The sequence below is a fragment of the Pongo pygmaeus genome, chromosome 16 (genome assembly GCF_028885625.2).
Source record: "Pongo pygmaeus isolate AG05252 chromosome 16, NHGRI_mPonPyg2-v2.0_pri, whole genome shotgun sequence".
Classification (NCBI taxonomy): domain Eukaryota; kingdom Metazoa; phylum Chordata; class Mammalia; order Primates; family Hominidae; genus Pongo; species Pongo pygmaeus.
The window spans coordinates 99,572,340-99,816,132 of NC_072389.2; the positions used below are offsets into that span (position 1 = coordinate 99,572,340).

A 243,793-nucleotide genomic window follows, 5' to 3' on the forward strand; every position below is an offset into this window, starting at 1 on the left:
CTTGGTAAGGCCATTAAAACCTTCATTTACATGATCTCTGTCTGATTGATAGTTTTTATTCCTAACTTGAATAAACTCACTAGAATTTGACATCCCTGATCACTTTCTCTCTTTGGCTTCTGGTTTCCATGACTTAACACTCCTGGTTTTCCTCCTAAATTAGTAATTGCTCCTCCTCAATGTCATTTGAAAATGTGCCATCTTCTGCACAGCCACCAAATGCTGCTCAAAACAGGCCTGTGCCCTCTTCTCTCTGCTCTCTCACCTCTCAGTTAGCCAACCTGGAGCACAGAAACCTAACACCCAGATGATTCTTCGGTTCTCTCTTTTTCAACTGTGTCGCTACTGATGTTGTGGGATGGACAATTTCTTGTTATGAAGTGGGGTTCATGATGGTAGCTGTCCTGTGTATTGCAGGTTGCTTAGCAGAATCCCTGACCTCTATCTGGTAGAGGCACTCCCCTCTCATCCCTCCAAGTTGTGACAACAAAAAAAGTCTACACACATTGTCAAATGTTCCGCGGGACATTTGAATCCCCCTTAGTTAAGAACCACTGCTCTGCTCATTTTAGGTGAGCTCATTTACACTCATGGCTTTATTTTTCCCCTGTCATACAAATAATTAATAAATAACATCTCCATCTCTGAAACCTCCTAGAGGCACCAGATCCATGTAATCATTTTCCCTCTTGATATATTAATCATAGAAGACTCAAAGGTATTTCAAACTGAATGTGGCCAAGAATAAATTTGTAATCTTCCTCCCCTTCCCTAAAACCTATTACTGTTGTAGTGTCCTTTTTCTCAGTGGGTAGATTTACGATCCATCCACTTATACAAGCTGTCAACTGAGAGTCCATCTCCAACCCCTCTTTTCTAATGTTGCAAATCAAACCATCATTGAGTTTTACTTTTCAGTCTTGAGATATAAAAGTTTCCTTAAACATTAAAGTAAAAGTTATATCTCTAAAGGGAAACTGATACATTTAACTTCATAAAAAATAAAAACTTTTAAGATAAAAACACAGCAAAAATAATTAAAAATGATATAATTTATATGAAATAAATAACTAACAAATAAATCACAAAAAGACAAATGACCAAATCGAAAAGAAGGCTAAGGTCAGGAGTAGGCATTTCTTCAAGGAGCGTCAGGAATGGTGATGAACACAGGAAAAAAAATGTTCATTCTTATTAGTAATCAGAGAAATAGAAAAGAAAATCATATATAACTAAAACATTATTGTTTGATTTGCATTTGGAATTACTCCCATCCCAATTTATCTTCCTTTGCTCTTTATCTCTTCCATCAACCCATGTCTTTTAACAGGATTACTTTTTTTAATGTCAAAGGCTCCTGTCTTAATTGTCTAGTACAGTCTGCTGCAGTCTTGTATTATTGTTTGTCTGAAAATGTCTTTATTTCAACTTCATTTTTAAGCCGCATTTTCCTAGATCTAGTAATTTAGCAATTATTTTCTTTTGTTTCCTTGAAAATGTCATTCCATTGTTTTCCAGCTATTGTTGCTTTTGAGATAGCAGTTGTAATTCTATGGTTTCAATAAAAGTAATGTCTTTTTAAAAAAAATTTCTGCTGCTTTTAAGATTTTCTCTTTGACTTGATATTCAGCAGTTTCACTGTGATGTATTTAGCTGAATATCTATTTTTATTTATCCTGTTGGTTACCACTGAGTTTCTTGAATCTGTGGGTTGAAGCTTTTGCTTTGTTAAGGAAAACTCTGAGCTGTTATCTCTTCAAATATTGCCTCATTTTTAACTTTCTGTTCTTCTGGGACCACAATTTTTCAAGTAAAGGCTAGATCTCATGGAATCTACTCTATCTTTTCATACTATTCTAATTTTTCCACCTTTGTGTCCTTTTTATGCTATATTCTAGATGATTTCTTCTGAGTTATCTTCTAGTTTAAAATTTTCCTTATGGCTATTTGTAATCTAATTTCCTTATGGCTATTTGTATGAGTAATTGATTTTGATTATTGTACCTTAGGCTTAGAAGTTTAGTTTCATTCTTTAGTTTATGATGTGCTATATTATATTTTATCATTTTTTGTTTGCTGTTACATTTTCAAGCTTATCTTTGTTTCTCTGCACATAGTACGGTCACTTACTTTAAAGACTGATCACACAAAATCTAAATATTTTGTGGGTCAGCTTCTCTTTTTTGTTGGTTCTTGCTCATGATGTCTTTGGTTTCTCTGTTACCTGGAAATCTTTAACTCTGTATAGTTATTTGTAGAAATAATTTGAATATCTTTAAGTAAATACCTTACTTAAGGGAAGATTTGGATTTGCTTCTGAGAAACTCTTAGGGAAGTAGTAACTCAGATAGATCTTAAAACAAATTCAAGGCTGGAGGATCACTAGGAGATCTACAGATGAAACTTGGTTACAATTCCTCCTAAGGACTGGGCCTCTTCTCATTCATTCTTATCCTGACTACATTGCGTTGAATCTTCCTATTGTTCAATTTCTGCATCTGTGAAATAGGCAAAATAATACCTAGCTTGCTGATTTGTTGTAAACATTAGAGGTAGCAAGCATTGATACAGGAAAGTGATTTTTTAAGACTATTGTGGATAAATATCAACAGATGTTATGAACTAATTGGCTTGAATGTGTTTGATAATATAGGATGCTGTATCTATTCTAATTTTGTATTTCATTGCTGCTTTAAATTTACTGAGAAACTACTCTTTTCATAGCTTTGACCCTTTTATACACATATTTGTAATCTTAAGCAACCAATATTGGTTGATCTCTGCTATGAGAGAGATGGTCCTTTAAGGAAACGTCATAAATACTTGATTTTGATTTTTCTATTTTTAAAATTTTGCAGTATTCATGGTAACTAGCCAATTTTAAGATATGAATACTACATCAAGTATTTACTTTTTCTAACATTTAGTACTTGGAGTGGACAGAATCTATTTTAAGAAAAGATTTCTCCCTGTCTTAGTTGTTCCCCTTTGGCCTGTGGAGGGTGGAACAGGAGTTACACAAATAGAGATGATTGCCTCTCTACCCTGACAAAGTGTGGTGAAGGCCACCGAAGTGTTGTATGCAAGAAATCACAGGATGGCTGGGATGAGTGAACTATGTATTCCAGGTTTTACTTAGGCCTCAGCATCCAGTGGTAACCCTGTCAATTCTTTGCTCTCTCTGATCATTTGCAAGTATTGGGATGAAGACACTATTTCGGGGTTAATTAGAATCATACAGTATTTATCTTTTGTGACTGGTTTATTTCATTGGTTTAATATCCTCAAGCTTCATCCACATAGTAGTATATGCCAAAATTTCCTTCCTTTTTAGAGCAGAATATTTCATTGAATGCATATGTCATATTTGGCTTATCTATTCATCTGTTGATGGACACTTGGGTTGCTTTCATGTTTTAGGTTTTGTGAATAATGCAGTTACTAACGTTGGTGTACAAATACGTTGCTGAGACCCTACTTTCAATTCTTTTGGTTATATACTTAGAACTGGAATTGCTGAATCATATGGTAATTCTATTTTTTAATTTTTTGAAGAACTTCCACACTGTTGCTCTAACTTCTATTATTTATTTGCTTCTGCTAGCTTCAGGTTTAGTTTATTCTTTTTATGGTATCCTAAAGTATGAAGCTAAGTTACTAACTTGGAATCATCCTTTTTTAAATTGATACATAATATTTTACATGTTTATGGGGTATATGTGGGTACATTTCTTACACGCATAGAATGTGTAATGATCAAGTCAGGGTATTGGGAGTGTCCATTGCCTTGAGTATTTATCACTTTTGTGTGTTGGGAACATTTCGAGCCCTCTCTTCTAGCTACTTTAAAATATACAATGCACTGTTGCTAACTATAGTCACCCTGCTCTGCTATCAAACATTAGAGTTTATTTATTTTAACTGTATGTTTATGCTCATTAAATAATTTCTTTTCATCCTGCCTCCCACCCACACCCTTCCCATGCTCTGGTATCTGGCATTTTATTAATCACTTTCATGAAAATTTTTTTTTTTTTTTTTGAGATGGAGTCTCTCTCTGTCGCCCAGGCTGAAGTGCAATGGCAAGATCTCGGCTCACTGCAAACTCTGCCTCCTGGGTTCAAGTGATTCTCCTGCCTCAGCCTCCCAAGTAGCGAGGGTTACAGGCATGCGCCAGCAGGCCTGGGTAATTTTGTATTTTTAGTGGAGATGGAGTTTCACCATGTTAGTCAGGCTGGTCTCAAACTCCTGACCTCAAGTGATCCACCCACCTCTGCCTCCCAAAGTGCTGGGATTACAGGCGTGAGCCACTGCACCTGGTCAAGTTCTACTTTCTTACCTCCCACATATGAGAACATGTGGTATTTGTCTTTCCTGTCCCTGGATTGTTTCATTTAACATAATGACCTCAAGTTTCATCTATATTGCTGAAAATAACATAATTGCATTCTTTTTTGTGGCTAAATAGTATTCCATTGCATGTGTGTATATATATATAAAAATATGTGTATATATTTATATATACATATATAACAACATTTATGTTGTTCCTCTACATGGGTCATATTTCCCGATTTCATTTTATGCCTTATTTTTTTGTTGTTGTTGTTAAAAATTGGGCATTTGGAAAAGTACACACCTCTCCCCATCTTTGCAAACTGATGTGGAAGACTGTTACTACTTAGTGGGCCCACCTATCCTTGACATTAGCCTGGGTTGAAGTCTTAATGTCTTTGCAGATCTTTTCTGGGTATGCATTCTGTCTGGGCCTCTGTGTGTGTGTCTGTCTCTGTGTGTTTCCAGGCTTCTTTTAAGTGTCTTAATTTCCCAAAATATCTCACTCTAGCTTTTTCTAGGGGGTTCTAAATGTTCTATTGCATTCCTTGGTCTGTAATCTCTTGACTCTAGATGTTCAATGGTCCAAAGTGCCTCTGTGGTTTTCATATACTCCAGTGAGTACCACTGCCTTCTATGAACTGGAGCTTCCTAATCTACCCTCTTGCTGACATCACACTAAATATTCACTTTTGTATCTAATTTTATATTTCAAAATTTGCATCCCTTTTCAAAAAATGGGTTCTACACCAAAGTGTGTGAGCATTAGGCCCCTGAATCGGAATCTACTTCTGGAACTGAGAAGAAAGAAGTTTTAACTGTGGAACAAGTTTGAATTTTTGTTATTTAAGTAGATATATTAATTACAAAAACAAGTCATTTATATCTAAAGGTGATAAAAGATTTTATTTCTATTTTTTGTTTTATGAAATCAACCCACCTATCCAAAGTAACAGAAATAATCTATTCAGAGTCATGGAAAAAACAGAGTGGGCTGTTGGAATTGGAAAGAAACAAGTATGTGTGTGATCTATGTATCTCTATGTATCTATCTATCATCTATCTATCTATCTATCTATCTGTCTATCTGTCAATCATCTATCTGTCTATTATCTATAATTTACTTCATAGCTTAGTGTATGCCCATCTATGTCTTTTAAAGGGGAAAATAATAATATTTAATCTGAGAGCCTATTTATAATTTTGACAAATGTTTGTGGACGCTGGTTTTATAGTTAGGTAGACTTGAAGTTATCCTAGGTCTGTTTTTGTTCACTCGGGAAAGTTGCTTATCCTCTAAATAACCTTGGTTTTCACTATCTGTAAAATGACATCATAGAACATGTTTTAGGTTTGTGATAAGAACAAAATGAGATAATTCAAGTAAAGGTTTTAGCATAATGCCTGACATGTAGAAAACACCAGCATTCAAAAAGGAGTAATTATTATCATTTTTACTATTACTTATTAATACATATTTGGAGAAGTAGGTAGTTTGGTATGCTTACATTATCACTGAATAAGTTGAGGCCAAGAGTTTAAATATTTTGTTCATAATTACTCAGGAATTTATGAGTATACCTTTAGCTTGTAAACTGTAGAAATTATTAACATCTTTGCCTTTCCATCAGTTTATTAAGAACTGCAAATTATAAATGTTTCTGGACTCTGAGCTGAGTATGCACTATCTTTTGAAAACATCAGGCAGGTGGGGTTGGATTTGGTATTTTTTCTAAGAATTTAGTCCCTTTATTGCTCAAATTACTGGAAAATCAATGACTTGTGCCAAACAAATTGTTTTCTTTCTCTAGACAAAAAAGCAGATCAGCAAGTTTTCATATTGCACTATTTTCAATGGCTGGAGCATAAACATTTTACAACAAGAAAAAAATTAAAATTCTTCAACATTTGGAAAAGAAGTGCTTGTAAAACTTTTCACATCCATTCACCATCTGGAAAAGCAAGGTTTTACAGTGAGGTCTGATGATGTCTAGAGTCACCATGCATCTTGGAAAAATGACCTCCTATTTAAGTTATTTCCTCTACAGGACACCATGGTGTTCACCTTTCTACAACTTTACACTTGCTGAGGACATATTGTGGAAAATTAAGAGAAATATATATGGATGGCCAAGGCTGTATATGGATGGCCAAGCCTTTTTACTGGGGAATGTTTTCAGAACAAAATGAGTTACAGGTTCAAGAGTAAAACCCAACAAATCTTGGCTCTTTTTTTCTCTACTAAATTCCAAATCAAAAGTATTTATGGAGTGCTTTTAATGTGCCAGGCGCTGGGCTAGAGATGCGTAATTTTGATAGCAATCTGTGTATTCGCACTCTTTTAACGTGGAAACCTTGCTTGTGCAAGGTCCTCCCAGATCTTATCCTACTTTATCAAAGCTTGGCTAAATGCAACATGTCTTCTCCCCAGTGCCCTGGGTCTCTGTACACGCAGCAAAGTGGTCCTTAGACATATGCTGAAATAGTGCTTAATTTTCCCCATATACGAATGAGATAAATTCTACTACATGTAGCCAGACTTCAATAGGGAGAACACCCAAAATCACTTAAAATAAAACTACATTTTCATTTTTGCAAGCCAAATAATCCTGGAGGAAATTGTGCTAATTATTATTTTTTTTATTTTCAGTTTACACATTGGAGTTTTGACTTCAATATGTAAAAAGTGCATGAAAACGAATGTAGTGCATCTTTCCTCATATGCTCTGCAGTGATGGTAATTGACTGCGTGGCTAGCTGGTCACCTGATAAAGGGCACACAGAGATTCTTGTAGTTCATTAGGGATTACTCTGAGGTTGAATACAGGTTTTTCTTTTTCTCAGATATATAGGTAAGACTTGAACTTCAATTTCCTGCATAGTGAATATGATTTCTCTTGTCATGATTGAGCTTTTTTCATTTTAAACACTGAGAGCTTCTTTTGAGTTTGTGGGACACACGCTTTTGGGTAAAGACTGCTTTCTCAAGGCACATATGTTCAGATGTTCAGGTCGTGATGCAGAGGTATGTATCATCTGGGAGGTGCTCCATGTAAGTTTGCTACTAAACTTCACCCACCCTCACGTGAGAGGCCACGTCTCTTCCCCTGAGTCTGGGGATCATGACACTTTCTATGTCAGCTACTATTTTCTTTTTTCATTTTATTTTATTTTATTTTTGAGATGGAGTCTCACTCTGTCTCTCAGGCTGGAGTGCAGCGGCACGATTTTGGCTCACTGCAACCTCTGCCTCCCAGGTTCAAGCGATTCTTCTAACTCAGCCTCCCAAGTAGCTGGGATTATATGTGCACGCCACCACACCCAGCGAATTTTTGTATTTTTTTTTTTAGTAGAGACAAGGTTCTGCCATGTTGGCCAGGCTGGTCTCGAACTCCTGCCTTCAGGTGATCCACTCGCCTCGGCCTCCCAAAATGCTGGGATTACAGGCGTGAGCCACTGCGCCTGGCCACATCAGCTACTATTTAATGAACGTCTTTCCCTGGACAAGAACAAAACTCAAAGAAATCCAACGGATTATAACTTAGTCCTGGGGAGAGAAAATTCCACATGTTAAGCAGAAAGCTGAACCACATAGAATTCAACCTTTGGTGCTGCTAGTGTTGACAAGGAAGGATAGAGTCTCTGAGCTAGAGTAATAAAGAAAGAGGAATGAGAAACTAGTATATCTCCAAAGGTTCTCAAAGTATTATTCCTGGACCAGTAGCACCAACATTCCCTGAAGATATGTTGGAATTAAAGATCTCAGGCTCCACCCAGACTTACTGAATCAGAAATTCTGGGGCAGGGTCCACTAATCCTTGTTTTAGTCTTCTGGGTGATTCTGATACACACTCAAGTTTGAGACCCTCTGTCTAGCTAGACCATGCTCTTTTTACTTCAACTCATTATTCCCACAACATGATGCCATAATATAAGAGATTACATAGTGTCAGGCTTTGCTTAACTTAGGCTAAGTCTTTAGATAGATACAAAGAGGTCATTCAATTAGTGGTACCTATTGGATAGGGCTCTTATGCCATCCATTTTGTTCCAGCAGTTCTTAGCTCAGTTCCTGGGACACAATAAATGATTAATAAATAGATAACTAGTTATTGAATGAGTGTGGATTGATGAAGTTTGAGTATATACACACACAGCACACACACACACACACACACACACACACAAACACAATGTGAGCCATACAAGAGAATGAACGGGAAAGCAAATTTCTTCTTGAATACTCATAAAATCAGCTTCTAATACCAAATATTATTTCTTTAGGCCATATCCCACTGGAGCCTGAATTGCTACAGTAGCATTCTGGAGATTTTCCTCCTTTCTAGTATTGGCCTGTCCTAATGTATTACATAACTAGCATTCTGGAAAATATTCCTCAAGGATCACTTGCTTGCATAACTTACTTTAGAAATTCTTCAGTGTTTGAGTGTGTAGTTCTTTCTGTGCTGTGTGCCCATTGTATCTTGTGAATTTCTGTCTACTAAGGTAAATATCTGTCCACATGTCTCATTCCTTCATTAAACTAAGAAATCACTGTAAAGAAAAATGTATTAGTGTGTTCTCACACTGGTGATACAGACATACCCATGACTGGGCAATTTACAAAAGAAAGAGGTTTATTGGACTTACAGTTCCACATGGCTGAAGAGGCCTCACAATCATGGCAGAAGGTGAAAGGCATGTCTCACATGGCAGCAGACAAGAGAAGAGAGCTTGTGCAGGGAAACTCCCCTTTTTAAAATGATCAGATCTCATGAGTCTTATTCACTATTGGGAGAACAGCATGGGAAAGACCTGTACCCATGATTCAATTACCTTTTACTGGGGCCCTCCCACAACAGGTGGGAATTTAAGATGAGATTTGAGTGGGGACACAGCCAAACCATATCAAAAAATAATTTATTAATTACCTTGTATGATTCTTTTTCCTATTCCTGGGATTTAGCACTGTTCCTAAAATGACTTATAAAAATATTTCATGTGTATTTATGTATAAGTACCACACACTAACAGATTGCCCCACTGGAGCACCCAATTTGTGTTTATTTAATCTGTGAAAACAATTAGTTCCTGGCCATGAAGTTTATGCTCCTCCCATAATTTTATGCCAGTTTTTCAGCCTTGTGAATTTCCTCTTTTACCCATCACCTCAATTATTTTTTTTACAGGTGGAGTCTCACTATGATGCCCAGGCTGTACTTGAACTTCTAGGCTCAAGTGATCTTCCCACTTGAGCCTCTGGTAGCTGAGACTACTGGGGTGTGCCACCGTGCCTGGCTTCTCCTCTCACCTTTAGCTCAACAAGTCCTCTTGGAGTCCTCCCCTTACTCAAGCAGCGCTCAAGCCACCACTGGGTCATACTTTATATACCTTAGGGTGACACTGTATTTGAGGGTTCACATTTAAATGTGCCAAATGAATGCAAAGCCTGGTTTACATTTAGGAGCTTTATATATTTTTTGGCTTAAGGTCTGGTCTATCTGGTCTATACGAAAAATAGACTTCTTGAGCAGCTCCACCCTTTCTCACTTACAAACTTGTTCATAATTGGGCTTTAAATAAATAAATAAATAAATAAATAAATAAATACTTATTTAATGAGGTTGACAGCTTGGTGAGATGTTTGACAATGATAATTTCAATAATTTCTGTCATTTTTAGTTCCAAGAGGAACCATCACCCAGTTGAAACTGTGAACCTCTCTCACAAAGTCTAAGTAGCCCTTGATTCAAGCTATGGGCACCAGTCTCCACATAATCTACTCAGAAGCACCGTAGTGTGGAAATTGGCAATGTCTGCCTTCTCCAAATCATTCAATAGAGTTTCAGCTTTTCTCAGGCATTCTGCACATTTATAAAAGTTAGCTCGATGCAGTATTCCAATAAGACCACCAATTATATGCCTTTCAAACGATATCATCTTCTGAAAGCGTTCCACATGGCTATAATCTTATTACCTCTGGTTGAAGTAGTCACAGACCAAACTAAATGGTGAGTAGAGATTGGTTATAGGGATTATTTTTTCCCATCAGAGTCAGAGTAAGTGACTGCCCTCTCCCTTGTGGTATGTTTCAGTCCTGACTTGACTAGTGAAGCCACTCCTACAGATTTCAAACTCTGTGCCGGGGTAGGAAAACACAGGTTGGCTTCACTTCATTCTCAGCCTCCTAACTTCCTTTTAACTAACCATGAGATATATTTAGGAACAGCTGGTTTCTGAGCTAATATCCATGAGGCACCAAGGCAAAAAAAAAAAAAAAAAAGGCAATTTAAACACACTAAAACTGCTGGCCATCTCCTAACCATTCATTGCACATGTAAATTTCACTTGCATTTTTTTTTTTTGCATTTGCTGGTACTATTTTCACTTTTATATCCTAAGTTCATGTGGTAAGAGTTCCTTTTAAAGCATAAGGCAAAGCAGCATAGGGTGGAAAGTTATGGATTTTAGAGAAAGGTAGACATGGCTTTGCAAACTAGCTCTATTATTTATTACATCAAGAATCCCAGAGAAGTTTCTTCTCTGATCTTCGTCAATGTTGTTATGTGTATATTAAGGGTAATGATTCCTATCTTACAGTATTAATGAGAATTCACTGAAGAGTCATTCATTCCTCAAATGTTTATGTGCCCTTACAGGAACTGGACCAAAGGAAGAGGACACAGAAGGTAAAAGGAAGCAAGATCAGCATGTTCTCCCACTCTAGCGCTCCTACCAAAAGGCTTTGATAAGCAATCACAATTGTCCCCAGTGACATGAAAGAAAAAGTGAAGCATCCTGTAGGGATGCATAACATGACATCTACATAGACTTGAGTTTCATGGAAGGAAACTGTCACCACATACAAGTTCAAGGGAAATGTTCAGCCTCCACGGTAGGCAATCCCTAATTTATAACTCTTTACCTGTTGCTAAACATTTTGACTGAGTGTGGAAGAATAAGGAGTAGATAGCTAGACAGAGAAGCTTTTGGGAGAGAGCAGGAAGGAAAAGAATACAGCATGAGAAAAGACCTGAAACACTCAAGAAAGCCCAGCAGGGCTGTATGGTAAACAGCAGGGGATAGACTTGACCTGAATGCCAGGGGTGTGATATGTTCTCAGTTAATGAAAACTATATTCATCATTCAAAAACTGTGCATTAACTGACTTCTAGAAAGTAGGCAGTGTTCTGGTTAGTAAGTGGTTTGGAACTGATTTTTTTAAAAACTTTTTTTTTCCTAGAAGATATCTAGCAGAGCCTTCCTGCTGAAGGTAAAACCTATTAAGTATAATCTATCTATCTATCTATCTATCTATCTATCTATCTATAGATATATATATATATAGAGAGAGCCTGAAATCAGATAGTCATATATATAGACAGATATATATATATATACATATATGTATATATGTCTGTGTATATATGTATGTGCATGTATATATATGTGTGTATGTGTGGGCATATATATATGTATATATGTATATATCCTGAAATCAGATTGTCCTCAAGCAAATGGTAGCTTTCTTTTTTTACATTTTACTTTTTAGTATTGGCCAACATCTCCACTCTCCCCATGGGACACTTGAGTCCAATCATTATTATAAGATGTTAGACCTACTCTCTCTCTGGGACAGGAAAATGCCAGTCACCATGGGCAAGAGCTTTTGGCAGCTTTGCAGCCTTTAAATGCCTCATTTTGAATAAGCAAGGCACTTTCTGGAAAGATTTAAAACCACGTTCTATAAGTTGCAATTAGTGGCTTCCCACAAATTGCATATCTCTCCAGCAGGTGAGGTCTCTCCAGAGTGCTTTGCTAACTGGCTTACAAGATTGTATGTTATTGTTCTTTAGGGGGAAAATATTTTCTCTTTTCCTTTTATACCCACTCACTTAGATACGTATCATCATAGGTATTTACTGCAGCGGACTCTAGCTGTGTGTTTACAAGGTCCCCAACTAGGGATTAACAAAAGTAACGTGGTGTGTCACCTTTCAAAGATATTTTATTTTCTTGGCGGGAATGTTTTTCCATTTCATTTTCAGTATGTAGGTGACTCCTAACCCACACTAGTTTATTGCCTTTCTTAGAGTAAATAAAGATGCCTGATAGTGAGGAAAACATATTTACAGCAGTTAAATATGACTTTGTTGCCAGTGCTGAGCCAAGCTGATTTGGGTTCAGACAATAAAAGCAAAGATAGCAAGGAAATATGAGAAGCTGATTGTTGTGGTAGCGAAAACTTTGAATTGCACTTATGTAGTGAATTCATACCTTTGAACTAGGAGAAATTTTGTCAGAGCCTTTTTGCCTTTGCTAAACAGGTTTTGGGAAGACTTTAAGAGAAAAAGTGTTTAGCAAAGGCAAAGCGTGGTTTGATCATTTTAGGAAGATAGCTAGTTGATGTGACATCAGCTTTCAGGTGGAAGCTGAGAGTATTTTGATAGGCAGCCTCCAAACAGAAGCTGCCCTACTGGTCACTGTTAACTAGGAATCAATTCAGACATAGTGCAAGGGTGTAGGAATAATGACATTTATTGTTTTTTAAAAAAACAGACATAATAGATTTAGAAGTCTTAGCCGCTCCCCAGCATTTGGATGTAGACAAATCACTGGAGTGCTTTAGGCTTCTATTTCCCTATATTTGAAATGAAGGAATTAGAGACTCTTTAGTATCTTTTCTAATCATAAGACTGCAAATTACACGAATTCAAATCCCAGGTTATTCTCTAATTCTGCCTTTGGAATACCATTCACCTTCTGGACCTCAGCATCCTATATCCCAGAATAACAACAATGTGTGTCTTATAACATTTTTAAATTAATTTAGATAATATATGTGAAAAGTTCTAGCAAAGGGCCAGACACATAGTAAATATCTCAATACCTTTCTAGGAGCCTTGTTGATGATGGCTTGATTGAAAAGAAAAAAAAAGTTAAGAGAATGATTAGGGGATTTTCCAGTCAAAGATTTCTGTACAGATGTGCCTTGACTTATGGTGGGTTTGTGTACCAATAAAGTTGAAAATATCTTAAGCCAAAAATGCATTTAATATACCTCACCTGCCACACATCATAGCTTAGCCTAGACTACCTCAAATGTGCTCAGAACATTTCCAATAGCCTACAGTTGAGCAGAATCACTTGGCAACACAGTACACTATAGAGTATTTGTTGTTTACCCCTGAGATGGCGGGGCTGACTGGAAGCTGTGCTCACCACCGCTGCCAGGCATTGAGAGAGAGTATGGTACTCATATCATTAGCCTGGAAAAGGATCAAAATTAAAAATTTGAAATGTGGTTTGTACTGAATGCCTATCACTTTTCAACCATTGTAAAGTCGAAAAATTGTACCATAGTATGCCAGGGACCATCTGTATTTTTAGTAATTTTGCTTGAAAACAGCTTCTGGGTACCAGGCAGACCCTTACCTAAGGAAATATTTTTTCATTACCAACATTTGAACAGGTTAGCAGAGGTGAGAGATCTGAATACAGAAGTGGAAGCAACATTAGAAACAGCCTTGGAGGACATCCAGCAGCCCATGCAAGTGGCAGAATGCTCACGGACAAGCTGAGTTTGTAGGGAAACTGCAATTGGATAGACAGGAATTGACGTCCAGATTTGAGATGTGTGGAATCTGTGGGCATGATGTCATTGGTTTGTAGGGTTTATGCTCCATTTATCCTTACAGAGGAACCCAGGAAAGAGCATAGTGTGAGGGGAAGGTCACGGGATTAAGGTGAGACATCGTGGCAGGGAACCATCTTTCCATCAAAAATGTGCACTCTTCCTTCCACAGTGTGGAGCGTGTACAGGAACGAGGCTGCTCACCCAGGACTTTTGCTTTTCACCTTTGTGCTCCTCACATACGGCCATGTGCCCAACCCCCACCTGCCTCCCGCACAACCCCACCAATGGCATGTGTGCAGAGTGATATGCGCCACTTCCGGGCTGGATATTTACACTGTGGTTACCTTCTGTCCCTTTTCTCTGCATCAGCCACTGAATGCAGCTCTGCCCAGGCCTTAGGAAAAGGTGAAACCCCAAGTGGCAGGGGACCAAGTTCACCATATCCAGGAAGCTGTCCTTGAACCAGAAATACCCATGTTGTTCTCCGACATGAACAAGAAATAGGTTTCTATTATATTAAGCAACAGAAATTTTCAGATATATTAGTTCTCCCAGCAGGAAGGATGCATTGATAATGGCAACATGAATGGAGCTCAAAACATCACATTTAATGAAAAAAGAGACTTACATAAAAAAAATTATAGACTACATTATTACATTCAAATGAAGTTCAAGAACAAGCAAAAGTTGTGGAAAAATATCGGAAAACTTGCTTCTGCTGGAGGGGTAGGACGGGATTTGACTGGCAAGAGGCCTAGGGGAACATGCTGGAATGATATTAATGTTCTATTTCTTGATGGAGGTTTGGGTTCCACAGGTGTATGTATTTGCAAAAGTTAGCAAATATAGAGTTAAGGTTTGTGTTCTTCCTTGTACAATACATTTTACACCAAAGGAAAGGCTGTAAACAAATATTGAACTGTAGTTAATATGTATGGAGAAAAACTTAAGGAAAAGACTTATTAATGCCTCAAGTTTATTTTAAAAAGCATTGAAAATAAGATTAAACATGTATTTATGGATAAACTACTGAAACTGAGAGACATTAATAGTAAATAATCAAAATTTTCACCATAAGAATGAAATTGAAAGGGATTTGAACCCAGGTCTGTTTCACTGTAAATCCTTGCTCCTGTGCTCTCTCATGTCTGTATTGGAATTCATGGGTAGAAAATTTAAATGATCTGAATCACTAGGAGAAGAAAGATTCAGGAAAAAGAAAACGAAAGGCTAGATTTCCAAAGATAAGCCAGGTAAATATCATGGAGAGTTGCAACAATGTACTGCTAATTAACTCTAATACTTAGAGCTAATGTCGAGTTTTCTGAGGGTTGTGACATTCATACATGACTAATTAACCTACACAGCAAATGCGTTTCACTAGCTGCCATGACACAGCCAATCAAGACTAGCTCACTGTTTGCTCATTTGGAAAATGATGAGGATTCCCATATAGACTTAATTACACTACAAAGATTGACAATTATCTTCTCTATAGAAGCATCAGATGCTTCAATATTATACTGAACATGTGCCTATAATTATGTCCATAATTTGTCTAGCAGAAAATGTAACCCAGTCATTACTGAGATCTTATGCCTGTAATTAGATATTGAAAAAAAAATACCAAATGGGAAATGTGGGTTGTTGGGATGTTAGGACCATTATAATGTGAGAATCTGTGTGAAGCTATTAGTGGGAACTCAGTAGCAACCAACATCTCTTGGATTGCTGCCCTCTATTAAAAATAATTAGGAAGTGTGAGAGAGAGAGGGGAAAATGATGGCAGAGTAAAACCATAGTACAATCGCTTTTCCAATACTTGACTGAAATCATTAAAAATCCCATAGGCACCTCAAATTCAACACATTTGAAACCGACTCATTAGCCACCTTTGCCCCACTATAGCTACTCCTTCTCCTGTGTTTGCTGTCTTAGACAATTGCAAAGCATTGTAGAGTCATCTGCAACAATTGTTCTCTCACTCCTTTCTCCTAATCAAACCTCCGTGATTCTGATTATGAATTATTTCCAAGTGTGTTGCTCCTCTCCATGCTGTGACTCTTCCATTGTCTGCCTTCATCATCCTTGTATGGTCAATTTCAAGAGCATGTGTAAGAACAGTGCTGCATCTGCATGTTCACTCATAAGTGGGAGTTGAACAATAAGAACACATGGACACAGGGAGGGGAACATCACACACTGGGGCCAAGGGGAGGGAGAGCATTAGGACAAATACATAATGCATGTGGGGCTTAAAACCTAGATGACGGGTTGATGGGTACAGCAAACCACTATGGCACATGTATACCTAACAAGCCTGCATGTTCTGCACGTGTATCCCAGAACTTAAAGTATAACAATAATAAAAGAAGAATGGGGCTGCTTTCCTCAAATGTCTCCACTGTGTCACTTATCTTCTGAATTTCTCCCAGTATGATCACCTCTAATCACAAATCTCATTATGCCACTCTGCCATTCAGAAGAGTTGAGCGTGTCCACCTCTTTCCTAACAGCATTTGGCAGAACACAGCAAGTATGTTTTGTTTTTCATTGAATTTTGTTCCAGCTTCACGCTGGCCTGCCCCCGTCTGTAATTTAGGCTAGCTCCATTATATGGTTTACTAATTATGTAACGTGACATGCTCATTATTTCAGTTATCTCTTGCAGGACAACTGGCTACACCAAAATTTAATAGCTAAAAGCAATCGTTTTTATTTTGTTAATGATTTTTTGGGGTAAGGAATGTAGAAATGGCTCCAAAGCGTGGTCGTTTCTGATCGATATTGCATCAGCTGGGGTGGAAGAATCTTCTTCAAAATAGCTTCTTTACTCACATCTGATGCCGTAGGGCTTCTTGACCTCTCTCTCTCTCCATGCGGCTTCTCATCCTCCAGGCTTTCTTCACTTGGCTTACCTTCTTGAAAGTAAGGATATCTAAAAGAAGTCTCACTTTTTACACGGAAGCTAGATTCCAAGAGGCAGGCAGTAGAAACTGCCCAGCTAGTTAAAGGCTATAACAGAAAAAGGCATGGCAACACTTCTACCATAGCCTATTAGTGAAGGCAGTTCCCGAGACCCTCAGATTTAAGAGCACAGAGAAACAGACCCCACTTCTAGATGGGAAAATGTCCAGGTCATTTTGAAGAAGAGCACATAGGGTAGGAGACACTGTTGCACCCGTATTTGCAAAAGTAAATCTATATGCATGCTATTTCATTCTTCCAAAATACTGAGTGGCTGTAGCTCTCAATGCTAATCGCTCTGTCTGTCCTACTCAAATGCACTTTGGAGCAATTGCTCAACTTTGCACATTCTCTATGCAACCTCTCTCCAAAATGCCCCTACAATATTTAGTGTAATCACTTTTATGTTAGAGTGGAACACCATTGTCTATTTACTGACATATTTATCTCTCCCGCCAGAATATAAGGAGAAGCTCATGTCTTATTTACTTTAGAATACCTTTTGTATAACACAGATGCTGGTATATAGTAGATATTAAGTACATGTTCTATTGACCACAAGACTAATAAAAGGAATAAATAAATTATCCTATTCATACATGTATTATCTATGCCTGGTGTACTTCCTGGAACAAGTTTAGTACCTGGTGATTATCAGCTTCCAAGATGGCCCCCAATAATCTCCACCTCCTGAATTCACACTCTTTGTAGTTCCTTCCTGCATTGTGCCAGAGTTGGTCAAGGTGACCAACAAGATATAGTAGAAGGGATGGTATTATGCTATCAAAGACATTCAATTTCTATCTCTTTCTCTCTCATAATTCACCCTGATAGAAACCAGCTGCCTTGTTGCAAGCAGTCCTACGGAGAGGCCCACATGGTGAGAAACTGAGGCCTCCTGCCAACAGCCAGATGAGGGAGCTTGCAACAAGATCCTCCAGCCCCAGCTAAGCCTTCAGGTGACTGTACCCCAGGCAACAGCTTGAGTAAAACCTCACAAGACGTCCAGAGCTAGAGCCACCCAACTAAGCTGCTCCCAGATTTCTGACTCTCAGAAACCATGTGAGATAATAAATGCTTGTTGTTTTAAGCTGCTAAATTTTGAAGTAGTTTTTTACACAGCAAGAGATAGTTATTTTATTTACTAATACATATTCGTGAATGCCATCCAGCATAGAAAGAATGAAGCAGTTCCATTCTTCTTGGATTTTTAGCTAAAGTATTTTGTTGTTACTAGGATAGACACCTGGGTGGTGGTTGCTATTTCAAGCTGGACACCTGGGCTTTTTCTCCACTACAAAGAACCTCTCAGTTACTACCAGAGAAAGTAATGATCTCACTTCTTGGAGTAAGTATTTGTGCTAATTAGCAGCATGACGAAATCTAGCATGTCAAGCAAAAAACTATTTGTACTTAATCTTCCAACACATTCTCTTATAGAGAGGATATGATGCCAGAGAAATAAACATTAAACTACTGTATACTATCAGACCTTGCAATGTAGCCTTAGTTCACTAGCTTTGTATTTCAATCCCTAATTACTAAACTGATAAGATTTCTGATTATTTTGGTTAAAAGAAAAAGCCCTCCTTTTGTCTCAACAAAATTAGAACATGAAAGAAAAAAATAAATATATGAAATTACCTAGAGAAGATATTATTTATATGTGCTTCTAAGAAATTCAGCAGGGGATTTTTAAAATGCTGGATTAGTAATTTTACCATCTTTTATATTCAAATATACTTCCATGAAATGTTAGCATTTAAAATAATAGGGAAAATTCTATAAATTATAGACATAACCAAACATCACATTCAGGACTTTAGTAATTCTTTAGTTTGCACTAATCTTTTCAGCCATTCAGCTACTCATCAAACATTTATAGAATGTCAGCTGATAACTGGTCAACAGTTAGAATCTTGGAGTGCAAGAAATTCAAAGTGTAGACTTCCAGCACGAATATGGCTGTTTAATCAGAACTTTTTATTTTCTTCCTAGAAGTCATCTAAAATATACCAAAAAAGAAAAAAAAAACAACTTAGTACATCGTGTTTAGTGAAACTAGGAGACCAATTTAGTTCTTAGACCTCAAATACATGCACTTGCCATGGAACAGATAAAAATTGTGACCAAGTATGTTTGACGAAAAGTTTAAAATCCCAAAGAATAATTAATTGCTTCTATGAGGAACTCCATGAATCCAAAATGCAAGAATTCAGAGAAGAGATAATAAATTTAGCAGAAGGATATGAAAGGTGAACTGGCAAATTTCAGGGGAAAAAATGGGAAAATAAAGCCGTTACAGAAATGAAGATATAGTTGAAAGGCACCAAGATAGGATAAACACAGAGAAAGTCACAGTAAAGCCACAGAAGACAGAAAGAAGAAATCGAATGTAAAAAGGGAAATAAACAGTCTAAAAGGTTTGGAAAGAAAAGAATAAACAATACAATATAGACAAAGAATATCTAACATGCATATCATTAAAGTCCTTGAAGAAGAAAGCCAAACTGAATAAGACTAGCTCTTAAATATATAATTCAAAAATACTTCCTGCCACATAAATACTATGAGCCTACTTATTGAAAAGGCACAAAATATACCACGGAGTAGTTAATAGTTAATGCTAGAATATATACTGTGATATACTGTGTTGACATTGGTGGTTTTTTACAATAAAAGGAAGAATTTCTCTGGCAAACAAGGAGAAAGGTCAAGTCATGTATAAGAGGAAACAAAAATCAAACTGAGTTCAGATTTATCCTAAGCAACATTCATTGACAGAAGGAAAGAAAGTGTTAGACAAAGATTTTATATCCAGCTAAGCTTTCTTAGCTGGCAATTTTGAACATGGAATGTCCAGCAAATATTTACCCATTACCCCTTCTTGAAGAAATTAATAGAAAACAAAACTTCAATGAACCAAGGAATGGCTGGGGAGATAAGACAAAAGAATTGGAGGTGGTGAATATATTCAATCCATTTTGATTGAGAAAGACTAAAAGAGAAGTGCATATGAGAATGAGAGAGCATAATGCACACTTCCAATGCCTTGACAATGTATAATAGAAATGATCCAACAACACAAATTGGGAAGAGAAGAAAGGTGAGAGGTAAAGTAAGTTCACTGATTGCTTCATTAATCATAGCTGGGCTAGAAGTCACTTATTTATTACATGCTGATAGAGCATGTAATAGAAAAGTAAGTATATTTAGGTGTACAAAGTAAACCCAAAGAAAGATAAAATTATGAACTAAAATCTGGTGATAATAAAGAGAAAATTTATTGTTGCTCACAGCAAGACTAATAGTTACTATCTAAAGAAACATGAATGTTAGCAAGATAATTGAATTCATCTGTATTTCATGATAAAGTGAACAAAAAATAAGCAAAGGTATAGAATATCTAAATACCCTAATTTAAAAAGTACACCTGATTGATATTAATCATACTTTGTATAATAAGAGAGAACATACCTTGCTGACAGAACACACTCAAAATCTGGTTGTGTATTAATTAAGTCACCAAGTAAACCACAATAAATTCTAAATAATAAATATGTAGACAGCATTATATTATTATAATTCAGTGACTATTAATTATAATAAAAAATACTCCACCATTGGAGATTGATGAATTATTTCTTAATGAATTCTTAGTACCAAGAAAATATATAGCGTATAACCTCAGCTTATCCAGACAATTATAAAAACCAAAACAGAACATGGGATACAACTAAAATCAAAAGAAAACTCAAAAGCTTTGCTATTCTTGTCTTTAAACACGAAGACTTAACATCGGATGCAAGAAGTTAGAAAAAGACAGCAAGATGAACATGAGGAAGACAGAAAGGACAAATAAACTAAGAAATTAAAAAGTTAAAAATCAGTCTTAAAAAGAAGTAAAGCTAGTCATCTGAAAGCTGATTTTTAATAGATTATCAACTAATCAAGACAAAAGAAAAGAAAATATAAGCACATAAAATAAAAAGTAACAACAGAAGCAAGAGAAATTTCAAAAGTCATAAGAATGATACTACTCAACTTTATGTAAATACATATGAAAATCTTGATGAAATGGAAAATTTTTAGTGAAATTACTAAAACTTAGTCCTGCGGGACTACAAAACATAAGTCCATTTTCTGTAGAAGGAACAAATAAAGGTTGTTAAAAAAAAACTACCCTGGGAAAAATATCACTAGGGGAATTATATCACCATTTAAAGAATAATTACAATGTTATTTATTCTATAGTGAAGATGAAGAGAAAAATTTTCCAGATATTTCATATAAAATAAGCATTTTAGTTTTACTAAAGCTTGATAAATATTACAAAGAAAACCACAGACTGATATGGTTAGGCTTTGTGTCTCCACCCAAATCTCATCTTGAATTGTACCCAATCTCAAGTATTATCTTTATAGCAGTGTGAGAACAGACTAATAAGCAGGCCCTATATTTTTAGGAATAATATAAGTATCATTTCACAGAATATCATAAAATATGTAATATTAACATATTTGATTATTAACATTAATATTAATAAACAGATTCGTGTAGAGCATTTAAAAATAATACTTGATGATCAAGTAGAGATTATTCCAGAAATGTAACGAGAGTATGATAGTAAAATCAAGAATCCCCACCTGGTCTATAGTTCTTTACTAAACTTGAACATGTGGTTGGTTATTGGCTAACCTCAATTCAATAATGACACTGTTCTTAGCATATCACATCTATTAATTCATTTTATTTTCAAAAACATTCATTTTCCCATTTTATTCATGTAGAATAGAAGGCACAAAGAGGTTAAATCACTTGCCTAAAGTCACCCAGCTAGTAATTGCTCGCGTTGCAATTTGATCCCAAGTCTTCTGGCTCTGGAGACCATAATCTTACGAATTTCTTCACTTCTCTGGGACAAATAAATTAAATATATTTTTTCCAACTTCCTAATGCTTATGTTACATACAGCACAATCAAACAGAAATGAGTTATCATGTCAGTGCCTAAGAGAGGCTGGTTATGTTTCTGAGGCACCTCAGAGACCATCTGTGGTCCCACTGGCGATGATTCGAGCAAATTCCTTAACACATGCATAACCACAGTAAGTCCTCTGTTAGTTTCGACTACATCACGATTGTCATGGAAAGATGGAGCAGGATGGTGTCTGCCTGCTGTGGATGTGTACACTTCTATGCATCATGCATGGTATCACAAGCTCATGAAAAGAAGCCTCAGAATCCCTGAGAAGTAGCCAAAGGTCTTTGAGCCAAAGATCTTTATTTCCCCATATTGAGTCTGATACTCTTTTTCATGCCTCAGAAGAATTCAGTCAGGGTGTTTAGAAAAATTAATTATTCTACTAAATAGATGACAACTCCCCAATAAATGTGTTTTATAAGTACAGATATGCATGCATTATTTTTTGCAAGATAAACATGTGCGATGTGAAAAAGTCAGAGCCTCAGAATTATTAAGGGGGAAAGCAAGCAACCAACCAACCAGGAGAGCAAGGTGATCAAGAGCAGAGATTGAGCTAGGAGTTTCCAGGACTTTCTCAAGGGAAGTCATTTTGTTCTCTACTGATCACCCTCCAGTGACTCCAAAAGCCTAATTCCAAATCTCATTTTTCTACAGGTGAACATTTGCACAGAGAGTGATGGAACAAGATTCCCAAAGGAGAAGTGGTTAATCCTTTGCTTTCAAGTGAGTGCTCAGGCTCTTGACATTAATACCAGGACGTGTAAACTACACCCTGTCATTTGTATTCATGTCAGCTTTATTATGTTATTCCGTGCTAATAGATTAGAATTCCAGAGCATTCCTCACTGGCAGTATTCCTGGGAAGTAGTAAAGACAGACAAGCATCTTCACATGCATAAAAAGAAGCTAATTCATATTTTTGCCTCCTGCTTCCTAGTGAAGAGTAAGCTCGGTCAAGTGTGTCTCTGATGTACACGGCAGGCACTGTGTGATTCCTTAGTAAACAGCAATTAGTGGTGATGATGGATGCTAATACCATATTAAAATAAACTTACAAGGACAGCCCAACATGGAAGAGCATGGGAACTCCCTCTTGGTATGAGACAGAATGATCTGTATCTTAAACAACTGCACAGGCCTCAAAATATTACTCATCCAGGAAAATAGAAGGCTGAGTACCAAATATCCATTCTAATATTCTAAATAGAGGTATCACTGGGGGAGGATATATATTTTCAAGTTTTGGTTAATAATAAAAGTTAAAAAACAAAGGGCATCCTTCAGTTTTTAACTATTAACTTTATTAACTGGAAAAACATTCTCCTTCTTCAAATAGTTGGAGCAGGTGGTGTGGGAGAGTGGCTAACAGTGTGGCATTGGGACGCAGACTGACATGGCTTTACCCCTGACAAGTGGTGAAACTTAGTTTGTTGATTCCAGATCTACAGCAAGGATCAAATGAGACAAAAAAGAGGCTCTGAACAATGCCTGGCAGATATCTAGTGCTCATTGTGTTTGTTTTTGTTAGCTCTATAGTCACAGTTTTCATCTAACCAAAAGGTTGCCAGACAATTCTCATCTTTATGGATAATTGGCAATCTATTTCTCCTTTAAATGTTTTCAGTGTCATGGCCAGGCATGGTGGCTCACGCCTGTAATCCCAGCACTTTGGGAGGCCGAGGCAGGCGGATCACCTGAGGTCGGGAGTTCGAGACCAGCCTGACCAACATGGAGAAACCCCATCTCTACTAAAAATACAAAATTAGTCAGGCATGGTGGTGCCTGCCTGTAATCCCAGCTACTTGGGGAGCTGAGGCAGGAGAATCGCTGGAACCCAGGAGGCGGAGGTTGCGGTGAGCCGAGATCGCGCCACTGTACTCCAGTCTGGGCAACAAGAGCAAAACTCCATCTCAACCACAACAACAACAAAAAATGTTTTCAGCATCAACTGTCAGAACCTGAGTAAGATCAGATTAAGAGAAGGAAGAGTGAGAATAGCATTCAATATCATGGTATGTTCACCATAGGTACTATGCTTAGAGTGGTTGTAGGGGCAGTGGTGATGGTGGTGGTGAGAGGAGTATGGAAGACATACAATTCGAGGTTGTTTTAGGCCGGGGACCAATTAAAATTTAAGATGCTGCTGGAAGTCAATTCAAACAGCAGATTGAATTATTTTCTTTCTGATCAGATAGTTTGGCGTCCTGTGTTAACAAGAAGGATGCTCCTCCCTTAGGAAGGAGAAAACAGACTAGAGTAAGAGCCAGTTCTACCACCTTTAAAGAAAGTACCGAATTCTTCTTTTTAAAAAGGCTCATTGATGAGATGAGGGAGCCCAAACCAAACAAAACATAACAGAACTGTTGTCTCTCTGTTTTGGGAGGAGTGCCACAGAAGGCTCAATACAATGGACTTTACTGCATCTAAGTTCCATGTCAGGGCTCAGATCATTTGTCCCAGAGCCACATAAGCAGGTGTAGCTGCTTTTTGCTGATGGCTTTTCAGAATGGTCCCTTGGTGGCATCATCCCACTGCCTCCTTTTGTCCTGAGACTTCATCACTCTCTCTTCACTGGGAGAAGAGATAATGTCTGTTTTCAGATCTATTCATGAAATACCAGACTTGGCAGAGCAGCCTCCCTGGAGAACCTGATAATTAAGACAGTTGCTTAATTAGAATGATGATGTGTGTGTCTGCATTGAATGCCAAGCACTATAATTACATTGTGAACCTGAAATGTGGGCCCCAGGCACTTTAGGTCAGCTTTCTAGGTATTTGCTTGCTTCATGGGGAAGCAAGGGCTGCTCAGTGTTCCTAACACATTTTAAACACCTTAGGCGAGTTGGAATGAAGGTGGGTTTTGGAATCAGATGACCTGTCTTTAACTCACAGATCTGCCACTCACCAATAGTGTGATTTGGGCCAAAATTTTAAAACTCCCTGAAGCTCAATTCTCTTTTCTGTTACGTAGAATTGATTATGTGTATATCATAGTATTGTTAGAAAGATTACATGAAATTATATTAACATAGTCCTCAAGAAATATTAGGCCACATTCATTATTTGGCGTTTTCACCAGTGTAGTTAATTATAAACACTTGGATAAGTTTGCAGAATTTAGCAAATAAAAAATTTAGATAAATAACAATTTTCTAGCACAAGTATATCCCAATTGACATGAGTCATACTTACATTAATACTAAAAATTATTTGTTGTTTATCTGTAATTCAAATTGTACTGGGCATTATGTATTTTATCTGGTGACTCGACATTTGAGGGATCTTGAAATCCTCTTTTCGAAATAACTGTTTATAGAATAACTGGGTGAACACTATCAAAGCTGTGTTAGATCTCTCAAGCCAAACTTTCAAGTTCTACTCAGAGTGCCCTGGCAGAATACAAACCTCAAACTTTCCAGCTTTGGGTATTCAAAATAGGAAAAAATATCCAATGCAAACAGAGCCCTAAAAAACAAGAACTGTGAGTATAATGTTGTATCATTAAAAAAAAAGATTTATATTAAAAAAATCATTTAGGAATTCCCCAAATCTGAGAAAAGCTCCTTTGGCCTGTTTAAACTTGTCAAGAACAATTTATAATTGCCCATGCTGAGCCTTGGGAAGAAATGACAGATTCTTCTTACCTTAGCCAAAGCCCTTAAAGCCCCAAAAGGCCAGAGCTGCACCAGAGATTGGGAAACTGCACAATGCCTGTGTGTGCCTGCAGGGGGGTTTCTCTTCTTAGCACATTCAGTGAAAGTCTTCAAAGGCAAACATTTTCCCGGCTTAGACTCAAACACATAGCCCCCTGCTTCTCTCTAAACCAGTATGCAAATTGGTATATCCTCTAAGGTTAGGGGTGAGAGGGAAAGGCAGGAGAGAATGTAAGCATAATAATTGTCTCTCAGAGCTGTGAGAATTAAAAAAAAAAAAAGATAATGTATCTTACAGAAAACCTTTAGCCCAGTTCCCAGCATATAAATATCACTACTAGAGAAGATCAGAGAAAGGCAGTTGGGAATAGGAAGGTCCTGGAGACGGGGTAAGGGGACATTGGAACATCCCCAGATACCTGTTAGGAAGCAAGTTCTGGGAATAAACACAAGGATGGGTTTTGCTTTGCCATACAAAGTTCTGAAAGCTAGTGGTGAGACACAGAAAAGCGTTATGTACTAATGCTTGTGTACAAACAGGATAATGAAGAACTAGGGAAGGCAGAGGGCTTTACTAACCCTAATCCTCACTCTGTCCTAAATAAGTATACACTCTACATATACTCTCAATGACCAAAAATGAGGGTAAATTATGATCTATGCATCCATTTAAAAGTACACTATTAGGCAGAAGGAATAAATTCTAGTGTTTGTCAGCACAGAAGTTTAACTGTAGTTAACAAAATGTTGTATATTTCAAAATAGCTAGAAGAAAAGATATGAAATGTTCTCAATACAATGAAATGATAAATGTTCCAGGTGATGGGTATCTTAAATACCCTGAGTTGGTCATTACACATTCTATGTGTGTACCAAAATTTCACATGTCCCCCACAAATATGTGCAAATATTATGTATCAATAAGTAATAAAAATTGTAAAAGGGGTTTTGCCTGAAAACAAGGAAATAATTACAGTATTCAGTATGAACTTTGTAAATATATATATAAGAGATTTCACTGGGCACTACTGGAAAAGGTACACTTTTGAAGAATGAGTATTTTTTGAGATGTTCACATTATTTTGCTAAATAAAAATAAACAATTGACAAAAATTTATGTGTATAAAACTAAAAGGATAGACACCAAAATGTATGTACCATGATGTCCTGGAGGTAGAAGGATTATGTGTGATTACATAAAGGATAATTTTTTATAACTTTGTGTATTACAGATTTCCTACTCTGAATATTATGCCTTAATTTTTAAATTAGAAAAGATGGCAAATATGAAAAATACCATTAAAATCCATAGATAATACCCCTCCTACATCCCCCCATAAAAATTTAAGATTTTGTTAGGGATTTGCTCATATGGAAAACGACAGACCAAAAAAGTAGGTTAGCTCAGGGCAGTCAGTGATGGAAAGTCAAACATGCCAAGTGGCCAGCATGGAGTAGAGTGTCAGGAAAGGTGGATGGAGGCAGAGTGTGGCCAGCATAGCCATCCCTACTCCTTTTTTTTTTTTGAGACGGAGTCTCGCTGTGTCACCCAGGCTGGAGTACAATGCCGCTATTTAAGCTCCCTGCAACCTCTCCCTCCCGGGTTCAAGCGATTCTCTTGCCTCAGCCTCCCAAGTAGCTGGGACCACGGGTGCACCACCACACCCAGCTGATATTTTTTTTTATTATTATTATTTTTTTAGTAGAGATGGGGTTTCACCGTGTTAGCCAGGATGGTCTCGGTCTCCTGACCTCATGATCCACCCGCCTCGCCCTCCCAAAAGTGCTGGGGTTACAGGCGTGAGCCACCGCGCCCGGCCGCCATCCCTACTCCTTACAGACAGTGTTAATCTCAGAGGTGGGTCCCTATGCAGTCCAACTTGCTCCATGTCTGAATGTCAGTCCTGGATACAAAGCACAGAAGTTTAAAGTAGGGAATGGCTTCTTTTTTCCTTTTACAAAACATAATGATGATAAGACAATACTGGAGTTGGGATGAAGGAGAGGTAGATATAAAGATATGGAGGGGCATCCCTTAAGGGATATAAATAGTTTCACAGATGAAATGCCTAAAGGAGAAAGAGGAGAGACAGATGAGGAGACAATTATCTCAAAGGAGGAAAATGGTAAAAAGGCAAAGAATAATGTGTGTGAACTATCTGGTGCATGGTAAGTACTATAAATATCTTAGTTGTAATAGTGTTAGTCAATCAAGGATTTGCAGTTATTGTTCCTACAAGGATTTTAACTGTAACTACTATCACTGCTATTAAGACAACTGTTATAACTATTGTTACAACTACTATGTCTGCTAGTACAATAACTACTATTATCACTGCTACTACAGCTACTATTACTGCTGTCATGGGATCCTTGAGGTGTCGTTTCATCAGCCAGAAACCTCTGTGGCTGGCGGCACCTTCTGCCCGAGTATTGCTCGTGCCCACTGGGCTTGTTCCGCCCACTTGGCCCGGTAGGCCGTAGTTGGCTCCCGCCACCAGCCCAGATCCCACACCTGCCCAGGGAGAGCTAGGCGCGGAGCCGCGAGGGGTGTGTGGGTGAGCGAGTGCAGGGTCCGGCAACAGCCAGACATACCGGCTGCTGCAGTGGGGCTGGCAGCTCCAGGCGCCAGCACAGTTGTGGCTCTGCCTGGGGCTGTAGCTGGACCAGATGTACTGCATGTGGATTCTGCTGTGGGCACCTGTTTGGATGAAGGGAACGTGGTGGCGCCTGGAAGCTTGGAGATGCCAGGAACCATAGAACCCCAAAGAGACTGTCACAGCCCTGGCTCAGGGAGACCCTAGGTCTGGGCTCCCCAAAGGAACACAGCTCTTCTCTCCTTCTCGTCACCCGCAATGTGGCAAGCAAGGGAGCGTGTTTCAGCCCTGTTTGTGTTAAAGCTCTTTTAGTCCCTCCAGGCGGGTCCTGAGTTCTTGTCCCGTGTCCAGAGAGATGAGGTATTGCGGACAACTGGAGGCTGAGCAAGGTGGAGAAGAGCTTTATTGAGTGGCAGAACAGCTCTCAGTAGACCTGAAGTAGGTAGCTCCTTTCTGCAGGCAGGTTGTCTCTCCTTTCCTCAGGAAGGTTGTCCCAACAAGTTGAGAAGACCCACAGTGGGCAGCTCCTTCCCGCAGCTGGTACTCCTGACTTTTACGTGAGTCTGGCTGGGTCCGGGGGCAGTTTATAGTTTCAGAAGGGAGGAAGTGCATGCTGATTGGTCCATGGGTGGCCATGGGCGGGCCTAGAAAAAGAACCATTAGCGCTCACTCCAGGCCGCAGACTCCGACCGGAACTGACAGCGCAGCCTCCGGGATTGAAACCATCCCTGGCTTGAAGGTGGGGCTTCACTGGGACCCGTCCCTTTTTGTCCAGTAGCCTGTATTCCTCTTGGCTGCCATCAACATGCCCTCCACAGCACCCAGGCTGTTCATTTTGAAGGGCGCCTCTAGGCCTGAGCCCAGCAGCCCGCAGCGCCTCCTCGCCTCTCTCCCCTGCTCATCGGTGCCCAAAGTCCAAAGGGGGCTGAGGAGGCAGGGGGCTGGTGTAACAGCGCCTTCCTGAGCATGCGCACACCTGGTCAGGTTGCAACAGCACCCAGGCTTGGCCGTAACTTTGCTCCAAAATTGAAGTGGGCACAGGGAGCAGGCAGAGGCCAGGAATGGGAGCAAGCAGGCCCTTCTGAACCTGTGGGATCAGGGGTTCCTGGCCCCCCGAAAGCACAGGGATGCCTGGGTCTGCGGCGGCAGCTCTGCAGCTGTGCCCCAAGCACGGGGCTCCCCACCCCTTAACTCGGTAGGGGGCGGGACCCCTGCCTGTTCCTAGCTCCCCCCGCCCCGCCCCGCCCCGCCCCCCACCCACTCTGGCTTTGCTGAGTGCGCAGCTCTGGCGGCACCTCCCCTGCTGCAGCCGGTGTCTTTGCAGCGGCCGCTCCAGACAGGTGGCCGGTGCCATCACTGCTGCTACTACAATTACTATTATGACTACTTCTCAAACTATGGTCAATCTATTTTATAGGGTTGTTATGGAAGTCTCTGTATGTAAAGCTCATACATATGTGCTTGGCATACTGTATGCCCTCAATAACTCTATAGCATGTCTATATGTCTATTTTTATTTATTTATTTTTCTTTTCTTTCTTCTTCTCTTTCTTCCTTTTTGTTTTTTGTTTTTGTTTGTTTGAGAGATACAGGGTCTCACTTTGTTTCTTTATTGCCCAGGCTGGAGTGCAGTGGTGTGATTATGGCTCACTTCAGCCTCAACCTCCTGGGCTCAAGCAGTCCTCCCACCTTAGCCTCCCAAGTAGCTGGGACTACAGGTGCGATACACCATGCCTGGCTAATTTTTAAAATTATTTATAGAGATGGGGTCTCACTATGTTGTCCAGGCTGGTCTTGACTCTTGGGCTGAAGCAATTATCCTGCCTCAGCCTCCCAAAGTGCTGGAATTACAGGTGTGAGACACCACACCTGGCCTGTATAGCGTGTTTAGAGGTGGATTGTTTGAACCTTATTTTTATGGTAGCGTTTACATACAAGGTTGTAGAGATATATTGGGAGAAAATTGTCTTATGGTCTTGAATGCCAGGGAGTTTGGATTTAAATTTTAAAGGAATCCATCAAATTTGTAACTAGGGAGTGAAAACTTACATACTGCTAGTTAAGGAAGACTAAATCTGACAGTAAAGTACAGCCTAAAAACAGGAAAAAAAAGTGAAATAGAAAATTTTATTACAATGCTATCGTACTAGTTCAGCCATGAGCTAATAAAAGCCTGAAATAAAACAGGGACCGTGGGAATCGAAGGGCTTGCATGAATATCAGCAGCATCAAGTGGAGAATCTTTCGTCAGAAAAGGAGAAAAATAAGGTAACTCCAAGACCTCAAATCTGAGTGCAATAGACAATGGATATTCCCCCAATATGAAAGTATTGGTTAGTAAGAAAACCCATGAATTTAGTATTAAATATGTTCCCCTTTCAAGAACAGTCAGACTCTTAGTAGAAATGAGCACTCTCCCACCTGCAGATTCGGATTTGGAGAGTTATCTTTAGAGAAGTGATGTTTGAAATTGTAACAGTGATAGGCATCGCTGAAGAAGAGGTTATTGAAAAAACTGCAGAAAAGACAATTTACTCAACTTCCATACTTACCTGTTAAATGGAATCAAAACATATCTTTCAGGTTTTCTTGTGATTATTGAACAAATGATGCCTGTAGATCTTCCATACCCTTCAATATACCACAAATATTATTGCCCTTTCCCACATTATAAAGCCAATTTCAGAGAAAAGTTCTATGAACATCTTCAATCGTTAAAATCTCCTTAAGATCTCAACAGTTTTCAAATAGAGGTCATCATCCTTCTTCAACCCCATCAATCTGAGTATATCTAGTCACTTGGAGGAAGAGGAACAGTTATTGAATGCATACAATGTGCCAAGAACTTATGTATGAGCTTTACCTACAGCCACTTTCATAACAACCCTATAAAATGGATTGGTCCATGTAGTATTAGTAGTCATAAGAGTAATTGTAGTGATAGCAGTGATAGTAGTTGTAGTAACAGTCACAATACTAGTTGTAGTAATAGTAACTACAAATCCTTGAGAGATTAATAATAATATTACAATTAAGATATCAATAGCATTTACTATGCATCAGATAGTTCATATACATTATCACAAATAATTATATAAAACTTTAAATGTGAGTATTATTATACCCATTTGTTAAATGAGGACATTCAGAATCAGAGAGATTAAATAGCTTTCTACCAGTTACAGAATAGAGAGCTCAGGCTGGGTGCGGTGGCTCATGCCTGTAATCCCAGTGCTTTGGGAGCCCGAGGGAGGCAGATCATGAGGTCAGGGGTTCCAGACCAGCCTAGCCAACATGGTGAAACCCTGTCTCTACTAAAAATACAAACAATTAGCTGGACGTGGTGGCAGGCACCTGTAATCCTAGCTACTCGGGAAGTTGAGGCAGGAGGATTGCTTGAACCTGGGAGGTGAAGGTTGCAGTGAGCCAAGACCACGCCACTGCACTCCAGCCTGGGCAACAGAGCGAGACTCCATCTCAAAAAAATAAAAAATAAAAAAATAGAGAGAGAGAGAATAGAGAGCTCAAACTATGACTGTCTGGGTCTGAAGTTCATTGTCTTTGCAGCAAGGGATTTGGATACTCCTAGATGAAAGCCCAAGGTTCAGTTTTTGTCTCACTGATTTGCAGTCCAAGGAACTCAATTTTACCAGTTTACCCTGTATCTATTAGGCTTTGAAGTTGTCAGTAGGAATCAAATGACAATAGTCTTGAATAAACTGGAAGAGTCTACATTAAGGTACTCTCAGGATGTATCTATTAAGACAACTGGCCTTTATCACTTACTTAAGGAAAACCTTCTGGAAAGTAGGTCAAACTAGAATATGAAATAACAAACCAGAGACCTGCTGGTTGCACCAATAACTAGATAATAGAAGAAATTGATGTTCTTAAGAAATATCTCCATTGCTAAGATTTCTTAATAAATATCTCATGATGTTTAGTTCTGTATAATTGAGAGTCATTCCCTAAATCTGAGTCCCTTTTCTCCAGCCAGGGCCACTGGAAATGCCTGAAATAAAGCGGTGGCCATGGGCAGAGAAGGGCTGCCATGAATAGTAACAGCTGCATCAAATGTAGAGATTTTCATTAGAAAGGGAAGAGACTGAGATAACTCCAAGTCCTAAAATCTGGGTGTAGTAGACAACGGATATTCCCCTAGATAGTCTGAAAGTGTTGGTTATTCTGTTCCAAGGAAATAGAATTTTATTCTGTCATTAACACCAGAACAGAACAGCGTTGATGACAGAATTCCATTTAAAAGGTTTTATTCCCTTGGCAGTAGTTTATTGTGAATTTGCCATTACTTTCATTTTTTCACTTGAGATTCCCTCTCTTGGGATTTCTGAAAGGCAATCCTATGCTCTATCCTGAAAACACAGTGACTTCAGAATGATAGTCGTTGTGATGAAAACATCAGTCCCTCTTATTCTCTAAAAAGTGCAATATCCATGTGGATCAGAAGAAAATATGCCCTGAAGTCCTAAGTAACCTAACCCCATAGAGATCCCTGGAAAGACTGATTGATTAGACTAAAAATGTATCGCTCCTCCCCTCTACCTAATCCCACATTTCTCAAGTAGATAGAGAGAAGCACACACATGCACAAGCAATGTGTGGGAATGAGTTTCTAGTTGATGGATGAAAAAAGAGGAGTTACTTGCATTAAGAATATTTGCCTTTTGGACATGTTAAAACATCCATTAATGCAACTTAGAGACTTAAAACCCCTCTAAAGAAGCTTTCTGATTTATGAAGGCAAAGGGACCTCAATTTGTTATGCAGTTTAAATTCCAAACAAAATTTCCATCAACAAGCTGAATATCTGAAAAGAACTTCAGGTTATGCATTTGGGGAACAGGATGATTAATACAAATCTTGCTGTTTTAGCACTGATGAGAGACAGATCCAGGACTCTGAAAATCTAGCAGGAAAGAGTCCATTCTGGGCCTTCTCTAGGGACAGACCCAGGACTCTGAAAATCTAGCAGGATAAGAGTCCATTCTGGGCCCTCTCTAGGGTGACTTTGAAAAGGAATACTGGTGCTGGCTTTGAGAAAGGCAGAAAGGACCATGGTTCTCTAATCTTCTTCCACTTATTTCAAATGGTTTCGATTTGCAGGGTTGCCTTCTGACTCTTGTTATTTTGCATTATAGTCCAAAGAGCAAATTTTCCCTCTTCTACCTCCGTTATCTTTTCTGAATTCTGCATTCCAAAAAAATAAATATAACCTTTATCTCAATAAATTATCATTTAATATTAAAAAAGAAAATTGGTTATAGTCCTGATTCTATCATTACAAATTGCACCCTTGATGCTTTGGACAAAAGTACCCTTCTTGGCCTCAATCATATCATGATTAAAAGAAGAAAATATTCTTCCATGTCTAATTTATTGTATTTATTGTAAAATTTAATGAATTATTGTAGGAAGCATTTAATATTACTTCTTTCCATAGCACATAGAATGAAACATTTAATATTACTTCATTTATAGCACATAGAATGATCTTACTGGTTTATACATTTATCTGTTCATCAGAAAGAGGTATCTCTATGTCTATTCATTCTTTCATTAGTTAATTATTTCATGCACTTATCAACTAACAACTATGTATCTGCCAGGCACTTTTATAGGCACTGGGGTCTTTTCTGGGCTCCTCTCACTATCAATATAAAAGCTCCCCTGGGGTGATCTGGTTACTTTTATTGCATGTTAATTGCTCACAAACTTGTATATCCAACAAAATTTCTCTTCTGTATTATAACCTAAGTGCTAACTAAGCATCTCCTATTGACTGTCCTTCAGGTAACTGAATCTTATGCCTAAAGATGCCTAAAGATGAACAAGGAGTCCCACAACTTTCTCCCCATTTGTAGACATTAGAAACAAACAAAATCCTGAGATTTATCGTTCACTTATTCCCATCTTTCACACAAACTCTCACAATAAGGTCAGTTAAACACCCAATGCTGTCAATCTGTTGCCTAAATATTTCTTGAATCTGTCCATTTTAATTAATTTTTACTGCTACTACAATGATGCAGGCTATCATAATTATACTGTAACAGGTTCCTAATTAATTCCCCCTGCTTCAGCCTTTTCCCCATTTTAATCCATCCTCCTCACAGTACCCTAAGGAGATTTGCTAGTTGGAGTCCTGGGAGATGAGATGGGGAAGATGGGCTCAAGCTGCAACATGAAGGTCCATGATGAGCAGCTGGCATCTCCTACAGTGCCTTCCACTTGGTAAGTTCTCAACGCTTATTTGTTGTTGTTTCTGAAATACAGGAAAGCATTTTGAAAATGACAAGATTCCACAAAATTAAGTTCCATATAACATATTTTAGCATAAAGGTAGTGACATTTATTCCAGTGAAGTATTTCCCCTTCCTTCCTCCCTGGATTAAGGATGTAAGCCATTGCCTTGTTTATGTATTCTTACCAAAGGAACTTCTAAATGTCAGAGGTAAGTGAAATCCCAAGATATGAATGGAAATGTCACCTTACAAATTCAGTGAAATTTTTATTCTAGTGGAAATTGGATAAATCTTATGAAATATAGAGAAGTGAGGAAGTGTTTGGAAAATGGCAATCTGACCAAGAGAAATCAAATTTAAAGTTCATCCTTGTAAGTTGCTATTGACGTGGAAAAATTTCAGCAAAATTGTGGCTGCGGCTGGAGTATTATGACTATAGATGGACATTGACTTTTTATTTAATTTTTTTTGTTTTTATGGATACATAGTAGGTGTATATATTTAAGGAGTTTATGAGATATTTTGATACAGGCATACAATGTGAATTAATCAAATCAGAGTAAATGAGGTATCCATCAATTCAAGCATTTGTTCTTGACTTTGATATTGAACCCTGCAAAGTTATGAGCACTAAAATATCTTGCATGGCCTTCCAGAGGTACTTTTCTCTATATTCTAAATTTATTCCCTACACTCAATAACTTATTTGCTTTATTTACTGCCAGTTTATGGAAAGTCTTGAGTTATCAGATGAGACAAATTTTTAAAAAGTGAATTGAATCAAAACCTCAGGTAGAATTTATAAAATCACAGCTATGGATTGACCTAGAGAGACAGCATTTATGTCTTCAACAGCACAAACCTTAGACATCTTGGCACAAAGTGAATGCTCACTAAATATTTGAAGCATAAATGTAAAAAATTCTTATTGCTCAGAACTCATTCCTGTATCTCTTAAAATCATTCCAAATGTGTTCATGAAGGTTCATGAACAAACAGTATGTATAAACATTTCCTAAACTTCCTCAACATTCCTAAAAAGCTGAAAGAAATGTACATTTGAATTTCATTTCATTTATTTGCTCAGGTGAGCTGCGTTAAGTAAGAACTTAACATCTCTGGACCTCAAGTATTTCATCTGTAAAATGGGAATAATTATAATACCTATATCATATGAAGTATTTAGCAAAACGCTGGGCAGTATGTCACTCCTGGCAAGTACTTATGTGTGCCTATGCTGGCAGAATGTCACTTCTTAGATTCTACAAAAAGAGTGTTTGGAACCTGTTTCATGAAAATGCAGGGTCAATTATGTGATATAAAATAGCACATCACAAAGCATTTTCACAGATAGCTTGTTTCTAGTTTTTAGGCCTGGATATTCATATTTCCTTATAAGTCCTCAATAAGTTCGGAAAAGTTGATGGTGCCAAGCTATCTGTGAAACAAGCTATCTGTGAAAATGCTTTGTGATGTGCTGTGTTATTTCACAGAATTGAACCTGTGTTTTGATGAAATAGTTCCAAACACTCTTTTTGTAGAATCTAAGAAGTGACATGGGGATGCATGAGTACTTGGTAAAATTAGCTAATATTTTTATTGTCAATTATTTTCCTTTCCCATGACATTTTCCCCATTTTGTACTAAAGCTCAGAAACAGAAATATTAGTGTTTAGAAAAAAGGAGAAGAGGGGAAGCAAATAGTCTGAAATATGCACAACTGATATATGATCAGCTCCTTAGTACTATAGTGCCACTTCCAAATAGCCCTTCGATTTCTTTTATTTTTACATTTACTGTGTTTTCCTATTTTTTAGCATATATAAACTTTTTAAATAGAAAATTTGTGAAATTCAAAAAGTACAAAGGAAAACTATAAAAGCACAGGTAATCCTACCACCTAGTGATAATAGTTAATATGATATATATTACTTACTATATGTAATATACATTATATATACTAAACACTATATCATGAAAATTATGACATTTTGTTATTTTATTTTATTTTATATTTTTAGCTTTCTAGCTTTCTTTCCTAAGAGCATCAATAATTCCTCCTGAGGAAGTACCTTTTTCTTTGGTATACAGTCTTGTTTGGTGAAATCGTCCTTCAATGAATGCCTTTGCCCTTTTCTTGTCAAGCCAATAATCCAAACTAGGCCACTGAATCCTTCTTCCATTGAATTTTAGCAGATTGGCAGTGACAAACAATTGAGTTTACCAGTGGCAATGCTCGGACTAGCGTGTTCCTATTACGATACCATTCCTGTAGGTCTGATGGCTGGCCCTCTATAGCTATCTTGGTTTTTCAACTTTCCCATTTAAAATACTAGTATCTTTCCAGTGAATTCTGTTTTTTTGTAAATTAGCCATGGTTTGTGTTACCACTATGATAGAACTCTACTGGTAGAGAAATTGGTGCCAGAAAATAGATTACTAGCAATAGATATGAAATGAAATTTCTCTTCCTATGCTAGAATGTATATTTAGCAGCTTGAGAAACTTTATGGCAAAATAGCAAATTAGGCTGTTCTTGTGGTCACTAGGAAGTTTGCTCACTTTGGCCAGCCAGAGAGAAACTGATTAACTGCTGTGCAGAAAGGAAACCTTTAGAAGAAATTCTAGGGCACCATAGTACAACGGCTGCTTCTAATAGCATAATGGCAACTGAAAGCCGGGAAGCTCACAACCTAAATTCTCATTGCAAAGTATAGACTGAATCTCATTAACTTTTGACACCATGCTGCATGATTCTTAGCTTATGTTGCCCCAGATTTAGGATCATCAGAAGGCATTCTGAGATTGATTTGTGGGTTGCTAAGTTGCAACATCAATTGAATTAAAAGCCTTGTCTAGTGTTTCATGTGAAAATTATGTTATTGGTTGAGAGTGCATAGAATGGGATCTCAATGATTAAATTAGGGAAATCTGAGAGTATTTAGAGTATTCATAGCATCTTAAATCTGTAAACCCCTCTGAAAGATCCCACACATAAACACCCTGGGTTTTCTTTAGTCAAGGAAGCAAGTCCTCTGATCTTGCTATAGAAATACTTCCTCTTGGCCGGGCACAGTGGCTCACGCCTGTAATCCCAGCACTCTGGGAGGCTGAGGCAGGCAGATCATGAGGTCAGATTGAGACCATCCTGGTTAACACGGTGAAACCCGATCTCTACTAAAAATACAAAAATTAGCTGGGCGTGGTGGCGGGCACCTGTAGTCTTAGCTACTCGGGAGGCTGCAGCAGAAGAATGGCGGGTGAACCCAGGAGACGGAGCTTGCAGTGCGCCAAGATTGCACCACTGCACTCCAGCCTGGGCAACAGAGCCAGACTCCGTCTCTAAAAAAAAAAAAAAGAAAGAAAGAAATACTTCCTCTCTCCTTTCTTCTCTCCCATATGTGTAGAACATACCCTTTCAGGGAACCCAGGCTCATGAAGCATCCTTACTCGTGCTTCCATAAGCAAGGCATTAGTGAAAAGGTAACTTGCTTAAACCCCATTCTGCTCAGAAGTAACAAACTTCACATCTCTTCAGACTTCATGTGGTCCAAGCAAGCACGTGGCTGTGCCTGAGTTCAACAGGGTATGAATAAAGAATAACCCCTCCACAAGGAGGCTTCAAACAACAAATATTTGTAAAACACTAATGATAACACGATCCACAAGGCCCTTGCACCTGGCATGCACTTTTCGATCTGGCAAATGCTTTTCCCCTATTCATTCTTATAGTCAGAAAACATCAGAAGTTTACTTTCATCTGAGAGGAACAGTGGTATTCCTTACTTTCTTGTTTCGTGGATAAATTGTCTCTAGAGATCTATGCCAAAATATACTCATTGTATCACACGACATCACATTTTTACATTAAATGGGCAAAATCATGCCGATAATTTGTAGGAAACTGGAAATAGCAGGAACATTAGGCACCCTGCTGAGACACATGTTTTCCATTGGAAGCAAGATAGAAAAAAAGTGAATACACTAACATCTACCACCTCTGTGAAATGTCTGAGAATCCCGAGAATTGCAGCATATTGGAATAAATTTCCCTTTTCAAGTGAAGAACCAGTAGGCTCACTTTGCATTCCCTACCTTAAGAAGACAGAAGACACATCTCTCAGTTGCTCTCTTTGGATTTTGTTGGCAGTATTGGAGAGTTTGATGTGCTGCTAAATTAATTTACCAAGTGGCTTGAAAACCTGCAAGTTTGAGATGGAACCTAAGACAGACATATCTCTCCACCTGTACAAATGATTACATAAATTGGCCCTTTGGGCTCAGTAAATACAATGATAACTAGAATTTCAGTGGTAGTTCAGAATGCTTTATGGAATCTATAGTAAGCTCTGTTAGATGAATCACAAAAGAAACATCTAGAATTTGGAAGCAAAGCCCTATCATCATTGGTTAAGTAACTATTCTGTGTGCAGTGCCTCTTGTTTTACTTCTGGGCTCTGCTAGATTCTAAATTCTTGAGCATAATCCAAACTGTTCCTGATGAATGTGACATTATCTGATCCAACCATTTGGAGAGTGTCCTTGAAACTACCGTGGACAGTGATAAAGTTATTGAAACCTCTATTCTATGTTGGGAGAATCACAAAGAACTAAGCTCAGTTATTAATAATTTGGTTTGTATTGGTCTACTTGACAAAGAACTCTGACCAATTGAGTGCTGGCTGAATATCAGGTGGACACAGGATGAGTAATAGGCAGGACCAATTGTAGAAATAAGGAATGTAGTCTACGCAAATTTTATTTTTTTATTTTCTTATATTGTGACAAATATTTTGTCTTCTCTTTCCATTATGTTTCTACTTATATTATATTGGTAGTATTTATGGTGGTTAAAGTTAACATTATTTCAAAGTTTCACAATATTTGAATGGAATATCAAGAGAGCAAAAGGAAGAGGGACTATTGATCTAGACAGTTCAGACTTTCTGCCAGTTTAAAAAATTTGAGATATTAGATTGTCTGTAGTTGTAAGTAGAATCTGTTTTCAAGTGTAATCTCTATAGTGAAAAAATGGAAAGGATGCATGAGTATACTCGATGAAGTTTTGTAAATTGAACAAAGTGTATAACCAGCGTCCAAATCAAGAAATACATTGTTGCTAGCAACAATGAAAGGAAGGAGGAGGAAAGGAATGAGTTAAGATGCTAATAATAAAGGAATGGTTAAAAAGCACACTGATACATTCTTGGGTGACAGAATACTATGCTAATCTTATTGTAGAAGCATAACTAATAATGTGTACCATTTAAAGTTTTTGCTGCAAGCAAGGGAAACCAATTCTGACTCTGATAATAAACAGAATGGAGTTGACTAGAAGGATATTGGCAACTCAAAAATTATGCAGAAACCAAGATGGAATGGTAAACTTTTTTTGTGTGTAGAAACTACAGAGGTGAGTGGGCACATAGCTGAAATAGTCTAGTTATGGTGCTGCTAGTGGAAATGATTGAACCACAACCATTTTCATTGTCATTCAGTTCCAGAAATATAACCAGCATAATTCAACTAATCTTTTATAACCATAAATAAACTTGACCCTTTTAGAAGTCAGTAGGGGCTGCTAGGTTGCTTCCTGTTTTCCTTCCTTCCTTCCTTCCTATGCAATCCTGTTGAGAATATTGTAACACACATATCATTTTGCATATTTGTAATAGTTTATTCAAGAGGATTTTTTAGAATCAGAAGTGCTGAGTAAATATGTGTATATATTTTTAAAGTTTTTAATGAATGTTCTCAGATTTTCTTTGAGGAAGAATTACCAATTTATGCTTCATCAACACTATGACTCTTCAGTTTTCTTCATTTTTGCCCAAACTAGTGGAAACATGTTAGCAATTTTTTTGTACATCATTATATCAACCTCTCTTTTTATTTGGGACAGGCTTTCCCAATAATAAAAATTTATAGTTTGATGAAGAGTAAGCACTGCTGTTAGATAAATCTATATTTTATACTATAAAGATAATATAATTGACATTTAGTAATAAGTTGTATGTCATCCATTCAAGATTACCTTTAATGAATTATCTCCTAAATTTGCATGCTAAGTCACTTCGTCCTATCTTCTTTCAATAATGTTTGATTTTTATCACTTAATATTATTAGCTGCTAATTAGTAAAAGATTATCCTGTTTTCAAGGCAATGATAAAGCTTTCAAAGAAAATAATTTTTCTTTTCTCAGGCGAGTGGTAATAAAATATTGTGTTTTACAAAGTTGGCCCCACTGACCACATTTTAAAATGTCTTGATCTTCAGATGTTATTTTAAACATGATAGAAAGAGTTCTTAAGTGACCTTCAATTTATCCAACCTCCAGAATGATACTCTGTTCCTTCACAGATGCCCATAGAACACTAAATGCTTAAGTTCTAATAGGCTACACACTTCTTTTCAAACCAAAAGATAGCTTTTGCTTTTTACTTCCAAGGTTGTTTGTGTCAGGTATATTTGTTATTTTAATTACATAATTTAAATAAGAATTATTCAAAGCAGTGGAATATGAGTGTGGAAAGAAGTTCATTTTCAAAAGACCAAGTTCAATGGCATTGAACAATGACTTAAATAACTTGATCAAGATAATTCATTTAAAAATGTTAGCAAATAAAAATGAAGAAAAAAATTACAAATCTAAAACAATTTTGCATTCTGATAGCTTTGCATCTGTCTTTAAATTCCAGACGTCCTTTAAAGAAACCAAAATTGGAGTTCTTATATAATGAAACATGGATATAACATATAAAACTGATGACACAGATGTTCACTTAGCAGGCTCCATCTATAGTAAACACACACATACACAAATCAGCTCTAGCCCTACATCAAATGGTTTCCAAATGAGTTTATATTAATAGATATTAACTTGCAATGTATTTCTCTGAGACATGCACAAACCATTTTTAATAATTTATTACTTTGATTCAACTTTAAAATTAACCAAACAAACTAGATGCTATATTTTGGATATAATTTGTTTGGCCACACCAGGTCTTATGTTGAAATTGATCCCCAGTGTTAGAGGTGAGGCCTAGTGGGAGTTGTTTGGGTCATGGGACAGATTCCTCATGGCTTGGTGCCATTCTCCTATTCTTGCAGGAGCGAGTGAGTTCTCAGTCTTAGTTCCTGTGAGAACTGCTTATTGAAAAGAGGTGGACACCTCCTTCTTTCTCACTTCCTTCTTCTCTTGCCACATGACACCTGCCCCCCTTTGCCTTCCACCGTGAGTGGAAGCTTCCAGAGCCCTCAACAAAAGCAGGTGCTGGTGCCATTCCTCTTGTGTAGCCTGCAGAGCCAGGAACCAAATAAACCTCTTTTCTTCATAAATTACCCAGCCTCAGGTGTTCCTTTATAGCAACACAAATGGACCAAGACACCAGATATTGTCCTATTTTGCTTGTATCTCAGGTTTTTCTACAGAATGGAAGATAGGAAGAATACTTCAGTAATAGCACATTACATCTCAGATGTGTGACAAATAATGTCACAAATAATGCCACAGAAAACTATATGCCAATTTTTAAATATCTTTTTCCTAACACAAGTACAAGATAACTCAAAATAACGTGGATTTTTTTTTCACTTTATAAAAATCCATATATTTCTTCCTTCTAAATATTTGCCACAGTCTTTGTCCTTCACTCTCCTTGTTCCTTTGTGTTGTTTTTTACACAGATGAAAAACACTCACTGAAGTCAAAGTACACTTGTGTCTGCATGATGTTTAACAACAGATGAGAACTGATGTGACTGAAGGGTGATAAAGTCCATTAAAAAATTAAACCATGAGAGACAAATATATAGGTATAGCAAAGGCCATCTGTCTGAGGTGGATATGCATTTCCACTAAGAATATCTGGTCCCTTAGAAGCTGTCTTCCTTTCGGCACACTCTCAAATGAGACTATCTCAACACTTTTTCAAGTGTTTGTGTAGATTTAAGGTGATGCTTAACATCTCTGCATTTCTCATCATGGCCCACCAGAAACATATGTGATAAAAATACATATTATATATGTTCTAAAGGAATGACCACGAATAAAATGATCAGGCATGTTTTGTAATTGTTTTATTGAAACATACTTTCTCAGAACTCCCTTGATTCTTCTTCACCTTATGTCAATATTACTTTCACTTTTTGATTGATAATATTCATTATTAAAAATTCAGCTTTTGACTCCTGAGTCCTAAACATAACTTCATTGATAACTTCAGTAGAATTTAATATATAGACTAAAAGGTTATTTGTTCCATGTGATGGTTCATATTTTTTACAGTTAATCTAAGAATTGTTGATTAATTTTAAATTTACTTTAAAATTTATAATAGATATTTAATGCCTTCATAATCTGAAGACTCTTTACTCAGTATTTTGGTAATATCTCTAGTCTGCTAAGGCCTTAGGTGCTCATGCTAGTATTTTACCAGCTCCCTCCTCCCCAGACCATGTGAGATTGGGATTGCTTTACTTTTATGAGTATGCTGGTGTGAGAGGTTATTAATAAAAGAAGTCTTCTTTTTAAACAAAGGAACACTGTATCTCTCAGTACAGATGGCTCCCAGATTGTCACAGCATCAGAGTGCTGCTTAAAGCGCATCTTTTCATGCCGTTTGCTATTTGTTCACTTCTAGGTTCCATATATAACCTGCAGAATGCACCCAAAAAGTGAGTTCAAGGGCCAATCTTTGATGGGCAGTTACATATAGATTTCTAATTGTTGATCCTAATGATCAGTGGTTTCTCCTTTGAGTCAGATATATTATTGCTGTAGAACTCGAATGCTGTCACTCAAAGTGATCCCTAGTCATTAACTCATTGGTCAGGCCAAGCGTATAATGACATTGCATTTTCAGAAGATAGAAATTAAGTGTGGACAAGCAAGGATGGTCAACTCACCTAAAACTATCTGGCAGCAGCAGCAGCACATGAAAGATAAGGTGTTCAGATCTCCACAGACTGGAGAGTATTTAGTGAAACAAAACACCTTTGATTTTTATATTTTGGCTGAGACATTTTCACAGTACTTTTTTGGGCTGAGAACAAATGGTATTTCCACAATGACAAAGGCATTGGAAACATCTAGAATAGAACATGCCAACCTCTTCTGTGTGAAAGCATGTACACTTAAAACATATGGTCTCTTACCAGTAATTGGCACATAGCAGGTGTTCAGAAACTTTTTGTGCATCAGATTAAATGAGAGAACTGGAGGCACAACAGGGTCAAGCATTTTCCAAAACACTTGAACGTTGGGAGGGTAGAATTCATGAAAACAAAACCGTTTTATAGTTTTGTTGAAAAGTTTCATCATATTTAGAAAGCAAATAAATATAAAAAGAAATCAAGTCTCCTTAAAATAAGAAAGACCTCGTCAAGTGGGTTATATATGGTTCTATGTATATAAACAAACACACAGTGGAATGTGAACTAGAAGAAGTGATGTTGGCAGCACACCAACAGTAGACATTCTTCTTCCTGCAAGGACAAGAAAAATAATTTGATATAATATCAGAAATGAAGCATTTTTACAGTCAACTATCAGCAAAGAGATAAAGACATTTTAAAGTCAGAAATAGCAAAGTTCATAATGAGCCAGTGAAAATGGGATTTTTATATTAAGTTTTCCTAAAGAACTGAAGTTCTAGAGTTCAAGACTTGTCTCTACGAAGAGAGATTTGAGACTACAAACCAATTGGTTAAAGTCATTCTGAAGCCAGAGACATGTTAACATTTAGGAATGAAATTTGGATTAAATTACACAGTGATTTTGAAGATATATAAGTGATGTTTTTCTGTTAAAATATCTATCTTTATGTTTTGATGTAAATATTTGGCTAAAATGATTACTAATAAAATTTATTACATGCTTATTTTACTTTATACCATGTCACATTTTTTAAGCAATATAAAATTGGTAGAAAAGCAGGTTGAAATTTTGGTACAATTAGGAACAATGGTCTTAATTCTCCTTTTCACTTTGATTAATGAGGAGGCAAAACTCTGATTTGACATTTAATAATGTTTAAATTCGTGTAAGGTTAAAAATGTTTACATGGATTTAGGGAGGGTTTTTGGGTTGTTTTTTATTGCATTTTATAATTACACAACTACAGTACAAAAACACCAAAAATTGTTCGTGGAATACAGCCACCCTAAATCCACAGAACATATTTAAATGACATATATAAATGTAGCCATCATACTATTCTAAAGTTTTTGTTTGTTTGTTTTTTGTTGTTGTTTTTTTTTTTTTTAGACAGGGTTTTGCTCTTGTTACCCAGGCTGGAGAGCAATGGCACAATCTTGACTCACTGCAACCTGACTCCTGGATTCAAGCAATTCTCCTGCCTCAGCCTCCCAAGTAGCTGGGATGTCAGGAATGCACCATCATGCCCAGCTAATTTTTTCTATTTAGTAGAGACAGGGTTTCACCATGTTGATCAGGCTGGTCTTGAACTCCTGACGTCAGGTGATCCACCCACTTCAGCCTCTCAAAGCGCTGGGATTACCGGCGTGAGCCACTGCACCTGGCCCAAAGTTTTTTTTAACTTAAGGAATTTTATTTTGGTAACTATTATATGTCTGGAACTATATTAGTTCTCGTTAGGTGATAATATGCATATGACAGTTCCTGTTCTTGCAGGACATTACACTTTATTTGACGTTAAAGAATACAAAATATTATATGATTTGTTCGCATTTCAAGGATTGATGTAGACTGAATGGTTTAGAGAAATCGTCATAGAACAAGGCTAATTGAATGTGGCCTTGTGGAATATGTAAGAGAATTAGGCGAGGTTGGGAGGCAGGTAGAGGAAGAAGAGAAAGGACACTGTTGAAGAGGATATAGCAGAATATTTGGAGATCAGTTTAAGTCTCTGCAATGCAGATGAGAAAGGCTTTTGAAAGATAGAAGTTAGTGTGACCTTGAGATCCCCAGGAAGGATTATGAAAGGTTTGCAAATGAGTTTGTTTTTTGAAGCAGCATCTTCTCTGATGGCTCCATAACAGCAGGGGCAGTGCTGGAAGTGGTGGAACTGGTAGCTGCCCTTCCCAGGGGTGAGTGCTTCCTTTCATGGTGATAGAACTTTCTTCTCTCTGGGCATAGTTCATTGTCAAATAGGGTCCTGAGACTTGTCTAAATACCACCTGCTACACAGAAGTCCTGTCATGACTACTGGGAACTAGTAAATTAACATTTGGCATTAGAAAAATGAGTAAGATGTATTTAGAAAATGAAAATAAACAATCAGAAGTATTTTTCTTTATATTTGAGGATTCTTTGGAGGTTGCAGTAGTTATGTTGTAAAGTGGGCCTCAATGACTTTTCAACATTTTATATTTGTTTATTTTTTTCCTTTTAAAGCAGTAAGACAAAGAAGGAAAATAATTGGGTTTGGAATAAAATTTACAAAAACTTGAATTCTGTCTCTGCTACTAACTAACCAAGTAGATCCGGTCAATCATGTCGCTTAACCTCTTTACAGGTGATGATAACAAATCCATAAGTAGCTCTTAATCATAAGTTATTCATATTCACAATAAAACTGGCTCACACTTATTGCATATTTCACATATACTAAATTCCAGTCCATACACTTCCCATGTCTTATCACTTTCTTTGAGAATTAAAAGAAATAATATTAATAAAATAATTAGCATGAGGTCATAGATAACATTTTTAACAAATTACTTTTCAGACCTTAAATAAACTGCCCAAGTTTGGATAGAAGATGTAGTTTATAATATCTTCTATGCACTTAATAAAAAGCTTTGGCATTCATTCTTTTGCAGAAAGCCACTAACTTCTTGGATTTGCAGTTCAATTCCAATTAGCATGATTTTATTTTATTTATTAATTTTTAATTTTAGAGACAGGGTATCACTTGGTCACACAGGCTGGAGTGATTGATACAATTGTAGCTCAGTGTAACCTCGAACTCCTGGGCTCAAGTGATCCTCCTGCCTCAGCCTCCCAAGTAGCTGGGACTACAGGCATGCACCACCACTCCTGGCTGATTTTTAAATATTTTTGTAGAGATAGGGTCTTGCTGTGTTGACCATGCTGGTCTTGAACTCCTGGCCTCAAGCAATCCTTCTGTCTCAGACTCCCAAAGTGCTGGGATTACATGCGTGAACCATCACACTCAGCTGGTTATTTTAAACTTAGCATTAGATTTTATTTTATTTAAAAATCTTGACATATCAAGTACAGAGATTTGTTATTCTTTGTTGCCTTATGAGGATAAAGAGAAAATAAACTAAATTTAAAAATCTACATTTTCATAGATTTCTTCCAAGGCCTGCCGCTAATCTAGAATAAGACTCATTTCTATACATAATATCTAAGGAAGAGCTAAATATTTGTTATTGTTGTTCCGTAACATATATCTCTCTGATGACATTATTGAAAACAAATGATATGAAAGAACTCTAAATTGTAAACCAAAAATAAAATTCTAAGGCCCCCCAACCATCTGAATGAACTTTCTCCTCAGCCAGGGCTCTTAAAATTTAACCTGAAAGACTGGTTCAGACCATGAAGGGAAGTGGAAGTGGAAACATGCCTCATTATACCTCTCAGGCACTAACATCAACGCAGACTTTTCAGTCTGAAGAGAAACATGTCTCTCTGCTCTCTCTGAAGCCTGCTAGCTAAAAGCTTCATCTGCATGATAAAACTTTGGTCTCCACAGCCTCTTATTTCAACCCAAACATTCCTTTCTATTGATCCCAGGTCTTTAGACAAACTCAACCAATCATCAACCAGAAAATGTTTAAATTTACCTATAGCCTGGAACCCCCACCTCCACTTTGAGTTGTCCCACCTTTCTGGACCAAACCAATGTATTTCTGAAATGTACTTAATTGATGTCTTATGTCTCCCTAAAATGCTGCACCCCAACTGCCTTGGGCACATGTCATCAGGACTTCCTGAGGCTTTGCCACAGGGCATCCTCAACCATGGTAAAATACACTTCCTAAATTACCTGAGACCTGTCTCAGATTTTGTGGGTTCATAAAATTTACCAGGAAAATAAGTTAAAGTTTTGAATTGGCCAGAGAAAATGATAAAATAAAAATTGAAAATATAGAGTTAGAAAAATATACACTAGACAAATACAAGTAAGGAAAGCAAGAATAATAATAGTAATATTAGAAGAACATTAGATGCAGAAGAATTACCAAGGGCCAAAACAGTAAATATGAAAATGGGAGATATTTTGTGAAAGAAAATGTCCCATGCAAATAAAACATTATGTTTATGTGCTAACCGTAAGGAAAAGTTCCTAAAAGGGTAAATATTTAAAATATGAATTAAATGGAAAGTTTACAGATTATGTAGGTCAGCAACATATAGTCTTTGACTAATATAACTTTGTACCCGTACACAAAAAATATATAATTTTATTTCCAGAAACATTTACAAAAATCATTCATGGAAGTATCCACAAAGAAAACTTTAATAAACATGCAAAAGTCAAGACTGACAAGGTCACACTTTTTCTTTAATACATTAAAACTAAAATAAACATAAAGAAACCAAAAGAGTATATACGTGGAAAATGTGAAACACTTTCTAAAATCAAGTTTTGGTTCAATAATGAATTTTTTAATTTAAATAATTAAAAATAACAAGTAGAAGAGCACTCTATGCTAGAATATTTGGAACACAGCTAAATTGTATTCAGAAACTATGTATAGTCTTAACAATTTTGTTAAAAAATGACTGAAGACTTCTGAAAAATCTTTAAAAAAACCCTTTTCTCTATAAAAGCAATAAGAATACTGTTTAAAATTGTCAAAATCAACTTTTTCAGAGCTCTAGAAGTTAATTAAAGGCTTGCAACAATCTGAAGAAATTTATTTAAGAGTAATGGCTAAATATTAGTAGGAACAATAAATTCTATGACATTACAATTTGACCTAATCTCATTTCTCCTCCCAAGATCCATGGTACATTTGAAAAAACAGTAACCTAGCAGCCGCTGGAAAGGGCTGAATGGACTTGGAGCTACCCAAATACACCATTCCGTTTACTGTCACTATTTGACCTGTCTGGCAGTATTTTGAAAAGCATCATTCTTGGGGCTTGTCTTTAACTGACCTGACTCAGCTACTCTGTGTGAATGGCCTTATTTGCAGTTCATTGGTTGAAAACAACCAGTGGCAATTGTTTACCTTTGCAGCTGCCTGAGGCAGAATTATAGCTGGAGCTAACAAAAGGCTAATCAAAAAATTAAAAGGAAATATGGGGGAATTTACGGGACTTTGAAAGCTTTGGCATACTCCTGGACATTTAGAAGGTTGCTATATTAGTCAGGGGTCTCTAGAGAAACAGGAGAGATGATTGATAGATGGATAAATAGATAGATTAGATAGATAGATAGATAGATAAATGATAGATAGACAGATTTATTATAAGGTATTGGCTCATGTGATAATGGAAGCTGAGAAGTCCCATGATCTGCCATATGTAAGCTGATGATCCAAGAAAGCTAGTGGTGTAGTTTGAAGGCATGAGAGTTGGAGAGCTAATAGTGTAGTTCCTAGCCCAGGTTTGAAGTCCTGAGAATCAGAAGTGCCAAGCGCAGGAGATGAGTCTCTCAACACAGGCAATCAGGTTGAATGAAAATTTAAACTTCTTCTGTCTTTTTGTTCTATTCAGCCTTTTGATGGATGAAATGATGGCCACTCATGTTGGGGAGGGCCAGCTGCTTTACTCAGCTCACAAATTCAAATGGTAATCTCTTCTGAAAACATGCTCACAGACATGCCCCGAAGTAATGTCTAACCAGCTATCTAGGTACACTGTGGCCCATTCAAGTTGAAACGTAGAATTAACCATTATACTCATGTGCTTGCACATGCCCAGGGCTGTATGCATACCCATAAAGACCTGAGAGCACCCTAATCCCTTATTTCTGTCTGCCTTTAAGACTCTGTTGTAGCAGGACCAGCCACAGACAAAACTCCTCAGATACCGAGTTAAAGAAGGAAGGGGTTTATTTGGCTGGGGGCATCGGCAAGACTCCTGTCTCAAGAGCCGAGCTCTCCGAGTGAGCAATTCCTGTCCCTTTTAAGGGCTCACAACCCTAAGGGGGTGCGCGTGAGAGGGTCATGATCGATTGAGCAAGCAGCAGGTACGTGACTAGGAGCTGCATGCACCGGTAATTAGATCGGAACAAAACAGGATAGGGATTTTTACAGTGCTTTTCTGTACAATGTCTGTAATCTATAGATAACATAACCAATAGGTCAGGGGTCGATCTTTAACTACCAGGCCCAGGGTGTGGCGCCAGGCTGTCTACTTTTTAGTTTTTACTTTTTCTTTCTTTGGGGGCAGAAATTGGGCATAAGACAATATGAGGGGTGGTCTCCTCCCTTACTGTGAAAGCCAAAAGTGACGGCTAGGGCAGAGTTGGAAACTGTCTGCTTGAGTGTTGTAGGCATTCCCTATATCTACACACAGAGCCACTTAGCAAAGATTTGGAGAATTATTGACACAAGTAATGTAAGGACATATTCATCAATCTGTTAGCTGATCACTAAGCTAACTAAGTAGATATTTCACAGGCTGCACAAGACCAAAACAATACAAATTTTACAAAATTAGTATGAGAAAGTCTCTAAACAATTCTAATAAACAGCAACAAGTAAAAAACACTGTAAAAGTAGGGGAGCGTAATCTGAATTCAAGAGTTGCCATATCATATTATTTCAAATGTTTAGTTTTCAACAACAACAAAGAATTAATGAGACTCACAAAGAAAAAAATATCTGACACACAAAGAGAAAAAAGTACTCAAGAGAAATAGTACTTCAAGAAGCACAGATGTTATACTGAATAAATAGTTTAAATTTTAAAAGTACAAGGAATTAAAGAAAAACATGTCTAAAAAATTGAAGTAAACTGTGAGCATGATGTCTTTCCAAAGAGAGATTATCAGTAGAGAAGGGACTCTAAAAAAGAGCCAAATAGAAACTCTTGAGTTGGAAAGTATAAGAACTAAAATGAAGAATTTACTAGAAGGAATCAACAACATATTGAGCTGGCAGAAGAAACTTGAACAAATGTCACTTGAGAGTATACATTCTGAGGAACAAAAAGGATAAAGAATAAAGAGAAATGAATAGAGACATTAGTACACTTTAAGCATACCAACATATCTATAATAGAATTTACAAAAGAAGGGGAAAAAAAGGGGAGAGAAGAATATTTGAAGAAATGATGGCCAAAAATTTACCAATCAATTCAAGTCTGATAAACTCGAAGAGATTTATTCTAAACATGCCAGTGTTAAACGGTCTTTTAACAAAGACAAAGAGAGAATCTTCAAAGCAATAAGAGAAAAGTGGCCTATCGTATACAAGGGATTCTCAGTAAGATTAATAACTGATTTACTGACAGAAATCATGGAGCAAAGAAGGCAGTGGCATGTCATAATTAAAGTGCTGAAAGGAAAAGACTTTCAACCAGGAATTTAATATCCAGCAAAACTGTTGTTCAAAAGCAAAGAAGAAATTAAGACATTTTCAGATAAACAAAATGAGTAAACTTGTTACTAGCAGACCTGCCAAAAAAAAAAAAAATGCTAAAATAAGTCTTACAAGATGAGTTGAAGAGGCAATAGAGTAATTTGAATTCATAAACAAATAAGGAAAACCAAGAAAGATAAATACATAGGTAAACTTTTAAAACAGTATAAATATATGTTTGTTTGAAACTTTTATTGTCTTATCTGACTTTAAGAAAACTACTTAAAGCAATAACTCTAAAGCTGAGTTGATGAGCTTATAATGAATCAAGATGTTATTTGTGTGATAATAATAATACAAATGGGAGGGGAAGTGAAGTTATACAGAAGCGAGTTTTACATGCTATTGAAATTAACTTGGTATTAATCTTACCTAGAATGTTTTAAGATGTTAATTGTAACTCCCAGAGCATCCACTAAGAGAATTACTAAAAATATATAGCTTAAAAGTAAGGAAATTAAAGTAGTATACTAGAATTATCTATACAGTATGAAGAAGACAGTATGGAGAATTAAAGGGGAAAGAACGTAAGATCTTCAGAAATCAAAGAGCAAAATGGAAGACATAAATATTACTTTATCAACAATATATATGTAATTATATGTAATATAAATTACACATATTCACATGTATGTGTATATATACATATGCACACATGTGTGTGTGTATGTAAGTATGTACTATGCCTAACAACAAAGTCGCAAAATACATGAAGCTAAAATTGATAGAACTGAAGAGAAAAATAGACAAGTCAAAAACAATTGGAGACTTCAGTATGGGTTTTCAATACTAGGAAAAACAATGAGACAGAATATCAACAAAGAAATAGAAGACTTAAATACGACTATAAAGTAATTAGACCTAACAGAATTTTAGAGAAGTCTTCGTCCAAAAATGGTAGAATAAACATTTTTTTTTTTTTTTTGAGATGGAGTCTTGCTCTGTTGCCCAGGCTGGAGTGCAGTGTTGCGATCTCGGCTCACCACAACCTCTGCCTCCTGGGTTCAAGTGATTCTCCTGCCTCAGCCTCCTGAGTAGCTGGGACTACAGGCGTGCACCACCATGCCCAGCTAATTTTTGTAGTTTTAGTAGAGACAGGGTTTCACTGTGTTGGCCAGGCTGGTCTCGAACTCCTGACCTCGGGATCCGCCTGCCTTAGCCTCCCAAAGTGCTGGGATTACTGGCATGAGCTACCGTGCCCAGCTTAGAATAAACATTCTTAAATGCACATGGAACATTCTCTAGAATGGACAATAGGCAATATTTTTTAAAGAACTTAATAAATTTTAAAGAATTGAAATAACTAAATGTATGTTCTCTGAGTCAAATAAAATAAAACTAGAAAGCAATAACAGAAGGAAATTTACAAATTTGTGATAATTTAAAAAACAATCATACTCTTAAATAATCAATGGGTCACAGAAAAAAAATCACATGTAAAATTAGAAAATACTTTGAAAATCAACATTTGAAGTGAACAAAATCCAAAAACAGCATACCACAACTCATTGGATACAGCTAAAGTAGTACTAAAGGGAAATTTATAACTATGAAGAACTATTTTTTAAGAAAAATCTCAAATTGATCACGTAATTTCCTACCCTAAGCAACTAGTTTAAAAAGATTAAAGTATACACAAAGCAAATAGAAGAAAGAAAATAATAGACTAGAATAAAAATTAATGAACTAATAAATAATGAAATAATGAAGCAACAGAGTAAATCAACAAAATCAAAAGTTGGTTATTTTAAGTATAAACATTAAAATATATATAGCAAAATCGGTAGAATATAGGTGAGCACGTCAAATTAATCGTTCTTCTTCTCTCAGGAAGGCTGTTGCTGGTGAAAAACAACACCCAAACATGTTATGCTTCTATTTTTTTATACTGTTTTTCAAAAATCTTACAAATTAACAATGTTTTGGTTGTTATGTGGAAACTAAACCCTTGGAGAGGGTTAGTTAGCTCAGGGGACAAAAAAACGAAAAGATCAAAGAAGATGATTAATTTTTTTATTCACATCTTTGAGTTGTCTCACTTATTATGATGAATATGTGTTACTTTTATAGTTTCAAATAAATTATAGCATAAAAAATTTAAAACGAAAATAAAGATAAATATGACATGACATATATTATAAACATGGAAAGTTTTTAAGGTTAAAAAAGCATATCTATATTTATAAACACACACATTACAATTGTCTTGAATGGAGTATAACAAAATGTTAATAATTGTCATCTCTCAGTGGTGCCATTATTTTTATTGCTTTTTAGAGTTTTATATAATTTGGACTTTTCATAATGAGTTTTTATTGTTTTACAATTATAAAAAAATCAGTGAAGTTATTTTAGGTTTGGATACAAAAATGTTTTATTGAGGAGAGAGAAGAATGAGGCAGAAGGTTCAGGAAGGGTGGTTGAGTGTCAAGGCAATTGAAGGGAGTTGGAATGAACCCCAGTCCTCAGACAACTCAGGGGAAGGTCGATTCAGGGCAGGAGAATGACCTTAGCAGTCCTTACCATTTATCTCCTACTCCTTTTGCTGTGTTTTGTCTTTGAAAATTTTCAGGTTAAACTGTCATTTTAACTTCTAATTCATTATATTTATTTGACATCTTTACAAATAACAGTGACTTGATACCAAAGTTACCAGGATTTATATTTTCATTATTGTTTTTTGAAATGTGAACACTAATGTTATGCCAGTTGTTATGTAGAAAACGTTTCTTCAATGGAATTCAACAGGATGCTATTCTTGCAAGACACCTTCAGTGTAGGTCACAGACTATACTCTGCAGTGAATTTTGAGCTTCAAGAAGGCTTGTTAAGGGCACAGGATTTTGGAAAGTGTAGACTCTATTCAAAGTTATGCTTAGTAGTCGGAAAAGAATGAGTGAGGTGGTAATGAATTGGAAAAGAAGGAGCTGTTGTATGTTGTCAGAGGGAGAGAGGTTTAACAAGAACTGTTGATGTGTGTTGTGGAATTGTGCATCTCTGCTTATTTACGAGACCTATATTGTAGTTTGAAAAAAAATTTTTAATTGATTTTATGTCTTTCAAATGCAGCAAAAGACATAAAATCCTGGCCATGCATTAAGGCAGAGCTAATGAGGTAATGTTTCAGAGCCTTCCATAAGGGATTGGAGACCTAACATACAGGCTCCAGCGTCCCTTCTAGAAGGAAACAGAGAGTGCACCTTCCCCATGACAGCCAGGCTGCTGGGAGCATCAGCCAATAAAAAAGGAGTCCTCTGGTCTTGATGGTTTCAACTCAAGGTGAGAGGGAAATGGTGCCAGCTACTGATAAATTAAATTTACAGTTTTAGGGACAAGGGATCTTAGGGGTTGGATATTTCCGTTGGAGCTATGAGCTAAAGGTTTTGTAAATGTGTATAATTTGCAAACAGAATCAATGATTTTGTTCTTCAAGGGAAGGAAGTTTTTGTTTTTTGACAAGTGTGTCTCTTCTTGAAAAAAAGAGTGATGGAGGATTTACATTCCAAGGTGAGACATGTTCCAAGTCAAGAGCACAGTCATTTAAAATGATATTGGACAAGAAAGGGATGCCAACAAGAGGCAGATGTGAATAAGACACCTGTGTGACCTTGGGGGTCCCATGCAACCAGAAGGGAAAAACGACCAAAGCCACTAATAGGTGGCATGAGGCTGTGGAAGGGATAGAATTATAAAGAAGGTGTTTAAGAAGTGTTGCTGGGCCTGGTGTGGTGGCTCACACCTGTAATTCCAGCACTTTGGGAGGCCGAGGCAGGTGGATCATTTGAGGTCAGGAGTTCAAGAAAAGCCTGGCCAACATGGTGAAACCCCATCTCTACTAAAAATAAAAAAATTAGCTGGGTGGTAGTGGTGTGCACCTGTAATCCCAGATACTTGTGAGGCTGAGGCAGGAGAATCGCTTGAACCTGGGAGGCAGAGGCTGCAGTGAGCTGAGATTGTGCCACTGCACTCCATCCTGGGTGACAGAGTGAGACCCTGTCTCAAAAAAAAAGAAGAAGTGTTGCTGCATCTTAGGCATGATAAAGTTTCTTTCATTGCTCCTTTAAGAGTCTAGGAGCAAAGACAATTGTTAGTGTTTTCTAAAGAATGTTGAACACCAAAACCTTTTTTAAAAATTGGGTTTCTGATGATTGAGACTTAAAATGTATGAAGTTTCTCATTGGGATTTATCAAAACAGGGAACAAGTTGATGACAGAATTCTAGAGATAGAAGACTGCAGACCAGCTTTTTATAAAAAGCAGCTTTATTAAGGTATAGTGAACAAAGAACTACACATATTTAATGTGTACAGTTTGATGAGTTTGGATTAAACTCCCATTGGATACTCTCACTACAGTTGGGGTAATGGGCACATCCAGCATCTCCCAAAGTTTTCTTATGTTGCTGTGTTTATTATGTTGTTTTGTTTTGTGTGTGTATGTGGTAAGATCTAGCTTCTTAACAAATGTTGAAGTGCACAATACCATATTGTCAACTATAGGCACTGTGTTGTACAGCATATCTCTAAAACTTACTCATCTGACATAATTGAGACCCTATACTCATTCAACAACAACTCCCCATTTCTTTCCTTCTTCTAGCCTGTGGCACTATTTTATTCTCTGCTTCTCTGAGTTTGACTTTTATCAATACCTCATATAAGTGGAATCATACAGTATTTGTCCTTCTGTTACTGGCTTATTTCACTTAGCACACAATAGCCTCAAGGTTCATCCCTGTCATCACAAATGGCAGGATTTTCTTCTTTTTATGGTTGAATAATATTTTATTATATATATTTACTGCATTTTCTCTATCCATTCATCTGTCAATGGGCATTTGGGTTGTTTCCATATCTTGGCTATTGTGAGTAATGCTGCAGTGAACATGGGAATGCAGATAACTCTTCCAGATCTTGATTTCTCTTCTTTTGGACATATACCCAGAACTTGGATTGCTAGATTCCATGGTAGCTCTATTTTCAACTTTCAGAATAACTTTCCTACTGTTTTCCATCATGACTGCACGATTTTACGTTCCCACCAACAGTTTACAAGGGTTCCAGTTTCTTCACATCTGACCTACTCACTTTATTTCTTGTTTTGTTTTGTTATAATGGCCATCCTAACAGGTGTGAGGTGATATTTCACTGTAGACCAGCTTCTTACTGCAGTAAGACAATCTGACATTCAAGTTCATTATAATGTGGTTACCACCTACTTTCTGGCCATTTATGCCTCACCACCCCTGCATGCACAGCCTTCCCTCCTGCCATGTTCGATGGCTTGCTCTTCCTGGTCTTTGCTTCCATGGATTGTATCTTGCTTTCCCTGCTATGAAACACTTATTTATATTTATGTTCACGCCCCTCTTCAGAACTGTGGCATGGTGCAGAATGGTTTTATGCAGACAGCCATGTGCTTCACTCCCTCACTTCTCCCATGTCTCTGTTTCAATGCCATTCACCTGTGAGGCCTTCCTTCCCCCAAGCACCCACGGAGAAGAGCACCAGAACCTCCCCACCTCCTGCCTTGCTGTTTCTCCACAACATTGGCATCACAAAATATTTTTGTTTGCTTAGTTTTTGTCTTCTCTCCACCCAATGAGAATATAAACTCCATGAAACAAGTTCTTCTACCATTTTCCTTTTATACCTCTAGCTTCTGGAACAATGGGCACATTTGGTGTTCAGCAAATTGTGCTTTAATAAATTAATGAGTGAATCAGAGTTGTGTCCCCTTTAACTTTGTATTTTCCCAATAACTAGCACAGTGTCTGGACTAGCGTATGATCCCAGTGATTATTTGTTAAACAAATGGCTCCCTGGAGTGAGAGTATTATGGTAGGAGAAAAGTTATTTGATGATAAAATGTACCTATTTTTTTAAGGAAGAATTGGTTATATAGAGACAAGAGGTATATACAGTGAGTGTGAATTCTTTATCTGATCAGTTGGAAAAGTTCTGGCTTCCCCTCTTTTCAGCTGTGTGACATTCAGCAAGTCAGTTCACCTCTCTGAGTCTCAGTTCCCTCAGATATAAATTAAGCTTTGTTGTGACTATTAAGTTAGCACATATATATATACAGCACTTAGAACACTGTGTGACAACACATTGTGAGCACTTAGTAAGTATGAGATGTTATTTTTATATGAGAAAACAATTTGAGAGAAAATGAAAGAAATCAGAATTGTAAAAAGTTTATAAAAACTTTAATAACCTCATATAAAGTGGAAAATTGGTACAAAAATATTATATGAGGTCACTAATATAATACATATACATATATACAGACTAGCAAACAAGAGTATAAATGTTCTGTTATGGATTCAAGTGCATAATTTTTTATAGTAGTTATCTTTGGGTGGTAAGACTTTGGGTGGCTTTTTCTATTAATGCTTTAGTGAATTGTCCACATTCTATTTTAATCAAGCAGTGCCTGTATAGTCAGCACAAATAATAACTACTGTAGAAATTGGCTCTTCACTACTTTAAAAAATACTAAAGAAAATGAGTTTTTTTTAGTATTTAAAAAATACTAAAGAAAATAAATACGGTAGAAATTAGCCCTTCACTACTTTAAAAAATACGAAAGAAAATGAGATGCATTTTAGATTTCACTCTCCCCCAACCTGGCTGCTCAGTTGTTGTCATCCAGGTGAACCCCTGGCAGAATCTGCGGAGTCCGGATGTGACTAACACCTAGTGCATTCCTCAGACCCACCCAGCCAGAACTGGTGGATTTAGCCACGAGGGACTTTGGCACCGAGCTCAGACTTTCTGGTGGCATTGGGCAGTCACAACCTGAATCTTTGTCCAAATTCAACTACTTGATTAACTTCCATTTAAATAGAAGCTTACTTTTGAAAAGTTAGGTTTTCTTCCATTTTTTTTCTCCCACAGCTGTCTTGGCAACATCTGATTCCAGCCAGGGCAGGAAGTATCTGAGTCAGAGATGGGGTGAAACAGTTTTTCTGGTGCTGTTCCCAGCCCTCTGACAAGGACCGTCTCTCTGGAGCTTTCTGTCTGCTTCTACAAATAGCTTGTAGAGAGCCAGAGGATGTGTGTAACGGGATTCAACCAAAGCAGTCCTCCGGCCCACCCTTGACTGTATTTGAAAGAATGTGAGTCATCAGCATGGGTCCTGTCCTCTTCAGCATCCTTGATGAATTAGCAATTCCCAGAAAGCTACCCCTGAGGGAATGGGAAGAAAAAGAGACCAGAGCAAGGAGACTGAATTTGCGCCTACACCAGATGATTTTATAAGATGTGTTTAGATAAATATGGCACATTTCCACCCACCCACCATTAAAAAAAAAAAGAAGCAAAACTTTAGTGCTAGATTCTGAAGGCACATTTTGCTTCATTAATCTAAATAAGTACCTTAAATGCGAATTGTTGTCTTTTCTTCTCATTCTTTTTTCTTTTCCCTTTGTTGGGGTGGTAGCAGTTGGAAGTGTTTGAAATGGTCACACAAATACTTAGCCTCTCTCTTCTGTATTAAAAACGTAGGCAATTCCCTGTTTCTAGATGAAGAGGAGCTAAATGTGTATGTGGCTTGAAGAGAACTCACCATAAGATGAACCTAATACTTTTACCCCTGGCTCTCTTTTTAAGGATTTAGACTTGAGTTATCTGTGAGAGGTCATGAAGCAACTCAACAGATTTGAAGACTGTGACTGGGAAAAATTGTGTCTTGGTGAAAACAATATTGGCTACTGAATTTGCTGAACCAGTATCTAAATCTTAACTTTGGCATTTATGAACTGTGTGATATGGAGATATTTCTTAACTTCTCTGAACCTCAATTTTCTACTTTATAGGAATCATTGTGGTGACACGACGGTTAGTTATAATGGGTTGAAGTGCCTTTCACGTGATAGATACTACACTATTTACCTCTATTGAACATACATAATCCTCTCGTATAGACATTAAAATTGCTGTAAATAAAAACAGTGAAAGTAAAATCTACAATGTGGTAGAGATAAGTTAATAATAGTCATAGTTAAATGTCTAGTGCTCAATTTTGTTTTTAGTAGAATGATATCAAGCATACATTTAAGTGACCATGTGCTTAATGGTTTTAAATGCTATATACCTAACAGCTAGATTCACATCTCTCAAAGTGTGGATTGAGACCCATCTCAATAAGGATCACTGAAGATTCTTTCTAAAAGGCAGATTTCTAGGCCTATCTAATTCCTTCTTGGGTGTGGGGCCCTAAAATTTGCATTTTCCTGTGATTTCTATATACATTATAGTTTAAAAACACAAATTTGATGACGAAGATTTTTTAAAAATATTTTAACACAATTATTTAGTACAGCATTATCTGAAAGATAATCTAGTTTTATCTGACAGAGTATCATAATGTACTCTACTGATATTAATACACATTATATCATTATAATTATAATTTATTTTTGATGAAACTCATTGGAAGTCATGGATCAGAGTAATTAAAACCCTAGTTTCTGGCTTGGTGCCAATGCCAGCTGAACTGCCTACCAGCTATGAGACTTTGAGAGAATTTTAACCTTTCATTAAGTTCCATTTTCTCATCTAGTCTCCATAATAGTTTCTACCCTATAGGATTATTGAAAGGATTGCGTGAGATAACACATCTATGAGTTTTAGACTGTAGACATTAGAGATTATTATCGAAAGACTTCATGATTATTATGTAGTTCAGAAAGACTCTGGTGGAGATTTGATGAGCATCTTTGAGAATTTTTTTGGCTTGAGGCAAAGAGAGGCAAATCTGGATGGTCTGGATTTTCTCCCCCTTTTAGTATTTTAGCAGAAGCTGGCTCAGCAGGTGCAAAATAGCTCAAAGAAAGAAAAAGCCGATTCTAGCTACTGGGCCTCACATAGTCCCTCCTTCTAGCAAGGTAATTTTTCCATAGTTATATAGTCACATAGATAGTCCCTGCACACACCCCCTGCAAATATATAGAAAACTTTAGTTGTGGGAGGGGGTATAAACATAACCATTCTACTGGATCATTTGCCATGATGGATCTATTTTAGCTTTGTGTAACCTAAGCATACCTTTCTATGGGATGGGAGAACTTGGATTATATGTGCTTTATTGTTGCTCTATCTTTACAGTTTTCCATATAAAACCCTGTTTTTGCAATATCTATACTAAGTAGCACTAGAAGTCTGTGCTCATGACCCCTTTTCAAGATAGCTTTTTTTTTTTTGATAAAGGGAATTTTGGAGATTAATAAATTAGCATGCAGGAGGTGCAATCGAGAGAGTCCCTGGAGGCAGCATCTGTAGTATGGACTGAAGCATAGCAGGATGGGAACAGGGAGATGTGGAGCTGTGTGCTGGTGTCAGAAGAGACCTCAAACCCCGTGGGAAGCTCTGAAGATGGGATTGCTCTTCCCCATCTTTGTAACCTTACCCGTACCAAGTCACTAAATAAGAGCCTTGCTAGGAAAAGGAATTAATCTTGAGCAAGGCACTCCCCATAGGGTTGACAGCTAACAATCTATTGCTGCTATCTGGCCCATCACTTGGTGAAATTAATAGGTCCTTCACTCCAAAAGGGAGACTTGGCTGGGGTATGACCAGATCCATCCTGCAGTCACATCTAGTCATGATATATTCTCTGAGATAGCTAGAGTGGATGTATTCATCCATTTTACTGATAAAGAGATTTAAAAAGTTCATTGACTTGCCTGAATGCTCACAGTTTATAAGTAGCAGAGCTGAAACTGAAACTTATCTCTTCTGATTTTCAGTTTCTATTTATACATTATCGTTTTAAAATTGCAAAGGTGGATGGAGATATAGTTATGACTATACATGTTTGTAAGTCTGAGTGTATTTTATGTCAATAAGTAAGATGCATTCATTTAACAAACATTTCCAAATTGCCTTCTATATACAAAGCACTAGAAGGAATGCTGGTAATATAGAGAAAGAAAGACACAGTTCCCGTTGTTTAAGAACTCCTGAATTAGTGAAAGAAAGAGATAAGTAAGCAACAATTATCACCTTACCAGGTAAGAGCTGTGATAGAGATAGATAGTGATAGAGTATGTAAAAAAGCACAAAATAGCCGCTGCCTTTCAGCCCAGGTTCTCCAGACACTGGTGATACTCAATCTGTGTTCGAAGAATTATAAGAGAAAGGCAGAAATAATCTGAGTAAAGTTTTGAATTTGCAAAACTACAAATAATCCAGTGTAACTACAGTATAGATGGTATTAAAGTGGTGAGAGATAAGGCTGAAGAACTGATCAGGTACTGGAGCTTGAAGGACAATGGGAGGTTTTCAATGCAGTTTGGAATTTCCTTTGAAGACATGAAGAGCCAACGAAGAAATGTTTGCTGTAGAGGGGCAAGATGATATCTGAGTTTTAGGAAGATCACCATGTGGAATGAACCAGAATGGGGGTGAGGCTGAAAGTCGATAAACCAAGTAAAAAAAAATGAAGCAATAATCGATATGAGACATAGCGGTGGCCTGAATTTCAGCCTGCTAACTCACATTCACATGGGTTCTCCTTTTTATTAGGATGCATTAATTAAATTCCCTAGCAAAAGGCAGAGAATCAAGAGCGTTTTGGAGGAAATAGAGGAGAATTCCTCTTGGAAAGAAGAAAGGATGGTCAAAGTGAAAGATGTTTAGTTTCAATAACCTTTAAAACTCATAGCCATGGAGGACTGTGTGGGTCCTCAGATCATTCAGAGGCCTTGGGTGGAGAAATGAGAATAAATGCACAGGATTACCTCTGAGTGATCACACATACACCCCATCAGTGCCATTTCCATGCTTCTGAGGTGTGGAATATGGAAAGCCATAGACATCTGCCCTCTCCCGTTTTATGTAGTTCTCCCAGGCAGGTGTATTCTGCTTGGGGTCCAGCTCACACGTAGGGAACTTTATTTGAATCTTCCTGGTGGAACATTCCTATGATGCAAATCCAAAATGTGCAAGGATGCAGTAGCATTTACTGAGTACCTCAGACATTCCAGTACGAGGCAATTTAATACATTTTGTCCCATTGAGCCCTTGCAAAAGTTCACCTATCATTATCATAAAGAAGCTGGCTCAGAGATGATGCCATGTGCTCAAAGAAATACAGCCAATCCGTGCCAAGGTGGGGTTCCTCTGTTAGTCCGCACTGACCCCAATGGGCAGGCTCTGCACCGATGTCCAGGGCTGGATTGTAAGCTTATGTTGCTCCCGGAGTTACCCAATTCAATGTCAAGAAAACATAGGCTTTTTGAGCAGAAGCAGCAGCTATAAAATGCCTCAAGATGAGTAGCAACAGGCAATCCACTTTATCTCTAGATTAGCATACGGGTTAAGAGTACAGGTTCTGGAGTTCGACAAACCTGGGTTCAAATAAAAGTTTCTGGACTTTTCACTTGAGAAAATGTATTTAACTCCAAGGCTCAGTTTTCTCACCTGTAGACTAGAATGACCACAGTGTTGCCTCACAGGATTATTTTGAGAAGTTAATGAGTAATTGACTTAAAACACTTGGTAAAATGTCTGGCACATGGTAACTGCTTATGGAGGTGAACTAATACTAATACATATTACCTTTTCAATTACTTTTCATTTTTCTTATTCTACAATGAAAGAATCAGCTCATCGATGCTGTGAATTTACATCAAGAACTGATATGATTTTTTGATTAGATGAAATCATTATTTCTTTGAGAAAAATCACTTGCAAAGAACTAACTTTTGTCTCCAATGCCTTTTCTCTCCTTTCCTTGCTCTTCTGTTTCTGTAATGAGGAACTGATGGGAGTTTTCCTGCTCAATTTATTTGGACTCTGTAATTCTCTTTATTGCCTTGCTTTGCCCAATAAACCTTATGAATTTTTTCTTTTTACATTTCCACTTCAGGGTGTTTGGTGCTGTGACGATGAAAAATAAAACCTGAGTTACAATATGATAGGGCAATAACCATAGAGAGTTGCTTTAATCTTCCTGAGCCTCAATTTCCTTTTAAGTTAAATGAGATCTATCCTACATATCTCACCACTGTAATGAGGGTCAAAAGATACAGTGGTGGTAAAATACATTATAAAGCTTAAAGTTCTGTAAAAAAATGTAAGATCTTTATTTTATTGCTGTTACACAGCAAGTAAAAACTTCAGATAAAAGTGGTCATGCGCCTATTCTAAGTGCTAGCTCCTACAATAGGGAACTACTGAAGAGCATGTTTTGTCTGAAAGTGACATTACTTTAAAAAGGGTGAGAGAACGATATCCTTAAAATTTGTGCCTATGTTTTACAGGAAAGGGAGGCAGAGGGCTGACAATGGTGAGGCTTGGAAACGTAATTGATGAAAGACCCGCATACAAGTGGTTTGGTTAGGCTTGTGTGTGTTTAATTATATACTCAAAAGAAGGGGGAGGCCAGGCGCGGTGGCTCATGCCTGTAATCCCACCACTTTGGGAGGCCGAGGCAGGCAGATCACCTGAGGTTGGGAGTGCGAGATCAGCCTGACCAACATGGAGAAACCCCGTCTCTATTAAAATACAAAATTAGCCAGGCGTGGTGGCACATGCCTGTAATCCCAGCTACTCCGGACGCTGAGACAGGGGAATCGCTTGAACTCGGGAGGCGGAGGTTGTGGTGAGCCGAGATTGTGCCATTGCACTCCAGCCTGGGCAACAAGAGTAAAAACTCCGTCTCAAAAAAAAAAAAAAAAAAAAAAAGAAGGAGGGACAGTATTGAGGTGGCCATGGGTTTTATCAGACCAACCCTTCCCAGCAACTGTCAGAAAAAAACAAACAGGAGATTGCATAGAAAGCCGTGGTGACTTCTGTAAAGAACGGGTTGCAGAAACTCCTGGAGCATCGACATTTTTCACCTCCTCTAGTAGATGCTACTCACTATCACCAGCCTCAGTTCCTTAATACTCACTCACTGTGTGACCTCGGGGAAGACAGTCTCTGAGCCTTACTCAGTTGTGTGCTGGTAACTGTTTTGAAAATATATGCACATATATACACATACGAGTTTATCATAGATTTTACTGATATAAAAGATGTGTAGCATACATTTTATAAATACAGTATACAATACTCTGTAGTATAAATTTCCTATAGCCGATAGTTAATCGCAGAATCGTTTCATTGATTTTTGCCTACTCTTACACCCACAGCTAAACTGTGGCTGGGATTGACTGAGTGATTGTAGTTCTCAAATGAATGTTTGTTGCTGTTTAATTTACATTTACAATAAGATAACAGTGAAACAACAAAGGCACATGTGAGAATTTCGCTTATTAGTGAAATAATATCACTAATCACTTAGAGACCTAAGTGATGTTGTTGCCAAATCAAATAATAATTTTTGAGTAATGAAAGAGTAGTTTCTGAAAGAATTTTTGTGCTATTCACAATCTAATAGCTGTGAACACGTTCCTTTTTTTTTTTTTTTTTTTTTTGAGGCAAGGATGGGTCTTACTCTGTCGTCCAAGCTGGAGTGTAGTGTTATGATCACAGTTCACTGCAGCCTCGAATTCCTGGGCTCAAGCCAGCTTCCCGCCTCAGTCTCCCAAGTAGTTGGGACTGTAGGTGTGTGCCATCATGCCAAGCTAGTTTAAATTTTTTTTTGGAGCGACAGAGTCTCTCTATGTTCTTCAGGCTGGTCTCGAACTCCTGATTGCTTCAAGCAATCCTCCCGCCTTGGCCTTCCAAAGTGCTGCGATTACAAGTATGAGACACTGCACCTGACCTCCTTCTCTTAAATTTATTCTGCCTCATAAACATTTTCTCCATAATTATCTTAGGTCTAGACAAACAACAAAATAATGAATTCAGCTGAGTTTACATCATTTGCTGATTTTGGAGGGGTAAAAATTCCCATTGTGGTCTATTTCAAGTGACAGTTTGTCCTACTGAATGTGAAGGTAGGGAGAGATGTACGGTATTACATCAATCTATAATCTTTGCACCATACAGTGATAATAACTATAAGTAAATAGGACAAAAATATTAGAAAAATGGAAATTGTTAAATTTTGAATATTGCCTTTGTTTTATTATAAAGTATTTAATAGTGAGTTTATATTCTGTGTTTTTAAAGTAATGGTTAAGTTCAGCAACCACTTCACAAGATTCCTAGAAATTAAAAATCAGTCATCATGATTTAGTGAAAGTTGACTTGATCTAGTGAAAGTTGACTCCAACACACTACTGGCCTTTAGTGTTCCTTATATTGTAAAGCGGATGACCAGATTTTGAAAATGTATGCAAAATGCTTGGTATACTCTCTCCAATTTTTAAATGGCATTTTTTCATTAATTCAGTGTACCTTTTTGTATCTTGATTTTTTAGCATTAACAAACCCCTTGTGAATTTCTCTGCCATGTAATACCTTGTTGGATTCGAAAGTGGCATACTGAAGTCTTTCCGAATATGAATGCTCAGACATCACATAAGAGATTTATGCTTACAGAAAATGTAGATTATTACACAATAAGTAAATCCACTTTTCTGGTCTCTGCAATACACATTTCTGCAGACATTAGAAGGCTCTGTCTTTAAAGAACAATCTCAAGAACATGCTTTTTATCCCCAGTTGCCTCATTTCATTTTTCCCATTAGCAGCAATTTAAAAATTCTTCCAGACTGCAGCTCTCATTGTACCTTTTTGCTTTACTGCAGAGTAGGTCTTTATTCTCTTTACTCTGAAGCTTTAATATTTGAAATTGGTCCCTAAATTAAAAAAGAACACTCATATGGATGATTATTTTAAAACTCAATCAAAAAGTTTTTTTTCTTATTCTTTTTTGAGGGCAGTAGAAGAGTAATGGATAAATGTATAATCAACTCACATAAAATTCGACAAGTGGATATTTTATGACATTGCCTTCTGGGAATCCAAATAGCACACACTTTTTATCATAACAATTCAGTCCAATTCCGTGACCAAGGGAGAAGAGCACAGCACATTTAAGAACCAGTTGTAGGGACCTGACAGCGTCTTGCTGCCAACAGCAAAGCTGAAATGCAGAATCCCAGCCTGAAACAGGGACATGGGGCTTTATGAGTTCATACACATGGGGATTTTAATGGGAGCAGCTATTTGGACATCTTCTTTTTCTCTCCCATATGCTCAGTTGAAGAGCTGGAGAATGAGGTCGTATAAATTTACAATGTACCAAGTAGCTAAAATCACTAAGTCACCTATACACTTTGGCCATCACTTGTCTAAGGTAGTTTCTGGCTAAAAAGCCCTTGGAACATCCACTTTGGAGATTTTCAGCAGTCAGAACTGTTTGCAGCTTGTCTGATGAAACATTTGCCAATACAGATCCAAAGGCTATATTGGCAGAAGTGTAGTTAAATTTAGTACATTTCTAAATTGGAACACAACAGGTTTATCACAGCTAAACCCAACCTCAGAAATGAGGAATGAATTTGCTCCTTTATTTACAGATTCTGTTCGATGTTGGCATTAAATAAGTAGAGGCAAGAACTAGCAGGCCTATGCAGCAAAAGACATGGATCGGAAAGCAACAAATTGAATTCAAGGGGCCCGTAAGAAAAATTGTGATAGGAATGCCAACTGTAACATGGGATGATGTTAAAAAGCAATGGAGGCCAGGCACGGTGGCTCATGCCTGTAATCCCAGCTTTGGGAGGCCAAGGTGGGCAGATCACCTGATGTAAGGAGTTCGAGACCAGCCTGGCCAATGTGGCGAAACCCCACCTCTACTAAAAAACAAAAATCAGCCAGGCTTGGTGGTGCCCGCCTGTAGTCCCAGCTACTTGGGAGGCTAAGGATGGAGAATCGCTTGAACCCGGGAGGTGGAGGCTTCAGTGAGCCAAGATCCCACCACTGCACTTCAGCTTGGGTGACAGAGCAAGACTCTGTCTCAACAAAAAAAGAAAAAAAGCAATGGAAGAAGCAGATAAGAATGCAGGCCTCTTGGTTCCAGTAGAAGTTATCCCACTTTAAAATGGCAGTCATTACTGAATTTGAAAATCGAACCTTAGAGCCACACCAAAGACAGGAATCAAAAATCAAGTTTTTTCTAGTCCTGTGAAAAATGACGTTGATACTTTAAGAGGAATCATGTTGAAACTGTAGATTGCTTTGGGCAGTATGGCCATTTTAATGTTATTGATTTTTCCAATCCGTGAGTGTGGAATGTTTTTCCATTTGTTTGTGTCATCTACTATATCTTTTAGCAGTGCTCTTCTTGTAGAGTTCTTTTACCTTGGTTAAATGCATTCCTAGGTATTTTATTCTGTTTGTGGCTATTTTAAATGGGATTGCATTTTCTTTTTGTTTGGCTCTCAGATTGAATATAATTGGTGTATAGACATGCTACTGATTTTTGTACATTGATTTTGTATCTTGAAATTTTACCAAAGTTGTTCAACAGTTTCTGGAGCCTGGAACTCATGGCTGATGGCTGATTGGTGAAGGCTTTAGGGTTTTCTAGGTATAGATTTATATCATCTGCAAATTAACCAAAATAGCATGGTAGTGGTATAAAAACAGACACACAGACCAATGAAGGAGAATAGAAAACCCAGAAATAAAGCCACATACCTACAGCCATCTGATCTTCAAAAAAGTCAACATGCTCTCTATTCAATTAATAGTGCCGGGATAGCTGGCCAGCCATATGCAGAAGAATAAAACTGGACCCCTACCTTTCAACATATGCAAAATTAACTCTAGATTAATTAAAAATTTAAACTACAAGAATCCTAGAAGAAAACCTAGGAAACACCATCCTGGACATCAGCCTTGGGAAATAATTTATGACTAAGTCCTCAAAAGCAATTACAACAAAAACAAAAATTGACAAGTGGGACTCAATTAAAGTAAATAGCTTTTGCACACAAAAGAAACTTTTAACAGAGGAAACAAAACCTACAGAAGAGGAGAAAATTTTTGCAAATGTTGCATCTGACAAAGATCTAATATCCAGACTCTATAAGGAACTTAAACAATGAACAAGCAAAAAATAAATAACTCCATCAAAAAATGGGCAAAAGACATGAATAGACACTTCTCAAAATAAGTCATGGCTGGGCGGAATGGCTCACTCCTGTAATCCCAGCACTTTGGGAGGCTGAGGCAGGCAGATTATGAGGTCAGGAGATCGAGACCATCCTGGCTAACACGGTGAAACCCTGTCTCTACTAAACATACAAAAAAAAAAAATAGCCAGGCATGGTGGCGGGTACCTGTAGTCCCAGCTATTTGGTAGGCTGAGAGAGAATGGCGTGAACCTGGGAGGTGGAGCTTGCAGTGAGCTGAGATCACGCCACTGCACTCCAGCCTGGGCAACAGAACGAGACTCCCTCTCAAAAAAAAAAAGTCATACAAGTGGCCAGAAAACATAAAAAAAAGTTTCACATCACTAATTATCAGAGAAACACAAATCATAACCACCATGAAGTATCATCTCACACCAGTCAGAATGGCTACTATTAAAAAGTCAACAAACAGCAGGCTTGTGAGGCTGCAGAGAAAAGTTAACACTTACACTGCTGGTGGAAATGTAAATTAATTCAGCCACTGTGGAAAGCAGTTTGGAGATTTCTCAAAGAACTTAAAACAGAACTACCATTGAACCCAGCAATCCTATTACTGGGTACATATTGAAAAGAAAACAAATTATTCTACCAAAAAGAAATATGCACTTGTATGTTCATTACAGCACTATTAACAATAGCGAAGTCATGAAGTCAACCTAGGTGACTGGATAAAGCACATGTAGCACATATACACCACGAAACACTACACAGCCATAAAAAAGAATAAAACCATGTCCCTTGCAGCAACGTGGATGCATCAGGAGGCCATTATCCTAAGAGAATTAGTGGAGAAAGAGAAAAGCAAGGCCCACATGTTCTCACTTGTAAGTGACAACTAAATATTGGGTACTAATGGACATAAAGATGGGAACAATAGAAACTGGGAACTACTGGAGGTGAGAGGGAGAGAAAGAAAAGGTTTTAAAACTATTAGGTACTCTGCTAAGTGACAGGAGCATTCAGACCCCAAACGTCAGCATCACACAATATATTCAGACAACAAACCTGCACATGTACCCCCATATCTAAAATAAAATTTGAAAGAAATAATTGAATTAGTCCTGAAATAAATAATTGAAAAGTCCTGAATTATAACAGGACATTTCAGTTTCCATGTCCCATTTACATTTTGCAGTTCAGTGTCTGCAGAGTTACTTTATTTACCCATCTGATGTCCTTGAATGGGACCACAGGCCTGTGCAGAAGAAAGGAGGGTGAACTGATATCTATTTCAGAGGACAGGCTCATGGTGCACAATGTATGGCCAGTCAGCAGAAGCCTCAGGTTTTCCCAAGAGGCACCACTGCAGCCAAAGGCCATCTGAGAAAATCTTCCAGGAGGAGCTTTTTCTCCTGGATGTCCAGAACCTTGCATAAGAAATCAGACAGGAGGTGTAGTTCAAGCTGAACGGCAGCAAGCACAATGGAAAGTGAGGGGAGCTGGTTTGTTTTCATGGGAAGTGTCTATAATGTAATAGAAATTGTCTATAGGGTAATAGATTTCAAACTTTTTTCTCCTGCCCTCTGCCACCTTTAAGAATGTGGAATCTTATTCAGGATTCAATTATCTTTTCATAGATCTTAATAGAGCAGAATGATTTGAAACCCTGGTTGCCCACTGTGTTCCTCACCTACCTGGGCTTTCCAGAGTATTTTTGCAGCAATCTGGGGATCCTGGAGATACAAGGTGAAAACTGCAGAGCTGGATGATCTCTAAATTTTGTTACATCATAAGTATTCATGATTTCATGAAGGTCACATGGGGAAGCCAAGACTCCAGTTGAGTCTTCCGATTGCCCTCAAACTGGCTCCTTCATTCCTCACTGCCTCCAGCCATGTGTCCACCCACAGCAGTAAAGTCAGTTAAGGCCAAGTTTCCACTCTAAGGAGACACATCACTGAACCTCACAGCCTTGCTTTGGTTTAGGGGAAATGACCTTAGCTTTGGGCTCCGGGTCCAGATTTATAAATGGAAGCTGAGAGTTGGCCCTTTGGGGAGACCTAACAAAACACTCTTCACTTTAGCATTGTTCAATATCTAGTCATCTGAAAAGCTCTGTCCACATCTCTATTTTTTATGGCACTCCCTCTTGTTTACTTTGTTTCAATCACTATGGTCTTCCTTCACTCCCTAAAACTAGAACACCTTTGCATCACAAGGCCTTTGCATATGTTGTTCCTGCTGCGTGCAACGCTCTTTCCTTCGCTCTTTACCAGGTTAACATCTACTTCTTGATTCAAACTTCAGCTCAATTGTTCCTCTCCCAGGAGATACTTCTCTGACCTTTTTGTCCACATGGAACCAGTCTATTGCTCATGCTTACAGTGAAAGGCAGCTCTCATTCACGGCCCTTAAGCCAATTGTGAATTACAACTAGCAAACTTACCATGGCAAATAATCTGTCTGATTATTTGATAAATATTTACTTTTCTTTCTAGACCAGGGATTGGAAAACTACAGCCTCGGGTCAAATCCAGCTCACCATCTGTTTTTGCAAAATTAAGTGTTACTGGAACATAGCCACGTTAACTCATTTGCATATTGTTCATAGCTGCTTTCAAACTGTAACAGCAGCGTTAAGTAGTTGCAACTACCCACAAAACTAAAATACCTGGCTCTTTAGAGAAAAGCTTTGCCAACACTTGCTCAAGACCATAAGCTTCTTAAAAACAGGAAATATGACCATATTGCTCATCATTTTGTCCCTCTGCAGCTAACCCAGTTCCTGACATATATTCCTGGCTCAATAAATATATTTTTAATGAATGAATCAATGAGTGATTCACAAACACATTAGTTATATATGTGGAATATAGTCAGAATTACACAGTAGAAAATTGCATCAACAATATAGGAAAGAAAGCCCTGTTTTTGAATGGCATTTTTATTTTTTAAATATTCATCATTATCAAAATAAAAAATGAGAAATAGAAAATGTATTGGTGAATGATTTAATATTCAATGATATTAGAGTTGGACAAATCAAAATAACAACTAATCTTGTGTAGAATTAAAACATAAAATCGTGATCAACCATCCAAAGCAAGTGTTTCCATGCAACTAATATCCTCAAATTGCCCGCCAACAATTCAGCCTTTTTAAATGAGGCATGTAACTAATAGATTCTATTTTTTAATACTATTACAAAATATGACTTGTTTCTGGTTGATTTAAAAATATTTTATTTGTTGCACAAATGGCCTAAAATATATATAAAACAATCATATTGCAAATTTTGCTGTTCTGTGAGAAGGCATGCATTTTTTTCTCTAGGGACAAAAAATACAGTATAAATTGCCTCCTTGGTAGATAATTTCTAGCTTTTGACTATAAATTGATACATTAAATACACACAGAGAGACATATATTTAGAGGGTATTATTTTGCTTCATTTTTGAACTTAGTTTAAACATTTATTTTTTGCTGATTTTGTAGAACAATAATCAATGCACAGATTGGGGGCCGGGATGGGGTGGGGAGGCTTTGATGGTATATTGACAGTTTCCTGCTTGGCGACATCCTCAGCCTTTCACAAGGCCACAAGTAATTTACGATGGCAGTAAAGACCTGAATATTTTTCTGTATTCAAGGTAGCTGCTTGCTTCCAGAAGAAACATAGCCCTGCTTTTGAATGTGATCCACGTAGTAGATGTGGAAGACAGCCCTTAGAAAGAGAGGCCATTAGATCAGGAAGCAGCTGTCTGGCAGTCCCTGTTCATATTCAGCAGCCATTCCTGAGACGTGACTGTCACTGCTAAGCAATATCCCAGGGCCTTGTTCATTTGGCACACTAGACAAAGCCAGTCTTGGCTCGGTATATCTCAAAAGTCATGTCTGTACCATAGCAGATTAGTGCACAGGCTTATCTCAATTCAAAAGCTGCTTCTGCCACTGAGTAACTGCTTGGGGCAAGTGCCTGGACCTGGCTGTGCCACAGTTTCTTCATCTGTGCAGGTAGAGGAAACAAAGCAACCTGTAAAGAAAATGGTTGGAACCATCTCAGGCGCACAGTAAGCACTCAATAAAGGAGCTATCATTATTAGCTTTTTTTAGATCAGACATACATTTTATTTATTTATTTATTTATTTTTGAGACAGAGTCTCACTCTGTTGCCAGGCTGGAGTGCAGTGGCATGATCTCAGCTCACTGCAACCTCTGCCTCCCAGGTTCAAGCAATTCTCCTGCCTCAGTCTCCTGAGTAGCTGGGATTACAGGTGCCCGCCACCACGCCCAGCTAATTTTTGTATTTTTGGTAGAAACGGGGTTTCACCATGTTGGTCAGGCTGGTTTCGAACCCCTGACCTCGTGATCCACTCACCTCGGCCTCCCAAAGTGCTGGGATTATAGGCGTGAGCCACTGCGCCCGGCAAATTTTATTTATTTTTTAAAAAATTTTTGGGGTACATAGTAGGTGTATATATTAATGGGGTACATGAGATGTTTTGATACAGGCATGCAATGTGAAATAAGCACATCATGGAGAATGGGGTATCCATCCCCTCAAGCATTTATCCTTTGTGTTACAAACAATCCTATTATGCCATTTGTTATTTTAAAATGTACAATGAAGTTATTATTGACTTTAGTCATCTTATTCTGCTATCAAATAGTGGGTCTTATTAATTATTTCTATTTTTTTTTTGTATCCATTAACCATCCCGACCTTCCCCCATCCCCCCACTATCCTTCTCAAGCTCTGCTAACCATCCTTCTACCTCTAGGTCCATGAGTTCAATTAATTTGATTTTTAGGTGCCTCAAATAAGTGAGAACATGTGATGTGTGTCTTTCCCTGCCTGGCTTATTTCTCTTAATATAATGACCTTCCAGTTCCACCATGTTGTTGCAAATCACTGAATCTTATTCTTTTTTATGGGTGAATAATACTCCATTGTGTATATGTACCGCATTTTCTTTATCCATTCTTCTGTTGATGGACACTTAGGTTGCTTCCAAATCTTAGCTATCGTAAACAGTGCTGCAACAAACATATGAGTGCAGATATCTCTTTGATACACTGATTTCCTTTCTTTGGGATATATACCCAGCAGTGGGATTGCTAGATTTCATGGTAGCTCAATTTTTAGTTTTTTGAGGAACCTCCAAACTCTTCTCCATAGTGGTTGTACTAATTTACATTCCTGTCAACAGTATATGAGGGTTCCCTTTTCTCCATACCCTTGCCAGCATTTGTTATTGTCAACCTTTTGTGTATAAACCATTTTAACAGGGTGAGATGATATCTCATTGTAGTTTTCATTTGCAATTCTCTGATGATCAATGATATTGAGCACATTTTCATATATCTGCCATTTGTATGTCTTCTTTTGAGAAACGTCTATTCAAATCTTTTGCCCATATTTTGATCAAATTATTAGATCTTTTTTCTGTAAAGTTGTTTGAGCTGTTTATATATTCCAGTTAGCTTTTAAAACAGAATTAAATAGGTTGGACGCAGTGGCTCACGCCTGTAATCCCAGTGGGAGGCCAAGGCAGGCGGATCATGAGGTCAGGTGATAGAGACCATCCCAGCTAACACGGTGAAACCCTGTCTCTACTAAAAATACAAAAATTTAGCCAGGCGTGGTGGCAGGTGCCTGTAGTCCCAGCTACTCGGTAGGCTGAGGCGGGAGAATGGCATGAACCCAGGAGGCGGAGCTTGCAGTGAGCAAACATGGTTTCTGTTCAGAAATTGGATTGCCAAAACTTGTTTTAATGTGAAATCCTTTCTCCTCCTACAGCTCCTTCTTTCTTCTACCATTTCTCTTTCTCCTTCGTTGCCTCCTCTGCTTACAGCCAGAATCCATATACTGTTCCAGGATGCACTCCAGCCTGGGCGACACAGTGAGACTCCGTCTCAAAAAACAACAACAACAACAACAACAAAACAGAATTAAATAGTTTGAGTTCCTTATATATTTATTGTTAGCTTTTAAATAGAATTTCTGAGACCACCTTCTTTCCTAACTGAGAAAGCTTATGAGGACAGATGTCTTTTCCCATGAGGTTGGGCTTTACATTCATATTTGTGCTTATTCATGTTCTAATTCATAAGTTTCATCTAATTACTCAGCATGATTAAATAATTGTTCAGCCTCAGGTTATTCTAAGAACTCAATGATGCTCAACTACTCTCCGGCAAGATCTTTGGTACAAAAACGTTTCCATGGTTCAGCTTTCGTGCTGAACCATAGATAGAATGTTCCTCTTCCCTTTACTATAAAAAGGGAAAGAGAAATAACATTTCTTGACCACCTAGCTATATGCCAGATGTTGGGTTAACTGATTGCACTTTGCTAATGTGATTCATGAAGTTCTCATGATAACCAAACAAAGCAAGGGTTGAAATCTCTCTTTGAAATATGAATGAACTGAGGTTTAGGAAGATAAGATATTTTTCTAAGTACTACAATGGGGCAGAATTCAAACCCTGGTCTATCCTCCCTCTGCTTGTTATTCATGTATATGAGAAGCTAATGATTTATCATGAATTTTCCCTGTTTCACAACATAAGGTTCTTGCAAGCAGGGGCAGGACATGTTTAGTTTGCCTAGAAACTTAACTTGATTGCTGTCTCCAGTTGCCTTATTGGGTATCCCAGAATATTCAATTCATTCTTAGGCCAGAGACAGACCTGCAGGTGACTTTAAATAGCAAACATGGTTTCTGTTCAGAAATTGGATTGCCAAAACTTGTTTTAATGTGAAATCCTTTCTCCTCCTACAGCTCCTTCTTTCTTCTACCATTTCTCTTTCTCCTTCATTGCCTCCTCTGCTTACAGCAGAATCCATATCATGTTCCAAGATGCCTGTTCCAAACTCCTGTCACTAAAAGTTTAGGTAAGAAGGCCATCCTCCTCAACCCATTGGCTCTGGGATGGGGTGCAGGGAGAGGCGCTGACAGATTCCACAGCCATCTCTAAAAATCCTCTTTCAAAATTGTCTCTCTTTAACTTCTTCAATGATTATATATCCTCAAACTGGACCAGGGGAGTCTGTTTGGGGAGTCCAAGAGTTGTGAAACTAGTTCTAGTTCATTTGTTTTGGAAATCTGCAACCTCCAGTGAGTGTGCAATGTCTACTGTACTTCGACACCCAGTGAAGAAATCAATTTTAACATCATGTCAACACGTGTAACCCACTTGCAGTTTTGTCATTTGCTTTGACCCTTGTATTTGGAGACCCAGAGTTTTCCCTAAGTCCTGTTCTCATTGGAACTTTCAGGTTTTCTTCATCATGGGTTGGGGAGCCACGGGGAAGTCTAGCAGGGGCCTCCATGCCTGAGTTCATGAATAGAGCTTGTTCCAAAGACCAAGTGTTTGCATGCAAGGATAAAGATACTTTAGACTTAAAGGAAAATGTGTGTCTTAGATTGATTTCCAGACTGGGCCCCCAAGTTTAAGTAGATGGCCAGATGGATAGGAAGGCTTCTAATAAAACAATATGACAACTGTACAAAAGAGGAATGGCATTACCCTGTGCATAAAGAACTAAGTATGCACACCCCTGTGTCTCTATGCATCTGTTTGTTGCACTACAACAAATAATCAGAAGACATTGGGGTGGAGAACCATGAAGGGTCAAAATTCCTCAAATACCTGAAGAGTGGAGCAGCAGCAGGAACCCCTTAATTCCTGAGCAGACAAGCTGGCATTTGAACTGTATCCTGGGGCCCCCCAAGAGGCTGTTGATAAAATCAGAAGAAGGGAAAATGATTACAAGAAAGGTTAGCATCCATAGAACTTGGGAGAGACCTATTGGAACTCCCTGAACAATCTGGGAGGAATCCAAGGGCATCCAGGGTTCCTTCTGTCCTACAAGTAGGGGCTGATCTAGGATAGTAATTGGGACACCACTATGCTATGTCTGGCAGGACCAGGACGCCTGGATAAATAAGAGGTAGACCCATATGCCATTCGCCACCTTCCTCTAAACCTTCTCAAGTCCAATTCACTCCTGCTTCCAGGACTCTCTTTGTGGCAGAGAGAACAGGGAACAACAGCCCACCAAGAAGGCCCAGAGCCCCCATTCTTTCAGCCTTTGCACCCCAAGGAACCTGGAGGACACACCCCTTCTACCATCCCTGGTTGCTTGCATAAGAGTCTGACCTCAGCTAATGATGGTTCTTCTAATCTATAAGGACCTGAGGGAGGACCTCCAGTGGACAAGGGCCACTCTTTGAGACAATGGTCAAAGGAAAAAGAATAAATAATTGCACTTTCTGAGGTGGGTTTGTCCTGGTGGGTTTAAGCCCACACGAACCTCCAAACTGAGACCGATTCACCTGGTTACAAAATCATGATAATTCCTACTTCAACATGGCCGTGAGCCACATTCCACTTTATTCTGCAGGTTTGGTGTGTTCCGATTTGGCCCAAACCTGCAGGTTAAGTGAATGTTGTTGTTAGGAGTTAAACAGAGTCAGAGATTGGAATCCCAAGGCTGATGGAGGCCGAAGCTACCATCAGTCCCTCCCAATTAAGGCCACCTTTTCTGATGGCTTAGAATTCAAATCATGGAGGCTTCTAACAAAAAGGATCTATTTTTTGTCCAAGGTTGCTTAGAGCTTTTCTTATTCACACCTTCATCTAACATATGAGGATACAATTTAGGGGGATAAATTGGTTCATCCACTCTAACAGAGAAGGTTAGGGACAGAGCCACAAGTCCAACACTCCTGGAAACACTGAGCCCACCTTACCACCCTCCAAGGAATAGTACCCGGTACAAAAAGCAAAGGCTTCAGCTACGGTTCCTAAACGGGACTCTGCAAGAACCACGGGTTTCCCAATGGAGTTTCCCACAGTTCATTTAAAGCCAGGAAGAAAAACTCAGCAGAAACAACTTAAAAACAAAGAATGCCCACTCCAAAGCCTCCGAGCCCCAATGCTGAGGCATGCTTACAGCTTTTAAGGCATCAAAGCAAAACAAAAACATTTCACAACCTCCGTGTTTGAGAGCTACTATTCAGCAAGTCCTGCTGCTTCTCATCTCCAATGTCTAAATCTGTGGGATTTGCACTGATTAAACGTGGGTGGCTCAGAGCATTCTTCTCCGTGGCAGGCTGTTGCACTTCGTGCAGCTCAGCTCAAAGAGACACTTCCACGTTTAGCTTACATTTTCCCTTCCCTAATTTGTTTTATTACTCCCAGACTCATTTCTTGATACCTGATACTCTGTCCACTTAAGTGTTTCCTGTCATTAGCCAGAGCCCCGGGAACTTTCATCACTTTCTCCAGAGCAACGGGGAGTTCGTGTCTCTCCTTCCAATTATTGCTGCGAGTTTGAGGATGTCATCTTTTGCCCTTTTCAGAAGCAGAACTTTCTGCAAAGGACAAGACATTTGTAACAGGATGTCTGGTGCAGAAAAAAAAAACTCATGGGGGATCAGAGTAAAGTGACTTGTGGATGGGGGTGAACATCACCAGGATGGCAGTGCTTTCCCTCTGTACCCCTTTCTGTGATTAATGGATATACTCTGTGGACCGATGAGGTGAATCCCAAAGGTCAGCCTAAAGTGACCTTTTTTTTGGTCATAGCTTAAAGCAAGTTTTATTTAACAAATAATATAAAAATATGCTTTAGTTAAAGCCCTTTCTTTTCTGCCTGATTAAGACAGAAAACATCACATTTCCGATCACCTTATTTTCTTAGGTACTTAAATTGTTTTCTTTTTTCTTCCTAACAATAGGCATGGCTCAGCCTGTTCCTGTCCCTGAGGGACTCTTAAAGCAACTAGAAAATTATAATTTAAGAATAATCTAATTCAAACTGTAGTCATTACACTCGGCTTAAATAAGGATCTTGCCATCATTACGTGTTATAATTATGTCACCACATGCTATATAATTCCAATTAGATGATGATTACATGCCATATATTAACATTAATTGTGTAACTAGACATAACCATATGTTTATACGTGGATTTAATTACCTTCTTTAAAAATCCTATTGAAGAAGATGTATGTGACACATTGTTAAAAGAGGAAAAGTAGCAAGGAAAAACTTGTTCAAGTAAATATATAAAATCAATCTTATGGAGGAAATGTAAATAATTGAAATAGGCTTTTGAATTAGCATTTGTGTGATTACCCTGGCTTCGTGCTTTTGTTTGTAAAAATCATATAATAATATTATGAAAGTTCAAAAGATTCAGGTAGATCGGCCGTAAGCTCATCGCCAGAACCCAATTCCTTTCCAGGTCCAGCTCATATCCATATACACATGTGAGTGCCTGCGGTTTTAACAACTCACAAAATGTTAATTCTGCATTTTCATACAACTTGTCATAAATGATTCTTTTATTATGTATTGCCTCATGTCCATCATGCACGCTATTAACAGCAGTATGGTGTATTGATTGAGAAAGCACTGATACCAAAATAAGACACCCTGGCCAGCTGGGCGCAGTGGCTCACACCTGTAATCTCAGCATGTTGGGAGGGCAAGGCGGGTAGATCACCTGAGGTCAGGAGTTCGAGACCAGCCTGGCTAACATGGCGAAACCCTGTCTCTACTAAAAATACAAAAATTAGCTGGGCATGTTGGTGGGCACCTGTAATCCCAGCTACTTGGGAGGCCGAGGCAGGAGAATTACTTGAACCTGGGAGGTGGAGGTTGCAATGAGCCGAGATCGTGCCATTGCACTCCAGCTTGGGCAACAAGAGCAAAACTCTGTCTCAAAGGGGAAAAAAAAGACTCCTTGGCTTGGTGGCCTTGATTAATGGACTTAACTTGTTTGTGCCTCAATAGTCCCATCTGTTAAATGGCAATACTGAGCACCTACCTCATAAGGTTACTGTGAAAATGAAAAATGTTATTACATGCAAAATGCTTAGAAAAATGATGCAAAGGAGAAGAAATTCAGTAAAGGTTAAGAAGGGTTGTGGTGGTGGATGTCTCTAGCCAGTTGAGAACCATCATTTACTTGATTCATTTCCTATTTGATGGCAACATTAATATCTCCAAATTCTGATATTGTCAGTAAGGCTTGGGTACATATTTTTGTGCACATAAATTTCTCTTTCTTTGAATTTCTCCCGGCAAATTATCTGTTGAACATCAGAATACATCCATGTAAATCTCTTTTAATGTCCCCTTCCCAGGACATTGCCCAGTTTTTAAAAATAATCAGCTCAGCATAGAAAAACAATGGAAAGAAATTTAAATGTTTACTGCTTTATTTTTAAAAATATTTCCGATAAGCAGCAAAAAACATAACATCTTCTTTGTGCAAACCTCTATTTCTCCCTCCTCATGCACACCCCCACCCCCACCGTAACCTCAAAGTCTCCTTCCCCGTTAAAGCCCTTCTTCTCATTGCCCATACAATTCAGTCCACTGAAGCTTGCATTATCACCTCCTGCCTTCTTACCAATAACTTTCTGATCTTTCTAAGTTTAGCAATTACCTTGTTTGCATCTAATATGAGCGCAGGAGATTATCTACCAAAGGCTCATGGGAGGGGGTCACAGGAGGGATGCGAGGAGGCTGAGAAGCAAAGGGGTATTCTTCTTAATGCAGGGTGAAAGAGAACAGGAGCGTTAATAAATCTGTCATGTATCTATCTATCTATCTATCTATCTATCTATCTATCTATCTATCTATCTATCCCTGCCTATATATCCATATATCTATACGTATACCTATATCTGTCTATCTTCTATCTATCCCTACCTATATATATCTATATCCATATATCTATACCTATACCTATAATATCTATCTATCTATCTATCTATCTATCTATCTATCTATCTATCTATCTATCCCTGCCTATATATATCCATATATCTATACATATACCTATATCTGTCTATCTTCTATCTATCTATCCCTACCTATATATATCTATATCCATATATCTATACCTATACCTATAATATCTATCTATCTATCTATCCATCTATCTATCTATCTATCTATCTATCTATCTATCTATCTATCTATCTATCCCTGCCTATATATATCCATATATCTATACATATACCTATATCTGTCTATCTTCTATCTATCTATCCCTACCTATATATATCTATATCCATATATCTATACCTATACCTATAATATCTATCTATCTATCTATCTATCTATCTATCTATCTATCTATCCCTGCCTATATATATCCATATATCTATACGTATACCTATATCTGTCTATCTTCTATCTATCTATCCCTACCTATATATATCTATATCCATATATCTATACCTATACCTATAATATCTATCTATCTATCTATCTATCTATCTATCTATCTATCCCTGCCTATATATCCATATATCTATACGTATACCTATATCTGTCTATCTTCTATCTATCTATCCCTACCTATATATATCTACATCCATATATCTATACCTATACCTATAACATCTATCTATCTATCTATCTATCTATCTATCTATCTATCTATCCCTGCCTATATATCCATATATCTATACGTATACCTATATCTGTCTATCTTCTATCTATCTATCCCTACCTATATATATCTATATCCATATATCTATACCTATACCTATAATATCTATCTATCTATCTATCTATCTGTCTGTCTTTCTATCATTATCTATTCATCCATCCCTACCTCATATATCTATATCCATTTATCTATACCTATACCTGTATCTATCTATCTTCTATCTATCCATCCCTACTTATATATATCTATATCCATATATCTATACCTATACCTATATCTGTCTATCTATATCTATCTATCTATCTACCCATCTATCCCTACCTACATGTATCTATATCCATATATCTATGCCTATACCTATATCTATCATCTATCTATCTATCTCTACCTATATATATCTATATCCATATATCTATACCTATACCTATATCCATCTATCTGTCTATCATCTATCTATCTATCATCTATCTGTTCATCCATCCCTACCTTCATATATCTATATTCATATATCTATACCTATACCTATATCTATCTTCTATCTATCTATCTATCCATCCCTACCTATATATATCTATATCCATATATCTATACCTATACCTATATCTATCTATCTATCTCTATCTATCTATCCATCCCTACCTACATATATCTATATCTGTATATCTATGCCTATACCTCTATCTATTATCTATCTATCCACCGCTAACTATATACATCTATATCCATATATCTATACCTATATCAATCAATCAATCTATCTATCTATTCATCCTGTTCATCCATCCCTATCTACATATATCTATATCCATATATCTATACCTACACCTTTATCTATCCATCTGTCATATCTATGTATTCATCCATCCCTATCTACATATATGTATACCTCTATCTATCTATCTGTCTATCTCTCTATCTAATCTATCTCTGTCAGATTGCTATGACAGCTTTATTGCTGTTTTTATGTATTCTAAATTGTTTTCCTAAAGTCTTATACCAAGTGTCCAAATTACTAAAAACACTGAGCAAGTCAGTACAGCACAATCCATGCTAGCTACAAAGGGCATTGTTTAGTGGTCATCAGGCATAGGGTGCAAGTTCTTAGAGAATCTTTCTAAGTATCATATTGATTTCTATTCTCTGCTCTCTTCTTTGGGCTTTTCAGAGCAGAATCATCTCACTTGTCCTTGAAGGGATGAAGAGAGTTTAAGATGGAAAGTTCAGCTCATGTGCTTTTATAGTAAGATGTATGCGAGGTTCACTCATGCAACCCACTGTGCCATTGGTAAGTGCAGGAATGGACATGCAGGACTTTCATAGCTCAGATATGCTCAGGAGCAAGTCATGAAGCACAATTGACTAGTAGGAAACAAAAGGGAAAGGGGATGGTATCAGTAGAATGAGAGACGGGGAAAATACCAACTCCAAGGGATGACTCTTCTAGGGAGCTAAGCTATTCAGTAGAGCATGCACTGAGCCCAGATACAGTTTGGGACACTGTTGGTGAAGACCTTGGCCAATGGGTAGCATTGCGCTGTCAAACCACATACAAGGCCTGTGGGTAAAGGGAGAATCTAGCAAGGGATAGATGGATGTCGAGCTCTAGACAAACCAGGCACAGTTTAGAGTAAACCTCTAGTAACAAGAAGGAATTAAAATTTCTGGCATGGAAAAGTTTACATTCTAGTGAAATAGATAGACATAAAGCAAACATAAATAAATATAAGTAAACTAAAGAGTAGTTCTAAATGTTATGAAGAAAAGACATAAGAGTAGTTCCGTAGAACTTTCTGCAATAACGGAAATGTTCTATATCTGTGCTTTCCAATCTGGTAGCTAATAGCTGCAAGAGGCTGTTGAGCACTTAAAATGTAGCTTAGTGTGACAGAATAATTTTTTATGTTATTTAATTTTAGTAAATTTAAATTCAATAGCCACAGTTGGCTAGTGGTTACTGTATTGAACAGTGTAGCTCTATAGCATCATAAATTTCTCTACTGCAGGATTTAATGCACATTTATAGTTCTGTATTTATCTCTGTAATTCTTTGTTTAAGGCAAGCATCATTTACATTTTGTCTGTTGTTGATTCTCTAATGCATAGCATAGCACCTTGCACATAATAGTTGTTCTATTGGCAGATCACCTGAGGTCAACATGGTGAAACCCCGTCTCTACTAAAAGACGGCCAACATGGTGAAACCCCGTCTCTACTAAAAATACAAAAATTAGCCAGGCGTGGTGGCAGGCGCCTGTAATCCCAGCTACTCAGGGGGTTGAGGCAGGAGAATCACTTAAACCCGGGAGGCGGAGGTTGCGGTGAGCCAAGACTGTGCCATCGGACTCCAGCCTGGGGGACAAGAGCAAGAGTTCATCTCAAAAAAAAAAAGTTAAGTGAATGATTAAAAGTGAAAAACTAGAAGACATAAGAAATATGCCAGTTCCTCAATATATAGAAACAAGAATAATTCTACATCTCTCAAGACAGTGGAATAAGTTTGTTACTGATTTTCCTACTCTTTTAAACAGTGGCTCAAAAACAAAACAGGGCTGGACGGTTTTGATGACTTGGAGGGGAGGCATGGAAAAAGGAGATCCTGGTAGTGATTGAGATATTTGGAGCTACACCTGGTGTGTTGGTTTGGAGTGGGGCCAAAGAGCCGGGTTTCCTACATGTATCCTAGGAAGGCAAGAGCTTTGGAGACAAAGTGGTACCTGGCTCTGAACGTCTAGAAATTCCTTATTCTCTGAGCCTTTTTTTTTTTTTCAAAAATGTAAAATATACCTACCTCATTAGGTTTTTCTGTGACCTGTAAGATATTCATATTGCTTACCATATATTAATAAGCACTGAATAGCTTTGCATGCTTACTAGCTCCTTGCTGCTATTACTTTTATTCACTTCTCACAGTGCTCACCTTGACATCCATATTTTCAAAAATTCTTATGGAATATGGGATTCTAAAGGAATATATGTCACTGACATGTAGAATCCTTGCTGAGCTAGATGTACCTCTTCGCACAGTCATATTCACATAGAGAATCAAGAAAGTTGCTTTGTTATTACTGAATGGAGTCACAACCTATGTAGCAGGCTGGAAATACCCTTGCTGATGCATCTATTTTTTTTCTCATATCTTTGATTTCTATCTGAGGAAGTGTTTTCAGTCTTTAATGTAATATCCTCAGTAGTAAGAGGTTTAAAAAACACAACCAGGGCAATTCCTTAAGAAGTTTAAATAGTCTTCAATGAATATTCCAATATTTTAAAATAAGATATATTGCAGAAGACACAAAAATACTCCATGGTAATTTTCTTCGATTAGCAAATAGTGGAACCTTATCCAAATAAGCCAGTCTTTAGCTATAGATTCTTCACATTTCCAGTCCGGATCAGTTCTGTAATTATATTTTTCACAGTATATAAGATGATGTTCATGGATATTTCAATGAAGAGTGAGATATTCCTCATTACAATTATTCCCATGCGATGTTTATTTCATTCTTCATCAGGAGCTGTTTTGTCATCACCTTAAGCAAGAAAGTCATTATTCACATTAGTGCCACGTTTTGACACATTAGTGCCACGTTTCTTTTAGCATTTCTCCTTCTTGAATACCTGGACCCGTTTCTGAAGGCAAAGGCGGATGAGTGTTTTTCTGCCTGTGTATAAAAGGCAATTGCTTTTGGCACTTCATTTGTACTATTGTCAGATAGGATCATGTTACAGCCTTGACTCCCTTGTTGGTCTGTATATTGATAAACTGTGTGGCTGTTCTCTGCCTAACCAGCTTGCTGCTTTAAGGTGACCTGTCCTGAAATCCCAGACAAACACATTTGGTGATACAAGTTCTGCCCTCATTTCTATCCCAGAGCTACATGTCTGGACCCTATGACTCTGCACCCTCTCATAGCTGAAGAGTGTTATCAAGAGTAAACACTCAGGATTGATAATGGTCTTTCAAAGGTCTAAAAACACGCCCACAGTCCAATGACCTATTGAAAGGAGGATGAGTGGTTTCTTTTGATATTGGGCTGCTGGACAGACTTTAGTGAGTGAAAGATTATGCTGCTTATTTAACTGGAAAAAATCGACGTCATAAGGATGCTCCCAGGCCACTGGGGAAATGCCCACTCTGTGTACATTGTATAGGGATTACGACACAGCCTCCAAAGTCAAAACTACTTGTGACTGAATCCTGGCTGCACCACTTAATGTATGTGAAAGCATTGGCCAGTTGGTTAATCCCTGCCTGACTCAGTTTCACCATCTGTTAAATTGAAGTAAAAATAGTACTTAACCCCTAGGCTTCTTAAAAGGATTCTATGAGTTATTACGTTGAAAGGGTTTGAATAAGTACTGACCCATAGTAAGTGTTCAATATATATTTCTGTTATTGGCTTAGCTTTCTATTTCCATCATTATGGTACTTAACAATGAATGATCACTTCTCATGCGTTTATGAGTTGGTCTGGTGGATTCTCCACTGGTCTTGTTAGAGCTCCCTCCTCCTATGGGGGGCTCAGCTCTGTAGGATGGCAGGACAGGCTGCCATGGCTGGGTCTGTCTCCCCACGTGCCTTTTTCTTCTGGATTTCTTTAGGGCATGCTGTCTCAGTGTCCAACAGGTTAGAACAGAAGCTGCATACCTCTTAAATTCAAGGTTTGGGATTCACACAACATTCATTAATTTTCATTTTCTGGATTAAAGTAAATCCCAAAGTCAGTTCAGATTCCTGCAAGGGGAAAACATTCCTTCCTATTTTTTTTATGGGAGAAGTGGTAAGATCACACTGCAAAAGAGGTGTGCGCACAGGGAAAGGTAGAATTATCACAACCACCTTTATAGACAAACTACTAAAACATCCGATAGCCCCAAGTCACAATTATCTTTCTATGCCCGTGACTATGTAGGCAGTGAACAACTAAAGACCAACCAATGGAGGCTGCAGTATCGCCCTGTATAGTTCACGCAGTCCAGCCTGCCTTTCTCTCATTTGTTCATTATATCCTGGCCCTTGCTGTGGGTCTCTGCAGTTCTTCATGCGAAGTCAATAGCCTCAACAGCCAGAATCACAGCATCATGGCTTCCAAATGTGGCCAATGACCAGGGTCACAGAGAAATGACTTGCCTCACCTAGTGTCAGATCTTCTTATTAGCAGAGGTTAAGACCAGGTCTCCTCATTGCTCATGACAGCTTCTCTTCAATGTAACATAGCTATCTGTTTTGCACACTTTTATCTGGCCTCTGCAGGAGATTTTTGCTAGTTCAGAAGTAATAAGTTCAGAAAGGAATGAAGATAAATAAAATTAGAAAGTGGGACTGTGCCCAATAGTTTACACTTAGTAGATGGGTATAGTGGAGCGTTAATGAGTATTGGTTCAACTAAATGCACACCTAGATATTGAGATTCAAGAACCACTCCTACTGTTCTGCAGTTTGCTTGTTGCTGCTGCAATGCCATCATTCAGATTTGCACTGCTTGGCCATTAAAGTGATAGGGAATTGTATGTGGTTTTACAATGACACTGTGATTTAGCCATCTCAGTTTCAGTCAGGAGCAAGAGAACCATTTAAGATAATAATATTAGCATATACATAGAACTTTTGATCTTCAGATCTCTTCAAAGGCATTAGCAAATTAATTTTCCCAGAACTCTTAAGAAGCAGGTAATTATTTTTACAGTTGGAGAGAATAAATCTGACTATGTATTGACCTGCAGAGGCTACCCGTTGAAGCAATGCCAGCTAGAGCTCAAGTCCACCCCCTTGTCTCCTCTTGCTCACCAACACATCCATCACAGGACTCTCAAGCGTTCCCAGATCATTATGATGAGATTAAATCTCACCAGCATTTATTGGAAATATTTATTATGGACTCAGCAACTCTTTAGAGTTCCAACTGGGTGGAGAGGAGGGAGGATAAAGAAGATATCATTTCTGATTTTAAACACCATTAACCACCAAAAGCTACCAGGAATACATGGAGAAATGGCTGGCTCAGGAAAAGGACAGAATGAATGTGTAACATCTTGCTGTGCTGGAAAGCAATGAAGTTCTCAGAGGCTGATGCAGACATGTCAAAAGGAGAATGAACTAACTTGAAGGGACTCCAGCTGGTCAACGTTAGGGCAATACATCTATAAAACAGAATAGAGACAGATTGATTATAACATATTGAATGAAAAAGAATAAAGGTGTCCATAGTGATATGCAAAGAAAACGGAGTAGAGAGTGAGCTCATTTTCATGAAGGATGATAGCTAATGAAGCTGAAGAAGAAATGATAAAATAAGATAGCAAGCATTTGTTAGAAATGGAGCATTCATATGGTATCAAAATATTGCCCCTTAGATTACTTATTAATTATCCATGGAAAAGATATTGTCTTAGTTTATTTGGCCTGCTATAACAAAATACTGTAGATTGCATAGCTGATAAATAATAGCCACTTATTTCTCACATTTCTAGAGGTGGGGAAAGTTCAAGATCAAGGCGCCAGCAGATTAAGTGTCTAGTAAGGGCTGCTTTCTGGTTTATGCACGTGTTCCCACTGTGTTTTCACATGGTGGAAGGTGCAAACAAGCTCCTTCTGTCTTCTTTTATAAGGGCACTCATTGCATTCATGAGGGCTCTGTCTTCATGATCTAATTACCCCTCAAGGTCCCACACTGGGGGTTAGAATTTCAACAGGTGAATTTGGGGGGAGTCAGAAACATTCAGACCATAGAAGGCGTGTTTACAATGGAGATATCTAGCAGACACCACCTGAACCAAGTGACCAACCAAAATAATGAAACAACCTGACATCATAAGCTCCTGACTAGTTGCAACGGGAAAGAATGCAACATCATCTATGTTGCTTATTTTTACTGCCTCATGAAAGTATAACTTATGTACCATAAAATCCCCTCAATTTAAGTGTATAATTCAATGAGTTTTAGTAAATTTATATGGAGTTAAACAATCATCATCACAATCCAGTTTTTTAGAACTTTCCTTTATCCCCCAAATATTCTCTACAGCCTGTTTATGGTCAATCCCTGCTCCTATAAGCAGCCACAGGCAACCACTAATATGCTTTGTATCTCCATAAATTTGCATTTACTGAATATTTCATACAAATAGAACATACAATATAGGTTTTTAAGCCTAAACTCCAATAGGCATAATAATTGAGGTTTGTACATATTGTAGTATGCATTAATATATTATTCTATTTTATTGAAGAATGGTATTCGTTGGATGTATACATCATATCTGTTTATCTATTCACCAGTTGATGGATATTTGGATTGTTTCTAGTCTTTGAATGTTGGAAATCATGTTGCTGTAAACATTTGTGTATAAGCTTTTGTATAAGCTATTCAAACTTTAAACATTTATTTTTGCATCAGTTTTGGGAATTTGTATCTTTGTAGGAACTTGTTTATTTCATCTGAGTTATCTAATTTGGTGTCATAAAGTTGTTCATAAAATTCTCTTATAAGAATTTTAATTACTGTAAAGTTGATAGTGATGTCTTCTTTTTCATTTCTGATTGTGGTTAATTTGCATCCTTTTTTTCTTTCTTAATTGGTCTAGCTAAAGTCTTGTGAATTTTGTTGATCTTTTCAAAGAACTTTTTATTTTGTTGATTTTCTCTATTATTTTTGTTTTCTATTTCATTGATTTCTAATATAATATTTATTAATTATTTTATTTGTTTTTAAGTTAGTTTACTGTTTTCTAGTTTCTTAAGGTGGAAGTTTAGTTTATTGATTTAAAACTTTCTTTTTTTTCAGATATAGGTGCTTAAAGGTAAACATTTCCCTTCAAGCACTGGTTACCTGAATTCCATAAATTTTAATATACTGGACTTTTACTTTGTGCCATTTCATATATCTTTAAATTTCTTTTGTGATTTCTCTTTTAACCTATGGATTATTTAGAAGTTTGCTTGCTTTCCAAGTATTTGGCATTTTCCTTTGTTGTTATTCTGGTTCTATAATGGATATTTAATTGTGATCAGATAAGACACTCTGTGTGATAACAGTCTTTTTAAATTTATTGAGATATATTCTGACCTTTTTTCCTATCCTGAGGAATATTTCATGTGCACTTCAATAAGTGTTCTACAGTCATTTGGTATAATATTTTGTATATGTTGGTTAGATAAAATTGATTGCTAGAATTGAGTTTTCTATACACTTGCTGATTTTCTATCTAGCTCTTCTACTAATCTCTGAGATTAGCTTATTTAAATATTCAACTGTTATTGCTAAATTGTCTAATTCTAATTCCTTTCTCAAGTCTGTAGTTTTTTTTTCTTCATGTATTTTGGAGCTCTGAGGTAGGTATGCATATATTTACAATTTTTAAATCATTTTAATATAATGAGCCTTTTATCATTATAAAGTAATCCTCTTTGCCTCTAGTAATATTTCCCATTGTTTTTTTTTAATTTGATAATAATGTAGCCACTCTAGCACTTCTATGGTTACTGTTTACATGATATATATTTTTAAATTATTTTCCTTCCAACCTATATTTTAAAATCAAGCATATTTCTTTTTTAGACAGTGCATTGATGAATTTTTAAAACTTCATTTTGACATTCTATGTTATTTAAGTGCAGAGTTTGGTACTTTCACATTTAATGTAATTATTGACATGGTTGGATTTATATCAGCTATTTTGCTACTTGTTTTCTATTTATCCCATGTCTTTCTTGTTCCTCTGTTTCTGATTTACTGCCAGCCTTTATGTTAAATGAATATTTTCAGTGTGCCATTTTCATACTTGTCTTGATTTTCTTAGTAGATACTATAAAGATTATAGTGTGCATCTGAACTTATCACAGTATCTTTCAAAATAATACCAACAAATTTCTGATCAACTATTAAAACTTTGCTCTACTATATCTACTTTTTCCTATACTTGCTCTTGTGTTATCATCACATGTATTATAGACAGACAGATAGATATAGATATATTACATATTTAACAATACAGTATTATAAACATACTTTATACAACCTTATGTATTTTAAAGAAGTTAAGAAGAAAGAGAAAATACATTACATTAAGTCTTATATATTTACCTACATATTTACAAAATTCCTTTAGTAATTTATAAGCAAATTTGATAAGGCAGGTGTCCAAATGATGAATTATCTTAGCTTTTGTCTGGAGAGGTTTGTATTTCACCTTCATTAAGAAAAAAAATAAAACAAAAAACTTTTTTTTTTTTGGTTTAGAATCCCTGATTGACAAAGTTAGCTATTATATCTATTCTTATTTCCCTGTGTTTTCTCTCACTGCTTTTGAGATTTTTCCCTGTCTTTGGCTTTTAAGAATTTAACTGTGTTGTATCTAGGTGTGAATCTTTTTGTGTTTTTTTTGGGAGGATTATCGGTGCTCCTTGCAGATTAATGATTTTCATCAAATTTGGACAGTTTTCAGCCATCACTTCTTGAAATACTTTTCTTCTCCTTTTTTTATCCTTTGCTGTTAGAAATAACATTACACCTAAATTTTTATGCTCAAAGCTGTTCCACAGGTATTTAGGACTCCCTTTATTTTTCTTCATTTTTTTTTTCTCTGTGTTCTTTAAACTTGGTATTTTCTATTGATCTTTTTTATAGTTTGGTGATTCTTCTGTCATATCAAATTTCTTATACAGCCTCTCTACTTAGTTATTTTTTTTATTATGGTTATAATTTTTATCTAAATTCTGGTAAAATATGGAAACTCGTATTCACTCCATCTTTTTCCTTCACTTTTATTTGTGCTATTGTTTTCACATGCAGTATTACATGTATATATTCATATTATAAACCCAGCAAGGCAGTACCATAATTATTGCTTTAGATAACCTTACATTGTATCCTTATGTTGCTATATACAACCTGTATTTCCACTTGGTTCGTTTTTATAACTTCTGTTTCTTTATTGAGACAGCGGAGCCATTAAATAATCATTAACATACTTTCCTTTAATTCTTTAAGTTTGGTTTCCTTTAATTCATGGAACATATTGAACCTGTCTGTTTTAAAGTCACTGTCTGACAAATCTAATACTGGTGACACTGAGAGACAACTTTTAGTGACAGGTTTTGTTCTTCTAAATATGATCACACTTTTTTTGTCTCTTTGCACACCTTATAATTTTTATTTGAAGTCGAGACATTCTAGATAATATGTTGTGTCAGTTCTGGATTCTGAGTCCTTTTCTCTCTGAGGGTTGTTGTTTTCTTTTGTAACATGTGTGAATTAAATCTGTGAATTCTGTCTCCCCTACCTGGTGTGGCCACAATTGTCCCTGCTCTGCTTATTTTTAGAAATTATTCACTTATTTGTCCCTTTATTTATTATTTTTCAGCCTGAATCTTAGTGCTCTGGTAGTGTTCTGTCAACAATTGTTCAGATATTATGCTCAAACACCTCCACCTAAGAAGGCTCACTCTCTGTTGATGATGTCTGTATGAAAGTGCAGAAATTCAGAGGAGGAGGAAATTATGGTTTATTCTAGTAGAGAGGAAAGATATTATGGAAGGAGGAGGGCTTGATATTTGTCTCAAATTATTATATAATTTATATATATATAGGCAGGGTACAGTGGCTTACGCCTGTAGTCCCAGTACTTTGGGAGGCCAAGACGGGTGGATCGCCTGAGGTCAGGTCAGGAGTTCGAGACCTGCCTGGCCAACATGGTGAAACCTCTCCTCTAGCAAAAAAAAAAAAAAAAAAAAAAAAAAAAATAGCTGGGCATGGTGGCAGGCGCCTGTAATCCCAGCTACTTGGGAGGCTGAGGCAGGAGAATCACTTGAACCTGGGAGGCAGGGGTTGCAGTGAGCTGAAATTGCACCCTTGCACTCCAGCCTGGGTAACAAGAGTGAAACTCTGTCTCAAAAAAAAAATTATATGTATAGGCGGAAAATAGAAGAGCAAAATGGAATAATGCTGAGAACATGTGTCAAATCAGAAGTAAGCTTGTATGTTTTCAGAGTGAAGAGGAGACTACATGTCCAGAGTATAAGGTAAATGTTGAAAATGTGGAAAACAAAATCTGTGGGGCAGAATAAAGAAAGAACTAAGTTAAAGAGTTTCAGATGTTTTCAAATGTGACTGTTGAAGCCAGAGCCTGGTGAGAGAATGGAGAGAAGCAGGAAAAGCACTAACTTTAACGTATTTGGTGGAAAGAGTTCTGGATCGAAAATGAGATCAGTAATCATTTAGAGATGGTGGCACTGATAAGATTTAGTACTGACAAGGGAAACGTTCATTAGTTCAAATGTTCATTAGCATAAAGTTTATTAGTCTGCAAATGGGACTGAAAAATGAGAAGAAGGTGTTCATATGGCTCCCTCTTTTCCTTTCCTGCATATTTTCAGAAGAGTAGTGATCTCATGAGCCTATGAAGAATCCAGTGTTCTATTCAGAAATGGAGAAAAAAATAGCTTTAAGATAAAAAGATATTTGTACATAACAAAGAGAAATTTTAAAACTCACAACAGAAAGTTAATACCTGAAAATTTAGTATCTTGACTATCATTAAAATTTGATTTTTTCAAAATAAATTTAGTTCTTACCGTGTTCTGTATGAATATAATCAATTAACTCAGCTTCCTGTGTGACTTGTTACTTCCTCATTATGTCTTGTTCTTATAGATGGGAATCTCACTCAGTCATGGACTCATATTTCTGTTGTCACGTTCATGAAAACTTTCCCATGTCAAGTTAGAAAACCTTTCTCCAGGCCAAGCCAACAAAGACCACAAAAATCTTTCTTCTGCCAGAAGTTACTCTCTCAGTCTCCCACACATAGGTTTACGGATTGACTATAACGGGAAGCAAAAATAGTCTTATATTAGGTAACCATAACAATATATCCAAGATAATTCTTAAAAGAATTTTACTTGTATATATTTTATATATATTAAATTTTGCATATGCTGTGTGTTTTATGCAAATATTCTAGTATATGCTTTCTACTCACCAAAGTAATTTACACAATAAAAATAATGGCTCATTCATTGACATTAATAACTCATACCTACCATATATAACTTTTCTTTATTTAATAAATACAATTCAGATACGGTTTAGGGCTGTGGCATCTACATAAGTGACTACTGTGAAAAGTGCGGTTTCTGAAGTAAAGATGGTAGGAGAGGTTATTAACAATAGGTATAATTTTATGTGTTTTTCTTTCCGTGTGTGTGTCTATGACCAATTCCTGATTTCTGCAGTAGAAATGAACAGAATTTAGAGATGGAATCATGACAGATCCTGGTTAGAACATGAATACACAATGTCTACCACTCAGAGGATTACATTTACAAGGTGGTCTCAGTTTCATTTTTGGTTCATTAGACATGTGAGCTTTACCTACAACACCAGGAGCCTCCACACGCAATTGCACATTTTACAATTTATCTAAGCCAGCCCTCCCTGCCTGAAAGGTTGCTCCCTGCTTCTTTAGCTCCCCAGATCTATGACCTCAGATCCGCATTTTAGGTTTAAATATTGATACTTTATCAGGCCTGTCTCTTTGATGGGGTGATCTGTTCAAATTTCCCTTCTGACTTGCTGACCTTTGTTTTCTACCTTCTGCTTTGTAAGGACCTTTGAAGAATTGACCACGGTTATAGGTAAGAGTTGGCCCCAGCCTTAACCCTATGGAACATCTGTCAGACTGGCCACCACTCTTCCCAATTCTTTCAATCAAGACAGGGACATTCATAAAACTATAGAGAATCAAGATGATTGAAATATAATAGTTGCTCTTTGGAGGATTTGTCTAGAATAGGTATTTTAATGCACAAATGCACCAGCCCATGGCTCTTGAGATGATGATCCTTTAAAATAATTTATATTCTAAATTCCTTTTCATCCATAGTTGATGAAAATAGCATTTATTATTCAAATTATTGAGATTTTCCATTGGAACTAGCCAGTTTCACTTAGACTTGTAAAATTAATAGAATTCATCTGTCACATCTAGTCAATCCTGCATATTTGCCTTCCAGTAGAAACAATAACCAATTTGGCTGCCTTAGCTTTGCAAATCTAAAACCAACTGTTCACAGAATTTAAGATTCAGTAAGGCAAACCCAGTTAAGTTGCAAAGATTTTTAAAAAGTCAATTGTAGTTCTTGAGGCACTACAAAACTCTTTTTATGTTCTTAATTTCTAAATTAATCTTTCTAATTATATTTGGGGAACTGTGTCTTTAAGCCAGTAAAAGTCACTTTAATTCTAGTATAACCTACTTTTCTGAAGTGAGCGGTGCCCCATGTAAGCATCTGAGGATAGAAGTGAGACCTAGGTGTGAGGAATGTTCTCTCAACTATGTCCAGAGCAAGAGCTGCTAATTCCTGTCATTAGCTGCTAGCTCTTAGGTTTGATATTCACTGCCTTGGAGAGATCTGGGAAAAGAAACCTGAGCAGCCCTTTCACTATGATAAGTATTTTCCTTTTTAAATTATTCGAGAGAAACAGGGTGTGTTAAAAACTAATAAATTGCCTGGCCAAGAACCAGGTGAAATGGGAGAAGAACAATAGTGAATTCTTATGGAATGTACTCCCTGAGTACTAAAAATGTTTTAGATACCTATGATACCTATACATGTATAGGTATCTAAAACATTTTTAGAGGACTCACGTAATCATACAGCACCCTGTGATATAAGTATGAATATTATCCCTGTTTTACAGCTTGGGAATGGATTCATGAGGAGGTAAAAATAATAACATTTATTGAGCATTTATGGCATAGCAGGTACCCTGATAATTACAGAATAGGGATTATTGGTAGGCCTCAGAGGAAACATAGTAGTATTACTTTAGTGTCTATTTTATAGACCAGAAAACCTAGATATAGTAAGGTTAACTGTCCAAAGATCAGCCAGCAGTAGAGGCTGAAGCGTCTTGTGAACTAGCAGGTCACAGGGCAGATGTCATGCACGTAAACATTATGCTGTACCCCATGGAAGACGGAGAATAGGATAGAATATTAATGAGAGTCTAAAGATAGGTCAAATTTAAAGTGAAAAAAATAAGCTGTATCTAGTGTATCATTTACGGGACACACAGAAAAGTAGTTTCTGGTTAAAAAATACATGTTCATATATATAATTATGTATGCACATATTTTTCCTTATCAGCCTATTATTAGAAGTTTATTTCAATGGTTCTTTCCTCTCTATTTATGGAGGCCACATTTGTATTAAATCTCAAGTAGTAAACACTTGGAATGTGATATTTGCCAACTGAGAATAAAGCTGGCAAAACCTGGGAAACGGAAGAATGGACATGTCTGGGTCTTCTGTATCCCCACCAAACATAAGCGTTTCTAGTCTGAAATACAAGCCTGCTATCCTATCTTTAGCCTGCTTGCTAGATGATCAAATCCCATCTAATTATTTAGCCTATCTTTTTCTCACCAAACCATGTGGATTCAATTTTTCTCATACAAGTTTTCCAAAAGCAAAAGCAAAAATCCCAAAGGACTCTTCCTGAGACAAAAGGAGATTTATTACTTTTCACTGAAAGGGGATTTGTTATAGTAGGAATTGTATGCGTGTCAGCTGAAAAGACCACAGTTCCCTCTGTGGCCTGAAGATTATGTGGCTTCTAGAAGCAACTCTCTTTCCTTTCATGGTTCTTCAGTTGTCATAGATCTGGCATCGGACCTCCAGGGTCCCTGCAGGAAAGGACACCCAGAGGCCAGAGCTCTGATGGTGAGATGACAGATACACCTATAGGCCCTGGCCCTGGCAACCCCAGCCAGTTCTTTCATAGTCCTACAGCTCTGCAACAGTCTTAACCTTGTTGCCATTGCTAAGTCCCAGGATGCGGCAGTCTGCTCCTAGTCCTGTCACAATCACCTTTTGAAATAACAGAAAGAAAATTCACACATTCCTCAAGTATGATAGTTCAAAAATCTATTTTTTATTATTGATAGTTTGGAAAAATCTTAGCTTTATGTTATTTTTTTTAAAATTTCACTTTTAAAAAGATGAGTTTTTTTTAGATCAGTTTTAAGGTCCCAGTAAAATTGAGAGGGAAGTACAGAGATATCCCATATAGTCCCTAACTCCACACATACAGAGCCTCCCCCATGATCAGCAGTCTCCACTAGAGTGGTAGATTTGTTATAACTGATGAACATACATCAATACATATTATCACCGAAAGTCTGTGGTTTGCATTAAGGTTCACTCTTGGTATTGTACATTCTATGGGTTTGGACAAATGTATAATAATATATATTAACCATTATAGTATCATACAGAATAATTTCACTGCCCTTAAAAATCCTTGGTGCCTCCCCATTCATCTCTAATTTCCCCCGACCTTTGGCAACCACTGATCTTTTTACAGTCTCCATAGCTTTTCCTTCATCAGAAGATCATGTAGCTGGAATCATACAGTATGTAGCCCTTTCAGATGGGCTTTTTAGTACTGAATAATATTTGTTTTTTAGTACTGAATAATATTCCACCGCCTGGGTGTATCATAGTTTATTTATCCATTCACCTATTGAAGAATATATTGGTTGCTTCCAAGTTATGGCGATTATGAGTCAAGCTACTATAAACATGCAGATTTTAGTAGGGACATAAGTTTTCCACTCCTTTGGGTAAAAACCAAAGCCCTATTATTGGATTTTCAAGTAAGTTTTTAGTAGTATTGTCAAATTTTAGAAAAGCTTTGCAGGACCTTTGCACATATACAGTTATTTCACTTAAAACAGTCAGTGCAGCTGCATGTGGAAAAAAGTGAGAATCCTTTCCATTGAAAATGTAACGTTGAACATTCTTATCCTGATGAAATCTAAAGCCCAGGCTTCAGAGGGTTCCTCATCCAAGATGTTGACCTTGTGTGTATTGTTTTAGATTTTTCCTACTTCAATTTTTATATCCTTGCAATGATCATAGCAATCCCCATCCTTTCTTTCAACCCAGGAATATTGTTGGAAAAACAAGTGAGACCATGTAGGTGTGCACATGCATGTCGTGTGTGTGTGTGTGTGTATGTGTGTATGTGTCCTTCTCATTCCACTTTTCCATTTCCTCCTTTTCCTCCTTCTCTTTCATCTCCTGTTAATTGTCACCTGGGGTCAGCTAGAATACCAAGAACATTGCACATTATGTGGCAGCTGCAAGAAAATGGCATGAGTGTATGAGTGTGTGTGTGTGTGTGTGACAGAGAGAGAGAAAGATACACACACACAAAGAGACAGAGATAGAGGCTGAAATATTCCTGTGTGTCACATATTTTTGTTGGTTTTTCGGTCTCGCTCTGTTGACTGGGCTGGAGTGTAGTGGCATGATCACAGCTGACTGTAGGCTTGACCTCACAGGCTCAAGTGACCCTCCCACCTCAGCCTCTGGAGTAGTGGGACTATAGGCACGTGCCACCATGCCTGGCTAATTTTTGTATTTTTTGTAGAGATCAGATTTTGCCATGATGCCCAGGCTGGTCTTGAACTCCCAGCCTCAAACCATCCACCCACCTCAACCTCCCAAAGTGCTGGGATTACAGGCATGAGCCATTGCACCTGGACTTTTTGTTGTTTTTTGAATACACTCTCATTTTGATGAGGTTCCTTCTGAGGTTTTTGAACTCCTCTGCCCCATCTCATTGAGGGATCCTACTTATCAGACACATTTTAAGCTTTTCCATGAGATAATGGCCATAACTTAATTCTATTGCTGGGTACTACTGGTCAGAGAGACACTTTTGTTCTCCATAGGATATTGTAAGCTAAACTCTACTACATTTTCATAAGCAATTTTATCTTGACATTTATATTTTGGCTTATCTCCTCTCCTCTCTCAGATGTGAAAGGTATTTTAATCACGAAACTGAAAACGTAGTCAAGAAAATGTTTTATTTTACACTGGGATTCTTTATTTTTAAGCACCATGTTCTGCTATGAATTCATTTTGACATCCATGCCAGGCACCTTGCAGATAGGGAAATGTTTTTTATTTACTTTAGCATTTGTTTTAGTATTTCTTTAGTATTTGTTTCAATTTTTAAAGAAATACTATGTTTTGCTGACCTGTTGCAAGGCAAAATTACCCACTGCAAGGCAGTTCTGGGTAATTGTCTTTTTTAAAAAATAAAAAGATGGAAAATAGTAAATAATTTATCAATTAATTTACTTATTGATTCAAAAAGGTTTCACTGGCCATCTGTTATGGGCAAATCACCATGACAGGCACCAGAGAGAAAGCACGAAGTAACACATGGGAATCCTTGCCTCCAAGACACATAGAGTGAAAAAATGCAAAAGAAAAATCACATGAAGAATGCAATTAAGAATTAAATGTAGGTTGCTCTTATAGGAAGAAAAACTAAATCAAATAGAGGCATCAGGGAAGACGTCTCAAAGGAGGTAGCAGTGAAACTAAGTTAGGAAGAATCTGTAGGACTTGTTTAGATAGGGTCATTCCTGGGGCTAAAAGCAATGACATCTTGGTGATGTAAAGTGGCTCATAGAAAAGTTCGTGGGTCAGCTCCAGGTACATAATAGGGACCTAATAAATGTTGGTTTCCTTTTTGCCTGTTAGTCATCCAAATAGGATCTTCGCTGAATTATTTGAATTTTCTAAACCATCTGGTGCTTTGTGGAAATAAATGTCCCAGCTAAATCCACTGGAACGGCTTTGATGGGCTTTTGGTTCATCTGCAGTAGCAATCTTCATCAGTGGAAATAGAAAAGTAATCTCAACTGACTGTTAACCGACAAAGGCCCTAATGATGTCTTTGCAGAAATAGTTTGTGATTTGGGTACTGAGATTGTGCAATCATAGTAGCAGAGAAAATACAACAAGGAGTGGCTAAAGGTTTCAGAGAAAATATGACGAAGGTGAAGTAGAAAACAATAAGCATTCGGGTAAAGAAATGTAAACATGTGAGGCACATATCCAGTCTAGCAAAGCTCTGGTGATCTTGCTGCATCAGGAGACTGACAAGTAGACCTCTTTTCTTACTTTGATAGCTTTTTAAATTTGGTAATATATTTACATGACTCAAGCATCAAACAGTAAAAAATATGCAATTAGTGGCACATGGTGGTGTGTGCCCATAGTCCCAGCTACCTGGGAGGCTGAGGCAGGAGAACTTCTTGATCCCAGGAGTTCCAGGTTTCACTGGGCTGTGATGTGGGCTGCACTGGCCACTGCACTCCAGCCTGGGTGACAAAGCAAGACCCTGTCTCTTAAAAAATATATATGCATATGTAGTAATAAATCTTGTTTATACACCTTTCACTCTAATCCTAGGGTCCTATTCTAATCTCTGCTATCTTTTAGAGTATCTTTGTACAATTTTAATCAATTGCATGTATAGATGCACATATTTTTATTTTCCGTGTACCTGTTTATTCATTTAACAAATATTTATTGAGTGTATACTTTGCCAGGTAATGTTCAATCCAGCCAAGGGAGCTAAGGTAATGAACAAAACAGAGAAGTTCCTACCCTCCCTGACATTCATTCTAGCAAATGGAGACAGATGATAAAAAGTAAGTAAACTATAGGGTGTTAGGTCGTACAACCACTAAAGAAAAAATGAAGCATAATAATGAGGAAAGAGCATGCTGGAATGGGAAAGTATTTCACTTTAAAATAAGGGAGTGGTACTTGAGCAAAGAGGGTGGTGGAGGGGAGGGAGCAAGCCCCATAGAATCTGGGAGGAGATATTCCAGAAATAGAGTATTCCTGATCCCAAAGGCAAGCCCGAGACCAGGGTAAGCCTGACACCTTCCAGGAAAGGAAGAAAGCCCGGGTGGCCAGGGTGGAGTGAGCTAGGGACAGAGATGAGATTAGGGAGGTAGGGAGAGGATAGCATTGGGAAATAATGGAAAGAATTTTGAGCAGAAGTATTTTATCAATTACTCTTGAATTTAAGATGAAGATGAACTGTAGAAAGGGCAGAATCCATATGACCTGCTACAGATTAGTGAAATGATTCCAGTTAAGTGATGCTGATGACCTGAATCAGGGTGGTTGCTATGGATGGGATGGGATGTGGCTGATTTGTGGAGAAATGTTTTGTAGGTTGAGCAAACAGTATTTGCATGAGAGAAGTGCAAGAAGGACGGGTGTCCCAGCTAGGAGACTGGAGATGGCATTCATGACCTAGGAAAGATTTCGGGAGGAGCAGGACAGGGGATTAAGTGATACAGTTCCATCCCTGGACATGTTAAACTTGGAGTGCCTGTTAGACAACTTAGTAAATATGTCCAGTAGAGAGTTCAAATTAGGGATAGGACCTCTTTAAGGATTATAAGCTTGGAGGTAATAAGAATATAGACAAAATTTGAAGCCGTGACATGGATGAGCTCACTCAGGGAATTACTGTAGATAGAAGAAAATGAGGCCAAAAATAGCATCTCAGGATATTCTACAGATCAAAGGTTAGCAAGACAAATAGAGAAAGAGAAGGTGATTGAGAGGAAGCCAGTGTGAGACAGAAGAAAATCCAGGAGAGAGTGGTGGGTGGAAGAAAGACCTTCAAGATACGGAGAATGATGGGCTCTATCAAAGGTGCCGATTGCTAGGTACGATGAGGACTAGGATTGAACCAACCCATATAGCTGTGACCTTGACAAGAGCATCTTCAGTAGAGTATTTAGGGAAAGTGCTGATTGGAATGAGTTCAAGAGAAAATGCGCTGAGGAAATTAGAAACAGCAAGTAGAGACAAATTTTTAAGTTCTGTTGTAGAGGGGGAGCAGAAGAATGGCACAGTTGTTGAAGGGAGAAGTGGGGCCAAGTGTTTTTTGTTCTGATTTTTTTTAAAGAGGAAATAAGGGTAAGTGTCTTAGCTAATAGTAGAGAGGAGAAATGTGAAAGAAGTATCCTTATTTCTGTGATAATTTGGCTTTAACTAGGAGCATCAAAATTTCCATCCACGGTAACAGGAAGAAAAGCTGAGTCAGGGCTGAGAGCACAAATGGGCAAGTGTGGTAGAGAGAGAAGTAGAGAAGTTTTCCCATGGTTTTCTCCACCCTCAGGGAAATAGGAGGCAGAGTCATTAGTTGAGAGTGAAAAGTAGGGAGAGGTGTTGGGGTTTGAGAAAAGGGAAGAAGGTCTGGTATATTTACGATAGAGTGGGAGAGAAATGGATAGGGGAATGAGTGAGCCCCAGGCATCACTACTGGTCTGCTCGAGGATGATAATCAAGGATTGGAAACGTCACCAGTAAAGCACTTTACATTTGTGTTTTCCTTTAGCCAGTGTCAACTGCAGAGTGCAGTAAGTATAATAGGGCCAATAGTTAAAGCAACTTTTACAAATGGTAGTACACTGCAGCCATGAATATAACGGCATTCCTGGTAAGAATGGTATAATGCAGTTGTCGTCACTTGGTGGGTATATATGCCAGGAGTGTACAGGGGTTTCATAAGGGTTCAGGGTGAGGTATTGAGTTTCTAAATATTTTCATTTTCCCTAATCCTTTAAACATGTCTATTAAGTATATTTTAATATCCATACCATACTTTAATCACACCTGTTAATAATTTTTTAATCAATATATTTACAGATTTGAGTTTGCTTACTGATAATTTCGCTGTTAGTTTGATTGATCCAAGACATTTAAAGGATTAAGGTTTAAATAGAAAGTAAAGGTTTTTGGAGACAGACCAGGGATCGAATGTCTGCTCTAACACTTACTTGTAGTATCCTTAAGCAAGCCATTGAGTGTCTCTTAGTCACCATTAGATCATATATTAAAATAAAATAAGAACACCTTATTTATATGCTTTGGATAAAGTTTAAATTCATTTATGAATATAAATACTAGGCACAGCTATAGGTATTTATAAAGATTCCTTCCAGTCCCTCTACCTTAAAAATAAATGACAATATGGAAATAAGCTATTTTTTATTGCTACAATTAATATTTATTTTACAAATTTTTCAAAATGAAATAATCAAAATAAAACAATTCAAAAAATCTGCATTTATGTCTCTCAGAATTCAATATAGTAAATATTTTGGTGGGTTTATCCACATACAAGTAAATATAAATAAATAAACATAAATGTGTGTGTGTCCACATGCATTGTGCACACATGCACACACTCGCACTACATCTGCTTTATTCCATTTAAAATACATCGTGAACCTGTGACTTTTTCTTTTGCTTTTCATATCATTAAAATTTTTCCACAACATTACTTCTGATGGATATTTCAAGATCATCAGACAGATGTGTGATAATGTGCACACTAATCCTGTAGGGCTGTTCTTCTTTGTTTCAATTTTAATCTAAACTGTGTTAAACAATCCCACTGCTAAATCCTTAAGTTCATGTATGCTTTTTTTCCCTAGGACAAATTTCACTAAGTGAAAATTGCCAAGGAAAAAACTATGTAAATCTTTAAGGGTTGTCGTAAGTATTGTTAAGTTGCCCTCCAGAAACGTATCTAGACTGTCAGGTCACTCTCTTACACTGGATAGCAATGTCATCCATAGCAACTGGGTACTCCTTTCAGTGCCCATGTGCCCTGCATATTTTAAGGCCTCAACAACAAATTAATCTTTACTATTGAATAAGTAGAAAATCTCATTATTTTTCTTCAAATATGGGAGTTTTATTTTAGTTTTGTATTTTTACCTTAACCAATGGTTGTGAAACATTCTTTCTATGTAAGGAATTTCAGCCTTCTGGAAAGAATGTCCCCAGGAATACTACATGTGTTTTCATAGGCCGTTAGTGACCTAATTGCTTTAGAGATAGTTTAAGATCCTAGACTTAACAGGAGAAACACAAAACTAAAAGAAATAATGATATAGAACTCCTATTACTAATACCACTACTTAGAATAAAACTGTCATGTCTCTGGTCTAACAGTGAAAAAAATTTTTAAGTAAAAAGTTTGGTTTTTTTTTTTTGCTTACAATTTACTTCTCTAAAAAATATTTTACCCCAGTTATTTGCTCTTTTTTCCATATGCATTTATCATTTTCCATTTATAGGTATGGGATGGTTTTTAAATTTCTTTCTCCTGTGAGACTTAAGAAACAAATTTAATTCTACAAAATTCTATTTTAATGTGTCAGTTACTATATTGGGGAATTATTAAATCTTCATCTATCAATCTTTTGGAAGAAAACTAGATTTCTGGGCGTATACTGGATTTTCCAGACGGATTTTTTGTGTTCTCATTGTAACCCTGTTTATTTTCCTCTGGTTGGAAAGGCCATGAGTGTCTCTTTTAATTTACAATGTTGAGTTTCCTTTGCTCTCCCCTGGGTCTCATTTCTCCCAAACAATTCCTTCAGCTGCACATCATTGAGCAAGAGGGACACCATGGATAATGGAAAGATCTACGGCAAGGCTGGCTATCTGCCCTGTCTAAGGAGGCCGTACTGGACCATCCTGCTCTGCACATCCAGATGTGTCCACGAATACATCCATAAAACGATGGCCTGTGGAATCCTATAGGAAAATGATCCAGAGCCTGGGAGGTCAGAAGGAACAAACACTTGATTTACAAAATAAATCTTCTATATTTATGTTTTAAAGACACACAGAGGAAAAACATTTTTAAATTCATGATTTTTCCCCCCAGATTTTAACTATTGTAATCTCTTTCTTTCCTGAGCCTTAGGCATCTTCATTATAAACCAAAAGATATAACTTGAGATTTTCCCAGAGTTTATATTCTCCTTAGAGTTGGAAACATGAAAATGGCAATTTGGGATGTCTCTTTGGAGTCAAAAACCTTATAAAAATATAACGTACTTTCTCTCTTCATTTCCTCGTTTTTCTGGTCAAAGCTAGAAGAGTAAGATGTCTTTGAAACTATTAAGATAATTTTTAAGACATCGTATAATTGTGAATTTTATATGGATATAAAATGAACAGGTGTCAAAGACTTTATTAGCTTATTAATTAATAGAGGAATGGGTAAATGTTATAATTGGTATAAAAAGCAGAGGCATATGTAGGAAATTAGGAATCTGAAATGAATTTACAAATTGATGGTCTATCCATGAGGCAATAATCGGTTGCATTCCACCAGTCACAATTGATTTGCATTTCTATGACCAAGAGACGGATGAGCTAGACAGGATAGTCACTCACTTTTTGTTCTGAGCCCATTTCAAAGTCTCAGTTGTTTTCCTTACTAAAACATCTATCTCTAATATCCCATTATATATATTAATATCCCATTATATATTATATTTTATAATATATAATATATCCCATTATAATATATATTTTTTATAATATACAATATCCCATTATCCCATATATATTCCCATATATTATATAACATAAAATATATCCTATTATATTATATATTATATATTTTATATACAAGTGATCTCCAAAGGAGTTCTATATATATTATAAATTAATATCCCATTATATATACATTTACATAAATATATGTAATGGGATATTAATTTTTAATATACATAGAACCCCTTTGGAAATCCCTTTCCACAATTGCAAGCAATAGATATTTTGGCAGAGTTTTAGTTATGGGGTGATTAGATTTTCTAGCATGTTGAGATTTAGTGGGTCTTAATTTACCCAAAGTCATTTAACCAAAGTAAAATTGAGATTCAAACTCAGATAGGTTCTGATTTTAAAAAGCCATGTTTCTGTCTCCTCCCAAAAAAAATTGGTGAAAAAATTGGGGCTCAGGGTCAGATACAAGCTTTTCACTTGTAAGGGTAAAATAATTAAGTCATAAACGATTAGAGCTAAATAAACCTCTCTTAACCAATATCTTCCTGAGAAGCACAATAGATGACAGTAAAGCCGAGAAGCACTGGGAAGCTGAGATGCAGACCTGCACTCTGTCTGTTCGGGCTTCCCCTTGCCTTCTCAGTTATTTCCTTGGCACCTCTAAGGATCCCCAGAAAACTGTTTCAAATCCCTGAGCTCATCCAGTCTTATCAAAGACTTATCTCTGCATTAGAACTGTTATTTTCTTATTCCAAACCTGGTGCTCATCTATGTTGTCTTTAGTGAAAATAAGGGTTAGTCTTGAACTAGTATTTAAATTTCAAGTCCAATGTCTGAACCAGGCAGCCATCAGATCTGATTTAGGGAACACCTGCCCTCTTGTGGTTCTCTGAGCTCATCTGTCTGGAGTTAAGGAAACCTTTTCCAGCTTTCGTTGTGGAGACTCTTCCTGGAGGAGACCATCTTGAAAGAGCTTTATGGAAGAAAGCCAGCCTAAAGTCCCAGTCCAATTTGCCTAGAGATGAAGGCAAGAGGTGGTAAATAGGGTGAGTAAGAGGGTCTTTAATCCAGGAATAAAGATGTAATTGTCAAGATAGAACATCTCTTTGCCTCCTTTATCAATCTGCTGCTGAGTCCTTGGAGTTTGCCACTAATCAGGTATTGCTTTGAAAATGTAAAAGAGTTTTTCGGGTACCCCCAAACACATTAGCAGTTGCAAGAGTATCAGTTGGAATGGACTAAGTTATGCTGAAAAATCATACCACCCCCAAATCTCAGTGAATTATACAACAAAATTTAATTCTATATTATTTAGGTATTTATTTTAGTCAGGGTTCTCCAGAGAAACAGAGAAAAATAGGATAGATAGGTGATAGATTAGATAAATATGTACATACATATATAGATACATAGATTCATAGATGCATACATACATAGATATAAGAGATTTATTATGAGAATAGGCTCACGTGGTTATGGAAGCTGAGAAGTCTTAAAATATGCCATCTGCAAGCTAGAGAGTCAGTGAAATAGTTTGGATACTTGTCCCACTCAAATCTCATGTTGACTCGTAATCCCCAGTGTTGGAGGTGGGGCTTGGTGGGAGGTGTTTAGGTCATGGGGGTAGATTTCTCATGAATGATTTAGCACCATCCTCTTGGTGCTGCCTTCACGATAGTGAGTGAGTTCTAATGAGATCTGGTTATTTAAGAGTATGTGGCACATTCCTCTCTCTCTCGCTTGCTCCTGCTTCACCTTGTGAAGTGCTTGTACTTCACTTGCTACCATGATTGTAAGCTTCCTGAGGCCTCCCCAGAAGCTGATGCCGAAGCTATGCTTCCTGTACAGCCTATAGAACCATAAGCCAATTAAACCTCTTTTCTTTATAAACTACTGAGCCTCAGGTATTTCTTTATAGCAATGCAAGGGTGGCCTAATACAGCGGAAAAGCTAGTAGTATAATTAAGTCCTATTCCAAGGGTCCAAGAACCAGGGAAATCAATGGTATAATTCTCATTCTGTGGCCAAAGGTCTGAGAACAGGGACAGTAGGGAGAATCGTTTGAGTCCTGATGTCCAAAGAAGCTCTGTTGTCCAAGTGCAGGAGAAGATAGAAGCCCCAAGGGGAGAGTGCAAATTCACCATTTCTTTATCTTTTTGTTCTATTCTGGCCATGAATGGATTGGATGGTGTTCACATTGGGGAAGGCAATCTTCTTTACTCATCCTATTGATTCAAATGCCAGTCTCACCTGGAAACACACTCACAGATACACCCAGTAATAATGTTTTACCAGCTATGTGGGCATCCCTTAGCCCAGTCAAGCTGACACGTAAAATTAACTATCATGACACCCGATGAAGATTGTCAGAGGAGCTTGGCTCACTCACCATGGTCCCTCCATCATGTGCACTTCATTACAACATGCGCTTCCACTATTTCCACAGCAGTAGGAAGAAAATGTGGGTCTTAAAAGTTTAGTTCATACGTGATGCACATCACTTTAGTCATTTTATTAGCCAAGTCAAATCACATGGCTGTACCTAGCTTCAAAGAAGCAAACAAGCTTTGTCCCACCGTGTTCCCAGGAGAACGAGAACATCTACCAACAGCATCAAGATCACCATACCAGGATAAGACTCAGTACAGTAGAACACTGAATTTTCAGGGTATAAAAGTATATACTTTTCTAAGTGTATTAAGCCTTGTGGCTCATCATTCTTCTTTATGCATACATTACTCTTTGTCCCTAATGTTCTTCCCTCTCTCAATATCTCTCATTGTTCTACAGACTCCCTCTCTTATGGCTCCAGTACCATCGAATCCCCTTAGTTAGTCCTGGCCACCTCTTATTGGAATTACTTTACAAGACAATTTACAGTGTCTTTATCTATTGGCACTGCCTGACTAGGAGATCATTGCCCAAGCTAGGGGCTGCCTGCTGCTCTCTCCCACCCACAAATGAGGACCTATTGGCACTAAATGCTTTGAGCCTGGCTTTGCACCGCCCTTGGAACATTCACATTTGAATTATTTTTTCAACCCAAGAGAGAAGGCACTCCAGACCCTCAAATGCCCCAACTTCTTTTGTTTTACCACTGTCTAGTGTTTAGAACTCTGAATGCCTTATAGCCACATATTTAGCTATGATACCATAGAGCTTTATCCTTCTAACTCCCAGGGCTGGTAAATTATATAGCCTTTTACATAAAAAGAAAATACAGTTTACTAACCTGTTGGATTGGTGATAAACTCTGGAGGGGTGAGGAGAAAAGAGTGTCTACTTGACTGATAACCTCAACACATTTTCCTGTTTTCCTTCAACCTACTGCTTCCTCCTGCCCTCCTTCACCGTATGTGGGTCACACACACAAAAAATTATTGAATGGATGGGAGAGTCATGGAGAGGAGACAGGTTGACTCCCCCACCAAAGGAATACTTCATTTGGATTGATTGTTTTCATTAAATTTTCAAAAATCCCTTGGAAGAATGTTTGAATATTTAAAAATCATCATTCCCTAATTTCCTTATGTTTGGTCAGTTCTATTGAGCCACTTCAGAAGACCTTTATTTGAAAAAGATGAAGCACAAAAATTGACTGGCTTGTATGTGGAAAACATACTCTTTCAGATTTGTCACATACAGCCTGTGGCCTAGGGCCTATAGTAACATCCAAAGTGGGAGGATGGCAGAAGAGGAGGCATGTAAAATTCTTCCCCTTGGGAAGAATCTTGGGATAGTCGGAGTCAGGGGCAGGAGTTCACTGGAGACCCATCCTACCCTACTCCCATCCCCACTCACTATTTGCCGTTGTCTCTATAGAGGCCATTTTTCTCAGCTGCAGTTTCTTGCATGAAAAGACATAGTACTTGGGAAGTCCTCTGGGATCTAATTGTAGTTCACTTACAAATTATGCAAAAAATAGGCAATCACTGAAACTCCCTGAACCTCAGTGTCTTTATCTATTAAAAAGAGATAACATCTCATGCCTCGTTGACCTTCACAGTAGTTTGCTCTGCTAACATTTAAGATAATAATTGCCAGCCCTTGGTGAACACTGTGTTAAGACTGAATTTTTCTTTTCTTTTTTTCTTTTCTCTTCCTTCCTTACCTTCCTTCCTTCCTTGTCTCCCTTCCTCCCTTCCTTCCTTCCTTCCTTCTTCATCTTCCTCCTTCCGTTCCTTCCTTCCCTCCCTCTCTTTCTTTCTTTTTTGTTTGTTTGTTTCTTTCTTTCTTTCTTTCTCTTTCTTTCTTTCTCTCTTTCTTCTTTCTTTCTTTCTTCTTTCTTTCTTTCCTTCTTTCTTTCTTTCTCTTTCTTTCTTTCTTCCTTCCTTCCTTCCTTCATTCCTTCATTCTTCCTTTCCTTTTCTTTTCTTATCTTTTCTTTTTTTTCTTTTCTTTCATCTTTCTTGAGATACAGTCTCCCTATGTTACCCTGATGCTGGCCTCAAGTGATCTTCCCTCCCTCAGCCACCCAAGGCGCTGGCATGACAGGCATGAGCCACCACACCTGAAAGGTTGGATTTCACTGAGCCTTCTCAACAATACTATAAGGTCATTATGATGATTGGCTCCCTTTTAGAGAAGCAAGCTGTGACTCAGTGTAGGTAAGTGATCCATACGGTTAGAGTTGGTAAATGGTCGAGCTGTTAAGAGCTGTAAATTATATTCAGTCTGCCTGTGAATCTAAACCCCTCAACCATTACGATTGTCAGCTCAAATAAGCCAATAGACTAGCTTGAAATCATAGGAAAGGCTCCACACAGGCAAACAATGGCTGCTGTCTAGTGCATTCCATCTCAGAAGGCAGGACCTTGGCCACCAGGTTGGTGAACGCAGGTGCCGGATGAAGCTGAGGAGGAGCAGCAGGATTTAATAGGCTTCTAACTCAAAGGGAGCCAATAAAAGTTCCTTCTGGAAGATTCTAATCGTGAAGCTGTCATTTTCATTAGTCTGGACTGGTCGTTTGAACTGAGAACTGGTGCACTGTGGAGAGGTTGGTCAGTCAGGAGGAAAAAGTGGTCTGGAAAGAGAGTAAAGATGGGGCAAGCATGGATGAAACCAGGTAAAAAGAGAAGGATGAAGAAAGCTGCTGCTGGCTTCTACATGTAAGTGCAGCCCCTTTTGAAAAACAGAGTTGCTTCCTGTCCTTCAGTACTATAAACTAGCACCAATTTCTCCCCGTTTTTTATGTAAGCTATTTTGAGTGTTTTTGTGTTACTTTATCACAAACTTAACAACCCCTTCTCAAAACCTCTCTCTCTTCATCCCAAAACTAATTTACTTAGCCTGTTCTCCTTAGGAAGTTACTGGTCATTTTGGTTAATTATAGAAAAACATAAAGGGTCTTAACTTTGTTTAAAGTGGTCAGCAGGCCAGATGTGGTGGCTTATGCCTGTAGTCCCAGCACTTTGGGAGGCTGAGGTGGGAGGATCGCTTGAGGTGGGAGGATCGCTTGAGCCCAGTAGTTCAAGATCAGCCTGGGCAACATGGGGCTGCCCATGGAGACTCTGTCTCCAAAAAAAAAAAATTATAAAATTAAAAATAAAAAAAGTGGTTGCTAGTACCAGCTTTCACTTCAGGGAGACTCACTGTGACTCCAACTCCATTTCTGGCCAGCTGTGTAATCTTGAACAAATTGTCTGTTCTGAGCCTCAGTTTCCTAACATGTTCAAAAGAAAACCAACAGTCACTACTTGGTAGGACTGTTAGAAAGAATGAAAGGGAAAACGCACAGCGTGGATGTCACAGCATTTTATACATTGAAGGTCTTCAATAGCTAGTAGCCATCAGTGTTGCAATTCATTCTTCCAATTCTAAATGCTCTCTCTGGATTTGGGTTCTACAAAAGTCACTCCCTGTGCCCATTTACCAGCCCTGGGTATGTGGAGACCAACGACATTTTATTTTTTGGCCCATTTCTTCTATTCAAACACTCTAATCAGAATTCAGTCATATTAGGGTTAAAGAAAAAAAAAACCTTGATTATCCTCTGTTCTTGAAAGCACTATCACCCTTGTTGGCTTAAGGCCAACCTGATTTCTATGCTGAAAGAGCTGCTTTTTGCTTGGAAAAGGCAATGGCTGCCAGCTGCTTCCTCAGATGTTGTCTTCACTGCAGATAGCAATAAACAGCTGCAAGGAATGTGTTAATTGGTCTTGATCAAGATGTCATCTCCTGCGTTATTATTGAGTCAATGCCAGGTAGACAATGCCAGCAAACAGACAACAGTGAAAGTTGTCCTGGTGCAGGAAAGTTGTACTGATTGTAGTGAAAGTTGTCCTGATGTAAGCCTTAGCTTACAGCATTCCCACTCAATCTCATTGACAGATTAAAGATCTCCACACGTTTCAACTGCTAGGTTAATACATGTATGGACATTACTTAACTGACTTTGTTTATCATCCATCTGCTTAAGAGATGGAAGATAATTTACTGCTTTGAAGAGGTTTATTTAAAAACCACTTCCCAGAGCTGGACAGAGCTGTTCTATGGTGCAACACCCTGGCCAGATCTCTAAACACTGGTCTGTATGGCCAGTCCTCCTAGTTCACACATCTCCCCCTTGCTAAGCCCAAATGCTACAAGTGTGGTCCAGGAATCGATGCATGAGCACATTATCAAGTACTGAGGACCAGGAACGTTGATGATGGTGCCATGGGCACCCTCTCTACCACTGATTGGCTATGTGACCTGGAACAATTTTGCTTAACCTTTCTGGGCTTCAATGTCTCATCCCTAAAATGTGGAGATGGACATTAGTATTTGCTTTGCAGATTTGTGAGGATAAGGGTTATTCATAGCTATTGATAATGACTAATGCGTAGTAAGTGCTGATAAGAACATATTTGTTGTGTTGCTGATGACACTGACGGTGACGCAGGTGATGTCAAGGAGCTTGGAGTCCTGTTATACGTGGGCTTGGTGAGACATTTAAAGAACATCTGGCCCTTTTAGCTCAAGGATAGAAGTGACTATCTTTTGACTTCTTCTGCCTTCTCACCCATGGCTGCACCAGTCTGTGCACCTGTATCTTTATTTACTGTCCTAATATGAGCCCTCCTGACTGAAGTTGCACTCATGACTTGAGTCCTATGCACAGATCTTGACACTTGAATCAGAGACTTCTTTTGTCCTGAATTTTCTTTTTCTTTTCTTTTCTTTTTTTTTTTGAGACAGAATTTTGCTCTTATTGCCCAGGCTGGAGTGCAATGGCATGATCTCGGCTCACTGCAACCTCCGCCTCCCACGTTCAAGTGATTCTCCTGCCTCAGCCTCCCGAGTAGCTGGGATTACAGGCATGCACCACCACGCCCGGCTAATTTTGCATTTTTAGTAGAGACGGGGTTTCTCCATGTTGGTCAGGCTGGTCTCGAACTCCCGACCTCAGGTGATCTGCCCACCTTGGCCTCCCAAAGTGCTGGGATTACAGGCGTGAGCCACCGTGCCTGGCCTCGTCCTGAATTTTCAAACATAGTTGGTTCTTAGATCCTGACCTAAAACACCCTGCGTGACACCATGATCTTCCAAAACCACTCATACAGGCCCCTGTCAGAGCTGCAGAGAAAGAAGCTGGCTGAAAAAAAGGCCATATGGAGATCCTGGTGGCTCCCCCAGGGAGCACTACAGCCCCTGCAGTCAGCACAGAGGGGGACCCTGATTAGGCTCTCCTATTAAAGCTGCCTCGGCACACTGGCTCACCTTGTGTGTTAGCTGGCGAAGAACTCAGGACCCTCAAAAGAATTCAAGCCAAAAGAGTGGTGTTGCCCCTTCTCTGGAAGCATTTGAATTACTACTACAAGGTAATAATCTTTGTGTTTCAGATTTTCAAATCTCAAACTATAAATATATTGCTTTTAATTATTTTTGGAATACAGCCAAAACAATATTTACCAAATCACTTTCAGAAGGCCAGTGAGGAAGCCCAAAACACAGCAGCTACACCCACTGATTTCTATTTTTCTAAGTTGAAAACTGATCCCTCTCAATTGCAGATGATTATGAATAGTTTTGTATGTCCAGCAACATATTGCTAACCTCAGCCTTTCTTTCTTAAGCTCATTATTCGCTAATGATTTTCTTGGCCACAAAGCTCATAAAATTCCCTTGAGTTGCTTAAAAAAAAAAAACCTTTAGGACATTTGTTCCATTTGTTTAGCATCTGCGCCGGACAACATCTGGAGCCTGAGGAAATTCCACCGCTCAGGGTATGACGCGTAAATGAAATTACTTTTTCATGCACTTCAGAAGAGATTCAAGAGCATCTTTCTGACCAAACAAGCCCTTTTGTTCTCCTCCAGCAAGTGTTTCTCATTAAAAATGTCATCTCCCTAATAAATTGCCTTATTGCCCCTGCAGCTGGGCCTATTGTTTTCATGGTTTTGTGCTCACTCTGATTCTCACAGGGAACAGAAAACCAGAGAAAAATGGGACTTTTCCCCCATTCTGTCTCCATGAAATGCCTTTATTTCACCCTTTGTGTTTGAGTGAGAACTTGTCTTTCATCAGAGCCCTCTATTCTCCCAATAATCACTGCTTTTGGCCCAATATTCACTGCTTTTGGCAAAATATCCTCAGACACATCCTGTCAGAAATACTTTTCCTACCTAGATACTGGATAGTGGCAGCTTGCATCCAGGGATCCCAGCTCAGGCCGAAAAGTGGCATTTTGGGGATTATGTCCTAGTGGTTTATTCTTTGTAAGAAAATATCCAATGTGACCACATCTTTAGTCTCTGCCATAAGAACATATACAACAATTTTAGGGATGGCAAGGATAAAGAGATTAACTTGGGACAAGAATGGGGGATAGGATGAGGTGTGTGTGTGTGTGTGTGTGTGTGTGTGTGTGTGTGTGAGAGAGAGAGAGAGAGAGAGAGAGACAGAGAGAAAGAGGGAGAGAGAGAGAGAGAGAGACCTGGGATTAGGGGTTCCTATAGAAGCCACAGAAAAGATTTAAAACAATCTTTGAAACATTTGATGCAAGCTATGTTCCTAGAGTTGAGGGGTGAAAATATATATATATATATATATTTTTTTGGTATCTCTGGCCAGAATTAACCTTGAATGTGAAAAGTTCATCTTCTATCAATTTCTTTCCCCCATATCCCTTCAGCCTCTCCTTTTCACTGGCCTCTATTGCTAACATTTATTCACTAGGTCAGCAGGAATTTGTACAACCAAACTCATCTTCCCCAGTTATTTAGTCCACTTTCTATCTATGCACAATGTAAAATAATAATAACAATAATAAGGAGAAGAAGGGCCTAACTGGAAGAGAGAAAAGGCATTTCTGGCATGCAAATTGCTTTGCACTGAAAATTCTTTTGGGCTTCCTTTGACTTTTTCAAAACCTTGAAAGGAAGGGTACAAGAGACTAGTAGACAGAATTGGCTGGCTGCCATGAGCTGGGTGCTTGGGCTAATTTTGCATACAAGTTCCCCGAATTTTCTTCACTAAATGCAAACATAGGCCACCATTAACATCTGCCCTCTGTGATTCTTTTGCAGCAAAGCTGCAGATCCCTAAGGCCAAGGCTGATGAAAGATGTGGGTAGCTGATTCTGTCCTGTGACCTGGAGGCTCTGAATTTGTGATTGAAGAGATCCTGCACAGTCCTCTCCCCCTGTCATATCAGGCATCTGCAAGGCATTCTAAGGACCTCTAGGAGCACACAGTTCAATCCAGCAACCTCTACTAAGGGTCACAAATGCCTACGTCCAAGTCTATGCTGGCCCCGTCAAAGTCCCGTCTCTGCTCTGCCCCCAGGGTCTTACGGGCTACATATGGGACAACTTTTTAAATACTCGCACATGTTGTGGTCATTGTAAGTCCAAGTCACAAAAACAGCAGAAGTAGAAAGTTTTACCTTAGAGTGAAAATCAAGGGTGGTGTTGCTACCAGATGGTGCCACTCAGTTGCAGGTTCTTGGTGTCCCGAACAAAGAATTGGACGAGACACATACATAGCAAAGCAAAGCAATGAAAGTGTATGAAGCGCAGTATTACACTCTCGGAGCAGGAGAGCGAACTGACCTCTGTGAGATGAGATCAGCATCCGTTTGGTGTAGTTTGGGTCTTTTTATGTGTTTTTTTCTTCTCTTCCCAAGGCTGCCTAATCTCTAGCCAGTGTCTGCCCTTTAGATTGATAGGTGTGTTGCTTAGTTACTTTGGCCCCTGTGCCCTTGTGCATCATCTCTATCCCAAAATTTTAAGTACGTGCATGGTATGCAGCCCGTAGGCATGAACCTTAAGTAGCTGATTATCATACAAGGTTATGTTAAGGATACTTTTTCTCTCTAATGCGCATGCCCATCTCTGAAGCGCTGCCTCTTACTGGTTTGGTCGCAGTCTTGCTGGCCTTGGGGTCCTTGCTCAACTTTTTATCTCACTTTTTTTTGGCTGCTGAACCTCTGCTTTTTATCTCGCTTCCTGTTCACCTGTCCCTTCACCTTACGTCTGTTCTCTGCTTTTACTTATTCTGTTCTTTATCCAACTTTTAATTCCCTTTGCTATTCTCCGGCCTCATTTTCTCTATTTTTCTCCTGCCTCAGTGTTACGGTGGAGTTGGTCATTGAGACAGATTTTGAGGCATGAATCAGAGTTCTCAGGGAAGACAGGGTGGGAAAGCCTTTTGTTTCAGAGAGACTAGGCTATAGAAAAGCACAAAGGCACGAGATATCCCTTTATTTATACCATCATTTGTCCTTTGTTCTTTTGTTCAACTTAGGACTTACTAGATTGGCTGGAGCTTGGTACACCCAAACTCAATTTTAGATGAATAGACACCCTTTTAGGGGCTAGTGATACAGGGATGAGTATGACAAGGAGTCTGCCAAGTATTTTTTTTCCAGTAGGGGCTACAGACCCGTAATAAATATAAAAGTAAATGTATAATATACAAGTGCTACAAAGAAAAATAGATCATAATAAGAGTGAGATTGAATATTAGGAAAAGAAGACCTGAATACAGTGATCTTTAATCTCTCTAAGGAAGAGACTCTTCTGAAGACGCATGAATTTGAGCGGACACAGTGGTGCGTGTTCCGGGGATCTTAAGTACTTGGTACTTATTGAAGCATAAAGTGGCAGGAAGAGAATAAAGCATGACGTCCCTGGGGATGTATAGAGCTGTATAATGACGAATATCTGAGGTTCATACTAAGCAACATTAATGTAAATAGTGTAGGCAAGATCGGCACAGACATTAAGAAATTGTAGTTTGGTAGCAGAGTGGGCTGGAGAGGTGGCAAGTGTTTTAGAAATATGACCCAGGTACTAATGTGGACACTGCTTTTGAGTGAGGAGACTCTGGATCCACAAATATTGGGTTACAAGACGTTGTCAACCTAGTTATAAGTATCCGCAGCAACAGCATTTATTGAGCTCCTCCTGTATACCAGGAACTGTTCTGAGCACATTAGTAGTATTAACTTTTTAAATTCCTCAATAGTATTTTGAGCCAGAAAGTTTAAGTAGCTTGCCCAAGGTGTTCTATCCACCTGGCAGAGCAGGAACACCACCCAAGCAGTCTGGTGAGGAAAGACACAGAGCCATAACCACTGTACCACACAGACTTCCAGCCATCATGAGAGACCATGGGTGCTGGACATGAGGGTAGTTTCCAGGGGGCCTGAAGGGAGGGAAAGCTTTAAGGTGTAGTAGTTGGCAAGACTTCCTTAATTAATTGGGATGTGATCATGAAAGACAGGAAAGAGTAGAAAATGCTCCGAGGGGATTGATCTTTCTTGGAAAGCAGTGTGTACTATGCTACCACCAACAGAGACGTGCACTGGTTAAGTGAGTTTCAGCCAGAGGACCCAGTGGGTTACGCAGGAAGCAGCTGGAACTTTCCCACAGATGGGTGATTTGATTAGTCACCCAACACAACCAACTGTTACTTGATTTGGGAGCAGATTTCTACATAATATGACAGAACAAACCATGTCTCTCTACTGCTGAGAAATTTTTGATAGCTCCTTAGCACATTCCAAATTTAGTACAAGTTCCTTTTTCTGGGATTACAGAAAAAAAAAAAAAAAACCTCTATGGTGTAGTTCCAATAACCCTCTTCATCCTAATCTCTCTTGTTTTCCTACTAAAAACCCAATCTCCAATTAACTGGGCTGAGCACAGGGCTGGGTCCCTGATGAGTGCTCTGTGATTTAGACCTTACATGGTCTATTGGAAATGGCATGGATTTAAATATCGGAAAGATTTGGGTTTGAATCTAGGCTGCTGTCCTTAGTGTACTGCGGTGAGTCATTTGATCTTGCCATTTCTTGGCTAGCCTGGGATGATCTCTGACCTACCATTTCCTGGAGAGGATCAAACTATAATGACCAACATTTATTGTCCTATTGCTAGTGCCTCAAATTTTTCTAAGGTCTCTGTAAGCAGTTTTTTGTTTGATTCCCCAGGAACCAAGACACAAGATACCATTGTACAGATGTAGAAAACTGAAGCACAGAGCAGTTAAACCACTTCCCCAAAGTCACACTTGCCAAGTTAGGACTGGGTGCGAATTAAATCCCAGGTGCTCTGACTCTATCCTATTAGTCAATATTGTGACTGATTAATGTTAGATTGATAAATTGACTGAGATTGCTTATCTAAAGCCCCTGGCACATGACAGCACCCCCCCCCCCGCCCCCCACCCCCTCCACAAATGGTCACGGCTGTCTTTCAATAAAACTTTATTTACAAAAAGAGGTGGTGGGCCAAGCATAACCGGGAGGCTGATTCTTGACTCTCTGCTGACTCTTGACATAAATTACAGTAAAATATAGAAAATAATTATGTAGTGATGGGTTTTCGTTGTTTTTTAATGTAATGTATTTAATTAAATTAATTGTAAGCCTGAATAATTTAATTTTAGAGAATGGCTCTGTTTAACAGTCGGCTCATGGAGTTTCTGAAAACTTAGTAGCCAGCTCTCACAGGCTCACTCAAACCCACTTCCTGGTTACAATTCCAGTCCCTGCCCAGCTGTGTGAACTGGGCAGATGATCTCAGTTTTTTCACCAGGGAACCAGAAGCAGTTCCTACAGAGCTGTGCTCTGAAATAATTGGAAATAATGTATACAAAGAGCCCAGCAGCTAGAATTCAGTAACTGGTGCCTACAGCAATGAAATAGGAGCTGCATTAATGATTCGTATTTCTCTTTGGTTATGGCCTTCAGGCCAGTTCATAAAAGATAGAAGCTGGAAAGAAGGGAGGTGAGATCCAAGGAGATACAACTCGCTTCTTTTAAGTGCCTCGCATGTACCAATCACTAGGAAGTGATTCCAATCCTTTATTCACTGAATCTTCATGGCAAACCTTTGAGTGTATTGTCCTCCCTATTTTACAGCTACGAACCACAAGATTCAAAGGGGTGGAAAGCACTGGGGGCACTCAGTTGTCAGGGAGCAAAGCAGAGTTCCATCAAGGTCTTCCTGATTTGAAAATGCCCTCCCTATCGTGTGAGTCAATCCTATTAAGGGAAGCCAGGGTTCTGAGATAAGTCAGTGGTATCAACCTGGTAGCAATCAATTTTATTCCAGTTAAACGCTTGGGTTCGAAATCAAATTCAGAGACCCATTTTATTGACTAGCTGGATCAGTTGGTGCTTTACACTGACAATAAACGCAGGCATGCAAAATCACTAGGCATATACTGAATACTGAGCTAGGAACTAGGGATGTTCAGATAAATGACATAGCCCCTCCTTGAAAGGGCTTATAACCCAGCCAGGGAGACAGACCGATATTGAGGATAGCGAAGGATTTGATAATGTAGCAGTGCTATGGGGGAGATCATACAAAATGCAATTAAAGAATAAAGGCTGTCAAGATGTGCTACTCAAAGGAGAAATTGCAATTGCCAGACAATTCTTGTTTCTTATCTCTCCCACTCTCCGGGCACCTGCGTGCATTGATAATGATCCTTCTTGCTCACTGGCACCTGCTTGCTTTGATAATGATCCCTTCTTGCTCACTCTCCTCCTCCCCCATCACGATTTTTCCTACTCCATCCTCTTCATTCCTTAGGACTGGCAGAACTTCTTGTGGAAGCCCTTTCTTGAGGTACACAGGGTGGGCTCGGCACCTTCTTGTATGCTTCTCTAGGTTCCTCGGCATGTGTGTCCTTATTGAAGGCTTATTGCACTATCCAGCAATGGTCTATGTAGGCATTAGTCTCTCCCATTAAATAAGGAGTTCCTTGAAGGCAGAAGCTATACTATTTGACTTTGTTAATGTAGCACCAAGCATGACATCTGGTCTAAACTTAGCTCAACAAATGCCAGGAGAATGAATAAATGAGCATAGCCCGAGCTGGATCCTCAGGAACATGAGGGACATGACACTGGAAAAAGGTAGGGAATGGGCAAGGAAGATATAGGGTAACAAATGTTCTGGAAAGATTTTATGGCCTGGCATGGTGGTGTCTCATGCCTGTAATTCCAGCACTTTGGGAGGCCGAGGAAGGCGGATCATTTGAGGTCAGGAGTTCAAGACTAGCCTGACAAACACGGTGGAACCCTGTCTCTACTAAAAATTAAAAAAAATTAGCCAGGCATGGTGGCATGCACCTGTAGTCCCAGCTACTTGGGAGGTTGAGACAGGACAATTGCTTGAACCCGGGAGGGGGAGGTTGCAGTGAGGTAAGATGGCGCCACTGCATGCCAACCTGGACGACAAAGTGAGATTCTGTCTCAAACAAACAAACAAACAAACAAAAACACCTTCCAAAAAAGTCTGAAGATACTATCATTAACAAATGTTTCTTTCTTTGTCTTTCCCTTACATCTCATAAAAAATAACACTGTCTTTCACTTACGGTATTTTTTCCCCCAGAATCTAATTTTTATACTTTTAGTCAGTTACAGATGCTTCCTAAATGTAAGTCTGAGACTCACCTAACTCTATTTGGGAAGAGACTAGCAACCACTGGGAGTGATTAAAACTTGGTTGTTCCTAGCTCCGTTCCCTTAGTTATTCCTTGCCCGCCAACTGACCATCCAAGGCAATCTGATGAATGGCTGTATTAAAAATATATGGCAATTCCATGCCAAACACTATTCATTTATCTTCCATCTGTTTAAAAATGTATTAATAGATACAATTTGCTCTCTGGGACCTTTGGCTCTTCCCCAGGTTCCTGATTATTTATTTATACTGACTGGCTGGGATTCTTTTAGGCAGGATGATTATAATAAGAACTATCTTTCCCTTTGCATGGTAGACGACTCATGATACTTTTCTCTTAGAATCCTCCAGGCAGCATTCTGTCAACTTCAAAATGAGTGTTTCCATGTCAATGTTCTTCCTTCTCACAGCAAAATAAATTCTGGAATCAGTGACTTCCTTCCAATTAAGGCCAATTCCCATTTGTTTTTGACTTTATGGCTGTGGCCTGTGGAGGACAGAAAGGATTAATAATAATTTACAAGTGAGGCAAGAATTTAAACCGAGCACATCAGAGGTGGTCTGATTCTGCTGCACAGCCTCTGAGGCCTCAGCTAGTAAGACTGGAGAACAGCTTGGGTGACAGGGACAGCTGGGAGCTGGAATCATCCAGAGGCTTCCTCACTTACAGGTTGGGAGCTTGGGCTGGGATGACTTGAAGGCTGGGCTCAGCTGGGATTTTCAAGTGGAATGCCTGCATATGGTCTCTCCACATGTCTCGGGCTTTTTAGAGCATGGTAGCAGGGTTCCAGGAGAGTCCAAGAGACCACAGCGGAAGCTGACCTAGCCTTGGAACCCATACTGCCACCTTCTTTTCTTACAAACAAGTCAGCCGAGGGTCAAGATGAAGGGCAGTAGATGCCGTCTCTGGATATCAGGGATAATACCTGGCAGAGAGCAAATGCTTGATAAATTGCAGCTTTTATATTATCCATACCACTGTACAGGGCCTCCCAGAAAACTAGAGTTCGTTTATTTTCCCAGATTCTTTCCTGTGAGTCAGTAATAGAAGCACTGTAAGGTAACTGTCTTTTGTTTAAAGAACACTGGATGAGGGAATAGAATGAGGTTGCAATTTGGTTGTTTTGGTTAAAGAAGGAATTGAGATCGTAACATTATGATGGAATTTGATTTTCATTCTCACTGTGTACTAGGCACAAAATCATAGAAAATGGTTTCATTTTATGCTTTTATTTCCACTTGAAACATGGGAGTCATACACAGAAACGGCTTGCTTTCAATTACATGGCTAGTAGTAGGTGAAGTGGGACATGGCATTTTGAATCACAAGAATTGGTATGGGCAATATCAAATACATGGGGAAGTTTGAACTTCCTGCAGACAAATGCCTATAATATACACACTCATATGGTGACTATCCATTCACTTGCTAACTTCATTAGCAAGTCTAAGGTTGGTGCAAAAGTAATCGTGGATTTTGCCATTACTTTCAATGGTAAAACCACAATTACATTTGCACTAACCTAATATTTACCAACCACCTGTAAGTTGGTTGAGCAGGATCAATTCTAGACAACAGAGCAGGGCAGTGAATAGAAAAACCATGTGTCCTTGTCAACCTTACATCTTAGCAGAGACTCAAGCTGGTTCCACCTTTTTGTGAGGAACTCATGCAATTTTCTCCATAAAGGTCCAGTTCACTAAATGGCCTCACATAACTTATCAAAATTGTATGAAGAAAAAAAATTATGTAAGTTTTTAATATGACACTTAAATTGTACTCTTTTCCTAAAGAATTCTTTGCTTACTCCACAAGTGTGCAGCTTGAGGGCATTTAGAATTATTTCTTGTAGATATTCAGATGTATTTTAGGTGGAGCTATAGGAAATCGCTAATATTCACCCACTCTTTTTTTCTTTTTTGAGACAAAGTCTTGCTCTGTCACCCAGGCTGGAGTGCAATGGTGCGATCTCGGCTCACTCACTGCAACCCCTGCTTCCCAAGTTCAAATGATTCTCCTGCCTCAGCCTCCCAAATAACTGGGATTACTGGCATGTGCCACCATGCCCCGCTGATTTTTTTTTTTTTGTATATTTTTTGGTACAGACGGGGTTTTACCATGTTGTCCAGGCTCGTTTCGAACTCCTGACCTTGTGATCCACCCACCTTGGCCTCTCAAAGTGCTGGGATTCTAGGCATGAGCCACTATGCCTGGCCCACTCTTTTTTTCAAAAATTTTTTTTTTGAGATGGAGCCTCGCTCTGTCGCCCAGGCTGGAGTGCAGTGGTGCGATCTTGGCTCACTGCAACCTCTGCCTCCCGAGTAGCTTTTGGGGTACAAGTGGTTTTTTGTTACATGGATGAATTATGTAGTGGTGAATTCTGAGGTTTTAGTGCACCCATCACCGGAGTAGTGTACCTTGTACGTAATGTGTAGGTTTTTTATCCCTGCTCCCCCACACTCCTCCCCCTTCTTAGTCTCTAAAGTCCATTATATCACTCTGTATGCCTCTGCTTACTCATAGCTTAGCTCCCACTTATAAGGGAGAACATACAGTTTTTGATTTTCCACTCCTGTGTTACTGCACTTGGAATAATGACTTCCAGCTCCATCCAAGTTGCTGCAAAAGACATTATTTTGTTCCTTTTAATGGCTGAGTAGTATTCCACATACTATAGAATGTAAAAGAAAAAAAATATATATATATAACATTTTCTTTTTTTTTTTCTTTTCTTTTCTTTTTTTGAGACGGAGTCTCGCTCTGTCACCCAGGCTGGAGTGCAGTGGCGCGATCTCAGCTCACTGCAAGCTCCGCCTCCCAGATTCATGCCATTCTCCCGAGTAGCTGGGACCACAGGTACCGGCCACCGCACCCAGCTAATTTTTTGTATTTTTAGTAGAGACGGGGTTTCACCGTGGTCTCGATCTCCTGACCTCGTGATCTGCCTGCCTCAGCCTCCCAAAGTGCTGGGATTACAGGCGTGAGCCACCCGCGCCCGTCCCACATTTTCTTTATCTGCTAAATAGTTGATGGGCATTGAGATTGCTTCTACATCTCTGCAATTGTTTATTGTGCTGCTATAAACAAGTGCAAGTGTATTTTTCATACAATGACTTCTTTTCCTTGGGGTAGATACCCAGTAGTGGAATTGCTGGATCAAATGGTAGATCTATATTTAGCCCTTTAAGGAATCTCCACACTGTTTTCCATAGTGATTGTTCTAATTAAGATTCCTACTAGCAGTGTATAAGCATTCCCTTTTCCTCATATCCTGCCAACACCTATTTTTTTGACTTTTTATTAATTGCCATTCTTGTAGGAGTAAGGTGGTATCACATTGTGCTTTTAATTTCCATTTCCCTGATGACTAATGATGCTGAGCATTTTTCCGTATGTTTGTTGGCCATTTGTCTACCTTCTTTTGAGAAATGTCTATTCTTGTCCTTTATTCACCCACTCTTGACCTATGAAAACAATTTTATATGATTTAAATTATGTGTTGTCTAGAATTTTCTGAATAAAATCAATTAATAGGAGTAGTAAGAATATTGTGACATGTTTAAGTGAGATTCCCTAGAGCCCACTGTTTCGGCCTTAGATATCATGGTAAGTCTTGGTTTTAGACAAATACTACATATCACATTAAAGCAGTCTTACCATCATTATAATTTCACAGTAAAAGTCCATGGAAAGTTGTTGCTGACTTTACTTCCTCTCCTAACTACTCACACAACTGGTATAATCCTGAGGTCTCAGAACATTCATGTTTATGTCTTGCAATTGATTTTACAATAACAAAAGACAAGACACATGAAGAAATAATGAGACTACTTAAAGAAATAGCAAGGTTTAAATAATGTCACTTAGCTCTTCATGGTTTACAGAACATTTTATAGGCATTATTATTATTTTATCTTCTCCTTATAATCATCTTATTAAGTAGGATTTATGATTCTCATCATACAGATGAGGAAACCAGGGCTCAGAGAGATTAAATCTTGTCCAAGTTTGCCTATCCAAGAAGAGGCAGTGGTTAGATTTGAACTCTGTTTATCAAAATCCAAAACTAAATATGTTCTACGTTGGTCTGCTCCATGTACCCTGACTACTACTTTTTTAATGAAAGAGGTCCTTCTCCTACTGGCCATGAGTTTTCAATCCTGCATGTTTGTTAATCCATTGCCAATGGAAACAACCAGACAAGAGGAAGATTAGGAATGTCGCGCTGGTTTTTGGAATGGCATTTCTCAAAGAATATTGGGTTGAGCACTGATTCAATCAGAGATTTAAAGGTGTTGTGGTCAAAAGAAAATTTTGAAGTTCAGTTAAATGAAGCTAAACAGCTTTATTTCTTTTAGCATAGGGGTTGTCAGAAATTTAAGTAAGCTAATAAGCATTCAAATCTTTGAAAAGACACCAAAGAATATATAAGGACACACACATTAAACAACAATGATTTTTTTGGGAAATAATCCCAAGGCTAGTGTCCTCTTTAGCACATTTTGGGAGTGCTGGATTAGAAAAGTCATCTCAGATTCCAGATAAATAAATTACTTCTTTATGGCAGACTTGCTGTAATGAGAAGAAATAAACATTACTAAACTCATCAAGGTTCGGGTAAAATTTCAGTGCTATCACTCATCAGCCATGTTGACTGGGACATATTATTTAGTAGTACCAGTACTATGTTATCTCATCTGCAAGAAAGTGCTAACAATCTTGAAAGCATAAAACTTTTGTTGAGGACTGAGCAAAATGGAAAGCACTTAGCGTAGTACTTGGCAGGCAGCTGGCATTCAGTCAATGAGGATAACTTTTCTTTCCCCCACAACTCGATTTGAGTCTTTGCTTCCCATTCCTGGACTACTGAAGACAATTTCTAAAGATAACACTTGTCAATGGCCCTCATCCAAGAGAATATCTCACAAATATGATCTGCAGAGCACAGGGTATAACTGTTCTCACACATTATGGAAATGTCAAGGTTTATTATGCCCCTGTGACATATTGCCATGGCTTAATTTACATTTCCATTTGCTTTATGAGAAGTTTCTTACTCTGGAACATCTGACCTCTCCTTGATGCCTCTTTTATTCTTCCAACTGCTTTCCTAGCCCATCTGGCCACATATTATAACCCTTCACTTCTGAACCTGAAATCTAATGAAGCAAGAGTATAAAACAAGCCTCATTTCATTAGTCTGCATTTTGTGAGCCAGTGGTTTCAACAGTGTATAGTTATGGGACCATTATAGTACTTTTCCTATGGGAATATCTAATGGCCTTCTGTGGAACAATTTTCTTCTTCTTTTGACCTCTATCTTAATATTATCATTCAAAGGATATTCAGTGCTTTGTGCCAAATTTTAACCATGACAAACTACTTCAAGATTTCAACTTCATAAGCAAGAGAGACATATTTTCATAAAGTGCTTTTTCCCCCCACTTAAGTTCGGTGCTTATTTTATTAAAATGAGAAACTCAGTTGACATTTTCTACAATCAAACCCTTTTTTTAATGGCAGAAAGGGTTGAGAGAGAGAAAAGGAAGGGAGGAAAGAAAAGCAAAAGAAGGTATACATGCACACCCAGATACTTTTTAAGAAATAGGAACTGTCACCCAAACTTGATTTTTTTTCCTTTGGCAAAGAAGGAAATCATGCATCTTCATGGGCAACATCAAGGTTGGCATATTTGACTCCCATCTGGCTGGGGGCCAAAATGTAGATGAACAAGCCATTATTTAATTAGTCCAGGCAGAACTGAAGCTTCTGATCTGTTTATCTTACTTCATCTAAGGTAATCAGGATCTGCCATTATGTGAGACTAGCGTGGCTACGTGCAGATATTTCAAGCAGGTGACAGACTGGTGACAGGCCTTCCCAAGGTAAGATGAAAGAAACCAAAAGAGGATCCAAGTATTATTGGGAGCTTCAACCACACTGTGGGCCTTAAAATAATTTCAAAGAGAAGGTCTCATTTAGTTTAGTCTTTACCATGGTCCCGTGACATAAATACCAATCATTTCACTTACAGGTGAAGAAAAGGAGGCTCAGAAAAGCTAAGCAACTTTTCCAGGGTCACAGAGCAAACGATTGGCAGGCAGAGGCTGCAAATCTAATTCTATCTGCTTAGACTTAAGGGTTCTGGGCATTAAGCAGCCCTGCTTTTCACTCACATTACATCTTTTGGCTGCTACAGGCCATTGTTTACTCCTGGAGACTTCTCATTTGGCTCTGCAAATTCCATTTTATTTTTTTTTTAATGAGAAATCATTTATTTTCTGACTACCTTTCCAAGTACCTGGATAATCCCTAAAAGTAGAACTCATAAACCCATGGAGAAGTTGTAAGACCTGATGTTTTTCTTGTAGTAGATGGAGTATTGGCTATGAACGGCAACATGATGGCTTATTTCCAAGGACTTTCCTCTCTTGCTCTCCTCCTTTCCCCGTCTCCTCATACACACACAGACACACACACACACACACACCCCACACACACATTCATGCTCTCGATCTCACATGCACATATGGCTCACTTGCCCTAGATGCAGTGAAAGAGCTTTTACATTATTTAATTCATTTTGAGAGAGAGACTGACTTGATTCCTGCTGGTGATTAGCATGACTACAAATGCATGTGAAGCAGGACGGATGGCTAATTCTCCTGCCCTACAATTCAACTTAAACCATAATTCCTAAGATAGATTTCTTCTCTCAATATTAATGGGAACCAGATGCCTCTTGTTAATAATAATGTATGATCAGGAAAAGAGAGACAGAGAGATTTTAAGTTTTGTTTTGTTTTTCAAAAAATATTAGTGCTGTCTAGCAAGGGAGAATGTATAATTTATACTTAAAATATATATTTGTGTTGAAATATAGATTTGTATTGAAAAATGTATATTTGTATGAAAATATAGATTTGTATTGAAAATCTACCATCATTCAGGTAAGATCTACTTACGTTATTTACCTCCCTGCAAGAAGGTAACATAGAATGTGAAAGAGACTTCTCTTTTGAATTTATGCACTTTGTTCTTTATTTAGTGATATGATTCTCTCTCTCATACAATAAGAGATCAATACTAATGCTAACATTAGATACTATTTTCCCACTTTATATGACATTTTTAATTTTAATTCCATTTGAGTTGTGATACTAACAGATGAGAAGGTACGTGTTATTACTATGCAAATTATTTAATTTTTAGTTAGGTCAATTCATAGGCAAAACAATACAAAATAAGGCTTATTCTGAAATAGTTACCTCATTTAGAAATTTGAACGTAGACTGGCCATTTGAACAAGCTTCCTTTATTTCCATTGCCATATGCAGTTGTTCAATTCTTTTCAAAATAAACTAAGTACTGCCTGCTGTGCACATGTGTTTGTCAGAACCATCCATTCTTGAGTAAGATTTAGGGGTAAAGCACACCGGCCAACAGCCCAGTTATTCCAGAGTTTCAAGGTATCCATTCACATGCTCCAATCTGTCCACACTAGAATGAGGGAAATCCCACTGTGTGTCCTTAGGCAAGTCCCTAGACATTGCTGTGTCTTGGTTTCCTCACCTGTAAATGCTGGAAGAAAATAGTAGCTATCTCACATGATTCTCATGCAGTGTAGGTGAGAAAATACGTATCATTGTCTTCAGCAGCCATTGGCATCAAATAGGAGATTGATGCGCTTTGGCTGTAATAATTATGATATTACTAATAAAGCAAAAAAAAACAACAATAATTTATTGTCCCTTTCACCTTAAAAGGACAAATTATTCCCTTTTCAGATATTCTATAGCACAAATTTTCTGTGCAATCATAGAAGTGTTCAATTTGCTATCACTTTGCTATCATGGTCTTACATGATCACTGTCTCACATAATCATTTAATATATAATATTGTTATAATTATAATTTTTTTTTGCTTGCAGCTGAATTTGTTCTATGCATCACATCTGATAGTTGTAAAATTCCAACAAATGGGATGAAACAGAAATGTGCAGCTAGATGTTATATTTTGGGCATCACTAGAGGGAGCCAGAGGTAACACAGCAATCACGTTTCCCAAACTAAACTTCATTATGCATTAACAATATTTGCCAAATTTTGATAGCATATCTACAGTAAATACATTATGTAAACTTGTCCCTTGGTTCTAAAGATGTGTACAATATAATCACAGGTCTCAAGGAACTTATAATCTAATCAAAGAAACAAATAATATGCATTAAAAACCCATTAAATGATCATGTAAGACAATGATATATAGCAAAGCAATCGCAAATTGAATGCTTCTACGATCTCTCAGACTATTTGTGTTATAGAATGCCTAAAAAGGGAATTATTTGTCCCTTTAAGGTGAAATAGCCTGGAAATGTTTCATGCACAAATACGGGCATTGGATAGGGTTTAGAGTACCAGAATCAGCATCCAGACTAGTGGAACCTTTAAAGGATGCAAGGAGTGATGCTGTGAATGCGCCCATCTCCCTCTCATGGAGGGCTCCTGTTTACTCCTCTACTCCTTTATCGCTAGGGCATGGCTCTGACTCAGCTACTCCCCATGTTAAATGTGGTAAATGGTTCCAACTGCTTACTGGATTAACCCAAATGTTATAGCCTGGCATCACATGCCTACATTATTTTATTTAGAAGTAAGACTGTGAAGGTATACTTTTCAAGTCAAGGTATAGCTTGACTATAAAAGGGGCTAGCAGGTCATGTGTGGGCTAAATGTTAGGGACAGTGGGGACCCACGGAAGGTTTTTGAGCAGTTGAGTATCATGACTTAGTATCAGTATTAAAATAATCATATAGGCACAAAATCAATGAATTTGTTACCCAAGATTCTTGTTCAATTCACTACCTTAAATCCAACTCCACTCGTTGGTAGAAATTGAGTTACCAGTAAAATGCTCGTTTTTATGCTTCTTCAAAATTAGTGTAAAAATATGAAAACCAAAAACAATGTCATAAATCTTTTAGGTGTCTTGTCTTCCTTATCCTTTTGGGGTCTGTGGATTGGGGCAGCAACCTTATCAGTAGTGGAAGTTACTTTTCCTCATAGACCCATTCAAGTTGGAGCATGCCAGTTGTGAAGGACAAGGTGTTACAGGTTTCCAAGAAATAAGAGCTTGAGAAATAAAAAAAAGGAATACCAATGAAATTTAAAGGGACTTTTTTCTCTCTCTTAGAAAAACGAAGAAGTCACATAAGGTGAGGCACGCTAGTTACTGGAAGGGGAGGAGTGCAATTTCTGAACAGCCTCATCACTGTACAGGATGATCAAGCAAAGCCTTATTAGGGCACTGGCTCTTAAAAAACAGCCACTTGGAATAAAAAGTAGCCCTCATAGAGTTAACTTATCTGTGAGAAACCCATTGTCACTTCCTAGATTCTGAGATTTCTAAAAGTATAAAATGTATCATGTAACTTGGAGTATCTAACATGACTTGAGTTTCCACTGAGCATGAAAGTCATTTTTCAATCTTTTCAAGTATTAAAGCATGTTTTTAACACTCACTAGCCTACCGAATTCCCCTTCTAGCCTTTCCTACGTTCATGGCACCCAACAGCTATTTTAGAGCAACTGTTCTACTCGAGGCACCCGGTAACTACAGGAGATTTACGGAGAAACAAGTCATAGCCCTTGCTCACAAGCGGCTGAACTGACTAACCATAGGGATGATACAAGGAAACAAATGCCTATCATGTCCAAAGACTAAATAATACGTAGTAGAAATGCATTGGAGGAAGGCTTCTTGTCTCTTTTGAATTAAAACTCTAAAGAAATATTAAAGGTGGAGTAGATAGTAAAGACATGGGACTAGTAGATGAGCAGAAGCATCCTGGAGAAGGAATAATCGGGGTGAATTTTAAAATGAAAACTGTGTGGAACATGTTCAGAGCACAGCAATACTCCAGTTCAGCTAGACTGGAGAATGCGTGAAGGGAAGAATTGAGAGGGACATCACGGGACAGCTAAATGGGATGAAAGCATTCAGGCCTGGGATACCCAGATACGATATTTGGGTTTCAGAAAGCAGTCAGGAGTCATTTAGAGCATTTGATGTGGCAAGTAGCTGAGTCCGAGTCACAACTCAGGAATATTTAAAAATTAGTCATAAAATAACAAGTGAATGAGAAATGGGAAAAACCCAGGTAGCAAGGAGACCAGAAATGTTGAGAGAAAGACATGAAGCCCAGATTTTGTTTTGTGGAAATATAAAGCAGGGATATTACAGAGAAATGCAATGATTTTGATATGCTAAAGACAGTTCAGACATGTCAAACAGAAGAATTGACAGTCTTCATAACAGAAATCGGAAAGTTGGGAAAAGAGTTGGAAATTGGACTCTGGAGGTACGGGATTACGTAACTATATAGAGGAAGACAATAGATAGATAGATAGATAGATAGATAGATAGATAGATGATAGGCAGATGATAGATAGATAGATAGATATCTTGCACTAAGAGAGAAATACAGGCCTAGAACCAAAGAGAAAATTTAGGCAAAGATTACTTATTTGGGGCCCTATCTCAATGCATCGCGTATGAATGCTGTATCTGTGATTAAAATTACATGAAATACATATTTTTGGTTTTAGCTAGGGTGCTTTTTGCCCTGCAAATATATTATGAATCTTATGTCTGATTTTCTTTAAGTCAAATTGTCATTTGGTACTAAATTATGTCATTTCGTTAAGGATTTCACAACCTTTGTAACATCAACAATGGTACTGACCACTGTTGACCTGGTTGAATAGTAACTGACTGGTAACATAAAAGCCATCTTCATGATTTCTCTAATCATTGATCCTGGAGATAACATTTAAATACAGTCAAAGCTTAAGCTGATTCATGCACGACTGCTGGAAGCATGAATTTGTACCACTTTTCTGGAGCAAAATACAGATATGTAGCAAAAACTTTAGAAAGTATCTATATCCTATTACATTGAAAATGCTCTTCTAAGAATGTATCCTAGATGATAGTGACATAACTTGGTTAAAATTGAAGCATCAATTTATTTAATAATAAAAAACTGGGTCATCATATAAAATGTCCATTTATTACAGGTAAGTTATGAGATATTAATATAATTGAATACCTCATCTCATTAACAATGATAAAATACATATGTATTTACTGAAAATAAAATACAGTTTCTTTGTGGAAAATAAAAAAAGTACCTTATAAAACTATATGCATAGTATAATTATTTATATATTATGTTGGCATATACATCTGCATTAGAATATTTAAAAATGTATTTATCCATATCCATACAGATATATAGGTATAGATATAGACGGATATATATTTGTGTATGAGGTTGAAAAAATATTTGCAAAGAAATCTGAAAATGCATACATAAAATATTAGTAGTAGTTATCTCTGGAATGTAGGATATGGGGAATTTTTCCTTATGGACATTTTCTACAATGAACATACATAAAGTACACAAAACCCCCCAAAGTTTGTAAATATTTAAGTTAATCCAAGTTATTGTTATACTCTGAAAGTCTGGCTTATGAAGGTGAGAGCTGCAGGTCGGAATGCAAACTGAAGGTGGCTTCCAGTTAGAGCCAGGCTGGCCCCAGTGCTGGGCTAAATAGGAGAGCTGGCTGAGCCCTGAGTTTCTGAGCTGAGCGAGTGAGCCAAGCTGGAGCAATTGGTTACAATGGGGGGCTGGCGTGTGCCAGAGGTAAACATGGTACGATGTTTGGAGATGAGGTATTAAAGACTGCCTCTTCTGAGACAATGTTAAGAACAAGACTTTGTTGTGAGTCTGCTCTTCTGGAAGACCTCAGCTTCAGTGTCCCCAGTAATCAAGCCAGATGTCTTAAAATAGTCACTTTTTCAAGGTCTCTGACAGCTGACAAAATGTTTCATCTGTGAAAAAAATAATGAAATATGAACACAGACGCTGAACGATTTAATAAGATACAGCAGATAGTGGGGGGAAATGCCCCAGACAAAAACAAGAGCATTTTTACCTTTGTGGTTGCAATTCAGAGTAAAGGCTTAGAGAGGTTTTTTAAAGTAAATAATTCTCTATTCACTAAAGGAAATGTACTCGGCAGAGAAATGCTCAGAACAGCTAGATTTTGATGATGGAGATTGACCCCAGGTCATCCCAAAAATGCACTCCCTGGCTTTAGGGAAAAAACAAATCCTTGTCAGTACTAGCATTTTTCTGTTTGCTATCAACTTTTGGGGGTTTTCTCATCATCATCTTTATTATTAAAAACACATGTCAACAAAATATAACTAATATACATCAGCAGCAAGTGTTCTCTAACAGAAAAGGGCTGGATTTGAACTGCTCAGATGTTTCTGTTAGTTGCCAAAAAAAAAAAAAAAATACATCTGGTGAATCTTCCTTACTGATTCCCTCCTATTTTTCCCCTCCTTCTCCTAAGGGAAATTGAATGATTATTTGGACAATATGTCTCAGAACCATGCCGTGTTGGGGCAAAGACTAACCATAAGGGAGGAATGTTGGAAGTTGAGAACGTTACTCATGGCTTCTCCAGTGAAGTGACAGAGATGGCCAGGAATAGAATGGTCCTGGGAGGAGAAATATGCAAAGATGACATGGCCAGGCACATATTTCCACTTCCTTACAATACTGAGTTACTGACATACTTTTCCAAACCCCAGTGCCACATCTTGCTGTGTCAGTTAAGATGGTTCAGGTTGCAAGAGAATGAAAGTAGTTTAAACTAGCTGAAACATTAAAGGGAATTTATTTACTTATGCAATTAAAAAGTCTGCAGAGGAAGTAAGTTTCAGGCACATTTTTTTTTTTAAATCAGGGCTCCAGCTCTACTTCTTTGTGTGTCTTTCAACTTTTCCCACCTCTGTGTTTCTACTTCAACCATGCAACACACTATCTATGAAAAAAGAGAGACTGTGGATGTTCCGCAGCTCCCAGCGATGTTCCTGAGCATTTCATTGACTGGACTGCCTTGTGACCAGTGGTTGCCCTAGGCTTTATTTCCTGAACTAATCACTCTGTCAGGGAGGATGGCATTACCATAACTGGATTAGACAATTCATGATGTCTACTCAGCCCATGCAAACCATTTGTCTACAGGGAAAAGGAGGAACAAATGTTGGAGAACCAACCAGTGTGTCCTCTAGTGAACTGATGAACTCATTTTTCCCTGGCTAGAGACATATCTAACTGGCTTAATACAGTATAATTAACCACTATATTCTCATTATATATTATATATAGTATATATATAGAATACTATATACTATATATACTACTATATTCTATATAGAGAATGCTATATACTATACTACTATATTCTATATACTATATATAATATATAATATATAATATATCATATATAATTATATATAATATAATGAGAATATAGTACTTATATGTTATAGTTCTATATATAGTATATATAATATATTCTCATTATATATAACTGTATATATGATATACAATAATATAATAATTATAATATATTATTTTATATATACTATAATAATATATAATTATTATAGTATATATAATATAATATTATATATACTATTATATATAATTATATAATTCATATATGATTATATAAATTTATGTAATTTCACATGATTATATGAAACTTAATCTAATGTAATCTATGCCAGGCACCATTCTAGGCATCTGAGATGTATTAAAGAACTGTTTCTGAGGAGCTTATGCTCTAGTGACATGATATTTGATAAATATGTATGTATTTATATATACAAATCTGGGACATATATAATGAGAATATATAACTACTATATATACTATAACATATAACTACTATATTCTATATACTATATATACTATATATAGAATATTATATACTATATATAGAATATTATATACTATATATACTATATATAGAATATTATATACTATATCTAGAATATTATATACTATATATAGTATATATAGAATATTATATACTATATATAGTATATATAGAATATTATATACTATATATACTATATATACTATATATAGTATATTATACTATACATAGTATATTATATACTATATATACTACTATATTCTATATATAGAATATTATATGCTATATATACTACTATATTCTATATATAGAATACTATATACTATATATACTAATATATGATATATTAGTATATATTATATTGTTAAAATACACTCTATATATTATATAATGTAGATTATATTTATATAATATAATGTATTATATATTAATATAATATATTATATATACAATTATATATGAGAATATATATTCTATATGTATACTATGTATAGATCTATAACATATAACTACTATATTCTCATTATATATTATATATAATTACATATCCTATATAGTACATAGAATATAGTTGTATATATATAGTATTCTATATATAGAATATAATAGTATATATAGTATATAATGTTATGTATAAAGAATATAGTATATATGGTGCTTAATATTCTATATGTAGTATATAGAATATCATAGTTATATGTTATAGTATATATAGTAGTTATATATTCTCATTATATATATGTTCTAGATTTATATATGTAAATATATACATATGTATTTTTTATATGCAATATCATGTCACTAGAGCATAAGCTCTTCAGAAACAGTTCTTCAATACATCTCAGGTGCCTAGAATCATTCTAGGTGCCTGACATAGAGTACACGCACAATAAATACTTATTGTTGGATGATTGTTGCATGTCCCAGGTGCTGCATATTTGAATAGAAAGCATAGACCATGCAGCATTCTCCATTCTCCTGCTGCTGCCCCCTCCCCTCCACACAATGCTGCATGCAGATCCAGTTGTTCACAAACAAACTTCTTGCAGGCACCTTTAAACCCCAGGTGATTCAGCTTGTAAAAAATCATGTCTGCCTGGCTCCCTAGTAAAAAGACTTCAATCAGATTAGCTCTATGAGATGGGGGCATAGATTGATAGATGGATAGAGTTTGTATTCAAAAGCAATTCCCAAATAGCCTTTCGGTTGCCTTTCTAAAGTTCTTCAGACTGCTTCAAACATTGTTGTTGATAGCTATCAACAGCAAGGGTCCAGAAATGGACATAGGAGGTACATCATGCCATCACAGAGGACAGATGATACATTAAGGCTCATTCTGATCTGGAAGTGCTGTTTATTACACCTGCACGATGAGTTTGGGTACCAGATTTGGATCACCTTATTTGGAGTTAGTTTAAACAAGGGGATCTTGTTTCTATGTTTCTGTAGACTTTCACGTGTATGAGAGGCAGACTAACTGTGGTTATTATTTGACCCAGACCGTTGCCTGAATCAGTCTTAAAAGAAGTTTCCTCTTTCTTTTTTTTTTTTCTTTTGAGACCAAGTTTCACACCATTGTCCAGGCTGGAGTGTAGTAGCACCATCTTGGCTCACTGCAACCTCCACCTCCTGGGTTCAAACAATTCTCCTGCCTCAGCCTCCTGAGTAGTTGGGATTACAGACGCACACCATCACACCCAGCTAATTTTTGTACTTTTAGTAGAGATGGGGTTTCACCATGTTGGCCAGGCTGGTCTCAAATGCCTGACCTCAAGTGATCCACCTGCCTTGGCCTCCCAAAGTGTTGGTATTACAGGCGTGAGCCACTGTGCCCGGCCAAGAAGTTTCCTCATCTTTAACTCTTGTGAAATTGCTGTTTTCACTAAAACACAGTTTGCTCAGCGTGGAAGGCAGCTAGGCTGTTTGCTCCTCCTTGGTTCGCAACAAGACAGAACATGGCCTGAGAGGAGGGCAGGGGATTTATTTGAACAGCATTCCTGAGGAAGAGAGGGCCTGTGCGCTAGAACCTTGGATTTCTGGAGTCACCTTGGAGAGGCATTCAGGCTGATGGTAGCTGAATCCCCTGTAAAAATGCTGTGACTCAACATTCTTATTCTCTGGGGCATAATGCCTTCATCTTCAGAGTTCTGGACTCTAATCCTGAAGAGTGTGTGCTGGTCCAGAACATCAGAGATACTCCCTACATGGTTTACATATGAGTAACAATGCTTTGTGTTTTTAGTTTATTCCCAAAAAGGTGAAGGTGAGTGAGTACATGGGGTAGAAAGAGGGACACTCCCTCTTGTTATCTCCATCACATATCACATTTGCAAACTGATATATCACAAATACTGCATACATATATTTCTTAGGGTATAAGCCTTTTTTTAAAAAAAAAAATTTTGAGACAGAGTCTCTCTTGTCGCTGAGGCTGGAGTGCAGTGGCGCAATCTCAGCTCACTGCAACCTCCACCTCCTGGGTTCAAGCAATTCTCCTGCCTCAGCCTCCCAAGTAGCTGGGATTACAGCTACCTGCCACCACACCTGGCTAATTTTTTTGTATTTGTAGTAGAGACAGGGTTTCACCATCTTGGCCAGGCTGGTTTCGAACTCCTGACCTCAAGTGATCCCCTGCCTCAGCCTCCCAAAGTGCTAGGATTACAGGCATGAGCCAACACGCTCAGCCACATTCACTGACTTTTATTACATTGTTGTCATCAAGCACACAGAAAGTCTGACATTTGCTTTATTAAGTGGACTATCTGCTGTCCAATCTGAAGGTAAAATCAATTATGATTTTAGGTTCCATTCTCACAGTCCCACCACTAAGTTTCCCAACTACACCCTACCATTTTCTGCTGTTAAATTATTGTCTGGATTCTACTCAATGATGTGCTGATAAATGTTTAATGACCAGCTCTCTGGGGAAAAATGCAGATAAAAGTGTAAACACATTGAGAGGTAAAGCCAGCTGGACCTCCCGGGTGGAGTGGGGACTTGGAGAACTTTTCTGTCTTACAAGAGACATTTGTAAAATGTACCAATCAGTGCTCTGTAAAAATGCACCAATTGGTGCTCTGTAGCTAGCAAGAGGTTTGTAAAATGCACCAATCAGTGCTCTGTAAAATGGACCAATCGGCACTCTGTAAGATGGACCAATCAGTAGGATTTGAAAAGTAACCAATCACAGGGAGGATTGAGAAAAGGGCATTCTGATAGGACAGAAACAGGACATGGGAGGGGACAAATAAGGTAATAAAAGCTGGCCACCCTACCCCACAGTGGCCCGCTGGGTCCCATTCCATGCTGTGGAAGCTTTGTTCTTTCACTCTTCACAATAAATCTTGCTGCTGCTCACTCTTTGGATAGTGCCACCTTTAAAAGCTGTAACACTCACCGAGAAGGTCCACAGCTTCATTCTCGAAATCAGCAAGACCACGAACCCACAGGAAGGAACCAACTCCGGACACCACATGTTTATTATAAATTTTATCCATATAAAGGATATGTGGCAGACAACTGATTAATAATAATAAAATATACAGTACTCTTTATTATAAATTCCATATTACCAGCTGTTTCTCACAGAATGCTATTGTTGATTTTGTCTGACTTCCTGTGTCTATAGCCAACCTAAAACTGCAATTGATGAACCAAGTGAAGTTTCAACATGAATATTGATGTGTTCTTTTACTTGAGTTAATCAAAGGGAAGTGAAATAATCAAGATGTATGTCAAAATTCTACTTACTCATTTTTTTGTTGAGTCAGACAGTTTTCTGATACTGCAAAATATAATTTCATTAATTTCCTGTGCAATTCACCATGTAATGGCTACAGACTTGACATATTTTATTTTACATTATAAATAATTGCTCCATAGTCAATTTCTTAAGTCGAGACAAGCAGCAGAATAATGGACCAAGTAGTGTTTTTAGCTTTTTTCAATTTTCATGGTGTAAATATTCTCACCATGGTGGATTTTAGGCTGCCAATCTAATGTCACTGAAAGTAGAGTTGGGAAGAGAGCCAGAGTATCTCATCATTACATAGTATTTCCACTATGTAGGTAAAACAACGCAACCCCAAGAGCATACAGAAGGGCAAAATGTAGTGGAATAATTAGAAAGTGATGTGTTTCTAATATTTATTAACTTTGTTATAAGATTAGTCGTTGTTTGTATATTTTACCGTTTAATAATGGCTGTATTTAACAACCAGGTCACAAAATTCCTGAAAATTGAGCCATTAGATCTCATAGCTCCAGCTGTGGGACACCACTGAAGTCTACCTTCCTCTCTTTACTATGGGCCTCTGAAGTCTCAGCCTTTAAGATATTTTTTTAAAGCTTCTGTGCCTCTTCTTTTTTCACCAAAGGGCCATTTCGTTCTATTAGGGTTTTTTGGGTTTTTTTGTTTTTTTTTTTTTTTTTTTGAGTCTCACTCTGTTTCCCACTGTCAAGTGCAATGCCCTCTGTCGAGTGCAATGGGACGATCTTGGCTCACTGCAACCTCTGCCTCCCTGGTTGAAGCCATTCTCCTGCTTCAGCCTCCGCAGTAGCTGGGGCTGGGATTACAGGTGCACACACCACACCCAGGTACTTTTTGTATTTTTAGTAGAGACAGAGTTTCATCATGTTGACCAGGCTGGTCCCGACCTCAGGCAATCCACCTGCCTCGGCCTCCCAAAGTGCTGGGTTACAGGCATGAGCCACCACGCCTGGCCTCTGTTCGTTTTTTTGTTGTTATTGTAGTTCTGAACTCATTCCTTAATTCTTTATCTCCTTCTTAGTTCAAACAGTTCCAATTTTAAGCATATTTTCTCTTTTCCTTTTTATTTTAAACCTTCCTTTAGCTTCCTCTCCTAGAGTCTGGGGTTTGCAAATTATTATGGGATATGTTCTGACCAAAAACTAAGCCATAAAGCTCATGCTATTGATGAGAACGTAAATTGATCAGGGGGATCTGAGTAACAGGGAAGTCCCGGGTGACATATGTGGCCCTGGATTCCCCTTGTCCTGCAAACCAATTGAATCTGAGCTTTTCCGAAGACACCATCTAAAGATCATATTCACCTCACTGCTCCTGCAAGTTACCTCTTGTGGTGCTTGCTTCCATCCTCGGCATTTAACACATGTTGACAGGCAACTTTCCTGCCAAGTGGGCAATTTTCAGCCTTTCCTATCTAAACTTCCCTGCTGGTTTTGACTGGCTCTGCTAGATCCTTCTTCACTCACACAGATGTGTTTGGGGAACTATTTGACTCACTTGTCAGACTGTCCCTGCCAGATTTCAGTTGCCTAAGGTTTGGGGGACCGTTCCAGACCTCCCGTTTATGACTCCCAACCCTGCTGACTTTGGCCTGCCAGGATGGAATCTACGCTCAGCTGGAAAGTCTGTTGGACGAAGCATGCCTCTCCTGTCCTGTCAACTTTGACCTCAAAGAGTGTGTCCTGGCACTATGAATTAATTTCCATTTTAAAACTCAAATCTAAGACACACTGCAGTTTCTGCTGGATAATTTAGAGAGTTTATATGCTAAGATCAGGTATTACAGTACTCTACCTTATAAATCCAGGAAATACAAATTAACCAGGAATGTAGCATGTTTAACCGCAATGAGAGCTGGCATAGTTTTTCTCTGATCCATGCATGGAGAGTAGCTGTGAGCCCTTCAGAGGTGACATTGAAATGCCCCTGACAGGCTTCACAAGCACGTGCGGTCACCCTCGCTAATAACATCAGAACACAGCCCACTGACTTGAAGAGAATTGGTGTTGCTGTTTAAATGTCACCAGACTGCCTTCAGATGCACTTAAACTATAATACTAAAGAATAATGTTGTTTTAGATCCTGGGTTCTCCACCCAGTGACTAGTCTTTTGCAAGACAGTCAAGGCGATAAGGAAGGAGCAGCAGTGATCAGGGTCTTGTAACATGTGCGATGATTCATAAAGGACTCAGTTTAGTTAATGCAACAGATATCAAAATGTAAGTCCTGCTTGAGGGAAAAAATTATATGTGTGTGTGTGTGCGCGCGCATACACATACACATGCACACACATACAAATTGTACACACATATGAAACTGGTAAGTATTTTCACCTGAAGGATAGAATATAACATTAATGAAAATTTACCTAACACTAATCAAATGAAAAGACAGTTTGTTTTTCTAGCAACCACTGCAACAATTACTTTGTAAACATTAAAATACAAATGCTGCTAGATACAACTTATAAACAGCTACACTACACAACAGACATTATCATGCATGGATGTTATGGATGTTAGAGAGTAAACTATACAAAATTCTAGACTTTGTTATCAGAGAGCCATGAAAACACATTGGTGGAAATAAATTTTTCTTAAGGCTTAGAGTACCATAACGAATTTGTAAAAATGTATAGCCTTCTTTTTCTTTTATGTGGAAGGGGTTATCCAATGTAGAAAGATGGAAATTAATAATGTAACGCCATCTGTATGTCTTTGAAGTTTCAGTGTCACAGAGATTTCTCTGGATGCACAATTCCCACCTGGCAACTTAAAACCAAGTACTTGAGCAGCAGAGCTGTAAGGATCTCTCTGGGCCTGCCACTGTGTACTCTGCCGAGGATGACAGAGGACACTGCGTTTGCTGCCTTTGGGATATGAAGACCTAGCTGTTCCACAGAGGATGGAAATTGGTGTAGATAACCAAAGGGTCACCAGCTTCGTGAGCCATGAGACTCGGCGATGTTCTAAGCTTTAATTTGTTGGAGATGAAATGTTTCCTGCTCACACTGAGCAAAGAGACAGAGGTCTTTGTGCTTCAGCACAGATTTCTGCCAGGGGCTCTCTCTGCCTTGCTGGCAGCCCTACTAACAAACCACCTAAAATTCTTGCTGGAAGCAGAGTGTTGTATGCTATATGAACAAACTCAGAGCTGTTTGGATTAGGATCATATAAGGAAAAACATACAAATAAAAATACAGAAATGAACCAGAAAAGAGAACCATGTCTTTAGTTTATTGAGATGAAACTTCTCTTCGAAAAATATATTTAAAAGCAAGATAAATGAAAATAAAGAAGAAAGTTTGATCTGAAGGAATATGTCAATGATGTTAGAGATGTTCTGTGCAGTGATTACTATAAGAAAGCCAAGATTGGGTTCATTAGAGTAACTGAAAATACCTGTTCTCCCAAGAAAAGTTCTGCATCTCAATTTATTTTCCCAAATAATGTGGCTAATTTTTCCCAATTCTGAATGGCTGTTGCTTATTTCAGGAAATTGCTGTTTATTTCAAGTTAAATAAAATGAAAATTGCTGTTTATTTCAGGAAGGGGGCAGTTCCAACATCATCACCATTGCTTGATTCTTCCTCAAACTTCAAAAGTTTCATAAGCAATAATAACATACATTTTTCTTCCACATTGGTTCCTTAAATAATAACTTTTTAAGGAATAAACCACAAACAACCAGAAATTACCACCAACAAACATAAAATATTTGACTATGGAAGGAAAGTAAGAGAATTATGTAACAAATAATGAAAATCTGTGTTTTTTAAAGATGATAAGATCTTACTAATGAGTAAGCAGATAGAACATTTAAAAATTATGACAGAAGCATCATCATGCACTGATCTATCCCCAAATGTTCGTCTAGCTTGCTGAAAATGCTTATTTTCTAAGTTTAGGCCATCGTCTCAGAAAAGTAATGTTACTAATATAACGTAGGCTTTTAAATTTGCATGGCTGATTTTACGTACTTTCATTAGTTCCAGAAAGTTTTCTAGAGTCCCTCTGTTTTTCTCTCTTGAAAATTGGATGGGCAAGGTCCTCTTCTTATCCAATTCTTTAGCTTCTAGGCTAGCAGCAATGCCATGTCAGAAACACAGCTCAGGGTAGACTGCCCAGACTCTCTCCAGAAGTAAAATAAAACTGCAGGAGGAATACACTCATGCATTCAACTAACCTAATTTTTACAATAGAATGTCCTGTGTTTACCCAACATTTAACATATGAAAGTTCATTAAATGAATCTCAAAGCATGCTGGTGGGGAGTGCTGAAAATAATTTTGAATATTTGTTTGAAATCACACATTGATAATCACACTGATATTTTTGTTTCTCTCCAGTTTTTTTTGAAGATGACTCAGGATCATCCTACCAATACATTTTTGTGCCCTGCCTCTTTATGTAACATTTTAGCATGACCTTTTCTGATGCTATTAAATAATATTCTTTTAAAATATACATGTTAAAGTTGTTATGACACTTCATTATTTGGACCTGTCACAAAATATGTGATTACACTTCATGTTTGGAGTAATTACCTTCCTCCCATTTTCATTAATACATATACATTTTTATTAATAAATAAGGAATGTAATTAACATTTCACTCATAATTCTTCATTGATGTTTTTGACTTATGGTTGTATTCTCGAAAGGAGAAATACCAGGTTAAAAATCGCAAACTTTTTCAGGACTCTTAATATATATGATACTAAATTATTTTCTAAAAATAAATACCAGTTTATATTATCACCAGCAGTATTTGGCTTGTGCATACTGTTGCTCCATTACAAAACTTGAGCATTTAAAAATCTTTGCTAATTTGTTAGTGAACATGACATATCACCATTATATCTTCATTTGCATTTCTTTGATAATCACCACATTGGGCTTTTGCTTTTATATTTACTATTTATATTTTCACTTTTGTAAATTTGCCATGAGTTTATTCATATTTATATTTACTTTATGTGTCATTTGTTTTGATGAACACTCTTCGTATTTTTCAGTTTTTTCCACTGTGTATTCGTCCTTTAATCTTAAGAAGTCGATTGGTGTAAAGAATTTTCCCCTCTCTAGAGCGTCAAGCGCATCAGTGATGTCATTTCTCCTTTTCCTTTGGTGTTACAGTTAGAAAGACCTTCTCCCTCCAAGATCAGATATAGCTTCACCTATGTTTTCTTTCATTTCTTGTGTGGTTTCACTTTTTACATTTAAATACTCAGTCTATCTGATGGATTTTAGTTTGAGTGGTGAGGAAAGGCAATATCTTCAATCTTTCCCAAGAGTAAACAAGTTGCCCCAGCAAAGTTTATTATTTGGTATAGCAGGTTTATTGTGTTTCAAGGTAATATTCACAAGTATATGTACTGAAAAAGTCTATACCATCAATTCTATTTCACTTTTCTCCCTATGTGCTCCTTTATTAGTATAACCTTACAGAGAGCAGCTTTACAAGATGTTTTAATATCTGATTGGCTGATCAATTTTCCTTGCCCCTTACCTGATTGAGCAAGGGGCAATTATTTAGTATTTATTTCCTCAAATATTCTTTAGAGCCATATAATCAAACATTTCCTTTTCTACTGTTACTCCTACCTAGATTGCGTTGTGACTTTTATTATATTAAACCTAAAATTCTTTCTGGAAAACTAGCATTTGTGTACCACTCTTATCTGGTAACATTCTATTGCGTTATTTCTCCAGGACTTCTGTGTCTCTTGGTAAAGTTACATTGTGTCTTATTGTTGTACCCGGGTCTTGCTCAACTTGTGCCTAAGTATCATTTTGTTATTTTTGCTATTAGGAAAGAGATTGTTTTTCCACTATACATAATATTTAGTTGATTCACTTCGTTTTACTGAGAAGGCAAATAAGTCACTTGCAAAAATTGATAAATTATTATCATGCTTTATAATACTCATAACCTCATGGAACATTACATTGGCTGAATCTTCCAGAACAATGTTAATTCATATTATAGTAGTAAGAATTAACACCCTTGTCATGAGAAAAATGAGTCTCCAAAAGGGTGCTGGCAGGGAGGGGAAGAGGATTGAGAGTGAAATTGGCTATTAAATAGCTTCTTAGAAATTCACATTTGAAATTCAAATTCATTCTATAATTAACATATAAAAACCTCTGAGCTGCTCTGCAAATAAGAATTTTTTTTTTTTTTTTCTTTTTGAGACGGAGTCTCTCTCTGTCACCCAGGCTCGAGTGCAATGGCGTGATCTTGGCTAACTGCAACCATTACCTCCCCGATTCAAGGGATTCCCCTGCCTCAGCCTCCCGAGTAGCTGGGATTACAGGTGCCCACCACCATGCCCAGATAAGTTTTGTATTTTTAGTAGAGACAGGGTTTCACCATGTTGGCCAGGCTGGTCTCGAACTCCTGACCTCAGGTGATCCACCTGCCTCAGCCTCCCAGTGCACTGGGATTATAGACGTGAGCCTTTGTTTTTTTTTTTTGACCTGTTATTTAATATGCTTTAAACACTGTTACCTAAACTCAGTTTTCCAAATAAGCACCAAACTTTATTTGGTGCTTATTTACATTCCAAATAGTATGTTCTTTATCATATTAGAATCAATCATCTTCTTTTTTATTTTTAAATATATATTTTTTTAAAAATGATGTGAATTGCCGGGTGCAGTGGCTCATGCCTGTAATCCCAGCACTTTGGGAAGCCAAGGCGGGCGGATCACCTGAGGTCAGGAGTTTGAGACCAGCCTGGTCAACATAGTGAAACTCCATCTCTACTAAAAATACAAAAATTAGCCAGGTGTGGTGGCAGGCGCCTGTAATCCCAGCTACTTGGGAGGCTGAGGCAGGGGAATCGCTTGAACCCAGGAAGCAGAGGTTGCAGTGAGCTGAGATTGTGCCACTGCACTCCAGCCTGGGGGACAAGAGAGAGACTTCGTCTCAAAAAAAAAAAAAAAAATTGATGTGAATTTGTTCAAATGTCTGTTTTGATTTAACATCATAATCTGTTATTAGTGATAAATGTCCTTAAAAATGTTGCAGTTCAAGGTATAAGTTACAGTTGTCCAGGTTATTTTTCAATATTTTGCTATTGATATTCTGGCATTTTATTTAATATTTTTGCATTTATAATCATATGTAAAATCAGACTTTATATATAATTTTAGGGGGCTTTTGAAGTTTTTGGTAGAGAGTTTTACAATGTTTACAGATGAAAGGGGAAGCTTTTCACCTCTGCTGTACAATGGACCAGTTTATGTGAAGGAGAACTAACATGTATGCCTAGGAATTCACACACGTGCGTACACACATGACATGCAGAAGACTCATCTGGGTTTGGATCCTCATGTGGATCCTCATCCTTCAAATGGGTCCTTAACGTCTTCCTTTGGTTAGTGTGGTGCTGTCCCTACTTAAGCCGAAGTGCATATTGGGAGACATTCCCTTTTCAATTTCAACAGACTGGCAGATATTTAGTCGGTATTTTTCTTCTGGCCTACAAAATAAGAATCAGTAAGTACTACTGCTTAGCCCTCTTACTATATCAATTTATTCATGCTTTTTTAAAATTTAATTTAATTTAATTTTTTTTTTTTGAGATGGAGTCTCGCTCTGTAGCCCAGGCTGGAGTGCAGTGGCACGATCTCGGCTCACTGCAAGCTCCACCTCCCAGGTTCAGGCCATTCTCCCGCCTCAGCCTCCTGAGTAGCTGGGACTACAGGCGCCCGCCACCACGCCCAGCTAATTTTTTGTATTTTTAGTAGAGACGGGGTTTCACCGTGTTAGCCAGGATGGTCTCAACCTCCTGACCTCGTGATCTGCCTGCCTCGGCCTCCCAAAGTGGTGGGATTACAGGTGTGAGCCACTGCGCCCAGCTTCTTCATGCCTTTTTTTTTTTTTTTTTTTTACATTTTAATCTGTTGTTATCCTCCTGCTGAAAAGGTGTATGAAGAATAACAACATCTGAAATGAGACTTTACAAAATCTGTTCTTCCAGTCCCAGTCTCTTTCTTACTTTATATCCAAGGATATCATTCCTAACTTCTTCCTATTTTGTTTGTTTTACATATCTTGGAACTTTGGTCTCCATATGGATGTCAAGACAAAAACATAAATTGGGGTGGGGAAGGAAAGAAATCCTAAATTAGATACTTCAGAAAACAAGTTTTTACTTAGGCTTATCTCTACTCCCTCCTGAAAGCCCATTAGATGCCAGCAGATCGGCTTTGGATGGCTAGCAACTGCCTGGACAAAGCGGAGAAAGTTCCTTAGTACATGCAAGAAGGAATGCCAAAACATTACATGCCTGTTTATGGTACAGAACCTTGGAGAGGTCCTGAATCTGAGGTGCCACTTGAGGAAGGTGTGGGGTTGACCTGACACAAGAAAACTGATGGAAGTGTATATAAGGATCAGCGAGATTTTCCATTTTCCTTCACCGCCCATGGAATGAAATGGTTACTCCTCTTCTTCCCTGTATAAGATACAACGCTTTCTCTATCAACAGTTTTAATCCAGGAGGCTCTAGATGCAGCAGTGTCAGGCACAAGTGAAGGTGGCCAAGGGGTTGAGAGGGGAAAAGGGGAGGGGTGTGTGGAGGGCTCCAGAATTAAAAAAAAAAAGAAGAAGAAAAATTAACAAAATTTTACCTATTGAATCCAACTGCTATCCTCCTGCTCTGCTCCCAGAATGCCAGCAAGACCAGCACATACTTCAAATAAGACAGTGTGGGCATTATTCTTTGTTGAAGCAAAACTCAAAAAGCCAAAACAAACCAAAGAAAACTTTGGACAAGTTAAATTTAACAGAATTGGCCAGGCCTGGTGGCTCACACTTGTAGTCTCAGCACTTTGGGAGGCCGAGGTGGGCAGATCACTTGAGGTCAGAAGTTTGAGACCAGCCTGGCCAACATGGTGAAACCCTGTCTCTACTAAAAATACAAAAATTAGCCAGATGTGGCGGTGCGTGCCTGTAATCCCAGCTACTCAGGATGCTGAGGCAGGAGAATCACTGGAATCTGGGAGGCAGAGGTTACAGTGAACTAAGATCACACCACTGTGCTCCAGCCTGGGTGACAGAGTGAGACTTAGTCTGAAAAATAAATAAACAATATAATATAAAAATTAACAGAGTTGATTTGAGCACAGAACTATTCATGAATCAGGCGGTACTCAGAACCAGAACCAGAAGTGGTTCAGGGAGCTTCATGCTTCATTTCACAACATGAATGGTATTTATAGACTGAAAATGGAAGTGTTATACAGAAATAGTTTTATTGGTTACAGCTAGGCATTTGTCTTCCTTGGACATGGTTTGATCAGTTGACAGCCCGTGACTGGCTTAAACTTGGCTGCTTGTAGTTGGCTGAGACCCTACTATGTGTTACAAAAAATACATAGTTAGTTCTTGGTTCGTTTGTCTGCTGGCTTTGGTTGCAGTTCATTAAGTAGAAACTCAAGGTGTGGAGACTGCCTCAGGCCAATGGCATCTTACTTTAGAGGTGTTAAATTTACTTGTTAAATATGTTTACTTGTTAAATAAATTTAACACCTTTCTAAAGAAACATACTGTGTCAAAGAAAAAAGACCTATTGATGCTGACATATGGGGACCTGTCATGAAAATGGTGAAAAGAAAATTATAAAATAAATTATATAGAACACATTTTAGAACTGAAGATCATGACTGTCCAGATTGAAAAGGCCCACTGAGCATCCAATGTCATAAGTGAAAAATGACTGTCAGGTCATATCCTTATAAAATTTCAGAACAATGAAGATGATTTTCCTAATCTTAAATGTTTTAAGACATATAGAGAGAAGAGTCTCATACAAAGGGTGGGAATCAGAAGGTCTACCAACTTCTCAAGGCAACACTGTAAGCTTAAAGAGAATAGAGCAATGCCTTCAAAACCCTGGGGAAAATGTTTCCCCCAAAATGTAATCTTTTCAAAATTTTAATCACTGATGGATATCATTGATCATTACAAAAATGCAAGTCAAAAATCACAATGAAATTCCATCTCATACCAGTCAGAATGGTTATTACTAAAAAGTCAAAAAATAACAGATGCTAGTGAGGTTGCGGAGAAAAAGGAACTCTTGTTCACTGTTAGTGGAAGTGTGAATTAGCTCAACTATTGTGGAAAGCAGTATGGTGATTCCTCAAAGAGCTAAAAGCAGAACTACCATTAAACCCAGCAATCCCATTACTGGGTATATACCCAGAGGAATATCAATCATTTCACCATTAATACACACACAGGTGAATGTTCATTGCAACATATTCACAATAACAAAGACATGGTATCAACCTAAATGCCCATCTTGGGCGGATTGGATAAAGGAAATGTGGTACATATACACCACACCGTGGAATACTATGCAGCCATAAAAAATGAGATCATGCCTTTTGCAGGAACATGGATGGAGCTTGAAGCTATTATCCTTAGCAAACTAATGCAGGAGCAGAAAACCAAATACCACACGTTCTCACTTATTAGTAGGAGCTAAATGATAACTTATAAATGCAAAAAAGGACACAACAGACACTGAGGTGGAGGAGGGTGGAAGGAGGGAGAAGAGCAGAAAAGGTAACTATTGGGTACTGGGCTTAATACCTAGGTGACAAAATAATCTGTACAACAAACCCCTGTGACATGAGTTTATCTATGTAACAAACCTTCACATGTACCCCTGAAGCTAACATAAAAGTTTAACATTTTTAATTAATATAAGAATAATAAAGACATATACAGACATATAACGTCTGAAAAGTTGATACCTATATGCCATTTCTTAGAAATATACTTATGGGTATGTTCCACTAAAGTAAAGGAATAAAACTATAAAGAGAAAGATGTGGGACCAAGTGAATAATGATTCTATCACAGAATAGGTAAAGACATCTTCTGGCTGGGAGCGGTGGCTCATACCTGTAATCCTAGCACTTTGGGAGGCTGAGGAAGGTGGATCACGAGGTCAGGAGACCGAGACCATACTGACCAACATGGTGAAACACCGTATCTACTAAAAATACAAAAATTAACTGGGCGTGGTGGCATGCGCTTGTAGTCCTAGCTACTCGGGAGGCTGAGGCAGGAGAATCACTTGAACCCAGGAGGTGGAGGTTGCAGTGAGCTGAGATCATGCCACTGCACTCCAGCCTGGCAACAGAGCGAGACTCCATCTCAATGATAATAATAATAATTTAAATAACTTCATGTGGCTATTGACCACCACACTGGAAAATGTGCTCTAGATGATGGTAAAGGAAACTATCAAAATGATGGGAGAGGGAGGTTTCATGAATTAGAAGATACACAGCTATAGCTGATCGTGTAATCTCCCATCTCACATCCTTTTTTGCAATGTGGCTTTCCTATGACTCTGGGAAGAGGTGGGGCTTATTTCTTCTTCTCTTAGATCTGGACTAGCTTTGTGACTGTTTTGAACAATAGAATTGGGTAGAAATTACATTGTGGGACTTTTGAGGTCCAAACATTAAGAAATTCTGGTACCTTTGGCTTTTGAATACTGGAGAAAGCCAAACATTTTAATAACCCTGAGATGGCTATTCTATGAGGAGGCCCAAGCTCACCGCATGGAGCCACCTGAGGCCTGATGAGATGGAGGGAGTCTTGCAGTCTTGATGTCCTAGTCAGAATTGCTCAGCTGAGCAACTTATAGAACCGTGAGAGATGATAAAATGGATGTTGTATAAAGCCGCTGAGCTTAGTGTTGTTCGTTAACCAGGGAGCTCAGATTGGAGCTGGAGGAGAGAGGGTTCTGGAAGTAACATGTATAAGATGGGCCTCATAGATTACCTGGTGTGTCTGACTTCCTGGGGATGTGTTGTACCTTATCTGTCAGAGTTTTTGTGGAAGAAGAATTGCTAACAAACACATAACAAGCCAAGCAAACAAAAAATAAAAATCTTGGCTGGGCACAGTGGCTCATGCCTGTAATCCCAGCACTTTGGGAGGCCAAGGCAGGCAGATCACCTGAGGTCGGAAGTTCATGACTAGCCTGACCAACATGGTGAAACCCCATCTCTACTAAAAATACAAAATTAGCCGGGCACGGTGGAGCATGCCTGTAATCCCAGCTACTTGGGAGGCTGAGGCAGGAGAACTGCTTGAACCTGGGAGGTGGAGGTTGCGGTGAGCCGAGATAGCGCCATTGCACTCCAGCCTGGGCAACAAGAGCAAAACTCCATCTCAAAAATAAAATAAATAAATAAATAAACAAAAATCTCCAGAAAACCAAAGTTTTGTGCAAGAAAATAAATATAATCCTAGCACACTACAGAATTTAGTTCATGAACATTAGGTAGCATGTATAATCATAATAATGCAAACAGAATTCTCCTATTGAGAGTCTGGAAATGATGGAGGAGAGGAAGAAGATGTATCTCTTCTTCCCCCCACTCTGGAGGTGGGGAGAATGTAAGCGCAATGAAATATTCATCGTCTTTAGTGGAAAACAATAGATAATCTCTCTAAATGAAAATATCAAACATGTTGGTTATATACCAGTAAAAAAAATCTAAAGAATTGTATGTGTTTGCTACTGAGGAACGTGAATTTGGGGTCTAGATGGGTGAAATAAATACTGCATTTTTTTTCATACAGGATTATTTGACATATTGGAAGATAAATATATATTTTAAGATATTACTTTTTTTTTTTTTTTTTGCGACAGAGTTTCACTCTCATTGCCCAGGCTGGAGTGCAATGGCACGATCTCGGCTCACTGCAACCTCCGCCTCCTGGCTTCAAGCGATTCTCCAAGCGATTCTCTTGCCTCAGCTTCCCAGGTAGCTGGGATTACAGGCTCCCACTACCACACCAGGCTCATTTTTGTATTTTCAGTAGAGACAGGGTTTCACTGTGTTGGCCAGGCTGGTCTCGAACTCCAGACCTCAAGCAATCTGCCCGTCTCAGCCTCCCAAAGTGCCGAGATTTCAGGCGTGAGTCACTGGGCCTGGCCCAGGCCCGAGATATTAACTTTTAAAAAAGATCAAAGGAATTGAAGTAACTCCAGTTGTCAGAACCTGGTTAACAGCCTCCCCTGGCTAGGCCGTCCTAACCAAGGATGAGAAAGTCTTCCCACAGGGAGAAAGCCCACAGTCAGTAGTCTCAGCTTTAATTTTGCCATTTCTGCACCTCCTCTTGTGCACTTATACACATTTTAGTGGGGACATAAGAGAGGGCAAGTCCACAGGAGTTAGTTGGTAAACTTTACCGCCCTGAAACCCCAAACTCTTTTTTCATACAGTCTCCTCTGACCCAGATCACCTTCAAATATCAAACACTGAATTGGGCCGGGCGCGGTGGCTCACGCCTGTAATCCCAGCACTTTGGGAGGCCGAGGTGGGTGTATTACGAAGTCAGGAGATCAAGACCATCCTGGCTAACACGGTGAAACCCTGTCTCTACTAAAAATACAAAAAAAAGATTAGCCAGGCGTGATGGTGGGCACCTGTAGTCCCAGCTACTCAAGAGGCTGAGGCAGGAGAATGGCATGAACCCAGGAGGCAGAGCTGGCAGTGAGCCGAGATTGCGCCACTGCACTCCAGCCTGGGCGACAGCGAGACTCCGTCTCAAACAACAACAACAACAACAACAACAAAAACACTGAATTAAGCTTCATAATTTACTTAGTTTTTAATGAATTTATTTATGTTTAGAGATGGAGCCTTGCTATGTTGCCCAGGCTGGAGAGCTATGGCTACTCACAGGCACAATTGTGGTGCACTCTGGCCTCAAACTGCTGGCCTCAAGTGATCCTCCTCCCTCGGCCTCCCTGAGCATCGGGACTACAGAAACACCAGCACACTTGGCTTTTAACTTACATAGCTTCAATCACAAAGGCTAATAGGACCTGATTGTCATGAGCTTTTTGGAAAGAAGTTGAAATAGAGGATTGGGGAGGAGGGCATGATGTCTCACGGATTGCCCAGCAGATCCAAATTATGCTTTCCAGAGATGTGACCACTTTAATATTTACCAAAGAGCATTGATACTCTGATTGGTCTTTTCATATGGGTGGAGAACTAGAACAGACTCCTCCAGGCTAGTTGTGTTTAAGCAGGAGTTGAAGATAGCAGGGAAGTCCTCTTTGAAATAGAATTGCAAACTGAGGCTGGTAATTCAGGTCATTGGCACAGAGCAGGAAGAAGGAAGTCAGTATCCTTTGTGAGAAAGAAACAGCTGAAGTGGGGCTGCATGATAATGTCTCATCAAGAAGACCTTGGTTCAGGGTCCTTCACTATGATGAGCATGAAAACTGGAATTCTAATCTGGAATTGAAGAGGAATCCAACTATAATAAACTCTTTTTTTTTTTTTTTTTTTTTTTTTGAGATGGAGTTTCTCTCTTGTCTCCTGGGCTGGAGTGCAATGGTGCGATCTTGGCTCACTGCAACCTCCGCCTCCCAGGTTCAAGCCATTCTCCTGCCTCAGCCTCCCAAGTAGCTGGGATTACAGGTGCACACCACTACCACCCGGCTAATTTTTGTATTTTTAGTAGAGACGGGGTTTCACCATGCTGGCTAGGCTGGTCTCGAACTCCTGACCTCAGGTGATCCACCCACCTCAGCTCCCAAACTGCTGGGATTACAGGCATGAGCCACTGCTCCCGGCCAATAAGCTCACTATTAATTCTTTTTTCTCCGTTAAATTGACTCCCATAGTCCTTCATATCCTTCCAGAAAGTCCTTTGATTTCTTTGACTCCCCACCTCCCTATAATGGAGTAAGATGTCCCTCCTCTCCACCCCAACAGAGCTCTGTGCTTGTCCCTTTGCTAGCATTCGCCCCACCCTCCACAGCTACCTACTTGCTTGTCTCAATCTCCCACAAAATTTTTAAGTGCTCGGAGAGAACCGTTCATTGTTTCACCCTCAGGACCCAGCACACAGAAATCTCTCAAATATATTTGTTAAACAAAGGCAGTAAAATATGCACATGTATTTATATTCTTAGACAATGTATGCCCTTTATTTATGGATTCTCACGCTCTCAAGCCATTAGATATATCCATGTGGTTCCCAAATGTCATCATGTCTTTCCTAGCCTGGGATGCAAAATCCACAAGTCTCAGGCCGTTATGTTTTCTAAGACTCATCTAATTTTAAAATAAGCAATAAAACAAAACAATAGTCCTTATTTCCTTAAGCTAAGCCTTCTTACAATGGTATACTTTGCTTTTACTTGCAACCTCAACTATCTTAAAGAGGTGACCCACAAAGACTATTCATGCTTCCCCCGGGGCTCTCTGAAAACTTCCTTTCTTAAAGATATTTAGTGGGCATATGACCCAATCAAATGACCCTTTTTAATAGACATTCCCCCCACACCTGGCTTTTATTATGTCATAGGAGGTAAAGAGAAATCCCAAGATCCTTCCCCAAACCTAGAGAGCTGGTGGCCTTCAGAGCTGACCCCCTTCCTTCAGACTGTCCCTGCAGCGGTTCTGCAAAATCACACTCACAACACACTGTGTATTGTGGGGTTGGCATAGATGTTTTGAAACTAGACAGACCTTGTGCAGTGTTTAGTTTTTGGCAGAATTTATGGTTTTGGCTGGCTGCCACTGTGAAATGTGTTTAGTTTTAACTGACAGGCCTGGTCAACACTGCAGGTCATAGGTAAGTCTAGCTCATTCTGACTAGGTGAAGCCAGATCTGCTTCCCAGTTTTCTTTTTGTTTTTTACTGTCTTGGTAAAGAAGAATTTCTAACAGACACATAGCAAAACAATTCTATCCTTCTACCTGATCCTCTGTGATAAACTCTTCCTGCTGTGTAATGACATTCTTCAGTGACCAGATATCCAGGGGTTGGGAGAAGCTACTCGGGAATTTGCAAGAGCAGGGATTAGGTTGTACACTGGGAAATAAGACTGTGGTGCGGTATGGAGCAGAAGGTTGCCGGGAGAAATCCTCAGGAGTGTCATGTGACATTTTCCTCCTTAAACCTGAGCTGGAGAGCAGTGTCAGGAGCAATCCGGCAGGATGCTGAAGAGCCAGTGAGAGGAGAACGGGAGTATGGCCAACCTGACATGAGACCTTGATGTTGGCGCACCAGTGTCACTGGGACACAAGGAGTCTCTGTTTCATTTTTTTCCCCCGAGAGGGATTTGCACCCAATCATCTTGTGACTGCTTTTTTAATTCAGTTCAGTGAAAATGACCGTGCTTTTTCCTGCTATCTCAACCAAAATTTGTACCCATGCCAGGCTGGGAAAGCATATACTTCCCGAATGAAAAGTGTGATCCAACCATTATGAGCCCCAGAGGGTCTTTGTGGGATTAGTCACTGAGTTGCAGGATGGCAGAGGTGTGGGGTCAATGCCATTTCCACTGTGATATGACAATGACATTGAGGACTCTGTCAAAGTCAAAGATCACCCACCGAGTTTGTAAATATGATTTAAAAGCTAAGAGAAATGATGACCATATAACAATTAGCAATAATCACTTGAGAATCTTAAGTATTCAGGATACATTTATTTTCTTTTTTTAAAAAGAAAATAAATGGAAGGTAAATAATATCATGACAATATAAGTTCCATGAAGGAGGGAGTTTCGTCTATGAATTTTTTATTGTTCACTGCTAAATAGTAGGTTTAGCCTGACAAATAGTGGCTACACATACTCAAGAAATATACATCAAATGGATGAATGAATGAATGAATGAATGAATGAATGAAAAGTGTGTTTTTAGAGAGCACTTAAAATGAGAAAGTTTAACATTCACTGTGTGTCTAATAAAACCTGAATTGAATTGTAACAAACATAATCCCGGCTGACATGAGAAATTTTACCAGATGCATATTATTTTATTTTGGGGGTTATGATTTACACATTAGTGTTGTATTAAAATGTAATATGAAGAAACATACAGAATTTAAATATGTTAATTCAAACTCAAATTATATATATACACACATATACACAAGCATACATTACACATATATATGATATATGATTTTTTTTTCCTTTTCGTAATTAAGAAATGCAAAGCAATACTATTAAGAGACAATTTTGGACATAAAATTCCCTAAAGCTATCCAATGCAGAAGCAAAGGGTGAAACGGAGCTGTAGACTCCAATGGCTTGGCTCTGTATTTCAGGGGCAAATGAGGCTACATATTTAGAAGGAACTGTACCTGTATTAATTTTTTTCTCCATCCTGCTGGGCCTTGGTGGATTTTGCTCATGACTTCTGTTAACATGTGCTGGGCCAATAATGTTATAGATCATAGGACACATCCCCCATATTGTGGGGAATTTGTATCCCATGCTTTAATTACCCTTTGGTTTCTGGTGAGGTAAGGGCTGAATTCAGCAGTCCTTTCATAACAGGCCTGTGGTTCAGGCCTGGCTTGGAAAGGGCCCCAGGGCCTGGCAGGCACTCCAGGCAAATTTTCCAGCAGCAGCACAGCTCCATTTGCCTCCTTCAACAGGTCTTCAGTTGGCTATATTAGTTCATCGGCTTCAGACTTTGAATTGGCACAAATGCATTGTGCAGATGGGGCAGTCACATTGACTGGCCTGGAACTAATTAAAAACTGGAATATTTTAGATCAGTAGGAAGAAGCGTGGCCAGATTTGCAGGGATGGTGCGAGTGAGCTGAAAGAGCAAATTAACCCAGCCCCTTGAGAAAGATTCCTGCTGCCCGACCTTAGGTAGCCTCAACTGGGCTTGGGCGTATCCTGGTGTGAGATGACCCCTGCAAACCTGACAGGTACTCAACCATCTCAGCTGCTTAGGAAACATTCTTTTTTTTTTTTTTTTCCTAAATATTCCTAGTGGCACCATGTTTTATGAAAAAGAGCAAGTTTGCCAAGCTTGTTAGCTTCAGGGAAAAGACATATCCAAGTGAGTGAAGGACTGTGAAGGGCATTTATAATGAGGGAAATTTACTGCCCGGTTGGGTGTCAGGGGCTGTGTTCTGAGGACTGGACTTCAGGCACACCCAGCGACCTCCCGCCACAGTGGGACACCATCCAGAGGACTTCCTTCTGACCTTTCCCCTCAGGCATGTCCTAAGGCACCTTGCTTGTCCTCTTTGTCACCACTTGCTATTTTGCATTCTGTCTGAACTATAAGAAACACACACTCACCTTGGCTCAGATGGAGTGTTGTCTTGCTGAGGACTTCACCATGGCTTGCCCCTAACTGCTGTCTCACTCCAGGTTTGGGGAACACTTTAAGCTTGTTTTCAGCCTTAACAGTCTTAGCTCAGAGCCAAGAGTTGTGAATCCAAAAAATATCCATTGCTAGTTTTTGGTGTTTTGTTTTTATTTTTGTATTTTTTGATACCTACAATTTATTGGGCTGGTATGTATGTGCCCAGCACTGGGCTAAATTATGGAAGACACTAGTCCATTTAATCAACACAACAACAAAAAAGTAAAGAAATTAATATTGTTATTCAGCTCTTTATTTTAATTTTTAAAGTTGTGGTAAAGTAAACATAACAATATTTACCATCTTAGCTATTCTTAGGTGTGCAGTTCAGTGGCGTTAAGTACAATCACATGTTTGTACAAACATCACCTCCAACCATCTCCATAACTCTTTTTGTCTTGCAAAATTGATACCATTAAACAACTTCCCACGCTTCCCTCCCACCAGATCATGGCAACCACCATTCTACTTTCTATCTCTATGAATTTTTTTTTTATTATTTTTTTTGACAGCGTCTCGCTCTGCCACCCAGGCTGGAGTGCAGTGGCGCAATCTTGGCTCACTGCAACCTCCGTCTCCCGGGTTTAAGGGATTCTCTTGCCTCAGCCTCCTGAGTATCTGGGATTACAGATGTGCACCACCACGCCTGGCTAATTTTTCTGTTTTTAGTAGAGATGGGGCTTCACCATATTGGTCAGGCTGGTCTCAAACTCCTGACCTCGTGGTCCACCCGCCTTGGCCTCCCAAAGTGTTGGAATTACAGGCGTGAGCCACCGTGCTTGGCCGTCTCTATGAATTTGATTACTCTAGATACCTCATGTAGGAGGGATCATCAAGTATTAGTCCTTTTGTAACTGGTTTATTTCACTTAGCATAATGTCCTCCAGGTTCATCAATGTTGTAGCATATGTCAGAATTTTCTTTTTTAAGGCAGAATAATATTTCACTGTATATATGCCATATTTTGTCTATCCAATCATTTCTCCATAGACATTTGTGTTGCTTCCCTCTTTAGGCTACTGTGAATAATGCTGCTGTGAACATCGGTGTGCAAATATCTCTTTGGGACCATTATTCTTTTTTATATGTCAGGGATCCGAGGTACAGAGAGGTGCTTACCACAGGTCATGCAGTAGTTAAGGGATAGAACTAGGATTTATATGCAAGGAGCTGTCACTCCAGAATGTATTGTTTTCATTTCTGTCTTCTCCAACCTGTATAAAGGACAGATGTCTGTCCCACAGTGATAGGCTGTATATTATGAAACTGAAGCATGAGCTAAGTGAACACCAAGAAGTTTTACATGAATTAAATCTTCATCATCTTCCTAATGACTTTTCTAAACTTGATCTTTGATGCTAAATTGTACCACATTATTCCAAAATGTCAGGATTAGATAAGTACAATAATAATTTAATCATAAAAGAAATTCATTTTTTGGTGTTTCCAAATAACCAGTCATGATTTGGAGGTAACTCCTAGAATAGTGTAAGTCATTGTTCTGGCTTGATAAATGTATTGATTCTTACCAAAAATAATGAAAAGCTTCAGCCATTTCGTTCTACTGTGGACTAACCCCAAACATTATGATGATAGTTACTTGGTACTAGCACTGCAATAGATCTTTTATACATTTTATTCTACCACATAATATAAATGCTCCCATTTTACAGATGAGAAATCCAAAATTAAAAATATTATAGTTCATTCTGCCTGATCCCAGTATCCAGGTTCTTTCTGCTACCTTTTACATCCTGGGCACTGCTTGCCTTGTGTCATGCAGTTGAACATCAGTGAATCAGATGCAAACAAAATATTTGTACATAAGCTGCTGTGAATTTTAGATATATGGCTTTTGGGAAGAACTGGAATGATTGCTGAACATGAACAATTTGTAAAAGTCTTTGAAGGACAGAGGCTTATGTAAATGGATTAGGGAATAACCTTTTGACAAGGACAATACATATTTCATGTCTAGTAAAATGCTGTACCTGCCACCATATCCTGCAAGTCCCGGCAGGTGCTTCTAACAACCCAGCTTTCATGAAGGATCTGGTCTGGGGAGCGTGTTCAGCAATCCTCTGCTCAAGCTGCCTGGCTCCTTTTCAAAATGTTTCCTATGTCTCAGCCTCCAACTCAACTCTTCATCCTGGAAAAGTCTGTGTCTCATTCCAGCTCAGTGCTGTGATTTATTTTTCACGGGCAAAGGGAAGAATTAGTCATACCTACTCTTCTGTTTGAGTCTAATGGGAGCATTGTGACTGGTGGTAAAGATGGTGGTTTATCAGCCTGGTGATTTGTAGAGTTTATGGCATGGGCCCCCTTGTTCCTCTGAATTTCCTGTCCCCCGTGAGTCACTCTGCAATAATAATGAAGAGGTGAGGTCCAAAGTTTGACAGTGGACCTCCTTGTACTCAGCTTTCAGCATTGCAATAATTCCATATTGTCAGAGAAAAGATGATGTCATCTCCTTAACAGTTGAAAACAAAGGGGGACAAATAAAAATGACCAGGCCACCCAAAGAACTGCCAATCAATATTATTGACAATGGAAGAGGAAGGCATTCTTTCAATCATAAAGTATGACTGAGCTAAGCAGTATTGACCTTGGGGTAAGGCATTTCTTAGGATTTAATGAATGGCTAGGAAGCTGATGGACCTTTAGTCAAACTGGTTATTAACTGCCTGAAAGTGTCTGACCCTGGAAACCATAATTGCTGCTACAAATGCAAGCACATAAGAGAGCCCAAGTCTGGCTTAGACAATGTGCTGTTGTAAGCAAGTCCCAATGCTGAACCATAAGACTGACCTTTACAGATTTGCCTGGGCATCCCCCACCGCAGAACTGCATACCATTCTCAAAGGACATAATTTCATGAAGACCCAATGCTAGAAATAAATTCCAGAAATAAAAAAGAATAGCATTTGCCCATCTCACAGAATAGAATATTATACACTCTGGGTAGAACAATTCACCTCAAAGCTGATGGATTGAACTGATATTGCTATGATTATTGTGGCCAGCGCTGTCCATCAGAAATATAAGGTGAGCCACGTATGTAATTTACAATTTGCTACTAGCCACATTACAAGAGTGATTGCATTTTAATAACATAATTAACCCAGTAGATATAAAATACTGTCATTTCTACATGATAGTATTTTTTACATGTACTCAGTAAAGAAATTATTCACGAGATACTTCTTTTATTTTTTACACAAAGATTTTATATTCCAGTATGTATTTCACACTTACACCACATCTCAATTCAGACTAGGCACACTTCAAGTGCCCAAGAGCCATATGTGGTTAGTGGCTATCATTGTGGACATTGCAGGCATAGAAAATTGTTTTGGAATTAGTAATGCATTAGAATGTTCAGCTGGATAAGATGGCCCAAATAATAGGGTGCCATTTCCCCAGTATGATCAGCAAAGAGCTAACTTAGGCAAAAATGCTAAATAAATGTGAATTATCTATTTTAGAAGAGAGAGAGGAATTCATAAATGGTATTTGAGTTTAGAAAGAGTTTTCACAATGACTAACTTTTGCCATTTTCTCTGATACTGCACTGATTTAGCTTTGCTTGGAGACATGTTTCTGGATTTTTAGGAGTCAGAAGACTCTGGAATGGAGTTGCAAGGGAAGCAATATAGCATAGTGGAGACATTCCTGAGAAACAGCCTGGGTTTCAAGAACAGGTAAAGCTATCCCTGCCACTTTCCACTTGGTGACATAGGGCAAACTACTTTACTTTGAGGAGCTAAGTCTTCTGGTTGCTAATGTGTGGATAATATCCTCACCTCCTTTCTGTTGTTGCTGTTGTGGGACTGAATGTGATAATGTTGACAAGTGTGCATGCTGGTACCATCATCACCACCTGCAGTAGCATCAGAAAGCAATAGAAAGGTTGTCCACTAATACGACTCTGCAACCAGGTCCCCAGAACACCAGGCTTGCCCAGGCATTCCTCAGGGAGTAGATGGGACGATTGTATTAAGAGGCATAATAGTTCAGTTGCCAGAAGGCAAGCCAAATTAGTGTCACAGCGATGGCAGTGTCTGGAGGAATGTGGCTGCTAATGGAAACGGATGAATCTAAGAAAAGGGAGACCCAGTGGAGAAGTGGTGGGTATAGGATCAAGGATCAAGTAGATTCCTCATGAAAAATATGCAGGTTGAAAGCAGAAGTGGAGCAGAATTATCAATAAAAGGGCAGTCTCCTGAGCAGTGAGTCAAGAAGGCAAACCAGGGAGTCAAGAGTCTTGAAGGAGGGTTGACCTGCAGTTAGAGAATCAACCTTCGAAAAATCCGAAAGATAAATTGCATATTACCAAAGAGGAAGATAAAGTTTATTCCTTCTTCTTCTTTTATATTTTTTTATCATTACCTGGCACACGGCAAATTCTAAATAAATGTTTCATGAATGACTGACTGGCAGGCTGGCTCACTGGTGGAGGAAGCCTGTGATCAGAGCCTGGGTAGCCCAGCCAATCTTGAAGGAGTTGCATCCTTACAGTACACAGAGGTCACCCTGATTCAGGAAGAGCAGGCTTGTTATGCTCCTAGTGGTGAACAGGGGAAGAGAGGGAGAGAGGGTAAGAAGGGGTGGGGTGGTGGGGTAGGACAGAGAGATAGAGAGAGATGAGGCCAATAGCTATCTTCGTTCTTCGAATCATCTGGGTCAGTAACGTAAAGGACAAAATTGGTTGGGCAAGAAGGCCCCCACCTTCAGCCGGGCGTGGTGGCTCATGCCTGTAATCCCAGAACTTTGGAAGGCTGAGGCAGGTGGATCTCCTGAGGCCAGGAGTTTGAGACCAGCCTGGCCAACATGGTGAAACCCTGCCTCTACTAAAAATACAAAGATTAGCTGGGCATGGTGGCACATGCCTGTAATCCCAGCTACTTGTGAGGCTGAGGCAGGAGAATTTCTTGAACCCAGGAGGCAGAGGTTGCAGTGAGCTGAGATTGTGCCACTGCTCTCCAGCTTGGTGACAGAGCAAGATGCTGTCTCAGAAAAAAAAAAAAAGTAGACTGCCAGTGTTGAGGTAAGATTGCTATACAAACTATTACAAAAAACATCAAGACTTCATTTCTTAATGTGGGGTAATCAGACCTCATATCTAAACATAACTATGCCTGCAAGCAATTCTTGAGGGCCAGTTTCAAAAAAAACTCATCTCCTAAGAATTCCATGATGCTATCATGTACCCATGAAGATCAGGTTAGCCCTGCTCCTCGGCAGAAAGCATCTTTATGATGACAGTCTTGTGCTTATTACAGCCAGTGAGCTTTTCTCCTGGGTGGCCTTTAGATAAACCCTGTGAAATTCTGGCTCCCTGAATTCCTTTTCTCATGTTTCAAGCTGAGCAGCCTTTTCTGTGTGTATAGGGTCTCTCCAAATAGTCAAAGGCCATTGGTTAGGTTTCTACTCACCCCATTCCAATCCTAGTCCTATCCCACCTATCTGATATCACAACCAAGATATCTTAATAAGTGTTTGAGGAGTTCCCAAACTCTTTGTCCTCATATTTGCAGAAAAGTTTCTGGTTTACTCCAGAAGCTAATTCACACATGCCAGTGTGGTTAATAGTTAGATTTCAAAAATCAACTTTATTTTCTTATTCTTTTGGTCTTCAGGTTGCCTGTCTGAGCCACCAACTTGAGTAAAACATTGTTCTTTTATTGTGCGGTGTTGACTGCATTGTGGGTGGGATTGAAGAGCACAAAGTAAGACCAAGAATCGTTTCCTCACTGTCGACATATGAAACTTGCATTTTTTTTTACATGATTGCAAGTGCAGCAACAAAATCTACTGCTATTTGTGACTCTGAGAAAGTCAATAAAAACTATTCACATTTAAAGGTCTCATTCAAGGTAGGTCAGCTCTACAGCACCGCTTCCCAGATGTCTCAGAAGTTTGGAGGTGATGCTTGAAGGCTTCACTGAAGAATTGCTTCTGCCATCTAGGTTTGTTTTTAAATAACACTTTATTAGACTTGTTTCTATTTACAGCTCTCTACACACCTGGTTTATCAGCACTGTGGTTCCAAGAGCATCAGTTTAAAGCCAGTAGACAAGACTGATGTCAAGTTATTGTTATCGGTAATTCTGTCTTTACATTTATTGTTAAATTCAAGATAACATCTAAGGATATAGATGAAAAACATAAATTGATGATAGCACTGAATAATGATGTTAATTATCATTTAACACATGTATTTTATGTGGCAGACACAATGCAGACACAAAGAGTTTACTCTTTTTCATCTATTACCTCATTTGGGTTTCATAATAATCCTGTGAGAAAGAATATCTCCATTTCACAGAAGAAAACATGAGGCTCAGATTGTTAAGACACATTTCAGATTCATGCAGTTTATAAGTGGTGGAGCCCAGATACAAACAGAGGATTGACAAACTCCAGGGTTTAGGCTCTTACTAATACGTAAGAAGCAGGTACCAACCAGCACTAGCAGCCTAAACAGTTTCTAGAGGAATTTCAGGTTGGAGATAGATCAATAAAAATGGATCTACACTGGCAGAAAGAATAGAAAAGTTAAAAAAAAGTGTTTTTTTTCTGTAAAAATATTAACGGCAGCATAGAAGACAACATGATAAGGAGCAGTGAAAATCACAGAAGGAGAGCTGGGGGAGAGACAGCTATGGAGGATTTTGAGACCGTCCAGAGAAGAAAACAATGACTCCCTGTGCTTATGAGAAGAGAGCTGGAGACACATTGTGAACTTTTTCAAATGCTTCCAGCATACCATAGCTTACATTATCACCAGAATGATTTAAAAGAAACCTATGTTAGAAGTCCTTTTGGTGGCAACTCCATAATCTGCTCAGTGTCCAACAAGACTCTTCCCAGCCACCAAATAAACAATTCTGAGGCATAGCTCTGATGGTTAATTTTATGTCATAGGAAATTTATTTTAACCTGCTTTTATTTCATGGGTGCTTTCCAAGTTTTGCATGTTAACTACAAAGGGACAAATGTTTCCCATCAGGCCAGAAGGAGAAGAGATGGGGCATAAACAGAATCTAGACTAAAAATACAAAAACCATTTCTTGAAATAAAATATTTATAATTCATGTATTTGAAAAAACACACACCCCTTTGCCTGGAGTCATTTCTGATAATTATTAAAGATCTTTTAAAAGGTATATCAGATTCCCCTTAGGCTGTATTTCATTTTTTTGCCCACTTTCTTACAGAAGCCATTATTACTGTAACCCGGTATTTGCGGTATATCCTATCAGCAGCTTGTCTCAGCTCTACCATGTGTCTTTTTTCTGTTCTTTCTCTCTTTCTTTCTCTTCTTGTTTTACTAGAATTACTTTGCCATCACTGCATAGATCAGCTGCAAAGTCCCATTCAGGGACTAACATATACGCATGCCTGGAAGTGTTACAAGTCAACATAACATGGGGTAACCACTGACCGATGAAGGAAAAGAACTGAGGGATAAATCCTCCCTCTTCTGTGTAACTGGAGGGCGATTTTGAAGTGCACTTACTCTATTTGACTCATTGAAGTATGCCCGGTGGGATCCAGCCTCAGTTGCCCGTAGTCACAATCAACTTTATAGCACTCTTGGACTGGCTTCCTCTTCTCCCATTTTCCTGCTTCTCCACTTTGAGTTCACTTCCCCCCAGTCCACCGCCCCCCAACCACCACCAAAAAACTACTTGCACTCACTGCTTGCCTCAAGCTTTGCTTTTTTGCTGAAACCTAGGCTAAGAAAATATTTTATCACTGAAGCACCGGACCTATTTAGTTTCTCTTCAAAGTGTTGCACATTGAATATTTTAAGTAATGTATTAAAACTTATCTTGATTGGAAATGTATTTAAAATACTTACTACCCTTTACATAAGTTAAGTTTTTTCAGGATATGATAAAACAGCTTTGGCAGTCACTAGTTTAACAAGAATGGCATGCAATTTTGGCCTGTAAATAGTTTTTTTTTTTTTCTTTTTGGTTTCTTGTTTTGTTCTGTTTTTTTTTTTTTATAGAGATGAGGTGTTGCTATGTTGCCCAGTCTGAGTTGTTGTTGTTGTTCTGTTTTGTTTTGAGGCAGTGTCTCACTGTCTACCAGGCTGGAGTGCAGTTTCACGATCATGGCTCATTGCAGCCTCTACCTCCCAGGCTCAAGCGATTTTCCTGCCTCAGCCTCTTGATTGCTGGGACTACAGGCATGCACCACTGTGCCCGGGTGATTTGTGTATTTTTTGTCGAGATGGGTTTCTCCATGTTGCTCCCACTGGTCTCAAACTCCTGAGCTCAGGTGATCTGCCTGCTTCAGCCTCCCAAAGTGCTGGGATTACAAGCATGAGCCACCGCAGCTAGCCCCAGGCTGGCTTTAAACTCCTGAGCTCAAGTGATCCTCCCGCCTCAGCCTTCTGAGTAGCTAGGAATATAGGGGTATGCCAACTCTTCTGGCTTGTACATAGTTTTATATTTATGTATTCGCTATTTTGTAGATTATGAAATTTCTTAGTGGTAAGTGCAACATACTTACCACTGCTTAGGACTTAGTTTACTTTTGGAAGGTTCATACAATGTGACATTTTAAAAATTAACCAAACTCGTCTAAATTTATTGATTTGACAGGTGACATCTCTTGAAATAGAATACACGGAAAATCCATCAGGATACCTTAGTGCACATCGTGTCACTTCTCTTCAAAACATTCCCAAGAAGCTCAAATAGGGTAGACCATTTTATTTCAAACTTTATTTTTCAAAAAGAATCTTATAGGCAGTAGGTTGATATTGCACAATCCCCTGCCATCCCCTAGAGATTCTGAGTTAGCAGGTTAAAGATGAGTTCAGGAGCATGCATCTTAAATCAACTTTTCTAGGAATTCTGAAGCAGATGACCCTTAGACAGCACTTTAGAAAATGCCATTTATAGAATCTTTGAATTTCAAAAATGAAAAATCATCTTTCCACCAGTCATTCATTTTGCAGATTAGAACAATTATTCCAGCAGCACTCTTTCCTTTATTTGTTATTGTTGACCACATCATTTAGGCCACGACTAAGAAAACAAAAGTAACTCCAAGTGTTCAAAGCAGGGGAAATTGGATTCAGCTTTCAGAGGTAGTGAAGGATCTCAGAAACAAATTGGGAGCGATGAGGCAACTCAGGAATTAGTAACATCAGGATGTCGCCACCATCCTGAGGCTGGAGTAGAGAAGGGATGATGTGGTGCTCCCATATCCCTGGCGCTGAGTTCATCCCAAAGAACTGTGGTCTTGCTTGGCTATGGACTTTGGTGGGGCTGGTGCCGCCCAGCAAGGGCTGACTGACAGCTGCCAGTCTGGAGGCGTTCCCACAGCTGTGCAGAATTTAGCGCTGCGCGCTGCTGTTGCCGCTGTTGCTCCCCAGAATGTTGCCCTCTACAAATACGCCTCCTGTGTCCGCAGCCCTCATCCTGCCATACAGCCTCTGCAGGCACCCCAGCCTGCGGTCCATGTGCAGGGGCAGGAGCCACTGACTGGCTCCATGTTGTCTGCAGCACCCCCGCAAGGAACTGAAGCAGATGCTGGGAGAACGCTTGTTCCCACTCATCCAAACAATGCATTCAAACCTGGTTGGGAAGATCACGGGAATGCTGCTGGAGATCGACAACTCTGAGCTGCTGCACATGTGAGAGTCCTCCGAGTCTCTCTGCTCCAAGGTGGATGAAGCTGTAGCAGTTCTACAGGCTCATCATGCCAAGAAAGAAGCTGCCCGGGCGCTGTTGCTGCTGCTACCTCTTAGACAAGGAAAAACCGATTCAAAAGCCAAATAACCCCTCATGGAATTCAGCTCAAGGTTTGAAGACTTCCTAGCTTGTCCTATAGACCTCAACACCAAGAACTACAAATTGCTAATTTACTAGGTCATTTTGTATCAAAAGGTCAATTATGAAGTGCCTAGAATTTTTCAATGATACGAATATGTTCTCTGGGTTCTGCTGTGGCCCAGACAGTGTTAATTTTTTTTTTTTCTATTGTGGGTTTTGATTTTTTCACCCAGAAATTGGTTTTATTTGATGTACCCAAGCCTTACGTTTCTCAATAAAGAAAAAAAACTCCATAAAAAAAAAAAAAAAGAACTGTGGAGGGACAGCCTTGCTACTGGAGACCCGCCTGAACGAGTTAAAAGGGGAGACAAATGCCCTGGCATCTCCTTCCTTTCTCTTGTCAGTGCCTGCCATTGGCTGAATTCATCTAAATGTCAGATGACAGGAGGTCTGGGAGATGGGGCCTGCAGATGTCCCCTCCTCCTAACCATCCATGGCTCAAGACAGAGCAGAGGAAAGGCAAGGAGTAGTGAAAAAAGCAGGCCTAGGGGAACCACAGGTTCCTATTCCTGAATCCTTAGCACTGTACAAACTCATTCTAAAATTATAAGCATCCACCTTTCTCACGTTACACTGGGTATCCTTAGGAACCCAATCTCTAGCTGGGCACGGTGGCTCATACCTGTAATCCCAGCACTTTGGGAGGCTGAGGCGGGTGGATCACCTGAGGTCAGGAGTTCGAGACCAGCCTGGCCAACATGAAACCCCGTCTCTACTAAAAATACAAAAATTAGCCGGGCACGATGGCAGGCACCTGTAATCCCAGCTACTCGGGAAGCTGAGGCAGGAGAATGGCTTGAACCCGGGAGGCGGAGGTTGCAGTGACCCGAGATTGCCCCATTGCACTCCAGCTTGGGCGACAGAGCAAGACCTCATCTTCATTTAAAAAAAAAAAAAAAGAAGAAACTGAATCTCTGTAGACCCCATGCAGCCTTACCAATGCTAACTTGACTTAATCCAAACAGCACACACTTTGCTTACTTTACTTGGGTATGCCATTGTCTAAAACAGTTTCTTTGTTTTATTAATAATGAGTGGATATTATTAGTATTATTAGTTACTTATAATTATTAATAATATGGATATTTTCCAGCATGTAAAATAACTTCTTGATATAACAATATATTGAGTAGAAACTTCCTGAAGAGAAGTTCCCTCAAAGTATATCTAATCCTAATACAATAATTATAAGAAAAACACTAATTCTAAGAATAAAAGGGTATGAGGGTAAATAGAATTTTTTAAAATTAGGTTAAAAAAATCAAAGTTTTTTATTGCCATTAATATGCTAATATAGGTTATAAATCACCAAGAGGAAGATCCAATATACAATATTTTCAAAATTACATAACCATTCATTTAGTTGACAAATATTTATTGATCAACCATCCTATGCCTGAAATTCTTTGAGGTGCTGAAGATGCAACAATAAACAAAGTAGACAAAATCTTTGACCTCAGGGAGAGCAGATTCTAGTGGAAAAAGTCAAAAAATTAAACAAGTAAATACATAGTATTTACTTTTTCCCACAATGCTCATTTTCAAATTAATATTCAGTGATTATAGTTTGAGTTACACTACAATGCATGTAATTTTATTGTTAGTCTCCTTCCAGTCAGATCACATTCCAATCTCTTCCCCTACCCAGCATTATCTTTTTCATCTTTTTAATGTAGAAATGATGATAGTGGTTAAATGTGTAGGCTTTGGGGTAAGGCCACCCTTCTTCAGGTCCTAGCTCTGTCCTTCCCTGTGTGTGTAACCTGTGAGCCTCATTCATTCATTCATTCTGCATACATTCATCATGCTGGCCCAGAGCTAGAAACCCAGGACCTGTCTGTGAACAGATGAAGAACCTGACCTCAGGAAACTTATGTTTAGGACTCAATGTCTTCAGTAGAAAATGAGGATATTCACATTGGCCTCATCAGGTCATCATGATGATTAAATGACTTAACCCCTGGGATGCACTTTGAGCACTGCCTGTGCATCCTAAGAGCTGACTAAATGTTAGCATTTATTCATCCCATTATGTCCACATTTAAAATCCTTCAATGGGTCACTTCTGCCTGTAGGGTAAATTCCAAATTGTTTAGCGCAATAGACATAAGCCTTTCAGGATCTGGCTCCTGATTTTGCATCCTGTCTCATCCCCTGCACACTGGGCTCCCATCCTGTGTAATACTTTCATACCTTATGCCCAGATAATTCTGTCCTCTCTGCATGGGGTCATCTCCTTCCCAAATGCCTTCTTTCCCTTCAAGAGTGAGCTCAATTACCCACTCTGTGAAGACTATTGTGTTGGCTCCTCTGTGCACATCCATAACTCCACCTAGTCACACTGACCCTTTTGCCCACAGATCATTCGTACCTGACTCTCTTGGAGCTTCTCATATATATTTTATTTAACTCACTAATATCTCACACCGTGCCACATGTATTATGGTGACTAACAAGGGTACATTAAACATGGTAAGATAGGCCTGTGAAACAAGAGTCTTGGACTCCAGGGCTAGAAAGAAATGGTTAGGGTTAGGGAAGGAGATAAAACTGCTGCAGATGTAGAGGAACTTCCAATAAATAATGATAGCATTGAGCTCATCTATTTACTTCCCATCCCTCCCAAATTCCCACATAAATAATGGTAAATATTCTTTAAAATATATGATAAACTTTTGTGCTAAAAACACAAATGGATATTATTAGTGGATCTGAAATTGTGAGCTATTTCTTAATAGTAGAAATTAGAAGAGGTTGAATGGGAGCACAACCAACATAGAAAAATCCACAACTCCAAGCACCCACAGGAAAAAGCTGCTGCAGAGAGAAGTCCCGACAGAGGTCTGAGGGACACCCCACTGGGGTTAACAAGTACACACAGTAAATGAGGGCTAGAGGCGATCATCCAAGTTCAAGGCTAAAGTACTGTTTCCAGATCAGCTAGGTAAGCCAGCTCCTCTCTGTCATTGACATATACAGAGCAGCTGGCTGAGGCATTTGCTTACTAGGTAGAATTCTATGAACTATTTTCTAAATAACTAGAAATATTATCTTAGAGAAGACTCCTAGTATAAATGTTGAAGTCTAAGAGAGAAACAGGGAAAGTCTTTAGATAATTAAAGATCATAAAAGGGAATCCAGATTAAATTAAAATAAGATCTGGACATCCAGAAAAATGCATATTAAATGTTCCCACCTGAGAGTCAGTCTCATTACCCAGGAAATTTACTTGCTTCTCAGCTACCTGCCTGTTCCCTGCACATGTACAAAATGGACAAGTGGACCTCTCCGACAGATGCAATTAAACTCTACAAAACTCACATTTACTTCTCCTATTCAGAAGAGGGGCCCATTTAGGAGACATATGATAGAAAAAATACTGTATCCAGCATAATAATTAAGCTAGTTCTTTACTTCTAAACATACCCAAATAGCCAAAAGTCACAAAGCATTAGAGGAAAATCAAGAGCTTGCACAAGAATATTTTTACGTAAATAAAAAGAAAAATAGCCCTTAGAAAAGAACTAAACATCAACAACAAAAATCTAATCAGTACCCAAAGAAAGGTGTACAGCCCCAGAAAAATGCAAAAAATATTCTGAGATTCTTATGAACCCCTACGCACACAAACTAGAAACCTAGAAGAAATGGATAAATTCCTAGAAACATACAACCTCCCAAGATTGAACCAGGAAGAAACTAATATCCTAAACAGACCAATAACAAGTTCCAAAATTGAATGGGTACTAAAAAACCTACCAACCAGAAAAAGCTCTGGACCAGATGGCTTCACAGCCAAATTCTACCAGATATATAAAGAAGATCTGGTACCAATATTAATGAAATTATTTCAAAAAATTGAGGAGGGACTCCTCCCTAACTCATTCTATGAGGCCAGCATTATTCTGATACTAAAATTTGACAGAGACGCAATGAAAACAGAAAACTTCACACCAATATCCATGTATTAGTTTGTTTTCATGCTGCTGATAAAGACGTACCTGAAACTGGGAACAAAAAGAGGTTTAATTAGACTTACAGTTCCACATGGCTGGGGAAGTTCTCACAATCATGGTGAAGGGTGAAAGGCACTTCTTACACGGTGGTGGCGAGAGAGAATGAGGAAGAAGCAAAAGCGGAAACCCCTGATAAATACATCAGATCTCGTGAGACTTATTCACTATCATGAGAATAGCATGGGAAAGACCAGCCCCCATGATTCAATTACTCCCACTAGGTCCCTCCCACAACACGTGGGAATTCTGGGAGATACAATTCAAGTTGAGATTTGGGTGGGGGTACAGCCAAACCATATCAATGCCTGATGAACCTAGACACAAAAATACTCAACAAAATACTAGCAAATCGAATCCAGCAGTACATCAAAAAGCAAATCTACTATGATCAAGTAGGCTTTATCCCTGGGATGCAAAATTGGTTCAGTGTAAACAAATTAAGAAATATGATTTATCACATAAACAGAACTAAAAATGAAAACCATGTGATCATTTCAATAGATGCAGGAAAAGCTTCTAATAAAATTCAACATCCCTTCATGTTAAAAAGCCTCAACAAACTAGGCACCGAAGGGACATACCTCAAAATAATAAGAGCCTTCTATGACAAACCTATGATCAACATCACACTAAATGGGCAAAAGCTGGAAGCATTCCCCTTGAGAACCAAAACAAGATGAGGATGCCCATTCTCACGACTCTTATCCAACATATCACCACTTCCATCCAGATTTCTGCTTCTGGAAGTCCTAGCCAGAGCAATCAGGTAAGAGACATGGAAGGCATCCAAATAGAAAGAGATGGTGTCAAACTAAATTTTTTTACAGATTATATGATTCTATCCCTAGAAAATCCCCATAGTCTCTGCCCAGAAGCTCCTAGATTTGATAAACAATGTTAATAAAGTTTTAGGACGCAAAATCAGTGTACAAAAATGAGTACCATTTCTATATGCCAATAACATTCAAGCTGAGAGCCAAATCAAGAGTGCAATCCCATTCACAGTAGCCACAAAAAGAATGAAATACTTAGGCATACAGCTAACAAGGGAGATGAAAGATCTCTACAATGAGAATCACAAAATACCACTGAAAGAAATTAGAGATGACACAAACAAATGGAAAAAACATTTCATGCTCTGGATAGGAAGAAACAATATTGCTAAAATGGCCATACTACCCAAGGCAATTTATAGATTCAATGTTATTCCTGTCAAACTACCACTGTCACTTTTCACAGGATTAGAAAAACAATTCTAAAATTTATATGGAACCAAAAAAGAGCCCAAATAGTCAAAGTAATTCTAAGCAAAAAGAACAAAGTCAGAGGCATCACACTACTCGACTTCAAACTATTCTGCAAGGCTACAGTAACCAAATCATGGTACTGATATAAAATGGACACATAGACCAATGGAACAGAATAGAGAACCCACCTACAACAATCTGATCTTTGACAAAGTTGACAATAACAAGCGATGGGGAGAGAACTCCCCATTCAATAAATGATGCTGGAATAACTGGCTAGTCATATGCAGAAGATTGACACTGGACCCCTTCTTTTCATCATATACGAAAATCAACTCAAGATGGATTAAAGACTTAAATGTAAAATCGAAAACTACAAAAAACCTAGAAGAAAACCTAGAAACTACCATTCTCGATATAGGCCTTGGCAAATATTTCATGAAGAAGTCTCTAAAAGCAATTGCAACAAGAACAAAAACAGACAAATAGGACCTAATTAAACTAAGGAGCTTGTGCACAGCAAAAGAAACTATCAGTAAACAGACAAACTACAGAATGGGAGAAAATATTTGTTATCTATGCATTGGACAAAAGTCTAGTATCCAGAATCTATAAGGAACTTAAGCAAATTAACAAGCAAAAAACAGGCTCAGGCCTTTAATCCCAGCACTTTGTGAGGCCAAGGTGGGTGGATCGCCTGAGGTCAGGAGTTTGAGACCAGCCTGGCCAGCATGGCGAAACCCTGTAATCCCAGCTACTCGGGAGGCTGAGTCAGGAGAATCGCTTGAACCTGGGAGGCAGAGGTTGCAGTGAGCTGAGACTGCGCCACTGCACTCCAGCCTGGGAGACACAGCGAGACTCCATCTTAAAAACAAAACAAAAAACAAAAACAACAACAACAACAAAAAAACAAGCAAAAACCAAATAACCTTACTAAAAAAAGGCCAAATGACATGAACAGACACTTCTTAAAAGAAGACATACACATGGCCAACAAACATACGAAAAAATGTTCAACATCATTAATCACTAAAGAAAAGCAAATCAAAACCGCAGTGGGATACCATTTCACACCAGTCAGGATGGCTATTATTAAAAAGTTAAAAAATAACAGCTGTTGGCAAGGTTTTAGAGAAAAGGGAATACATTCTCTGCTGGTGGGAATGTAAATTCATTCAGCAATTGTGGAAAGCAGTTTGGAGATTTCTCAAAGAACTTAAAAAACAGAATTACCGTTTGACTCAGCAATTCCATTACTGGGTATATACCCAAAGGAAAATAAATTGTTCTACCAAAAAGACACATTCACTTGCATATTCATTGTAGCGCAATTCACAATAGCGAAGACATGAAATCAACCTTGCTGCCCATCAATGGTGGACTGAGTAAAGAAAATGTGGTACATATACAACGTGGACTACTGTACAGCCATAAAAAATGAAATCATGCCCTTTGTGGCACCATGGATGCAGTTGGAGGTCATTATCCTAAGAAAATTAATGCAGCAACAGAAAACCAAATATAACATGGTCTCACTTATAAGTGGGAGCTAAACACTGCGAATACATGGACACAAATAAGCAAACAACAGACACTGGGGTCTACTTGAGGGTGGAGGGCTGTGGGATTGTGAGGGTATGTTTACTACCTGGGTGACAAAATTATTTGTACATTAAACTCTAGCAACATGCAATTTACCCATATACTGCATATGTATCCCCGAACCTAAAATAAGAGTTCAAAATGAAAAAAAAAAAGAGAAAGGTTTAAGAAACTATCTAATACAGAAAGTAAGAACACAGTGTTATGAAAGAGAATTTAAAAATAAGGAAAAGCTATTGAGACGATTAAAAATATAATTACAAAAAAATAAGAAAATAGTAAAATAGAATTTGCCAGAAACTAAATTTTTGTCTAAAACATAAAGCCCAGAAAATTTCTCAAAACAGATTAAAAAGAAAAAAAGAAACACCAAGTGCTAGCATAAGAAAGTTAAATGTTACGAAATATAAGTGTAGGAAGTATAATATCTGTTCAATAAAACTTCAGAAAGAGAAGAAATATTGAAGAAGGGAAATAATGACAGAGACAACAGTTTTCAAGAGTGAAAGAAAAGATTGAGTTGTCAGTAAAAAAAAATCCACTGAGTGTTCAGAACGATGACTCAGACATAAATAACGGATGGAACAGGGAATAACGTGGGCTCTCTTTAGATGGGTACTGATGAAGTGCCTCTATGAAAGGTGGCATTTGAGTTGACATGCAAAAGATGTGAAGAGTCAGGGTGAGAACATTTCAGGCATAGATGGGAGCTTCTGCGAAAGCTGAAGGCAGGAAAGTACTGGGTCAGCCAGAGGAATTCAAAGACTGAAATGGATCAAGGTAAGGCTGAAGAGAAATCATTCACGGCATCGTAGCCCAAGAAAAAGTACTCAGAGGTTATTCCAGAAGGACAGGAACTATTAGACTATTTAAGGAGTAGAGTGTAAACTAAAAATAAGATCCTAAGCCCCCCAACTGACTGAATGAACAATCTCTTGGTCAAGGACACCCCAGAGTCACCTTGAAAACTGATTTCTAGGCCATGGCAAAATGGTGGTTGGATACGCCTCCTGATATCCCCTCCGTCTCTAACAACGGTTAGCCTTTCTTCCCTAAGCGTCCAGCAGAAACCAGCCCTTTCAAAAGGCTCCACCACTGATACTAACCAACTGCTTGACACTGCCCCTCCTTTTTTCCTGATAAAAGACCAGGGAGTGGCTCCAGCCAGTCTAGGGAGAATGCGCAGTAAGGGTTTTAATGTCCTCTGCTTCATCTTTTGATGTCAGAGGCCAGAAAACTCCACTCTCAGATCATACTAATGCTGCCATTTTATTGAACATGGGACCCATGAAGGGGCATGAAGCCTAATTGCACATACACATATTTCTCCTTTCATAAATATTCATGACTCCTCCCAGCTTTTTGATTATGTATATTTGGCTACTCCACTCAGCATAAATTTCTTCCCATTGCCTCTCCATCAAAGTGTCTGTTTTTGCCTTCTGGCCGGAGGCTATGCGTCCCAGCCTGTCAGAATGGCCACCCTGCAGGCTGCAACCCTTGATGAGTCATGAAGCTCTTTTTTCTAAGTTTATAAACCGAGTCATTCTTCACTTGGCAACAGTGATAAGATTCAATTCTTTTAAGAACACATCTGTTTTGTAGGGAGTATGTTAGGAAGAAGCCGACTGGAAGCAGCGTCTAGTTGTGGGATTCCATTTGGGAGCCGATGAGTCCTGAGCACTCTGCTGGCACTGGAGAGTCAAAGAAGTAGACCAATGTGCCCTGTATGTTGGAAGTAGAGTCCATAAAATATGCCTGATAAATTAGGAATAAAATGGAGAGAAAAGAAGGAATCAAGGGTAACTACTGAGTTTATGGTTTGGGTACCGAAGAAAATGGTGGAATCATTTACCAAGACAGGGAAGCCAGGATGTTTAAAAATATATATATCTGATAAAGGGGAAATAAATAATTCTTTTAGAGCTGCTTAAGTGTGAGACATTCAAGATCCATTTAAATGTTGATGGTGTGTGCAAGGGAGTGAGATAAGTATCTAAAGTTCAGAGAGAATTCCAAGTTGCAGACATACATTTAGTTTTTTAAAAATAAATCGTTGAATACAGGGCTTAAATCCACAAGAATAGATGAGATCACCTAGTGAGAAGGGTAACATTAGAAGAGATCAAGGACTGAGTCCCCAGCAATCAGTATAGAGGTCAGAAAGAGGGACAGACCCCAACAATGGAGACCAACAAGGGAGGGAAAAGAGGAGAGAGCTACCAGGAAGGCCAAGCTTGGAGACAAGAGGGTGTTTCAAGAGGAAGAGAGTGAGTGACTACATAATATAAGAGAGTGAGTAACAGAAATGATTTACTTGATGGTTTAAATCATGTCTTTCCATTTAGTGGTAGGGCTAAAAGCCAGACTGTGTGGGATGGAGGTTTTGTTGGAGGTGAGGACAACTCTTTTAAAAAGATGCTCAAAAGAAGAGCAGAGAAACAGTCAAGTATCTGGAGAGTGATATGTAATCAAGGGAGCATACTTATTTTTTTAAAGATGGATGTTTGTACACTGAAAGGCATGATACAATACTGAAATTGTAGCAAAAAGAGAATAGTCCAAGGGGGAACATCAATGTATTTTTTAATTGATCTAATAACGGTTTCGCTAGGATTTTTTAAATCACATCTCTAAGTGAGGGCCAATGATACCAGAGCAAGAACAAATATATTAAGGGTTTAGAGCTTATTGATAATGACAGTGATGGAGTCAATATTCCTCATTCTCTGTTGATCAGGCTCAAATCAAGAATAGGTTTTAGAAAACTGTTAGAATTCATAGTCTACATGCTTTTTAAACAATTCTCTTGAATGAAACTTTCTTCCTCACAGAGGTGTGTGGGGCTACTACAAGTAGCCATAGGCCCCAGTGAGAAATGTTTTGTTAACACCCCTTTGGGGAGGCTGAGCCACTTAACAAGAATATCTTCTCAAGAATTATTTGTGAGGCCACTGGGGGTGGGTCAAGTTCTACATAGAAAGATGTTAACAAGCATTAATGAGTTCATTTAATATTGGACTCATCTTGAATTTTTTTATTGAGCTGTTGGCTTCATAGTGGAACCATGAATTTCTTAAAGTCAAGAACCATAGGCTATTATTTCTTATGGCTCCATCATCTAAACCAAGCCCTGGCACTTAGTGGCTCTCATTAAATATTGATTGAATGATGGAGTGAATAAATGAATTCAATGATTCAATGACTAAAGTCATTAAAATTGGAGATACTATAAATGTACACCCATGGCTCATAGGTAATGTTGTTCATATTGCTGAAAATCATGCACTCTAGAAATGGAGAAATTTTCAATTTTAATCTTACCCATTATCTTCTCATGTGCCCCTATTATAGATATAGACATATAGATGATGATGATGATGATGATGAAGATATATAGATAGTAAGATAGATAGAAAAACAGAGTTAACCTATGACAAAATTTTCTTCCATCCTGTTTCTCTTAATGATTTATAAGGACCTATCATTATGAAATATTTTGTTCGGGTTAAATATTATTTAGACCATAACAATAGTAATAATAGTACTATAAAGGGCCTTCAAAAAGTATGTGGAAAATTTGAGTGAAATAATAAAATCAAAAATATAAACTTTAGTTTTCAATGTAAACTCCATCAAGTTCAAGATACTTTTGTAAGCAATGATACCAGCCACTTGGTCCATTCCTAAAGAACTGAAGGTCCTGGGAATTTAACCATGTCAATGCAGTCTTTTAAACATAATTAACTAAAGAAAAATGGGTTCCCTTTAAAGATGTTTTTAAGATTAGGAAACCAAAAGAAGTCAGAAGGAGCCAAATCAGGACTGTAAGGTGGCTGCCTTATGATTTCCCATAGAAACTCTCACAAAATTGCCCTTTTTTGGTGGGAGAAGTGCGCAGGAGCATCGTTGTGGTCGAGAAGGATCCTCTGATGAAGCTTTCTTAGACATTTTTCTGCTAAAACTTTGGCTTTCTCAAAACACTCTCATAATAAGGAGATGCTATCATCCTTTGGCCCTCCAGAAAGTCAACAAGCAAAATGCCTTGAGCATCCCACAAAATGGTTGCCATGACCTTTGCTCTTGACTGGTCCACTTTCGCTGTGGCTGGGTCACTTCTACCACTTGGTAGCCATTGCTTTGATTGTGCTTCATCTTCAGGATCATACTGGTAAAGCCATGTTCCATCTCCTGCTACAGTTCTTCAAAGAAATCCTCCAGGATCTTGATCCCGCTTGCTTAAAATTTCCATTGAAAGCTCTGCTCCTGTCTGCAGCTCATCTGGGTGCATGGTTTTGGCACCCACTGAATGGAAAATTTGCTCAACTTTAATTTTTCAGTCAGAATTGTGTAACCTGAACCAGTTGAGATGACTGTGGCCTTGGCTATTGTTTCTGCTGTTAATCATTGGTCCTTTTCAATTCAGGCATGAACAAGTTTCATTTGTTTCCTCAAAAATTGTTGTGCATAGTTTGCAGCTGCAGGCTTCATCTTTAACACTGTCTTGTAAATGATGAGTTAATGGGTGCAGCACACCAGCATGGCACATGTATACGTATGTAACTAACCTGCACATTGTGCACAGGTACCCTAGAACTTAAAGTATAATAATAATTAAAAAAAAAAAACAAGTTATTCATTTGTAAACCACTGGTTTCTTTGGGACATTATCCCATAAACTTTTTTTTAAAACATCAGTTATTTCACCATTCTTCCACCCATGGTTCATCATAAATATGATGTTTGTTCTTGCTTCAATTATAGCCAAATTCACGTTGCTCTGAGAGAAGCTCTTTTCAAAGTGTTGTCTTATCCTTCTTAGTGCCTCAATCTAGGTCTTATTTAGATGTGTTACAACAAGTTAGTATGAGATTATTTTGGTGCAAAAATTTTGGGGTCAATGGATAGTTTTTTTCCATAATACACATTTTCCATGAACTTCTTGAAGACCTCTCATATTTATTGAGTATTGCCCATGCATTAGAACAACATTTCATACCTCACACATTTGTGCACTTAATTTTCAAAATAATTTCCAAAAATATAGTTATAATCTGCATTTTGCAGATGAGAAAACATGACTTATTGAAGCCTTGCGGTTGCCCCCAAGATCACAGAACTAATAAATTATTATTGACTGAGGGGCTGGAAGCCAAATAGGGTCTGAGATCTTTATTTTATTTTATTCTATTTTATTTTGAAACAGAGTCTCACCCCGTCAACCATGCTGAAGTGCATTGGTGTGATTTCAGCTCACTCCAACCTCCATTTCCCAGGTTCAAGCAATTCTTGTGCTTCAGTCTCCCATGCACCTTACAGGTGCATGCCACCCCACCCGGCTAGTTTTTGTATTTTAGTAGAGACTGGGTTTCACCATGTTGGCCAGGCTGGTCTCAGAACTCCCAGCCTCAAGTGATCCACCCACTTTGGCCTCCCAAAGAGTCTGAGATCTTAAATGCAGAAATGTAAGTATCACTGAACCCTAGAAATATATATCTCTAACGTTGTGAATGTGCGATTGGCCCAAGGCAGCCCAGGTTTGGTGAGCTGGAGTCGGACTGAAGGGGAGGAAGACAAGGCTACCAGTTAAGTTGTAGAAAGCAGAGGCTCAGGAACCCAGCGAGGTAGGTCAGAGCTCCACAGAAAAAACAGACTACTCCAGAAGCAAGCTTAACCTGTTTCCAAATGTGCCCGTGACCAGCCCTTTGTCTTTGACTTGCGCTGCTCGACCAGGGCCCATACTGGAAAGATAATTTATGATGCTGGAGGGACATGAGCCCTTTTGCAAAGCCGGCAAGATGGGAACAATGACTGGTACTTTCCTGAATCGTTCTGGGTGTGTTTCCAAAGCTCCAGACAATTTTAAGCAGCTTTGGGGTTTCTTTGCTCCGAACGCCGACTTCATTTCAGAGATGAACTTCTGTTTCATGAATTTACTATAGGAAATAAGGATGTTAGAGAAACGGTAGAATATTCCACAGGGGTAGGGGGATTCTGGAAATCTCCACAGATAATCTAGTCTGGAAGCTTTCAAAAGACATATTTTACTTGTTAGGGAATTTACTTATTTATAATATATTCCCTTGACCCTCCCTGCCATGCATTCCTTTCCCCACCTATCTCCAACTAAGATAATTAGCGTTTAATTTACTTTCTCTTTCAGAGTTCCTCCTCAGTGAACCTCTGTGATTGGCAGCAGACACTGCTCTGGAAACCTGGTAGAAATATTTGAAAAAGCATGAGGAACTGAAGCCACTTAGCACTGTGCAGGCCACTTCATCTATTTTTACTGTGCCCCCACTAGATTGGCAGGGAGGATATTATACTAAAGTTGTAACTGCATTTTCTCAAAAATCCTGCTTCAATTAGTCCCAATATCTGTTCAAATGTCCCTTCCCTTCTAACTATAAAATCTGTTGGAGATGGGGAAAGGGCTTATGCAATCAAACACAGTCCAAATTGAGAGGTATTTATTTATTTATTTATTTATTGAGACAGAATCTCAGTCTGTCATCCAGGATGGAGTGCAGTGGCAACAGCATGACCCACTGCAGCCTTGAACATCTGGGCTCAAGTGACCTTCCTTCCAGATTGAGAGGCTTTTTGAAGAGCAGAGCAGTGTGTTTGTATATCAGGGACTTCTCTTCCAAGCTGTGGAAGCAATTGGTGTGCCCATAATTGCCTTCTTGCATCATCTGTCCAAGAAGCCTGGTTCTTATTTTGAGAGACAAAGAAGTCATGTGTCTTTCTACAAAGCATAATGGAGATGGGATAAAATTGGAGGCTCCCTGGAGGCCTGGTGGGAAGTTGATCTGAAAATTGTGATCAAATTTTTTGCCCCATTATTTTTAAATGGGTTAATAGAGGAGGCCATGTGTGGAATATCTCTGGCTTCTTTTCCTGCCCTGGTGCTCAATAGCACACAATTTAGATCTGTATTAATCTCTATTACCTCTACTGCATAAGAGCATGGACATTTTGTCATTGTTTATGCTTTAGAAATATTTATGAAAAGTTACTCAGTCAGGGATTTTAATAATTAATTTTCTTTTGTTCTTTAGTTAACTGTTTTCAGCCAAGTGACATATTGTAAAGACCAATGGATTTATCTCTGAAATCCCAGTCATCGAGTTTCCTCTCTGGGCCACTCCATACAACATTCCCCTTTCAAAGCAGTGCCACTCTCCATCACTCTACCGCTTTTCTTTTCATGCATTCATTCAACAGATACTTGTCATTCATTGAAGCAGCGCCAGATGCTGTGTTAGAATGGGGATAAAGAGACAGCAGATCCTGTTCCTGTCCCTGGGAGCTCACTACCTCTCTTGAGATGTTTGAAAAATCAAAGCATAAAAATGATAAATAAGCCTAAGTATATTTCATCACTAGGATTATTTGTATACTATCAGAAGATAAACACTCTAGATTATTTCACCTGAAATAAATCCCATATCCATATAGTTTGGCATAAAATTTCAAGACTTTGATGGACCCCCTAAAGTCTATCTAGTGAGAGACATCAGATTAAAAGTAGCTGCCTTCAGAAATAAAAGAAGACTCAGTATGAGTGGAATTTCATAGTGTGAGTAGCCTAGGAGGAAGGTATATTGTTAGGGGAACTTCTGTGAGCCTCTGTTCGTGTTAGTAATAGACATGCCCACTTTCTCTTGTGCTCAGGTTGCCTTGATGTGATCACTCGACCCTGAAGTGGGAGTCCTTTCTCCCTCCCACTTAAAAAACCTGTGAGTTGTCTTAAAGCTTCTTCAGGCTTAGGAGCCACCTGGGGTGAAATGCCTCAAAGCACGGAAAGAGATCGTGTGTGTATGTAAACACACATGCGTGCACACACACTGAGCAGCTCAATAGTTATAAAATGAGGGCTCTGGGTTCTCTCTCCCTCTTGTTCTTCTTCTCCTTCACAACGTAAAAATGCTAGATAAAATATGAGAAAAAAGTATCCGAGTTTGAAAGCACAGGAAAGATACAATCCAGATGTCATAGAAGAGCAAATTCATACCTCGAGCAGTAAGTTGGAGTTGAAGCCCGGTGACTGAGGAGACAAGGAGTCCATATGTGTGTCTTACGGGCTGGGTGTATATCGCCCTTGTCCACTTTCTGGTTGTTAAAGCCCCAGACCCTGTGCTGGATGGAGTAGAGGGGGCTGGCAGCTAAAAACATACTCTGTGCACAAAGCTTGGAATCTGAGAAAAGTTGTCCGGTCCACAAAATCTACGTTCTCCAAACAGCCATATGCCCTGCAATTAAGCCACCTGCCCAGGCTTAGGTGAATGTAGAGGCCCTGAAGGCAACGGGAATTCCAACAATGTGGAGAAAACTCTTAGCTAAAAACAAATATGAAAACCGGAGACCACCATAGAAACAAGGAGGACCCCAAAAGAAGCAAGCTTGAAACAATTCCCCCAAAATCTGCTTATAAAAAGCAGTACCCAAATTGAATTGTCTCAGAAGTCAACAGATGAAGCATACGCAAAGCACAGAAGGAAACTACCATGAGAGCAGCAAGTCGACTGGCCTGAATACAGCCATTTCGAGAAAAGTGACTAAAAAATCAGTATGTGAAAGATGTAGAAATGAATAGTGTACATTACACCTGAGAACAACACATGACAAGGAATAAGATAATAAAATAACATGCAGATTTGAAAATGTATCAAAAAGATTTTTGTTTAAATATGGTAACTATTACCATGGGTCTATTCTTTTTCTATGCAGAAAGCCACCTAAAAGGACAAGGAAAACAATGAGATGACCACAGATAAAAAACCCTAAGTGCTATAAGGAAAAAGGACTTCTAAAAATAAGCAAAATGATCAATGAAATGGAATGTAGAAAGCTTAGGAATAAGAAACACCGTGTACCTCTGAAAGCAAAGTAAGGAATGGATCTTAAAAGCAGAAAAATCAATTGAGGCTCTCTGCAAGAAGGAGCTAGATTCCAGGTTTCCTCCTTTCTTCTCTCATTCCTTCAACTACAGCAAAAGATAAAGATTATTCTGAGAAAAAGAGCCTTTTAAAGCTCTGTATGCCCAGATGCCATGCCCAGGTGAGGGCAGGGGGTAGTGCCATTCAAATCACAAACAGGAGAATTCAGTAAACAATGATGTATTTATGGAACAATAAATCCCCTTTATCCTCCTCCCCCACTTAGTTCCAAAGTGTAGGCTCAAAACCCCAAGGGGAGATGCTGATACATTCTAAATTGGCTAAGTAGAACGATCCAAGAGAGAAGACCTAGGGATATTAGCATTCTGGCAGCCCCCAGAATGGCTTCTGGATCTCTGCTCAATTTGCCTCCAATTCAGTTTACCATTTCACAAATCCTCCCGTGGACATGGCTTACACTCAACATGTTAGTATCCCTTCTTATTTAGGAATGAATAGTGGATCACTTGTTATTTGTGGGAATCCCTGAAATAAATCAAAAGGCAAAACAAACAAACAAACAAAAAAACCAAAACAAAACAAAAACAAAACACAAACAAAAAACAGAGAAAGAACTCAAAAGGAACAAGGCAATGCATGGCATGAAAAATTAAATACATGCACTCCCACACATATGATCAGGGAGGTAAGAGAAAATTGCTTGAATCAAGAAAATAATTTTTCAAGGAATTCTCAACCAACAAGAATGAAAATATGGAAATGAAAATTATAAGATTTAATAGAATGTTTGGAAATAAAGTAGAGAAAATTAATAAGAAGTCTAAGAAAAAGGCAAAGATCTCACAATAGAAAAGGAGGCCAGGCACGGTGGCTCACCCCTGTAATCTCAGCACTTTGGGAGACCGAGGCGGGTGGATCATGAGGTCAGGAGTTCAAGACCAGCCTGGCCAAGATGGTGAAACCCTGTCTCTACTAAAAATACAAAAATTAGCTGGGCGTGGTGGCAGGCACCTGTAATCCCAGCTACTCGGGAGGCTGAGGCAGAGAATCGCTTGAACCCGGGAGGTGGAGGTTGCAGTGAGCTGAGATCGCACCATTGCACTCCAGCCTGGGTGACAGAGCCAGACTCCGTCTCAAAAAAAAAAAAAAAAAAGAAAAGAAAAGGAAAGAAAAGGAGTAGTGGAAAGTTTTTAGAGAATTACTTTAGAATATTCACTCTCTGACTTACAGTATTTTCAGAAAGAGAGAACATGTAAAATGGAAGGAAAGAAATTATCAAATAATTTATCAAAGGAAATAAAGGAAAAATTCTCAGAACTAAAATATTGCTTTTTCAGTCTGAAAGAGCCCGCTGAATATCCAGGATAATGAGAAAGTAGGTAGACACCCACCCACCCTCTTCCCCAAATACACACACATACAAACACACACACACTCTCTCTCTCTCTCTCATACAGATACACACACAGCACACACACATACACACACATATACACACTCATACACACACTGCACATATATACACACCACACACATACACAGACCCCCCACACACACACTCACAGACCCATACACACACACATACACACATACACACCACACACATATATACAAACATACCACACACATACACACTACACACACAGACACACACACACATACACTCACACACAGATACACACCACACACACATACACACACAGGTACACCACACACACATATACATACACATCACACACATACACAAATACCCCCAAACACACACACAGATACATACACACACCACACACACACCACACGCAAACATGTACATACACCACACACACACAGACTCTCCCCAAACACACTCACACACAGATACACACACACCACACACATACACACCACACACATACATACACCACACACACACAGACACCCCCCACACACATACACTCACACGCAGATACAGCACACACAAATACACATACACACATATATACATACACACCACAACACACACACATGCACAGACACTCCTCCCACACACACACACTCACACACAGATACACACACCACACACACACATAACACATACACATACACACACCACACACATACATACACACCACACACACATACAGATACCCCCCCACACTCATACACTCACACATAGATACACACACCACACACACATATACATACATATACACACGTACACACACACATACACAGATACCTCACACACAGATACGTCACACACACACACACATACACACATACACACACACCACACACACATATGCAAACACACCACACACACATAAACATACACACCACAGACACACACACACATATACTCACACACAGATACACACGCCACATACGTACACCACACACACATATACATACACATCACGCACACATACACAAACACCCCCAAACACACACACAGATACATACACACACCACACACACATACACACACACCACACACAAATACACAGATGCCCCCCACACACCTACACTCACACACAGATACACCACACACAAACACACACATATACACATACACACCACATACATACACATACACACCACACACAGACACACAGACACTGACACACGGATACGCACCACACATACACATACACACACGTACACCACACATATATACATACATATCACACACACATACACAAACACCCCCCAAACACACTAATACACAGATACATACACACACCACACACGTATACATACACCACACACAGACACCCCCCCACACACACATACACTCACACACAGATACAGCACACACAAATACACATACACACATATATACATACACAGACACCCTCCCACACACACACATACACACTCACACGCAGATACACACACACACCACACACATACACACACATATAACATATACACATACACCACACACACATACACACCACACACCCACAGACACGCCCTCACATACACTCACACACAGATACACATACCACACACACAGATAACCCCACACACATACACTAACACACAGATACACCACACACATACACACACACAATGTACACACACATATACACACATACACACACACCACACACATACACATGTACACCACACACATATACACTCACACACAGATACACATATACACCACACACACATATACACTCATGCACAGATACACACACCACACACACACATACCACACACACAGGCACAGACACCCCTCACACACATATACACTCACACACGGATACACACACACCACACACACATACACAAACACACACAACGCACATACACATATACCTACACACCACACATACATACACAGACTCCCCCCACACACACACACTCACACAGAGATACACACCACACACACATACACATACATACACACACACCACACACCACACATACATGTACACACATACACCACACACATACATACACACCACACACACATACACAGACACCCCCACACACACATACACTCACACAAAGATACGTACACACCACACACACATACACACACACCACACACACATGCATACGCATCACACACACATACACAGACACCCCACACACACCTTGATAACTCTTACAGTGTGCACACAGTGATATATAAGATATTGATAATTATGGTGTTGGTTTTTACAATTTTAAAGTGCCTATCAATAGAGGAATGGATAACGTCATCTATAGGATTTCATCTATATTACACAAATCTTAGGCATTGTATATAAGCTATATGTTTTCGAAACAAACATATCTATGAAGCAAATATGACAAGCTGTTATTTCATTTATTCTGGATGATGGGCCTATGGATATTGCTATATAGTGCCCTGTACTTTTTGTATTTTTTGTTTTTAAAATTTAACAAAAGTTTAAAGAAGTTAGTGAGAATCTCTGGTCTAGTCCAGCCCCTGGAGGTACTTCAGCAGTGTTTCAGAGAATAATTGTTCTCTCAAAGCCCTGTCCCCTGAGGTGAGGCTGGTAGCTGAATCTGGCCTCCCATCCCTGTGGACCCTCCTCTCTTCTCCTCTTAGGCTCTACCAAGCTTTCTCTGAAATGTTTCTGTTCTTCTTTTCAAAATCCCAGCAAGATTCTCTTCTTTTCCTCAAAATAGTCTCAAATGTCTCTTTTGGAAGAAAACAATTGCCCTTTGACTACAGCCTAAACCAATAGCATGTGAGCACTCTGTTTCCCCCTCCCGTGAAGATTGGAAAGACTAGGCCATAGGAACACAATGCCTGTTCTTCACTCCACTGGGGGTAATGAAGCTGTCCTGGATTTTCTCCAGGAGGCTTGCTTTATCTTAAGACTAAGCTGTGCCACTTCCAAAAACGAAAGAAGAAAGACAAGTTGTCCTATCAGAAATAGGTTGAGGACTCATATCAGGTGCTGAGAAGTTCATAGGAGCCTAGGAATGATATACCCTTTGGCATTGCTAACATGAGGAATGAGTAATTTTCTTGTTCCATGAAATCCACAGAAAGTCTTAACAACCTGCTAGAAAATCAGGGGCAATGCCAGGAATACCAGGGAGATAGCTGTAAAATGCATCTTCCCATTGACTCATAAAAAAATCTTACTAACTCAAGGAGGCAAAGAAGGAAGAGAATGGAACCTACAGTACTAAGAGGGTTGTCTTTAGCACTGGTAGCCAAGTCGTCCTCATACTGCATTGTAGTTAGCTTTTTGTCTATTTATTTCACAAGTCTCTAAATTCATGGAGTGCAAAAGGCCTAATAAATCTCTGCATTTCCAGAACTTAGGATTGGTGCATGGTTCATAGTGGCTTCTCAGTGTATTATTTATGAATAATTGAATTAATGAATTAATCAAGACACAAACCAAAAATACTAATATAGCAAAGGTTAAATAGGAATAATCAGAGGTCACTCAGTATTTATCATGTTACCTACTATGGTTTGAATATTTGACCCCTCCAAATATCATGTTGAAATTTAATCTCAATGTTGGAGGTAGGGGCCTAATGGGGGTGTTTGAATCATGGGACTGGATCCTTCATGAATAGATTAATGTCCTCCCTTGGGGTAGGAGGAAGTGAGTGAGTTCTCACTCTATTAGTTCCCATGAGAGCTGGTTGTTAAAAATAATCTGGTACCTCCCTCTCTTGTCTCATGCTTCCTCTCTTGCCATGTGATCTCTATACACACTGGCTGCCTTTCACCTTCCATCATGCGTGAAAGCTTCCTGAGGTCCTCATCAGAAGTAGATGCTAGTGCCATACTTTTGGCAGAGCCTGCAGAACCATGAGCTAAATAAACCTCTTTTCTTTACATTTACAAATTACCCAGCCTCGGGAATTCCTTTATAACAACAATAAACAGACTAGGAAAGAAAATTTTTATGGAGGATTGGGATGTTGCTATAAAGATACCTGAAAATGTGGAAGCAGAGTTTGGAAGAGTTTGGAGGGTTCAGAAGAAGACAGAAAGATGAGGGAAAGTTTGGAACTTTTTAGAAACTGGTTAAGCAGTTGGTTGTGACCAAAATGCTGATAGAAACAGAGGTAGTAAAGGCCATGCTGATGAGGTTTTAGATGGAAATAAGGAACTTATTGGAAACTGGAGCAGAGGTTAACATTGTTACATCATAGCAAAAAGCTTGGCTGCATTGTGTTCATAACCTAGAGCTCTATGGAAGGCTGAAGTAAGAGAGGTGACCTAGGCTATATGGCAGAATAAATTTTTAAACAGCAAAGTCATCAAGAAGCAGTGTGGCTGCTTTTAACAGCTAATTAGATAGAGCAGCAAAAAATCTCACCTAAAATTGAAATGGAAATGTTTACTCAATGCTTCTGCAACCGTTGTATCTTGAAAGTAAATAACTTGTTTTTGATTTTACAGGCTCAGAGCCATGAGAAATTTGCCTCGAGTCTTAGATGAGACATTGGACTTTGGACTTTTAGGTTGATGCTAGAACAAGGTAAGAATTTTAGGAACTACTAGGAAGGAATGATTGTATTTTGTAATGTGAGAAGAACATGAGATCTGCGGGGCCAGGGGAGATTGCTTGGATGTTTGGGTCATGGGGGAGGATCTTTTATGAATAGATTAATACCCTCCCTGGGGAGGAGAGAGTGAGTTCTTGCTCCATTAGTTCCTGATATGGTTTGGCTGTGTACCCACCCAAATCTCATCTTGAATTGTAGCTCCCATAATTCTCACATGTTGTAGGAGGGACCCAGTGGGAAATAATTGAATCATGGGAGGATTTCCCCTATACTGTTCTCATGGTAGTGAATAAATCTCATGAGATCTGATGGTTTTATAAGGGGTTTCCCCTTTTGCTTGACTCTCATTCTCTCTTGTCTGCTGCCATGTAAGCAGTGCCTTTGGCCTCCCACCATGATTGTGAAGCCTCCCCAGTCATGTGGAACTGTGAGTCCATTAAACATCTTTTTCTTAATAAATTACCCAGACTTGGGTATGTCTTTATTAGAAGCATGAGGACAGACTAGTGCAATTTCCAGGAGAACTGGTTGTTAAAAGAACCTGACATCTCCCCCTTCTCTCTCTCTTGCTTTCTCTCTTGCCATGTGATCTCTGTACATGCAGGCTCCACTTTGCATTGCACCATTAGTGGAAGCTTCCTGTGGCCCTCACCAGAAGCAAATACTGGTGCCGTACTTCCTGCACAGCCTGAAGAACCATGGCCAAATAAACCTCTTTTCTTTATAAATTATCTAGCCTCAGATATTCCTTTATAGCAACATGAAGAAAACTAAGGCATTACATAAGGTTTGTTATTCATTATAGAACTCTTTTTTTATATTGGTTGATACATCAAATGGAGTGAAAACATCAACTGAAATAGGAATAGACTTCCTATATTATTGACAGGAAGTAAACAAGTTAACTCAAGTAATTTGGACCAAAACTTTTCCCTCTCTTTTAAGTCTGGGTGAACTGAAAAAAAATTGAATTCATAATATGTAAAGTAATTATTTATACTTACCAATATATTTATGCATGAAATGTATGTCTTAGATTTGCTTCAAAAGAATGTCTGTGTGAAGGGAATAGTAAGCAGGGATAGAGATGAAACTAGTTTGGTTATGAGTTGATACCTCTTGAGGCTGGCTGATGATTATATGCAAATTTATTTTTACTACTATGTCTTCTCTTATGTATGTTGGAAAGTTTCCATAATAAAAAGTTAAATATAAAGTAATCCTTTACGTGACACTATTTCTTTACATAGATACAGAATGTCATTTTTTGCAGAATATGTTTTAGGATTAACAGATATCATGATTCGCACATTTATCAAAAACAATTGTCTTATTCCCACTTAAGTTCAGCAACATAATGAGCAACTGATGTGCCTTTTATTTTTCTTCTAAAGGGCATATGATATAATGAGTTCTATAAAGAACTTGAGCAAAATTGCATCACGCAGGATTTGAGAATATATATTCGACTGATATAAATAACACCATTTGAAGACAGGAGGATTGTGTAGAAATATGTAAAAATGCACAGCCAGCCTTTGTTAAGAGCTGTGAGTGTCAATGTATTTGGGACTTTAGGTTTGGAAATTTGACTTCCAACACCAACCAGACTGAAGATAGCACCATGCTTTCTAGACTGTAACTTGGAGAAATGAGTTTCCCAGAACCTCAGATGCCCACCAGCAGAAAAGGGGAATCCCAACAGCCATTACAATTTGACATTATTATAAATGAGACCTTAGTTCCTGTGAAAATGCTATTAAAGCTTTGTTTTCAGTTTGTCTTGTTTTATTCTGTTCTGTTTTGACTTATCATTTTTGTGGTTGGTTTTATTTGTTTTTTCACCAGTTGTGGTCATTTCTCCAAGAGGTTTCAATGAAGTTTCTTGTGATTATTTCAACATACCATGTCTGCTTCTATTCTGAGTTTATTTACACAAAGTGGTTAACAGTAAAATATAATTTGCTAAAAGGGATTTGCATAGTTTTTATAGAGCTTCAAAGAGGAGATAGTCTAAAAAGGCAGATACCTATGTTCAGCTTTTGCCCTGCCATCCTTGAGGTGTTAGGATAAAGCCCCTGATTCTGGATATTGGCCTCTGAGTTAAAATCAAAAGCCCAAACATGCATTTCCACACTCATGTTTATTCATGCAGCTCCCAGAGGAGAGAGGGAAAATTTCTTTCAACATGTATCACTAATGATTCCAGATGACATTTATAGTTATTGTTTTTTGATCTAAATATGAACATCTATCTTGAAATCTATTTGACAACTATTGACCACATTTTCATCGTGTCAACTTCTGTGCCAGGCATTGGGAATAAAACAATAAGACAGCTGTTGTTTTTTTTTTCCTTGAGGAGTTCAGAATTCAAAGAAGAGTACAAGCAAGTAAAATTACACTTAGACTGTAATGGCCTCAGAGATACATAAATGTGGGCACAAGGTACTGTGAAAGCAAAAATCAGATGGTCTCTGATGAAACAAGTGTGAGAGAGTAAGAAGAATTTCAGAAGAGTCTATATGAATAAACAAGTGCTTATCAGGTAGAGAAGGAGAAGACATGTGATCAAGGAAAGAATCATGTGCAAATATACAGAGGTAAGACAGTACCCAGCACAGACAGGCACCTCCATAACTCCACAGAGTTGGACAGAAGGTAAGAGGCATGTGCACAAGCATTGAGAAATGATATCTGACAAGGGGGGCAGGGGTCAGAGAGAAGTAGATGCTAGAAAGAGTCCTGCTATGTAAGACTCCATGCAGGACTCAAATAAAGTACACAGTACTGTGTATGAGTGATTCAAACATGCCTAGGCAATTTACCCATGTCTAAGCATATCTGAAAGTCTGGTCAGTGGATATGCAGGAATACATTCATTTAAGAACTGGGATAGAGGAACATTGAGGGAAACCCTTTCAAAGGGAAGAAGCAGCTTGGCAGGAAGGGATCAGCTTTAGAGCTGAGTTGCTGGAGGGAATTAGTGATTCTGAATACAGTGTGGTTTCTGTTAGGTTAATATGTCATTAGTCTGGCCTTGAGGATCCATATTGGGTCATGGAGTGAGAGAGAATGGTGGTAAGAGGATGATGGAGCAGTGCAAAAAGTAAAACCTGATAATGATGTTTTATTTAATTGTTGAGGCATAAATTGTCCTACTTAGAACCCTCTCTAAACACAAGGGGAGGCATTCTCCTACTTTTCTTCTACTTGGCCACAGTGCATGGGACACACTGGCATGCTGAGGTGTAGGGCATTGATGGTGCTCCCCATGAGGATAGCAGTGACAGCATCAGGAAGGTGCTAGAGTCTTTTGCAGCAGGGGCAATGGTGAGCAGGAGGATGCCATTGAAGCCTGGGCATAGACTTGCTCCTAAGCTCAGGTGAACCACCTCATGGGATTACACAGAAATACATGGTTGAAAGGAATTTTACACTAGATGCAGTCTGGTGAATGCAGGTAGAGTCACAATCCAGTTCAATGTTAACATGCCTCATCTGGATTTACATGTAAAGCCAGATAAACCTCTGATCTTGGGGTTGCGATACATCCGTCCTTGTATTCCTTGAGTTAATCCTAGTGTCAAGTACTTGGTAGGTACTCAATAAATACATATTAAATTGAGTTCGATTTACTTTGCAATTTACTGCAATGAAATATTAATCCAATATGAACTGGCAAAGGCTCAGAATTCTGTATTTTAGATTGAATTACAATTTGTAAGCTGCTTTCTTGCAAGTTGAAAAAAGTAGTAGCCCAAGAAACTGCCACATCACTTCTCCCTCCAAGGATGTGTTACACTATGCTGAATTCATCTTTCTGTGAATCTTTGAATTCAGTAACTAGCGGTATTCTTTTGTTTTTGTTTTTAAGAGACAGCGTCTTGCTCTGTCACTCAGGCTGGAGTGCACTGGTGTGATCATGGCTCACTGCAGCTTTAAACTCCTGGGTTCAAACGATCCTCCACCTTAGCTGCCAAGTAGCTGAGACTATAGGCATGTAGCACTACACCTAGTGAACTTTTGTTTTTTATTTTTTGTAGAGATGGAATCTCATTATGTTGCCCAGGTTGGTCTCAAATTCTTGGGTCTTTCAAAACACTGGGAAATATCCTTTCAATGTTTCTTTCCAAATCAGTCACTGACACATTGGACTATTTGGCACAAGAATCAGAAGTCTCCTCCAAAGCCTCTGTAGGAGGAACAGTATCCATGTGCCTTCCTCACTCTGGGTCTCAAATGCCCTCAGCAAATTTCAGCACAAACTTTCCAGTAAGATATCGAATTCACCCCCAAACCCAGAATAAAACAGTCAACACTTGCAAACAAACAAGATGTACCTAGGTTTAACCAAATAAAGGTAGAGCCTCTTTGATTCAAACCTGCTCATAAAGTGGTGAGAAACCGAGGAAGAGGAATCAGACAAACCAGCTAATGGTCTGAATAAGCTCTCCAGATGTGCTGCATTTTTTAGGCTCACCCCAGGCTGTCATCAATGTTTCAACATCTGATGTTTGACTTCCTGCTTTCTTCTTGCCTGCCATAGAAGTTAAACTAAAGTTCCCCTCTTCGAAGAAAATATCACACACATTTTTTTTTCTTTGTGCTCTGATCCATGAGCAACTTAAGTAGGGTCTCCTTCACAGGTTGCAAGTCAATATCACAGAGGGGAAGCTGACATGTGAGTGCTGTCATATGTCAATCATTACCTTGCATTTCACACTGTGAGGTATGCATTGACTATTTTTACTTTGCTGCATTTCCTTCCTAAACTTCTCTGGTAAAGGGATAGGGCACTTCTCTAAATACAAAGAATTTAAAAGAGAAGGGGTTCTTTGCAAAGGGAGTTACAAAGTTTCCCCATACTATCACCGATGACTTCCTACTCCTTTCTGAGACACCCCAGCATCTCTGTCCACAAAAGCTACACCGTTCTCCAGCAACATCTTTATCCCCTTCATGAATCTCAAACTTCTTCCAGGATTTCATTCCCAAAGTGTTCATCTATCAGCAGCACTGCAGAGAGAATGAGAAAATAATTTGCATATTGTGAGAGCTGAATCATGCCATAATGGAATTGACAGGGTAGGAGTAATTGAGGGGAAAAAATGCTTTTTAAGAGATGTCACCAATTTTACTTTCATATTTTCCAGCTCTGAAGTTTCAATGGGTCATGGTATGCCATGAGGAAGCCAAAAGTTTCACCGGCAATACTGCTTTCTCTCTGTTTCTGGAATAACTTATGCATCTTTTGCCTTAGTTATCAGTGGATGGTGTTTATATGATCTGGTCACAAAGTCTAGGATCACATAGAGCTTGAACTTTAAAAAGATAAATTTGTCCCCATGGCACATACTGTAGGCCTTTGTCAGCTGATCAGTTCTACAAAGCATACCTTTGTAAATGGTACATAAGGTACTATTACGTTGGTGCAAACGTAATTGGAGTTTTTGCCATTTAAAGTGCCTCTTGTGGTATCAGATGGGACAGCTTGATTGTGGCCAGGAGATCCACCTTAGATGTCTCATGCACATGGCAAGTTAGTGCTGGCTGTCACCTGGGTGCTTTGTTGGGGCTGTCACCCTGTGTCTAGATTTCCCCACAAATAGCCTCTCAATATGGCAAGGTGGGCTTCTCTCAGCATGGCGGCTGGGTTCTGAGAAAGAGACTGTTCCAAGAGCTAGCAATCCATAAAAACATGACACAATGTGCAAACACTTATCAAGCCCCAGCTTACTTTATATTAGTGCTATAGTTTGGGTGTTTGTCCCCTCCAAATCTCATGTTGACATTTGATCTCAATGTTGGAGGTAGGAGCCTAATGGGAGATGATTGAGTCACGGAGGCAGATCCTTCATGAATGGTTTTGTGTCGTCCTGGAGGTAGTGAGTGGGTTCTCACTCTTTTAATTTTCACAACAGCCGGTTGTTAAAAAGAGCCTGGCACCTCCCAATGCTCTCTCTTGCTTCCTCTTTGCTATAAAATCTCAGCACATGCTGGCTCCCCCTCAACTTCCGCCGTTAGTGGAAGTTTCCTGAAGCCCTCACTGGAAGCAGATGCTGGCCCCATCCTTCTTGGGAAGCCTGCAGAACCATGAGCCAAATAAACCTCTTTCCTTTATAAATTACCCAGCCTCAGGTATTTTCACAGCAATACAAATGGACTAAGACAATTAACGTTACACAAAGCTAATTGTATGACCACGCCCACAGCCAACGTAGAAGGAAACTACACAGGAATGTGGATATCAGAAGATGTGGTTCACTGGGTTCCACTAAAGTAGCAATCTATCACCAGAAGCATACTGACTTTGATCTGAACAGGGGCTCTGACTAGGGGCTTCCTTTGTAAGCTTGAGAAAGTTTCTTGTCCTCTCTTCTCCTGTCTTTCCCATTCTGGAAAATAAGATTAACAAAATCTACCTCATATCTTTGATTAATTACTCTAATTTCCACATTTATGTGGGATTATGGTGTTTCTGTCTTTAAGAATCAGGTTAGTCAGAATTAATTCTTAATAAAAGGCATCATGGCTTGATGACTGTGCAATCCAAAGACATAGGGGTTGAGTCAGAGTGGCCACATCAACCTCTGGCCTGGAGAACCCTGAAGTAACTGACTTTGAACTTTCTCAGGAAGGAAAACTGAGAAAGAGTTTTCAAAACACTTTCCAGGGTATTGACATAGAAGAAGACTGACAACGTGAGAGTGCCAGGACTGAATGCAAAGATTATAAGCTTAGGAGTAGACAAAAATTAAATGTATAATAAATCTCACTCATACCTGCCGAGTGAATGCATCTCCTCAGCAAGTCAGTTGCTGCTAGCCTCGGTTTCTTCAATTCAAAAGTGAGATGTTGGGAATGCTAACGAAATGACCAGTGACCAAAAATAAAATCAAAATCCCAAAAGTTGCCAAATTGCCTGTATCTTCACTGTCTCGTCTTTGGTTTAGGATTGCAGCGCATCTGTCCCACGCTCTGCTTTGGAATCAATCCCAAGTTCTATCCAGATCATGTAGTGCTCTGGGCACTTTCCTCTCTAAATCCAGGTTTCTTCCTGTAAAATGTGTAAGATGCTTAAATTCAACATGGAGTATTTTATACACTATTCAGTGTTTTATAAATGAATGAGAATTTTTACTACTATCATTATCATCAGTGATAGCATATAGATTCATGTATGGGAACAAAGAGTTGAAAAAAAAAACAAAACAGTGCCTTAATAATTTCCTGTCACTCTAAGATATGTGTCCCTGTCCAAATCTCAGGTAGAATTGTAATCCCCAGTGTTGGAGGTGGGGCCTTGCAGGAGGCGACTGGATGATGTGGGCAGTTTCTAATGGTTTAGCAGTCCCTCCCCTTGGTACTATATAGTGGGGGAGTTTTTGTGAGAACTGGTCATTTAAAAGTGTGTAGCACCTCCCCCGTCCCTCTTCTTCCTGCTCTGGCCATGTAAGACACGCCTGCCTCTCCTTCACCTTCCACCATGATTGAAAGTTTCCTGAGGTCTCTCCAGCAGCCATCATGCTTCCTGTACAGCCTGAGGAGCCGTGAGCCAATTAAACCTCTTTTCTTTATAAATTACCTGGTCTCAGATACTTCTTTATAGCAATGTGAGAATGAACTAATTCACCCTGTTAGTCTAAGAGTCAACAGTTTTAACCAACATGACAACTCCACAGAGGTGGGCTCCCCACACTTTCTCTCTTGTTCTGTCAACCTGATATGAAGCTTTGATCTCACAGTCTAAGGTGACTGGCCCAGATTCCGCCACGGTATATGCATTCCTGTCAGTGAGATGTAGAAAGGGAAAGGTGAAAACAGGCCCAGAAATTGTTCACATCCCCTCTGTATGCACATCCTTGGCTACAACCTAAGGATGTGGCCAAACTAAGCTTCAAAAGAGGTTGGAAAAATGCAATTTCGACAGGTGTCTACCTGACTAGCTAAAACCCAAAACTTCTATTACTAAAGGAAAAATGAAGTATGAATATGAAAGACAACCTGTAGACTGTTACCCATGACCTATCATTGAATCTCTACTTTTCTGAATATTATTTTGTTGATCTCTTGAGAGACACTTTTACATGCCAGAAACCTCCTTCAAAGAAAGAGTAGAACACTTTGCCTTAGATACAATTAAATTCTAAAATTTTATTACAATTTATTAAGGAAGCACACTTGCTCTACAGTTAGATAATAGGTAGTATGTATTTTAAAGTCTTCTCAATGAGAAAGTCCTACATTTTAATAAACTGAAGAAGGTGTTTTGTGGGATAGGGGGTGGAAGGAGAGGTTGCAGAGAAAATAGCTTACTATAGGAGTTGACAGGCTTCATTATAAGGGGCCAGATAGTAAATATTTTAGGTTTCAAGTGATATTCCATCTCTGACGCAACTACTTGACTCTGTCATTGTAGTATAAAAGCAGCTATAGATAACACATAAATGGATATTATTGAGCTCCTTAAAACTTTATTGACGGCCCGGCATGGTGGCTCACGCCTGTAATCCCAGCACTTTGGGAGGCCAAGGTGGGCGGATCATGAGGTCAAGAGATCGAGAGCATCCTGGCCAACATGGTGAAACTCCATCTCTACTAAAAATACGAAAATTAGCTGGGCTTGGTGGTAGGCGCTTATAGCCCCAGCTACTCGGAAGGCTGAGGCTGGAGAATCGCTTGAACCCGGGAGGTGGAGGTTTCAGTGAGCCGAGATCGTGCCACTGCACTCCAGCCTGGCAACAGAGCAAGACTCCATCTCAAAACAAACAAACAAACTAAAACCTTTATTGACAAACACAGGTGGTAGAGCAGGTTGAGTTCATGGGCTGTAGTTTGTCTACCTCTGGTTTATTAGCTGCAAAGCTTAATGTTCAACAGCAAGGAAAAAGATCTGTCTCCCCTTAGAATCAAATTATTGAGGGAAACTCCCTGAGAGTTACCATTGTGATGTATAAATTTATCTCTGATTGCATTGACTGACCCATTAGAGCAAAGAGAATACCTGGTACACAGTGACCATTGTAACCTAGGTCACTTGGTCATTGACTGCAAATGAATAAAAATATCGTAATTCTTAGTATCCAAGATAAACTAGCTGTATACTTCGGTCACACAATTTATAATCATAAAATTTACAGGTAGAAGAGATGATGTTTCAGATATCCCCAGAACTTGCAACTTCTGTTACTCAATTACTTATCTATGAAATTAGAGAATTGAATATATTTAATTATCAATAAAGTTTCTTCCAGTTTTAGACTTTTTTGGATTCACTGTAAAATTTAGCACCATAAATTCCTTGAGAAGATGAGTTCATTCACTCACCTAATAAATATTTATTAGACAACTACAAAGGCTGAGGCATTGTTAATATTTTTGATGTAACAGCCATGGAATAACGTTGAACAGATTTTTGGTCTCATGGAGCTTCTATCCTAATAGGAGAGAGAAGGAAGGAAGGGAGGAAGGAAGGGAGGGAGGGAGGGAAGGAAGAAAAGAAGGGAGGGAGGGAAAAAAAGGAAGGATGAAGGAAAGTAGGATGGAAAGACAGAAAAAAGAAAGAAGGAAGGAAGGAGAGAGAGAAGAAGAAATCAGATAGTAATAAGTGCTATGCAAAGAATTAAAATAGAGTGTATGAAGTCAGAGAAAGTCTATTTAAGGAGATTACATTTAAACCTCTAGATGTAAACAACACGCAGGAGTTTGTTTTTTGTTTTATTTTTATTTTTTTGTAGTTCAAGTGATGCTAAGAAGGAAGATCATTATAGGCAAAGGGACCAACTAACAGCAAGGACCTGGGCAAGTTCAAGAAGCAGAAAATGTCCCAAAGGAAATGTGGTATAGTGGATGGGACAAGAGTGGTGCCAGAGGAGGCTGGAAATGCAGGTTACAACCAGTTAACGGAGAAGCTTGTAATCCATGGTAAAGAGTTTAGGCTCTTATTTTAAATCCAACAGAAAATCACTAGGGGAGTTTTAAGCAGGGAGCGTATTGAGTAGACCGAGGAACAAATGATAAAAATAGAAAAAAACAAATAGTGTCTTTAAACTGTTTTACACAGTTTAGGGCATTTGCTACAGTGCAGAAATAATTCCAGAAGAAAATGTTGCCATAAGAAAAAAATTAAGGTAAAAGGCATTGACATAATGGTTGGGCATTGAGGAACCTGATAACAGAGAGGAGAAAGATGGAGAGTCATGCTATATATTGTGAAACATTTGGTAAAAAGGTCTACTGACCTTTGGGCCAGCTGGTTGGAAAAATTTATGCATTGGTTACTACTGGCTGCCTTTCATAAAGTATTACAAGAAAGAGCTGAGCTCAGGCAAGAATTGGCCGTTTGCAAGCAGAGGCCTGTTTATAAAAAGAACTGAGAGATCACAGACCTTTCAGGGTTGGATAAGCCAGTGGCCTTGAAATGGGGTTGAATGCTTCCATCTAGGCCCAGCCAACAGCTTTGTACAACAGTTAGCAATCCCGGGCTTTGCCTGGGCTTTGTGTAAGAAGACAAGACGGAGCTGGATATTGGCTGACCAAAAAGGTAGACTGTGTCAGAGACTAGGTAGTTGTTTGCCAAAGCAGTTTTCTCTTCATTTTTAGACTCTCTTGCAGTTTGGTGTGAAGTTTAGCTGTAAAATGTAATAAAAAAGTGATGTGTGTCACCTCTAAAACTGTCCATGGGACACTCCCATGGATGATCCTCCGTGCTCTCTTGAGCACTAATTGGGACAGGAATGGTGATCTTGGAAATGATATGTTCAAGATGGTGGAACAACAGCTATAGAACTCAGGTCCCTGAAACGCCACAGGGAGAAGAGCCCCTGCTGATCAGAGATACCCATTTTCAATTTGAAATGAGTGAGAAATACACTTGTATTGTGTGTGATTGTGTTACAGCCATCATATATTTGGGAGTTTTTACACCTTTACCTTACCTGGAATTTCCTTCATTAACACATTGGATGTGGAGCAGGTTGGGGAAGAGGCAGAAGTCTTTGTGCCGTTTTCCTTTGTGTTTTTTCATGGTAAGTTCTAGATCTCAGACAAGCATAAAGTCACATAAGCACTTGCCATGTCTAAGTGCAGGGTTCCAGGAGGACGTCAGGGGTGAAAATTTGGAAGTTACTGGAACCTAGATGATATTTACACCCATGGGACAAGTTTATGGTTAAGAGAACGTAGCCCAGGGCTAATCCAGGAGCAGTCACCACTTAGGAGTCAGAAAAAAGGAAGGAGCCAGAGGAAAAAAAAAAAAAGGTAGGGGGGTGGGGGTCAGGAAGCACCATCCAGGGAGGGAGGAGGAAAATCAGGAGTGAGTGACGTAAAGTGAATCTCGCCTAAATACAAATTCCTGTCGAGGTTTCCAAAATACACATCACCCGAGGGGTCTCTCTGAGAGGCAGCCCCTGGGATAGAATGTCAAAGTTTATTTCCACAGAAATCCACTGTAAAGGAAACCTCCATCTCAGTAGACTGCACACCTGTGTTTTCTGAAGTCCTTCTCTCAAGGGGATAGCGAGTCAGAAAATTTGAATTTAATGCTTCATTTTGCAATCTCCTGAGTATCAATGGGGCTACATAAACAACCTTTTCCTGTAACCTCAGACCATACATCCAGTTCTTACTCACTCTTGTCACCCACACACGCTGACAGGTTTCCTCCCACTACAGGTTTGAATGAAAAAGCAGGTGAGCAGGAGAAAAGCACAGAAGTCCCCACTATGAGAATTTCACAGGCAAAGCACTCAGTCTTACATATTTGCAAAGAGGACACAACAGAAATGAAATAATCATGCTCATATTTTCTTTACATTCAAAGGATGCTGCTCAAAGGGCAGCTACTTTCTGTAGTTAGGCACTACAAAGGCCAGGCCAGAGCACAGAAACACAAGAGAACTTTCTGGATGATTTCAACCTGGGTTGTGGGTCATTTTTCAGAAAGTGTCTGGGCAATAATGTATTCATTGTTGGAGGAAGAACATTTCCCTTAATGAAGATGATTCTTTAACTACTTATTTTACCATGTTAAGTGTCAGTCTAAGTAGCTGTAACAAACAGCCTTCAAAATTCAGTGGATTAAATAAAATAGTTTATTTTTCCCTCACCTTTACCTAAGAGTTCGCCAGTGAGTGATCTTTCCAGGCTGATGGAGTAGCTCTTTTATACTAAATCTTTCATATCAGAATCCAAGGTGGGTACTCTGATTCTCTTCATTTCTTCACCAAAAGGAAATGAAAAGGAGAAAAAGTGGAAAGCAAGTAATATCTTTAAAGGAAATTACATTAAAATTAGACACATCACTTCTGCTCATGTTCCATTGGCAAGAACCCAATGATACCTCTAGCTGCAAGGGAGGCTGTGAAATGTTAGTTCAGCCTGAAAGCCAAGTGCTGTGATAAAAGTCACATGTTGTTTATAGGAGGAAGCTTCTATTATAAAAAGGTCAGGACAATGGATTCTGGGGGGAAATTAACAGCCTATGACATGATATCCAAAACAAGATCTGAGGTATAGAGTCACAAAGTGGACTGCAAGATGAGGCTTGCTTTTAGACTTCCATTCTCCCAAACTCAAGCTCCAGGTTGTCATCTTCTAACTTCTTTTCTCTTGTCAGGCTGCCTATGGTAGTCTTTTGAAATTGACCTTAATGTTGTGAACATATTTAGGGAAACCCATGATTTGTGTTAACCCTGAAAGTCCCTGCATCTCAGGCTTATGAGAGAAATAAAAATGTAGCTTGCTTTATGTGAGACACTCTGTTCAAGGGATGAAGACATTTGTGGGAGTTGATCTAATCAGCAGGACAAACTCCAACTGTCAGAGAAGAAACAAGTGAAACTTTACACTTCAGTGTTCTCACATTGGCCCCTTCCCAGGCTCTAGGAGAAGCCATGGGAATGTGGTCAGAGGGTCTTGTAAGTGTTTAAATGTGTCAATATGAGGAAAATTCATTTTAGTTGGTTAAAACTATCATATCTTTGTGGCGGCAAGCCTCCGAGGGGGCGGGGGGTTCTTGATTGTTTAAGTCTTTCCAAATGTCATCTCCGGGATGAAGCAGTTTTTTCTCTGCACCATAGCAGTCAGTGTCTGCTTCTTATGCTGTGAATGTGCTTGCCTTTCTTTCCCAGTGGCAAGCTACCAGACGGCAGGTGGGGACTTTCTTATTTGTTTTTTAATACTTGCAGATTTGATAGTGTCTAATACTGAGTAGGTGCTTGCTCATAAACATCCAATAGCATAGCTCCCAGAATGGGATCTGAGACTTCATAGAGCACTCAAGTCTTCATTTTCATTTTTTGTTGAATTTCGCTTAAATATTCACTTTCCCCAGCCAACTGGTTGACTGAAAACCTCAAATGTCTATTACTACATATAATAGGCGGAATATTGGCCCCAAAGCAGTCTACATCTCAATGCCTGGAACCTAGGAATGTGTTCCCTTACATGACAAAGGACTGCAGGTAGAATTAAGACTGCTGTAGCTGACCTTCATATAGGAAAATTATCTTGGGTCATACTAGTAGGCCCAGTGTGTGAAGCTGAAAGAGCCAACCCCTCAAGATGGATCCTGAGTGGATAGCTGGGCCTGAATTTAAAATGGAGCCAAGTAGCCAATTTTTGACTAGAGGTCACACACATACTCTGGCTCCTGAAGAAACCACACGCTCTTGTAACTTTGGGACTTTTTTACCTGTCTGTTCCTGTTTATGCCACCTGAATCAATGGCAGCCAGAAAGCCCCATCTCATCACCTGGACCTAACTAATACACTGTGACCTGCTTCGACCAATCAGAACAAAACAAGCATCAACCAATCTGAACTAAACAAGCTTGCGTCCCTCATTTGCATGTGGACCAGTGTGGAAACCTGGGTGGGAACTTTCTCTGTAAAATTCAACCCCTCTTTTTGTTCTCTCAGAACACACTTTGGTTTTATGTGGAAGGCTGCATCTCCTCATAAGCAAACTGCTTGATGAAATACAGCCTCTTTCTTTTTTAAGAATAATCTTTTTCAGTGTATATTGAATATGTTCCCTTCTATGACAAAGAGGATTTAAGGTTGCAGGTGGAATTAAGAGTGCTATTTTGCTGACCTTAATATAGAAAGATTATCCTGAATTATCCCAGTAGACCCAGTGTAATCACAAGGATCCCTAAAGTGAAAGAAGAAATCAGAAACAAGACCCAGAGAGATGGCAGCATGGAAAAATGACTCCACCCAAAATTGCTAACTTTGAGGATGGAGGAAGGGGCCACAAGCTAAGGAATACAGGCAGCTTCTTAAAACTGGGAAAGGCAAGGAAACAGATTATCCCCAAGAGCCTCCAAAAGGGGCACAGCTCTGCTGACACTTTAATTTTAGCCCAGTGAGACCCATTTTGAAATTGACCTCCGTAACTGTTAGATAGTAAATTAGTGCTGTGTTAAGCCACTACATTTGTGTAATTTGTTACATCAGCAGTAGGAAACTAATATGATAAGCCTATGTAATATAAGTTCTTATTCCACTATGAATTGTACCTCAGAGTATGGCATTTATTGGAATCAGTTTTGAAAATACATTTTGAAATTAGTATGAGGGAAATAACTCTTAGTTTACCGGACAGTTTTCCCTTTGAGAGAAGCCTGGGCCTGCTCATAATTCAGTAGGCTTTGAATCCAGCAAGAACCCTCAAAGAGTTTTGCCTAACTCAGTGAGAGGAAAAAGCCCCAGTGGGTTGTAAGACTCAGCTAAATAACCTTGAGTATTTACTCAAGTGCTCATTTGACGTCTTTCTCTTTGTAAGCTTCCACTTGCTAATACTGCCTTGGGTTTGGTGTGTTGAGTATTTACATCCTCAGAAAGTCAAAACATCAGGAAAATAACATTTTCTAAGCTTGATATCCTGGATATTAATCAATGACAATAGATCTTTGGAGATGCGTACACTAACAAAATCTCTTCCAAAAGTCAAAAACCTTATTTAAGAGTAGGTCATTATATAAATAGTTTCTTGAAAAATTTCTACCTTGGGATATACATCTTTATTGTACCATGCCATTCAAAACAATAGTAGATAAGTTATCACAGCTTTTTAAAAAAGGTGTGTGTGGGGTAATTTTTTAGCTATTGAAAGGATTAATTTAGGAAGATTTTCTCTTACACTTGAGTGGGTTGCCTTTGCTCTTTCCACAGTCATCTCTAAGGATTTTAACAAAAGCAATAAGAAAAAGACTGATAAGACTGGCATCTAAGGAAGATCACTCGGCCTTCTAATGAGAGGATATATCAGAAGGAGTGAGACAAAAAACAAGCAGAGTTAAAAGGTTGTAAAAACAGCCGCAGTAGCTACCAAGACGGGATACCCATGCCCTGGCACACTTTGCTGTCTCCAAGGAAACGGAACTGTTTCCTGATCTCGTCGACACACACTTATTGTGCATATTGTCCTTCATTGTATTAGACTGAAAGCTTTTCATGGATAAGATAATAAGCCTGATTTACCTACATTTCTATTTTATGTGCCAAAGTTATTACGAATGTGAGCAATACTACTGATCTCGGTTTTATTTTAAAATGATTAGTATTTCCAGATTTGTGTCAATTTACATATTTATGGGGATGGTCATTTCAATCCTTTGGCTAGTCTGGAAATCCAAAGTAGAGTGGCAGATAAGAAAGGAAAGAACAGGAGAGAAAAAAAAGTAAACAAACGAACAAGGTTTTACTCAATTCTTCAGTCTTCCCAAGCCTTTGGTTTTCCCACCTCTCTCCTGGACAGTTAGTAATACTTGACATTTATAGAGCTGCTTTCCAAACAAAGACTCGGAAGGCTTAATGCACTGTGCTAGCAGGCAGAAGGGGAATGACTCACTCGCCAGGTGCAGGGCACCACCTCTAGTGTAGAATGCAGCAGCTGGGCCACAGCTGGTGGGTAATGAGTGCCCGGCAATGGCTCAGAACAGGAAGTGAAAAAGAAATCCAGGGTCTGGTGAAAACTTCAAGGGAAACAGGAGGCAGCAGCGTGAAACACACTGGAATGTTGCTGCGGTATTAGTCTCACAAAACATTCAGACCCCCTTCTCAAGGGCAGAGGGAGACATTTTCCAGCCTAGCGTAGCAAAGCATCAGTGGTCAGGAACTGGGTCTTCCTAATCAGCCCTGCCAAGTTGGAAGAGCGGCAGCTTAAAGAGATGGGAGCGCCATCCCTTAAAATGGCGCAAACAGGAAGCAGAGATGCCTCTGCTGTGGGGGACCGTGCCTTAGGTGGTGGGAACAGAAAAGAGGGACTGTCTTCCCACTATACCTCAGTGCGCAGTATTGTACCCAGCAGATGAGGACAAAAATCATCACTTTTCACTTAAGGGTTTAAAATTAACCTTTGGTCAGTTCCAAATATTTTAAAGATTAGTTTCCTGGAGAGTTTGTCTCATGCCTGGAGGATTGAAACACTCTTTTCAATTTGTTCACTTTTGACATTTTTAGTGCATCTCCTTAAATTATATCCAAGCAGTGAAATAAATGAGGATGAAGGCTCCAGGGCTTTCTGGTTTTGTTGCTATTCTTAGAAAAAGGTTAGAAGAAAATAAAGGGGCAAAATACTTCTGGTTCATCTGGACCTGTGGAGCCCTTTGGGCTGATACAAAGTTAATATTAACTGTGATAAAATCACTACAGATATGATAAATGTGAAGCCAACAAAAAGTCAAGAGTCACTGCTCTGAGACGACAGGCTTGGAGCAGGGTATGTGATGGAATGAAGTTTAAGCTCAGCTTAGGGAATCTTTTCTTGAAGAGAGAGCAAATAAGGTTTCAGCATGCATGCCATGTTAAGAAGGATTCTGAGACCACAGCTAACAGACTCAGCTCGAAGAATGATAAGCAGTGGGGTGGACACAGGCACTGTGCATCTGCAACCTCAGTGGGAACACAAGAGTGGAGACAGACATGGCTGAGGGTCATTTTTCTGAAACGCGTTATAGGCAGTTTCCTGAATTTAAAAGAAAAAATTTCTTATAATGTGAAGGGTATGCAGAGTTTTTCTGGGACCCCCCATAGTCAGCCCTTTAGATGAAGATGAAGACTCTTCAGGCTACCCCCTTGTATTGAGCCCCATTCTCTGAGACGCTCACTCTAGGTACCTGGAATATCAGGGGTTCTATGAGTTAACGTGATCTGGGCTTGTTAGCAGTGCGGATTCTTTGAACAGGCCTCTGGGAGTGGAGCTGAGGATAATAACTAACTTTTATGAAGCATTTCCTATGTGCCAGGAAATGTTCTGGGAATTTTCTAAACATTAGCCTTTGCACTCACTCCCCACCACACCCCATGAGGTAGACAATTTTAAATTTATTTTATAACCCGAGACTTGCTGAGGTTAACTTCAAGCATGTGGCAGAGGGAGAATTCAAATCTAAGTCCGTCTGACTTTAAATGTAATTCTAATTGACATTTACATGTGTTTTCATTTAATTCTTGTTATAGTCCTGATATTATCTTCATTTCATGGATAATGACATTGAGATCCCCAAAAGATTAAGTAACTTGTTTAAGATGCTGTGGCTACTGCACGGCAAAGTTAGAATTCTCACGTTGTCAGGTCCACTACGTGGCTCAGTTCTTCATGGTCATGATAAGTGCACACCCAACACCTTCCACTTCCTCATACAGCCTTTCACGTAAGGGAGGATTTTCACTTTGTGCATGGGAAGGCCTTTTAAATAAACTGCCTGAGAACTCTTCACATGTAATACGTACAGAATAAGGCCAGTATAGTCATCTTAGCAAATGGGAGCAAGAGTGCTAGAAAATGACTTAGGGAGGGCACAGATTATGTAAATTTGTGTAGATCCTGAGAAGAAAAATTGTGAGCAGAAATTTCTACTAAAGTGAGAAGCCTGAATCTAGTAAAGGGCAGAATGATGGCCAACACAGTGAAACCCCATCTCTACTAAAAATAAAAAAAAAGAGCTGGGCGTGGTCACACATGCCTGTAATCCCAGCTACTTGGGAGGCTGAGGCAGGAGAATTGCTTGAACCTGGGAGGGGGAGGTTGCAGTGAGCAAAGATTGCACCACTGCACTCAAGCCTGGGTCACAGTGTGAGACTCTGTTTCAAAAAAAAAAAAAAAAAGATTAAGGTCTCAGAACTCTAGACTCCAGAATTAACAGATCTATTATTTGGTCATCTGCTCATAGAGAGATAAGAAAGATTGAGAACTGGAAAAACAAAAAGGGTCTCATGACATGTCAGTGGAAATGACTGATTTGACTAGATAAGCTAAGAAATAGGCCAATTAATTAGGAGAAAGCATGTTGGCATTGTTTTCTTTAGATTGGAGGAAGTAGAGGAGTTTTGTAAAAATATGGTTGTCAGGTCACCTGCTTCAAAATCATGTAGGGTAACAGAGGGCTCTGTAAAATGTAGATTCCTGGGCCCTTTCTTAGACCCATTGAGTCAGAAGATGCAGGTAGCGACCCTCAGCATCCCACAGGATTGGTCTGTGCTGTTGGACCTGTTTCACTTAAGGTAAGGGTTATGTTTTCAAGCTCTGAGATCAGGATGGATTGAGTTCCAGTCTACAGTTTCACCACTTCCTAAAGGACCTTAGGAAATGACTTTTCCTACTCCAGTCATCGATAGTAGTTGTCACCCTTGGGATTTTTGCCACTTTTGCTGTATTTCTATGCACTAGAATCACTAATAAAATATTTTTTAAAATATAGAATTTTACACTAGGTTCTGAGGCATGGGCTGTGGCCTGGAAATCTGTATTTTAGGAAAGCCTCCTTTAGTGTGTCTGGTATGTGGCCTGGAGTCATTGGCAGTGACATAATGAATGCAAGACCATGAACATGATGCTTAAATATATTACCCACTACCACTATTGGTATCATTCCATTGTTATTTGGCCACTTCTTATAAGCACAGCCCAGGGGCTTCCAGCCAATCAAGAATCTCCAATGAGAACAACTTTAAACTAAAGCCCCCATGGTAAACCTAAGATGTAAATTGGACAAAAAATATTGTTTTTCCAAAGAAAAGTTTGTTTGTTTTTTTTTCTTTTAGGCTGAAAGTAGAATCTAATCTAATTTGGCATCAGGCATAGAACCAACATGAAATTCATAACCTCCAAGTCTTCAGGCTTAAAAGTGTACTTGCTGATTGGAGCAATAGGAAGAGACCATTTGGCAGTGATCGTGTGCAGTGTGACTGTGTGATAGAAACTGTGCACTTGTGATGCATCCCAACTGCATACTGGGCGGCACCCTGCAATCCTCGGACCCCGTCCTACTGCCCTTGGTAGGGTGTGGGAAGTTACCCAGACAGAAACAGGAAAAGTGTAGAAAGTTCCTTCCCAGGAACACAGGCATTGGAGGACATAATTTCCCTCTTAGATCCCTGGACTGTGGTTCAGAAATGTCCACAAGCAAAGGCTTAGAAATAATTTGTGGAAGTGTGTTTCAGAGCTGACCCAGAAATAATCTGGTTTGACAGCGGCATGAGGGGCACACCTTTGAGAGTATGCTTCTTACCTTATTTCCCTGAGAATGGCAGAGAATTGTGTCAAGCATTCATCTCAGAGAAGCCTCTCATAGCAGGAATGGCAGCTTCTCCCCTTAATCTGAGTACAGTGATGGGAAAGCAATGGCTAATGTTCATTGAGTACTAGATTGTCTGGCAGGTACTATATTAAAGGCTCTGCTTTCCATTGTATTTCAATCTATCTGCAAATTCTGCAACATATATATGTATGTATTCTAATATCTATAATATATTATAACCTTTTAATGAATGATAAATTGATTCATAGGGTTAACTAATTTGGTGAATATTACCTAGGCTAGTAAACAGGGCTAGAATCTGAATTAAGAATAGTCAGATCCCAAAACTCATGCCCATTCAATGACAGCACGTTGACTCTAGTCTAGAATTTAGATGGGCTGATGCAGCTGCAGAAGAAATAGAAAATGGAAACTTGCCTTGATGGAGGTTGATTGGTTAATTCTCTTCATCAACTCTAGCATACGAAAAAAAAAATTAAAAGCAGAAAAGTGTATGATCGTGTATCTTCCCGGAGAACCTGCAGAAGAGAACAATGTTAATTATATATAACGATTTTGAATACGGGTCCCTGGATTTCAATGCCCACACTGTGCCTTGGTTTTTTCAACCATAAAATGAATTTAATGTAACCACTCCCCTTTCAAGGCTGTAAAAATTACACATAGAGGTGACGTGCTACAAAATCCAAAAGGCGTCATTATATTGTGGTCTCTGTATATGGCAACCCTGAAGTGGTACACACAGAAGCCCTGTATATTAATATTTCCTACAGAGAATCTAGTAGCATAGCTGCTCACAGCAGGTGCTTATTAAGCTTCATGTTATTATTATGGTCTCTAGGGTGCTGCCAGGGACATGAAAAGCGCTCATTATGGTATTTTTTGAATAAAAGAATGAATAAATAGAGTATGTTACTTATGCAATTAGTAGACAAGTTTTGATAAAGTGGAAGAAGGTATGTCAAAAATAAGAACGGTGAGAATTAGATTGTACTGAATCTTGGCTGCAAACTAAATATCTTAGGTTTTATTTTCTAATTAATGGGGAGCCAGCAAATATCTCTGAACAAGGGAGTGACATCCTCAAGGCAATTTTAAAGTTGATTAAGGGGCAGTAATTTACAGAATGGGGTGAAAAAGGAGACCAGTGATAACAGAGCATAAATATCCCAGACATGAGCTAGACGGCCTCTGACAGGATGGGAAGAAGGGATTAGTATGAAGACTGGACAATATGTGCGTAAGCAGGCATCTCTGAGGCAACCAGGATAAATTATCTTCTAAATGCACTTCAAGAACGCTGGGGTTTGGCCCCAGTTCTGCCCTTGATGCGTTTTGTGTTTTCAGTAAATGAGGGAAACAAGACCTCCTTAGGGACTCCACTCGCGTGCAGCCGAAATGATGTCACTGGTTCTGCCACTAAAATCACTCTGGCTGGAGCATCCCATCTATGCAATTCAGAACAAGCTTCGGTGGACATAGAATGTGTTGTGAACCCACCTGCAGGCTGTTCCACACGCCTGTCTCTCTGTGGATCCTGCATGGGAAGCCAAATGGGAAGATTACTTCATTATCTTGTTTTCCAGGGAATCTTGTTTGTCTGCTTTCCCTTACTTATTTAAGGATGGTTAGGTGTGAGAGGGAGATAAACTGCGTTTTCACTGTAGCCAACGGTTCTAGCTCTGCGCTTTTGTCTCCATCAGGTCAGGGTGAGGTCGAGCAATCTGCCCATTCTGGTTTCATTCCCTTTCCCCCCATTCCTCCTCCTAATGCAACTAGAGAGACCATAGCAAACACACACGCACACACTTAACCACATGATCACTCACATTCACACTCAAAAGCTCACTCATATTCTCATTCAAACACATGCAATTCACACTCATACACACAGGCATGCATACACAAACACATATGCACATGCATGTTTATACACTCACACACACTTATACTCACATGCTCACTCATGCACACATACATTGACTCACTCCAATACACACACGCAAACACATATTTCTTCATGCATACTCTGCCATAGTTCTTACTGCATGAAGAGAACAAGAGTCACACAAGTTCACCACCTTGCACTTCGTAGAGAAGGTACACAGAGACATTGCACAACCTGTCTCCATTTGCTATCCTGAATTAAGGTTTTCGTAATACCTAGGGCCTGTCTCTGAGTAATTTTAATTTTGCCAAATACACTGACATTTAAAATAGTGATCCATCTAAATTGTTTTCAACTGGATTTTGAGGACGATAAGAGCTTTCAATGATAAAGGTTTATAGTGGTAGTTGTCTTATGTGCTGAATTTGCAGATGATCAGATGCTGTGCAGAACTCTGATTTATTTTTGTTTCCTAAAATTAAGATAGCTTGAGTATTATTTCACATTCCTTTTTCTTTTTTAAATAAACAGGTTTGCTTTGGGAAGGCTTAGCGATGGAATGTTAGCATCTCCACTATGGTAAAGAAGAACAAAAAGAATGTTGCTGGAACATAAAATAGTATTTAAAAGTTCGTGAACACTTCTCTAGTTTTCTTAGTTATGGCCTTAAAAATTAGTCTTTTGGCTTAAATGTCCACTGGTTTTACTTTGACACAGTCGAACAACACTGGGGTTAAGTCTATGGTATTTAGGCTGGCAATATATATATTAACCATATTTTTAAAGTACCAATTTTGATTTTACAGAAAAGATAAAACTCAAAAGAGAACAGTGTATTCCTTCTGAGGGGCTTTTATAAATTATTAACTATAATATATGATGGATTTTTTTCCTAATTTTTTATATTTCCTTACAATTTTGGTGGCCATTAATTTAACTTTAGGCTTTTGGGCATATGCTAGTCTGAACTTCCAAAAAGATACATACATGTTTCACTTTTCATTAGCTGGATGAGGATATTTTAAGAAGTTGAAAGAGAATTTATTTTCAAGTTGTGAGTAAATTCTCCTTTGAAATTCACCTGATTATTAGATAACTTAAAGTTTATTTTTAAACGCTGGCTTTTAAAAATTCAAAAAAAGATTTTTATGAATCTTCGAGTTGACAGTTCCTAAAAGCGTAACTCAGATATTAATGGGCTGTGTATTAAATGGTTTTATTTTCAGTTTTGCAGCACAGAACACTGTTGAAATATCCATATCAACTTGATTTTTTTAACCTAATTCAGGTGTCCTTTGACGTCTCTTAAATGTTGGGGGTGGGGGTCAGAGCCAGTTATCCGGCTTCTGTTTTGTTGATTGCTTAGATTTTTTCCTGTTGTCAAAACTGTCACCCCCAAAATTGGTGTGACACATGCTCATGCATAAAATGTTAAAATGAGTACATCCTTGTATTTGTATTTGTTTTCAACATCGCCAAAGTGCTATGGGAAATTAAAGTAACAAAATTAGAAAAAGAATAAAATTATTAAAAAGCAAAAAAAAAAAACAAAACACATATTTCTTCATGCATATACACATAGGCCTGCACGCTCATACACACAATCACACATACACATTCTTACTCACACGCACTCTCATTTCCATGTACAAATACTCTGAAACATGCACACTTGCACACAGACTCCTTATATGGAAAGCGGGCCTGAGGAGTTTGGAATTTTCCAGCAGAGGATTGTTGAGCATGCCTGTTGCTCTGACCTAGGGCCATCGCAGACCAAATAATCAGCTCTACTGTTGCCCCTTGGCTCCAGCAGACTAGAAGCAACATCACATTGATGGAAGTAAGGTTCAGAAATCTGAAAATAACTCTATCAGGTTGCAATTTAGGATTGAATGTGGTAGCCAATCCAGTGGCGAGGAATGTCCAAACCAAAGCTCCTTTTCTAACTCTCTACTCAAGTCTTCATTTGCACAAGCACCAGACTCCCAAGGAGACACACTGCCAGGAAGGCAATTAAAACCAGCCTCTATCTAATTAAAGAATAACTGCCCTACCTTTCTTCCCAAATATGTTTGCAAATTTCTTGTAATTAAATTTCTCCCTCAAGGAAAGACTGCTGGGTTGCTCCTGGGAGAGAAAATCCGTGGCATGTGGCCAGCAACTTCCAGACCATTCTGCTCTGATGAGGCCTGAGCTCCTTGCTGCCCAGGCAGGTGAGGGCATAGTAATGTGGTCACAGTTGTTCCATGTCCCTTACCTTCCCATCTGATTTAGTCTGGGTCTTCGCTGCTACCCAAATCTCATGTCAAATTGTAATCCCCAATGTTGGGGCCTGGTGGGAGGTAATTGGATCATGGAGGTGGATTTTTCATGAATGGTTTAGCACCATCGCCTGGTACTGTTCTTATAATAGTGAGTGAGTTCTCGTGAGATCTGGTTGTTTAAAGTGTGTGGCATCTCCCTCCACGTTCTCTTGCTCCTGCTCCTGCCATGTAAGGCATCTGCTCCCCCTTTGCCTTCTGCTATAATTGCAAGCTTCCTGAGGCCTCCCCAGAAGCAAATGCCAGCACTATTGCTTCCTGTACAACCTGCAGAACTACGAGCCAGTCAAACCTCTTTTCTTTATAAATTACTCAGTCTCAGATATTTCTTTATAGCAATGTAATAATGGACTAATACTAATACACCATCTCTCAGGAAACAAAATGCACCTTGTCCCAAGGATCCTCTAGCAGAAATGCCAGACGAGACCATATGGTGATGTGGAAATGAATTTGGAATCAGGAGGTCTGTCTTGGAGGCTGGCTCTCTCACTCACATTTTTGCTTGTTGCTATTATATTTATGTATTTATTTATGGCTGTCCTCAGTTCCCAAAGAATCTAAAGTTTCTGTATACAGACAAATTAATTAGAAGAAAAGAAAAACTAGCTCAAAGAAAAGAGAAAGCAAATATACCATGCATGAAGGCTCACAGAGTTGCAAGAATTGCCCTCTATTGGTTGTTCTGGTCTTCCTGGAAGCCTAGAGAAAAAGGAGAGCTTAAGGAGACCCATGACCCATAATCATTAGAGACAGGGACCCTGACTCTGAAGAACAGATGATTTCTTGTAGGATTTTTTTCTGTGCACAAATTCTTAAAAGATCTAACATGAAGTATATACTACGGGGTATTGATAAACATACTGGACAAATCTCTCAACATTGATTTTTATGCCATTCATTACTATGCCTGTTGGGACAAACACTTGGATGTTTTCTTTTGCGTTTTTTGTCAAGTGAGGCTTAAAAGCACCACACCCAGGTTAGTTGTAAATATTAAATGAGATTATACCTAATATAGTACTTTATCAATAATAAATGTAGAGACACAATTACAAGTATAAAGTGTGAGCATCAATTCATATTGTGTGAGCCACATAAAGTTGGGGGAGGGATCCTGAGTTTCTGTGCTTTAATCCTTATTCTGGCAGGCAGCCTGCCTTTCTGTCAGGACACAGTCCCTTTGGGTGGCACAGGCTTTCTGGACAAGGAGAGGCAAGTCTTTGGAAAGAAGAGCTGACTCCTCAACAGCTAAGCTCCCGTAGCTTTGCCTTGTGAGACTGGTCTCCATTCCAAATAGGATGTTGTTGGAGCTCTTTTGCAAGCCAGTCAGCCTGCGTAGCTAATAAAGTCGTCACTTAATGTCATCTATCGGTTCTTGGAAACCACAGCATTAAGCAAAATGATGTGTGACAAAACCAGTTTTATCCTAGGCTAATTGATATAAACAAGAGTTAAGTTTCTACAGCGTATTTCTGGTCACAGAAACATCCCCAAACTTCTAAATAAAGACCAAAACACTTATAATATTCAACATTGAAATACATGCAAGCTATACATACATTGATGAAAGATTAATAAACACAATGATGATGATTGATTACCCAGTTATCCCAGTTCAGGGTCTCAGGTGGCTGGAGTCTATCCCTGCAGCTCAGGGCTCAAGGTAGAAGCCAGCCCTGGCCAGGACACCATCCCATCACAGGGCGCGCTCACACCCACACCCACGCTCCTTCACACTGGGACCATTTAGACTAACCTAACATGCACATCTTTGAAATGTGGGAGGAAACCAAAGTACCCAGGAAAAACCCAGGCAGAAATGGGAAGAACTTGCAAACACAGATGGTAGCCCTGGCCAGGAATTGATATTTTTTATTTTTTTTCTCATCAATGTTATAAAACGATGTTGAATGAAAAGATGTTATTTGAGGACCTGCTGAAGTTTTATTAGAATTAACAGCAATGTATTTCTAGATGCTTAGAAAAGAATGAGAGTGACCTTAGCATGGCTTCTTGCAGCTGGAAGCTTTTCTGGTACACCCTCCGGCTCCTTTGGTCTTCGGTGACCTGTTTCTTAGCTCAGTAATCAACCACAAAGCTTTCACCCACAGCAAATTGCTCAGCTCTGACACCACACCCTTCAGGGAGGGCTCCAGCGAGGTTCTAAACCAAGTTCAGCTGGTAATTTCACTACAAATTGCTGCAAGTGTTGAACCTCCTGGGGTCTGATTTAATAGCTCCCCCTCCCCACGCCCTCCTCCTGGGCTAGTCAGAATCCGCCTTGATCGACAGCTGGAAAGGGGGGTTGGAAGGCTCTGGGCTATGCGGTGGGTGTTTTTTTTTCTAAAGTTCATATTTGTTATTTGGAAATCTGTGATTCATGCTCATAAATGGGTGTGTGTGCAAGGGAGAGACCGGCATTGAATGGCTTCGATTTTACTTTCAGGGCTGGAAGATGCCTGCAAGCACCGTTTGCCACTCTCAAAGTAAGAGACTTGCAGCCTTTCTGAGTGCAGTCCAGGTGACTCCACTGTAAGGCTGCACACTGGTTGGCCCTTTCACGATCTACAGAGCCCTTTCATAGGCATTATCTGGAGCTTTCTCTGAGAAACTAAAGTTAGCACTTGGACTATCTTTCCCTTGAGTTTTAAGTCGCAAAACAGGGTCATGTACTAAGTTGGTACAAAAGTAATTGCGATTTTTGGCACTAAAAGTAATGGCAAAAACCGCAATTACTTTTGCACCAACCTAATAAATACCAGCTCTGAGAAGCCGACTCCTGGTTCTGAAATAGCAGCGCAGAGACTGTCCCTGGCCAGGACCTCTGTGTGGGGATTCACAAGAACTAACGAAGCACAGAGAGACAGTCTCCCTACCCTGATCTACAATTGGAATGCTCAAGGATTCCATTCCAGAAGGAAATGAGTAACATCCCTGATTTAGGGATTAACGTATTATTAACATAGCCACCCTAAACAAGCAATGGTTACAATGCGGCTTCAGCGTCAGGGAGAGGCACATGGTGGCTGGGGCTGGGTTCTGCTGACTCAGTGTGTGCTTTTGGCAGCTTGTTTCCCCTCCTCTGGGCCTCAGTTTTCTTCTCTGTAATGTGGGAATTACAACCGCCTCACAATGTTGTTATAAAAATGTAATGTGATTCTTTTTTTTAGTTGCTTAACGAAGAGTCTGGACCATGGAGGTACTCAATAAATGACAATGCTTTATTAACCATCCCCGACGCTTATGTATTTTCCAAACAGCATCTCAAATACTTTTATTTTTTTATTTTCTGCTAATTGCCTTCAACACAGCTCTTTTTTAAAATCACTCTTTGCAATGATGCAATGCCATTTGGGTCACATCCTATGGCATCTATTTACCTCTGGTTATTGGAACAGTGTTTTTACACTATGCCAGGCTTAGCTCCTCCCATTTAAAGCCACAGTCTCCTACCCTCCCCTGCCTATCTTGTTGACCTGTCCTTCAGTGAGGAGGAGACATGGTCTGCTAGTTCCCTTTGCTTCCCCTCTCTCTTCAGGGTCTAGAAGCTCTGAGAGAGGAGAAATATTTTCCCAAGAACTTCTTCCAACAGTGCTGGCATCAAAGCAGGTCTGCAATTTTCCACAGTTACACAGCACCTGGCCAGGGGAGACTTAATTCCCCCATTGTTTCAAACACCCCCAATCTTTAATGTTCACTTGGCTTAAGGTGGAGAAATCTTATTTTTTCCCACGTAAACCACACTAGACCCTCGATATCCCAAATATTTTGGACTCCAGATATTCCCTCCTGTGCCTGTCCTCCCCATAGCCTGCATTATAGACTGTCATCTGAGAAGAGGTTACCTGGGAGGAGTAGATTCAACTGGCCTCCACCAGGAGTTTGTGGTCCACTTTGGAGGGCTCTTTGGAGCCCTTCTAGGTCCATAGAGCAGAAGTTCTCAAACTGTGGCATGCATCACTGGTTGCCATGTCCAATGATTCTGATGCAGTAAGTCTAGGCTAGAGTTCAAGATTTTGCATTTCTGACAAGTTCTCAGGTGAGGTTGTTGCTGATGGTCCCAGGACTCACTTTGAGAACTGCTGTGCCAGAGAATGTCAATTTCTTCACAGTTTTTTTTGGCCTCACTTTTGGGCATGAGGAAAATTCCCACCCAGCATCCTTTTAGATTGACAATGTTGCATGGCCAATAGTTTTAGTCCAGTTTTATAGATGGGGATATTGAATTTTGAAGAGATTAAGTGATTTGTCCAGAATTGCATAACTAATAAGTGAGACTCAGGTTTGCCTGACTCCGAACCCCTGACCCTTCTAATCTATTGTGTATTTTCATGGATGGAGAGGGATTCCAGCAGGAGGCAAAGCAGTATTCAGTTCTGCGGACAGAGGAGACCCGAGCCCGGTTAATCAAAATCCTTCCCCAGACTCTGTGCCCATCCACAATTGATTGATCAGGGGTCACACCTGACCTGGGGAAATTTCTGTTTCTTCCTCATCAATTTTGTAGACTGGGTTGGAAAGAGAAATCTCTTTAGTCCCTGGACTGGAACATGTAAAATTCAGGAGCTCTTGGCCATCCTTTTCTGTCCTATAGACCTATGTAGAGAGTACTGATCTGCAGCTAAAGAGGCATGAACCCACACTCTGGGGAAAAAGTCACCAATCCATGCAGGGCTCCCTCATACTCCAATCCTGGTTCCAGTCCATACATCCGTGGCCTTTCTGCTCTTGGGTTCCATGAAATGGCCTAATGACGTTCTAATAACCTTCCCCTACTTCTAACCCCTTTTAGCTTTCCCATAGCTGCTTTGAAGTAGTTCTCCTATTACCCGCAGCCTGTAGCTTCTTTACTCACATAGTATATATTGTGCTCATGTTCCACACATCTTTATAGTTTGGCATTCTGTTTGAAAGATCCATAATATCCTAGAAAAATTATAACGACTGCTTTATTAGTTATTTTTGGCAGAAAAGAACATGGTAGCCAGATTTATTTTTATTTATTTTGGGTTTCCCATCCTTGGAAGAAGTGATGAGCATGTTGTAAATGTGTATGTGGGGGAGAAGGGCGCCAGTTCGCCAGTGTTGTGCACACAGCCATAGACCACACTTAGAGCTGTGCCTAGGCAGAGCCTGACTGCGCCTGCTGCCAAGTCCCTTGAGTCCTGGTCTGCCAGATAATGCTCTCAGGTGTGCCCTAAAAGTTTGGGAACATGACATTCTCTCCTCTAAAAAATCCTCCCTGTATTTGAAAGCTCTGAGCAGCACAAGTGTCTGTTTCCCTATACTCCCAAAGTAAATTCCTTCCCACAAAAAACCAAAATAACACCATCAATCAACTGGGCTTGTTGTTCTTTTTTAAAAGCTCATGTCCAAGTTGGTGGGATTAGCACTGTGTTATTGCCCCATTCAGAGCCACCCACAGAGTCTTCCTTAGGCCCCCTGGCTGCTCAGGAAGCCATGACTCAGCTGGGGAAGCCAACTGAGTGGCGAGGTCTTTTAAGGGTAATTTAGCTGAATGTAGAAGCAGTGATTTATTCTTTTTCCTCCCCCAGATAATGAACACTGTGCCTAAGTGCTCTTGAGCTAGTGACAGAATTGTGAGTATCCTGCATCTTCTCTACCCTTGCCTCCCAGACTGCGTCCTGAAACACATCTGCACATAGCTGATGAACACTGTTTTCAGAGGTCCCCATTTCCCTCTTCCTGATTCCCCTCTAGGCTTGCTCTGGTATCCTGGGAGAACCACCAGTACCAGATGGAGCCTGAATAGTCACAGGTCAAGTTTAGATTGGAAGAAGGGAATGAGCTGGAATAATAACTGCCTAGCACAGAGTAGGAGATATGATGTAAGCCATCATTAGTTGCTGGGCACGTGTGTGTGTGTGTGTGTGTGTGTGTGACAGGTGGTGAAGTCAAGCAGATGAAGGTGTGGCAGGGCCACTGCATATAGCTGTGCAGGCCCTATCCTGCATAACTCCAGGAGGCACCATCCACATAAACTATGGTAAAAATGACACCCTCCAGGCTATACCATGGGCCATCTTTATCCAGTTTCTCCTTATCTACTTTGATTAAATTTATTCTTATGTCCCTGGTAAGAAAATGAAAGAAAATATTTTAAAAAATGATTAACCACAGTAAGGTTTTCCATTTTATGATAAGCCAACAAGAAAATAATGCATAGATGAACCAGCCATACTGAGAGAGTTGGTGGTGTGCTGGAGCCCATCTTGCAAGAGCCAATTCTTAGTATCTCTACCCGTCTATGTGTTCATCGCTTTCATGCTCGTAACTTGAAATCAGCCATGGTGAGTTCTACACCACAGAAATTGGCCTCCCACCTGTCATCTATAAGATCCAATTGTTTAGCCTTTACCCAGCACACTATTGGGCATTAGCCACCTCTTACCCTAAGTTTCCAATTTTTGTCAGGGACTAGGGTTACTTTAAAATATCTTTATTTTCATAATTGCTCTGCTTTGCTTTGTATACCCCATAAAAGCTGCCCTTGTCATACCATGGACTCACCTGACTCACTTGGGACCCAGCACTACGGCAACTCTGATCCATAAGTCAAACACATGAACTCTCTGTCCACCTTAAGCGCATAATCAAGTGACATTTGGCAGGTAGACAGTGTTCTAGAAATGTTTGCAGGGGGTTGGTTATCTCATAATCCTTCAAGCTTTATAATTGACTAAAACTTTGTAAACCTGAAAAAGTTTACCCATAAAGACCAGTTTAACTTTTCTAAAATTCTCCAACTCTATGAAAGTAAAAGTATGTTACTTGTGTTTTGGAATAACTAAAAAGTCACTGATTCTGGTAATATTTGATCCACATTAGCTCTAACAGGATACCTTGATGTTTTTAATTCTTAAACTAATATCTCTTTCTATTTAGTATGTAAGCATTTGCCCTGGAGTCATCCATAGAAGGAGACTCTTATCTTTGCTACTGGATTTAGATTTTTTTTTTCCTTCAGTTTATTGTCAGTGTGGTAAGCCATAATTGTACTGGTAATAAGCATTTACATGACAATTTGCAAATATTAATGAGTAAATCTAGACGACCTGCCTTTGAGATGCTTAAAAAGAAAAGAAGGAAGCAGTTTAAAATGTCTCTTAATACACAACCTTGTGTTCTTTACCAAGAATGGGGGGGAGGGGGAAGGCATTTCCAATGACCTGTACCAAATCTACTCATCAGTTGGTCATGAACATGTGTAGTTTCCCAGAATAAAGAGGAAAATTCTCAGAGCAATATATTGTGTCAAACTTTTCTTCCCCTCTTACAAGCATTTATTAAGTTAGGTTATAAAACATTATTTAAAGTGGTTAATATGATTCAGAAATTGAAAACATGTTCCTCCATGAGAAAATAAATTGTCATGTAATTTGTTGAGTGTACTATTTGCCAGGCACTGTGCTATGCTGCAATCCACATGCATTCCCTCGTTTGGTTCTTACAGGAACGTTGTGAGGGCAGTAGTGCCTCCTACACAGATGAGGGATTTGAGTCTCCAAGAGGTCAGCTAGCTACTTCCCAAATATCCCGCAGTGAGTCAGTGTCCTTCTTCTTTGGTATTCATGCAAGTTCCATAATACATATTTATGTCATATATATTAATCATACCATGGCCCCATGTAATTGTAAAATTATATATGGCACTAGATTAATATAATCCCAAGGTAGAAGATGAACAGAAAAAAATATTCTTTTTAATATCAAAAGCAGAACAAATTTTGGTCTTTGGGGAGTACTGAATTTTTCACTTGAGAAACCAGAAAAAAAATCCAATTTTTTTCTGGTTTGTGATCTTCTATTGGATGCTTTTCCTAGCAGTTGTCTTCAAGAACGGGCAAGAAAATAACAAGCTGAGCGTACACCATCACTCAAACTCTATAGGAACTCCTTGGGAAAGAGTCACATTGTCTGGGGGAGGGCAGGTGCTTACTAAAGAAAAAAAAACTTTCTTCATGAAACAGTAATAATTGGGATTCTTAAAGTATCTGGAAATATAACAAACACTGCAATCAATGAAGATGTGTTTGGATTCAACTGTCAAACTTCCTGAAGATGAAAAAAATGGTATGTCTTCAGTAATAACAATATCTGAATTATACAGTGTACATCTGGCAGACATTCTTTCCCAAATGACCCAGCTAATCCAAGTGCATCTCTTCTTACAAGTACAAAGCAAAACCAAGTAAAAAGCCTATTAGGAAAAGAGAATAATTTTGCTGTCAGAAAATTCATACTGCTGCAAATCTCTTGGATTCAAGGCACAGAGTAATGAAAGTGAGCCTCCACTTCCACCACCTTTGAAGGGACTGTGAACAGGCAGGACCTCTCAGGATCTGATGCTGTGAAAGTTACTTTCAAAGGTTAACAACTGTTAGACACTTCTAAGGGGTCTACCCAGGAAAGCACCTGGCCGAGGATAGCAGAGATTTTACCTAATATTGTCTTGGGTTCCTTTTCTAGTTTTTTTTCTTTTTTTTTTTTTTTTTTTTGAGACGGAGTCTCACTCTGTCTCCCGGGCTAGAGTGCAGTGGCGCGATCTTGGCTCACCGCAAGCTCCACCTCCTGGGTTTTACGCCATTCTTCTGCCTCAGCCTCCCGAGTAGCTGGGACTGCAGGCATGCACCACCTACGCCTGGCTAATTTTTTTTGTATTTTTAGTAGAGATGGGGTTTCACTGTGTTAGCCAGGATGGTCTTGAACTCCTGACCTTGTGATCCCCCTGCCTTGGCCTCCCAAAGTGCTGGGATTACAGGCATGAGCCACCACGCCAAGCCTCCTTTTCTAGTTTACCTCAGAGACCTCCAGTTTCTGTTTCATGCAAAAATTTTATTTGTGTTTGGAAAGTGCAAAATTAAGAAATAACAAGCATGGGAAAGAGTAGATAATTAAAGGTTAGAGTAAGAGAGACTTTTTCAGCCTATCTAGATGTAGCGCCTCCATTTGAACATAAGGAGACCAAGAGTTCTCAGCTTCAGGGATGGGCCCAGGTCACAGAATCCATTGGTATAGAACTTGATTCCAGGTGTCTCCCCTCACAGAAAGCTTCTGTGTACCTTGCCTCTATAAAATAAAACACTGTACATCAGAAATCGATAAAAATTGCAAAGATGCATCAAACAAGAACTTTGATAGCAATAGCTAAAAAATCAAGCGGATTAGGCAAAGGTGGCTTAAGTTTATATACTTTTCCTTCTTTTTTAAACTTTATTTTGTTACTCAAAGGTGTTTTACACAGCTACACAACACTGAAGAGAAAAGGTCAGAGCTCAGAGTACTTTACTCTTACTTAAACTACGATACCCCAGACATATTCTACAATTCAGTTTGTTTGTTTGTTTGTTTTTGTTTTTTGTTTTTTTGAGATAGAGTCTCACTTTGTCACTCAGGCTGGAGTGCAATGGCGTGATCTCGGCTCACTGGACCCTTCACCTCCTGGGTTCAAGCGATTCTCCTGCCTCAGCCTCCTGAGTAGGTGGGATTACAGACACGTGCCACCACGCCTGGCTAATTTTTGTATTTTTAGCAGAGACGGGTTTTGCCATATTGGCCAGGCTGGTCTTGAACTCCTGACCTCAGGTGATCCACCCACTTTGGCCTCCCAAAGTGCTGGGATTACAGGCGTGAGCCCCTGTGCCCAGCCTCTACAATTCAGTTTTGATTCTCAGAATATGACTGAGGCTTCCGGCGTAACAAACATGAAACCTAATGAAAAGTTAGTTCACTTGGAAAACCTATACTTCAATAAACAACAATATATTGAAACATAGTTATACTTCTAAATTCCATATACCCAATGTTAGTAAAGAAACCAAATTTTACAACTTCTATGTTTCTAACTAGAAAACACAATAGTTTTTACCATTTCATCATGTTTTCCACACTTCTCAAGATTGAAAATACAGATTTTCTTTGCCCTCATCGCTTGAACATTTCTGTATGTTTTAGGTGCTTAGTGGAAAGTGTTGAGGTATATCTTTATAGTGGAAAACACAGCACCGTGAATATGTGGCACACCTTTACAGCTAATTTGTCCTGTTACACATTTAAACCAAGAAGTTCTATAAAATTTGGTCATATAAAGGAATCCTGGCCAAAAAAAAAAAAAAAAAGTGCAGGTGAATTTATTATTACAGATACAGTGAAGCCAAGATAGTTATGTAGCTTAAAGAGAATACCTCCATCCTAAGGGCACAAAAGCAATGAACATAGCAGTGCATTTTTCCCCGTATACCCTTTACCAAATGTCCATTAGAATGTGTGCTGAATGCCATAAGTCCATTCCATTCTTGCGCTGTAATTAACAATTTATCCAGTTATTTTTCAACAACAAACTTCCTTATAAAGGTCCAATACAGAGAGCTGGGATTATTGAAAGCAAGTTCTGACAATTCCATATTCTTATCTTATGCTGCATAAATGCAGGTCATCAAAATCCTCAACAGAAGCATGTTTTCCCTTAAGGTAAGAATCTGGAGCTGGCAGCCCAGAGAAAAATCCTGAACTTCATTGGCCTCAAAGGTCCTATGTTCATTCCACATATCCTGAATTTTATTGCTGTCCTATTAACTCTGCCTCAGCCCTCTGAGTATAGGACTGCTTTTTAAAATAACACCAACTTTGCCAATAGAAAGAAGACTGCAGTCAGTGCCCAACACCCCAGAAACCTTATTAGGTAGGTGCCCTAATGCTGCAAGGTACAAAACAATGCATTGCCACACAGATGAAAAATTGCTGCCATTTGAACAGTGCTTTAGGAGTTCACAGGGCAGTTTTACATTAGTTAGGTGCTTTAATGCTCATCCCCCCCTCTACACAGCCTCAGCTGAGCCTTGGTGCTGGGCCATTCCCCTCAGGTCTAGCTGGAACCTCTTTGCCTCAATGCTTCTCAAGGTCTACCTGGTCACCCTGCCTGATTCTGATGATGGCTGGATGTTCTTGATTTATTTTACTCTTGGCTCCTGTCTGAGGTGGAGTTCTCCACGACACAGAACCGAGACGAAAGTAGGTGTGAGAAAGGTTTACTGGGGAAGGATACCTGTGAAAAGAAAAGGATGGAAGCAGGATTGGGCAGGTGGGGCTGTCAGAGTATTGGGCAGGTCTCCACCAGCCTTGAAGCATCTTCAAGCAAAGATTGAAATTTCCTCAGGGGCAGAAATGGAATTGGACGGCCCCTTGCATCATTATGAGATATCATATAATCTATGTTTCAGACTTAATTTAAACATAAAGTGATATATCTTTTTGATAATGCTACAAGTTACCTTTCCCCACAATAGTTACTTCTTTTCAGTCTTTTTCCTCATGCATTGGTTGGGAATCACCTGCAAAGGATCTGTCCCTGGCTATCCCCAACTTGCTGGGTCATTGACCAGGGACAACTGAGAATAGCAAGGCCTCAGCTGTCAGGTAACTACAACACTGGTGGCTGAGCAGCTGGGACAGAACCAGGGCAATGCGTCTCCATGTCTACCTCGGCTCCCAGCCTCTGGATCTTTTTAAGAAAGTCACTTTTCACCCAGATTTGATAGGAGCTTGCAAGTAAACCTGGAAATGGAGGTAGGCTAGTTAAGCTTAGGTATCTACATCTTTTTAACAAGAAATTAAAGAGCAATAAGGTGAAGTGACATGCCCCAAAGCATACAAACTTGTAAGGGGCAGAACCAGAATAAAATAAGATAGAGCTGCAGAACTACTTACTACACAGTTTCCTTTATAAAACAATATTTGCCAGCTGTTATCAAGGCTATTGACAATGTGCCTGGCTCTAGGCTACAAGCATTATATATAGGCATATCATTTAATCTTCACAATCACAGTGAGATAATATTCATAATGTCTATGTCACTGATGAGAAAATGGACTCTTACAGAGGATAGAGGATTTTTCCCCAAGTACATGGCCAGTCGTGAGAGAAGTAAGACTTGGACCCAAGTGTGGCCCCAGCACCTGTCACCTTTAATAGCATGTTATCCTCCCTCACCATGGCCATCATAGCTGTGCTTGTGTATTTCAAATGTAAGTGCCCAATTACCTGGATATTGATTTCGGAGCACGTTCTTTTGGCTTCTGTCAAATGTAACATTTCGAGGGCTGGCAGTTCAGGAAACTGTTTGTATACTACAAAACACTAAATGAAGGAAAATAGCCACCTTCTATTTTAAGAAAGATAGCTCAGTTAAACACACCTTAAGTTTGCAGCAGAAAGCACACATTCACATTTTTCTAGACACCAAAAAAATGATGAAAATAAGAAAACCATGTCAGAGATTTTTAAAGCACAAAATACTGTGTAGCATGTGAGTATGCCAGTTTCCTAGTACCTGTTATACTGATGCAATAATAAAATATTGTTAGTTGTAAGCAAATCAGATTCTCTTCAACTTTTGCGGCCAAGATTGACCTCTTAAGCTAAAGGCTTGGTAGGTCTGAGACTTTAATAAATACTCATCGATGAACATTCACATTCCTTAACAGTATTATTTTTCACATCAACCAGAAAGCACATCCAACAGTCATCAAATTTATTAACGTCTTTTAATGACAATCTACATATGGTATAAAGGTGAAACAAGTGAACTTACAAAGATGCAGAATTCTGATCAACCACTTTCATAGAAAGATCTACATGTTCTTCAAGGTTGGTCTCACAGAAAAGCAGGCAATAGAAAAGAGGTATTTGCCAAGCATTGATAAGAAATCAACCCAAACTTAAAAATGGAGTAGATATTTCAGGGATTTACTATATTAGCATGATCAGAAAAGTAAAGACTGAAACTATTGTGGGGAAAGGTAACTTGTAGCATTATCAAAAAGATATATCACTTCATGTTTTAATTAAGTCTGAAACAGATTATATGACATCTCATAAGACTGTTAAAGGGTTACATTTGTGCTTTAAAGTACAAGAAATAATTCTGACTGTTTCAAATGAATTCTCTCCTTTTTATGTTTTTACTAACTCTATCCTACAAAGTATGTATTTCTAAAATTAAGAATTCACAAATCCTCTTCCGGGTTCATTCTATACATATGTTTATTTCCCTTTAATTTGATGGGGCTAAGCTGTGGTGAAAACAGCCCTTCCTCCCCCAAAAAGGCAAAGATCAGCAGAAGGACCACCATACAGCAAAACTCTGGTAACACCCAACAATATCACAGTGCCATTTAAGCAAAAGATTCCATCACGCTAAAGTGAGTAAAGCATTTTCTCTAAGGTGGATGCATAGATACCCCATTGTCCCTATAGTATACCACGGAGACCCTGCATAGGAGGACCCTGCATGTGTTCCTTTTCATTTTAGGCACAATTCTAATAAAGCAAGTCCTGATTCCTGCTTATTGACACACACCCAGGCCCTTGCCCTGTACTCTAAGCATATGGTCTCTTTCATGAACACTCAATGTAGAGCTATGTTTAACTACTAGTCTGCACCACGGCATGAATAGTGACCCCCTTGAAGTTTGAGATTATGTCTAATTTCCCTATACATCATCTAAACATAGCTCCATTTCTTGCATACACAGATTACAAAGAGTTCAATGAATGTTTGCTGACTGGGTGTGCTGGTGAGCTAGTAAATTGAAAGGAACTACAAAAGACAACGAGAAGGAGAATGTGATGTCATCAATCTGATGAAAACTGAAGGCAGAGGAAAACCATTAGAAGTGCTCACAAGAACTCTTTTCTTTAAAAGGAAATATGTCTAGTTAGAAATTTAGAAAACAGGTACATGTTAAGTAAAAATAAATTCAAAGCTTACCCTCAATCCTGACACTTGGAGGTAATTTAGCGTGTTAGTAGTTGTTCTTCATGTTGTTATTTATGGTTTGGTCTTATTCTCTCTTTTTCTCTTGTGTTTTTATAACACTGAAAGAATATGTAGTACTTCATCCTTCTTCCCCTTATACTACATATTGTGAGCATCTTTTCATGTTATTACATAGTCTCCCATATCAATTTTTATGGATATATTTCACTACTAATTGTGACATAATTTAGTCAGAACCACCTCCTGTTTGGGGACACCATTCTAGGTAATTTTTACTCTTCAATTATTATGAAAACTGAGGTAGCTACTCTTATGGGTGGTGGTGTTATTTTTAATCATCATTGGCTGAGTCTATTTAATGAGAGATGGATAATTAGAGACACTGAAGGTATCCTTGTTAAATAGCTAAAGTCACGTACATAATAACAACCTGTATCCTACAAAAACAAAAATGATTACATTTATTTGGATTACTCATTCTTTTCTCCTTTGCTAGGCACTAGAAATACCTAGATGTTATCAAAAAGACAAAAGATAAGTACGGGTGAGGATGAGTGCTACGGTCAATCCTCATATTATACTCCATAATCGATAGAGGAAAACCATGTACTTCAAAAAGCTTTCTATTTATAAATACTAAAGTGAAGAAAACCACATGTCTTACAACTCTGGGAGGATAAAAGAAGACATCATGGCATCCGTGAACATATGACATGGGAAGGGGTGATACTAGAGCCTCAGTGAGAAGAAAGAATCATGCACTAATGCCATGGAAAGTTACAATACTGAGTATTCTATGTTTTATGTTTCTTTCAGCTTTATTGATGTATACTCTAGAAACAAAAATTGTATATATTTAAGTATACAACGTGATGCTTTGATATATGTACATATTGTGAAACAATTACCACATCAAGCAAATTAACACATCTATCTATCTCAAATAGTTTTTTTTCCTTTAGTGGTGAAGACACTTAAGATAACTTTCTTAGCAAATTTCAAGTATGCAATACAGTATTGTTAACTCGAGATGCCGTGCTGTACATTAGACCTCCATAACTTATTCATCTCTAGTAACTGAATCTTTGTACCATTTGACCAACACTTCCATCACTTACCCCTTCTCCCACACCCCAGCAACCACAATTCTATTCTCTGCTTTTATAAGTTTGACTTTTTTAGATTCTACATATAAGTGAGATCATGTAGTATTTGCCTTTCTGTTTGTGGCTTATTTCACTTAGCATAATGTCCTCCAGGTTCATCCATGTTATTGCAAATGGCAAGATTCCCTTTTTTATTTTGAGGTTAATCAGTACACAAACACACACGCACACACAGAATACCGCAATTTCTTTATCCATTCATCTACTTCTGGACATTTATGTTGCCTCTGTATTTTGTAAATAATGCTGCCATGAACACAGGAGTGTAGGTATATCTTTGACATACCGATTTTATTTCCTTTGGATATATACCCAGAATTGGGACTGCTGGATCACGTGGTAGTTCTAGTTTTAATTTTGTGAGGAACCTCCATACTGTTTTCTATATTGACTATGCTAATTAATAGTCCCACCAACAGTGTACTAGGGTTCCTTTTCCTCCACATCCTCACCAATACTTATCTTTTGTCTTTGTCTTTTTGATAACCCCTGTCTAACAGGTGTGGTTTTGATTTATGTTTCTCCGATGATTAGTGATGTGGAGCACCTTTTTATATACCTGCTGGCCATTTGCATGTCTTCTTTTGAGGAATGTCTATTCAGGTCCTTAGCCAATTTTTAAATTGGGGTTATTTTATTTTATTTTTGCTACTGAGTTGTTTGAGATATATATATATATATATATATATAAAAATACCATATATATATGATATTAACTTCCTATCAGATATATAATTTGCTATTCTATCTTGCACAAATTGTGTAGCTCATTGCAATTGGTTTGCACTTTCATCACATCTGATTAATAGTATCACTCAGTCTTCCCAGGATCAGATTATCCTAACTTCCGCATAGAAAACCTGAGTTTTATGCTCCTATGCTTGTTAACACTTTTCACCTTCTATCTGGCAGGAGTAATTGTAGATATTTATTTGCATATAAATAATAGTTGAAAGGAGTCTTACAGATACTCTGTATTTTCTCTATTTTAAAAAGCCGCCTTTTTTTTTTCTTTTTTGTAAAGGTTCAACAACACAAAGAGCCAATCAGTGCTAATAAGACAGGCATTTCTTTATTCAGGAAAGAATGTATAGAAGACACAATCTATCTCAAAGTGAAATAGAGATTTATGGTACATATTATAGAAAGTGAGGGTAAAAACAATGGCAAGCATTACATGACTCATTCACTTTGAAACATCTTTCTTCCTACTTTTAATGCTATTAAAGGACTAGAATTGTATTCCTTTCCAGATCCTATCTAGGAGTTATAGGGGAAGCCATATCCTTGAAAAGAGACCGTGAATACATGAAAATCTGCTTTGTGTACATCTCTGGAATATTAATATTTGACACAGACAATGGATATTTCTTGAAATTCAGATAAAATGCTATGCAAACAGAGCTCCATACAAGTCTAAGAATAGCTCCTACCGTAACCCCATCAGATCACCATCCTCAGTGTATTCTATATAGACTTGCTAGAGCTCTAACTGAAAACCAAAAATACTGGGGGAATCAAAAAATGTGGAACTATATTTTAAAGTTTTAATGGAGATAATTTCTATATAGAAATACAAATTGCCGGAATTAACACAAGAGATATTTTTAAATGTAGAGATGAATAAAAATAAAAGAAATCATTTTACAAATTAAATTGTTCCAGGAGGTAGCAGAAGAAGAAAACTTCCAGACAACTTTTACAACACCGCAATAATGCTGCTAACAAAACTTAATATGTATTGTCAGGCGAAGAAAGGTCAAAGTACATCATATCCCTGATTGGGTGATTATTTTACTAGTAGACAAAAAAGAAACATCAGAAAGAAAGATATATCATTGGGGTTCACATCTGAAATGTAAAGATATGCAGGATCTAACTCCAGAAATTCTGATTCAGTTGGTTCAGGATCTGACTCAGACACATGGGAGATGCTAATGTACAGCCATGGTGGAGACTACTGGGATAGTTAGTCTGATTAAAAGTCACATTATATATTTTTTAAAGGCCAAGGATTATTTTTAAAATGAAATTATCACATAAAAATTAAATCATAGGGAAGCATTTGCTAACATATCATTAAAGCCCGAAAGTTTAAAAGAAAAAAAAATTGCTCGATTTGACTATATAAAAATTGTTTTATTTGTCAAGAAAAATTGCCATTGACAAAGATTTAGAAGCCCTGAAATATAAATATAAAAGATTCTTATGAATAAATCAGGGGAAGATCAAAATCCCAACTTATGTTGGAAAAAAATGAAGGGCAAAGAACCTGCAGTTGTATTTTATATTAAAATATACAAATGGTCATTAAATATACAAAAGTCTCTTACACACACACACACACACACACACACCAGTAGTAGAAGCAATGCAAAATAAAATAACAATAGGTAGCATTTTTTTGAGACAGGAGTTTCGCTCTTGTCGCCCAGGCTGGAGTGCAATGGCACTATCTCAGCTCACTGAAACCTCCGCCTCCCAGGTTCAAGGGTTCTCCTGCCTCAGCCTCCTGAGTATCTGGGATTAGAGGAGCCTGCCACCATACCGAGCTATTTTTTGTATTTTTAGTAGGGATGGGGTTTCACCATGTTGGCCAGGTTGGTCTCGAACTCCTGACCTCAAGTGATCCTCCAAAAGTGCTGGGACTACAGGCGTGAGCCACCATTCCTGGTCATAGGTAGCATTTTTAATGGAATAATGAAGTTGTAAAGTAAAATGGTTAAGAACATGGGCTTAAGCTCCGTGGTCCACGGGCAAGTTATTCAGCCTCTCTGTTTTGTCATCAGTAAAAGGATTGTTGTAAGGATGAAATAAGTTTTCATATATGTAGCACCTATAACAGTACCCAGCCCATGGTAAGTGCCATTTAGCATTTTCTGTTGCTCATGCAAACATTAAAAGCTTACTATTGTTGGTGAGAGTAACGGGAAATATTCTCCTAGTGTGCTAGGGGTTAAACAGTCATACATTTATACTGAAGCACTAATTTATTCATTTATTTAATGATGATTTATCGGGTAACTTCCATGCAACAGGGACTCCTCTGAACAGTGAGTAATCCATAGTGAAGAGTGAACAAACAGATGAAGTACTTGATCTTACAATTTTCTTTTTTTTTGAGACAAGGTCTCACTCCATCCCTCAGGCTGGAGTGCAGCGGCATGATCTCGGCTCAGTGCAGCCTCGGCCTCCTGGGTTCAGGGAATTCTCCCACCTCAGCCTTCCACGTAGCTGGGACTGCAGACACAAGTCACAATACCAGGCTAATATTTGGTGTTTTCGTAGAAAAAGGGTTTCACCATGTTGCCCAGGCTGGTCTGGAACTCCTGAGCACAAGCTATCCACCCACCTTAGCCTCTCCAAGTTCTGGGATTATGGGGGTGAACCACCATGCTTATATTCTAATGGGTAGTAAGTAAATGTTTACATAGGTAATATAATAAAAGAATTATAAGGGTTATAAAGAAAAACAAAGAATAGGGAGAGAGAGAGTGACAGAGGTACAATGGTCAGGAAAGACTTTTCAAAGGATATGATATTTGAGCAGAAACTTGAAAAAAAAGAAATCCCTGAGAATGAGGAGGAGGCTTTCAGGCCCTGGGATGGGATGGGATCAAGAACTGTTTTACTAGAGAGCACTTAGCAAGGCAAAGAGAAAGGAAATGAAGTTTGAGACGTAGGCAGGGTTCAGAACATTCAGGGCCTTGTAGGACAGAGGATGGAATTCAGACCTTATTGGAAGTGTTGTGAAAATTTTGGAGGCTATCAGTTAGTGGTATGCTGGTAAATGTTTTAAAAACAGCTTTCCAGGGAAAAGAAAGTGATTTGTAGCATTTGCCAAACTCCATGGTGTGTATATCCTACCATAGCCAATTTCAATATACTAAAGTGAAGTCACTGGAGGCGGAGTTAGTAAGAGATGAGCACCACTGGCTCTCTCCTACGTCAGCGCTGGCCAGCTCTAGTACGTTGCAGCCACCAGAAAGTAAAAAAAGTTACATACATTTTTTTTTTTTTTTTTTTTTGAGACAGAATTTCACTCTGTCTGCCCAGGCTGGAGTGCAATGGCAAGATCTCGGCTCACTGCAACCTCCACCTCACGGGTTGAAGCAATTCTCCCACCTCAGCCTCCCAAGTAGCTGGGGTTACAGGCGTGCGCCACCACACCCAGCTAATTTTTGTATTTTTAGTAGAGACGGGGTTTCACCATGTTGGCCGGACTGCTCTCGAACTCCTGACCTCAAGTGAGTCGTTCGTCTCGGCCTCCCGAAGTGCTGGGATCACAGGCGAGAGCCACCACGCCCAGCTAATTTTTGTATTTTTAGTAGAGACGGGGTTTCACCATGTTGGCCGGACTGCTCTCGAACTCCTGACCGCAAGTGAGTCGTTCGTCTCGGCCTCCCGAAGTGCTGGGATCACAGGCGAGAGCCACCACGCCCGGCCTATACATTTTTTAAAGCATCACCATGTAAACAGGGTGGATAATAGACCCTAAGGAAGCAAAAGTAGAAGCAGAAAGGCCAGGTAGACAGTGTGCTGTTAAATAATACAGACAATAAATCGAAGTGGCTCAGACTATGGTGGTAACACTGGAGAGTAATAAAAGCAAATGCCTACGTAGTGTTACTGAGGGCTAGACCCTGTTTTTAACCTTTTACATATTAACTCATTTAATTCTCACAGCTTCCTATAAATGAAATACTTTTACCCTCATTATATAAATGAGGACACAAACATGGAGAAGTTACTAACTTGCTCAAAGCTAGAAAGAATAAAGGTGATTCGATGTCAACTACAGTTGACCCTTGAAGAACATGTGTTTGAACTACACAGATCCACTTGCATGTAGATTTCCCTCTGCTTCCGCCACCCCTGAAACAGTAAAACCAACCCCCCGCTTCCTCCTCCTCCTCAGCCTACTCAGTGTAAAGACAAAGATGAAGACCTTTATGATGATCCACTTCCACTTAATGAAGAGTAAATATATTTTCTCTTTTTTATAATTTCGTTAATGACATTTTTTCTCTAGCTTACTTTTTTTAAAGAATACAGTATGTGATACATATAAAATACAAAATATGTGTTAATGAACTGTTTATGTTATCCATAAGGCTTTCAGTCAACAGGAGGCTATTAGTAGTTAAGTTTTGAGGAAGTAAAAAAGTATACACGGACTATCAATTACAAGGGGTGTTGGCACCCCTAATACCCATCCTGTTCGAAGGTCAATTGTAATTTGATTGGCTCCACCATATTGCCTTTCAGGTGTATCCAACCAAGTGGCAACTGAATGGATACACCAATTGTATCCACAAATTCAAGATGGCTTTTAAAGGTAGAGTCAATAGAATTTTCTAATGAATTGGGTAAACATTTAATCAGTTCAGTTCTTATTGTACTCCCATAGTTACAGTGCTATTGTTTTCATTTTCAAGATACTGCATTGGACTACGAGCTGATGTACTTTATCCCCTATGGTGATAGGATTATACTCCTCTATATCCCACTAATAACTATAAATTATTATTTTTGTATATTTGGGATAAGTGTAATATGCACAGTATTTTTTTCTAATATATGGGGAAAATAGTTACACTTTTCTATTTAACATTCTAGAAACAAGCATTGTGTTTTCAATTTCTCTTAATGCCACAATAAATAGTACTGAAACCTCCAAACTGAGGATCTTGGATATCAGTACATATTTGAATGCTTCTCATTTAGAATTTCTGAAAATTACCCAGACTACTGTTTCTCAAGCTTATTATGTATACAAATCACATGAAACTATTTTTAAAATGTGGTTTCTGATTCTGTAGGTCTGGAGACAGGAATTTCTGAATGGCTGAGTGATGAATTTGACAAACTGTTGCATAAAGCAATGTTAAAACTGAAACAATTTGCCAAAAATTACTATTTAAAGACTTTGGGAATTGACCAAAGAACATATAACAAAATTTAGAAGCACTTATCTAAGAAAATCTACTGTGGCATTTTAGCTAGGAATTTTTCCCATCTCTGCACCCCCACTCACCAATAGTATGGAGCAGAAGTTCTATCCAGACAGGCAGGACAGATCATAATGCCTGGAAGCTCTGCTCCCTGCCAGAGGAGAACTTGCAGCATTGGAGCAGATAGTGGAAAATCCTCTTGTTGAAAACAAGAAAGCTACGAGTGGCGAACATAACATAAACAGGGAAGGATAACATAAGCCTCAGGTCCATCCTAGTTGGGAGATTTAACAGAACAGCATACCAGCCAGAAATGTAACAGGAAGATTTAGCGAAATGAGATAGACAAAAGGAAACCTGTTGAGATCCCACTTACACCTGGTCATCTAGAAGGCTATACACATGCACAAAACTGTGTGTCCCTGCTTAGGAGAAACCACAGAAGGCTCTAGTGAGCTACCCACCACTGGCTTAAAATAAGACCTTGCAAATGCAGAACATATAAACCAAGGCATATTTGTAAGCTCCCTGAACTTTGAAAACATTCCCCAGGATATCCCCAATCCTCCCTAACTTCCAGTATTCACATTCTTAGGTGATCCCCTCCCTTGAGTATGGGCACGACTTGTGAATTGCTTCTAACAAATAGAGTATTGCAGAAATGACAGAATGTCACTTCCTTGATTATGTTACATAACATTTTCATGTCTATATTGCTAGGAAACTCTCTCCCTTTCTGGTTTTGATGGAATAAGTTTCTATGTTGTACACTGCCCTGTACAGAGGCCTGTGTGGCAAGGAACTGAGGAAGGCTTCTAGCTTATAGTTAGCAACAAACTGAGGCCATCAGTCTTGTAACCTACAAGGAACTGAATTCTGCCAACAACCATGTCAACTTAGAAGTGCGTCTTTCCCCAGCTGAGCCTTGAGGTGAGACTTCAGCCCTAGCCAACACATTGATTGCAACTTTATGAATTTCTGAAGCAGAAAATATAGCCAAGTCAAGTCCAAACTCCTGACTCACAGAAATTTTGAGATGATGAAAGAAAAAGAATGGATATGCTACATAGGGGTAAAAGAGGTGGGGAACTGTGGAGTGGAGCCTCTCCCAGATACAAGATCTCCTGATCCTGAAGTGGCACCCTGTTGAGGATTTACCTTCCATCCATGGGGAAATAGAAGCCAAGGGCATGTTCTGTAGAAGAGGGCAACTGCCTCTCAGCTTGAACTCAGGGTTCTAATCATTCCTCAAGTCCTGGCATATAACAGGGGCCCGGTGGGGAGTGAGCCATGCTCCCTTTAAGTTCATCAGTATTTAGCCGGGAAGAGTCACACATGACTGTGCTGGACCAAGGAAAGCCTACAGTTTCATATTCTAGATGGTGTGTGTGTACATGTACTCATGCACACACCACAGGGTGAATTAAAAGGGCTCAGACACAGAATAACTACGTTGATATCTGCTGAGAAAAGCAGTCTCATGTGTACAGTCTTCTGACCCTGCTTGGCCACATAAGAATGGGCCATGAGCCTGGAACACTTCCTTACCAAGTGTGGGACTATTTTTCCCTGTTTCAGGCTCAATGAGTATTCCTTAGTTCTGCTTAAGTATGTATGTCAATGACCCTCAGGCATGTCTCCAGTTTTCTGTATCTCATATTCCTGGGGGTAGGGGTCAGAGTCCTTCTGTTGTGATGGGAGAAGAGTGTGTTTAGGTAAATTGCCCTACTTGGACGCCAGGGGTTGTGGGGTGGGAACCTGCCAGCCACGGAGGACTGACATGCCATTGAAGCTGATCCGGCTCTGTCCCTTCTCTGTGTAAGTAAAGTGTTGTCCCATCTGGTGCTTGACTGCTTTGTTTTCCTCGGCAACGTCAGTACCAAAATGCAATGGACAGAAGTGTTTGGATGTTTATTCCTGGTGTTTGGCATAGTGTTCATGATCTTTGCTGTTCTCCGTGTATTTGGAGTCTTTCCCTGGGACTGGTAACTGTTTCACAGTGCTCTGTTCCATGATATCAGTTTGTTTATTGATCCCGGTAGTCAGGGAGAATACCTCTTCGTTTTAGTTTGAATTCATTTGTTCAGGAAATGTTTGAGTAGCTGGCTGGTTGCAGCAGACATATTGTGGTATAGCTTCATGCGTAAACCCAGAAGTCTCTCCCTGGCTAGCCTGTGCCACTGCCCATGGTTTAGAGCCAGGTTTGGGACTAGTACAAGCCATGAAGCACCCAGGGTGTGCAATTTAAGGAGGTGCTTGCTCTCACGTTGTGCAGGTGCTAGCGCCTCACTTGCCTCACCCTAGTCCCACCCTGATTAGTGTAGAATTTCCCAAGAGAACAATAACCCTTCAAGTCATTCTAAGAAACAAATAAGTCCGCTCAGCAAATAAATTTAAGAAATGTTACATAAATTATACATCATTAAGAAACTTACTTGTCAAAACTCTCTATTTAAACTTTAAGAAGTCTAATAATGAAAGAAATCTGCTTAACTTTGCCTAAGCCAGTGCTTTCCAAAATTTTGGCTGATTTTTTTGTTTTTGTTTTTTGCAAAGAATTTGTATTGAAATCCATTAAGTACACTCTGGGAAGTGCTAGGTTTCAGTTATGTTAATATGGCTTTAAGAATCATCAAACAAATGCCTCCTAGAATCTAACTGGTGTGCTGCGGATTTTGATAATTTCCACTTAACTATTTATGAAATCATGGAAAAGAGACTTCCTTCCATTATTCCAGGGTCACTCACTCAGAAGTCTCATTCCCTTAGATGCTGTCATACCACTATGTTTAGCATATTTCTTTAACTCTCATTATAGGCGTCTCTATGTAATGAACATTCATTCTCACTGGATTCCAGCAATGCTGAACAACTCCAAACCTACCCCCAATTCAGCTCTCAGACTGGCTTTGATCAGCATTTTTATTCATGACGAAATAAATAAGTTGACTTTACGTTGAGCAAACTTGCCAGTGACATGGATTAGGGAGAAACCAAAGAGCAAATTCATTTGACTCTTGGTTATAATCTTCTGAGGTCCAAAAGTAGCTGAATCTAATGAAGGAAATAAAACTACAATCAACACAAAGCTGTGCTATTGGTTCCAGAACAAATAAACCTGTGAAACAAGAAGAGTAGAATCAGAATCAATATGCATAAGATATAGGGAAGTCTAAATATGGCTGAACATATAGGAACCTTTCTAAGAATATAGTGAAAAGACACCGTAAGGAACCAGGGAATCTTCTATCAATAGAAGTGTTCAAGCAAAATATTGTCTGCTGGGCGAATAACATGATGCAAAGGATAATGAGTGAACAGGATTTTAAAGGATAAACTATAAGAAGAAAGAAAGGTAGTCTAGTGTAAAGCATGATCATCAGCGGGACAGGCAGAAGCCCCTTTAATCATCATTATACATGAATACAAAAGAGGAATCAAGAAGAAAAACTAGTGAATAAAAAAAGTTCTATGATTGCTGACAGGGTTAGAGGGAAGGTACCCTTCCTCAATTTAATTGCAATATTGATTTCCATTAGCAGGCATGCATGCAAGTAGGACGGAAGCTGAAAAGGCACAGTTCACAGAGATGTCTTGTGTGTACACTTAGGGGACTAACTGTGCATAATTTATCTGAGGAGGCTTTTTTTGGAATGGTTCTAAGAATTGCTGTTGAGATTCCCACTCCCTCCCTTCCTTGCTTCCTTCCTTCCTTCCTCCCTCCCTCTCTCTCTCTTTCTTTCTTTTCTTTATTTCTTCTTTCTCTTTTTCTTTCTTTTGCCTGTGAATCAAATCTAAAGTCTCCAGCATAGTTTCTTTGTGACGAACTCCTCTCCCTGACACTAGATACATTGTCAATCTCTAGCAAATGGATCCAGACGCTGAATACTGGGCATGGAGCTCATGCCCATGGTATGGTAATCAAGGGAAGAATTGGAATTGCACAAAGAGAGAAAAGGCCCTGCTTCATAAGCTCAATGACTTCTAAGAAGAGAAGGCAGACCTGTCAGGATGTCTAGAACAGGAGAAATGGTGTTTGGCGGTGGAAGAGACTGGGTTAAACCAAGGGAGAATTTCTTTATTAAAAAAAAAAAAAAAAAAACTGATACTGCCCCATGTTCCTGGGTGCCTTAGGCATAAATTTTGAGGTTATCTGGATGACATGCAGACCATCTCTTAGGGATTAATTTCTTGAAGTTTGCACATTCTTTCAGCATTGTTTGTGACATGATAGGATTCCAGCTCAAGGGCTCTAACAAAGTAGATAATTCCAACATAATCCCCTTTCTTTAAATGAACTTCTAGAGATGATGCTGTGTCCCCTGAGATCACATGAGATGCAGCTTAAACCATTCCTCATCTAGAAAGAGAGGAATAAATAAAATAAATCATAACTGTTTGCATTTATTTCCAAACAGAAGATTCCGTAAGATGGTGTATAAGAGGTTTTAACCAGGAAGCGTGAGGAAGAGAAGCCATAAATCACAAGCACAGTCTATGCACCAGGGTCCTTAATAACCTCAGCCTCGTCCTCAGAATGCCTGGAATTCAATAGCACACTGTGTGTGTGTGTGCGTGTGCGTGCGTGCGTGTGTCTGTGTGTGTTGAAGATGGAGGATAGGAAGACAGAGAATGGGAACATCCCTAATGTGGTTTGGCTGTATCCCCACCCAAATCTCATCTTGAATTGTAGCTCCCATAATCCCCATGTGTTGTTGGAGGAACCCAGTGGGAGGTAATTTAATCATGAGGCTGGTCTTTCCTGTGGTGTTCTCGTGACAGTGAGTAAGTCTCATGAGATCTGATGGTTTTATAAAGGGGAGCTCCCCTGCACACGCTCTCTTGCCTGCCGCCATGTAAGACATGCCTTTGCTCCTCCTTCACCTTCCACCATGATTGTGAGGCCTCCCGAGCCATGTGGAACTGAGTCCATTAAACCTTTCTTTCCTTTATAAATTACCCAGTCTCAGATATGTCTTTATAGCAGCATGAGAAAGGAGTAATACAAAAACTCAAAATTCTTACATACTCCTTTTGCTGGGAGGAAGGCACAGGGGGAAGAGGAAGGGCTGGACCTTCTAGATAAGCATCAATGCACATATTGCAGGATGATCCTGATGTGTGTGACAGTGTTATAACTGGAAGAAGAAAGGATGTAGCATAGAACTGTGGCCCTGTGGAGCAGGGTTGGCTACCTACAAGTTATGGGCAGCTCAGGCAGTTGAGTTGTAGTGAGAATCTCAGAGGATCTGGTCTCAACAGGATAATCTGCAGTTCTAGGAGGCCTGTGTCTTCAGGGGTGTTTCTGTGTGCAATCCTTGGGGGATTCTATTGCCATGCTTTCCCAGAAACATTCTATCTATTGAATGAAAAAGAAAGTAGGGGTTCCCTTAAGGAGCAAGCAAAATGTCCCTCAATATACTTGGTCAGGAATACCCTGGAAAACTCTGAACTGTACCTTGTGGTGTTGTCCAGGCTAGCAACATCTATTGAACTTCCTTTTTGCAAAAGGAGATAGCAGTAAGGTGTGTGTGTGTGTGTGTGTGTGTGTGTGTGTGTGTGTATATAATGTATACATGTAAAATCACATTTTACATGTAACTTTTCTCTCCAAAAGGATTGTCCATTCTTTTTGGCAAGGAGAGTGATATATTCTTTTGGAAAGAAAAGTTACATGTAAAATGAATAAAATTACTACCAGACATGAAAAAGTAGCTGCCTTTGTTTCCCATGGAATATTCCTGGCTCATGTAAAAATCTATTTTGAGGTATCTGTGACCATGCCCTAACATCATCTGCAATCCTGAGCTTTCTCTCTGTTTATTAAATGTTCATGTCTCTTAAGAGAGCCAGGGGATACAGAAAAGTTAAAAGTATGCACTTGTTCAAAAATGGATTTGAAAGAGAGGAAGAAATTCCAAAACTAATGATCATCAGTATGATTTTGCTTTTGGGTACAAGAGCCTGAATTATTGTCTGTCCTTGAAACCCACACTTAAGTGTTTATTAGCCCGGGTGGGTGCATGTTCCCTGACTAAGATGTTTCTTGAATGCCAAGGAGTACAGTCGCCTGTGCACAATCCAATCTTCTCTCATTATTCCTAGAAGATCCTTACAATCACCTCAGGAGCTCTTGTTTTTCTCAGCCCAGCAGGTCTGATTTCCTTATTCTGTCACCAGTCAGATCTCTTCCCTGAAATGACAGAGTTGGGGCAAGCTGTGAGGCATGTTGATAAAAGGGTGCGTTCCTATTTGAGCAGACAGGATGAAGGTGATGAAATAGAAAGGCATCCTTTCTGCTGCTCTGAATACCAAGCAGGAAGTCAGAGCGGATCAAAGGCAAATGAAGTCCACAGGATTTATGACAGGTGTGCTCAGGAGAATAGCAATCGGGAGGAGGAGATTTCTTACTCAGGGCAGCAATGGTGGTGGCAGCAGCATTGGGGTCAACAATGAAAATGAAGAAAAACCCAGAATGAACACTACTAGGTGGAACAATGGAGGAGATAAATATGTTCTTATTAGCAAAAAGTGACCTTAAAAGAATTTGAATTGAATATACATGAGAATGAGTTCTTGGTGGAGGTATGGGGAAAAGAGAAATAAACCATAGACTCTCTCCATAGAAATAAAGTATACCAGTGCTGTTGGTATGAAGGAAGAGGAAGAAGTACAGGCTCCTGACTTCATTTCCAATGAGGAAATCCTAGAAACATCACCAGGATTTCCATTTCTTTCTTGGTTTGCAAACTAAGAGACTACGATGACTTTGAAAATATCCTAATTTCTCCATAGAATCATGTAATCTATGTCCTGTTTGAGGTTTGAATGTTCCTATGTGTTTTGGGGGTGGGCATGTTTCACTCATGTAGAAAAGATTCTTCAGTAAAAACACCAATTTGCAAACCTCATATCAAATAGTGAACACCACAGTGCCAGTCATGAATAGGAATTCCTGCTCTAGGCCTTTACTCCAATCAATAATTGTGAAGGGTCTGAGATTTTATCCTACTTGAAAGCTAACAAATTAGCCTACACAGTTTCATGGATGTTTATAGAAAACACAAGACTCCTGGGTCAGAGACAAAAGACTATGTAACTCACAGCACAGCAAGCATCAGCAGCAGCAGCATTATTTGCATCAGTTTCCCTTGTCCACCAAGTCCCATGCAGCAGTGCAAACAAGACCAGATAGCTTCATGCACATAAGTTGCCCTTATCACAGGAAAGAAACCCTGAGCTGAAGGTATCTAAATTTTTTATAATGAGGAGTAAGCATGTGTGTTCTTTGCTTGTGAAAAGTTACTATCTCTTTCCTCTAAGGCTGAACAAACATCCTTTCAATGATAGTACAAAATGAAGACACTCAATGTTTCTTCTCACAAGATGTGCAAAAATGCAAAATACCCATGCAAGATTGTCTTCCAGCAGGTCTTATGTCCGAACTTTACAGAAATTACTTCCCATTCCTGGATCTTATATTTTCATATCTTTAAATAAAGGTATTAAACTGGATCAAATTTAAGGTCATTTCGTGGCAACAAAAACAAAATGATTATTTCTTTTTTTAAAGACCAACCTTGTGAAGATTCTGCTCTTCAAGGTCTTACAATCTCAGAAGGTCACGCTTACTTTCAAATGATCACTGCTGGTTGGCATTTTAAACACAGGCACACACAAATTCAAAGTATCAGTACCTCCACAAGAGTGATGTTTCATTTCTAATTTTTTGTGGGAAAGCCCAGTAAAGTGGAAGGTAATATTAGGAGGAAAACCGAGCTGTGATTGAAGCAACGCATATATCTTATTTCTTCTTCTACCATCTCAGATTAATTGTAAATGCATTTTCTTTAATCCGAATACATGGAAAATAGACTGTGAGTGTAATCTCTGTTGAAAATTTCCTTACTTTTAATCTTTTCCCCTCACTCTCATTGTGAACTTGTTCTGGGAGTGAAATAATTTGTTGAAATAGAAACTTTGCAAGAGAAAGTTTGCTGATTCGTGCAAAAGAAGCCAGGTCATTAGGCAAAGACCTAATGCATCTGCTACCAGTGGCCTTGGTAACCTGCCAGTGTAAACCACAAAGTGCTCATGATGGTAGAGGCTTCCTGATACCTGTGATCTGGACAGCCATGCTAGCCTGCTGACACTGGATTCAGAAGGGTCACCTTTCATGTCTGGGTTTCCCCGACAACATCAAAAATGCCACTCTTCCAGCTTTCAATTCCATAGAACCCTTGTCTATCAGGGTTTCAAAGCTCAATGGAAATCATTCGTATTAGCAGGGTGCAGTGGATCACGCCTGTAATCCCAGTGCATTGGGAGGCCGAGGCAGGTGGATCACCTGAGGTCAGGAGTTCAAGACCAGCCTGGCCAACATGGTGAAACCTCATCTCTACTAAAAATACAAAAATTAACTGGATGTGGTGGCAGGTGCCTGTAATTCCAGCTACTCTGGAGACTGAGGCAGGAGAATTGCTTGAACCTGGGAGGCAGAAGTTGCAGTGAGACGAAATTGCACCACTGCACTCTAGCCTGGGCAACAACAGCAAAAAAACAAGAGCAGAAAAGGTGTCACACCTTTCCCCAAGGGAAGATTAGCAGAAGGTTACCTAGAAGCAAGCACTGAGGCCTCTGAGTATATAACATTGCCAGAACAGCTCTGTTCTATATCATTCTTGAGCTGGGCTCAGATACACCAACTGATGAGGCCTGAGTTAATTTTTTGCCTAGCTCAGTATTGGTGTGGGTGGGTTGTGCCCTGGCCATCATTTTACTACCTACCACCCAATTATAGCTGTCTTCTATCTTTTCTCTATGTTTACTCTGCTCTTATAACAGGTGTCTGCCTGTCATACTCACAGTGGGTACCAGTTATCACCTTCTTCCCACATGCCTGCCGGAACCAACATATACAGATACGCAGATTTTAAACTTCAGAATTCAGCAAGGCACCTTCAGACAGACTCCTTGCGGAGTTTTATGGTGCCCAATCTACACAACCACACCTGGTAGCGTTCCGGGCCTTTGTGAAACAATTTACATGGCTTTGCTCATATAATCCTCACAACAACCCCATTAAGGTAGGCGTTATTATCTAAATTCTCACAAGAGAACACTAAGCACAGAGAGGTTACATTCCCCAAGGATTCACAGCTACTAGATAACCAGACTAAGAGATATGCCTGGACAACTGCATCTGAGGCTTTCAAAAATTTTTAAAGCCAAATCAGCTTTTGCTCAATGAAGCATAAGCAAAAACACAACTAAAATAGAACAAAGTTGAGCAGCTTCCCTCTGATTTGTCCCATCTTCTCTTCCTTCCCCAGGCCCACTAAGGGTTCCCAAGGGCTCTTAAATGATCCTTGGTGGCTGACTTTTTCTGGGCTAGACAGAGGAATCCACTGAACACTTCTAAGGTTATTGTTACAAGGGTATTTGTACAGCTCTTGATAATCTCCTTTCTATACAGTCTAGAACTTTCTACCTTCTCCCTACAATCAATGCTTCACGTCTCCCAGTTGCTGGCTGCACCTGTTCAATAGACTCTTTTTGTTGAGTTTCACTGAGACCAAGATAAATGTGCTTCTTTGTTACCATCATCTCGTTACAAATCAGACAGAATTCTCCAAGCCCCTTTGAACATGAACATCTGGAATACAGCCTACTTTCCATGCCCGGAGAGGAGCCTTTGAGGATACAGATCCCTCTAACTCAAGGCATTTGGGGACCCTACTACATCTCTCTTTGCACCCTCTCTTCTTCCTTAAATCTAAATAAGCCTCTTGGTCAAAAGCAGAGCCATAGTGTATCAGCACCAAGCTCCTCACTAAGAGAAGGCCTTTTTACTAATTCACAGAGCTTACTTAATGGTGAGGCTGGTTTTAGCTCTTCCAAAGGACATAAAGCATGGAAACATTTTCCCCTTCAGTTGGTTACCTCCTGACAACCCATAGACCCAAACAGTTCACTAGTCTGCCACTTCTCTGACTCTACAGGATGGGCTGGGTACCCCTTGGTAAACTCAGTCCTTCTCTCATCATAGCATTTAACTCTCTGTCTTGTGGCTCTCTGCTTATTTGTTCCTCCCCAACTAGACTCCCAAATCCAGGAGAAAATGGATTTTATCTTCTTTGTTCAACACTCTACCCATGCCCCTTGCACTGAACCTGACATATAGTATGTGCTCATTAAAGATCAGTTGAGTGAATGAATTATTGTGAATTATTGGGTTACAAAGTACTAGTTAATGATTTATATTTCTAATGGTAATAATAACTGTGTATTTAGATTGGATTTATTTTTAATTTTTAAACTTGTATTAAGTCTGGGAAGATAATTTTAACTCTTCTCTCAAAAATGTAAGTAACATTTATTCTTTATTGTCAGGAATAATAATATAAAATGGGTTTGAATCCAGTTTGCAATTCAAATAATTGACCACCTGTCTGTATCTGGTTGTAATTCTGAATTTGTCAACCATCTAAGCAGACTTTAATAATCCTTTAACAAATCTTTAATTTGCTTTAAAGAATGTGTTCTATTAAACTTATTCTATCATCCATTTTAAAAAGTTATTTAAATTTTGATGTAAATGTAATGTTTGTGCTTTATTTAAACAGTCAACAGTCAACATTTCACTGTCTAAAAAGTAAGTCTGACAGCAAGTATCTGTTTTTATTATTATCAGAAGGTTTCTTTTTACTTTTAAAATATTGAACTTAAATACCAAAACTGTAATATAAATTTGGCAATGTGTACTTTTGTCTTGATGTCACATAATTTTATCTCCTCTAAAATTCCCCAAACTAAAACCCTAAGGTTTTCTTCCTCTATCAAATGTGACTGAGGTATAGAGTTTGAATCTCAGATTACAGTCTTTGTTCTTTGCAAAAGAACCACAGGTGCTATAGGTAGCCTCTTTGATCTGTTCAACTCACAGCCCCTACTTAGGTACCCACAGAGGGAAATATTTGAGAATTGAGTTTTGTCCACTTTGACTTCCCCTTGACAAACTCGTTCTCACATTATTTCCAGAGACAAATATTTTGAAAGTGAAGAACACAAGAGGTCACTAAATATTAGCTTTCAAAGACTTCTAGTCACATGATATTTGCTTGGGTTACCTCTTCTTGGAGTCTATATAAAGAATGATGTTTACTCTTGAACACTCTTCAGTGCTGAGGTGCTGCTGGGCAAAGAAATATGCAGAAAAGAATGTAAACATGGTTGGGGCTTGCTTGGTTTTGTAGATGCAGAAACTTTTGCTTGATTTAGGCAAGTCAGAACACTGAGAAGTAGAGAATGAGAAACACATAAGACTTTAAAGGCAAAAATGGTCTTACATAAAAATCAAAAGAATAAAACATAACGAACATCTTCCTAAGCCCAGATTTTACACCAGGTCTGAGTTGATTTCTCACTACAACTTAAGAGTACAGCTACAACATTTTCTACTGGTCTAAAATAACTGAGAATTATTTAATTTACCTTATCCAACAAGCATGAAATGATAGGCCTAGTGAATCAGAGTTTTAAGTCAATTAAGTATAATTTGTAACTGTCAGAAATCTAAGTTAACCATTCAGCCCCTCTCCCTGAAAATATTATTGGATGAATTTAAACTTGAATAGCTTCCAGTAGCTGAATTGTCCCATATTAGTTCAATTAACACTGCACATGTTAAGTGCTTATAAATTTTACCTAAGATTTTTCCAAGGTGGTATGTGCATTTTGCTGCCTTCCTTACACACAGCATTTAAAACATAAACTTAACCTTTTATGACAATTCAAGTCTAAATTGGTATCGTTCTACTGAAAGCAATATGTTAAGATCTCAAACAGTCCAGGCTCAGAGATTTCTTAGCTGTGTGATAGTTGACAAATTATTTAATTTCTCGATCCTCTGCTTTCTTCTTAGTAAAATGAGAAATATACTTATTTGCCTGACTGCCAAAATGTCTGTGAGGACAGTGAGGCAACAAATGTGAAGGAAATGTACAAACAAGACAGTATTTTGCAGATATGAGAGCAGAGAAGCATAGGGAGGAGCAGTCAGATGGAAAACTTTATTACAGATAATATTTTGACAAAATTTTCCACTGTTTTTCAACTTTCATTGCTCTATGTAGGATTGTTTTCTTGATAATGATACATTAATTTTGTTTAAAAATTATGCTTTTAATTAAAAGAATTTTTCCATATGTTATTATACTTTTTCTCATTTGTCAACAAACATATTTGTGTTTTTATCCTCTTCTTATAATTTTTTTCAAAGAACTCTTAACCTAATAAAAAGAATAACATATAATTTTCAAGAGATTTCTATGTGCTAGGTACTATTTTCATCCCCATATTATAGATGAGGAAACTGAGGTACGCAGCCATTAGGTAGCAAAAGTAATTTTCCCAAGAGCAGACAATAAAGATGAGCTTCAAGGCAAGCAGCCTGCCTCAGAGCCTATGCGCTTCACCCCTAAACCATCTAACAATTCAAAATTCTGCCATTATCTTTACCATTTCCTTCATCCTGCTTTCCTTACATTTACTTTGCAGGTTTGGGGAAACACTTGTGGTGATTACCTAATTCATTGCATTTCATTCTGTCCTGATAAGAATGAAAACATTTAAGAATGTAACTTATCCTCTAAATGTATCTCATTGCTGTTATTTTCTATATAACATTTATAAAAATTTATAATCACTATCTTCTTTTATTCAGATCAAGAATATCTATTAAATCATTAAAGTTCGTTGAACAGTTTTTACAATTCTTCAGATTTTATCTACAATTAAAACCAAATTATTTAAATTGTACAACATCATATCAGTGAACATGGATAATTTGATTTCCTCTTTTCCAATTTGGATGCCTTTTATTTCCTTCTATTGCCTGATTGTTCTGGTGAGGATTCTAGTACTATGTTGAATAAGAATGGTGGAAAAATAAGCAACTTTATCTTGTTCTAGTTCTCAAATGCTTTCAACTTTTCCCCATTAAGTATAATATTGGCTGTGGATTTATTGTATATTGCCATTATATTGAATTATGTTTCTTCTATACCTAGTTTGTTGAGGATTTTTATTATGAAGGATGCTAAATTTTATTGAATGGTGGTTTCTGCATATATCAAAATGATCATACGGTATTTGTCCTTAATTCTGTTTA

General features: G+C 38.8%; 2 long non-coding RNA genes and 1 pseudogene across 2 annotated transcripts; 2 read left to right on the top strand and 1 right to left on the bottom strand.

The window, feature by feature from the left end:
• The first annotated feature begins 28,834 nt into the window (after window positions 1-28,834).
• On the top strand, window positions 28,835-186,822 carry LOC129014206 (uncharacterized). Its single transcript, XR_010123848.1, has 4 exons — window positions 28,835-28,914; window positions 34,307-34,424; window positions 185,832-185,910; window positions 186,543-186,822. It is a non-coding gene; the product is annotated as an uncharacterized LOC129014206 (long non-coding RNA).
• Window positions 33,554-238,800, bottom strand: LOC134738246 (uncharacterized). Its single transcript, XR_010123849.1, has 9 exons — window positions 238,741-238,800; window positions 213,549-214,629; window positions 131,064-131,147; window positions 112,271-112,399; window positions 104,269-104,679; window positions 92,028-92,276; window positions 77,198-77,354; window positions 75,628-75,713; window positions 33,554-34,455 (listed from the first exon to the last, which is right to left on the bottom strand). It is a non-coding gene; the product is annotated as an uncharacterized LOC134738246 (long non-coding RNA).
• LOC129013905 (polyadenylate-binding protein 4-like) lies at window positions 158,383-164,249 on the top strand (annotated as a pseudogene).
• Window positions 238,801-243,793: the final 4,993 nt, after the last annotated feature.